This window comes from Brienomyrus brachyistius, chromosome 3, assembly GCF_023856365.1.
Source record: "Brienomyrus brachyistius isolate T26 chromosome 3, BBRACH_0.4, whole genome shotgun sequence".
In the NCBI taxonomy this organism is placed as follows: Eukaryota; Metazoa; Chordata; class Actinopteri; order Osteoglossiformes; family Mormyridae; genus Brienomyrus; species Brienomyrus brachyistius.
Window position 1 is genome coordinate 753621 of NC_064535.1, and position 243793 is coordinate 997413.

The window sequence follows — 243793 nt, forward strand, 5'->3', positions numbered from 1 at the left end:
TTGGTGATTAAGGGCTGTGCTCAGAACCCCAGCAATGAAATGACTCCGCTGACCTGGGGATTTAAGCTGGTGACCTCCTGGTCACACGCAGAGTGCCCTAACCCACTCAGCCATAAGCTGCCTCCCATACAAATTGCTGGTGCTAAGCAGCAATGTGCAGATGAATGTCAGTGTCTGTAGGACGTGACCCTGTGATGTAGTTTACACTTGCTGATTGGCTATATCAGGCACCACCCTTGGTCCACCCAAGCTGCTGATTGGCTATATCAGGCACCACCTTTGGTCCCCCAATCTGCTGATTGGTTATGTCAGGCACCGCCCTTGGTCCCCCCATGCTGCTGATTGGTTATGTTAGGCACTGCCCACCCCCCTATCAGTGTCCCCACATCCCTAAGCTTGTTGATTCCCTTTGTCCGGCCAGTTCTTTCATTTGCATCGTTCATATTTTTAATAATCAAACGCAGGTTCGCTCACTTGCTACGCTCCCCCCGCTCGATGAGGATGGGGGTGGGGGCTGACTCATTGCGAAGATCTGGGCGATTTCTCCATGTGCCACTTGTTCGGCTGACAGCGGGAAAAAGGAAAAAATCTCGAAGAACTCGATGAGTGGGATTCTCGTCACTACCTCCTTACTTCCTGCGAATTCTCTGACACATCGAATCCAATTAGCATAATTGGCATTAATATTTTTTTTCTTTGGATGGGTTCTAATTAACTCTAAATGCAGCAGGGATGGTGAGAGACATTAATGCTGCCCCCTTTCTATGGGAACCCCGAGCACTGTAGTGTAAGAGCACCCCGAAGAATAACTCACATCTGTATGCAAACAAGCCCTGGATCCAAACGGGAATCATCCAGCTAACTGTGAATTAGTAGCAGAGGAGAGGAGATGGTACATCCAGGATGGAAGGACACCACAGCTGGATGCTTAGCATCTGAGTGACTAGCATGGAAGCTAAGGCACCGCTGGCTGTTAGCTGAAGCTCTCACCCTTTTATACAGCTGGATGCTTAGCATCTGAGTGACTAGCATGGAAGCTAAGGCACCGCTGGCTGTTAGCTGAAGCTCTCACCCTTTTATACAGCTGGATGCTTAGCATCTGAGTGACTAGCATGGAAGCTAAGGCACCGCTAGCTGTTAGCTGAAGCTCTCACCCTTTTGTACAGCTGGATGCTTAGCATCTGAGTGACTAGCATGGAAGCTAAGGCACCGCTGGCTGTTAGCTGAAGCTCTCACCCTTTTATACAGCTGGATGCTTAGCATCTGAGTGACTAGCATGGAAGCTAAGGCACCGCTGGCTGTTAGCTGAAGCTCTCACCCTTTTATACAGCTGGATATTTTTCTGTTCTGGTTAATTATCCTCTACAAGGGTACAAATGCGCAGCCCGAGCTGGAATCAGTACCCTTCAGGGTGCTGACAAGTAATGGAAGAGTACTTCAAGATTGTCTCACCCCGGAAGGTCGGGATTGTGAATATCTAAGGTCCTGCCAGTGATGCCTTTGGCCCAGTTGTAGTGACATATCAACACGACTGAAGTGCTACAAAAAGTCACTCCAGCGAGAAATAGTGCTTCTGAAAGGCTCTCCAGTGCAGATTAGTGCTCCCAGAAGGCTCTCCAGTGCAGATTAGTGCTTCCAAAAGGCTGGCAGGTGCAGGTTAGTGCTTCCAAAAGGCTGTCCAGTGCAGATTAGTGCTTCTGAAAGGTTCTCCAGTACAGAATAGTGCTTTTGAAAGGCTCTTCAGTGCAGATTAGTGCTTCCAAAAGGCTGTCCAGTGCAGATTAGTGCTTCATAGAGGCTCTAGAGTGTGGAATAGTGCTTTTGGGCAGCTCTCCAGTGAGGAATAGTGCTTCCAAAAGGCTCTCCAATGCATAACAGTGTTTCATGGAGGCTTTCCAGTGCGGAGTAGTGCTTTCACCAGGCTCTCCAGTGCAGAAGAGCTGCCAGGTTTTGAGGACTAATGAACAGTTCTGATGGAGAAGAAATATTGGGTCAACCCAAAGCAAATCTCAGGATTGGTCAGAGTGTGACACCATATCAGGAGGGCCAATGGGGACTGAGGCAATAATTACAGAGTAGTATTACAAAGTAGGACCTCGTAAACGTACATTTAGGCATCACAGAAGCATGAAAGCTCGGACTTTGTTACATTTTTCACGTCAGGTTGTTTGCAGCCGAGGGCACTGGAGAGGGCAGTTACCGTCCTGGATTGTGTGTCAGAGATCTGATCCATCCCTGAGCTTGGAGCTGAAAGCCACTATGAGTAAATTCTCAATTTCAGCTATGGGGACCGGGTGGGTGAGGGGTTCTGACTGCATGAGAAGTGACGTGGCTGCAGAGGGGGAGACTGGACAGCAAGACCGGGCTATGTCCCCCCCAATGTCCCTATGGCCTGGTTTGCATGCCACACCACAGCGACTTCATCAGCATTGGCCAATGGGCTCACTTCATCACTTCATCTTCACACATGCAGCTTGTTGGGGGCCACACCCCCTGCCCAGCACCCATTACGATTAATCTCTGCTGTACCTGTAGGTGACACTTGTGCCTGGCTCTGCATGGCTAACTGCAAGTCATCAATTGTGGGCAATCAACCCCTCAGCTGTAATTATCCCGCCTTCTTCACACAAAGTTGTATTATAGTGGAGGATACCATCACATAGCGCAATCCACATACGTCGCATTCGACATACATCGCATTCCGCAAACGTCGCATTCTGCATACGTCGCATTCGACATACATCGCATTCTGCAAACGTCGCATTCTGCATATGGTGCATTCCACATATAGATCATTCCTCATAGAGTGCATTTGCATGAGCATCTCTGGTGTGACAGAAAAGGGATGCTCCCTCACCCGGTGTTAGCTCCCTGATAATGTAAAGGCTAACCACCCTGCTGAAGATGACAAACATCATGTAACCGTTCCTCACAAGCACTACTGAGCTCTCAAAATTTGCCAGCAACACCAACAAAAACACAGAGGACTGCTCTGGGATGAACCGCACACCGTCAACGGCCGTGTGAAACATATCCAGAGGGCTGATGGGGACAGTTCGTGCGGAAGCCATGTTGGTACTTAAGGGTGGAAGTTCTGCAGTGGTTTTAAGGTCGCCCTTCATCCTTGTGGACCCTCAGCACTGTACCCCTGTGTGGCTCTCGCAGATGGTGCGCCCACGTAGTCTACACCATGGAACCCAGACATAGGGGTGCAAGTTTTCCCTAGTGTGATTTAGCACTAACACACGACGTGGTTTGCAAAAATAATAGTTCAAGAATTATTAAAGGCAAAAAAGTCAACCACTGTCTTCATAGGCAGTTTATTTTTACTTGACTGTTACTGACCCAGCTAACGAGAGCCACGTCTGTGAATAATAGAAGGAAGGTAGATGCTTATTTTACGGGCCTGGAAAGGCCCAGAAAGAGGCAGTATCTCCACACGAAAGGACACCAGAGGCCCGGCTGGCGACGCCTCTAAACGGTGCCATTTATCAAGCGAGCGCCGCTCTCTTTAATCGCGAGGCCTCTTTCCCCGTGTATACAGCTATTTAAATCTGCATACATGCCTTTAAAATGCGTAACGGCATTTGCAGATCGCAGTTAATCATGGCCGCAGGCAGCCGGCTGGCCGGTCAGACACCTTTGTAAGCTGTTAATCTCTGAACCGCTCTTATGGCAGAACAGACATGATATATGTGGTCACAACTGCTTATATTATATTCATTTATTGAATGTAGTTTGGGGGCGGGGGGTGCCACAGTCAGATGACTGTGGGAATTTGTCACATCAGTTACTTACTCGCGTTGATGTGGTATTTGCTCATAACCCTGCTGTAACCATGCCGGCCCCCAATACCGAAAAATCCCATGTTTAGTTCATTCCAGCAACCAGTGATGACATCACTGTTCTGAGCCTGGGATCTGAGCAACCTTACCAATCATAGACACAAGGTCCAAACCCATTGAGCACACACACCAGACCCCCCCCCCAAGTTTTGTGTTTCAGATCATTCCATCCCTGATGCATCTTTTGATTCTGCTTCTGACCTCTAACATATTCCAGTAGTGATTATAACCTCAAAGTGACAAATGTGACCACAGGCAGTGGATGTACAGGAGCCACACTTCATAATCCAAGCTGATACACAGTCGTGTTAAATGCATCGACTGATGTTTTATCTCATTAAATCGTATAGAAGAAAAGCATAATTAGGATTTGCAACAATTATAGCATAAGTTTGGGGAAATAATTAACGCAAAATTACTTTATTTTACCTCTGCTGCCCATATTATCCTGAGATCAGAATGTTTTTTGTACCAGATCAAGCATAATCAGATGGATAAGATTCATTTTTCATAGATATATTATGAATGAGGCCCCCATACATCATGAACTATTTCTGCATGAGCCATTCCCCACATGCTGAGATGTAGGAAGCAGCTAGGGGGCGCCGCTCCTCCAGCAGGTAGGGGGCACCGCTCCTCCAGCAGGTAGGGGGCGCCGCTCCTCCAGCAGGTAGGGGGCGCCGCTCCTCCAGCAGGTAGGGGGTACTGCTCCTCCAGCTGCTAGGGGGATGCATCGCGCATCCGTGTCCCCATGTGCCAGGGCGTCCGTGCATCGCGCATCCGTGTCCCCACGTGCCAGGGCGTCCGCGCATCCGTGTCCCCACATGCCAGGGCGTCCGTGTATCGCGCATCCGTGTCCCCACGTGCCAGGGCGTCCGTGCATCGCGCATCCGTGTCCCCACGTGCCAGGGCGTCCGTGCATCGCGCATCCGTGTCCCCACGTGCCAGGGCGTCCGCGCATCCGTGTCCCCACGTGCCAGGGCGTCCGTGTATCGCGCATCCGTGTCCCCACGTGCCAGGGCGTCCGCGCATCGCGCATCCGTGTCCCCACGTGCCAGGGCGTCCGCGCATCCGTGCCCCCACGTGCCAGGGCATCCGTGCATCGCGCATCCGTGTCCCCACGTGCCAGGGCGTCCGTGTATCACGCATCCCTGTCCCCACGTGCCAGGGCATCCGTGTATCACGCATCCCTGTCCCCACGTGCCAGGGCGTCCGTGTATCACGCATCCCTGTCCCCACGTGCCAGGGCATCCGTGCATCGCGCATCCCTGTCCCCATGTTCCAGGGCGTCCGTGTATCACGCATCCCTGTTCCCATGTGCCCATGTTCTCATGTTCCTATTTGCCCTCCACCAAACATTGTGACAAGAAACTCCAAAGCAGTGATGCCTTGCGGGTAACTGGGCGAAGCAGACCAGTCACCTGAGTGTGTATCTGGGAACAAGACTGCCGGCTGGGCAGCATTTGGTAGGCAGCAGACCTTCTATACCCCAGGCAGTAAAGGCTGGAAGGGCTATTTCGCCATTTTAGCACACGCACACACACATACACACACGCACACACGCACACACACACACACACACACACACACATACACACACGCACACACACACACACGCACACACACACACACACACACACATACACACACGCACACACACACATACGCACACACACACGCACACACACACACACTTCACTTCGTTCGGTTGGACCCTGGCCACAGGCTTCTGTCTTTCCCTGTGGATCGTGGTTTCTGCAGCTGTCCCACTCATGTCGGGGGGGCAGGTTTGGAGGGGGGTTACATCGGGCACAAAGACACAGATGTTTGGAGTTTCCAGGCCCAAACGACCTTCTGCCAGTGCCGATCTTACTCAGTGAGGTGAAGAGGACAGTAAGGCGGATGGGCGACACACATGTTCACAGCCAACATGGCGCACAAACACGGTGAGCTTCCTGAGCATCTATAACACCCCCCCCCCCCCCCCACGCCCTAGCAGAAACACCTCCACAGGCCACTAAATTTGGTGTGTATGTTTTGTAACGGAAATGTCAGACCACACACCCCCACTGGTGTGGATGCCTCTCGTGAATCTGCGTTATCGGCAGCCCGATTTCGTAGGCTCCTGGTCGCATTTACTGCTGCACTTCCATAACAAATACCATTTAGGTGATGATGACATGCGTGGGCCTTTTGACGCTCATTAGTGGTTTATTTTTGGGAATCTTACCCTGGAAAGGCCTCATAAACATGGACCTCCATCCTGGGGAGAGGATCTCAGCTGGCCGGCTAACTTTTGTTTTGTTGCTTCTGTTCCCTTGATAAACAGGGGCTGGCCAAAAGGTGGCGGCAGAATGCGAGTGCAGGGTTCAAGGACAGCCCCCCTACCCCGATACAGATGCTCTCATCATCGATGTGCCTGCAGAATTTTGCTACATGGGCTGCCTAACCAGCCTGCTAGCCTGTTAGCAGAGGGGTGTCAGGAATCTACCCTTCAGAGAGGCTCTTTCACTGGCTAATCAGGCCTCTCCAGTTACCTCACAAACACACACCAGCCCTTAGGACAGAGAGACTGCCATTTCACATACAGAACCATACTTACCAGGAGCGACCGGCCCAAACTATACTCACAATCGATCGGGGACTCACTTCCTGAATGGGATTCTTACCCAAATTAATCTGATTCACAACCAATTCATTTCCATCAGCACCCTGGTGAAACACCTCTGCTAAAACACTCTCTCATGCCTCCGTGAGATTCTGGCCACAGGTGAGATATCCAGAGCATGTCGTGGGAAGTACCGCAAGATCGATCCAGGCTGGCCCCCGCTAATAGATTCCCAGTTATTTTCACGATGTTTTTAACTCAGCGGATTATAATTTCATCAGGAATGAGAGCTTAGATCCTGTCTACACCCTCCTCCCTCTGCAGGCCACAGATCTCGCTGCCCATTTTGCATTTCAATTTCTTGATAGGCGCACGACTGATGATTTACCGGAAAGCTGCACTGTGGTAACATGGACCATTTTTGCGCATCCTTTGAAACATTTCAAAATATAGCAGATATGGAAGCATATTAGGGCCATGTTTTCAGTCTATATAATCTGTATATATAATATAATCTGTTGAGAGGAACAAGTCCTCTGCTTAAATTAGGATAGAGAGCAATGCAGTGCCTTAAGGGACTGGGAGGCGGCATCCCTTACGCACGACGTGACCGTGACACTTTTACCCAAACTGACACACACCATCTTCAAAGACACGCCACAGCCGGGTCAGACGGGACGCAGAACAAGGCCTGAAATGTGGCTTTATCCAGACATCACTGACACCCCCGGGTCTTGGATTATCAAAAGTGGGTCACGTTCTTACCTTGAGTACATATATATTTTTGTGTCAGTAGGAAACATGGTCATCTGGCCTAAAGACAAGGCTGCCTTCACAGTGAAGCTGACCGTACGTAATTTCACACTGGACTTCATGAAAGTCCCCCACCCATCCCAGCATTTAAAGGCACGGCCCATCCCACTGACTATTAGCCGTGGAAGTTTATTAACCTGGCAGGACGAGCGTCACACCATGCATCAGCCGCACTTCACAGACACTCCAAAATAGTGTTTACGACAAACACAGAAGCCGGCTTCCCCGATGGCACTTTGATAAATGGCCAAAAATATCTTCTAACCTGTTTGAAAGTCACGCCAGAGGAAAATGAAAGAGAAATACCCAAAGCAGACTGACCTTTAGCCTACGCTAATGATGAATAATTATTGGGGTTCTAGGAGCTGGAATCCAGGCTGAAATATTTAGGGAATCACCCACTGTCCAAATCGGTGAGTTTCTCGCATATGGAAAGATTCACCTGCTGTTCCTTTGTCAGACTGCAGTGCTCAGAGTTAGTCATGCTTTTGATTAACCGCTGTATAACAGGGGTCGGCACAATTTTTGTGCCAAATCCCAATTTCCATAGTTCTAGATGTTTCTGTGTAGGACAGGCTCTGATCATGACACACATGGACTGGAAAAGGAACAGGGTTGGATTTAGAATATTGGTGGGGCGGGGGTCTGTGTGCATGTTCTGGGGCAAGAGAATTGGATGTAACATGACTGATGTTGTGTGAATTGATTAGATGCCCGGACCACATGACAGCACAGTTACATGGCTTTACAGTCAGTAGACCTTCACTTTGTAATGATGATTGTGGTACTGCTCATGGTTGGGGGGGGGGCTTTAGGGTAAGTAATGTGGAACTTTCCTGAGAGCTGTGGTCATTAATGTGGTGAGTCTCCTTAGCAGCCCACACATCAGCTGCTTAATGGGGGAAGGCGAGGAGGTGGGTCCGAGCCGATGTTGTCCTGGGGAGGGGGGTGCGGTTCTAGTTAGCTGGATCTGACGGAGCTTCTGTGAAATACATAAATCAGCTGGACAAACGGGTGGGGCATGGGCAGACGGGATCATTACGCCGGGTGCCAGTCGGCACAGCGAAATCCTCCGTCAGCCTGGCGAAGCAGCACAGGCCACTGAGGGATTTATAAGGGAACTTCCAGAAGGGACCTCGAGTGGAAACACTCCACAAAGAGAGAAGAGCAAGCTTCCTTTGACAGATGCAGGTGGACAATTACAGGAGGAAATGGCTAGTTTGCTAACACCATTTGGAATGTGTCACTGGGAGGGTTAGGAACTCACAGTTATTGTTGTTACATACAGTATGTCATCGCATTTAAGGGCGATTCAGACACACGTGATGGATTCAGCCCCGTGATAAAGCCGAGCAGTTTGTAGTGAGTGAGTGGGGGGGGGGCGATTTGGGGGGCCACCTGCCATCCCCCAGGAATCGCTCAGTCTCTGTCTTCTCAAACTCTCCCAGCCGCACAGAAAATCATATTACAGGAAATTCCACCCACGGAAATTGAGTTCTCACACAGGTGCCTGCCTGAGGGATGGGCTCTCGGCAGGATCAGGCTCAGGGGCTAGCTCATGGTGGGGGGGGGGGGCACACAGGGCATGGATATGCTCACATGCACATACACACATGCACACACATGCATGACCAGACACACACACGCGCGTGGACACCGAGACAGACACACACACACACGGGCGTGGACACCAAGACACACACACACACACACACACACGGGCGTGGACACCAAGACAAACACACACACACACACGGGCGTGGACACCAAGACACACACACACACACACGGGCGTGGACACCAAGACACACACACGCACACACACACACACGCGTGGACACCAAGACACACACACACACACACACACGGGCGTGGACACCAAGACACACACACACACACACACGGGCGTGGACACCAAGACACACACACGCACACACACACACACGCGTGGACACCAAGACACACACACACACACGCGCGCGCGTGGACACCGAGACACAATTAGCACTGTTGTTCAGCGTGTGACGCTGGGCACGGGGATGACTTTCCCAGCTCTGTCCACCTCCCCCAGCCCCCCCACATTCCGTATACCCCAGCGTGACGTGGCTTACCCCTCCCCCCCACACGATACACAGGACCCCCACAGCTGGGCCCCAGGAATGCTGTGCTTCTTAGTGAAAGAATTACAGCAGAGAGGAGCCCTTACTGAGGCTGCCGTCCGGACATTCATCCAAGCAGTTCCATCAGCCGCCAGACTAGAGGCACTATAGAGGCCCATTCACACACGCCCCCAAAGAACATTCCAGAATGTGCAGCCGTCCACGGGGATGTCAGGCTGACAGGTGCGTGATCCCACCTCTCCAGACTAAATCAGGTCACCTGCAGGCAGCATCCAAACCAAATTAGGGACATCCGGCACAAGCCAGCACAGCCTGTTGACTTCAGATCTCAGGAATTGAGGCCCCCATGTTGATGCCTGATGCCTGCCTGGGCATCCAATGCCCACAATGTGGATGATAGAGAGGGATTGGTCTGATGGAGGCCCATCCTACTATTCACCCAGCCGATGATCATATCTAAGAGAGGCAGACAGCCTACTGTCTTCCACCATTAATGCTTATGTGGCTGGAGCCAATCAGGTCAACAGTGTTTTAGGTCACATGACATTGGAGCCCCCCCCCCCCCTCCATATCTATCCTCCGCATCCATCTTCAGGAATCTTTTAACTGACCATGGACACATCTCTTAACGGACCCATAACAAGTGGTCGGTTAAAATAATCTGGTTTTGTCAACCTTTGCTGAGAAACCAGCAGCAGTGAGGCTATGCCAACGCAGGTCACAATGGACACGCTTCTCCCAGATGGATTAATCCCAGACAGATTACGCACTGCGCATCATAAAATATATATAGTTCACTGCCAAACCCCTTAGTTTATTAGCAAGGGCAGCACCGATAGCTGCTTGACATCACAGACAAGACGTGGTTTTCAACTCTGGGAAAATGGCGCCGCCCCTCATTCTAGCCGCTCCACCGGGGCTCAGAACTGTTGTTTTGAGCTTTTATTTAATTCATCGAACAGATGGTGCACGAACACAAGCAAAAAAGAAAATTTATTAAAAAGCAGGTCACACAAACTCAATGAAATCCAAACGCCAAACAAACTAGAGACATGCCCCCGCCTACACCCCCCCCCATCCCGTTCTGCCAAAGAGAGCAGGAACTTTAAGCCAGGTGGGGTGGGGTGGCGTGTAACACACACCACAGCCCTTCACACTCAGCATAAAGGCTCACATTAAATGCAGCCCTGGTTTCCATCGAAACTCCATTAATATGCATTATAAATAAATGCAATGTCATTCATTAGCATTGATGTGTGCCGGCCTGTGCTGGCATCCCCGAATCTTGGAGCCAAGGCCAAGCTTTTGATATGGAAATCAGGCCGCAGCTTCCCGGCACTTGCAGCTTCCTCGGCAGCAGCGACAAACCGCCATCATGGGGCCGCAAACCGGTTCCTGGGCAGTTTATCACTTCGGGAACTTTCCCACGCACCCTCAAGTGGCGGCAGCATCAACAGAATCAGAGTTCGGACCAGCTCTCCCGGATGAAGACGTCTGGCTCTGTCAGTCCCCAGACCTGCATTCCAGAATTCTTTGCCAGATGTCTCAGGAACCGGAGTCAGGTGGCAGCAGATCGAGCGAAGGGCACTGAGGGGTTACTCCCACTTCCTAACGGACCAGGCAGTGTTGCACTCTGACCCGGAAGGGGAGAAAGAGATGGCGAGATGCTCCATATTGCCCAGAGAAGCAGCAGGAAGTAAGGGTGGGGGGGTCACAAAGGTGGGGTATCATGCCACTTACATGCCCCCCCCCATTAATGGCAGCTCTGTAATTTTCCAGAGGACGTGTGGGGAGGATGATGCACAAGTTGGGCATGTCACATGCCCTCCCCCCATCCTGGGTATAACAGGCAGCTCATCTGAATCACTGATGCATCACTGCCAGGATGACTCCCAAAACTGCCTTCATAACTAATGGTGCATCAAGATGAGTAGAAGCAAGCCCATAGCCCTCAGGTCACAGATAAAGCACGTTAGCTAATTAAGGAACATGTGAACAGGACTCTTCACACTCTGCTGAGCGGCTCAAACGCCTGTCTCTATATGTTTGTTTTCAGTCCACCAATACCCAGGATGTCACCGAGAGATGGGGCATGTTTTCCAGTGCTGTCTGACAAAAGCGGGGCAGATGTGTGAAAGCAGGACACTGTGGTGGACAGGACACATATCCAGTGCTGCTGGCAAACTCTCCAGGGTGACCTCAAACACACTAATGGCACAGAAAGCAGAGGCCACAGACACGGGGGCCAGACGAAAAGGGCGGTCGGTCTCTTCCCAAGCTGACCCAGGAACCACAGAAAGAAAGTCTGTATATGATCTGAAAAGTGCATGTATGTTGCAGGCCAGGCGCTCGGGATAACAGAGAAACGGCTAGAAAGAACCGAAAATGAACCTCCCACCTGGTGAACTAAATCCCAGAACTGAAGACACTCTCATACCAGTCAGGAACCACAAACCTTTGAAATTGGTTTTCAAAGAACATGCTAGAATGGGATGATTCTCAGAGCCAGCGAGCCGGCGAGAGCTTGAGAGGAAGAGGAGAAAAGCTAGGAATCTTCTTTCCTTTATCTGAGGAAAATAAAAATACATAAATGAGGATTTACAGCCAATATGTTTGTTCCATTGCTCCCCCCCCCTCCCCCCAGCAGAAACTATCGACTCCCACACACTCAAAATGATAGCCGCTGTGTTCTTTCGGATCAGAGCCAGTTAGCGCCAGCAGATCCTAAGAATAGCTGCTTCCATTACTGCTCTCAACGTACAATTTGGAGAATTCGCTGTCTGAATGTAGAGCCATTTTCCGATCGGGAATCCAGAGATGGAAACACATCAGGCATAGCGAAGGCCAGGTGCCAATAAACTGCTTTGAAAAAGATGGGAGCTTCTGTCAGCCCTTTCTGCTCGGTTAGAGGGAGGAATGTGTTTTTTGCACAAAATAGAAAGGAGTCCTGTGACTAATTTGGTGAAACAGCTTCGGATTTTAGGGGCTGGATTCCGGTCATCGGCAGCTGGGGTGTTTCGCTGCCGTTCTGGGATGAGGCAGCCGGGAGGCTTACCCAACTCCATCTGAAGGTTTAGGAGAGGAAGCTTCAATGAAAAGGCTACATATCAGCACTTCCTTCCCAGGAACAGTATTATAATAATTCCATTTCAGCTACTTTTCCATCCCATGGCACCCACCAGCTGCAGTGCCAGCGTTCTACTCTTGGCCCAACCCTGCCAAAGTCCGCCTGCCTGAACACTTTAGCTTACGGAGGTTAGCGTCTCGCAGGTCGGGAGACCCGCTCATTCTTGCTTGGTCCTGAGCATTTGCGTCCCAAAGTTACGCCCAATCCGGGATATCCGGAGCTTCTTGGCATGGCTGAAGCAGCATAGCATGGCATAGATGTAGCGGCTGAGTATTAGCTTGCTGACTGTCACTCCAATCATGGATCTTTGGAGGAATCTGGTGAAACCGAGATGGGCTCATGTCAGTGTCCTTCATCTACTGTCATTCAACGTTATAGATCCAGGAGTTTAATAAAATATATTTCCAAGTAATATGTACCATATGTATGGTCGACCTCTTAAATATGACCAACCATTGGTTGAAAGTTAGCAGTTGTTTTAGTAACTATATTGGTATAAATTTTCCATATGGAATTAATTTTGGACGGTGACAGTGATTAAGAAGGTGGTGTAAAGAGAATGACGAGGGGATGTAAAGGAGTGATAAGGGAGCGATGAGGGAACAATAAGGGAGGGATTTGGGAATGATGAAGGAATGTAAGGAACAATAAGTGAAGGAAGAGAGAATAATGAGGGGAATGTGAAGAGAATGACGAGGGAATAATAAGGGAACGATGAGAGAACAATAAGGGAGGGATTGGGGAATGATAAGGGAATGTAGGGGAGATGATAAGAGCATGTTAGGGGAATGATGAAATAATGTTAAGGGAATGATGAGTGAACGATAAGGAAACAATGAGAGGCATTGCACTGAGCCTCATAACCAAGCTGCTTTCCCCACAAGATGGCCGTCGGCAGTTTTTATTTTTAAATGAGCCAAAGGTGGTCATCCTGCGGGCGCTCCGGCTAGCGTGTGCCATAATCATCGTGATTCCGATCGCCACACCGAGGCCCCGTGCTGCGGAAGCTCCCCAGGTAATAAGGTGCTACCAGGGCACATGCATCATGTCTCCATCTCACCGCTGTGATTTTTTACATGCATCTCGCTTGCTTTAGTAGAATAGGGTCTTTTGCATCCTGTAGGGGTCAATTCCTGTCTTCCGGTTCGGAAGACCGGCTCAGGTTGTGCAACGTGACGTTTTATTCCTGTGCGCAGCGTATGAATGGCTCCACACTTGGGACCACACCCCCCCATTTGTCAGACTGGGGAGCGGGGGGCAGGTACTCTGCGGGATTTATCCCCCAGTACACCACCGTCACCATGAGGTGCACATAAATCACCTATGCAGGCAGTAAGGTGCCCCCCCCCCAAAGTGCAATTCATCCAGATTGCAGCCGGAGCTGTTATAGATAAAAGAAGAGATGGGGGGGCAGTGGGAAGTAGGGGACAGACGGAAAATGACTGAGGCTTTCGATGTTCCGCTGGTCCACGAAAGTCTGTCTGCGAGGATGCAGAGCAAGAGATCTCATCTCTCCAAGCACCTACCCAGGACAGGGCACGGGGGCCTAGAGCAAATACCCAGCAGCCTAGGGTACAAGCATGGAGCACACCAAGCCATTGCAGGGCACATACAGTCAACAACTCTCTACAGACGACTCAGAGGTGCCCCTGGAGGTGTGAGGTGCCAGCATGACCCGTTGGGCCTTGTCATCAGTAAGGAGCCTTAATTATGTGGCAGATAATCCCTAAATGCCACAGACACTCCAGCAGCAATACAAGACAACCTCCCTTATCTCAGCATGCAGCAGAAAGTTGTTCACAGAAATTATTTTTAAATCATCTCCCCACACAGGCACTCCAAACACTGACACACTCGCCGCTCGCTGTGCGTTAGCGCTCCCGACACTGACACACTCACTGTTCACCATTACCGCTCCCGACACTGACACACTCACTGTTCACCATTACCGCTCCCAACACTGACACACTCACCGCTCACCGTTAGCACTCCCAACACTAACACACTCACTGTTCACCATTACCACTCCTGACACAAACCCACTCACTGTTCACCATTACCGCTCCCGACACTAACACACTCACTGGTCACCATTACCACTCCCGACACTAACACACTCACTGTTCACTGTTAGCACTCCCAACACTAACACACTCACTGTTCACCATTACCGCTCCCGACACTAACACACTCACTGTTCACCATTACCGCTCCCGACACTGACACACTCACCGGTCACCATTACCGCTCCCGACACTGACACACTCACTGGTCACCATTACCGCTCCCAACACTGACACACTCACTGGTCACCATTACCGCTCCCGACACTGACACACTCACCGGTCACCATTACCGCTCCCGACACTGACACACTCACTGGTCACCATTACCGCTCCCAACACTGACACACTCACCGCTCACCGTTAGCACTCCCAACACTAACACACTCACCGGTCACCATTACCGCTCCCGACACTGACACACTCACTGGTCACCATTACCGCTCCCAACACTGACACACTCACCGCTCACCGTTAGCACTCCCAACACTAACACACTCACTGTTCACCATTACCACTCCTGACACAAACCCACTCACTGTTCACCATTAACGCTCCCGACACACACACACTCACTGGTCACCATTACCGCTCCCGACACTAACACACTCACTGTTCACCGTTAGCACTCCCAACACTAACACACTCACTGTTCACCATTACCGCTCCCGACACTGACACACTCACCGGTCACCATTACCGCTCCCGACACTGACACACTCACTGGTCACCATTACCGCTCCCAACACTGACACACTCACCGGTCACCATTACCGCTCCCGACACTGACACACTCACCGGTCACCATTACCGCTCCCAACACTGACACACTCACCGCTCACCGTTAGCACTCCCAACACTAACACACTCACCGGTCACCATTACCGCTCCCGACACTGACACACTCACTGGTCACCATTACCGCTCCCAACACTGACACACTCACCGCTCACCGTTAGCACTCCCAACACTAACACACTCACTGTTCACCATTACCACTCCTGACACGAACCCACTCACTGTTCACCATTAACGCTCCCGACACAGACACACTCACTGGTCACCATTACCGCTCCCGACACTGACACACTCACTGTTCACCATTACCGCTCCCGACACTAACACACTCACTGTTCACCGTTAGCACTCCCAACACTAACACACTCACTGTTCACCATTACCGCTCCCGACACTAACACACTCACTGTTCACCATTACCGCTCCCGACACTGACACACTCACCGGTCACCATTACCGCTCCCGACACTGACACACTCACTGGTCACCATTACCGCTCCCAACACTGACACACTCACCGCTCACCGTTAGCACTCCCAACACTAACACACTCACTGTTCACCATTACCGCTCCCGACACAAACCCACTCACTTTTCACCATTACCGCTCCCGACACGGACACACTCACCGCTCACAATTACCGCTCCCGACACTAACACACTCACTGTTCACCATTACCGCTCCCGACACTAACACACTCACTGTTCACCATTACCGCTCCCGACACTGACACACTCACCGGTCACCATTACCGCTCCCGACACTGACACACTCACTGGTCACCATTACCGCTCCCAACACTGGCACACTCACCGCTCACCGTTAGCACTCCCAACACTAACACACTCACTGTTCACCATTACCGCTCCCGACACAAACCCACTCACTGGTCACCATTCTATTACCACTTCCAACACCGACACAACCTCCATTCTCCGTGCCGTTACTGCTCCCAAAACAGACACACTCGCCGCTCCCGGAACTTTAACACTGGCCGCTAATAGCGCGGCAAACAGCGAGCGTGTCAGTTAGCCGTTTGTGCTGCCATTAGCGCTACCGTTCGCTCGTACCCACTTCCATGTGCAATCCACACCCATCTCCAACTCCCAGCCTCCCTCATGTTCTCTCCTCCCACTTCTCGATATAAAAACACCTTTTGGACACACAAGGGTCCCTCTCGTCATTAGCGGCTCTATGCCCAAGTTTCACCTAGTTGCTCCCTCAGTACCTTTCCATTCCCAGTCGCCCGCCCCCCCTTCTCTTAGTTTGTGGGGCATCACGCATGACGTTCAGAAGGGAGAGAATCAGCCTTTTCCTTCAGGCAGTGGTTATCGTCACCTTGTTGACACGGTCCTAATCATCAGGACACGGTCACCCATGGCTTTGAGAACCTCATTTCCGGAATTTTCCATTCAAAGCATTTCGACAGACAACTTGACCCTTACAGTCACTTAGAGGCCTGCGTTGCTTGGTACCTCCTGTGCTTCTTACACACTTCTGCCCTCATATCTCTAAAATGCACAGTTACTTAGCAAGTGAGCATGTACGAGGAGGATTCTGAAGAATATTTTGTGGACCCTTTTCTTGCAGTTTTAAATATTCTTTATATTTGTCATTCTTAAAAAATATATACAGTAATTAAAAGACAAACCGAGGATCCAGAGTCCTGTTACATAAGAACATAATAAATTTACAAACGAGAGGAGTCCATTCGGCCCAACAGGCTCGTTAGGGGAGAACTTAACTAATAGCTCAGAGTCGTTAAAATCTTATCTAGCTCTGACTTAAAGGAACCCAGGGTTTTAGCTTGCGCTACACTAACAGGAAGACTATTCCATACTCTAACTACACGCTGTGTAACGAAGTGTTTTCTCAAATTCAGTTTAAAATGTTCTCCTGCTAATTTCCACCTCTGTGTCAGCGACCCACCATTCTCCACAGAAGAGTCTGGGGAAAACTAACAAGTCACATGGTTCTTCCACAAACCCCCCCACATACACACTTTGAGAAACCCATCTCCATCTGAGGCCTGAATATCTGCTCGATATTCAAATCCCAAGCAGGGCTACAAATGAGATTCTTATACAGGCCCTGCTGCTGACCGCCAAGTCACCACTCTGAACTCCAGGCTCAACCTAAATCTTACTCTTTGTATTATTCTGAACATTGCTCACATCTCTGTCATTTAACTCGACAATAGCTGTGGCTAACTCTTTAGCTAAAGTTTGGCATACTCATTAAATAAGAGTTTGCCAAAATACATTAGCATGTGCTCAACCCAAGTCTTTCTACACCTGCGGCTACATGGGCCATCCATGGAGGGCCTACACCAGACCTTCAACACACAATAATGGCCAGTGCAGAGTCTGGAGTTCCTCGGGCAGGATCACGCATTGATTATGAATTATGTCGGTCCCTCAAACAAGCCAGTAACCTAACAACCTGAGATTAGACAGCCAAAAAAAAGATAAATACAGATAAAATAGAATCCGGATCAACTTCATTCGCCGTCTTCTTAAACCATCGCTGCCTTCGCTCTGCCACTCAGTGGTTGGTTTGCGTAGCTGGCTGTAGAAGTCATCCAATCAAAACAAGATATGAGAGCGCCCTCCCCACCGAAGGACACAAGCAAAACAGAGAACTGACACCACAGACTTCCAGGATGGCCTTGACGTCACGACATGGATCACTGCTAGGGATGTAACGATGCACTCAAAACACGATTCCATGCGATTCATGATTTTTAGCAGAATAAGCTGCAGACAAATTTATTCAAAAATATTCCAGTATTTATTTTTCTAAACTGTGCGAAATGTGTCCTCTTCTTAACAGTGTAACTGAAACTGAATAAAATACTATTTAAAAAAATCCCAAATCAAAATAAGCAAATAAAATAATTTTCAAATAAATTAACTAAGGCTTGCATGTGTAGATTTATATATATTTTTATTTCGTTTTTATTTTCTTTTTTTGTCTTGTCTGTGCTTTTCTCCGTTTTCGTTTGTGATTACCAGAAAGCTACCATGCTGCTACACCGCCGATATAAGATCTGGCAGTGCGTCCATCCATCCATTTTCTGAACCCGCTTAATCCCAACTGGGGTCGGGGGGCGGGGACTGGAGCCTATCCCGGGAACAATGGGTGCAGACAGGAACCAACCCCAGGCAGTCGCCTACACCACAGGGCGAACACACTCACACAACTACAGGGCCAATTTAGACTCACCAGTCAACCTATCCTGCACGCTTTTGGATCGTGGGAGGAAACCGGACCCCCGACAAAAACTGGGAGAGTGTGCAAACTCCACACAGAAAAGACCTGGGACCAAACCCGCTAACCACTGCGCCCCCTGGCCGCACATCCTCAATTTCAAATTCGCTCGCCATCTCGCATTTGGTCAAAACGAAAAACTTCCGACGTCGACGTAAATACGCAGTGACTGACGTCGTGAAACCAAATGTAATATTACAGCAGTTTTCCTGTTAAAGTACCGTGAAGTTCTCCTAAAATACCGATTCATTCTCCACATCAGCTGGTTTAAATCGTCATACATTTACATCGATTTTTAACACAACTCACAACTCATCGTTACATGCCTAATCACTGCTGAACCAGAACCCCTGCAAAAACGGGCCAGATGTTGACAAAGCCAACAGCTGGATGTCTGCATTACACAGAGCATCGTCGGAGAGAAGCTCAGGGTGATGGAGGCTGATTAAATCCAGTTCTGAAAACCCCATTCAGCCATATTACGCATCTCCCCCACCCCCAGGCTCAAGCCACAACACAATTTCTCCCTGTCATGCTCTAAATAAGAGCTGTTTATTTTCACTTGATACAGAGAAATCAAATGCATTCAAACCCATCATCCATGACTCATCTATCAAACCACAGAGACATCTCTTATTTGACAGTGTTTTTTTATTTTTTTTAAAAACAAGAAGAGAAGTGGAGCAGCACTGGAAAGTACTGGAGCATTAAAAGCGTTTGGAAGCGTGTGCCTGATGTATACAGAGCAAATGGAGTTATCCAAGGAAAACGTGTCTATTTTGTGAGACATGGACACGTGTCATACATATTCTGCAAGTCAATGGGATTGGTACAAACAGGTACGGAATGGTACAGACAAGTACAGCATGGTACGGATGGGTACGGTATGATACGGACAGATACAGGATGGTACGGACGGGTACAGGATGGTACAGACAGGTACGACATGGTACAGACAGGGATGGGATGGTACGGACGGGTACGGGATGGTACGGACGGGTACGGGATGTTACGGACGGGTACAGAATGGTACGGATGGGTACAGGATGGTATAGACGGGTACGGGATGGTACGGACAGGTACGGGATGGTACAGACAGGTACAGGATGGTACGGACGGGTACGGGATGGTACAGACAGATACGGGATGGTACGGAGGGGTACGGGATGGGACAGACAGGTACAGGATGGTACGGACGGGTACGGGATGTTACGGACGGGTACGGGATGGTACGGACGGGTACGGGATGGTACAGACAGGTACAGGATGGTACGGACAGGTACGGGATGGTACAGACAGGTACAGGATGGTACGGACGGGTACGGGATGGTACAGACAGGTACGGGATGGTACGGACGGGTATGGGATGGTACAGACAGGTACGGGATGGTACGGACGGGTACAGAATGGTAGAGATGAGAACTAATATACTAATGGGACAGACATGCACTAGTATAATATCCTGTATCTGCTCCCTTAACTGGAGAGAAATACATACACATTGGATTCTGTCCATCTTTCTTATTTATTTATGCCCTCCCCGCCCCCCCCAAAAGGATCAAGTCACACTTTCTGAAACACACACTCAGAATAATCGTAGATCCAGCTCCGGAAATAAACCCGTCAAAGGAGTCTGGTGGAATTTTATTTATAGGCTTGGGAACATTTGCATGAGGCAGACCACTCCGAGATGGATGGATGAGGAATGGCAAGGAGGTCAGAGGCTGGGAAACTCCACGGCTACTGCTCAGCACCAAACACATGCAGTGACCGGCCAGTGACCATACAACAACCACCCAGTGACCTTACAGTGACCACATGGCAACCACCCGGCAACCTCACGGTGACTGCAGAGCAACCGGCCAGCGACCCTATAGCGACCACCCAACGACCGCACAGCGACCCTATGGTGGCAGCCTGGTAACCTCATAGCGACCATATGGAAACTCATGGTTCACACCGACCTCAGAACAACCACATAGCGAATTCATGGCGACTGGCTGGCAACCTCACAGTGACTGCACAGCACCTGCATAGCAACTGCACAACGTCTGCACAGCAACCACACAGCGACCGCACAGTAACCACAAAGCGACCGAGCAGCAACCACACAGCACCTGCACAGCAACCACACAGCGACTGCACAGCAACCACACAGCACCTGCACAGCAACCACACAGCGACTGCACAGCAACCACACAGGGACTGCACAGCAACCACAAAGCGACCGAGCAGCAACCCCTCAGTGTCTGCACAGCGAGCAGAGAGTGGGATTCTGGTATATATACGTTTTCCAAAGGTGTACAGAAACATTCAGGGAGTGGGACTGTCGAGTGGCTGATGAAAAACATGCATTGGTAGTAATGACTAGTGGCATGGAGAGCCCTAAAATATTCTGATCACTGCACGGTTACACTGCCCCCTGATAATAACAGCAGTTTAAAATAAGGGTAACATTAAGCTTAAACATTTCCCTAGCCAGAATCCCAAATACTGATTGTAATACTTCAGACGAGAATTTCCATTTCGTTAACCGAAACTCCACTGTGCTCGGGAGGCGCCCATCAGCCCAGTAATTTTGAATCAGGAGCCCTGAGATGTTTTAGTGCGGTCACCCTCTGATTGCGGTCATTCCGCCGCGCGAAACAGCAATACCTCCCTCAATTCACGGACTGGGAGTCTCAACTGCAAAGAGGCTGGGATTAAGAACTAAAAACACTGTCGCTGAAGTTTGCATATACCCTAAAATCAAATTTACAAAAACATCTGTAGATACAACCTACAGCTTTCATGTTCTCAGTGAATTCAGACCACAATTCCCATAATGCATTTCCCAATGTTGTAAATTAGCTTGCTTGTTCGCTTCATTAATAATCTAATAAACATTAATGCATTACATATTTCACCAAATATCAATAAGGTTAGTGCGTTTCAGGTGATTAACTGACTTCTCTCACTAATGGAGATTAGGTCCTCTTCGATTAGTGAGATTGTCTGACAGAGGGATGCCTGCTTGGTGTCAGTTTGTGTCCAGTTAGCACTTTAGGGAAAACATGGTTAAAAAATGCCTAAATGCGTTAATTGTTTTTGAATTTGAAGACATAATGTCATTTACGGCTGCAAGTTTTATTGGGGTGTTTGTTATAGGGCTGCTGTCCATTTTTATCTCCATTACTTTTACATACATCCCACATGACAGTAACATCTGTCTCCGCAGGAGTGAGCGCGGTAGCGGGGCTAAGCTACCACGATCCCACCAGCCACTCGCAACCACGGCCCTTTAAAGCCGCATTAAGCTGCAGAACTCGGCGTCTCGCGTGTCCCCGTGTCAAACGGCTCGCGCTGAAGATAATGTTGTTTGAAGAGCTCTGCTGTCCCGGTCAGGCCACTTTGCTGGGCTCCCTTATCTACATGCAGACAGTAAACAGAACCTTACAGTTCTGCCTTATGCTAAGAGTTGGTACCAAAACAAATAAGCCAGCCCGCTCTGCATAATTCCCAGGCCTAGAACAAAATCACTTCCACTGGGCCCCCATGACCCCTCCCACCAGGGGCCACTCCTGAGCGTCCCCCAAGACCTGAGCCTAGGAGAACTGTCCCTGCGAATAAGTGTGACACCCACATTTTAATGGGGTGTAAACGAGTGTTGGAAGGAGGCGAGTATTCCTCAAATTGTAATCAGTGATGTTGACAGCAGTCCCTCTCTTTCTTTCACACACACAGACACACATGCACACAGACACACACACACACACACATGCACACAGACACACACACACACACACACACACACACACCTTTCCCCATTCACTGTCCATTGACTTGTTGTAACCTCTCATCAGCCTGCTCTGCCCCCCCTGCATTTGAGGAAATCCCCTATTATGTGCCGCAAGTTGAATTACGGGTTCTTACATTTTGGAGACCTGCGTGGGATCTCATCCCGAAGTCAGTCAGAAAGAGGAGGCACAGTTCAGAACCTTCAGCGCACTGCAGCGGCATATCAGTCATATCAGGGTATGAACCCAAGCCCAGCCTCTCTACCATAAAAAGGTCCTTGAGAAGGTCTCCCTGTCTGCCTTTGTACCTTATTTACCTTTCAATCCAATCGATCTTTCCATTTCACGTCTTCCTAAACCTACAGCAGAAAGCCATTCCACGATGTTCAGGTCGGAAACAGTTAATCTCCTGTAATCTGTGGTGATAGGGTTAGGGTTAGGAGATTAACTGCGGTGATAGGGGGCGCAATTACGCATGAAACCAGACACTGGAGGTGACCTGGCGACCCGAATTTTCAGGGTCTGTGCCGGTGCTCTGTCTACGCGTTTAACCCGAGTGCTGTTGGATTACATCCAGACAGCCATTAAAATAACCATTGCGTGACTCTGTATAACAACATTCACCTCTGTGTTGACAAATTTGCTACAAGACGAGGACCCCTCAGCCTGACCTGCTGGGGTAGTTATGTCAACAGCCCGGCACATTCAGCAAGGACTGGATTGGTTGAATGTTTTGCACTAAGCATTTGTGGACCCAAGACCTGTTTACATGAATTAATTCTAGAATTGGGGCTGGAATCTGATTGTGGATCAGCAAAGGAGCTTGCTGGTTTTAAAATTACATTTCCAGCTCTGCCTTTCAGAACTTGCCATGATCCAAATTTGGGTTGCGACCCATGGGTCGAGAATTACTGTCAGGGGACACTACACTTTAGCACATTCTACATGAAATCCATGTAAAGAGAAGTATGTTTTCTGAAACATACTTGACTGATTACACCTGGGGCTTTCCATGTAAATCCCCTTAAATCACTGGACTCTCTGATGCCCCTACTGGCTGAAGCAGGTGTGCTGTGAATTAAACCTATGCTTAGTCTCTGTTTTCCAGAATCACATTTCATGGCGGTCAGGCAACATTTTTTCTCGCAGGCACGCGTGTCTGAATGTCGGGGGCCAACAACGTCCCATAGACGGCCAATCACGGGCCCGATCTCGCCTCGGCAATTTGTAATAAACTAGCCTGTGTTTTTTTTTCTTTTTTATGCACTGGCAATTTACATGCAGCTGTGAATTTAATTAAGAAATTGCCGGCGTTAAACCATCAGTTCTGCCCTGACAGCTCATTAGGACTGGCCGAACGCACCCCCCCTGAGCAGAGCACTTAACTGTGAAACAAAGACCCAGAACTTCGGGAGCCCTCTGTGCCTTTGGTGTCCCATGTGACCATGATGCTGGCCTCCGCCTGCCGCCTTTAACACCCAAAAATGTCATGGGATGCGATTACCCTTACTCTTCTGGGTGCCGGCCAGCGCCGACCATCCCTAATCTGCCACCTGGGGAAGGCGCACTTACCCTGCTGAGTGCGCAGCTCACTGCAGGCTAACGTTTCCATTTCAGTACTCTACTCCAGACCTTATTCTGGGGTAATAATTAGTGAGAAGCAAACAAAGGCCTTCAGCCGTGCTCGAAATAGCCCCCGTTAATGAGGGGACACCTTGAGAGGGAAGAGCACGAAGCCACCTTGACTGGGTGCCGCTTGGATGAATGCTAACATCTTTTAGCGTAGGTTAGCCAAGAGCAGTGAATAAATAACCCCGGCTGGCCGCATCGGTCGCTGTAAATAACGGAGCCTCCGTGTGATTGATTATTCATCGAGCATGAGAAACAATGTGCAGTAATCATACCTCACCAGTACACTTCCCTGCCAAAAACGAAGGGCCCCTAGTCGCAGAGGCTGATCTAATCAACCCGAGCGGCGGGAGGAAGACGGGGAGCAAAGCCGTCACCATGCGTGTTTGAGCCGCATCCTCACGGGATTGTTTGATGTAAGCCAGATTTTCAAACTGCTGACACGGGCCCATTTCCTCAGGGGGCACCCGCCTGGCGCTGGTGACTGCCGTGAGATTTGTATGCTGCGTTTCTGAATCGTATTGACAGCACGCTTTAAAAGTGCCGTCTTTAAAATGACACCTGGAACACGGTGTCAGTGTTTGCATCCCATCGCAAACAAGGAAAAAAGACACAAACTGAATAAGACTAAATCAACAACTTACTGTAAATAGGCATGGAAACGCAACGGGCAAGGAGGCCGTTTGTGTGGATGAGAAAACAGAGACATCGAGAGAATTTCCTTAGCTTTCGCGAGAAAGCAGAATTCATTTTCAGTTAATGGGAAATAATATATTTTATGTTGGTCATGCATTGAGTTATAAAGGCCAATTTAGACTTTTATGGATTTACATAATTATGTTACCAGCTGGTTTTGCAGGAGAGAATAGTCATCTCTCAGTAGGAATTAGAGTGTTTTACAACCTTTGTGCATAACTGGCTCAGAGTAAAATTCGAGTTTGAATGTTATAAAGTGTGAAAGCTGAACATTCACCACAAGTTTAGAAGACTCTGAATTTCTAAACAGGCATAAGACATTTTTCAGCAGCACCAGCAGCTGGACGAACAAGCTTAAGCTTTGGACAAATGGACTTTTACCAAGTATATAACGTGGAATCCTGAGCTGAGCAGACCTGGCAACCACAGGAGACCCCGCAAAGTACACCAGCTTCCTCAGAAAGTTGCCTTTCGTCATCCACATGGACACGCTTCCCCTAAGCAGAGCAGGGCCGTGTTTCTTTACACAGAATATATATTTTGATGAAATGCAGTTTTATTTTCCTATAAAAGCCTGCTGTATTGTTCCGGGTGAGGATTTAAAGATGACCTATTGCAGATGAAATATTTAATAGCGTTAGTTGCAGGTTTTGAGATGAGTACCATCGTACTTCTTCCTAAATGTGCTCTGGCGAAGCCAACACTCTTACAAAATCAGTTACTATGGAAACACTCCACCCAATAGATGTGAGCAAAGTTTATGATTCTATTCTTGTCTTAAACGAAAGTGCATAAAGGGGACTTTCAGTGGGAGCAGAACCATATGTTTAAGTAATACCAAGGTCAAACAGAACATTTTCACATCAAGTGAAGGATTATGCCGAGTTTGAGCTGTAGCCCCTTCAGGGAAAAGGCTGACTTATGGACGTCGGTGAGGAACTTTGACCAGCATGCAGGAGAAGATATTGCCAAGGTGTGTGTGGGGGGGGGGGGGCAGCATGTTGGGTCCAGGCTCAAATGCCATCTGTGCCCAAATGGAGAACATATAGTTTGTATTTGCGAGGATTTATCATACAACAGCTAACTAAGAACGTGGTGGCAACACACGATTTGGCCTGATGCAACAAGCTCACACATTTGGTAACAATAATATGTAGCCATTATACTCTGGAGGTAATCAGCGTAACACAGACGTAAATAAAATAAATGCTTGTTTCATTAAGCTCATTCCTCCTGGGTGACTAACATGGCTCACTGATGTCTTTTGCAGATTTATTCAGTGAGTTCAGCTGAAATGCTTTATGGAAAAGTTGAATGTGTAAATGACATCACAGCTTGTGGATTATTCACTCAGTCTGCTCTGTTCTCCAACGTCTCCCAGCCCTTTGCTGCTCCTAGGGTTAGACCAGCCTGTGTGCTTCTGAACATCCTTCTCCAAAGCCTCTGGTAGACATGCCATGGCAAGAGAAGTCCAGTCATTTGTCCATGATGACACTCCAGCTCCTCCTGAAGATACTGCACCTCCTCCTGAAGATACTGCACCTCCTCATGATGACACTCCAGCTCCTCCTGAAGATACTGCACCTCCTCCTGAAGATACTGCACCTTCTCATGATGACACTCCAGCTCCTCCTGAAGATACTGCACCTCCTTGTGATGACACTCCAGCTCCTCCTGAAGATACTGCACCTCCTCGTGATGACACTCCAGCTCCTCCTGAAGATACTGCACCTCCTTGGGATGACACTTCAGCTCCTCGTGATGACACTCCAGCTCCTCGTGATGACACTGCACCTCCTCGTGATGACACTGCACCTCCTCCTGAAGATACTGCACCTCCCCCTGAAGATACTGCACCTCCCCCTGAAGATACTGCACCTCCTCATCACCTTAATCATGGCTGAAACTCCTCAACAGCAGAAATGTCCATCTTCCAAGGTGACCCTCTCTACCAAAAAGGATCCCCCTTGATCCAACAGTGCTAACACTTCATAAAGGAACACAGCTACCTTCACCCTGCTGCAGACAATAAAACAAATGAGTATGTGCCTGTTCTCCAGTGCGCAGTAGTTTTTCCCCAGAGAGCACAACCGGAAAGCTTCCACACTGCATGCTCACACTGTTTTGCTTAGCAGACAACTTACTCCAAAATAAATGCAAGAAGCACATAAGTTTTAAAACATGGAAATTAGCTATTGCAGTTTTAGTCAGGACGATAAGCCCATCAGGGTTCACAGCTTTCTTTCCAGTGATTTTAGTCTTTAATGGCACTCGTAATCTCTGTGCATTGACTATTTCAGTGTCGCTGGGTTGCACTAACGTGGAGCTGCCAATAAACTGCTTAGAGTTCATACACCACATGTGTACATATGTGTACGCAAACATTCATTAAACCGTTCATTCCAACTAAAACCAATCAATGTACTTCAAAATGGAAGTGTGTTGTTATTGTTTGTTCGACAACATTTTAAATATAAATTCACAGCTACTGAGAACCAAAAGGATTTATTTTTTAAGCATGAATCATAAATGGAACCAATCAGATCCTTTTCAAAGAGATACAATGGTGGGTATTCTGCATGACATCACGCGCATTAGTGCTGCTGCTGCCAAACCAGACGGCTTTGCTGTCTTACCGGTGTAACTCCTGTGCTTGTTGTGTTACTGACCTCACTCTGCTCAGCCTCCCTAATCACCGCCATATGTTCATTTGGCTATCAGCAGCGTGGACCAGGTGATAAGCTATAGGAGAAGTGGGAGTCTTGAGGAAATCTGCTTCGATAGGCTACGAGGGTTGCATGATGCCGGTGTTCCCAGGATGCTCTAAGAAGCTGAGAAACTTCGGCAACCTCCGTGACCCCCGGGGTCTTACGGTGACAATGACTGTGCTGTCTAAGTACGTGACAGGGGTGACAGGCCTGTTAGGGGTGTCACATCAAGCAGTGAGCTCCGGCACACGGTCGGCAGACATGCTGTTTGTCCCTGTCACCACAAAAGCTCCGTACCTTTTTATAGAAACCTCTAGAAGGAAAATGGGTCCATTACAGCCTGACGCCAGAAATCAGCCTCAGACTGCGTGCCGAGATGATTCTGCCTCCTCAAAAGCATGAAGAGGTGCTTAAAGCTGAGGCAGGCCCATGTGCCACCGAGGCCTGCCACCAACCACAGCCTGCCACCGACCACAGCCTGCCACCGACCACAGCCTGCCACCGACCGTGGCTTGCCACCGAGGCCTGCCACCAACCTAGCCCTGCCACCACGGCCTGCCACCGATCTCGTCCCGCCAGCGACCGCGGCCTGCCACCGACCACAGCCTGCCACCGACCGTGGCTTGCCACCGAGGCCTGCCACCAACCCAGCCCTGCCACCACGGCCTGCCACCGATCTCGTCCAGCCACCGATCTCGTCCTGCCACCGACCGCGGCCTGCCACCGACCGCGGCCTGCCACCGACCACGGCCTGCCACCGATCTCGTCCAGCCACCGATCTCGTCTTGCCACCGACCGCGGCCTGCCAGTGACCGCGGCCTGCCAGCGACCGCGGCCTGCCAGCGCCCGCGGCCTGCCACTGATCTCGTCCATTGCCTGTTAGTCACTCACGTCTCCCAAGAGGACTCCTGCACTCCCAGACCCCCTTTCTTCCTTGTCCTTATCAGGCAGGTGAAAGCGATGGAGCCGAAAGTGGTTAAAGGCTGAACGTTAACCTCTGGATGTATTTGATGTTAAAAAAAAAATGACTGGGTTGTTGCGCGCAGAGCTCTGTAGCGCAGCACCAATGTCGCTCAAGGTTAGCGACACGGCTAATCGCTTGGCCTCCCCAGACGGCTGTGCCCCAGAGTTCATCCTCAGCTCACACTCCGCGCTTTGCTAGCTATGCATTAACCATTTTAAAATAACAGCTATGGCCGCTGTGACCTTTGACCTAATGTTCAGCCAGGCATAAAGCCTGAAAAAAAAATTTGGCTCATTTAAAGCTGAATTCCTGTCAAACCCCTTTTATTATTTGTGATTGGTGAGTGGATAACTTAAAGTGTCTGCTAAATTATACTTAATAAAAAACGTTAAAAAAAAATCGCAGAATCATTAAATCGACTGTAATTGACATTATGTGTCAGGGATACTTTAAGCATGAATAGCCTGTCCGCTACAGCATGTTTAAATGAGTCAGGATCTGTGCTGAGATGTAATGGCATATTTGCGAGCATGAGTGTGCACACACACATGCATACACTCACACGCACATGCATACACTCACACACATGCATACACTCACACACATGCATACACTCACACACACGCATACACTCACACGCACATGCATACACTCACACACACGCATACACTCACACATATGCGTGTTAAACTCTGCCAATGCCAACAGGGTGATTATATGACTGTTTAAGAAGAATAGAGTGGTTTTGAAAGCAAACAGACAATAAAACACTTTACATGCATGGAGATTATTACTGCAGCAATGCATTGTGGGTAACACTCAACACATTCAAATGCTGCTAATGATGTTGCTCTATAAAATATGTTCATATTTATCCCCGTTTTGTTCAGGACCAGCAAGGTTCGGATAATGGTCTCAGATTTTTTGATACTTCTTCCCAAAAACTTTGGGGAGGAATGTAGTAATTGTGGACTAAATTTGTCTTCGAAAGGTAAATGTCAAACAGCTTGCTTTCCAAAGCTCCTTGCCAACTATTTTTAGAAATCTTCTGCCCTTTGAGGGATTTTGATTAGGTTGTTGGCATTTTCTTGAAGCATTACGAAAGACTTCAGACAAGAATTGTTTTTTTTTTTTTTTAAGTCATCCATTCTATGCTACCAATTACAGTTACTCTACAGTATCCTTACAGCTCATATAACACAAAAGAGCAACTGCGAGACTCTGAAACATGGCAGATACCTTCAGCTTGTCTGCGTCGGACTAAAGGAGGCTTATACAGCAGGGATACGGTTCTGATCTCATGTAGCAGGCGAAGCCAATCTCAGATCTGTCAGCGTGTCTAAGTTCAGTGTGAAGCGGAGGACAGGACGAGAGTTTGTGTCTCCCACCCTGAGTCAGCAAGGCTTCGCTCCTGACTGACAAATGCAAGACATCCCAAATTAAAATGCCTCTCCGATGCCTTCAGAGATAATTACACGTCCTCATTCCCTCTCAGGGCTTACCAATGACTTGACAACTATTTGCGAAGTCTGTCATCTATCAAATAAAGCCTGGATTGAATCCAGAATTACAGCAGGGCGCAGGGCTGTATCACTTGCCATTAGTAAACAGCCAGCAACTTGAGCATCCATGTAATGTAATCAACCCGTGCAATTAACACTGAATAAGAAAGTCTGTGCTTGCAGCTGCACCGCCCAGCGACTGTCATGTGACACGCCGGCCCTTTGGGTGGACGCCTTTGGAGGTGCCCTTCCCACCGTCTCCATGGCGGCCAACTCTCCTGCGCTGACAGCAGGAAGGGCACTAAGCATGCTGCTCACCGATTCTCGCACTCGGACAGAAGCATCACTTCAGGGCTTTGCCACACTGCAATTTTAATGCAATTCTAATTATAGCCCGTTTAATTCCTTAATTAGAAGTTGCGTTGGCGGCTGCCATGAGGCTCAGGGTGATGCTGCACGTCTGCTTCAGTTACACACATCGGCTTGACTGACGACGCATTACTTTTCCTGAATTTCGCTTCGAGACGATGAGTAATCCCGCCAGCGGGCTTTGTGAGGCGTGGTCCTGCAGGGCTCCGCGGGCCCAAGCGGAGCAGGCGCTGTGTGTTTGGATCAGAGCACACTGATGCTGTGGCAGGGTCACGGCCATTGGAGGGGGCACATTTGGGGGGGGCTCTTTTCTCTTTCCTGTATGGACATCCTAATAGCTCAGAACATGTTGCCCCCAGTAGAAAAATGCATGTTCAGCAACGGCAAAGGTGCCGATGCTTCAGCCAGCAGAAACGGCGGGAGAAAGCGAAGGTGCCAGCGGCTGGCTGCCCCCCTCACCCCCCCGTATCGCCATCGACTCGCTGTCAGGCTAATCCACCTCGTGCCGCCATCTACAAATCACTCATGCGACCGCACTCTCGCCATCTGCCACGAGGAATCCCCGGCCGCGCTCATCGCTGCAACAAAATCCGCCGGACGCCTCCGGGCCTGTGGGGCCGATGTCGAGGTGGGAGCCATCCGCCGAGGCGGCCGCTGCTGTCCGCGTGAACGGTCACCCGCAGCAGCCAGCGCAGCAGCCAGCGCAGCGACGCCAGGCCGCGAAACGTGTCACTGAGCTGCCGCACGGACAGGGGGCAAGATTCCTTCATGACGATCTGACGGCAGGGGGAGCAGATTAAAGATCACTGCTTCCTTCATTAATCGGCCGTCTGTCAAGGCAGCCAGCTCAGTTTCTCTTACTTTGTTAGCATTGGCGGGGAAAATTCAGATTAATACATACAAATAATATAAGCAAACCCCACACATCAGTGTTCCGCCTTCAGCTCACCTGTGCAGGGAGTGATGCAGGAGATGGGGGGGGGGGGCGCCTGTACTCTGCTTAATTATATTGTTGGGAAGTGCAATTCGCGGTTAAGGACCTGGTAAATCCCACAGTGTTTCGGCAGTGAGGGAAGCTGACACTCATGAGGACAGGACCCATGGCTCTCCTGAAAAGGACGTCAGTCACCACATCTCAGGGACGCCATGATCACATTCATTTATGATGAGGAAGGCCGCTCTCTGCCGACTCACGCGGCTTTCAAATGCTAATGGCTGAAATCAGGCCTCTATGCATGTGGGGGAACAGAGCCCCACTCCGGAGCTCAATACATCCCAATTCTGGGAGACGACAGGGAAGAGAAGGAGAAATGCTTTGTGGATTCAAACTGCAGCCTTTTAGCTCTTTCGTTAAAATGACTCCCAGTTGTGCAGAGCAAAGAGGGTTTTTTTGCTAATCAGTTCATTTTCTATAAAATTCTAAAATTATACATGGTTAGTTTAATTTTTTGATTTTGTTTCTCAGTGGTTGACATGGGGACATATAGCCTAATGATTACATATATATATATATATTTTATATATAATTTCTAAGTGCCATATCAATTAAACAAACCGATTAATTAGTACGTGAATAAAAGTGTTTGTGGAAGGAATTTAAAATCAAATTTAACATTAATTCCAGTAAACAAAGTGTGTCTCGGTTTTCACCTTCTGCCAAACACAGACAGATAAACAGACAGTATAATGACGTTTCTGCTCCTAAACCCTCTTATGCTTCTTGACTGCTTGTCCACCACATTGCTCACTGTACCGTTTCAGTGTCAGTGAGCATCTCACTCCAAGCCGCTTCTTCGTCGGGTTGATCCCGTTCCCACGGAGATGTTCCTGTTTAATTACAGCAGAGGCGCGACCACTGTCTGCCGCCGCCTTTTTAATTTCAGCTTCGTGTCAATTAAAACAGAATGATCAGCGTCTGCCCCACTGAGTCCCAATCTGCCATGCAAATGCAGAAATATAAACGCCAATTGACACAATTTAACCCAATAAGAGAACTGAAGCCTAAATATGCAGAAGTCCGAGATCCTACTTTTATATTCAATACTAGGGCTCGGACATACGCGCACCTTATGAAAAGGTAGTTACGGTATCTAAAGTGTTATTCTTTGGGGAATTTAGCGTTTCCCGAACGCTCCGATCTGCGTGCGTTTTAAAATATATTATGGAATTTGCCCGTTTAGTTTAGGACAAGCTATGCAAAGAAATCTGAGAAGCAAACAGGCCGAGATCACTATGCTCCAACATGAAGATGTGTCCGAGAAACACACTGTCTCGGGCCTGCCACCCCAATTTACTATCGCCTTTGAACAAGGAACAGTAACATTCATCATTAACGGTGATATTACGACTGTGACAAAACTAATGACTCTTTCAGAGGGTGGAGAGGCGCTGAAATTGCCCGCAGCATAACTAATTCCGTTGGAAAGCGTGTCCTTTAAATAGACGGAGCATAATGAAATGTTGAACCCGATGCTGGAGTAATGGATCACGGCGGGGTTAGAGGCAGAAAGCGTAAATAAATAAATAAGGGCAATGGAGTGATTAAGGTGAACTAAAGGATCGTGAGAAACAGCGGCCCTTCAGTGCCGCATAAACATCTGGTTAATATAGACATATGCTGAAGGAACCGAGCTAAAATGTGGCAATAGGACAGTGAAGATGTTGTTAATAAAATATTATTTATTTATAAATAATGCGCCCGGATTAGCTCTCATAATAAATAATAATAATAATAATAACAACAATAATGAAAAACAACCGGCTAAGGTTAACTGAAGCGCTCCCTAAATGAAATGCTAGGACTCCGCAGTGCCAGCCTGAGATTGGGTCACCATGCAAGTAAAAAAGTTTTCCGGAGGAGGACGAAGCGCGGCGGGATTAACGCCCCCTCCCAGCCACCACGCGCTGCGCTTCTATTCCTGCCGCCTCTGCCGCTGTTTGTGTGATCCAGCGCTCACCAGTAGCCATATTATACAACTGCTTATCTGGGCGACCAACTTTATAATAATAATAATAATAATCATAATAATAATAATAATAATAATCATAATAATAATAATAATAACAACAACAACCAGTGTTTTAAGACACAAGAAACTGGAAACTGGAAAATTCTCTAATAACCTATAATACAGGTTAATATAATATATATTATAAGGCGCACACACACTAGAAACTGATAATGCGTAATTATTTAATTAAAACACTTTCCAATCCTTTTTGTGAGTAAACAGACGTGTCTTTATGTGAACTTGCCTTGTCGTGTAAAGTGCATGTAAGGCTCCACAAGTGCCGCCCATTATGCAACGCCGCCCCCACCGACTGCTGTTTACAGTATTAGTTATTATAAAGGAGGCCCGCAGTGCCCCACCATCAATCAACAATCCGGATCGGCGGTGGCGGCCTGAAACGCTACGGCAGAAGTGACTCCCTCCGGCGGGACCAACGGTGGCTCAAAACGAGCCCAAACGGCCGCAGACATCTGGCGCATAAAAAAAAAAGTTTAAGAGACACGTCGAATGATGTCGTTCATGTTGAGGCATCATCTGGATATACAAATAATAAAAATAAGCAGGTGACCCTACAACCTGCTATTTCTGCTTAGTTTCCAAGAAACCTCTATGAACAGAGCGGCCCCGACGCCACATTCCTGTATTGTACATTTCGGTGGTTATAACGATGCGTAGGCAAACGCCGCACAAACCGGTTGGAGCCCAAAATTTTACCGATGTGTTACAGCTACTGTTCGGCCGTTTTCGGACCGGGAAAAGAAGATTGCGAGCCTGCAACACAGGAGAAAAAAAACGAGCCCCTTCTCCCTATTTTCATCACGTCTCACGCATATATTATCGCGCAATCGAGGACAAATGCGGCGCTCTTTTCGGAAATGAAATGCGATCGGCGCCAGCAGCGCTATATTGTTCACATCCATATGCATCACATTTTCAAATGTCATCGATTAAACAAAATTACTGACAGCGCTTGAACTGTCGGTGGAAAATGCCACGTTTGGTCCCGATAAGTGAACAGAAATGACCATCCGCTTTTCCAGATTTCCTAAGTGGATTCAAGTTTGGAAAACAGGTGAAAGCACCAAGCAAGGCGTATTTATGCCCCGTCTGTGGGCAGCAAGGCAGACGCTCGGCACCCGGGTCGCGATCACCGGAATGCAAAGCAGCGCGAAACAGTGATTATCGGAAAAAGGTTTCAAACTTACCTTCGGCTGCGGCCATCAGACATGCGAGAATAAAGAGGACGCGTTTAAATTCCCCCATCGCAGGCATATAACGCCGTTATTCCACGCAGCCACGGGTGTCTTGGTGGGGAGGGTTTGGGGGGGTTGATTTTCAGCAATCAGAAAAACGCATAGAGATCCAGCTTTGGCAAAAAGATCGGATGCCTACGGTGCAGGGATGCGCCCGGATTAGCGCTCATATCACCGGGAGAGGGTCACCGCAGGGATGCCGAGACCCACAAGAGGCTTCCTCGATCCAAGGAGAGCGGCTGAATGAGTCGGAGGGAGCAGAAAGAGGGGAGAAAATAGACAGCAGCTCGCAAGCAGCGAGAGGAGCTGGACTCAACCATCACATTAAAAGCAGGGGAAATATAGAGCGATCGACGCATCAGGACCGCAACTCGGAGAGCAGCACCAACTCTGACCGGAGACAAACATAAAGCAAAATAACTACCATGTGCGAAATTAGCCGTGATTAACGGGAATATTTTTAAATCCGTAATGCAGCGGATAAAAGCAATAGCGTGTCTAATACCAATTATCATGAAAGTTGCTTATACGCACACAGATTTACAAATTCTTATACTCAGCCCGGTGGAGAAATTAAATGAACGGATTTTTATCCTAAATTTCATATTTTCCTTGCAACCAGCTCGCCCACTGATCGTTAGATGAATCTGAAGTGTTTTTTTATTTATTTATTTAGCATTTTTGCCCGATGCATTGGAGGATGTGATTTGTGAAGACGTCTCTCTTTCCATCATCTGTGAGCCTTTCTGCCAACTTCGTGACGGGTTATGTAATCAGAGCCCATTTTTAAGCTGACAGCGGTGTCACTAATCAATTTCCCCCAAAGAAAGATTAGCGGGGAGCCTCGCAAAAGGCAGTAATAGACACCGCTTCAGTCAACAAGGGCAATGTCACGGCTCGCCTCGGAAGCACCGAGACGCGTCGCTGCCCCTAGAAAATTGCTGAAACGTTAAGGTGAACTTGGGAGCACAATAAATGTTGAAAAAAACAAAACTTTTAGATTTGCAAATGCTCCTTTAAGCGTGCGTTTATGCAAAAAAAATAAACAAAAACGCAGAGACACACAGTTTTCGTTATTTACAAGCGCGACTCATTGACATCACAAAAGCCTTTTTCATTTTGAAGGGTTCTCCAGAGCAAAAAGGGGGAGCAGTCCGGTCTTATGACGAGAACCGGGTTCAGCACGTTGGACAGCGCAGTTGGACCCGCGATCCTGCGGTGCTCTGCTGCCATCCAGTGTACACAATTATAATTACACTATCCGTCGTGTTACCGACATTCAATCACAAATTTTAAAAATAAATAAATGAATGCATAAGTGTGTTAATATGAAAGGTGTTGCTGGATAATACGTGTAAACATTTGTCCATTTGCATCCGAAACCCTCACCAAGTCACATCTTCGATACTTTATCACATACATCCATGTAAAACCAGTTTGATTTCATTTACTGACAAGGAAAATACTTGGTTAGTGTTTTGTTTGATTACACTTTGCTAGTCTTGCCCGTGATTAAACTGTAAGATACATGTTCAAAATCAGGGGCGTCAGAAGCATTTTGTATATGGGGGGGGGGGGACACACTGGCATGAAACTAATATTTTATGTTAAATGTGGGGGGGGGGGGTCCAAAGGAATAATTGTGAAATGTGAGGGGGACACGTCCCCCTCAGATTTAATAGCGGCGACGCCCATGTTCAAAACGGATTTTATATGCCAGGAACTGCATATTTAGTTTCATCTCCTCTTAAATAGGCCAACATGTTGTTGCGAAGTTCTTTACAATGTCCGGCTTGCCTCTTCTACAGGTCAGCAGGGGGTGTGCAGGTTAAGCGTCTCTGGCAAAGGGTTGCTTATCAGCGGTTGTTTCGCCCTCTAAGTTACTTAACTAGAACTGTTTCAGGAAGAGACCCAATATTATAAATAGTTTATTAAGTAAAATCGTGATTTATAGTAAATCAGTCAGAAGTGGAGAACAGTTCGCTTCCTGAAAGGTAATTATGACGTAAGTTAAATCTGAGGGAAATTAGTTTAAGATAAGGCGATTAAAAAAAAAAAAACGACCGTGTTAACAAAGGCTTTGCAAGGTCTCCTTTTATTAATGACGTGACCCGGGACTTTAGATGAGTGAGCGGGGACGCATCCGGAAGCCTTTCTGTTATAAAGGTTAATTAATATGTACATTTATAAGTAATCGACAAATGGATCGCAGTGAATAATTCCGACAATTATACCAAGCGACTATACAGCAGAGTGCGGGCACTGCATGCGCAGACTGATAGGGAAGATAGGGAGGCAGTGAATTTGCTCCCACTAACCGGTGTCCAGATACATTACTTCTGTTCTTTTTCTTGGGTCTAATAATATTGTATGTTAATCTTAATGCCGCAAATGCATATTACAGGTGAAAACGCAAGATATTTAACATCGAAATCCCAAGGAAAAAGGCGGCCCGTACTATGCAAGCAGATGGATTGCTTCCATAAGTTAATTTGCACTTAAGGTTTCAGAGTACTTTGATTACTCATTAGCCTTTGAAAACCTGGAAATTGAACGTCCCTCATTGGATTGATTATGGATGCTTATTCTCCCAAAACATCCCCAGCAACCCCGAAAGAAACGAACAGACCTCCTACGATTCATTTGTTATTCTTGTGGTTTAACAGAAGGCTACCTTTGAATAAATGCATTATTACAGAGAATCCATGTATTTTTGGAATCCCTTTGTCACTTTTCGTAGATGATATTTTGTTTCTCTCCAAGCTTAAAATTGAAAATGAAACAACGCTGAAATATAAGCCTATTCTTGCGTACTCTCACAGTTCTTCGCTACCATATTATGCGTGAGCGCGCTGGCATTGACCTCGATACGTGGGGATCTTGTCAACAGCTGAGTCACGTATGCAAAGCGCATGATTATGAAACCCGTAACATGTTGGACCTCATAAAGCCGCCCTTGATCTAAAAGCCAAATAAGTGAGTATGAGAGGCTGTCAGACTGTAACCTTGGGAATATAAAAACCGTCTAGTTTGGCAAACACCGGGTCTCACGCCACGTCTTCACACAAGCGTACTTCTTAACTCCGGCTTTTTTGTTTCCTGTGAATGATGACAGATTTTGAAGCTGAAACTTTTTTTCCATGGGTGATCAAAGGGTTTTAAAGGTTAAATCTTACCTCTGTACGCTTCCCTTTGTGGAAATGGGGGGCAAATGCTGTCTATTAACTAACGATGCTAAGATCACATCAAGAAATGCTTGGATATTTTGGAGTATGCTGGCCATTGTTTATTTTTTCCAGTTTTTAAGTACATTTCTACCTTTATAAATCAATGAATTAGAAGGTACTAATCATTGTAATCTACTTGACTGCAAGCATTTATTAGACTTTATACAGGAAAACAATCCAGTGACCAATATTTGTACATTACGATGTCTATTTTTTTTTTGGTGCCTAGCACAAAATGGCCGAGATAGTGGCAGTTCAGCATTGCCAAATTTGGCAAGAAGCAAAGACAGTGATGTGAGGCGTAGCTCCGTCGTTTGACCCCCTGAGGTCAAGGTTCACGGCTGTGTAACCAGGGCAAGGCCTGTGCCGAGGCACTCAGCTAACCACAGCCCGCGGCATGGGGGTATTTTCAGTGGCAGGATATCGAGCAACATGCCACAGGGTCAGACAGTAATGTGAGGGGCAAACGGGAGCGGGCGGCCCAGAGGGGCGGAGGGGGGCGGGCGCCCAAGAGGGGCGGAGGGGGGCGGGCGGCCCAGAGGGGCGGAGGGGGGCGGGCGCCCAAGAGGGGGGGAGGGGAGCGGGCGCCCAAGAGGGGCGGAGGGGGGCGGGCGGCCCAGAGGGGCGGAGGGGATCGGGCGGCCCAGAGGGACGGAGGGGATCGGGCGCCCAAGAGGGGCGGAGGGGGGCGGGCGGCCCAGAGGGGCGGAGGGGGGCGGGCGGCCCAGAGGGGCGGAGGGGGGCGGGCGGCCCAGAGGGGCGGAGGGGATCGGGCGGCCCAGAGGGGCGGAGGGGGGCGGGCGCCCAAGAGGGGCGGAGGGGGGCGGGCGGCCCAGAGGGGCGGAGGGGAGCGGGCGGCCCAGAGGGACGGAGGGGATCGGGCGGCCCAGAGGGGCGGAGGGGGGCGGGCGGCCCAGAGGGGCGGAGGGGAGCGGGCGGCCCAGAGGGACGGAGGGGATCGGGCGGCCCAGAGGGACGGAGGGGATCGGGCGGCCCAGAGGGGCGGAGGGGAGCGGGCGCCCAAGTGGGGCGGAGGAGCGGGCGACCCAGAGGGGCGGAGGGGAGCGGGCGGCCCAGAGGGACGGAGGGGATCGGGCGGCCCAGAGGGACGGAGGGGATCGGGCGGCCCAGAGGGGCGGAGGGGGGCGGGCGGCCCAGAGGGGCGGAGGGGGGCGGGCGGCCCAGAGGGACGGAGGGGAGCGGGCGGCCCAGAGGGGCGGAGGGGATCGGGCGGCCCAGAGGGGCGGAGGGGAGCGGGCGACCCAGAGGGGCGGAGGGGGGCGGGCGACCCAGAGGGGCGGAGGGGGGCGGGCGGCCCAGAGGGGCGGAGGGGGCGGGCGGCCCAGAGGGGCGGAGGGGGGCAGGCGACCCAGAGGGGCGGAGGGGAGCGGGCGCCCAAGAGGGGCGGAGGGGGGCGGGCGGCCCAGAGGGGCGGAGGGGGGCGGGCGGCCCAGAGGGGCGGAGGGGGCGGGCGGCCCAGAGGGGCGGAGGGGGGCGGGCGACCCAGAGGGGCGGAGGGGAGCGGGCGGCCCGGAGGGGAGCGGGCGGCCCAGAGGGGCGGAGGGGGGCGGGCGGCCCAGAGGGGCGGAGGGGGGCGGGCGGCCCAGAGGGGCGGAGGGGGGCGGGCGGCCCAGAGGGACGGAGGGGGGCGGGCGGCCCAGAGGGACGGAGGGGGGCGGGCGGCCCAGAAGGACGGAGGGGAGCGGGCGCCCAAGAGGGGCGGAGGGGAGCGGGCGGCCCAGAGGGACGGAGGGGAGCGGGCGCCCAAGAGGGGCGGAGGGGAGCGGGCGACCCAGAGGGGCGGAGGGGAGCGGGCGGCCCAGAGGGGCGGAGGGGAGCGGGCGGCCCAGAGGGACGGAGGGGAGCGGGCGGCCCAGAGGGACGGAGGGGAGCGGGCGCCCAAGAGGGGCGGAGGGGAGCGGGCGCCCAAGAGGGGCGGAGGGGAGCGGGCGCCCAAGAGGGGCGGAGGGGAGCGGGATGAGGGTTAAACACCATGTCACCACGGGAATGACGTCCTGAAACTGACTGCATGCTTTAATACCCCAGAACATTACAAAGTACAATCCCAGCGTAATTCACATGGAGACCTGTACCTTTTGATGCTTAGAATGGCAGAATTGCTCTTTAACAATATCATGGTTGTCAAATAAAAGGAAAAAAAAAACTCCATGTTGGACACACAGGTGGAATTCAGGCCCAAAGCTTGCTAGACACCCACAGAAGATGGGACCAAGCCAGAAAAACCACAATAGCTAGCAAAGCTTCTCCTGCCCACAGAGGCCCCCATGAAAACTCCGCAGGAAGCGCTGATCTGCCAGTCCCAGGCTGTGATGATTCCCACAAATCAATGACTCTCTTTGCTATTTTAAATTTGCCAAAATATAATAATTTCAACCATTTCCACTCAAACCAAGAGACTCATTAAGATCAGACTTGACACCAATACATTTATATTATACTGAACCATGATTTACATGCACAGCTAACAAACAGAAGGTTCCAGGCACAGTGATCCTGAACAGACCCTGGGCTTCACACACAGAGAACCTGGGCAGAGACTCGAACTCTGAAAAAGCCGAGACAAAGAGCCCAGACCAGTAAAACTCAAAATGCTTTCAGAAACTTCCTCGCAGAGGAAGAGACCAAATCCATAGCAGCAAAGCTGACAGATTCTACCGCTCAGTCAAAATTTAGCCATGTTAGGTCTGAGACAGCAAATGGTTGCATACTGAGGCGGCCCAGTGGGCTTGTGGTCCTGGGTTATATGTGTAGTTCAAGGATGGTGTCCCTGAAAAAGCACACATGCAACATGTAATGAGATCGCAAACACTTAAAAAATTTAATTTGAAAAAAGAAATCATTCATCCAGCCTGAAAGCCAATCAGTGTCCATCCCTTCACCTTGGAGCAGACTCAGCACTGATTAGACAATTACACTATATGAAGCTTTTTAACGACTTGTTATTTTCCATTTCATTATTTCAAGAGTTTTACGTGATTGCTCTCTTGCTGGGGGGGGGGGGGGGGGGAGAGACAATAAATTTCCCCATCTTATTCACATGGATTTGGTTGTTTTCTTCCACCGTCCTGAGGGTGATTAGAGGGGGGGATATATCCGATCTAAATGTAAGAGTCATTAGCACTCGCACTTGGTAAACGGGCCACAGCCTTTTTGAACTGGGATTGCTTAAAAGATTAAACAGTAATAGCTAAATATCTCACTAATGAGTCAGTTCCCACCCCCCAATTATTATGCATTAAGTCTAAATTCAACCTATGCTATCCAGCAGATAGATGGGAATACTAATTCATCTGAATTAATGACCAAAGGCAGCCTCCGTAACGGAATGCGTGTGGAATTACCGCCTTACGCACCGTCACAGAGCCTGAACGCTGCTGTGCTTATATATCCCATCTGCAGTCACCTTCCATCCTCTTAAGTCGGCGGAAGACAAGAGAATAAAATGAAAGAGTGACAGACATTCAGGGCCGCAGAAATAAACATGAATCAAATTGACCATAAGTGTACAAACAAGACTGAAATATCACAATGGTAGGAAGCGGCAGGCGGCACTTCCTGTGAGGTTGCGGGCGTTAGCATTTATTTAAGCCAGCTGTCTGTCCTTGTTTTCCATTACGGGGAAGCAGAATGGAGCAAACAAGCCAGCAGGGCAGAGGCTGTCCTCTTTCGATGGTGATAAACGTGGAGGAGAAGACGGAGGCGTGGCCTCACCGGCGTGACCACGGGAAGACAGGAGGCGGCTCCTAGGAGAGTTTCAGAAACTGCCTCCTATTACCTCTTCAAAAAACTCTCTTCCAAAATGGAAGTGAACAAAGGAAGACCTAGCGGATACTGTCACTCTGAAGGAGAGATAAGAGGCTCCGCATTATGTACCAGAGCGAAGAGAGATGGACAGATGGATGGAATAGAGGAGCCTAAACTGTGCTGTCAAATAGTCCCACTGGAATACAACTAAGCCATCAATCACCGGTAAGCGTGCACCTTCATCTGGTGGCAAGAGGTGGATCAGGTCTTATTTGTCCAGTTGCTACAGTGGGGGGGGGGGACCTGATCCATGGAGGGCTGGGGTGTACGGTCTGCTTTTTGGGATGACCTCTCCATCAGCCAATCATAAAGTAGAGCGTCTCAACTGCAGTTCTGGGGACCCAGCTCTCCACGGGTCAGGTTCCCTCCCCCCCTGCACCACACAGCAATTATCGCTGGGGCACTGGAACCATCTTCAGCTTGAAGACCTTCACCTGTTCAGGCTATAAGGGCAGTCAAAGCTACACGTAGGGTGGCTTCACTCCACAAAAACCATAATAGTGTATTAAATTGTCACCAATGCTTGAGTTGCGGCTTTCTGCCCTGGACTACAATAGCTTCTGCCATACACTTCTGCTACATAAAAACCTCTGACTCGTTTTTAATTTGCACACATTTAACTTCCATTATGATATTTTATCAATGCAGCTCATATCTGTACAATAACGCAGTTATCTGTGAATCTAGCGATCAGCCTTCAGTCGACTGACAACTGTAAATAAAGATTACAGAAGACAGCCACTAACCTTGAATATAATAACATGCTTTTCTTAAAAAAACCTTTGGAGCTGAATGAGTTTCATGAGGAGGAATATTCAAAAGTAAAGAAAAATCCAGAAATGAAAGGCAAATATCCACGTCTTTTAAAATTCCTTTCAAAATTTCAATTATTCTACTTGACAGAAAGCATCAAGACACACTGAACAACGGACTCCGGCACATACATTATTAATTTAAAAGAAGTGCTTAAATTCCCAGCAAATCACTGTTATTTCTGTTCTTTTAGCAAATGGGCCCGTTTAAGCACACTGAGCTGGTAAAGCCCCGTTCATTAGGTACCCCCCCCCCATCATTCCTGCACTTGTGGCCTCCCTGTTGGCTGTAACACGCTTGGCCATTCTCCTCTGACCTCTCTCAATAACAAGATGACCAGATGTTTCCAGCCCATCACACCTCCCTCCAGGCACTGCAGTGTGTGAAGATCCCAGGGTAACAGAAAGTGACATTTGTGGCACCAGCACATGGAAATGAATGAGAATGGAAAGAAACAGCCAAACTTTCTCGGGCTGCTCACTCACCAGCTTCGGATGACTGGACGTGTCCATGAAGCTCTGAGAATCTTCTGGTTGATTTTCAGGGTCCCCGTTTTGAATCTAGTGAGCCCAGATGTGTGCATATTCCATTTTCTAAACAGGCATCTACATCTTTCTCAGAACTGATTTTCTAGGCCAGAACAAGACAGATCAAAGCCACTGGTCCTCATTCCCACAGAGCGACGTCTGGTGGGCTGAAGATTGTGGGTATTTTTCATCTAGTCTCCTACTTTATCAAATTATCTCCAGCGTTGTTGTTTTTTTTTAATGACAAAGCACATTTGAAGATGCCTCCTGCATTTTTCTGAAGCACTTTTCTGAAGAAAGCACATCAGTCAAACAGTGGCAGGTAAGTGGGCCACTAAATCCAGGAGGACGCCCCCCTGGGTGAGGCCCCCACCTGCCCGCTCCTGGCGTGCCATTTTCATTGCCTGACTGAAAGTTCATCAAAGATTGCGAGCTGGCCGGCATCAACGGAAACTTTCCAACAACTGAGAGACATCAGTTAATGCTTAAAAAGCGGTTAGTGTTTATTCAGCGTAACAGGTTTAAAAATGCATGTATGATTTAGCTGGTATTCAAACTCACTGCTTTCCAAAAGACGGCAGCTGGCCGCAGGCTCGTTAGCCTGACGACACTCAGCCGGTGCTGCCTGCAGGAGCCGCCAGCTTCAGCCCAGGAAACTTTCTGCAGCTTATTGGGAAGTGCGTGGAGAGGAGGGCCTGTGAGAGGAGAGCGTGTTCTGGGAGAGCGAGCACACCAAGGCCTCCCTGACACAGCGTTGGCCCTGGGTGCGAGGAATTAAAGTGATTCTGTGAAACAGAGGCCAGTACTGCAGTTCAAACATTTTAAAATTTATGTGTGCCTGTAACTTTTGGGAGATAAGAGCTTTTAAAATGAACTGAATAAATATGTGTCCTTGTGGTAAACAAACCAGAATATATATTTATGAAATGTGAATGACTACACACACTCAGACAAACACACACACACTGACACACAGACAAACACACACACACTGACACACTGACAGGGTGCAGGGTGCTCGCGGTGGTGCGGGATGCTCGCAGTGGTGCAGGGTACTCACGGTGGTGCAGGGTACTCGCGGTGGTGCAGGATGCTCGCGGTGGTGCAGGGTGCTCGCGGTGGTGCAGGGTGCTCGCAGTGATGCAGGGTGCTCGCAGTGATGAAGGGTGCTCGCAGTGGTGCAGGGTGCTCGCAGTGATGCAGGGTGCTCGCAGTGATGAAGGGTGCTCGCAGTGGTGCAGGGTACTCGCAGTGATGAAGGGTGCTCGCAGTGGTGCAGGGTACTCGCGGTGGTGCAGGATGCTCGCGGTGGTGCAGGGTGCTCGTGGTGGTGCAGGGTACTCGCAGTGATGAAGGGTGCTCGCAGTGGTGCAGGGTACTCGCGGTGGTGCAGGATGCTCGCGGTGGTGCAGGGTACTCGCGGTGATGCAGGGTGCTCGCGGTGGTGCAGGGTGCTCGCAGTGATGCAGGGTGCTCGCAGTGATGAAGGGTGCTCGCAGTGGTGCAGGGTACTCGCAGTGATGAAGGGTGCTCGCAGTGGTGCAGGGTACTCGCAGTGGTGCAGGATGCTCACGGTGGTGCAGGGTGCTCGCGGTGGTGCAGGGTACTCGCGGTGATGCAGGGTGCTCGTGGTGGTGCAGGGTGCTCGCAGTGGTGCAGGGTACTCGCAGTGATGCAGGGTGCTCACAGTGATGAAGGGTGCTCGCAGTGGTGCAGGGTGCTCCCAGTGCTCACACACGCACACAGCAAAGCATTTGCAGGGACTCGCTCTTGACGGCCATTATAATGTCATTAACAAAACTGTGCTGAAACCACCTGAAGCAAAATCAGCGCACGTCCGCTTACGAGTCGGGGCTTGTTTTCACACTTACGAGTGAAGAGGGACGAGGCGCGTTCTGTCAGCAGGACAGAGGGCCATGCGCTGTGTGCCGTGCAGCCCACCAGAACCGAATCAGCATCAGCCACCTCAAATAATGCGTGTGACACCGACAGAGAGACGGAGTGCTGTCCCAACTCGGCGTGAGGCGCCGGGAACCTTTGCTGTTTGATAAAAAAAAATCTGCAGCCGAAAGAAGAGGGCAGCGTCCATTGGCAGGCAGAGCAAAGCCTCCCCTTCGTTACGCAGCAGGAATGCTGCAGCACCGCACACAGTCCCGCTGGTGACCAAGCTGATGTAGGGGTGTGTCTGGGTTCCCGGCAGGGTGTCCATCTCACAGCTGGATGGGGGGAGTTTGATGTCATACACTCAGCGGCTAACGTGTATTAAATGCTTAACAAGCTAAAATAAAATAAAAAATGGCATTTATATTGATAGTGAAGTTTGGTTATCCTTGAGTAAAAATCCACCCATCCATCCATCCATAGACAGATAGGATGTCCGTCCATCGCCAGGCACACACTCACAAACACAGAATCACATGCTTCAGGCCATTAAGACTAACTGCATGTCTTTAGCCTATAGGACGGCATGCATACAAACACGAGACAAGCAAAGAGCAAGGGGCAGGATTTGGACAGTGGAGCGTCATGCCCACTGACCCCCGGTATTAATGTAGTAAACATCTGTTAAAGTCACGGGACCCTCGGACTCACTCACCTAAGCAGGAGGGCCACATTGGTCGGGGTCTTCCAGGATCACTATCAAGACAGCCTGAAGTGAACAAATCAAGATGTGAGGAAGTTTTTAAAAATCCATATTACAATAACTGGAATTTTCATCTATTTTCAGTATCAGGCAGCTCTATGTCTGTGAGATCTGTGTGGCTGGAAGAGAAAGTCCCAAGACATACCATGGAAAATTAATGGATTTCATCTCAGAGCTGCTGCACACAGAGAAAAAAGAGAAGGGGGCTATGAGGGGGCCTTGAGGGACACCACATCCAAAGCCACGAAGAGGAAGGAATTGTGATGTGCCGTGAGCCAAGCGACACATTTACAGCAGCATTTCAGGACGGTGTCTGTTTACAAAGTGGGTTTTAGTGTCTGAGACGCCTGGTCAGCATAGAAAGCGGAGAGATCCTGCTCACATACAGGCATGTGGATGCTTTGGCAGTAACCAATTTTGCAAGATATTGCAGCTGTTTGAGAGGGAATTCCAAGTTACCCAGACAGGGGCAGGCTTGCTGTTTCTGGGGCCTCACTCAAAAAGTCACCCCAGCCCCCAAAGATTTTTCCACAACTAAACAAATAGCTTGTGAATAGGGCAATAAGATCATAGTTAAGCTAGCTGGGTTATGAGGATATGCTGCTTCAGGATCGAAATGAGTAACATTTTTGTTTAATATTTGATGCAGTGACAGTTTGTGACCAACAGGGCGCCTCAAACCTCAGGGAGCCTCATGCAAATGTGTGGTTTTAATGGTGGTACCCAGAGGTCCCTGAGTGAGCAGACACACACGCGGACATAGGCCACTGGGGGGCGCTGTCGAGGGGTGGGTAGACACTCCAACATCAGGTATCAGACCCACTGTACTAGGATTAGTCACCCGTATATTGAGGAGAGCTGTTTATTCTGTTCAGTGTATGCTCAGATAACTAGAATGGATTTCATACGTGCAACAATAAGAGGATTTGAATCTCAATAGGCCACAGTTAATATTCTGTTTGTTATTCAGTGGATTCTGGGTCTTTTGTGACATTATGACTAAAAAGTACACAGCCAAGGATTCTCAATGTATACATCAGAGCACCTCATTTTGTCTTTATTAAAGTAGCATTGAAACAGGAAGTGATATGTATATAAATATGTAATGTATTACGTGTGAGAATAGCCAGCGCTGTGATCTGAGGCTTCACATTCCTGCCTTAGAGTGGTCATTGAAGATTATCATGTGACAACTCGTTTCCAAAGGTACTTCCCTTGTTTTTATTGCTTGCTACATTTCGTACACACCTAATTTTAGCAACTGTGGATGTCGTGAACATTATATATGTTATATGCATCTTTGGGTGTGTGTGTGGTGTGCAGGAAGAAACACCTGAGGACTACACGAAAACAACAGGAGGACAATGAACAATACAGGATTCACAGCCATTCAGAGTTCAATCTATTTCCCCCAACTGAAAACATCCTCCCACCCCAAGGTAGTGGTAGCTCAGTGGGTTGGGATGCAGTGCCTCTAGCCAGTAGGTTGTGAGATCCACAGTCAGCAGAGTGGTGTCACTGTTAGGCCTCTGAGCAAGGCTCTTAACTCCCAGTTGCTCTAGGGACTGTCTGGCTCTCCTTTCCTCAGAAAATGCCCCCATCGCTGGGGGGGACCTGTTGTAGATTCTTAACATCAGAGATTTCATTTTTTAAAATGTTACTTTGTGGGGCCGTCATGAAACATGTGCTAAATGACGGAGAGTGCAAATAATTAAAGGGATATTTGCTTGCAACCCATTGATCACTTGGATTAACAGGGAGTCCCGGAGCCTGATGCTTTTAAGCTTTTTAGCACCATTTGAGGAAAGGGGGCATAAGAGCCATAAGCGGAGCTCCAAGGTGAACATGGATTTATAGCCGGTGCCAAATTAACCTGCTCCCAGAATGCACCAGATATCCAGCCCTTTTCGCTTTTCCTTTTTGACTTTGAATATGCGGCCTGTCTTTTTAAAATGCTTATATATCTGTAAATATGAGAGGAAATTTACGACGGTACAAATGTCCGTCTCAAGGTTATCCACTGAAACACCTGGATGGAAAAATGCCTTTTGAAATAAAAGTGCTTGATTCGCTTTGAAAGACAAAAAAATCTCTCAGGGTTCCCGTAGTCTGAATATTTCAAAATGGTAAAGTTTAGTGGTGCTGCTGGTTTCCAATATGAAATACATCAGCCCAGAAAACCATCTCCTCCCCTTTTCATAATACACATTTTGTCCTTTTTATGTTATGTGCATGTGAATAATGTCAGAATATTTATTTTGTAGTGTATATTTGCATGATGGTATTGTTTTGATGTATGACAGGAAGTGTCCATCCATCCATCCATCTTGTATCCATCCATTTTCTGCCGCTTATCTGGGTTGTGGGGGCAGCAGTGTAAGCAAGGATGCCCAGGCCTCCCTGTCACCAGCCACCTCCTCCAGCTCCACCGGGGGAATACCAAGGCGTTCCCAGGCCAGCCGAGAGATATAATCTCTCCAGTGTGTCTTGGGTCTGCCCTGGGGCCTCCTCCCAGTTGGACCCGCCCACAGCACCACCCCAGGGAGTCGTCCAGGAGGCATCCTAGATAGATGAAGCACCTCACCTGGCTCCTTTCAATGCAGAGGAGCAGCGACTCTACTTCGAGCCCCTCCCGAAAGCCCGGGTTCCTCCCCCTGTCTCTAAAGCTGAGCACAGACACCCTGCAGGGGAAACTCATTTCTGCTGCTTGTATCTGCAATCTCATTCTTTGGGTCACAACCCAAATCTCGTGACCATAGATGAGGATCAGAACGAAAACTTACCAGTAAATCGATAGCTCCACCTTCCAGTTCAGCTTTCTTTACCACAACAGACCAGCACAGTGTCTGCATGACTGCTGTCGCTGTTCCACCTGTTCATCTTACATTCTCTTTTTCCCTCACTTGTGAACAAGTCCCTGAGATACGTAACCTGCTCCTCTTGAGGCAGTAACTCATTCCTCACCAGGAGGGGGCCATCCACCCTTTTCCAGTCAAGAACCATAACCTTATACTTAGAAGTGCCTCACACTCAGCTGCAAACAGCCTCAGTTCATGCTGAAGGTCATAGCCCGATCAAACCAGCAGGACCACATCATCTGCAAAAAGCAAAGATGCAATCCTGACACCTCCAAACTGGACCCCCTCCACCCCTTGGCTACGCCTAGATATTCTGTCCATAATGGCTAGGAGTCCAATACCCACCGGGAATGAGTCTGGCTTACTGCTCGTAATGCAAACCAATCTCTCGCTCTGTTTAAATTAGACAAGTTAATGATATCGACCAATCGCATCTTGTGTTTATACGTAGTCAACTAACAGCGTGCCGCATATTGTGGCAGACATGCTCTCGACAGACAGGATGAGATATACCTCATACCATGTTGTTGATCATTAAACGTTATTCACTTTATCTGCAAAAAAATGTTAGTGAATTTACAGTTAACAGAAATAAATTTAGTGGAAGCTATTTGGTTGGCTAACAGTTTTCAAAATTAACCGAAATGCTAATCCACTAATGAAAAGCTTACTAATTAACGATTAGTGGATTAGTGGAACCTGCCTGTCACTGGCAGTATGAATACCAAAGTCACATGGTCAAGGGCCAGACACGGGTCAGCAAGATGCAGAGCAGTATGTACAACAGATTCATAACCCATATGGAGAAGCAGTATTTTGAAAATTATCAGTATGAAAAGACTGTAAGGTTAGAGAAAGAGGAAGCTCAGTACCTCACAAAGGCTCTGTTTCAGTAAGATCTCCATTAGGCCTATCAAGGTCCAGGCTGTAGGTATCTGAGGTATTCCAGTGAAGCGCGGCATGGGCTGATTGGACCAGTTTGACTGGACAGGGTCGGTTTGGGAGTAGTTGGATCAGACCTAGTCTACTTAGACATGCATCATCATTTTCAGCATGGACTGTTTGGTTGTGGTACGTTCGGGTGGGGTCTGTTTGGGTGGGGGTATGTTTGGGTGGGGTCTGTTTGGGCAGAAGAATGTTTGGGTGGGGTCTGTTTGGGTGGGGCCTGTCTGGTTGGGGTCTGTTTGGGTGGGGCCTGTTTGGGCGTGATCTGTTTGGGTGGGGGTCTGTTTGGGTGGGGCCTGTCTGGTTGGGGTCTGTTTGGGTGGGGCCTGTTTGGGCGTGATCTGTTTGGGTGGGGGTCTGTTTGGGTGGGGTCTGTTTGGCTGTAGTCTGTTTAGGTGGGCCTTGTTTGGGTGGGGACTGTTTTGGCGTGATCTGTTTGGATGGGGGTCTGTTTGGGCAGAGGTCTGTTTGGGTGGGGTCTGTTTGGGTGGGGACTGTTTGGGTGGGGACTGTTTGGGTGGGGACTGTTTGGGTGGGGACTGTTTTGGCGTGATCTGTTTGGATGGGGGTCTGTTTGGGCAGAGGTCTGTTTGGGTGGGGTCTGTTTGGGTGGGGTCTGTTTGGGTGGGGTCTGTTTGGGTGGGGACTGTTTGGGTGGGGACTGTTTGGGTGGGGACTGTTTAGGTGGGGACTGTTCAAAATACCAAATATCATACTCAGCCTTAGCCTGTGTGGCCCCTGAGCTCAGACTGCAAGGCGCTAATGAAGGACCAGCCAGATCCAAATACCAGACTCAGTGGGAGAAAAAGTATGTGTGTGTGTGTGGAGGGGGGTGATGCAGGAACACAGGCAGGGTGTAATGAGTCTCAGCGTGGCACCGTCACCAGAGCCCACTGGCTGATCGATTCGCCCTGTTGATTCAAACAAAGAGGAAGGCTACCCATTTCTGTCGTACCCAGCACCAGCTTCAAACAGGATGCGCTGCTTGGACCTGCAAATGGCTAAAATGTATCTGGGGAGGCACAAAAATGCCAGCAGCACTATGTTGAAATAATCGTGATAGAGGATTTTGGGGGGGGGGGTTAAAACACTTTCAACATCACTGCTGAAACCAGGAATGAGAAATGAAGCTGCACGAGGTTAGACTGCTGACCGGCAGGTTCAGTAAGAAGATGAATGTCGACGAGGTATCCGCAGGAATTTCATAGATGGCAGAAATGACTTGAGGGAAAAAATATGCAGGATATGCGAAAGGGGGAGAGATATCAATTAAGCCGATCCAACTACTTTTTCACTGGGTGAAAAGCAACCTCAAGCCCTTTTCACATTTAAATATGTTAGATTTTTATCTATCTTTGGGTCCACATCACCACTGCTGCAAACAGCCAGTGAGTTCACTGGCTTGAGATGTATCTCATCTCTGGATCACTGACCATTGAGACAAAGGCGTGTGGCCATGGATGGTGGCCAACAGGCCCGGACTAAGAGTCTCAGACTTTGTCAACACATACACAGGTATTTTTAAAAACAGCTTTTTCCGTTGTTTTGGCCTTTCGTCTACCCACAAGTGGCATTTTAGGTCACTGAAAACGGAGCTTTTGTATAACGTCCAGGGTGGAGATTTTCAGAAACTCCATTTTCAATGTGGACGTATAGACAGGGAAAGTGGGGTTTTTGGCTTGTAACGTCAGAATGTGTGCCATTCGCTGTTTATATGAGCTGGTACTGGTAATAAGGGTTTTGATTGGCTTTTCGGTTAGACTTACATCGCCACCTGTTGGTTTGGCATGCTCATGACAGCATGTTTTGCGTATGTTTAGCGTATTCATGTGGACGGAGATTTTTTTTTTATAACGGGGTTGGAAAAACACCTGTGTATGTGTGGACAAGGCCTCAGATACCATGCAAGGATCAGAGGCGATGAAGAGGAGGGCCGGAGTTCTCATTGACGAGCAACTCTCTGTGGGCAAACCTGAAGTCTAGCAGATTAAATAATGGCGCTGAACGTGGGAGCCGCCATCTGGTGTTTCTGCTGAACATTCACAGCAGCGTCGCTCTCCAGCCAAGCTCTGTAATGTGTCTCGGATCTCTGAGTGTAGCAGATGTCAACCAGGAGCGATCAGAGACTAGAATTAAAAGTCTTCCCAGGATGAGTGCATCCACATCCCAGTAGAGGATCCTCCAGCGTGTTGATGGAGGAGAAGGACACCTCAGCTCCATCCATCTGGATATTTCCTCCATTCGCCTTGGTACGCTCCTATGGAACGCCGTCATTCTTATTCTGAAGAGTCACCCAGGGGCTCAATCGCAAAGACTTTGCAATTAGTACCCAAAGTCTTCCATAAATACAACTCGATTTAAGCCATTGCTGCTTCAAAATGCAGAACTTTTACAGGATCGCCGCGTCGTTTATGGACAGACTCTGTACCGAGCCCTTTGTTTGCCTTCCCTGGTGACCGCAACGCGCGGCGAGCCCACAGGGATGCATCATTTCCATGCTCATCAATCACGGGAGGTTTCAGGTATTACGCCTCGTCTCCTGCAGGCCGGCAGCCTCGAGACTTTGCATACAAATGGAGAATTTTATCTTTTTGAGGTGCTGTCACGTGGCACGTAGACCCGCCACCAACGTCTGTCTGCGGCACAATTATAAATCAGGCCTAAGCTCTGTCCCGGTACGCCAGTCCAGCCTCAGCACCGATAATCCTCCTCGGCGTTTCAGCCCATCGGGAGAAATACTGAGGAACATTTTGGCTGCGGTGTGACGCACTCAGGTACGTCATGGATGTGAAAAAGCAAAGGCTTTCGGCATTTATTTTTTGCATGAATGTGTATGAGTGCAAAACCTGAGATTAACATGCGTGGCAGTTTGCTGTGTGTTTATGCTCCACCAGGAGCCAGACTGGGATAATGTCTGTTCTTAAAGTGCGATGTCCATCTCATCATACCTTGAAGGTGCCCTTTCACACAAACAAGAGCTCCCAGGGGAATTAGGAGACGACTCCCCCCTCTTATGGAGTCATGCTTTGCCAACTCATATTAAAGAAACATGTTTTGCATATTAATTGTACGCTTAATTGCTTATTAGAAAGCGCAGCTTTGCCGTGTCCCCTTTACAAATCTGTCAAACACTGATGTCACCATTGGGCCCCTGAGCGAGGCCCCTACAGATCCCACGGCAGGGACTGACATCAGCATTGGGCCCCTGAGCGAGGCCCCTACAGATCCCACGGCAGGAAGTGACGTCACCATTGTGCCCCTGAGAGAGACCCCTACAGATCCCACGGCAGGAAGTGACATCAGCATTGGGCCCCTGAGCGAGGCCCCTACAGATCCCACGGCAGGAAGTGACATCAGCATTGGGCCCCTGAGCGAGGCCCCTACAGATCCCATGGCAGGAAGTGACATCAGCATTGGGCCCCTGAGCGAGGCCCCTACAGATCCCACGGCAGGAAGTGACATCACCATTGTGCCCCTGAGAGAGACCCCTACAGATCCCATGGCAGGGAGTGACATCAGCATTGGGCCCCTGAGCGAGGCCCCTACAGATCCCACGGCAGGAAGTGACATCAGCATTGGGCCCCTGAGCGAGGCCCCTACAGATCCCACGGCAGGAAGTGACATCAGCATTGGGCCCCTGAGCGAGGCCCCTACAGATCCCACGGCAGGAAGTGACATCAGCATTGGGCCCCTGCGCGAGGCCCCTACAGATCCCACGGCAGGAAGTGACATCAGCATTGGGCCCCTGAGCAAGGCCCCTATCCCCAGCTGCTAAAGGGACTGGCTGATCCTGCTTTCAGTTAAATGTGCATTTGCTCTGGGTAAAAGTTTCAGATCAATACATAAAAAATGTAAATATTCCCTGTGCTGCTTTCTTAACCACGTCTTTGTTTCCATTCAAACCCGGAGCTGAACTTTTATAGAAATGCTGCAGCACAGAAGGTCGTCCGTTTCGAGTCTTTTGGGGACGGCGGCGTACAAAGAAGATTGTTTGCCGCTGAAATGACCTGGTGGGCTGCCAGGCAGTCGTAAACAGCACCGGCCTCCGTGGGCGAGCTTTCATCCGATTTAAGGCCCCCGACAGGCCCCTGCGACCCTTTCATGTCAGACCATTTGTCTCCTGTCATCATGCTCTCCATTCTGCTTTTTCCCTTGAACCCTGGAAATATACAAAACATTATACATGGCGTGGTAAGTGACACTAAACCGGCCTAGACTGGAACTAAAAAAACAAGAATAACAAACACTCCCCTCCATCTGCACTCCCCTCCATCTGCACTCTGCTCCATCTGCACTCCCCTCCATCTGCACTCTGCTCCATCTGCACTCCCCTCCATCTGCACTCTGCTCCATCTGCACTCCCCTCCATCTGCACTCCCCTCCATCTGCACTCCCAACCATCTGCAATCTGCTTCCAGATTTCTGCAAGATTCAATTTCATAACCATTTTACTTTTCCTACACAGAACAATTTGATATTTATTATGATTTTTCACTCCTGCAAAAGTTCATTTATTTGGTTTGTGGCCATTCAAACAAAAACAAAAATGTCCTAATTAACAGTGAAGTGACTGTTTATTTTTTTCCACTTGTGAGGCTGGCGGCTCTGTGGTTTCTCAGGCAACATGTTGAACGGTTAACAAAGGCCTTATTTTAATTTAGAATTTTGAAAAATAGCTTCTTTACTTTGAAGTTGTGCATCGTGTGCTGTGTTCAGGCTGTTTTCCAACCTTTTTTAAAAGACGGATCAGTTTCCTATTTATTTAATTTTTAAAATATAACCAGAGGCACTCCACACCCTCCCCCTGAGAAGAGCTGGGGAGTGAATTAGACATGGGAAGGCACATACAGCCATGATGGTGGCACAGGAAGAGGCCCGGGGCTGACAGACACACTGATACGCGCCTTCACCTTGAATTACGCACCACCGGTGCGTCCACAGCCACCACACACAGCTGTCACTGTCTTTCGGACCAATGACAGTTCAGCAGTGTCGCTATGGTGACGCTTCATCTGTTCCTGGTCCCCTGTCTTTGCGCCATCAGCATCTTCATTATTTATCTTCAACTGAGACCCTCCTCGCCAGTGCGGAATGAGACAAAGTCCTCAAATGACCCTCCCCAGGCCCGCCAAGCCCCCTTTTTGCCAGTCAAACGGACCCATGCCCCTCACCTGCTCTGCACCATCTCTCTCACTCCGGTGTGTTTTCATGACCAACATGCACTTATGGTGTTTAGCACCATCCAGCCATGCATTGAAGCAGGAATACAGAAAGAGGCAAAGCAGCCCTGGCTGATATCAGCAGGGATTGGGATCGGAACATCGCTCGGCTTCCCAGGCTTGGAGTTCTGCCGAATTTCCACACTCAGCTTGAAGGAGTCCGGCTCTGGTTGCTGTCATAGTCACACCCGGACCTTTACCTGAAAACAGGGGTGCAGACAGCACTTCACTCACTGATAAATGCTACCAGGGATTCTGGGTAATCAGTTAGAGCCTAAAGTTTTCCGGCCAGTCATGAGCACACCGCAATCGGCACATAGACCCGGGTATAACCAAAACATGGAAACAAACGGGGGACCCGTGTTCTTCGTAAAAAGAAACTTTGCGGATTTGGACTAAGTCCTTTTCTGCATAGTAGGCACAGACTAATTTGAAGCACTTAGAAAAACTGAAAGCAAATTATTAAATATCATCCATTTTCTTATTTTCATTGATTGAACTTCCTGTAATATTTAGCTAGAAGAACTCAAAAAAAAAACATTGAAGTTAAGAGAAAGCAATGATCACGAAATACAGCCGCTTCGGACTGGGCTGCGACGTGCTGCTTGTCTGCATGCAGGTGTGTGATGTCTAGCCCATCCTGGGAACTCAAATGCATACAGTCATCTTTCTGAGCACCAAGCCTCCTGTTTGACATGTCTCACGTCATAACATTTGGAAAAGAAACTGGCTGAAGACCTAACAGTCATTTCATTAGACAAAAATCATCATTAGATACCGTTTAAAATGGGCTTTTGACTTCATTGTGTGTGTTGTAATCAATAATGATGCAGCTTCATTAGATCAAACTCTAATGACTGAATGCTCCATTTTCTCACCATCTTTATGATAGTCAGCCATCATCAGACAGTTAGAGTAGACATTTGATTTTTTACGCCCCCTGTGCTAAGTCTGCTCATTTCTCATGTTCTTCGTACCGCATTTTTGGCTTGATGATGTAATCAGTCTGGACTGGGGCTGTGATATTTCACGTTCGGTGTAACAGAACGTGTAACTTCAGTCCGGTCAGCCATGTTTTGGATCTCGCTGCTACTCCCCAGGCAGAACAGAGCAAGTTCTTAGGGTCCAAGCACAGGAAAAGAATTGCTTCTAAGACATATAGAGAAAAAATTAAGCTGGGACAGGAGAATGAGAGAACGAAGCACCAAGCTGTAAGACTGACAAATGCAGTTTGAAGAGGTGAGGGAGATGGAATTGAAAAAGGCAAAATAGGAACATGGCCAGAGAGGAGTACATGGCCGGCAGTGAGAAAACCAAAGATGGCCGATAGTGAGAAAACCAAAGATGGCCGACAGTGAGAAAACCAAAGATGGCCGGCAGTGAGAAAACCAAAGATGGCCGGCAGTGAGAAAACCAAAGATGGCCGGCAGTGAAAAAGCCAAAGATGACCAGCAGTGAGAAAACCAAAGATGGCCGATAGTGAGAAAACCAAAGATGGCCGGCAGTGAGAAAACCAAAGATGGCCGGCAATGAGAAAACCAAAGATGGCCGGCAGTGAGAAAACCAAAGATGGCCGGTAGTGAGAAAGCCAAAGATGACCAGCAGTGAGAAAACCAAAGATGGCCGATAGTGAGAAAACCAAAGATGGCCGGCAGTGAGAAAACCAAAGATGGCCGGCAATGAGAAAACCAAAGATGGCCGGCAGTGAGAAAACCAAAGATGGCCGGTAGTGAGAAAGCCAAAGATGGCCGATAGTGAGAAAACCAAAGATGGCCGATAGTGAGAAAACCAAAGATGGCCGGTAGTGAGAAAGCCAAAGATGGCCGGCAGTGAAAAAGCCAAAGGACCACTGCGACAGTGCTGTCCCCCCGCCTGATATGCCCAAACAACCGCAATTACTCTTTCATTTGGCTGAACAACCAATTGAAAGCACAGGTATTTATTTTTCCCACTGCTCTCCTCTTCCTCTTCAATGACCAGTTAAAAGTTTAAGCTGCGCTCAGGACCTTCAACATGGACCTGAGGATGGCCAGTTTGGATAAACACTGCAGCCCTCAGAGCTTTAAGTGGCAGGATCATGAGATGCTGGACTCCTGCTGGAGTCAGACCTTCTCAGTGCCTCAAGTACCAAAGGCTCGATAAAATGGCCAATATATTCAATTACTGTCTCAGTTCAGGTCCTGTCATTGTGTCCAAGTCGGTATCAGTACGGTGGTGATGACTCTCACCGCCTGTCTGCGGTCTCCGGCTCTCCAGAGACGTGATTTATATTAGCAGACAGCTGTCTCCATGCTCATGCGTGGAGCATCACTGTCCTGAACGGTGGGGGCTTGTACCATTCAGCGGGAAGCACTTTGACTTTGTCCCACAAGCAGCTTTCTTTTTAATATCATTTAGGAATCTGGTGGTTAGGCCTCAGATCAACCTGGTTACTACTGTGGGCAGGCAGCCCCCAGGTTACAGGCAGAGATTCAGTCTGGGATGGTACTCTCTGCGCTATTGGCTCGTTTGCGAATGTCTTTATATATTTAATTCACTATCGATGGATCCTTTCAAGTCACAATGAAAGGGAATTCTATACAGTACTCTAGTGATCTCAGCTAGACAAGTCCGGTATAATTAGTCTGTCTGAAACCTGGCGGTTCTCCAGAAGAGGCTTAAGACAGGCCAAGATGTGGAAAAGAAAAGGGAGATGGGAGAAGCCCTGCCCAGACAGAGTTATTGACCGTCGGTATCAAGAACATTAAATGGTCTTTATGAACAGCCACTCATCTGTCCTTCGAGTGTTCATGACACTGGAGAATGGGTTTTCATTAAAATAAGAATTCTTTTTTACAAAATATAAAGAAAACACAGTTACCCAGTAATGGATGCGGATGCTAAAAATCCTCTCACAGGCGGCTGGTACGAGCCACACGGAACAAATTATGGACCGAAGGGAGGTACCTGCATAACAGCAGGCTTATTTCTGACCGGGAAGAGCCCATACTGGAAAGTGTGGCTGCACCCGCCCTGACGGACTGCATGTCTGTGCAGGTACACCGTCCAGCAGACCCCAGACTGAGAGTGAAAATCAGGTCAAAGTTTATAAATTTGAGGGAGGGGCAGTCTAACACTGCGCTCGAAACCACTCAAATGGTACCATTGGGCCCAAAAGGCAGGCAGGCATGGGCTCGGTTCGGTTGCCGGTCAGACGGACAACTCAGGGGCGTCTGAGAGCCCAGCGAAGCATGTTATCAGCTGTGCAGGTGGCCGTGCTGCCCACGGTGATGGTGATAAAAAGTGATTCTGGGGGGGGTCTCGTCGGGCATCACCAAGAGCCGCCGTCCAGCAAAGAGCAGGCTGAAGCCGGGGCGAGCTCAGCCATGAGTGAAATTGTTAGAGATGAGGTGACTTATTTGGGCCTCCGCTTTGTGAAGAGCCGCATGTCGGAGAACAGCCGTGGCGCCCTCTTCAGGCAGCATGTAGGTGTTACACGTCTGCCAGCACCCTTGTGTTTCTTACATGAATATTTCGCCTCAGAAAAATCTCAAAATGAAATTTGCTCAATGTAATCAGCTTAATTAAATCAACATATACTAGGGATGTAATTATTTTTTAAGCCTGGAAGGCCCATACTAAATTAAAGAAATGTATATTTAATGGCCCTTGTAAGGGTGCTTCCATAATTTATCATCCGTTTTAGATAGTGCCCCATGTTGGACTAGTTTGGTCCAAAGAGGCAAACAATTTGCGTTGGATGAACATGAGTCATATTGTAAATGGCCCAAACACATTTTAAATAATGCATTGATGTTAAAGGCAGGCGGGGTGAGCGTCCAATTGCAGTTTTCCACACTGGAAAAGCGCGTAATTGTTTTCATGAAGGACTGCAGTGGTTGACTGTTTCAGTGATTTCACTGAAACCAATTAAGTCCTAATTGTTAAAATAGCAGGTATGCCAACAGAGCGATGTGTTGAAAGAAATATCAGTAATAGATTTTGTATAATGCTCACATAAAAATTGAAAGACATAAATTCTGTCATTTTAATGGGCATAATGTCTACCAACTATTCTTCTTAGAGAAAACTCCATGACAGATAAGGATGAGAAGAGCATGCAGAATGGCAGCATTACCTCATCAAAATGTAGATCAGGTTTCTCTGTTGTCCACTGAGTTAATTTATACCTGCATTTAATCTTCAAAAATGGATTTAGTCAAACTGCTATCTGCAACTAATTGTAAGTCAACAGTCATACTAATTAAACATTAATTAGAGAGGTAATCCTTTGCTGGATATATGACAATGTGGTATTGCAAGGAATATGTGTGCTTTGTTCATCCGAGATTAGATTATAGAGTCTATTCATTAAACAGTGTGGGTATATTTTCTGAGGTCTTAATCCTTCATGTCCAAAAGTCCAAAAAAATAGCATCTCGATTCACAGACTTGAAATGCCATTTAATGCAGCAACCAGCCCTACCTGACCTGTAATAAGTGCTATCTGGTGAACATTGTAGCAGTGACCTTTCGCCGCTTTAAATGTCCTGCCTGGAGTTTAACCCACGATTCTTTGGAGTGACTAAGTTCAGGAGGCCTTGGGGTTTGACCTGGCGGATAATCGTCCTGCAGAGTCCAGAGAAGCAGGGCTGAAGGTGAGCGCCTGAGCGTGAAAAAACCCCATTTCCACAGTCGGGCGTCATCTGAGAACGTCGAACGAGGGCCACACTTCTTATCTCAGAGACAAAGATAAATACTTGCTGTATTAAATTTGTACAGAGACTTCAAAAGGGAGACTCAGTGAATAAAAATATGTAGTTTTAATTAATGCTGATATTTTAGTTTTGAGTCACAGGCATAAAAAATATAACATTGCAGAAAAGAATTTCAAAGTCAATATTTAATTATTAGAGTTTGTGAATCCAGTCTAAAACTTTGAGGGCGATTTCCCCTCTTTGGCATTGCAGTCTGATTCTGAAAGCCGAGCATGTTCTGCGAAAATGCTCAGCCGTGTGCTTTGGCTAAACCCTAAGCCTAAGCCTAAGCATAACCCTAAGCATAACCCTAAGCCTAACCCTAAGCCTAACCCTAAGCCTAGCATGACAGTGTGAGAACACGACTGATGAGATTCTGATGATCCTCGTGGGTAAAATGCTTATAGTGACGGTAATGAAATACAAGGCATTATCCTCTTATCGTCTTTATTGTGTAATGCAGAGTGAAAACGAAACTGTTTGAGCAGCATCATGTGACAGAATCTGTGTCGGCCCCACGCCACCGAAAGCGCCTCCCTTCAGTACATAACTCTAAGGGGTCAAGCCTTTGTTTCAGTTATATGCCATTGTATACCCTCTTATTCATAACATTTCTACTGTCAAATACACAAATACACACTCCTCTAATTAACTAATTAATTTCCTTTATGCTCCTTTGTGTTTTGTGTCATTTTATTCTGTCAGCACTTGACAATGTAATTTTCCGGCTTTTGAATGCTGAAATGTACTCACTTAAATGCTGAAATGTACTCACATGAATGCTGAAATGTACTCACTTAAATGCTGAAATGTACTCACATGAATGCTGAAATATACTTACATGAATGCTGAAACGTGCTCACACAAATGCTGAAATGTACTCACATGAATGCTGAAATGTACTCACATGAATGCTGAAATGTGCTCACACAAATGCTGAAATGTACTCACATGCATGCTGAAATGTGCTCACACAAATGCTGAAATGTACTCACACGAATGCTGAAATGTACTCACATGAATGCTGAAATGTACTCACATGAATGCTGAAATGTGCTCACACAAATGCTGAAATGTACTCACATGAATGCTGAAATGTACTTACATGAATGCTGAAATGTGCTCACACAAATGCTGAAATGTACTCACATGAATGCTGAAATGTACTCCCATGAATGTTGAAATATGCTCACACAAATGCTGAAATGTACTCACACAAATGCTGAAATGTACTCCCATGAATGCTGAAATGTGCTCACACAAATGCTGAAATGTACTCACACGAATGCTTAAATGTACTCCCATGAATGCTGAAATGTGCTCACACAAATGCTGAAATGTACTCACATGAATGCTTAAATGTACTCACAACACAGCTCTAGCAAAACTGTGCCCATGCCGCTTTAATTGCTTTTGAGATTCAAAAACTGGTCTGTGAAGGCATGAGTAATAATTCATCCTTGCGTATACTCTGGCAAATGAATCTGGAAAATGCTGTGTATAATCAAAGTGGCCTGTGGACAGCTAGAATCCCTGGAGCAGATCTCTCCCACATGAACAGAACTTTACCTTGGGTCCATAATAACTTTTATTATCATCGTTGGCAGTATCTTTTAAGGCATCTCCCACAAATCCAAGCCCTTCTTACATATCTGTTGTGAAAACACTTAAACTACATCAAGGTTTGCAGGCATTGGTTTCCTCTGAATTCCTTCTTGTGAATATTGAACACTTTCCCCCGAAGGCCTTCCTGTGAATGCTGAACGCTTTTCTCTGAAAGCCTTCCTGTGAATGCTTTTCTCTGATTGCATTACTATGAATGCTGAACGCTTTCCTCCGAAGGCCTTCCTGTGAATGCTGAATGCTTTTCTCTGAAAGCCTTCTTGTGAATGCTTTTCTCTGATTGCATTACTATGAATGCTGAACGCTTTCCTCCGAAGGCCTTCCTGTGAATGCTTTCCTCTGAAGGCCTTCCTGTGAATGCTTTTCTCTGATTGCATTATTGTGAATGCTGAACACTTTCCTCTAAACGCCTTCCTGAGAAGGCTGAACACTTTCCTCCGAAGGCCTTCCTGTGAATGCTGAATGCTTTTCTCTGAAAGCCTTCCTGTGAATGCTTTTCTCTGATTGCATTACTATGAATGCTGAACGCTTTCCTCCGAAGGCCTTCCTGTGAATGCTGAATGCTTTCCTCTGAAGGCCTTCCTGTGAATGCTTTTCTCTGATTGCATTACTATGAATGCTGAACGCTTTCCTCCGAAGGCCTTCCTGTGAATGCTTTCCTCTGAAGGCCTTCCTGTGAATGCTTTTCTCTGATTGCATTATTGTGAATGCTGAACACTTTCCTCTAAACGCCTTCCTGAGAAGGCTGAACGCTTTCCTCCGAAGGCCTTCCTGTGAATGCTGAATGCTTTTCTCTGAAAGCCTTCCTGTGAATGCTTTTCTCTGATTGCATTACTATGAATGCTGAACGCTTTCCTCCGAAGGCCTTCCTGTGAATGCTGAATGCTTTCCTCTGAAGGCCTTCCTGTGAATGCTTTTCTCTGATTGCATTGTTGTGAATGCTGAACACTTTCCTCTAAATGCCTTCCTGAAAAGGCTGAACACTTTCCCCCGAAGGCCTTCCTGAGAATGCTGAACACTTTCCTCCGAAGGCCTTCCTGTGAATGCTGAATGCTTTTCTCTGAAAGCCTTCCTGTGAATGCTTTTCTCTGATTGCATTACTATGAATGCTGAACGCTTTCCTCCGAAGGCCTTCCTGTGAATGCTGAACGCTTTACTCTGAATACCTTCCTGTGAATGCTTTTCTCTGATTGCATTACTGTGAATGCTGAACACTTTCCTCTGAAAGCCTTCCTGTGAATGCTGAACATTTTACTCTAATTGCCGTCCTTTGAATGCTTTCCTCCGAACACTTTCCTGTGAATGCTGAATGATTCCAGAACATTCTCTCAGTGTCATACACCTTGTGCTCACCATAGATAAACACAGCAGTCTGACCCTGTTTCCTCTTAACCTGCTCGGCTCACATCCCGACCTGTAGTGAAAACCTGCAGAAAAGCCCCACGCCAGCGAGGTTTCCCCAGACTCTGGCTTCCCTAGGTGCCCTTCACAGGTTTCCTTACTGACAGGAGAAAAGTTTGTTTATTCAAACAGGTCTGCATAAATATATCTATTTCTGCACCTAGCTATTAATATGCATCAGACATTTGTAGTTTAATTTACATTTTTAATTAGATGCTCATTTTGCCAGAGTTCATTTAGACCGACATAACTAATTGGCAATTTTCTCCCAAAGGTATCTCCTGGTTATGCAGCATGAATACAGTAGTTATTTATAGTAGAGTTGTTTGAAAATACTGTTTGACAAGTCAAACTCTTTCTACTCCAAGCAGCTGGTTATCTGACCACTATTTCTGTTTTGAAACACAGTGGTTTTTGAGGTGGAGAGAAAATGTCATTAATTATGACACATGTGTAGTGCGGTATTACTGATGCAACAAATCGAAAGCGATTGATTCAAATGTAGGGAATTAGGAAGTCTGATAGAAATGTGTGTTTGCATTATTTAAGATAAGGAGCTGGCAGTTTCCTTTCATGCATCCTTCAACATTTTATCGGATGCTACAAAACAGTCGACACCCTGCGTGGCAGATGCCCCAGGCGAAATCTGCAGCTTCAGCGCACCCTGTCAGACAGCCGAAGGGGGGATGGACAGGGCTATGTTTGTTGTTTCTGGGGTCCCCACTTAAAAAGTCCCCCCCCCATCTGGATGAATAGCTAGCTAGGAGAGTTGGAAGATCATAGCTAACTAGCTAGTTAGCAGAACATGCTGCTTCAGAATCTCCCATATAATGAATGTCTGTATTCAGTATTTACTGTAGTGGCTGTTTGTGGCCAGCAGGGGGCCTCGCACCATCACATGGTTTGAGTGGTGGTAAACACCATGGGAGTCCGCTTCATGCTTTAAGGACTCCACACCCATCCTTCCCCACATGACCTGCTTCTGTGGATGGATCGGGTTCGAAGGAGAGGAGAGCTTGTGTCCGAGCCTCTTCAATGGAGACTGAGCCGGCCCTGTATAAAATGCATGCTTTGAGTGGTGGTAAACACCACCGGGGGGTCGTCTCACAGCTGGGATTATCACTGATCACCAGGCCTTTGCCCTAAAAGCCCCATGACCCTCTGCAGGGCTTAAGATGCTCATGTGGGTAGATGTTGGGGCTTTGCAGCAGAGCTACACCGCTTGGGAGTCGTGGTCTCAAGCTGCATGTTTTTAGTTGATGTCTTCTATTGTGTCTAAGGTGTTATTCTGAGTTTGGTTTTAGTGCTGTCCTACGTTTCAGCCTTTAAGGGACCATCACGCTGCTTCATGGGCTTTCCGCTTGCCCTCTTTGGTGCAATTAAGTTCCTCGTTAGCGTGACCCCTGCGTCTCTCTCAAGCGCCCCCCTACCCCCCATGGCAGACCCCCACACACCCCTTCACAACGAGAGCTCACTCCATTACTTGTTGTGTTATTAAGACTCTAAAAGTTGTGGAAGTCTCCCAACTTTACGAAAATCAGGCTCTGCCTTGAGTTTGTATAATACAGTCTTAGTACCAAATCTCTCCTTTATTGTCTGACTAAACATGGCACCTCTGCAAATAAAGTTTTAATTTAAGTCACAGCTTTGAGAAATGACTTCCACGCGGGATGTTTAATCAGCTTAGACTCTTGTTGCACAATCAGACCCAGCACTCACAGACTGAAGCGTGACAGACGCAAGGAATTATTTATTTTATGCCCCCAGGAGGAAAATATAATTATCACACGTAAATCTGTTTAGATCAATCATACTGAAAGATTTAGTATTTTGGCTGGTTGGTCGACAGGAAACCCGAGCAAATGAAAGGAAACTTGTCCTCTTACACAGGAATAAAAGTAATTTTAAAAGTATATCTACAGTACCCTTCTATACCGAGAATCTCATTTCTGTTGCCGGCTATAAAGTCAAATGATGACATTTTTCACCGTGGTACAGGGCTGTAAATCACCAGTACCACCAAGACCATGACCTTGTGTTGATTTCAGTGAACCAGAATAATCCACCTTGCTTATCTTCTTTATGAAGCTAAATGTGTTTTCAAAAGTGCTTTATTCCTCCTATCCTCATCCGTAGATTCCTCCAATCACATGCTTTGTTAGTGTCATGACCAGTCACATGACCTGGGCCAGGTTTGGTGGCCGACCAGTCCCAGCACGCCATTACACAGTGGAAGAGTTATTCATGTTGCCAATTCTAAAGGTTGCTGGTTCACAGTCAACGTGCTGTTTTGAATGGAAATATTTATTCCAACCTTAAAACAGCCTTAGAAGATTTGCGGCTTTATGTGGCGTCAAGACCGAGTGTCTCCCGGGTGTTAAAAAGAAGGAGTACACAATGCTGCCTTTAAAATAATCTAATTGAATTTAAAATATGGAGCTGCTGGCCCCGGGCCCCCAAGGAAAAGACAAGATGGATGTGACACAGCTAATTAAAGTGAGCGGCGTCGTTTCTCTCCGAGTTCAAAGTCAGTCGTGAGTCAAAGACTCACCGAACGTCCAGATTTGCGCAACGAGAAGAGGAATTAGCGTGAAGCCGAAATGAGAACGTTTATCTCGCCGCGATGCCGGCGCCAGGAAGCGGCAGGATCCTTATTTCATCCCAAAAGGGCTCTCAGCCCCCCCCCCCCCCACCTTGTTAAATATTCACAATAGGGAAATGGGGTGCATGTGTTTTCCTTAAACACCTGCTGCCCTGTCCATACCAAGTCCAGCGGGGAGGAGGTATCCCACCCGTTTCGGCATTCAGGACCCGGCCTGAACAGGTTTAATGGGATGGACAATGCAGGGTCCCCCCAAAAAGCTGAGTGGGCAGGAAAGAGGGCAGTTCAGTGTTACCAGAATGGCCCCATTAAATAAAGAACGAGATAGGAGCCACCTTACAGTGAGCCTGTTCAGCGTGAGCAGGTGACATTTAGTGTCAGGAGAACAATTTCATGCTTGTGCTTCTTTCTCAGAGTTAATAACTGTTTTTTTTCCCACTCTAATTGCGGCACAAAGGGGTGACATGAAGTGGGGGGGTGGGAGGGGACAGGGGGGTCCTTCATATGGGCAGTGAGGGTGAGGGAGCTGTTTGGATACTAAACTGAGGATGATCATCAGGAAATATGAGCAGCACCGAGCAGAAATTAAATAAGGTGTTTACATCTCTTTTAAATCTGACATTTCTCAAATTCTGATGAATAAATAAGACACTTTATTTACTTCCATAACAGAGCACTTTGCTCTCACATTTAGGTTGATTTGATATGGATGAGTTTTTTTTTAATTTATGTTCCTTTTAATGCAGTAAAAAGTAGAAACCTTTCACTGAAGGGCAGTTCAGAAGCACATCCAGAATAAATGACCAGTCATTCGGAGGTGGTGAAAAATTACTTTCTCAAGGTCATTTGAATCATATAACAGGCCTTCTGTGCCCATACAGGTATGTGAATAAGATTCAGCCCAAACAAATCATATGCAGGCACATGATCAATGGACACTTTCACCTAATATCAGCTCAGGGGGTGAAATAAACGAATCTATTTATAAAGCTCTTTCCCAGAACACCTAGTCCAGTGTTGCTGTCAGTTTAAATGAAACAGTCCTGTTTATCCACGTCAGTAACTTCCCAGTTTCTAATACAGCTCCAACCCTAAAGCTTTAATGGAAGAGGCCAAATATGTCAGTTTTTCACTGAGATATGAACTTCGTTGGAGTTTTTCCTCACACTGGACAATTTACACCAGGGCTGATAATTCCAGTTTATCACACTGGACAATGGAAAATAGGGCTGATAATTCCAGTTTATCACACTGGACAATGGAAAATAGGGCTGATAATTCCAGCTTATCACACTGGCCAATGGAAAATAGGGCTGATAATTCCAGTTTATCACACTGGACAATGGAAAATAGGGCTGATAAATCCAGTTTATCACACTGGACAATGGAAAATAGGGCTGATAATTCCAGTTTCTCACACTGGATATTGGACGCTAGGGCTGAAGATAAAAACGGGTAGGGAACTGAAGGGGGAACATTTTATGTTTATATAAAAATTATAGACATTGTACCTCTGCTAGTCCCACATCTGTCCTGGCGTAGAAACTTAACCCTAAGCAGGGATATGGAAATCACTGGAGTTCAAAGATTTTACAGCAGACACCCTGACGAAGGCCACCGACACTCTGAGGTCAGCATTTTACAGCAGACACCCTGAAGAAGGCCACTGACACTCTGAGGTCAGCATTTTACAGCAGACACCCTGACGAAGGCCACCGACACTCTGAGGTCAGCATTTTACAGCAGACACCCTGACGAAGGCCACCGACACTCTGAGGTCAGCATTTTACAGCAGACACCCTGACGAAGGCCACCGACACTCTGAGGTCAGCATTTTACAGCAGACACCCTGACGAAGGCCACCGACACTCTGAGGTCAGCATTTTACAGCAGACACCCTGACGAAGGCCACCGACACTCTGAGGTCAGCATTTTACAGCAGACACCCTGACGAAGGCCACCGACACTCTGAGGTCAGCATTTTACAGCAGACACCCTGACGAAGGCCACCGACACTCTGAGGTCAGCATTTTACAGCAGACACCCTGACGAAGGCCACCGACACTCTGAGGTCAGCATTTTACAGCAGACACCCTGACGAAGGCCACCGACACTCTGAGGTCAGCATTTTACAGCAGACACCCTGACGAAGGCCACCGACACTCTGAGGTCAGCATTTTACAGCAGACACCCTGACGAAGGCCACCGACACTCTGAGGTCAGCATTTTACAGCAGACACCCTGACGAAGGCCACTGAGGTCAGCATTCTTTCTTTCTTTCACCCAAACTCTACCCTCCCCATCCCGCCTGGATCCAGTCCTTCTGCCGCACCTGTCTCACACCCTCAGGTTCCTTAATGCCTTACACCAGCTTTAAAGCAGGCCAGTGCCCCCCACTGGTTTGCGGCTCCCCGTCTCCCTGGTCCACAGGACAGCCACAAGCCTCCTTGCCTGTTTTGTTTCCTGCAGCACCTGGTTCAGTCAAGCTTTCATCATGGATTCCCAGTCGGTCGTGAAATTCAGCCTCAGTCGGAATTAGAACCACAGCCATCCGTCGATAAGCTTTCAAGTTACTCAAACAGCTCTCGCTATGACATTAACTCACACATAAAGTTAACTAATTAAGTAGTTTACCAAAGTCTGGCAAGCTGACTGCAGACAAACAAAACAGACAAACAGACAGACTGCGAATCTTCAGGCTGAGCGAAGGATACAGTGAAAAACCTGCACACAACGTGGTTCATATTTTTGTCTTCAAACTAAATATGAACTTTGCATGACTGAGCTGTATTTTGATGGTGCGAGATGATCTAGGGTGATATGCCAGATGATCTAGGGTGATATGCCAGATGATCTAAGGTGATATGCCAGATGATCTAGGGTGATATGCCAGATGATCTAGACAGATGATATGCCAGACTTATGTAAGTCGCTCTGGCTAAGGGCGTCTGCCAAATCCTGTAAATGTAAATGTAAATGATCTAGGGTGATATGCCAGATGATCTAAGGTGATATGCCAGATGATCTAAGGTGATATGCCAGATGATCTAGGGTGATATGTCAGATGATCTAAGGTGATATGCCAGATGATCTAGGGTGATATGCCAGATGATCTAGGGTGATATGCCAGATGATCTAAGGTGATATGCCAGATGATCTAGGGTGATATGCCAGATGATCTAAGGTGATATGCCAGATGATCTAGGGTGATATGCCAGATGATCTAGGGTGATATGCCAGATGATCTAAGGTGATATGCCAGATGATCTAAGGTGATATGCCAGATGATCTAGGGTGATATCCATGTATAGCTTTTTACCCTGAAAACCTCAAATCCTGTAACTGCATATTTCATCCAAAGTGAATTCTGACAGATATCGGGTCTCTTGGGTTTCTACTTATGAGAAAAATAACTTAGTTCAGCTATAAAGAAAACAGAGCGTGAAAATTGGAGCAATTATAATATGCACACTACAAGGTGAAATGCCTATCTTCTCACGTTCAATGTCAGCGTCTTTGGCCTTTGTGGGGCAGTATCACTTGACTGAGGCTTCACTCCCAACCTGCACGTACTGGTTTCCTTCCTCAGTCGAACACCGTGTGGGTATGTGTGGACCCTCTGATGGGCTACCATCTCGTCCAGGTCCCCCGCTCATTATGAGGTACACTGCTAGCTCTCTGGGACGCTGACCTGGCTAATCAGTCTAATTAGGGCCATCAAACAAAGCCTGCTGATGTTCCTCGGAGCATTTAAATGTTCTTCTTGCACTACTGAATCAACAGATGAATGATACCTAATCTGCTTCAGGGATCCATTCAGGTGGAGTTCTGGTGATTCATGCTCTCTTTGATCATTTCCATTTTAGGCTTGGTAACTGGGAATCTCATGTTCAGAAAAAGTGGAATTAGCTTCTCAAATCCAATGAATGTTTCTCCTTCTCTAATCAAGGAGGCTGAAATGATCAAGGATCCCACAGAAGAGACCAGGAGTTAAAATGACACTCCTAAATATTTCATAGTTTGCTTTTAGCCTCTGTTCCATCTTAACTGGAAAATCTGAATGTGGTGCTATTAGATACAACAAGGAGAATCTTCTCCTCACTCAGCTGAGGGTTTTACTTCTCATTTTTGATGTATGTGTCATACTGAGGGGTTGATGCTGCTCACATTTTGATCACGGGATCCGCATTGAACTCTGTCCAGACTGGAAGGACAATCCAGTAGGTCACTGCATGGATTTTGAGTGCTGAGCCTGTCCTTTCTGCCACGTTTTCTTAATGCCAGTATTCCGACTTTGCTGAGCAGCCACCATGACCGTGAAATCAGTGTCCTCCCACTTCCCACACAGGGAACCCCAAGCACCGGAGAATCTCATTAATTAGAATGCAACAATTGCATTAAGTTGGCATGACTGTCAAACCTGCCCGGGCTGCCCTTGCAGTAAGGGTGCCGCATCCTTGTACATTTACTGTTTTAGTACAAGCAAACTTTAGAAGTTTTTTTCCTCCAAGGGAAAAAAATCTCTATATGGGGTCCAGATGTCATTTTCAGTTTTTTATAAAGAAAGTTTTTATATACATACACACATCTATTTTCTGTAACCACTTATCCTAGTCAGGGTTGCAGGGGGTGCAGAGCCTATCCCAGAGGCTATCAGTGCAAGGCAGGGAACAACCCAGAACAGGGCACCAGTCCATTGCAGGACACACTCACACACCATTCACTCACACATGCACACCTACAGGCAATTTATATACTTCAGTTAACCTCAGCATATTTCTGGACTGTGGTGGGAAACTGGAGATGCTGGAGGACACCCCACGATGAACCCTGGTCCCAGAGGTGTGAGTCAATAATGATAATCACTGTGCCACCGTGCCCCCCCCCCATGTATTATGTTAAATAACATATAACAAAGTATTGTCGAAAAGATGACTGATTAATTTTGTCTCAGCGGTGATTGATTGATGATGCCTGAAAAGGGGGCAGCCACTTGTGGTGACGCCACCTGGTGATGTCCATTACATGAGCACCCCAGGGCAGCTTCAGAGCTCACAGCTCATTAGCGAGGCCAGGTACCCCGTCTAACCGGGCCAAAGCCATGATCGATAGAGGGCTCCCAGGCTGACCCCTGCCTGAGAGATGCTAATTCGCTGCGTGTATTTAGCTGTAGCTGCAGGTCGCGGAGCACACCACCGGGATTAACGGAGCATGAAATGCCTACATAAACATTGGCCGGGCCGCCACCGCCGTGAGCGCTCACCATGCGCCATGCGCCATGCGCCATGAGCCCCCAGCCACGGCACCTTCTTATGTGCGATTTCACAAATAAGCAGGGATAACTGGGCCAAATGGACCCCAAAACACCCAAACTGGCTGAATTGATTAGAGACCTGCCTCGGAATTGCAAAGATGTGGCCCCTGGGTCTGGGGTTTCATGGCTACAGAGCAATTCAGATTAATCTGGCTTCCAAACTGCGTGTGCATTGTTATACGCATGTATGCATGCACAGACCGCAGCTGTCCTGAGCTCCTGGAGCAATCCTTATTCATAAGTACGTCATTGTTTGGGCACCCAGAATGGCTCTTCTCTTCCACCGGGGGGCAGCAGCAAGCCAAAAGGTGGGTGCCCTGAACCCAAACAGCCAGAGCTGTATTAGATAGAGGCAGTTATGTTTATTTAAGCCTCAGGAGCTTAAGTCTGGCACCACTGGCTGGAGCACTGAGCCGTGCAGCTTCTAATGAGCACGTCCAAATTCTGCTGCGACTATTGCGGAAATGCGGTAAGTGATTGTAGTAGCACCGGGGAGTTGTTTGGTTCCTAGGGGCGTGCCCTCGGCCCATCAGCACCTCCAGGAGGGTTTCGAAGGGCGACACGCCTGTGGAGGGAGCTGGCCGTCATGCACAATCCATCCCGCCCACAGCTTTTCAGTGTTTTGTGACTGTTTGTCACCTTGTCAATAAGCCTCACTCTACCTGTTTTTGGCATCTAGAAGCCAGTCGCATTTCTGCTGCAGCCTGATCCCTTCTGGGAGCATCGATGCACCAATCAGGTCGCAGGAACACTAAAGTTATTTAGTTTGGTGGCAGCCATCAGCACACATATCTGTCCCTCAAATGTCAGCAGGCCCTCAGGGGCCGACGTCTGGGCCCCTCTGGGGGGGGGGGGCAGGTAAAAGACAAGCAGTGCTGCAATGAGCCATAAAGTTAATGGGAATCTAAATGACAAAGGACTCCTACAAAGCAATGGGGCACAATGGTCGCCATTAAGACTGAAAATGCTTCGCAATTAATCTTTTTTATTCCCGTGGTCTTATTATACACGGAGTTAATGTTTTTCCCCCCCTCCTTTGTTTTACCTTTTTAATAATAATAAAGATGTTGCTTGAGTCGTGAATCCGGACTTGAGCAGTGGGTCGGCCATATTTTAATGCCTGTTGTTTTAAGGTCAGCTGATTTCCATGTAGTACAGGAACTCTGGCATTTAACTGGACATGGGGGGCAATTTCCCGAGGGCATCTGTGGGACGAGGGTGCTGCATGACTCATTGGGGCGACTGGGGGTTTCTGGGCATGGGCAGAGGAACCACTACAGTAATTACCAGTCAGGAACCATGAAGGCTGAGAAACTAGTGATCGCTGCTCTTATCACCCAGACCCAGATCCTGCTCTGTTCATTTATGAGCTCAGGGCAGGAGATCAGACCACAGATGCTCTCTTGTGCTTCGCTTCTGCACACAGGTACTGCTTGGTTCACATGGTTCTGCACAACAAAATTAAAATTTGATAAGAGCAGCTCCCGCTGGCCTGGTATCGATCCTGAGGTCGTGCCATCGGCCGTAGTCAGAGTTTGTGATCCCAGATGAACAAAAGGGTAGAGCGGAACACATATTCTCTGTGTCACTGACAAAGCAGTAAACACACCCTGAGCAGCTCTGTCCGACAATGTGTGTGTGTGTGTATTGTGTTTATATGTAATGTAAAAACGTGTTATTTTGATGTTGTGGGGACCATTTTTCAGGTCCCCACAAAGATCTGTGAATGCAATCAAAAAACTAAAAATTAAATTTTGTTTGGTTACTTATGGTTACAGTTAGGGCTGGGTAGGGGTTAAGGTCGACATGTTCGTATTAGAGTTTTCTCCATAGAAATGAATGGACGGTCCCCACAAAGATATAATTACACCCCAATGTGTGTGTGTATCTGTGTGTGTGTGTGTGTGTGTGTGTGTGTGTGTGTGTGTGTGTGTGTGTGTGTGTGTGTGTGCGTAGCGTTGGGGAGCGTGGCGCTCATTTCCATCGGCACTGTACTCATCGGAAATTCATCCATTCCCTCTAATGTAAAGGGTAATTACCTACGCCACTTTTAAAAGTGTGTTTAGTGTGAAAAATGCGCTTTCGCGATTAACTTTGGTCCCATTAAAAGAGAAAGAAACAAAGCTAAACCGAACGATCGAAAAGCTGAGGCTGATGCAACTCGATCGGCACCTTTCTGCATTTACATCTTTATGTTAGCCAGCAAAACGCGTTCAAGTTTCCAATTGCCGTTTTCTGTCCCGACACTGCAATTTAATGCGCTTACATTTCGCCTGGCGTGTACAGTTTTTTGCCCGCATGATAATGCACGGAAAACTCAAAATGCTTTCACACAAGATAATTCTGACGATGCCATATTCTCCTTCATTTTAATAAAAAATACATTTCATACGGAGAGACTGACGCTCCGTTTCTCCCGACTGTAAATCATTCTCCCATCCTCACAATTTACGTTTTGATTTCCTGGTCAAATTGCACACACGTCGAGTTTATTACCATGGGTGATTGTGTGTAATATATTTACAGCATGTCATTTATTTTGTAAGCAGGCTCTCCTCATTATTTTTAATCATTTCTAACGAGCATGTTAATTAATACATCTATTCTGATATTTTGCTGTTTTAAAAATAAATTTGCACTTCTCCTGTTTATTTCCCAAGGTAAAAGTAATATTTTTATAAATTGAGTTAGATCAACGCTGCAGGTAATGAATTTCAGATATCTGTACATGTAATATTAAAAGTCCCCAAAGGGGTAATGTTTGTAATAATAGTCATTACCCATAACCCCCTGCTTCCTTCCCCTTGAAACATCTGCCATGTGTTGTGACCAAGCTGGCAGGATTTCAGCTGCAGTAATCATCAATGGAAGCTAACTGTAACCCAAATTACTTTTAATTGTAGCGGTGTGATTTCATTATCGCTGCTTATTACGTTGAATCCCCATTTGAGTAACCTCTATTATTTTCAGGCTACCAGGAGACCTATGGCTTCAAACTCTCCATTACCTGTGCAACCTGTCAAGTGCAGATGATTCTGATCTTTGATTCAATAAGGCTGCAGACTGTCACTGCTGCCTGGCCATCTCTCGTTGGCTTTGCGCATGATGACGTTTCCTAGCCACACCAGGTGACAAAATACATCTTTAACCATTTTTTAAAAATGATCCTTCAGTGTAGGTGTTTCAGCAGAAGGTTTTGTGAGGCCTGCAGGCCGTTTGTTTGGGAGATGTGCTTGGGAAGCCCACGTCTCATTAAGGAGCCCCTCACTGTCAGCAGCACGCCAGGGCCAGAATCCCATTTCTGAGGGGATGGCTTCGACCCCCTGGGACTCCTCAAACTGAGAGGGAAGGTGCTAGAAAGAACTAGCAGACACATGACCAATCTGGGCCAAATTAAATCCTGAGGTGGCTGGAATTGCAGTGTTGACAGGGCAGCCTGTGGCTGACAGGGGGGTGATAAATCGGCTGCTGTGCATCGCGGCCTCCACGCCACCCCATTGGACGTCCCCAGCACAGGAGCTCGTCTGAGGACGAATGGTTGTTCTGTGCTGCTATATGTCTCTCACGTCATACGGCAAGATGCTAAGCATGACGTTTCCTCTAATTAAAAGGTAGCATGGCGATACGAATCGGGCCTTGAAACCAGTGACCTCAGGAGGCCAATCCTGTGTGTTCTCGAGTAAGAAGCTTCCAGAATCTCCTGCTGCCCACCAGCTTGCCAAGCGGCTTCCTGGCCAATGGACGATATCCCACAGCAGTCGGTGGCCTCCAGTACCAGGCCCGGTGGCTTTGGGATTGATGATAATGCTGTAGAGCCCCATGGCGCCGCCCACAGTTTGCCAGTACTTCAAGGTGGGGGGTGTGGGGATAACGGGGGGGGCTCCAGTCACTTCCATTTTTTCTCCCAGCACCTGTCTCGGAGACTTCCTGTAGCCGTCTGTTCACGGCGAATAAATCATTCTCATCCATGCCTGGTTCCATCCAGCACGGCCTCATTGTCCAGCCCGTGTGGGACCTTAATCTCTCTTCTCCATAACACCTCAAATAAAAATATTGTACATACCCAGGCGTGGAATTTGCATTGTTTTTGCCAGCATTGTACGGTGAATTCAAATGAATATTTATGATGGGAATGTCTCCACACCCAGTAATGAGATTCTGGGCACAGGCCAGATCCGCAGTGTTATGGGGGCTCCGCTCTACCATAGACACGTTTTTTGGGACCTGGCTGACCATCTAAACTTTAATGCATTTATTTTTATTTATTCATGAAACTGCTGTGGGACGCCGGTCACCCCACCCGCTGGCCCCCTATAGGGTACGATGGTCTCTCCCGCACCCTGGACGTCGGATCCCTGCCTTATTAACATTTACCAACTGAGAGAAAAAGGTAGGGAAAATATAAATGTTGATTATAGGCTCCTTCCTCACTGAAGTGGAATCCATTCACGCTGGCACACTGTGGGCTGTTTGAACCTGGCCAGTGACAGTATTACTACAATATTTATACCTGGGCTGTTTTAAGAACACCCTCCTGGAGTGTGGGAGGTTGTAGCTGCACCGAGCAGAAATGCTGCCCAGGAGCACATTGGTTTGCAAAATTGGAAATGCGCTACACAGACCGGAATAAAAGTATGAAAGCTGCGGAATGTCAACATGCAACACGTCTACGCTCTTATTCCCAAAACTGTCAGTCTGTGGAAAAGGGTCTGATGAAGATTTGTGAGGGAAATGAGGAAATGCCAAGGCTCAGGATCTTATAATCCCACACTTTAGATGTGTGTAAATGGGAGGGAAAGGTGCAAGCGAGCTCGGATTTATTAACCAGCCCCGTGACTTTCTGCACGACAACGAATCTGATGCAAAATGGCTGCCCCAACACCTGGCCCAGCAAAATAAAAGCCAGGATAGATGATTGTGTTTATAAACTCGGATGATAATAGAAGGGCAGCAAACACATTTATGCTCCTTTTCCTTGCATTTACAATAGTTTCTCATCCTGTGATGACATGCACAGTCATACAAGAGGGTTTTCTTTAAAATACATGAAAACGATCATCCCCCAGAAAGGTGAAAATATGTCAAAGAAACTCTTTATGGCTCCTATGATTCTGAGCTCTTTCCTTCTGTTTTAGAAGCTTTGTCATTCTCTGCAGTCTATAACCAAGATAAATGGATCTTTAATTCTGTTTTGTCTTAAGACACAAAAGCATTTCCCTGCAGGTAAATGGTTGACACTCTTGTTTCATTATCGACACAGCCCATTTACCATGAGAGCACGCTGTGTACACAGGCTGAACTCCACGGAGACGCTAGCAGGAGATTTTTACCTTGGGCTATCGGCTTCTTTATTGTTCTGGGGCCGAGGTGGATCCTTCAGATGCTCCTCTGTTTAATTTCACAAGCTGTCTGCGAGGGTGGGAGCAGGTGCCGGAAAGCCATTCGCAGTCAGAAAACTCTCGGAATTACAAACCGCTTCCGGAAGCCGGAACTAGGGGCCCTTTCGCCGAGCTCTGTGACTTTGAACACCCGTTTCCACGTTGCGGCCTGCAGGAAATCTCTATGATATGCAAGAGAGGAGATTGCATTAGGAGATCTGAGATGCGCTGGGCTCAAAGTGATTATTAGGGGCTCTCGAACCGCAGAGGGGGGAGGCGAAATTAGGTTACGTTTAATTACCATCGTCTTATTTGGCGGTAACCTTGAGGAGCTTTAAGCATGCTAGCACTGCACTTACAGCTATTAACTAATAAGTTCTTAGGAGGCCGGCCTGCCTGCCTGCTGGTGCCGGCCGATCCAGTCGGATCTCCAAAGGATGGACAGGCTTATGCCCAGGAAATTTATCAGCCGCAAACGGAGAGACAATGCTGAGGACGCGAAAGCATGGCTGTAAACATCGCATTTTCTGTTTTACAGCTTAAACATTTTTACCACATGGCATGACCAGATATACCAGGGAACAGGGACGGATTACGGACCGGGCCAGCGGGGCCACTGCCCAGGAGCCCTTGGGGTGCAGGGGGCCCGTGAGGCCCCTAGCCCAAAACAATTTGCAACGCTTATCAACAATGTATTTTCGTTTTTCTATTTTAGAGGGTCTACATTCTTTCATCCTCTGCCTATAAGGGCCCCTGACCCTAAAGGGAGGGCGTTTGGCTGCCAAGGGCCCTTGAATTGTGGTGGTTGTGGTTGTGGTGCTGGTGGTGGGGTGGGGGGGGGCTGCCCTCGCGAACATTTTGCCCAGGGGCCCACACAACCCATAATCCGTCCCTGTCAGGGAACTGTACGTATTCTGTACTTTATAAATTTCAAGCTTATTCACCCCAAAGCTGCTTGTACCCTGCATCTAGTCAGCCAGTTGTCTTCATTTATACATTTACTTGCTTATTTATGAATTCAATATATTTATTAATTTATTTATTTCTATGTCATTATATTTATTTATATTTGTACTTCTTCTCTTTCTTGTTGACAAGAAAGCCACATGACACGTGATGAAGGCGGACTGACGGAATAAATGGCACCGAATTCCTTGATTGGCTGTGAAAACATCCAGGTGATTCCTGACGTTCGGGAACGCGCCCGCCGGGGTCCTGCCTGCCCGCTGTGCGGCACGGCCTTCATATTCCTATTTAAACATCCAGGTGATTCCTGACGTTCGGGAACGCGCCCGCCGGGGTCCTGCCTGCCCGCTGTGCGGCACGGCCTTCATATTCCTATTTAAACATCCAGGTGATTCCTGACGTTCCGGAACGCGCCCGCCGGGGTCCTGCCTGCCCGCTGTGCGGCACGGCCTTCATATTCCTATTTAAACATCCAGGTGATTCCTGACGTTCCGGAACGCGCCCGCCGGGGTCCTGCCTGCCCGCTGTGCGGCACGGCCTTCATATTCCTATTTAAACATCCAGGTGATTCCTGACGTTCCGGAACGCGCCCGCCAGGGTCCTGCCTGCCCGCTGTGCGGCACGGTCTTCATATTCCTATTTAAACATCCAGGTGATTCCTGACGTTCCGGAACGCGCCCGCCGGGGTCCTGCCTGCCCGCTGTGCGGCACGGCCTTCATATTCCTATTTAAACATCCAGGTGATTCCTGACGTTCCGGAACGCGCCCGCCGGGGTCCTGCCTGCCCGCTGTGCGGCACGGCCTTCATATTCCTATTTAAACATCCAGGTGATTCCTGACGTTCCGGAACGCGCCCGCCGGGGTCCTGCCTGCCCGCTGTGCGGCACGGCCTTCATATTCCTATTTAAACATCCAGGTGATTCCTGACGTTCCGGAACGCGCCCGCCGGGGTCCTGCCTGCCCGCTGTGCGGCACGGCCTTCATATTCCTATTTAAACATCCAGGTGATTCCTGACGTTCGGGAACGCGCCCGCCGGGGTCCTGCCTGCCCGCTGTGCGGCACGGTCTTCATATTCCTATTTAAACATCCAGGTGATTCCTGACGTTCGGGAACGCGCCCGCCGGGGTCCTGCCTGCCCGCTGTGTGGCACGGCCTTCATATTCCTATTTAAACATCCAGGTGATTCCTGACGTTCCGGAACGCGCCCGCCGGGGTCCTGCCTGCCCGCTGTGCGGCACGGTCTTCATATTCCTATTTAAACATCCAGGTGATTCCTGACGTTCCGGAACGCACCCGCCGGGGTCCTGCCTGCCCGCTGTGCGGCACGGTCTTCATATTCCTATTTAAACATCCAGGTGATTCCTGACGTTCCGGAACGCGCCCGCCGGGGTCCTGCCTGCCCGCTGTGCGGCACGGTCTTCATATTCCTATTTAAACATCCAGGTGATTCCTGACGTTCCGGAACGCGCCCGCCGGGGTCCTGCCTGCCCGCTGTGCGGCACGGTCTTCATATTCCTATTTAAACATCCAGGTGATTCCTGACGTTCGGGAACGCGCCCGCCGGGGTCCTGCCTGCCCGCTGTGCGGCACGGCCTTCATATTCCTATTTAAACATCCAGGTGATTCCTGACGTTCCGGAACGCGCCCGCCGGGGTCCTGCCTGCCCGCTGTGCGGCACGGTCTTCATATTCCTATTTAAACATCCAGGTGATTCCTGACGTTCGGGAACGCGCCCGCCGGGGTCCTGCCTGCCCGCTGTGCGGCACGGTCTTCATATTCCTATTTAAACATCCAGGTGATTCCTGACGTTCGGGAACGCGCCTGCCGGGGTCCTGCCTGCCCGCTGTGCGGCACGGTCTTCATATTCCTATTTAAACATCCAGGTGATTCCTGACGTTCGGGAACGCGCCCGCCGGGGTCCTGCCTGCCCGCTGTGCGGCACGGTCTTCATATTCCTATTTAAACATCCAGGTGATTCCTGACGTTCAGGAACGCGCCTGCCGGGGTCCTGCCTGCCCGCTGTGCGGCACGGTCTTCATATTCCTATTTAAACATCCAGGTGATTCCTGACGTTCTGGATGCGCCCGCCGGGGTCCTGCCTGCCCGCTGTGCGGCACGGTCTTCATATTCCTATTTAAACATCCAGGTGATTCCTGACGTTCCGGAACGCGCCCGCCGGGCTCCTGCCTGCCCGCTGTGCGGCACGGCCTTCATATTCCTATTTAAACATCCAGGTGATTCCTGACGTTCCGGAACGCGCCCGCCGGGGTCCTGCCTGCCCGCTGTGCGGCACGGTCTTCATATTCCTATTTAAACATCCAGGTGATTCCTGACGTTCTGGATGCGCCCGCCGGGGTCCTGCCTGCCCGCTGTGCGGCACGGTCTTCATATTCCTATTTAAACATCCAGGTGATTCCTGACGTTCCGGAACGCGCCCGCCGGGCTCCTGCCTGCCCGCTGTGCGGCACGGTCTTCATATTCCTATTTAAACTTCACGAGCTAAATAGCAGTGCCGGCTGCCATGTATCCATAGCGACAGACTGGCGCAACCCCCCCCCCCACGGACCCGTCAGCTAGCAAAGCCTAGTATGTCCTGGTGAGGCTAATTGCCTTGGTGGGATTAAACAGGTCAGTATGTGCAGGTGAGGTATGCACAGAGCTGGGGGCATGGAGGGGGGAGCAGGGGGCATGGAGGATGGGGGGAGGAGGGATGCTACATGAAGGATGGAGGGGGGCATTCAGGACAAAGACTGCTTTTTATTTGCTAGTTTTCCATTTAATTAAAGGGTCGTTGCCCTTCGATGGGGTTTGGCTGTTAGAGATATCCTTTCGGCAGACACGCACCCCGCAAATGGCAGCCCCTAATGTGACCTCACACAGGCCACTCACCCCAGGGCTTCCCTCAAGTGAACCTTCTGTGCCTTCATCAAAATGATATGAGGCACTTACTCTCTGGGAAATGCCCACGCACAAGGAGATCCCAGAGCTTTTCCTGACTAAGGTCTGGCATTGCCTGAAGAGGGCTTCCCCCCACCACAGCATCCTCAGGCATCGGGGGGGGGGGGCAATCTCACAGTGTCTATTCTCCCCCCTCTGCCAAGCACTCACCGGAACAGAGAAACACGTGAGATGTTCGATGTGAGAACAGCGCTATTTGAACTTCCATACATCTCGATCTCGCTCTAATTTTGAGATATATTGGACATTATTACTTTTTCCATGTTTTCCCTTCACTATGAAAAAGAAGTTGAGAAAAGAGCAGCAATCTATTTTGAAAGTCTGATGGGGCTGAATATGTGAGCCTAACGAATCGCAGGAGGAGCAGGGACCTTAAAGACCGTTAAAGGCTTTAACGGGCACATTTCTCAGACGTACAAATGCAGGAGCGTAAAACAAGAGCTAATAAAAAGCTACACTGAACTCAAGGAACAACTAGCCCAACGAGCATAGGAAGTGGAGGGAGGAAACACAGGCAAGGAACACAGTCAAGGAACACAGGCAAGGAACACAGGCAAGGAACATGCTGGAACATAAGCAAGCAGCGCATACATCAAATCAGAAACAAACTCACTCAATGACTAACATAAGGCATCTAAATACACAATGAGAATCAACAAGAAACAGGTGTGGGCAGTTAAGAAGCACTGGGGAACTAAGAACACTGTGGAACAGGTGTGGGCAGTTAAGCACTGGGGAACTAAGAGCACTGAGGAACAGGTGTGGGCAGTTAAGCACTGGGGAACTAAGAACACTTAGGAACAGGTGTGGGCAGTTAAGAAGCACTGGGGAACTAAGAACACCGAGGAACAGGTGTGGACAGTTAAGAAGCACTAGGGACTAAGACCACTGTGGAACAGGTGTGCGCAGTTAAGAAGCACTAGGGAACTAAGAACACTGTGGAACGGGTGTGGACAGTTAAGAAGCACTAGGGAACTAAGAACACCGAGGAACAGGTGTGGGCAGTTAAGAAGCACTAGGGAACTAAGAACACCGTGGAACAGGTGTGGACAGTTAAGAAGCACTAGGGAACTAAGAACACCGAGGAACAGGTGTGGGCAGTTAAGAAGCACTAGAGACTAAGAACACAGAGGAACAGGTGTGGACAGTTAAGAAGCACTAGGGAACTAAGAACACCGTGGAACAGGTGTGGGCAGTTAACAAGCACTAGGGAACTAAGAACACCGTGGAACAGGTGTGGACAGTTAAGAAGCACTAGGGAACTAAGAACACCGTGGAACAGGTGTGGGCAGTTAAGAAGCACTAGGGAACTAAGAACACCGTGGAACAGGTGTGGATAGTTAAGAAGCACTAGGGAACTAAGAACACCGTGGAACAGGTGTGGACAGTTAGCAAGCACTAGGGAACTAAGAACACCGAGGAACAGGTGTGGGCAGTTAAGAAGCACTAGGGACTAAGAACACCGAGGAACAGGTGTGGGCAGTTAAGCACTGGGGAACTAAGAACATCATGGAACAGGTGTGGGCAGTTAAGAAGCACTAGGGAACTAAGAACACCGAGGAACAGGTGTGGGCAGTTAAGAAGCACTAGGGACTAAGAACACTGAGGAACAGGTGTGGGCAGTTAAGAAGCACTAGGGAACTAAGAACACCGAGGAACAGGTGTGGGCAGTTAAGAAGCACTAGGGACTAAGAACACAGAGGAACAGGTGTGGGCAGTTAAGAAGCACTAGGGAACTAAGAACACCGTGGAACAGGTGTGGGCAGTTAAGAAGCACTAGGGAACTAAGAACACCGAGGAACAGGTGTGGGCAGTTAAGAAGCACTAGGGAACTAAGAACACCGTGGAACAGGTGTGGGCAGTTAAGAAGCACTAGGGAACTAAGAACACCGTGGAACAGGTGTGGACAGTTAAGAAGCACTAAGGAACTAAGAACACCGTGGAACAGGTGTGGGCAGTTAAGAAGCAATAGGGAACTAAGAACACCGAGGAACAGGTGTGGGCAGTTAAGAAGCACTAGGGAACTAAGAACACCGTGGAACAGGTGTGGACAGTTAAGAAGCACTAGGGAACTAAGAACACCGTGGAACAGGTGTGGGCAGTTAAGAAGCACTAGGGAACTAAGAACACCGAGGAACAGGTGTGGGCAGTTAAGAAGCACTAGGGAACTAAGAACACCGTGGAACAGGTGTGGACAGTTAAGAAGCACTAGGGAACTAAGAACACCGTGGAACAGGTGTGGGCAGTTAAGAAGCAATAGGGAACTAAGAACACCGAGGAACAGGTGTGGGCAGTTAAGAAGCACTAGGGACTAAGAACACCGAGGAACAGGTGTGGGCAGTTAAGAAGCACTAGGGAACTAAGAACACAGAGGAACAGGTGTGGGCAGTTAAGAAGCACTAGGGACTAAGAACACCGAGGAACAGGTGTGGGCAGTTAAGAAGCACTAGGGAACTAAGAACACCGAGGAACAGGTGTGGGCAGTTAAGAAGCACTAGGGACTAAGAACACAGAGGAACAGGTGTGGGCAGTTAAGAAGCACTAGGGACTAAGAACACTGAGAAACAGGTGTGGGCAGTTAAGAAGCACTAGGGACTAAGAACACAGAGGAAGAGGTGTGGGCAGTTAAGAAGCACTAGGGACTAAGAACACCGTGGAACAGGTGTGGGCAGTTAAGAAGCACTAGGGAACTAAGAACACCGTGGAACAGGTGTGGACAGTTAAGAAGCACTAGGGAACTAAGAACACCGAGGAACAGGTGTGGGCAGTTAAGAAGCACTAGGGACTAAGAACACCGAGGAACAGGTGTGGGCAGTTAAGCACTGGGGAACTAAGAACATCATGGAACAGGTGTGGGCAGTTAAGAAGCACTAGGGAACTAAGAACACCGTGGAACAGGTGTTACTGCTCTCCTGGGCAGTTATTCCCGCACAATCCGTACTCTCTCCAGCTGCAGATCACAGCATGATAAATCAGGTTCAGGAAACAGGGCCGTGTGTGACATCCAAAGCTGCGAGTCAACATTCACAAAAAAATGTAATGATAAATAAATAAATTACCATTGAGATTCTGAGGAATGGGTTTCCATATTTCATCACTATCATCAAAGTCTGGAACTTTCTCTGATCCTTTCACTGGCATTCAGCAGGGACAGATAACGAAATTGCTTTTTTTTTGTGTGGGGGGGGGAATTGAAAGTGAAGTAGGTCCTGTGTCTTTTGTTGAGACTCATGTTTATCTTGAGGATGGGAAATTTAAGTTTATATCTCGCTGGCATTGCATCACTCCGCCTAACGCTCATTTTATTAATCTACGACCATCTAATGAACACCCAAATAAAGCGACTTAATTAAATTTCGGCTCCGCTAACAATGTGCAAGTTAATGATCTATGAAAAGAATAGTTTCACCCATATCTGTGAAAAGTAATAACAACCCAGTCATTTTCACTTATTTTGGGGAAGTCGTCCTGTCACCAGCAAATAGGAAATCTGCCAGCATGCACCGGCATCAATTTTTTTCACATAATGATTGATACGATTACAGACAATGGAGGGAATCAGGCTGGAGTCTCCTAATCCTTCCCATTCACCGGAGCAAACCACTATAATTACTCTTAGTAGGACATAATCAACCATGTCAAGCAAGCGGGGGGGGCAGGCGCTGAGTAGCACACAGCTCCATCCTACTGTCATAGGAGGTTAAGAACAGGGGATTCTGCGAGGAGAGGAGGCCAGGGAAGAAAGGATGAGGTGGCGGATAGATAGACAAACGTAGGAATCAGGGTTAATGGTGTCTTTCAGCTGTGATGTTTATTTACCTTTCAGGCACCGAAAGCGGCGAGCGTGCGGGGCCCCACCACTTCAGACCGCGGGGCCGGCATCTACCGCTCACCCTGCACCCGGAGGGCGCGCGGGGCCCCGGCGCTTCAGACCGCGGGGCCGGCATCTACCGCTCACCCTGCACCCGGAGGGCGCGCGGGGCCCCGCCGCTTCAGACCGCGGGGCCGGCATCTACCGCTCACCCTGCACCCGGAGGGCGCGCGGGGCCCCGCCGCTTCAGACCGCGGGGCCGGCATCTACCGCTCACCCTGCACCCGGAGGGCGCGCGGGGCCCCGCCGCTTCAGACCGCGGGGCCGGCATCTACCGCTCACCCTGCACCCGGAGGGCGCGCGGGGCCCCGCCGCTTCAGACCGCGGGGCCCCGCCGCTTCAGACCGCGGGGCCGGCATCTACCGCTCACCCTGCACCCGGAGGGCGCGCGGGGCCCCGCCGCTTCAGACCGCGGGGCCCCGCCGCTTCAGACCGCGGGGCCGGCATCTACCGCTCACCCTGCACCCGGCGGGCACGCGGGGCCCCGCCGCTTCAGACCGCGGGGCCGGCATCTACCGCTCACCCTGCACCCGGAGGGCGCGCGGGGCCCCGCCGCTTCAGACCGCGGGGCCCCGCCGCTTCAGACCGCGGGGCCGGCATCTACCGCTCACCCTGCACCCGGCGGGCGCGCGGGGCCCCGCCGCTTCAGACCGCGGGGCCGGCATCTGCCTTCAGTCCAAAGCTCCCCACAGCAAACTCACATGATTGAGAACCCGGAGTGTCAATGTGCATTTCTTTGCCAGGCCATCTGAGAATTAAGGAGCGCCCCTGTCTGACAGCGAGCTGATCCAGCTCTTATTCGGGAATCTTTGCAATTATGTGTCTCGATCAGCCACTTCTTGGAAGTGCCGTGGGAGGAGCCGAGGGATTTCCAGCGGGCCGCTGTTTCAGAACCCTTGTTAAATGGATCCATTAAAAGAGCCAAGACTCTGTGTGTTATCCATTCCAGCCCCCCCCCACCCCCAGCTCCCCTCCACCCAGGTCAAGATGTTAGATCTTACAGCAGCTTTGATTAAACTCAGGACCTTGTCTGAGAATCCACACTTTAATTCTAGCTAAATCAAATCTCTCTGCCCCCCTGCCCCCACAGGTGTGACATTCCTGATAGGAGCGTACCAACCTTGAAGTGAAAACAGGGGACATATGATTTATTTCCCATCGTGGTGCAGAGCTTCTTGCCTCAGTTTGCTCCTTCACTGATACTAGTGATTGTTTTCTTCCATTTGTAAATATCTTTATATCTAAAGTATAGCCTATCTTTAGGCTATCAGGAATATCAGGCCCCAGTCCCCCCCCACATGGCATGCTTACCATTGATACTGCACTAGCTGATTTGCAGGTTACTGACATTACATCCTGCGTTGTTCTGTCTGCTGAAGCGGGGGGGAGTTACACGCACAGACATTGGATACCTGCTGCCAAAGCAGGACACACTTAAAAACCATGTTACTTCAAATTAAATTATTCGAAAATGCCGTTAACAACACGTTGCATGGATCTGCAGCTCTCGGACTGGCACTGCGCATCCATAATGGATTTTAACAAAAACTCCCTTCAGATTTTCAGTGGGGGAACTTTGCTGTTGAACAAGGAACATTTTGAAGAAGTCCAAAATCTCTGAAGTTCCTCTGAAGAATGGCTCTAGGCTCTCGGAAGAAGCATGTATTTCAGAAGGAATGATGAGGCATCATTGTGAGGGACACCGAGACCATGACATCGCATTTTACCATTATTTATGATGCTAAAGTAGCAGTCTAAGTTACCTTCAGCAGAACCACCCCGATTGCAGGTCTGTATTCCTACAGGTCCCATGGCTCCTTTGACTGAGCTGTTTGCAGCCGTCGGATGAAGTTACTTGAGAAGTTTCGAAAGTATTAATCGGTGCATTATCAAAGTAGCACTGACGTGACGCGACACACGACACTGATACGTTTCATGCGGTGCGTAGCAGATTCAGGGCAAGGGGACTCATTACTGATACACCTGCGGTGAACATTAGGTTGGGTGAAACCAGGTCAAATATCATAAAATTGCCCGAAACCAGCAGAAATCACAGTTGACAAATAGAGCAGAACGATACAAAACCTAGAGCTTTAAATAAATGATGCATGAAGCCGTTACTGGGCATTCTCACGTATATGGAAAGACCTCTGTCAGCTGACCCGCTGCGCGCGCCGGACGGACGGGGGCCCGAGTCAAGGAATGGCACCGACTGCAAATACCAAGGGCTTGGAAATTTCCAGCACGACAAGAGGTCAGCCACACGAAAGCGTGAATCCGGAAGGGAATGGAAATGAAATCGCGTGGCAGTTTCACAAAACCACCAGACGCATTATATGGAAACCCTCCATTACGACAGGGAACAGGGCAGGCTGTCAGCCACCCGGTCACCCTACCTGTCCCGTGAAGTTCGGTGTCCTTTCAGGGGACTGTTTGCCCATGTCTGACACCACTTAAGGGTCATGTGGGATATAAATGATGTCATTTTCAAGGAAGACATTAGGGTCAAACAGAGTTCATACGCTGTGTACTGTATTCTGTACTTCTGAGGTTGAAGAACTGCCCCATTTTATTTTTCTAACAAAAAAGGAAGGTCTAGATCCTTCCTGCACCTCAGGGTTCCCCCTCTACCCCGAGTGCAAAGCGAAATGTCTCACAGGATGGATGCTAGACACAAGAAAGTGTTAGCTACAAACTCAAAGAATTTTTGTAAGATGATGATGATGATGATAACCTTTTATTTCGAACATTTACAACAAACCAATACATACACACACATGTGTGTATGCCACAGACAAAATAAACAAATCTTAATAACATAAAATGGAAAAAAAAATCGTCAAGTGCGAAATGGAGTGGGAGGAAGTACGTACATGCTTATTAATCCCCAGCCCATGTGGTAAGGACCACTAACCTCAGACAAGCTTGTCCAGGATCTAATGAACGAAATGAATACTGGGAAGTATGCATACTCTCCCTCACATCTGTCTAAAAATCGATTTGCCCACTGCCATTAACATCCCATCAAGCACAATGACACAAATCTGGGTATTTTCTGTTCTGAAAAATAGTTTGGATCCTGGTATATATTTCTTTTGGAAAATCCATACATTTTTCACACAGGACACGTGTGCAGAGCCAACAGAAATGTGCAGGGTGTTGCACCTCCCATCTGAGTCGGTCCACGTTGTGTTGAGATGCTCAGAGCCTGCAGCAGAGACGGCACCATTCCTGGGGCCGGCAGACCCCCTCCTCCAGCTTCTCTGAGCTCCCAAAGCTCCCATCTGACCCCCACCTCCTTACTCACTCATAGTATGAAGTTCCATGATCTTTTCGCAGATTTAATTAATTTAGGGTGTCAGTCTGTAATGTTTGAAATGATCCTCCAGACTCATATTGAAAATATGAAAGTGCATTGATTATCTCACTTTTCAAAGGATTTAGAGGAAACATTTCATGTATTACATCAAAATAATTATCTCCAACAGTGGTCTGTGGTCATTTTACCGGCTTTGCGTGGATATATGGAAATATATAATAAGATTATTCTTTTATTAGGTATTGAGTGACATTCTGAGATCCGTCTCATCAATTAGACTTTCATGTAGTGATTTAAAGGGACAAGCTCTCTTCTGAATACCATCTTAATGGGACTGTGCATTTAGGCTGGGACAAAGGCTGCTGGCTGAGCGGGCCATCTCATCCTGCGGGGTTAAGTCCGTATGCTCACAGGGGTCTTAGGGGGCCATGATTGGGTCCTGGGGTGACCCTTCCCCATGTTGTGAGGTCTCACCTGCCGACCCTGCTAGATTAGTACGTGAAATTGCCGCCAAATGTGCTGAGATTTAATGAGCAGAGGAGGTTAATGAAATCTCTTCCTGCCTGTGACTCGCTCGTGGCTGAGCCTCAGGGAGCCAGACTGCGTGCCCCTTCCCAGAAGCCCCTGCTAACAAGCGGGACCTGTGAGGCGAGCGGACTCATCCACATCCCCGGATGTGCAAGACCAAAGCAAGCCCTTCACAGCCAGGGGCTGCAGCCCCATTTCACTCTATGGCCGTCTGGAGTTTTGCAGAACTTTGTGCAATTTTGAAACACCTGTCAAGGTGCTGCACTGGAACACAGTCACTGTGCACTAGGACCAGTGCGATACTTTGTGCTCCGACTGTGGCAGTTGTGCATCAGGAGAAGCGGCAAAAATTATTACAAAGGAGATGAAGGCTGACAAAGCCATTTATGGGCTTTGAGGAGAAAAGCACAGCAAGGCGCCCTTGTCAGTGCCTGTTTATGGTGCTGAAGCAAAAACACTGAGAAAGATTCCAACCGTCTATGATCCCCCTGTTACTTAGACACCCTGAGGGGTCAGAGAACAGGGTGTGCGAGCTGTCGGGGTGACGGCCATTGCTGAAGCACCGGACAGCAACATCATACTGTAAGTCTGCCGGATGCAGGGTTTAAACCCACACTCTGCTGTAAGTCTGCCGGATGCAGGGTTTAAACCCACACTCTGCTGTAAGTCTGCCGGATGTAGGGTTTAAACCCACACTCTGCTGTAAGTCTGCCGGATGCAGGGTTTAAACCCACACTCTGCTGTAAGTCTGCCGGATGCAGGGTTTAAACCCACACTCTGCTGTAAGTCTGCCAGATGCAGGGTTTAAACCCACACTCTGCTGTAAGTCTGCCGGATGCAGGGTTTAAACCCACACTCTGCTGGACACCAGTACTGATCCCACACCCACCGAGCACCACACCACACACCGTTTGTGACATGATGGTGGAGCCAAACCACAGCCTCCCCCCTCTGTCCAGCTGAAACTCCATCCCGCTGCCCCCCACCCCCGAGTCACGACTTTTGTTAAACCTGAGCCGCTTTCTTCTTTGTCCTGCTGCCAGGGAAGGCTGTGGATCAGCAGGGTGACCGTCCTTAACGAAGCTGGAGTGTGGAGGTGCCGAGAGGCGGCCAGTGGAAGCGCCTGGTGCCCTTCTGCGTATTGCAATGGTGTCGGGTGTAAAACCAAAGCCCCCCCGAGCTTCCGTCGCTCAGGAAGATCTCATTTCATGCTGCCAAAGAAGCTCTGCTCCGTCTCCTCATGGTGACACACACTCGGTACCGGGCCCCATCCATGCTAACGCCCGCCTCCCTTCCTACGCAGCCAGTAAATAACTGTCACTCAATAAACAAGCCATTCCTGATCCTTTCTGGCTACTCAGGTTTGATCACTGGCCTCAAGATGCCGCTGGACATTGGTTATCCTGCTGTAAATTTAATTACAAAGTAAATGTAATTATAATCTGCTACAGTTACTGAGAAAAATATGTAATTAAATTACAGATACTAATCAAAATGTTACTGATTACTAAGAGGTTACTAAATATATTCTTTTTGGTTAAAAACGTATATGTAGAATATAATATTCTTATATTATATATTATTATATATAATATATATAGGTATATAGTTATAGTTATATATAGTTGCTTTGCATCTTTTCACCGTGCAGAAATGCCTCCGGGTCACTGAAGCTACTGGAAGACATTCCAGGTTTATTGCCCAGTTTAAGACATTTGTTAGAAAAGTAAACAAAAAGTAATCAAACGTAATAATTTACATTATATTGATGAAGTAATCAAAAGAGTTACAATGCTTACCACATTTTCAACAGGGCAACTACAAATCCTTAACCTGATATCTGAATTAAATGCAAGGCAGTATTACTGACTGGTTTTTGAGAAGCAGATGCAAGCCATTCAGATGAACTCCATTGTGGTCTGGGAATCATGTCCTCGGCCCAAGAGGATGAGTGTTTTAGGCCAGGTGCTTTATTAGCAAAAAGCAAAATATTTCAGTAGGTCACAACTGTAACTGCAGCGTATAAATACAACTGAGGTCCCATTTTCAAATGCTAAGCAAAAGGCTGCTACCTGTCCTGGATTCAGGACATTATGGAGATCAGCTGGTTTGGTCTGAATGCCCAGAGAGTTTCAGTGGCTCAAACTCGGTCAGACAGACTGAAATGCCCGAGGATACGTTGTCAACACAAACTGAGAGTTTTTGGTTGCCTTCTCTCTCTTTTTTCGGAATTTACACGAGACAGCTGGACGGATATTTCAGTATTACATGGCCTGCTTGTATGAACTGAAGACTGCTGCGTGTTTGGCCAGGTTCCCAAGACGAAATCACATCAAAAAACCATCTGCTTCAATGTGATGGGCGGTGAACAGTCCTGAGTGAGTTACGTTATCTGAACTTTTTGAGAAAAAAATCTCTCTGAATGAAAAACTGAACTGTATCATGTATCATGACATATACAGTATATGATAATCCAGAAATAGCTGACTCTGGGACAGTTAACCTTGCCCCGGACTGCACCATTTAACAGGTGACACCTTCCCAGCAGAATGAACTATACAGTGCAAATCGCATTGCCTTGAAGGCTGAAATACAAAGAGAGAGGTTAAGCTGGAGAACGGAGACAAGGCCGAGGGGGCTGTTTGTCGCTGAAGGAGCCACTGCGCTGAGCAGACGTGAGCGACTCGGGCGAGACATGAGACGAACGGCTCTAAGCAACTTGCTTAAGAAACAAGTAGTAATATCAAGGCTGTGCCATTATGTAATAATCCCCATTCTAAAGATCTTACATGCAATTGTTACGATTCTATCCTTCTTTTTGAGATTGTGGACATCTGCAGCCACTCTGCTACGGACACCTGCTTAGCGGCACCCCCAAGAGGGCACACAGCGTTTCACAGCGTGATGCCGACACTGTCGTGAAGCCGCAGTGTGGAGCTGCGATATCTGTCCAGCTGCGATCCATTTCCAGCTCAACACCTTCACAGTAGCTTTGAAAACTCATGATTTCCCAAGACGGCAGACAAAAAACAAAAGCAAAGTCACGATTTTGATGCATGGTTCTGTGAGGTCATCTTCGTTGTATTGCAGATGTTCTGATGGCCCTCCTTGGCCTGTGAGTGTCTGTGTGCTGCTCGTGAAGGTGATGCCGAAGATGTTGATTCATAAATGGCCACATGATGTTTATGGAGCCACATGACGGGAACGTCGAACGATGCATCCGGGCCCCAACCTTACCGGGTCTTTCCAGACTGAGCGGTGGTCCCAGCTGCTTTAAGCAGATGGCCAGGGTCTTTTGGATCGCTCCACTCCGGCTTCAATTAGGCCGCCATTGTTTGTCTCTCGTCTGAGTCATCTGCCAATCACAGACAAGTGAAGAAAAAGCAAAAGCCACCCTGCCTGCCTGCCTCCGCCCAACCTCTGCTTCACCGTCATCAGACACCGTCAAACTAAGCACCTCCGTGAAAAACCATCTCCGAGCAGCTGGACAAGGAGCAGCTGTGTCTTGGCAGGGAACATCACCTTTCACCAGAATTAATCGGATTACCAGCAGACGCTGATGTCCGGATACTGCAAAGGAAACATCTGCTGAGGCGTACTCAGAGGGGCGTGTGATGGTGATGCTGTGTGTGAACGCCGAGAGCCCAATCGGGGCGGGATGGAGCAGCAGAGGACACCGCGCCCATATCTTTATGTTGCACTGGAGAGGATGTACCCAGAGTTACATTAATGCCACGGGACAAGAAAGTTCACCTGGACCCTATTATATGATTTACAATAGTGTAATTCCATAGTTTAGCTTGAATGTGTGTGTGTGTGTGAGTGAGAGAGAGAGAGAGAGAGAGAGAACACGTTGAACAATGATACACAATACTTTTGCATTAAGCTCTAGGTATGTGCGGCAGGAACTTGGGGACACAGAGACCTCTAGTGGCGGAAGGGCTACATGATTTTTATTTACATTTTCTTGAACTCAAATTTGTTGCAGTTCATTTCAACTTAAAAATTTTTATTAGTCTTTATTACTTTTGACCCTCTGAACAAAACACAGACATGTATTATTTTCTAAATGAGATAAATGGTGAGTAGCGATGAAGGGGGGGGGGCAGAGTAAAATTTAGGGAAATACCATCACGGCCTTATGTTGTCCTGTCCATGGCAACACGCTCTTACAATTTACACAGAAGATCACAGTTGATGTCTGAAAGGCAAATTGCGATTCCAACCCGTAAAGTGGGCCAGCGCTGAATTCAGATCTGTTTCGTCAAATTTCATGACGTATATATCCAAGGCGAGCCAGCTGGAGAATGCGGAGCACCTAAACGGCTGAATGAATCGGCATGAATTGTAGGGCTCCCTCCGTCGTGCAGCCCTGTGTTTTCAAGATCTGATGACAGCCGAAATTCAGTTAATAGAGTCATCATCCGTTTGCCATTAGTGACTCACGCTTCGTCTCACATTCATCATTTAGCTACTTGTAACAGTTGCCTGTTTCAAAGAAGCACGTGAATCACCGGTCCGAACATGATACATTTAATTACCGCGATAGCACACCGATTATCCAACCGATATCTTTAAGCTTTTTTTAATTATTATTATTCTTATCTGCGTTTTTTGCGGGATCAGAACAAAAGCTAGATGGCCAGAAACAATGGCATAAACATCATGATAAGCGCTTTTCTATAAAATCAGTTATTAAATCCCAAGAGGCATTTTCCCACTGGAGTAAAGTCCAATTCCCACATCGGGATGGGCTTACCGGAAAGGCTATGCAACTCAGCAACAGTTTGCAATTCAGTAATTAGCCAAATGATTGCTGAGGATTATTCATATGACTTTGTTGATGTTCTGGACTCCCTGTATTGTTAAATACAAAAACTCTATTTACCTACAAGTATACTAACTGATTAGCTTTGATCTATTGTAATATGGGTTGGGCTTTCATCTTCATTCATCAAAAAAAAAAGGTTTGTAGTTCCTTCACAACCATGTCTGTTAATAAATGTCAACAGACAAGTTATGGTTGGATTTGACGTGCAGGCATTTCAGCAGGAAGCGGGTGGAGTGGATGGTCAGTTCAGACATTGTGGAGTACAAGAGAATTCCTGGAAGCAGCCTTGACTATATTTTGCTGTAGGAGTTCTTGGTGAAAAGCCTTTATGCTGCCTGTATTACCTGCTTATATCTACAGACTATTAACAGGTTAAATGGAAGTGTTTTCTGTGCAAGGAACTGCTGATTTCAACTGTAAGGCTGCAAAGAAGCAAGATCAAAGAGCTCAGAGAGGCTTGACGTGCAGGGTTAATCTCCCAGGACATCCGTGTCATAGACAGACACTGCTGCCTTGAAGCGTGGTTCGTGTAAATCGCTGACCTGCCAAAGGTCAGGCAGAGCTGCTGCTGGCGTAGGACACCTCTGTGACGTCAGAGCCAGACAGCAGTGGTCTGTTGCTCAGTAGGTCGTTCTTATTAGTGGATGGTTGCCAATGTTCATCAGACTTGAGATATTTCTGTTAGGCCCTTGATCAGGGTGTTTGTTTTTTAAAAAAGAAAGCAAGATGGGACGTGTTACACTAGCGTTTTCCGTTATGCTTCGACAAATAAAGCTTCGAGTCATTTTTCAGCAGTGTGAGTTTTTCAAGGAGAAACTGCCTGACCAATGGAGTGCCACTTTTCAGGACAATTACTGAAAAACAAGCTGTTTCATTTTAAAAGGATCCATATTAATGAGACTGAGATTAATCCACAGTAAGCTAGCAAACAGGATTAACACCACAATGACAAAAGGAAATAAGATTATATTCATTATGTCCTCGCTATCTTTGGGAAACTGAATCCATTCGCTTCTTTGCCAACATTGCAGAGGACATGAGAAAATATACACAAGGTGAGTTCTGTCGTGATTCTGAGTAATGAGTTGGTAATATTTTATCTATAAAAGACATTGTCCTGAAATCACAGGTAATAACCAGGATGCATCTTTCTGAAGCTGATTAGAAATGACGTTTAAGAGCTCTGGCTAGGTTCATTAAAGTCAGAAGTTAATCACTGAAGACTCCATCTGCAACAATAATAACATACAGTACATCTCTGTGCTCAAGAAGCACATGATGACTGACCACAAGCAAACAGATCATGTATCGTCTAGGCGATTCTCAGTCCTTGGAGATGTAAACGTCAGTTCTTTCTGCTTTCAAAATGTCTCTGTTTCTGCTTGGGGTATTTTCAAGAGTTGCTGTGTGGTTCTAGAGTCTAAAACCAAGTAATTAATGTAAAATTAATGTAATGCTCATACAGAATTGCAGACCCATCCTGGCTGCTTTCATTGCGTTGGACTTTTCCACTTCTTAATACCAGGAGCAGAGAAACTGGGGCTCCGCTGAAATGTAGAACCGTCGTCAAAAGCAGCTTGTGGGACATGGTGAGGCGGAATGAGCTGCAGTAGGAGACCGTCAGTTCCTAGGGCAAATGAAACACATACTCATAGACTGGTGGAAGTGTGTGATGAGTGTCCAAAATAAGCTGTGAGTGGCCTTTGCAGTGCTTACTGCAGTGTTGCGATTCGCTGCTGCATGGTGTCATGCTACACTCATGGTGTAATGCTGCAATTTTGGTGAATCCTACTGTATGATATTACGCAGCTGAAAAGCCTCTCCCACAAAGAATCCAGCCAGCAGTTTCACTTCAGCTGTCTGTCTCTTCCTGTTCCTCCACGTCACCCCATCCAGCATAACGGAGAACCTTCACCCTGCAGCACTGGATGTCCGACGCCTCTTAAATAGTGATCCACTTCACACAGTCATTCCATTCAATGCCACAAAATGGCCCTTCACCACGACACCCTAACACACACAAAGGAGCCACTCAGACACAATGTACTGTAGCTTCTCTCCCTGCACATAAGAGGCATCAAATGTGCCATTAAAACAATGGCAATGGATCAGTGGTGCAAGGTATGAGAGACTGAGGTTCTACAACCAACGAAGCAATGCCATAGTGCCACAATAATCCAGGATGACCCAGACACAGCATGGGGGGGGGGGGTGTAGTTGAACACCAAAAGACAAACACACAGAAACAAAAGGACACGAGGGGTCAAAATAAGAGGCTGGGAGGAATAATAAGGAGAATCTATGGCTAATCTCAGATAGGGGCAAGATTCAGGCCAACGAGGCACAAGACACACTAACTGATTATGGTGGGGAAGAGAGCAACACCAAGCACTACACGAGCTAACATTGACAGTGACTGCACATCACACAGGGGCGATTCTAATATACAGGGGCAACAAGGGCCAGACAAGGGACAGGTGTGAACGCTTAGAACCCAAAGTGGAGGAACCGAGATGGCAAGCAGAGGTCTGGAGATGGGAACATGAGAAGATGGACAGGAACAGACCATGACACTTGGTGACTGCAAGGACACCACTAAGAGAGCTTCTTAGACGGTTTAACCAGTCACTCCACCTGGGGCCTGAAGATGTCATAGAAGTATAGATTTTCTACATAGCCTTTGTTTTAATGTCCTTCACCAGATAGGATGGAAATCTACTGTACGATCCAGACATCATTTAAAGTTGGCCTCTTCATAAACTTTACTGCAGTTTGAAAAATTGGATTGTAGAAAAAGCTTTGGGCCTGTTTCCGAGTTATTTGTCCGTTTCATTTCTAACAACATAAAGGCAAAGGTTTCTATCTCATTCCTAATTTGATGATCTAATGCTCATGAGAATGGCTTCATCTTCTAGCGTCGTACATCCCGGAAAATTGCTTTTGAAACACAGCTGAGCTTTAAAATGGACTGACACACCTGAGACCTGCTGAGCGTGAACAATCTTTTCTGTGGGATTCCGAATGTTATAGCACAAATGCATCTTTCTTCCATAACAAGGCTGTAAATTTCCTACACGACTGATTTTACATGTTTATATCTGAAGCTGCTGCAGTATTTGTCCTTATTTGCTGAATGCTTTTTGTTTCCTATGCCTTCATAGATGCCCGTTCTCTGCGTCTCACAGCCATGCTGAGATTTGGACACTGTAACCACAGGACAGCCAGGACATCATACACATTCCTGCCTTTTCGGACACTGTAACCACAGGACAGCCAGGACATCATACACATTCCTGCCTTTTCGGACACTGTAACCACAGAACAGCCAGGACATCATACATATTCCTGCTTTTTCGGACACTGTAACCACAGAACAGCCAGGACATCATACATATTCCTGCTTTTTCGGACACTGTAACCACAGGACAGCCAGGACATCATACACATTCCTGCCTTTTCGGACACTGTAACCACAGGACAGCCAGGACATCATACATATTCCTGCTTTTTCGGACACTGTAACCACAGGACAGCCAGGACATCATACACATTCCTGCCTTTACAGCTTCTCTGAGTTCCAGGCTAATGGGGTAACCATGCTGCCTGTGGACACTAAGCTGCCCATCATCATGTGTCAAAAATAATAATATTCACAAAAAGCCTTTCTCAGTGACAGAACTGATGTTTCTTTCCAGAAACAGGGTCGATTTCAGCATGCTGTGTTTTTAACAAGCTTGAAGCGAGCGATACGAACACCCATCTTGGCCCAGAGCATGTCGAAGCTAAAAACCGGGGTCTGAGTAACTAATCTCCGATTAGACATTGCTGTGGTACTGACAGGCAGACCGCTTGTAAAGCTGCCGTATTGAGGGCAGTCGTGCCCCTCCCCTCTGTGCAGGCCTCAGGCTGGCCACGCCTACACTCTGTTGGGCTAATGAGCATGTCCAGTCACCACAGCCCTACATGGACCCTAGGAATGCTCTGACATCTGAGTCTGCGACAGGAATGGCCCCAGGTCCTCAGCACACCTCAGCCTTCCCTGCGTTCCCTCAAGGCCTGATGAGCAGCAGACCCAATTAATACTGTGAGTAACACTGTCTTCCCTTTAGGGAAATGCTTCAGGATGAGCGCATTTAGCAGCTGGTACCGTACCTCCAAAAGCTGCCAGCACATCTGTCAGTCCATGACACATGACACAGGCCCTACTTTAGCAGAACATTCATATTTATTATTTAACAAACAATATTTACATGTATTTTTTATGAAGAAAAATATGTTTTTCCAGATTCCTCTTCTCATCAAAACATCTGTTTCCACTGTGAATGAGCATCTGATGAGTGCTCTGAGGCCCCTTGGTTCACCTTTCTAAGCTCTGTGGCTCCATGACTCCATAGCTCCGTGACTCCAGGACTCCATAGCTCCATGACTCTGTGACTCCAGGACTCCATGACTCTGTGACTCCAGGACTCCATAGCTCCGTGACTCCATGGCTCCATAGCTCCATGACTCTGTGACTCCATGGCTCCAGGACTCCATAGCTCCGTGACTCTGTGGCTTTGTAGCTCCCTGGCTCCGTGGCCCAGCTCCCAACTCCTGGCTGAGGAGCCCCCAACAATTTTCTATCCGGAATGCAACCCGATGTCATTGGGAAACGATACCTAACCTCCAAAACAGCATCTTGAGCCAGAGAAGTAATTTAATTTTCTTAAATGTCTGAGTCCTGTCACATGATCTGCAGCACATTTGGATAATATGGGAGTAACTCGATTACATGTCACAAACGCAGAAAAAGGAAAAACATTCTGGAATCTGCTCAGGTATATAACGGGCACTTCTGATTGTAAATTAACGTGCCAAAGGCAAAGATTTCAATCCAATTTCTGACCCTTCTGGAAATAAATTAAACCTCAGAGTGCAATATATTTTAGCTGGCAGTCCCTGATTTAAAGATATGTAGCTCAGTGTTAAAGTTTAAAATTGAATATTTGCCAAATGATTACCTGTCTTGCTGAAATGGTCTTCATATTTCTCGCTTGTCATTGCTAGTTGTCACTTATTAACAAATATAACTGCTCGCAGAGTGTTTTTTTTTGTGAACCCAGTTATTGGCAAGACATATTAACAATGACCTGCTAATTTCGGTATTTTTATGAACTTTTGCTGCCGTACGCAGAGTATGAACCAAATAGTTTGTGTAGTTACAATCTGGCACAGACTGAAACTAATTCTCTCGCGGTTGTGTCATTAAATGCTCATTTCCTTTGTTGTTTTCCTGTCCTTGCATTTCTTATGCTTGATATGTTTTCTGTCGTCACACGCATATCAGAGCAGCGTCTCCACTGAGACCCTAAACGGTGTAGCTGACGCCTTCATGGGGTCCACGGGGATGACAGACGAACCCAGGAAGCAGAAGCAGTGTGACAGACACACTGCACAGCCGTAAGCCATTAATCAGAATCAATCACTTGGGTACGTCCTGTGTCAGAAGACTGCTGTTCCTGCCAGAGCCTACAGGCACGTAAAAATAAATGGATAAATAAATAATGAGGTTGTTTATTATGCGGCTGCTTGTCACGTGGGATCCGCAGTCTGCCAGGCCTCCTCCTCCTCCTCATTCAGCCCATCAGCTCCGCTTTCTGCTCTGCTCACGTCCTCAGCCCTCACCCACATGTTCTGATCAACGTGCATATTTTTGAGGCTTGTACACATTTTCGCCAGTGAGATGCTATTTATCTCTCCTGTAGTGCACAGAAGTATATATGAAAGCAAACTGCTGTGGAGATGAATTTCAGGTGGAAGGTCACAAGATCCTTTTGATACTCACTTCTGGAGACCTCCTTTGACTCAGTTGGTCACAAGGGATGACATTTTCACTTCCTCCTAACCAGAGTTGCCGACTTTGCTAAGCTGGCTGCACAGCCACTCACAGACATTTACATGTATGTAAGTTTCATTACCTACCTCCTACCTCCAGAAAGCACAACAGCAGCGAGTCTCCAGGGGTATGACCCAGTTCTGGAGTCAGATTCCAGCCCCTAACCTTAACTCATCACGACAAACAGCTTTATGTGAAAGAACTTATTTGATACCTTTATCACAATTGTCATTTCTGATTTTATTTGTTTTTAGGGCAGCAGTAAAAGCAATTGGTTGTGTGACACCGGTATCACCGTTCCTGTATCATAGGACCATGCATAGTGTATTTTTCACTTTATTACTGAATAGTATTAGTGGAGTTATGATAACGTTAGAAGGAAGAAGGAGGAAACAGCGTTGCGCGCCCATTACCCAGAATGCCCCTGCCCTTGAATGCAGCCGCGGCTTTGGTGGAGTCATGGACGGCTGTGTTGCGGTAATGTGTCTTATAAGTCATGTCGCGCACATAACGTGGCTTTTTTAGCGGTATCGTCGGCGTTTTTCACCTTTAAGAAGCGGCATACGTTGGCGTGCGGGGTATTCCGTTAGTCAGTGACACGCAAGGGCGCATTTAACGGGCTTAACCAGCAGATAGAATACGTGTTACTAAGCGGCTAACTTTTATAGCTTTTCTGTTTGTTCATCGGCGTGACAGTTTTATTTTTGTTTAAAACAATGGTGTGGGTTAGTTAACAGGTACCGTGGTCAGTTACTTAGTTACTGCCGTATTTTAATATAGCTAGTGAAAAGGTAGTTGGTGCTGGTTGGGATTAGTGTGTGTTACGTATTCACTTGTATATGTATGTTTTTCAGATCAGTGTACGGGAAAGTTTAGTTAACGCTGCGGATCCGTCTTGTAGCCGCACTCATACTTCAGCAGTGTGTGTGTTGGGGTTCTGGAGTTCTGACGTGTGAGCGATTGGTGCCGGAACTAGACGGCACTTATTGATCTGGACCCTCCTCGGTGATCACATGTATTAGATCCTGTATCTTATTGGTATTTTTTTGGGTGACGGGGTTTAAAGGGGGAAGAGCTGTTTGCCTGTATTTGGGCCAAGGTGCACCCCATCCTGGGTTGTTTCCTGCCTCGTGCCCATTGCTTCCGGGATAGGCTCCGGACCCCCTCGCGACCCAGTAGGATAAGCGGTTTGGAAAATGGATGGATGGGCCAAGGTGTGAGATAAAGCTGACAACACGATTGATACCCTGTAGTTGCTGTGGTTCTGGCGCCAGGAGCAGAAACGCTGCAGTAGGTTTCTCAGACTTTATGGAGAGATGACATCACTTCCTAGTGGATTTCTTGAGGGCCAGTCTGCAGACCTGTCCTGTTTTTTGCCTTAATTGAGCTAATTTGGGTAGATTCTTTAAGGAACCGTCAGGTTGCCGTTATAAAAAGCCACTGCCAAGGGCTCATGTTTAACTTGCCATCTGATGTAGTCCCTTGGCCCTTCTGGGTTTAAAGTGAAAGCAAGCATCTGTTTTCTTGTGGTTTTATGAAATGGAAATTAAATTTAAAAACCCAGATTGACTTGCATTATTGCTTGCTTTCAGGACCTACTGTTTGATTCGGGGAGCCTGTTCTGCCTTCAAATGGCTTCGTTTAATATATTATTCTATAATATAATAATGTATAACTGTAATGTAGTTTTTAATCTAGTGGATTTATCCACGGGGGATGTGCTGGTGCCATCCGCTCATGTCAGCGTTCGTTGTGGGCGATGCCTGCAGCTATCGCCCCAGCACATTCCTACTTCATCAAACGTTAATCCATCAAACGTGCTGGTGACCCCAGTTTTGGAGTGACTATGGGCGGAGTTCTCCCATGTAAGGGAGGGACTTCCCAGAAGAGGCCTGACGATCTTTGAAGTCTTTTAGAGACAGATTTTGTAATTCATGAATATGAAGTGCATTCTGCTTCTCAGTGACATGACTAAGAAAGTCTTCTCCTCAGGCTCAGGAGCTGCTAAGGAGAGCTTGACATCTGCAGCGCAATGATGTCAAATCCCACATCTGCTGTCCTCAAAGGTATGGTTGTCCCCGGTGTTCTAGGAAACCCTTGTCATGTTAGCAGGGAAATGTCATTTACTCCACTTCAGGAGATGCTGGAGTGTGACGGTGGGCTCGAAAGCATGTGCCGCAGCTCATCTGCAGCATTTCTTTTCCAGATGTCATCGCGTTTGTTGACGTCTGGTCCTCCAGCAAAACAGAGAATTACTCTAAACCTTTCATTAAGCAGTTACTGGAGATGGGGGCAGAGGTAAGAGCTGCAGCTTATGGAGTTCTGTCGTAATGGGGGTAGGATCCAGGGCAGGGGTACCGATGAAACCTGGAGATTGCCTCTAGAGTTCCCAGACTGCAACATGGGAAATGTATGGCAGTCCCAGGGAGGAGGTCCCGGAGCTCACTGGCTGCGTCTGCCGGTTGCACACTGCAGATGCTGGTGTGACGGCATGTCTCCCGTGAAGTCAGAGTATTTCAGCGTGATCTCTGCAGTGATCCCATGCCGTTGCTGGAGCTTTTTAAAAATGAAAGACGCAGAGGTGCTTATCCGACTCCTCTCTCTGCAACAACCCCAGGTGTCCAAGACTCTTAACAAGCAGGTGACCCACGTGGTCTTCAAACATGGCCGACAGTCCACGTGGGATAAAGCCAAGCAGTTGGGTGTCAAGCTGGTTTCAGTGCTCTGGGTGGATAGGTAAGCCTCTGTCTGTCTGTCAGTAATTATTATAATAATTATAATTATAACAGGGTATTTAATCTGACTTATTGCAAAGATGGCATTGCAAATGTTTTGAAACCACACTGCATGGCTAGTTGCTTGATTTTATACAACTGTGGCAATGGGTCTGAATGAAACTCCTGAATTTAATTATCAAGAGATGTTTCTCGACACTCAATACTTTTGCCCATGCAAAGTAAATGGGAATTTCTGGCTTTTTATGGTCCACGACATGCTCATAACAGCAGCCAGTAGATGGCGCTAATGGCTCAGCTGACAAGTTAAAGTTTTTTGAAAATCCTGTCTGTCTTGTGCTTTGCTTCCTTCTTTCCAGGTGTAAAGACAGCGGTAAACATGTCGATGAAGGTTCATGTCCGGCGATTCATGAGGAGAGCGTAGCAAATAAAGTTCCTGGTAAACGAACGGTAAGATTCAATTGAAAAACCCAAAGCCAGATGCAGAGTGAGAAATTCAGGCTGCCTGTTTGACTTAGAAACCCATGTCTCCTGTTTTAAATGACTCTACTTTAAGGAGAATGCTTACAAAGGGTCACATGCAGAGACCAGCTTAAACGTACAGGTCCATTGGCGCACTGGACCCTGTACGGCAGTGAGGGCCAGCTAACACTGTCTCTCCTTTCATCCCTTAAGCATCGGTGCATGCAGCCCAGGGACGTCCCCAAGATGACCCCAGAAAACAACTGGCGCATGAAGAGGAAGCTGGATCGCATGATGAAGGAGCTAGTACCCTCCTCACCTGTCCGTAAGTCACTCGGCGTCCGGGGAACCCCCGTCAGGCTCCCCTCTGCTTACATCACATCTGCCCCTGCCAGTTTCGGATGTGTCGCCCTTCCTTATTGACGAAGAGAGCGCCATTGTGTACAGCCCCTCGTCCAGGAGGGCGGATGCCATGGCACAGCGTTTGAGGCAGATGAAGCACAGCCGGGAAAACCTCTCTCCGACAGGTGTGTGGTGAACCTGGTCGCTGCCTTCGGGTCAGATATCTGTAGCTGGCTTTGGTTCAGAACAATTGACCCAAATTTGTTAAAGAATCCACCTGATTAAAGCAGGGTAATTTTCACCAGCGCAACCTCATTTCACTTAACTTGATGGGGGAGATGCAATTTTACATAGGAATGATGGAATGAAGGAGGGGGGTGTTACTCAGATTGGCCATTTCCCAACTGTTGTTATGTTGTTGTACCACTAGGGGGTGTTCATTCCCAACTAAATAGGCTTTTCAGGAATCCTTAATACAAAGTGACATTGTATTTGAAAGAGACCTTGCACAGAGGGAGAGGGAAACTGTATCCTTCATGTCTGACATATAGCCAGTTAAACACACATTGAGCCCTCTGCATTTGCCTCTGGGTACCTCCCTGTGAAGAGCGTATTTCTTTGCTAGTACAAGTGACATGCGGGGACCCGTACTGTCCGAGCATGAACTCCGGATGCTGCGTGTATGTGAATGTTGGCTTATGTGTCGTGGCGGTCTCTCAGCCTCCCAGATGACCACATCGCAGTCGTCACCGCAGTTTTCCTTTGACGAGGCCCGTCTGGTTCAGCTGCCCTGCACCTCTTTCCTACAGGAAGGTAATGCAGTAAATTCTCTGCTGCTCAGATCTGCATGCTTATTTCTGATCTGTTGTGTTTTGCAGACTGACGTGTGTCTTCTGTGTTGCAGATGAGGAGTCTGAGTGCGACGTGTCTTTTTCTGGCCTCCGTACAACCTTCACACTCGATGGCGAAGAGGAGCAGAAGCAGGGCTCCACCCCGGTGCCTTGTGAGGAAAAAGCAAATCTTAAAAATAAGAGGCCTTCAAATTCCAGTGTTAAATCAGCCCACGCGCAAAGGAACATGCCAGGCCTCGATGCTTTATTCGCGGAGGAGCAGGGAGTCCGAGCGGCAGCTAAAAAACCCAGGAGTTCAGCCATGACAGGAAAAAGGAGAGGGAGACGGACTAAGGATGTGATTCTTGGGGAAGAATCACACAATCAAGACGTCCAGACAACCCTGAAAAGCAGAGATGAACGTAGGTCTCCCAGGCTTGCACCCTTGGGGGGTCGCATGCGAAAGGGAGGCAGCCAGACAATCCAGGACCCCCGAGATCCTGCCCTACATGTCTGTGGGGCTTCTTTGGTGGCGGAGGCAGACTCGGACACGAAGTGGAGACCCACCCTGCCTCTGAAGTCTGCTCTCTGGCCAGCGAGGTCCTTGGGTGCCGATGCTGCAGGGAGCCCTGGTACACCAGCACGTTCCTCCACGGCAGACGAGGAAGGGGTGTTCGAGGATTACTTCTCTCTGGCTAACCAGCCAGACCAGAGTGGCTATGGGTGTACCCTCCCCATCTGCCTGTCCCCTGAATCCGAGTTTGTGGCACTGCCTCAGCTGGAGCTGGAACCTACCTCACGTAAAAGGAGGAGGACCAAGGGCAGTGACAGGGGCAGGAAAAGGCGGCAAGCCCCCGACAGTGCCGCCAGTGTCATTTTGGATGGGAAGCTAGAGACACCGCAGTCCTCCCTCAGTGGAAGCAGTGGCCATACCGCTAGTCAGTCAAGTGGATTGACATTACTGGGCCCAATCGCAGTGTGTGAAGGGGCCAGTGAGAGGGAGGAGCCTTGTCTTCTGGTCTCCAAAGAGGACGGCGACTTGAATGTGGAAAGTATGTGACGTCAAGGACTGTCTGCTTTTATATCGACCTACAACTGCTGCTGCTCTTTACATGAATAAAGTACTTAGATTTAAGTTGTCTTCCAATAAACTCTCTGGACTAGCGTGGGGTGTTTCTTTAATGGTCTGCCTTGCTTTAATGATCCTGTGTATTTGTGACCCTTTGAGCTCAATAACTATCCATATGCTTCAGTTAGCAGAAGCACGTAGTTACAGCAGAAGCATGTTTCACCCACAGAAAGCTGTACTTAGTCACCTGGTTGTGCTCTGGTGTATGTTTTGTTAACGGCACATGCTTGCGTGCACATGCACAGAATTATGGGTACTGGGTACTCAACAGCTGTCTGCTCCCTTCTGTGCACCTGTTTGTTGTCGTTAGTTACTGCCCCCCCCCCTTCCTTGCGCTAACAATTGCCCCCCTTCTTGTGTTTTTCAATGCTTTTGATTTTAGGCTGCCGGGCTGCGTGTGTGACTGATGTAAGCTGCAACTCCTCCAAAATGTTTAGCAAGCGGGAAACGCAGGACAGAAATGGGGGATTGAAGGCCCATGAAGAGAGGAAGGTAAAGGTTTGCTTTTCGTAGTAGATTGTAGGCCGAAGATACATGTCGTGCTCGGTGGATGGCAAAGAGCCAGCAGGTGTTGGCGCTGTACTACAGTGAGTGTTCTGGGCTGAGTGGGCTCAGCCTGAATTAACTCCAAAACGCTGCACATTTCACACTGAAAGTGTAACCTGTGGCATTAAATACATTTGGAGTGAGTCGTTTGATGGAATCAGTTAAGGTCTTAGTTAATTTATTGATGCTATTAGAGACTTAAGTGAGTTTTCTGGTTCTTGGTTTTTTTCTCCTGCAAGTTACCCCTGCTTCCCGGTTCAGTGCCTGTTTTCATGCTGCATAGGGTCGTTGCGCGTGGCCAGCAGCGGCAGGAGGAGAATTGTTAGTGTCTCAGTGATGGGTGAGGGGTGCCTTTGATGGTGCTGCTGTGTGTGTGGATGTGTGGGTGGTGCTGTTGACTTCCTGTCTCCATCTGCTTTCTCATTGTTCCACATTCCTGTTCCCTGTGAGCACCTGCTTTGCTTAGAGACAGTCTTTCGTCTCTGCATCATGTGTGAGTCACGTCCACTTGAGTGCGTACCCAGTAGAAGCATGGCCACCATCGACAGGGATACCTCTCCGTGGGCTTAATGGGGTGTTTGTGGACCACTGCTCAATAAGGTGCTGTAGTAATGGACATACTTGACAAATATGAGTCTTGAAAACAGTCACATGAGAACCAATTCCTCTGTGCCCTGGTGTGGGAGTCACCTGTATTTGCTCACAAATGACCATGCTTAGATGATAAAGCTGAGATTCATAGCCCCACTGAGATAATATTACTGAGGTTTCCAATGACTTGCTTTACAAAGTAATTTTATTGCACTGTTGTTCGTCGTATGCATGTGAAGGAGGTGTTAGCTTCGAGATGTTAGTCTCTCTTACATGAGCAATTGGTATCATTCCCCCTGGAAGCTGTACTAATTGCTTTGTGCTATAGTAAGACCGCTACTTCAGGTAACTTGTGTATTACTGTGCCTTTACACATTTTCACTTGTGGCCATAAAGCTCCACTGTATATTGCGTGCGTGTTGAGCCGGCCTCTTGTCAAGGCGTGTCTTGCAATAGGTTATCTGGCTGTTTCTGCTGTAGCTCCTCAAGGTCAGGATCATGAGCTACACCGTCGTGCCAGGTCAGGTTGCCCGCTGACTTCATCGGTTGTTGTCCGAATCGGGGGCGCGTCTCAGCGCGCATGCCTTGTTGCGTCTCAGCGTGCACGTCAGGAAGTTGCACGCAGTTCCCGTCTGCTGAACCCGAAAGGCATGTTTGCTTATTGTCTCGCATACATGTAAGGCCCCCACCAGTGAGGAGCCGGAGTTCAGCTGCGATGGCCGCCCGATAGGGGCCTCATTGTTCAGAGCTGGGCGCTCACTGCCGGCCGTGCGTAAAGGACTTCACAGGTTAGCCTGGTTAGACCCGGCCCGGGGCGAAAGCAGCCCGTAGCTGGGAGCTGACCCGTGTCATACCCGGAGTGAGCATGAATAGATCCGCTTGAGCAAGCAGCAGCCGGCGCTCCGAGAAGGCCGTGTCACACTCCCAGGAATTTCCTTCGTTTGTGCCGGGTGCCATTGAAAGCCAGCTCACGCCACATTTCACGCCAGCTCTTTGTCTTCACACCCCCTTTTTTATCCTCCGTTTTGTACAGCCCACTCTGGGTGCCATGAAGACCTGTTTCATTCTAGCAGAAAGCTGGGGGCCTTGGGCTTCCTCTGACCCACAAGGGCAGGGGCTGCTCTGGCAGCACTTTCGGGTTCGCCCCTCCAGATGGGTGTCCCCACGATAGCTGGCCCAGCAGTAATCTTGCTGTCCCGCCCCACCGGCGTAGAGGCTGAGGTGGTAAACGCCCCCAATGGCAAACTGCTGCTCTTTGGAGGGATTTTTCTGTCATGATGAGTGATGCCTGAAAGCGTGACTGAGGGGAGCCTGAAATGGAGCCGCAGGCTGGTTTTCAGTAGCCTTGGGCCTTTTTGGGTGAAGAGCAGGGAGACAAAGGGGTCTCAGTGATGTCCTGCCAAAGGCTCCTTTCATGCACTGGACTCCTTTAACGTCGTGTCTCAAAGCTGTCAGAAGGCCTCGCCGAAAAAATTTAATCACAGACTTTAATTAAATTAGTGACTGATTATTTTAGGCAAGATTAACTCTTGTGCAAAGAGGTAATTCTGTATTAAACCTTTATACTTTTACAAATTAAAGCCTTTACTTTTCAATGTGGATTTTTATTATTGCTGTGCAAGCCTGTTGGTGGTAGACGAGACGTTTTATATTCCGACAGTGCCCATCCTGGGCCTGCTTCCATTCCCTCATTCATACACCGACAGCTTGGTTCTGCTGCAGTCCATCTCCCTTTAAGAAGGTCTCCTTCATGCCATGTGGATTTGGGCTTGTTCTAGAAAGCAGGGAAGCTCTTCCAGTTGGCGACTGTCCTAAGCATCTCGGGGATGTGTGGTGTTTTCGGCAGCACCGCGTCTGTTACGGGGTAGTTTTCACGCCACCCTACACTGTGGTAGTGTTAACCTCATTAACACAGGTGCTGTTATGCGCCTGTGAAGGGAAATGGTGGACGATGTGCGGAAAAAACAGAACCTGCCTGCACTGGAGGGCCATTGCCTACCTCTGAACGGGCTCCGCTGTCAGACCTTCACCCTTGCACTTCCTACTTCCTGCATGGGGCCAGAGCTTGTGTTCCTCACACAGGAAGGGCCCGGTCGTCTGCGGGGTGCTGAGGGCCCCCCTTGATGCCCGCTGTTCCTGGGGCCATGAAGCAGGCGTCATTGGGGGCTGTGTTTCCACACCTGCCCCCCGAATGCCTCACTGCCACCCAGTTCGTTGTTCTTTTGTTGTTTTTATGCACCTAGCAGCCTTGAATTTTATTTCTGTCGGCAGCAGAAAAGAACATGCCTGTCCGTGCAGGGGATGCGTTTGCTGTTAGCAAGGCCGCCTCTGTGTTTCCGCTCCGCGAACTGCCACTTCTCGTTGACGGTCTCATGCGTTTTCCCATGATTATTGATCGCTGCTGTTAACCCTCTCTGTTCTTGCAGGTGAGGAGGACGTTAGTGATGACCAGCATGTCGAGTGAGTAAGTACCTCCTTTAGCACTTCTGGGGAATTGTGGGCTAAGTACACTCTCGACAAAGTGGGTCCCTCTTGGGTAACTGCCCTGTGTCTGCGATCAGGAAGCAGAGCACCGTCCTGCAGGTGGTGGAAACCCTGGGCGGCTTCTCGCTGGCGGACAGCGTATGCGAGAGCACCACGCACGTGGTGACGGGCAGCCCCCGGCGCACCCTCAACGTGCTGTTGGGCATCGCCCGTGGCTGCTGGATCCTGTCCTTCGAATGGGTGGGTGTCTCCAGCAGGTGAGGTGTGGCCAGTTAGGGGGCTGGCCTTATCACACCTCTATCCTGCCTATCAGTGATGCTAGTAACTATAAATAAGCTCAGTCCAATGAACCACACTTGGCATTTAGCATAGGCATACCTGGCCAGTAATAACCTCCTCTTCCTCATCCACTCTTTTACAATACTTGCGGCATTTGCACCATATGTCTACATTGCCATGTTTACAGATTATCATAATTGTACTGTATGTGTTGTCTTAATTTGTCCTGGTGCTTTGTGTTTAATTTGTGTTTTATGGAAATTGTACAGACATGCAGAGATTTTCATTGCATGCTGTTACCCCGTGGCTGTGTTTCTGCCTACCGGTGGACAGCTGGCTGGTTAAACGCTCCTTGCACATCCGCAGATCCTGTGGTGTCTGGAGCATGGCCGCTGGATCCCCGAGGAGCCCTATGAGCTGTCCGACCACTTCCCAGCAGCCCCTGTGAGTGCCCCTCCCCGTCATGGCACTGCTGCAGCATGCTACTTCTCCCCAAGGCAGATGCTGTTTGCACGCAGTGCAGTGTGTGTTTGAAGAAGGGAGTTTTGCCATGAGCCTGATTGGAGCGGGTTAGGCTCCCTCAGTGGCTCAGGACAGGCAGGCCGCTGTCCTGTTTGCCATGAGCCTGATTGGAGCGGGTTAGGCTCCCTCAGTGGCTCAGGACAGGCAGGCCGCTGTCCTGTTTGCCATGAGCCTGATTGGAGCGGGTTAAGCTCCCTCGGTGGCTCAGGACCGGCAGGCCGCTGTCCTGTTTGCCATGAGCCTGAGTGGTGCGGGTTAGGCTCCCTCGGTGGCTCAGGACAGGCAGGCCGCTGTCCTGTTTGCCATGAGCCTGATTGGAGCGGGTTAGGCTCCCTCAGTGGCTCAGGACAGGCAGGCCGCTGTCCTGTTTGCCATGAGCCTGATTGGAGCGGGTTAGGCTCCCTCAGTGGCTCAGGACAGGCAGGCCGCTGTCCTGTTTGCCATGAGCCTGATTGGAGCGGGTTAAGCTCCCTCGGTGGCTCAGGACAGGCAGGCCGCTGTCCTGTTTGCCATGAGCCTGAGTGGTGCGGGTTAGGCTCCCTCGGTGGCTCAGGACAGGCAGGCCGCTGTCCGGTTTGCCATGAGCCTGATTGGAGCGGGTTAGGCTCCCTCGGTGGCTCAGGAAAGGCAGGCCGCTGTCCTGTTTGCCAGGAGCCTGATTGGAGCGGGTTAGGCTCCCTTGGTGGCTCAGTAAAGGCAGGCCGCTGTCCTGTTTGCCATGAGCCTGATTGGAGCGGGTTAGGCTCCCTCGGTGTCTCAGGACAGGCAGGCCGCTGTCCTGTTTGCCATGAGCCTGATTGGAGCGGGTTAAGCTTCCTCGGTGGCTCAGGACAGGCAGGCCGCTGTCCGGTTTGCCATGAGCCTGAGTGGTGCGGGTTAGGCTCCCTCGGTGGCTCAGGACAGGCAGGCCGCTGTCCGGTTTGCCATGAGCCTGATTGGAGCGGGTTAAGCTCCCTCGGTGGCTCAGGACAGGCAGGCCGCTGTCCTGTTTGCCATGAGCCTGAGTGGTGCGGGTTAGGCTCCCTCGGTGGCTCAGGACAGGCAGGCCGCTGTCCGGTTTGCCATGAGCCTGATTGGAGCGGGTTAGGCTCCCTCGGTGGCTCAGGAAAGGCAGGCCGCTGTCCTGTTTGCCATGAGCCTGATTGGAGCGGGTTAGGCTCCCTCAGTGGCTCAGAACAGGCAGGCCGCTTCAGCCTCTTCCTGTTTGATGGCTCCCCGCGTCCTTGTAGGACGCTAAGTGTGGTGGAATGGGTTACAGAGGAAACCCATTAAGTTTATTAGCTGCAGTCATGGTGGACGCACAGCCTTCTGTCCCCTATGGAAGTTGCCTCTTCCTGTCCTCCTTGATTCATGAATGAACATCTTCCTGCATCTGGCTCTGTGTAAATGGGAGGGGGTGTTAAAAATACCTCAATATTCCACCTCCCCGAGCAGCAGGCGGGGGCTGGGCATAGAGGCACGCAGCAAGGCCCTCCCCCGCCTAGCTGGGCTCAGGAGGACGCATCACCGTGTCATGTGACAGCGGCACTGACCTGTTTGTGGATGGCTCCCTGTCGGCATGTGATGGCCCTTGATTGTAACCCCACATCCCCCCATGGCTTCCTGCCAGGGAGACACTGACAGGGCGGCTGATGGTCATGCAGCCAGGTTCCTGTTTGTCTCAAACGCAGGTCATGCTACAGGTCCCGGGGGATCCTCCTCCCTCTGAGTTGGGGGGGGGGCATGGTGTCACGCTGCTGGTGTATTTAAGGTTTCATCCTCATGTCAACAGACTGAATGCTCCCAAAGCATGGCAGTGCTGCGTAGGGGGGACTGGGGGCTGTAAGCTGCAGCTGCACGTTGGATTCAAAGGTTACTCCTCTCGCTCTTTGGAGAAACGGTCGTCCTGGGGGCTCGTCCTCTGCACTGGCGCCTGGCTGAGCTCAGCGCTTTCCCTTGGGATTGGGCCGCACGTGTGTGTGTGAGGGGTGTGGGGCCTGCAGCTACAGCTAACTTTATGGGCACTTTGGGGTGGGGGGACACATTTTATTATAAATGCTTTTCATCGATGGAAATATGATGAATTAATGTCAGAATTGCCTCTGCATCCTTACTGTTGCCATGTGTTTACCACTACGTATAATTGCACTTATTTTTCTAAATGAAACAGTGACCACAGTGTTTCCTGTTCGGTCCATTTATTTATTGGAATTTTTGTGAGACAGATGTCATGCAAAGCACACGTCACGCTTACATGTACACACGTGTGTCTCGTAGGAAATCTGCAGGAGAAATAGTACTGAAGTCTGCCATCATGGATGTTGCCTTGATGTTAACGTGTAGCACAGGGCACTGCCATGAATTATGGTCATTTAATGGTTAAATGCAGTTATAACCATGAACCGTCATTACCCTGACAACTGGGATGACGTGTGGAATTTTAGGACGGTAACAGACGAGCAGCTGAGCGTCAGTCTCCAGCAGCTTCAGATTTTTTGTGGCAGCGAGTGAGAACCATGTGTGCAGGGAGCCAATGTGCCGGCCTCCGCACCAGTGACACCAAAGGCTTCCGGCCTCTCTGACAAGCCAGAGGTGTGGCTTTGTATTGGCCAAACATGTCGGAGTGCAGGATCATGTGACACAGTGAATGTGAGTTTGTATTGGCCAAACATGTCGGAGTGCAGGATCATGTGACACGGTGAATGTGAGTTTGTATTGGCCAAACATGTCGGAGTGCAGGATCATGTGACACGGTGAATGTGAGTTTGTATTGGCCAAACATGTCGGAGTGCAGGATCATGTGACACGGTGAATGTGAGTTTGTATTGGCCAAACATGTCGGAGTGCAGGATCATGTGACACGGTGAATGTGAGTTTGTATTGGCCAGACATGTCTGAGTGCAGGATCATGTGACACAGTGAATGTGAGTTTGTATTGGCCAAACATGTCGGAGTGCAGGATCATGTGACACAGTGAATGTGAGTTTGTATTGGCCAAACATGTCGGAGTGCAGGATCATGTGACACGGTGAATGTGAGTTTGTATTGGCCAAACATGTCGGAGTGCAGGATCATGTGACACGGTGAATGTGAGTTTGTATTGGCCAGACATGTCTGAATGCAGGATCTTGTGACACAGTGAATGTGAGTTTGTATTGGCCAGGCATGTCTGAGTGCAGGATCATGTGACACAGTGATGGGTTTATCAGAAAACGCCAGCTGTGTGTCGCCCAACTCATACAAGAACAGCTCATTTTGAATGTTTGGTTTTCGTATGGTTCCCATGTGCCCAGAAAGTTTAAACAGTAATGAATGATAGTCTCGCATGTGTTTTTTAACACCAACTGTTCATCACCTCAAAACAGCCTCTCAGGGCTGCTGACAGTTTCAATGTCCCGCTAGTTCCAGTCTTTTTATAAATAAGGTCTCTGAGTCCCTTATGGGGGTGTCCCGAAGTATGAGCCACATGAGGCGAGCCTGTTAGCCCCCCCTTTGTGTGGGTGTTTGTTTGAGTTAGCTGCGTGCATCGTTTGAGTCCTCCCACATCGGGAACCAGGCCCAGTGGCCCCGCTCCGGCACACCCCCAAATCCCAGAGTAACCCCCCCCCCCCCCGCCCCCCATCCAGCTGTACTTGTTTCCCGGCTGGGATTTTTCTCAGTCACACGCAGCAGACTGTTCCCTCCGTGTCCGGATCGCCCGCTGGACTCCACAAGGACGGCCCAGTGATGGCTCAGAGCAACCAAACAAAGCAGAAGTTCCCCTTCAAATGAAAAAGTGCTACGAGAAACAGGTTGCATGGCGGCGGGTGGCCTCAGAAGTCAACAGGACGGATCATCATAGATGTGGCTTTCAGCGAGTAGCCTGAGCCTTTCCAGTAGTACCACTTGATCCCGTTGAAGCGGTTTGTGTTCTGACCCTGTTGGTAATATATACCATTCAGGTTGGATGGGCCACAGGCATCGAACCACCAGCCTACAACAGAAACGCAGTTTAGTGCTGATTTAAGACAAGATCATATTGTCATTCCCAAGTTCCTAGAGTTTAGCCTGTGTGTTTTTCGTGAACCCTTGGGATAACAGGGTTCCCTGTTAAGAGGGACTTCTCCTGTTCCTTTAAGGAGCTTATTGGCAGAGAAGCCGCCTGTCCTACCCGCCGTTCTGGCACAGATGTTCATTCCCAGTGATTCCCAGAGGCGAGCCGGGATGCCTGAGTGACGGGCCACGGGGTCAGTGCCGCCAGCAAGAGAAAGGGTCACCGCAATGAACCGGCAGCCTGCCAATCCCACACGCCCCGCCTGCATGTTGCCCAGGACATCCGCTCAGCTTCGGAGAACCCCCCTGGTTCCCAGGCTGTTAATGTCAGCCCCTCCCCTGGCCCACAATTCCCAAATGAGCCTCTGATTAACTCCGGCCTAATCCTGCTTCAGAGCCCTGACCTGGCAACGAGCAGGGTGGATTTTTTTGGTATGAGCAGAGCTCCCTTTTCGAGAGCAATCTCAAGTTCAGCTGCATGCTGCCGTCAGGTGCAGAGACACAAATGTGACTCTGAAGATGGAACGACTCTCGCCGGGGGTTCTTACCTCCCGTTGTCAGCTGGGAACATTTGCAGACGCATTTGTCATTGTCTGCATCCTTCGTGCTGAAATCGCTTCCCGGCTGACCAAAGCTACTGGTTTTACCCGCTGTTCCAGCGTAACCTTTAAGGTGTATCCTGTGCAGGAGATAGAGTACGGAAAGCTCATCAGCGCGAGTACCTGGAAAGGGCTCAGTCCAACAGCAACCGCAATAAAAGGTAATAAACACGTTTCACAGGTTTATCACAAACAGGATTTAAGCAGGAAGTCAAGGCAGCATTTTATGTGCAGTGGTGCAAAAAGTTCTCTCATCACGAGGAACCCTAACCTTTCTACGCCCCGATTGCTGTGCACTCTGGGCTCATGGAGCCATTTTGTCTGGCTTGCCAGTCCTTTGTGGAGCAAGGCAGACTGAGGAAGGATTAGCCCCCTGTCCCTCCCACTGAGATTTTAAGGAGGTTGGGGAATCATAACCCCATCCCCTCCCGACGCATGGAAGCCTCAGGCAGCCCCATCACAACCTCTGTTTAGCTTAGTCTGGATCATATGTAATGTTTTCGGCATAGGAAAGAAAACTCTTGTGTGGTGATAGATAGATAGATAGATAGATAGATAGATAGATAGATGGAGAGTTTAGCTGTGTTGGGAGCTGGAGTTGGCATCTCACCTGTATTTCTGGGCCTCGCTGTTTAGAGCAAACTGGTCATACTGGGAGAATGCCGAGTTCCCCTCCCAGTCCATTAGCTGGATTCTCAGGACATAAGGGTTAGGGTTGGTCAGTTGAAATATGAAGTCGTTCCCCAGCCAGTACTCTCCTGCAGGATCCCCGAAGCCCTGCAAGATTCAGAAGGAGCCATTCGGTCACCCCCACTTTATTCATGAAAATCGTATTAGACAGGTGTGCCGGCTGGGGGATCATGCCCCCACTCTGCTGTGAAGAAACCACAGTAACCACCTTACCGTCTTGTACTCGTTCCATGTGCGATGGAAATCGACTCGGCCGTCGAAGCGTTTCTGCAGCACGGTCCATCCACCGCCTTCAGTTTCCATGTCGCAGTAAGCCTGGAAAGGAGTGTGGGGGGTGGGGTTGGGGGAGTACCGTGAGGCTCCGCCCCTTGCCATTTCAGCATTTCATCCTTTTTATTCTCAGCTGTATTTAGCTGCTTTATGCTAATGAGTTCAGGTTTGAGGTTTAGAGGCTCAGTAACAAGAAAGCATGAACCTTGGGGGGCTGAAAAGAAGGTGCAGGAGTAGCCTTGGTTTGCCCCCTGTTGGGGTATCCTAAGTGACACGTCTCTAAGCCACAGCACGTAATGAACAGAGGGAGTGAATGCACGTCTTGTTTGGTTACACTAACAGTCATAGAGAACGTCTGCTTTCCTCTCAAATTAAGTCCTCCTTCGTCAACTGCATGTTTTGAATGATTTTTTTTTTTTTTTACATTGATTTGCCCAAGACCCAGGCTCTGAGCAGTATGAACTCTCATTACTGATTCCTCAGGAGAAATGTGCTTCTTTAGACTGAGATGTTTCTCAGAGGGGGTTTGGGATGTACCTTGATCCTCTGCGTGCTGTTGCCAGCCGCCAGCATGTAGACTCCGCTCTTCGTCTTGCCCGCCTTGTAGAGGGCGGCACAGTCTTTGTACAGAGCTGAGGCTTCCTGCGTCATGGCTGACGCCTCTGCAGGGAGCAAAGCTTGCCGTTACTCTGAGCATCTCATTGGCCGTTTAATCACCCGGCCGCTCATTAACCCCCAGCATTGTGTCTGAAATGGGAGGCGTGCCGTCATACAAAACCTCTTATTGGTCTCTACAGTATTCCCACATACCCCGCCCCCGACTCTGGACAAACAACTACGTGCAGTAGGGTAGTCAGTCACGTCCCCCTCCACCACTCACTGGGCGGTATGGCGATGACGGCCACGAGGCCGTTGACGGTACGCAGCAACTCCTCCTGCTGGCGCTGCAGGGCTGAGTTGTTGGAGGTGGCACTTCGCAGTTCCTGCACGAGCTCCTCCATGACACCCGCCTGCTGCTGCACCAGCTGCTGTAGCTGCTCCTCCTGCTCGCGCAATGCCTTCAGCTCCTCCTGCCGCTGGCCTACCATCTCCTCCACACGCCTCTCCAGAAAGCTGGTGCACAGGTTCAGAAGCGTCACGCGGCGCCCGGCTGCTTCTCTGGAGCCGCAGGCATGAACCCTGGACTCTTAGGTCTATGGGGGCCTTAAACGTTCTCGTTTTTGATACTAAGACTCAAAAACAAGCAATTTTACACAAACAAATACATGAACAGTGACTGTGATGCTCCAGTTCCTTTTGTTTCTACAGAAGAAACTCGGGAATGAGAGAGAAGCAAGAATGGTGGCTGTTTGAAGTTTAAAAGCCTCTTTACTTACTTGTTCTTGTCGTTGAGTTTGTTTATTTCATTCGTTTGGAGGAGGATCTGTTTCTCCAGTTTGTTTGTTGACAGGGAGTTTTCGAGGAGCTGCAGTTCAAGCCTCGCTGTTTGATTTATAACCTAAAAACAGCCAGAGTTTCCCTTTGATTTCAGAAACAGGTCTGCTCAAGATTTCAGTCACTCGAAACGTTTACGTAACGAAGGGAGACTCGCTTTCTGTCATTATGCAGTTTTTGTAACGCCCGTGTGAGAAAATCTGATTGCGGGCTATTTCAGTTTTGTCAGACATAACTGCTATTTAACATCAAAATCCGCCCTGAGGGTAGCGCTGTGTTTGTGGGTTCAGAAGATTGGTTATTTTACTTATTTATCGTTCTTGCTTAGGAAGATAATGGAGGCCTTTATTTTATCTGCAAAGGCAACAATTTCATGGTTAACTGAAATTCTTCAGGTTCAGCTGCAGTTGTTATTGGGAACACCAGTGTGTTTGGCAGAGGGATTTGCTCTCGTTCCTTTTCGCTGCCCGACAAGGGCAGAGCTTTTGATGTTCTGTGGACTGAGATGGGGGGGGGGCGGTGTAGTGACACACCAGAGTACTTTTGTCAAAGTTTTGGCTCCGGTTGTCAAAGGGGGTAAAAAGCTTTAAGGTCTGGCTTTAACCAAACAATCTCGTCTCAGACGGACGGCTGTGTGGTGCGAGTTCATGCGGTCCACAGAGCTGCTGAAAAGGCCTTTTCACGATAAAGCGGGACCACTGATTTTCAGCATTCGAACGTGCCCTGTGTGTGGATAATGAACAGAGAGGTGTGTTAAGAAAAGAGTGGAAGTGTGTTAGGGGAGGAGGCGTGGAAGTGTGCTAGGGGAGGAGGCGTGGAAGTGTGTTAGGGGAGGAGGCGTGGAAGTGTGTTAGGGGAGGAGGCGTGGAAGTGTGTTAGGGGAGGAGGCGTGGAAGTGTGTTAGGGGAGGAGGCGTGGAAGTGTGTTAGGGGAGGAGGCGTGGAAGTGTGCTAGGGGAGGAGGCGTGGAAGTGTGCTAGGGGAGGAGGCGTGGAAGTGTGTTAGGGGAGGAGGCGTGGAAGTGTGTTAGGGGAGGAGGCGTGGAAGTGTGTTAGGGGAGGAGGCGTGGAAGTGTGCTAGGGGAGGAGGCGTGGAAGTGTGTTAGGGGAGGAGGCGTGGAAGTGTGCTAGGGGAGGAGGCGTGGAAGTGTGCTAGGGGAGGAGGCGTGGAAGTGTGTTAGGGGAGGAGGCGTGGAAGTGTGCTAGGGGAGGAGGCGTGGAAGTGTGTTAGGGGAGGAGGCGTGGAAGTGTGCTAGGGGAGGAGGCGTGGAAGTGTGCTAGGGGAGGAGGCGTGGAAGTGTGTTAGGGGAGGAGGCGTGGAAGTGTGCTAGGGGAGGAGGCGTGGAAGTGTGCTAGGGGAGGAAGCGTGGAAGTGTGCTAGGGGAGGAGGCGTGGAAGTGTGCTAGGGGAGGAGGCGTGGAAGTGTGCTAGGGGAGGAGGCGTGGAAGTGTGCTAGGGGAGGAGGCGTGGAAGTGTGCTAGGGGAGGAGGCGTGGAAGTGTGCTAGGGGAGGAGGCGTGGAAGTGTGCTAGGGGAGGAGGCGTGGAAGTGTGCTAGGGAGTGAGCGGCGAGCCTTCATGGGCAAACATGACTTTTTGGTTTGTTCCTTTTTTCTGCGTCATGAGCAATTCAGTGTCCATGAACTAGTAATGCATCACCCCAAAGTCGTCTTAAGTGCCTTGGGGAAACTGTGTTGTGAGAAGTGCAGTAGAAAAATTAATTGAATATACAGCTTTAATCTACCTTGAGGAGCTATGCTGGTAAAGAATAACGCCTGAATGAGAATGTAAACATTCTTTACCTAGTGTGGAAACTAGAGATCCTTTCTGAGACAGGCAACACCCAATGTAACCTTGTATAGTTAATCCTATTTCTGTTAAGTCTAAGTAATACAAGAATGATTTTGAACCGTTTTGGCCCCTTTGGTGACATGAATAAGGAAAGTGTCCCCCTTTACCTTAGCCTCCACGCTGGTTAGCTTTCTGGTCTGACTCAAGAGGTTGGTCCCAAACTCGATCATGGCTGCCGTGTGGTTGTGCACAGCTGTCTGCTGGATCTGCACCATCTCCTGCTTCATGCTGTCCTGGATGTATGTCTCCAGCTGGGATGGAAACGGCAAAGAGCTCAGTGACCGAGAGGCAGCTAGGTGAAGACGGGGAATGTGGAGAGATGGGAGTGGAGATCTTTGCTTGGGGGCCTCTGCTGGCGCTGTGTGTAGTGTAGTGGTCCTGCTGCCTCTATGTTCTGTTTTGTTGTCCCTGAAGTAAGTCTGTGTCCTGTTTGGGGACTGCTGTTGTGTTTGGACGCCCAGAGACAGCAGGTGGACAGACAGCCCCCATGGTGGGACTGCTGAAAGTCTGCCTGCCTAAAAATACAACTTTGGCTCCATCGGAAGGAGGCCAAGTTGATATACGCTTTAGGGAGCTAGAGCAACACATGGCCTTGGATGGCCGACGTGATCCCCCTGAATCGCTGGCTAAACACAACAGTGAAGTTCTCCCCTCGCCTATATCATCCTGATATGTCTTACTTATCCCACTGGATTGTTATGTGTTAGTCATTATTCCAGTGCTTACTTTTGTTTAGCAAAAGGAAACGGTCCTTTCTGAACATATAATAATAGGACAGCACTCTCCGAATGGACTCAAAATACACCAGCAGACTGTACGCCCAGTTTGTTTTCTCAAGACATAAATGACATGCATGTTTTCACAATCTGTTCTTAGGCTTGGAGAAGCCACGGTCTTCAGGTCTCTCTCAGTTGTGGGATGGGTTTTAACCGGCTGTGGAGATTAAACTCGTGTCCTTGGGGTTTTCAGAACCGGTACATTCAGAAGATGAGATGTATTAATGTTCTGGACCATTTTCAACCTTCCGGAACGTGGCAGGGCTGCTGTGTCAAAAGAAAGACTGTTGTGAGGATCTGGAGAAGAGCTACACCACTGCCTCACTGTCTCAGTCTCTGCTTGATGTTAGTTTGAATTATGGATATAAGACAGCACAGCCTACAATTTGTTGTGTTTGGAATGACCCTGTAAGCAGCATTGAGGGATTACGGTTGGTTGAATGTCTGTGTGTCTCCAGTTCTGATGCAGTGTTCACATTTTTGGCTAACAGTAATGCTGGCATAATGGATATTGGGCCAACCAATCAGCTGCACCTCAGCAGTTCTCAGCATCAGCAATAACAGCAATTTATGCTGGCAATTGGCTTTTGTTTTATTTTCTTATTTTACTTGCTGAACAGGCTGGAACGCGAACTTTTACAAATTGGTTCAAATTTTTATTTAGGCTGTTTAATATTTATCTGGCTCCAGACTTTCACAGCTGAACGTTGGAATTACACATGGCTCGATTTAAGCTGTTGTTCTTGGCTTGGAGTTTATCCCAAGTGCAACAACTTTTAAACGCTGTGTTTTTTCGAGAATGCGTGCTGAAATGGTGCCAGCTGATTCAGGGAAGTTACGTTTGCTATCTCTCATTCATCCTGCATCTGCTAAGATTTAAATGGGCCCAGTAATTTTAAGTTTGCCTCCCTGTTGTGTTAGACAGCGGCACCCAAAGCACCTCTCTGCCCAGCCGCCTCTTGGACAAGGAAGTGACGTAATCTGCACCAGGCTGGTATTTTTAGAAGTCAGATTGGGAGCGGAACAGCTCTTTCCTTGGCCATAATGAATGCCTTTTCCTTCTCTTCGCTCCGCGGACCTGGCACGCGAGTCAGGCGTTGACGTCTCCAATGCCGCGACTCCTGAATTCCCATGTGGCCAGGGAGCGGGGGAAGTGTACTCCGACAGCAAAAGGCATGTTTGGGAACTGTTCAGACGATCGAAGCAGGAAATCCCAACTTGGCTCCTGCTGCTTGCCGGGGTGGGGGTGTGGTAGAGACCTGTGGCTTTTTCCCTCGCTCTCCCCATATTTCAGTTTATGGCACCCAAGGATGGAGCTGCCCCCCCCCCCTTTCCTAAGAGAGGGGGTTGAGAGGAGGATTTTGTGTCGGCGCTCATTCAAGTCATATAGTTAATCGCTCTTTCGTGCTGTGTTTGAAAAATTACATTGGTGTTTTGTGATTTTATGTCCTACAAAATGAAAGTTATTCTTGAATGGGGATTGGCTAACTGACAACGGCGTCTCCCAGACCCAATGGCACGTGGGGCCAGGTGTGAGGGGGCCCTCTTTGTGGAATGCAGGGTCAGGGTGGCAGGTGGGCGGCCAGGCGAACAAAGTGAGCGGCTACCATCCGGAGCCTGACACGGAACTTTCCGGCACTGGGTCTCCCAGGGCTGGCCGAGCCACACGGGTCACAAACAGGATGAGCCGATGAGTGACAGGTTGTGTCCCCAGCACTGGTGTCTGTGTGTTTCCAGCAAGAGAGGAAAAAACACGACATTAAGCTGCACTGGGTGTAAAGGAGACGTCGCGTTTCCGGAACCCCCTTCCTCCCCCCTACCTCATCCACGGTGACTCTGTCTCACAGCACGAATAGGAGTGACAGCCGGGGGTCTGGGTGCTTCATTGTTCCCTTCAAATGGCCCCATCCAGCCTGTTTTGTCCACCCTGTGCCGTTTCCCCCACCCCGGCCATGAGCGTGACATACAAACTCGCTGACCTGCAGCTATCTGAAAACCCTTAAACAGCAGCAGCTTCTCGCTCTCCTTGGTTCATTTACGTGCCCTTTATGGCCCCCGTGGGCTCGGTTTGAGGAGTGGCTGTGTTGTTTTCACGCCTCGCATCCTGCACCATGTTTGGCTGTATGGGCTGTGGTCTCCTGAGAGATGGTGCCCACCTCTGGCATGACCCAGACAACTTCTGTCCCACCTGTGCCTTAGACCCCAAGAAGCCGGCCACATATCTGCCTGCTGCTTCTGATTCCTGTGGCCTGTTTGCTGCGTCTTAGAACTCGTTAGCAACTGTGCCTCAGTTGACCTTAAATGTTCCCTCGCAATTCATGAATATTAAGGATGACCCCGGTCTTCACTATAATATGTTTGATTTCATACTTTCCCAACACGTTTTAAGTCCTTACTATTACTTAAATGTATTTATCTATAAATCCATGAGAAGATCATTCTGTAAGTGTTATGACCTTGTAATGATCTGATAAAGTAATAAGTGCTTATACCATCATGATGGAGCCCTGGATATTTGTCAGACCCCGTGGTTTTGTCCCTCATACAGAGACTAACTGCCCATCTCTCTGCCTCAGCCCCTGGACCTGGTGTAATCGCTCGGCTGTTTTTGTCCTCTAAGGTTCCCCGTTAAAGCTCCCCCCGTTTTAACCACTCAAATCTCCCATGGTCTGAATAGGCTGCCAGCAATTCATAGACAACAACATGAAAGTGACCTGTTGACCAGCCGCTGCCTTCCCGGCTTAATTGGCTTAATCTACTGTATAAACTGGAACGGCGAGGGCTGGACCCTTCCTGGTTTTGTTAAGAAGCTCGACGCCCCCCCCCCCCCCCCCCCCCAACCATCTTCCCCCGGGCGCTAGCAGCATGGGCTTGTTAGTCCCATCCTAAAAGCCGTGAAAAGGGTCCTCCTCATAATGGGATATCGCAGACAGCTGCCCCAGCTACGGCCTGCCCGTTCCGACACTGCATGTTCTCACTGCACCTGCATGAAGGGAGTGATGGGTCCGGTTCTCAGTGCCAGCATGTGGACACCTCGACGGCACTGGATACCTCCCCGTGATGCATAGAGGCCGTCTGTCAAGCTTCATGCACTTTTCATTCCTTACAATCTCTCTGCTATTAACACACTGAGGTGACGTGAGCAAGGCTGGAGGCTGGATTGGTATCTGAAGCTGAAGATTTTTCTTTCTCTTCACGTCACTCACAGCAACATGGATGGGTTGGACAGAGGGGTGCGAGTGAACATCAGGCAGCCTGCGTTCCTCTCAATTCTGACTGTGAGCGTGAGCGGCGGACAGAGGGGAAGGTGAAATGGGCACGGGGTCTAACTGCAATTACTGTCAACACACAACTTCTGCCTGAAAGTATCAACACCGGCATGACTAACAGTGCTTCTTTCTCTGCTGGAAATCTCAAGTGTCATTTGAGTGTCATTCTTGCCAACTCAATTGCCGAACTCCGTCATGAGATCGCACCGAATGGTAATTCATGTCCATGTTCCCTAGCCAATTCCTGCTAGAGTGCATCCTGTTTACTTGGAGCATCTATCTCATTTAGCATCATGCAAGTTCTGTGCAAGTCCTGCATGACTGGACAGGAACAACAGCGTGTCCCGGATCCTGAAGATCATTCTGGTCATATAGTGTCAAGTGGAGAATTTACGATTTCTTTAGCATGATTTTCTCACAGAAAGTGAGCAGGAAGCTGCCTTTTGTCCCTAAAAGCTTTACCTGTAGACTGGGATTGTCTGCTCTGCCTTCTCTCAAACACGACCATTGGTTAAATAAGTAAAAAAAAAATAGTGAACAGTTCCACAGGCACGGTCTGAGATAAATCAGCCCTTTGCTGCATAAGGTGTGAGCATGCTCACGACCTGTAACCTGACACGCCACCTGTGAGCCGCGGCGGCTCTGAAGGCATGGAGAGGCATGGCGGCTTCCTACCTTGTGCAGCCACTGCGTGTTGTTCTCCATGATGGTCTCCAGCTGCTCCAGACGCTGCATAGAGTCTTCACCCTGCGCGGGCTGGTCCTCCTGGGGCAGCTCGCTGGCTGGAGGGCAGGTGTCCGTCTCGGGCAGCAGGAAGGTGTAGCTGCAGGGGCCACTCTGGATGCGGTACTGCTTCTTCTCTAGGGTCCTCCTGAAGCCGGCCCCAAGCGCGAGGCTGCAGCTCACCAGCAGTGCATAGGCAGGCAGCATTCTCCTATTCAGCTTGTGTGACTTTCCTTTCTGCTCAATAAACAAAAGCGCTCTGTCACACTCCGTCTGGCCTCTGCACCGCTTACCCTGTGCTGCGTGTGCTTTTGTGGAGCTCTGTTTGTGCCCACCCCCACGTGGTGGGAGGAGCAGGCAGTTCTCACCCCCCCCCCACCCCATTAGTTTGGGGCGGAGGTTAGTTTCGGGGGAGGGGGGTTAGTGGTATGTGAAGTGTATCCCCCCCCGCAGGTCTGCAGCCAGGCAGGGCTCGAGGTTCCTGCGCGTCACAGGTCGGTGTCCGACGGGGAGGGGCCTCCCAGATCCGGGGGCACTAATTAAAGGCTCTGTGTACTCCTGTCTGCCAGTGACGTTCCCGCACTGTGAGCGTTCCTCTGCCAATTCAAAGGGGGAAAGCGGAAGCTGTCATGTATATTGTCTGGGAGCACAGTCTTCGCTTCTTCCAGGATGCAGCTGGGCGACTCCCCTAAACTGGACCTCCCCCCACCCAGGAACGTCCCGGACTGTACCCCCATCACCCCGACTCTTCAAAACCGTCCTCTGCATACTTTCAGAAGTTCAAGCTCCTATTTCCTGCCTGTTTCAGGCGCTGGTTGTTTCCAAGGCCTCTTAAGGAAAAGGAAGGGGGGGCCCTGTTTGCAGTTGGCTGGAGTCCTGGGGGGGATTAACAGAGCCTGTCCTCTCACTTCATGTCATGCCGGTAAGCTTGCAGGAAGCCATTAGCACGTGGCTGTTGCAGTGACGCGTCCAGCTCCTTCAGACAGCCTTCCCAGGCAGTGCTTTTAAGCTCACGCCTGTCTGCCCTGCGTTTTAACATCTGACCGGTGATTCCATCGGTGAGGACCAGAGCCTAAAACACACTGAGAGATGCCGGGCTGCGGAAAAGCGGACAGTCTGGGGCTTGTCGGGAGTGGGGCAGTGCGCTGTCTTTCCTACATCTTTCCTACATCTGTCTGTGAGCAGCGTCTCGAACATGGAGCGGAAAATGAAGGCGCTTTTTCCCATTTTGTCAGCTGCTGAAGCTGGGAAAATTCTGAGGCAGCTTCCCAAGAGATGACCTGTCCAGACAATGACCTGGGGAAGTCAAAAAATGGATTCCAGCTTCATATTTACAGCCTTCAGTATTTCACATTTTAGGCTTGAGAGACACCCCCATCCTGCGTGGTCAGTGGGCCACCAATCCTCATGTTTCTGGAAAGGGAGCTTCCACATAAACAGTGATAAATTGCTAGTCGACTGTCTCCACTCCCCATGGAAGGAGCAGACGCATTTGTGTACCGAAGCTCCTGCTAGTCTCAATCGCCAATACCCCAAATCGTTTAAGGACCGGTCGCTGTTTGCTCTTACACAACAGGTACCCCCGCCCCCCCCCCCCGCCAAACAGACCCCAGGCCTGACAACAATGCCCAGGGCTCTGGGGAAAACGAATTGCTCATGAAGAACTCCGAGCAGCTAATAAGAATGTGCTGCTGCATGTATCTCATTTCCTGCCAAGCCAACCTGAGATCCACCTCGCGTAGGCCTCGGGTGCATCCAAAATTAGCGTATCATGAACGGGTCATTCCTGGGTTCCTCAGGCTGCAGCATTTAAAGTGACCTGCAGCTGGCCCACTAATGCTGGAGGGGCCCTTCTGCTGAACTTTGCAGCGTGATCTAGCGGAGAATGACCAGGTGCAAACATACGGATTGTGGGCCCAGTAGCTGAGTGATTAGCTTCATTCTCCTGAGGGTGAGGAGATAGGCCCGCATGTGAAGGTGTCCTGTCATCCCCGAAGCCCCCCCCCCACAGATTCATGCTTGATGCAAAAGGACAGCTGAAGTTGAGGGTGACATTTTCTAAATTTTATAACGCACATTTGCTGCTACTCTGCAGGGATGGTTTAACAGATAAATCACTCTGTCTGATTGAGGTGAGCTCCGGTGGACGCACTGCTATAAGCAGGCCTTTGTGCCGTCGATTTCCTGCCATGTTCCGGGGAAGGCGACGTCGTCACTGCGCAGACTTCACAGGGCGAGGAGAGCCAGGTGTGTTTCACAGGAAACAAATCCAGTAGGATGTTTGGTGCCGGCCCCCAGGGATTTCTCACCTCCGTAGTTGTGCTTCCAGCTCCGTTTCCAGGTCTCACAACCCCGGAGCTTGTGTAGTGTTTGTCATCTTTGCTGTTAAGCCACTGAACCCCTCCCGTTACATCTGCTGCTGTTTTAACATTGAAGCTCACTGGGATCTGTGTGTGGTTACACTAACAGCAGCTCCGGTTACTGCGGTGAAATTACTGTCATCCTGTGGTTCCCTCAAGCCTTTCACAGCACATATCAAGCCCTGGGATTTGGCCTCACAATGAAAATATCTTGTGTCTTCATTAACAAACACAGCTTAATGTCTCGTACCCTTAAAGACACTTAGCTTCATGCAAACCTCCAAAATACCGACCTCTGATTCTATTTTGCTGCTTAATTTTGAAGGCAGCGCTTGTCTTTAGTTACAAAAAATAATGTACTGTGCAAGAGGACTAACATCCATCAGATACTGAAAGCTCCAGCCAAGTCCTCAGTGCTTTTTGTAGTATCAGACTCTTATTTGATTTTTGTCCTGTGAATTAAACCAGGCTCAAGGTTCTGCTTTAACTGAAATAATAAAAGAAAATGAAATTACTGAACTATGTTTACAATTTTACTACTAAATTCATTACTGTTTGAGCAAAGTAGTAGGTATCACTGCTTTTGATCATGCTTGTTTGGTCCTGTTTTGGATTAATAGTTAGTCTTCTCTAGACGATTGTGGGTGCCCTCCCTTCACATGCACACGCCTGCAGGAAACGGGGTGCTGTGTCTGTCCATGGGAGGAAGGCCCACGTGCACGGCTGCAGATGAGCCCAGAGGAAGGGGCTGTGTCATGTCCCGACACGACGGAGCGCTCAGGTGCACGCGCTGACTCACCTCCCGTCTGACGTTTGGGGATCACATTCCGCATGTTTAACGTCGGCGGAAGCCATGGAAAGGAAATGAGAGAATGTACCATTTCCAGTGGAATTCCCAGCATGCAGAGTGCTGCTATGTGCTGGGTTACATTGTCTGTCTGCCGCTGCTGAGCCACTTGGAGAGTTAGGGGCGCTTACAGTATGTCCCCATAGAGTAGATAGGATATGCTGGAGGCATGTATTAAAGGCAGTGCCACGTGGTCTGCAAACAGAGTTTCAGCTTACATGTCACAGGTTCTTGTGATTTGGGGGTTGTATGGGTATGTGGTAATATGCTTTTCAGGTCATAAAATACATAAATGGGTGTGTGTACTTAGACGGCCTCTCTGTTTTTATGGCACTAATTTGATGCAGTGATTTGAATTCTCATCACAGGACGTGAATAGCAACACTAGGGTCGATCGTGTTTGTAGCCATGTGATCGGGCCGTCGGTGCTCAGCAGCTCTCTGGTGGACTGGCGTCGAGCGCGTTTGTAGCCATGTGTTTGTATTTGGTCCAATGGTGAAAGCAGTGTTCAGTGTGTGCCAAGACCATCACCCTGGAAGTGTATCTGAGCATGCGTATACGTGTAAGCGCTCATGTGGCTCATCTCAAAGTGATCACCAGCTTTAAATTAGCCCCTAATGAAGAGAGCGGGAATAAGGAGCGCGGAGGCCTCTGCAGCAGTACAGGTCAGAGTTACTGCGTGATGAGAACGATAAGGGCCGCTACGGCCTCCTACAGTGACGTTCCTGTCAGCAGAAAATGACTCTCCTGTGCACTGAGCTGAGCCCTTTCGAACTCGCAGCTGCACTGAGCCGTGATTACAGAGCGTTAAAAGGGCCCTCTTGCTGCAGCCCCCCCCCCCCCCCCAAAAGCAGACTGTCCCCGCTAGCCTCGCTGCTGACCCAAGACGCAGCCTGGAGGCGAAACGCAGAGCCGGTGCTGATGAGTCGTTGGGGTGGGGGGCTCCTGACTCCCAGCATTACAAGAAGCTATGGCGGCAGTAAGAAAGCACGGCGTCCCATCATTCACTGCAGTGCCAGCCCTAGGGAGAGGGAGAGGGAGCTGGCACGGGTGGAAGGCGGAACTTTCCTGTACCTGCCTGCATTAATGGGCTGTGGGCAGCAGGCTTTTGCAGGCAGCGATCATGCTTTGAATGGACAGATTTGCAGAGTGAATTCCTGACACCCAATGTTATGACAGTCTCTAATCGACACGCTTTATGCTGCTGCTCTCTCACAGACCATCCCGTTATGTTAGCTGCAAATGACTTGTGATTAATTTCTGCTACAAATCACATTGGATATGTACACTCTGCCTTTATCTTGAGATGAGACACCTGAATTCGTGAAGGATTAGACTTTCTGGTGCCATCAAGTCAAAATGGATTAAGTTAAATTGCAGTTCAGGCTTTGAAATCCAAAAATGCTTATAAGTGTAGCTTCAGGTCAAAGGTCCTTATGTCAGAAGATAATCATTCAGGCCTTTAAGTATCATGAGCAGTAAAAACAAAAAGCTCTCTAATGACCAAGGGCAGCCTGTCACAGTGAAGGAGCCCCCTCCTCTTCCTCCTACTCCCTGCCAAACTCGAATCTTTTCCCTAAGCCCGGCTTGACGTGAAACAAACCACAGCTCATGCAGGCTGACCTTCCCATGGCCCTGGTCTCGGCACAGGCCTCGCCGGCTGCATAATTGGGTTCGCCGTAATGCCAGGCCCATGGCTGCACATACCCCGACTCTCTCTTCAGTCTGGTTTGTCAGTGATTTTACTGGTTCCTTGACGATGACCTTTTGTCTTTCCTCTGTTTTTATACTATTTGGCTCACATTACAAATCAATGCTTTGTCACCAAGTTACAGTTTAATAGGTGCCCATGATACAAGGCAATGCCCTTCTCGGCTCCCTCCCCAGATCTGCCGTCTCCAGCAGCACCTGTCGGCCGGTGAGCATCAGCAGGACCTCTTCTCAGACCAGCCAGCCATGTTCGTATCGCCGCACTCCCAGCCACCCAGCCTGAGCCTTGCCGAGCTGATCCGGCTCTGCGGAGGCACCGTGTGCCGGAGCGTGAGGCAGGCCGGCCTCCTCATCGGCGACTACCATGGCAAGAAGCCGGCGGGGGCACGCAGACTGTCTGAGCAGTGGGTGCTGGGTGAGTGCGGCCCACAGCGGGGCACAGAGCATGGAAGGAGCTGTCAGGACTCACTCTGAGGAAATGTTGCATCCTGGGAAATGGATTGAAATATATGAATGGGATAAAATGGGTCATTACTGAAACCAGCACAGACACATGGCCCAGGGCAACATTAATCCAGCCTTGTCTGCTGTGTTTTCAGTTCCTGATGACTGTAGTCTTCTGTTACCTTGAAACATGGGCTCACTGATAATGTGTGATTGTTTCTCTCTCGTCTGCCAGACTGTCTAACTCACCTCAAGCAACTGCCCTACGACAGTTACGACCTAGACTGAAACGCCAGACCTAGACGCCAGCGGAGGTGTGCAGTCGCTGTACAGCCATCGCTTAATGGGAGGCGCCTGAGGGACCTTCAGAATGAATGCTTCCCCATCCCGTTATGTGTTTCATCTCTGCATTCGAGCCTTGAACTCCCGTTACATGTTTTATAAATTTGTACTTTTACTAAACGTAAAGCAGTAAGTCATGTCGAAAGGGTTTTACTGTGAAAGACATGGTGCATCAATAATAAAAAATTCTTGTTTAATATTATTATGACAATCATTTACATTGTTAAAGTGATTAAAGACATTAATGAATCCCCTCTGATATGATAGCAATCACATCCCACTGTCAGTTAACAGCATATGATAGCTGGTCGTCTCGGTCCATTTCTCAGAGATTTCTCTGTGCTTTGAGAATTAGCCGGATGCAGTTAAAAACCATGAAGGCCTCACTGTGTCTGAGGGTTGAGGTGTCTCACTGCCTCGCCGAGATGCAGGGGCATTTCTCCTGGTGACCGTCAGACAGCTGCTGTTCTTCTTATGGCTGATGTACAAAGACGGTCTCCCTCAAGATCCACCCAGTCTGTCCAAGTCCACTCTGGGGTTGAGATGACCGCAGACTGTTGGAGTGACGAAGGGCAGCAGACAGTGTGATCCAGCCTGGCGAGCCGTTGCCGTCTCTGAGCGAAACCACACGCTCATGCCGCCTGCCTGTTCCGTGGATGAGTTTACAGCACATTACAGGGTTTTCTGAAACACGATAATTTATACAGCCTCTTATGTACTATGAAATACATGCTGTAAAACTGAATATTTGCACAAATCAAATTCTTGCTGTTTTTTTTTACTCAGCATTATATCTTCCAGACACTTGACAATAAACATTCTTTTGTACATATTTATAATGAATACTGGAAAATTGCTTTCCTAATGCAGATTATCTGTCTGGCTCAAGATGAACATCATATATTTCACACTGTGTCACATTTCCTGCACTTAGAATCAAGATAACTGAGGTGTACCAAAAAAAATGTCCTTCATCCAAAACTTGATAAGCAGGCTTAATCCTGAAAACTGACTTGTCTATATAAAGTAGCCGACCGCCTGCTTGTAAGGGCCGCATTACTACTAATCACGCTAGGGTAGCCCGGATTCCTCGGGGACGCCTGGGGGCTCAGTGTGTGAGGTTTGCGGCATGACAGTCTCACGCCGTCCCAGCTCAGCGCCACGGTCGTCTGCTAAGAAAAGCACCGGACTGGAAAGGACATCGGGCGCTAGCACATCCTACCTCGGCACCTCCCCCAGCCTATCAGAGCGCTCGGCTGTCGCGCTCTCCTAGCAACGGCTGCCACGGAAACTGATAGCTCGGCCAATCGGCGCCGAGGAGGGTAGGAAGTGCGGAAGGCGTCCTTTCCAACATGGAGGCCGCGGGGAGGCGTGCGTGACTTTGGAGCGGTCGGCGTTGGTCGGGGGGAGTTGTACTTTAACCTCGTAACCCAACTCACCAAAGGGAACCGTGCAGGTCGCCGGCCCGCTTTGGGCCCTGGAAGGAATGTGAAGGCGCCTGAGGCCGTGCGACTTAGCAGTGCCGCCCTTTGCTCCGCCTGCCTGTCGAGGTTAGCAGCGCGGCTAGCTGGTTAGCCAACCCTGGACTTGGAGGCTGCGACTCCCCGGAGGTCCCTGCGCACAGTTCGGTCCCTGCGCTCCGCATTCACCCGCTGCCCGAACCCCCCAGTCTGAAAATGCTGCTGTCGCTGGTGGTCCACACGTACTCGCTGAGATACTGGCTCCCCGCGGCCGTCATGCTGGGTACTGCTCCGGCGTACCTGCTGACCTGGAGCGCCTGCCGCTTGCTGTCCGCGCTGCTGCCAGCCAGGGTCTACCACCACCTGGACGACGGCATCTACTCCGTGTACCAGAGCATGGTGTTGTTCTTCTTCGAGAATTATACGGGGGTGGAGGTAAGTGCGCTCGGGCAGGAGAGGAATGCAGTGCTGTGACACAGGTTAAACGCAGATAAATGCATTTCAGATAAGGGTTACACATTACAATACAATGAATACAAGCTACACCCTGCAATTTTTTTATTAAGGAACTTTTTTATTGTGTTCTTTTGAGTATGCCTGTCACATAAAGACTACTTTTTAATTTCAGTAATTTTCTTCATGCGGATTATTGTCGATTGATTATGCTTTGTGCAAGAATCCAGCGTTAGCTGTGACTTGAAGTCCTTGCTGTATGAATGGTATTGGCACAGGGCCAGTTTGCCGTCAGTTAAAGTTTGACAAACGCATGGCAGCCCATCTGGCCCCTCTGTGGCTAACATGCTTCGCTTTCACCTCTCTGAGCACAAAAACACTTCTGTCCCAAAAGGGGAAGTGAGAAACGTTTAAGTAAACATGCATGCTTCTTGACTGGCTTTGCCTGCCCTTTCACTGCCATAACAACACCCGCCATTGTTTTAATGATGGACTGCCCTGAACTCCCCTTCTTTTTGGGAGTGTATGGCTTGGGTGTGGTTCTTGTAATAGTTGCTCTGAAAACATCCCCCCATAAAATCCTGCAAGGCGAGTTCCAGCCGTGGCAGAAAGGAGTACTGAGGAGGTACGCCAGGAACCGGCCTGTATTTCTGGGGCAGGGTGGCATTGGCCTCTGAAATAGCCAAAAGAAGCTGAGGTAGGCTGTGTGTCACTCTGCACTCGGGTGACAGCGTGTGCTCACGGTGACAGCGATCAGCTGCTGCTCTGAGCTGCTTCTGCCACCAAGCTGTCTAGCGGAGTGATGCTTGGCCTGGTGTCTCACACTGGGTCATCGTGTGCAATCAAGCTCGGCTCACCTCCCCTACGCCGGAACATTAGGAAGCGGCAAACCCCCCTGTCCCAGCGTCTGTGTGTCTGAGCGATCGATGAATCCTTAACACCTTTTTGATTAAGCAAATACAGTAAATGAAATTGAAGTGAATTTGTCCTTTATTGGGGAAGTGTTGGAAGATTTTTGACACCCGAATTCTGTTATGAGTATCGGGTGCACCATCAGAAAGAAAGGCATGCCCTTATCCAAATAAAAAGCAATATGGAGGACATAGGGACTTGTTTGGCCTCATTCCTTTTTGCAGGGTGTGTAAAAGTTTGCCTGGGCTTCTGAACCAATCTTTAATAACTTCTGTATTCATGCAGGAGAAAACATTGTAAGTGAAGGTAGGAATGGTCAAACTCCAGCAGGCCACATGTCGTGTCCGAGGTGACTTGGCAGCCACGCAGGACTTGCATCAGAGTCACTCTCCGTGTTGCAATCTGGGTGAAAGTAAGGGTGTGCTGACTCTCTGCCTATTGTCAGCCTGCTCTTTGGGCAGGGCCCAAACATGTCAGCCCCTCTGATGGTTTCCTGAAAGAGATTCTGTGTTTTGAGTGATGGATTTTGTATTTTGCGCTCTCCGCGTTTGCACTCGGTGGGCCTGTCGTTTCTGACCGAACTCTCCACCTTGGTGTTCTGTTTGAACTTCTAAGCATCAGAACAGCCCAGAGACCTAATAGCAATTTTTCAGTGGGCGATTACAGCAGGACATAATGATTTATGCACAGGCGAACACGAGCACGGTTTTGGCAGGTCTCAAAGTGACATCTCAGGGCACGTTGCATAATCCTGAAACTCTGGGGCCGGGTTCCGTGTAGGTCCCCCAAAGCTGCAGTGTTCATGCGTGATCCGTGTTCCGTTTCAGCTCTGATTATCGTGCAGCATTTTAGAGGTTCATATCATGTGGCGTTCTCATGGTGCTCATCTGAGGAGTTTGCAGCATGCACTGTGTTCTGGCATCGCCTTCTGTGAGTAACTCACAAGCAATGCCGAACCCGCTACACGGGGAGCTCCCTTGGGTTTGGGCCTTGCATCCGGTTCAAGAGAGACAGCTGTAAGTCTCGGGACTCTCAGACCAGAGACGTATATTTCATTTATCTAACCAAAGACCCGTATTGTGGTGGAGTTGGAGCCGGTCCAGCTGGACCAGACACCAGAGGTTTGCTTTCTCTCTCCTAGACCGCAGGGCAGCTTATAGCACTGCTCTGTCCTGACCTCTGTCTGCAACTGACAGTCTGTCGTCTTCTTTTGTGCAGATCATCATTTATGGAGATATACCAAAGACCAAAGAGAATGTGATCTACCTTTCCAACCATCAGTGTACAGGTAGGCACCTTCATGTTTGTCTCATAAATACTTGGGTCGCGTCAACATAAATTCACCTTGATCCGAATGCAATTTACTCTCGAATTTCCCAACCTCGTGGTCCATTTCTCTGCGTTCCTGTGGGACTGTAACACCCGTTTACCACGTGGCGGTTAAGTTTGATCCTCTGAAGGATGCAAGCATGCTGTAATGTCTAAGCTGAGATGCTGCCCTCTAATGCCCTCCCACCGCTGTGTCACCTGCCCAAAGTGGACTGGATCATCGCTGATATGCTGGCCATCCGGCAGGACGCCCTGGGCCACGTGCGCTACGTGCTCAAGGACGGCCTCAAGTGGCTGCCGCTCTATGGCTGTTACTTCTCCAAGGTGCGAGAGACGCCGAGGTGCAGTATAATATCCTGAGCAGATGTAGCTGCTTTTACCCCCAGCCCCCACCCCTGCACACCGTTGCCAGGGTTTCACAAGCACTTTGGGGTTTTTCTGTTTTAGCATGGAGGTGTTTACGTGAAGCGGAGTTCCAGGTTCAATGAGAAGGCGATGAAGAAGAAACTGTCCTCACAAATGAAGCTGGGAACACCTGTAAGTCTGAGGGCATGGCTCATCTCTGCCCGTCTCTGCCCGTCTCTGCCCGTCTGGCTGTGCCCGTCTCTGCCCGTCTCTGCCCGTCTCTGCCCGTCTCTGCCAGTCTCTGCCAGTCTCTGCCAGTCTCTGCCAGTCTCTGTCAGTCTCTGCCCGTCTCTGCCCATCTCTGCCAGTCTGTCCTTCTGGCTGTGCCCATCTCTGCCAGTCTCTGTCCATCTCTGCCAGTCTGTCCCTCTGGCTCTGCCCATCTCTACCGGGCTCTCCCCATCTCTGCCAGTCTGTCCCTCTGGCTCTGCCCATCTCTGCCGGGCTCTGCCCATCTCTGCCAGTCTGTCCTTCTGGCTCTGCCCATCTCTGCCAGTCTCTGTCCATCTCTGCCAGTCTCTGTCCATCTCTGCCAGTCTGTCCCTCTGGCTCTGCCCATCTCTGCCAGGCTCTGCCCATCTCTGCCAGTCTGTCCTCCTGGCTGTGCCCGTCTCTGCCAGTCTGTCCCTCTGGCTCTGCCCATCTCTGCCAGTCTCTGCCCATCTCTGCCAGTCTGTCCTTCTGGCTCTGCCCATCTCTGCCAGTCTGTCCTTCTGGCTCTGCCCATCTCTGCCAGTCTCTGTCCATCTCTGCCAGTCTCTGTCCATCTCTGCCAGTCTCTGTCCATCTCTGCCAGTCTGTCCCTCTGGCTCTGCCCATCTCTGCCAGGCTCTGCCCATCTCTGCCAGTCTGTCCTTCTGGCTCTGCCCATCTCTGCCAGTCTCTGCCCATCTCTGCCAGTCTGTCCTCCTGGCTGTGCCCGTCTCTGCCAGTCTGTCCCTCTGGCTCTGCCCATCTCTGCCAGTCTCTGTCCGTCTCTGCCAGTCTGTCCCTCTGGCTGTGCCCATCTCTTGTCATTTCTGGTTTCCCCCCCCATATATCCTCGATGGCATTTTTAGTACCTCCAGAGTTGAGTGTGGTGATAAATCATTTTCACACACCAATCAGAGCCCCTGCGTAAATAAAGCAGCGTTGTTTAGGGCCCTGACAGACAGTGTGCCCAGATCCTGCTCACGCGACGGTCTGCATAAGGGCCCTGACTCTGGCAGGTGGCATTTTTTCATGGCCCTCTGGTTGTTCCATGACACCTGCCTCATGAATGCCAGCACGGGCCTGCGGCTGTCCGTGTGACCCTTCTGGCCTGGACAGGAAGCACGATAGGGGGAAAAAGTAAAGGAAAACATGCCATGTTGATATCCGGTAGTTTGCCATAAACATCCAAGAAAACAAGGGTGGGGGTTGTTTTTTTCCTGGTGGGAGGGGGGGGAGCATCCAAACAGCCATTAACACGAGGCTGCGACGTGGGAAACAGGGAGGCTTAGCTTCATGTGGCAGTATTGATTAAGCTGCCCTGTTTGGTTTTAAACGGGTGAGACCTTGTCCAGCAGTGGGCAGTGAGCAGGTGCTTTGCAGAGGACACCACCCTGGGACATGATGTGCCATAAGATGCTGGAGTAGCTTTGGTTTGGGATGAGTGTGAAGTGCCCTGATCTGGGGATCAGGTAGCAGGATCTGTCTGCAGACTTAGGGTAGGATTAGCCTGAAAACGCTGCCATCTGTCTGCTCTGCCTTGTCTTTCGGGTTTATGGTCTTTCTTTCTCTCCCAGATGTACCTTGTGATTTTCCCAGAGGGAACTCGATACAATCCAGAGCTCAGGGAGGTGATCAACGACAGCCAACAGTTTGCTGCAAAAGAAGGTATGTAGGCATGTGGATGGACGGCTGGACAGATTGGGGTTGTGTAAAGCATAAGGCCTTCCTGCAGACTCCCCGCCACCACCAGAAGCAGCACATTATTACTTGATCACCTCTTGTCCATCTGTCACTAAATGTGATGGTTTTCTCTAGAGATCATTGGGATCATTCTCAGTTGTGAGTTTTAATCTGCAGGGGGCACTGTAATGAAACCACTTGGGGGGCATTCAAGCGATATCACATGGAAAATAACAGAAAAAAGGCAGATCTTCTGGAAGGTCACCCGGCATCTTCTAGGCAGACCCCGCTGAGGAAACAACATCCTCAGCTATTCATGCCGATCGCTGTAAATGTGCTGAGCAGCCCCAGGGGTCAGAGGTCAGCTAAACTCTCCCTCTCGGTGTCCTCACAGGCCTTGCTGTCCTGAAGCACATTTTGACCCCAAGGATGAAAGCCTCGCACATAGCCATCGACACCATGAAGGAGTACCTGGATGCCGTGTACGACGTCACTGTGGCGTACGAGGGCACCGTGGACTCAGAGGGTCAGCGGCGGGCTGGTCCGTCTATGCCCGGTCAGTACTGGAAGCCGCAGTGTCCTGGCGCAGCGCTCTTCCGCCAGTCTCCAGCAGTGTATGTGCTGGGGATGAGGTCTGCGCTCACTTTCTGCAGTATGATGTCGGGATGGAGGACACAGACGTCTGTGTCATTATGAAGTGTATCTGCAGCATTTTACCTGTCACGTACAGTTACACTGGTATAGCTTGCAGTGAAAAGAAACTGTGACTTGTCGAGCAAAAAGACAGTGTATGATTATATCATAGCCTTGGGTTTGCTGCCTTATTGATACGAAAACCAGCTCTGTCAGAACATGTCTTTGTTCTAGGGCTACATTGAACAGGAACATATTAAGTAGAGATCCCCAGTGTTGACCATTAGATTACTGCAAGTTTAACTCTTCGGTAAGATTCATTAATGATGAGCACGCTTAATCGGCGGTGTGATTCGCTGCATTTCTCCATGTGATTAAAACCGAAAACAAGCTGTGATAGAAACTTCCTGTGGCTTCCCGTAAACAGCGGTGTGACGCGCTGCCTTTTCGTGTCTGAGGGACGTTCACGCGTCGAACTCGCGCTAAACAAACACAAAGAACAAAACATCCTGGACGCCACAGGAATAAGCAGCCGGAAAAAGCAGCGGAGAGGCCACATGGTCACGCTCATGCTGGTGGTGTCTCACCGCAGCAGCGAGGATATCGGCTCGCGCACCCAGCAAACTCAGGCCAGTGGGGTAAATAAGGGCGGTGCCCCACCAGAACCGGGGTGGGGGGGGGTTTCCTGGGAACCACAAAAATAGTATCAGTGTGAGGAGGACAGTCCTCGATGTCTTGGCCCTAACTTGGATGAAAATTGGATTTTGGGGGGGGCATTTAGTAAATAGGAACGTCAAGTTTTATTGTACATTTTAAGCAACCTAATTCGTGACTAACTGTATATTGACAAAATTTGTTGAAAATCTGCATTTTTGAATGAAACAATGGTTCTGGTGACAGCTTGCAATAAAATTTTAAAAATAAATATTCATATTATTGGCATTTTCTAATGTCTGATAACTGTCCAGTCAATCACACCTTTCCTTTTGTCCAGTGACAGTATTCACTGTGCACTCTGATTGGCTGACAGTGGGCCTGGCTCCCTAGCGCTCCATTGATCAGTTGGCCGTGGTTATAACATCCAGCTGTTTGGCTTGTTAGGATTGTACCTGGCTTATTAATGTCCATGTACCTCCCCAAATGCATGCCGGATAGGTCCTAAAAGGTCTGCAGCATCCCCCCCCCCCCCCCCCGAGTGGAATTTGGAGGAATGCCGGGCCCTTTAGGAAGGAACATACAGACGGAACTCATGCCTGGGCAAAGATTAAGGTGGCGAGTGCGCCCCCACCTGCAGCCCAGGGCCGCCGCTGTTGAGGAATGTGCCTTTTACATGACGGGCTCTGTCCGGTCTGCCTCCCATCCCACAGAATTCCTCTGTAAGGAATGCCCCAGGGTGCATGTCCACTTCCAACGCGTGGACCTGAAGGACATTCCACTGGAGCCCGCAGTCTTCCGCCGCTGGCTGCACGGGAGGTTTGAGATCAAGGATAAGTGAGTATCCCGCCGAATCCTCTTTTTTTAATTTCAAGTAATTTAATACAAAGTCTGGGGCCTTTCAGAGGGTACATGGACAGCGTGTTAGAGGGATTCTGTAGCAGGGGGTGTCTGAGGTGATTCCTGATGATTGTGACCCACCCCCCCCCCACCCCCGTATATCAGGATATGACTGCAGTGCTGTGTCCATAGTTTGTAGCTCTGGCTGTGCTCAGGCCGTACGCTCAGAGCCCCCCCGCATCCCAAGGATGTGTAATCACAGTGCTGTGTCCGCAGTGTTCAGCTCTCCCTGTGCTCAGACCATATGCTCAGGGTCTCTCCCCCCCAGGATGTGTAATCACAGTGCTGTGTCCGCAGTGTTCAGCTCTCGCTGTGCTCAGACCATATACTCAGGGTCTCTTCCCCCCAGGATGTGTAATCACAGTGCTGTGTCCGCAGTGTTCAGCTCTCGCTGTGCTCGGACCATATGCTCAGGGTCTCTCCCCCCCAGGATGTGTAATCACAGTGCTGTGTCCGCAGTGTTCAGCTCTCGCTGTGCTCGGACCATATGCTCAGGGTCTCTCCCCACCAGGATGTGTAATCACAGTGCTGTGTCCGCAGTGTTCAGCTCTCGCTGTGCTCGGACCATATGCTCAGGGTCTCTCCCCACCAGGATGTGTAATCACAGTGCTGTGTCCGCAGTGTTCAGCTCTCGCTGTGCTCAGACCTCTCCTCCCTCCCCCGCAGGTTGCTGGCTACGTTTTACGCTCCGGGAGAGCTGTCCACGGAGCGCCTCTTTCCCGGCCAGGGGCGGAGGTCAGCCCTGAGCGTGATGCAGACTCTGCCCTCGCTGCTGCTATTAGCCGGCCTCACGCTGCCTATGCTGCTGACTGAGGTTGGCAGGAAGCTGTATGTGAAGACCTGGCTGTACGGCACGTTCATGGGCTGGCTCTGGGTGAACCTGAGTCCCTAGCCGGACCGGACCGCACCACACTGCACCGCACCAGACCTTCCCTCCCGCCTTCCTTATCCTGTCGCTTTTTCAGACGGCGAATTCCTGTTTTTTTAGCCCTGAACTTTCATAGGGTGGGAATTTAAACAAGGGGAAAGAAAACAAAAAAAAAGTCTTTAAATCTCTGACTCTGAAGATCCTTCATGAACAGCAGGCTTCTCACATCCCTTTAAGCTACACAGTATCAGCAGTTCTCCAAGTTGCTCCATTTTGGGACTGTATTGATGTTAGGCTTTATTAATAATGTCATGCCCCCCCACTCCCACCCACTTGCAGTAACTCAGGTGAAGCTCCAAAGAGGGCTTGTCAGGTAGACGCCGCGTGTAACGCAGAGTGGAAGTTCTCCTGTATGAGAGAGAATGGCAACTCTCACGCCGTTAATCTGCAAGCCCAGAAGGCCTCGTCACTTCATTAAAGGGTAAGAATCGTAGGTAGAAGCCGAGTATCATGGCTTATGCATGTTAGACGTTCCGCTTCTCTTTTAACCATGATGTCATTGTCGTTGTTCACCTAATTGACTCGGACAGGCTGGAATCGCTTCCGGGAACGCTGACAAGGGTTATACATCGTTTGCTGTTGTACACTTATCAGCATCTGAAGAATTAGTCTTGATTCCATTAATCAAACATGTCTCTGTATGCGAGTGAATGTCTCTTGGGTTTTGTGCAATTGGTTGCAGATGTTTAGAATAGGGTTTCACCTATATAAGCCCCCGCCCCCCCATTTTCCCACAACGATGTGAGATCTAAGACCCGCCCACGGTCGGGGTGTCACTGCGTTTTGCCAAACTTCACATGTGGGTCCACGAGTTCAAACCGAATGATGGATAATTATCCCTCAGGAGACATCGCTCCCGGCGTGCTGTTTGAAACACTCTAGCCAACGGTCCTTCGCTCTGCCTCAAATGGAGAACATTTACCGTATTTACCTTTGCGCACAAGTTAGGAAAATGCCCTGATGATTCTACATTTTTAATTTTTCTGGGAAATCTTTTTGAGGTGTGTTTTCATAGTGTGCATACTGGACTCATGGAGGGTTGTGTGTGCGTGTGCACACGTGCGTGTGTGTAAAAACAAAGTTCACTTGTTCTTTTTAATGCTTTATTACAGCATCGCGTGTTATTTTTCTTTGTTATAATCACATCCGGGTTTTCAGTTTCTTTATGTGCTTATTTTTGGCCTGCATGGTGGGGAGTTTCCTTCTTCCACGTTGGTAGTCTTGGGGTTTTATTCTGGTCTGCTGGCATATCCTCTCCACAGTATCAGTTTGAGTAAAAGTGTTATCTACAAAGGAGCTGGCTGATTCAGTATGAACAGTATTAAATCATAGGACGCGGTGAAGAAATGAGACTGTGAACTATGATTCATTACTGACAGATGCCATCTTAAAGTGCCATTTTGTTCTCTGATGTTTGTGCCTTGTACCTGATTTAAAGAATTATCCTCAATCCCTCACTCAGAGGACAATCGCAGCAGAACGTACAGGGCATTTCCAGTCCAGTCTAGGGCCTCTGATTGTGCTGCGTCTCCACCGTGTGGACATCAGTGGAACTGTCCCCCAGTAAAATAATCTTTTACTAGTTTTACCTCTGTGTTCCTGTCAAATGAGGGTCTTTGTATTGTGTCGATTGTATTAAGATGGAATTAAATAACCCACTGCCCCCAAAACCATTCTATAATTACTGGTTATAGTCTTAAATATTGAGGTATTTGAGATTTATATGGCAAAATTTGGGGGAAAAAAGCTGAATATGGAGCAGAATATAGAGGACTGCAGTAAACTGTGATTTTACCGTGCATGGTAAAAAAAATCCTGATCAGTGTTGCTAGACCAAAACATATAATACTTAATATAAAATATGCTACTTAGTGTTTTAAACCCTGTGTGATTCATGCACGTGTAATAAAGATGGGGGGGTTAATGTCCCAAGGCACTTTTTGATGAGCACGGCCCTGTGTTCCTAGGGGAAAGCCAGTATCACAAAGGTAGCACCTGGGAAAGGGATGGAGGCATTTTGCCGAATTGCGTCAGCTGCCTGTCTGTGTTAAGGAGGACGCAAGCTTGAGTGAGACGGCAGCACATAGTTACTTAATTACTTTTCTGGGTCGTAGACCCCATTTGTTGCAAAATTAAATAGTTAATTCCTCCTGCAAATTCTGCTTGTTTTTGCTTCTTTTGAACAATCAATCGGTTCCTAAGTATATAAACTCCCCCTTTGGAGTGTGTTATTTAATCTGACTTGTTGCTGTTAAATTTCCTTCATGTCATCTTATGGGATTCAGTGTCATTTGCTTGAAAAAAGAGGTTTGTCGGTGGACAGCTACCAGTGCCCAGCCGAAACGTAGCCATAAGTATCTGCAAGAACCGAATTCTACCTCTGCGAAAATGTTCTGGCGTGCTTGTGAAAAGTTTACCAACAGACAACTTCTGCTGCACCTCATGCTTGTGGATTGAAATGTTTTTTTTCTGTGTTTGTTTTGCTTCTCTCTTCTTTTTCTTGCGTTGGTCTGTCATCGGATGTTGGGTAAATCTTTACCAAACCAGGTTTTTCTTTCACACTTGCCTTCACGTGCACTGACTCGCCAGCGAGTTATCACCTCTTCATCAGTCCAGATTATAATAAAATTAAATATACTTTAAGAGTGACATTTCTTTGCTTTATGCCCTCATTTGCATTTGTGAGATTCGCCCTTCATCCTTTTCTCCCCTTATTCATTTTTTCCTCTTTGACTGAGAAGCACTGTTTTCAAGTAAACCTATTTTTATCTTCTATTTGAATTTTTAATAAGTGCTGTGTGTTAATAAATCGATATTTTTTGCTCTAAATAATAGAAATAGTGGTCATTCTGTATCATTTTCGGTAAGAATGTGCTTCCTTTCTGTTTAATCTGTAGTATGTTTTTCACGGTCCTTACATTGACATACAACATGCACGCAGAGCCCAACAATTCAAATCTTTACGGTTCATTTCCGATACATTAAGATCCATATGCTCTTCTCATTTTAAAAGGCTATACTTCGTTTTAAAACAAATGCTTAAAACTACTGCTGTTTTAAACATTGTATGCAATTTCACTATCTGCGAGTGGAAACTAATAGTTTTTATGGCTACTTGTAAGTATTTAAGCATCAGGTGTGTCTGTCGCGTGACATTCCGCACTTTAATGTACCACTATACACTTGTGAATTGTATGAAGAGTGGACAATAGTAGGTGTTCTTCGCGGTCAGCCTTTTTAAAAGCTTTCCCATGAAGTATGTAACGCTGATTTGTCGATAACGTCCTCATCTTTAAGTGGTTCTGTGCCTCTCTTTTAGGCGCCCAGCCCAGCCTTCATTTTCATCTCTCCGTCACACCCCACGTAAAAATACAACAAATTCATGGTTGCCAATCTGAAATACCTATAATACAGGTTTTATGTTCTTGTCCGCGGCTTTTGTTTGACTTTACAGGCGCGGCACGCTTGAGCTCCAACCCCGACAGGTAATAATCCGTAACACCTGGGCGGCTCCGCGCGTCCCCCCCCCCGCGCCCCCTCTCACACAAAGGCCTGTTCTGTTCACCCGGCCCGAGGCTTACATGACCCTTAACACAACTTCCTGACTATCGATAGCATTCTGAAAAACAAGTATTTCTTTGTTTTTCCCCTCCTCTTGAGGCGGATAATATTTACGCAAGATGTGAGGCGTGTTTTGTTAAAGTCCACAGCTGAGATTATTCGGGAAACTGGCGCAAAACTTTATTCCTGTCCTAAGACTTGTCAGCGCAGTTCTGCTGAATGGCCATATAAAGTCCCCTATGACCAGCACCCCAAAGTCACTGCGTATCTGTTCCGTTTTTGTCTATTTCATAAAAAAAAGCCACTGACACATCCAAGAGATTTATATGGATATTACGTTATTTTCACAGCCGTTTTTTTTTTATCTCCAGCACGTTGACATATTTTAAGCATTACAGTATAGTACTTTAGCAAAAATAATCTTTTATAGCTTAGTCTCAATTTACCTTCTCGTTCACCGCACTTTACAATAAATTTGATCCATTGTATGGTTTTTAACCACCTGTAGGATTGCCATTCTGTGATTAATAGGGGATGGAAAAAAAAAAAAAAATATATATATATATATATATATATATATATATATATATATATATATATATATATATATATATATATACATACATACTTGCTGATGCCTTCATTAATTTGTCCTCATAATAAAACACGGTGGAGACAATGAATGGATTTATTACAAGCTTGTTTATTCTTAGAAATCTTCCCAGCTAGTCGAGTGTTAATATTTTTTGTCTTGTTTCTATGTCCATGTCAAGATTTACTGTCTTGTGTCTTAATACGTTTCATTTCACGTCATCAATATCTATATTCTATATACTTTTTGCACTGACTAATTTCATCTCATGTATGCCCCATTATTCACAGCGGAGATCTGGGAAGCGCACTTGCAGCTGCGAATCCCCGATCAGCCAGGCACCACTGAGGTACCCAGAGCAAGGTACCGCCCCAAGCACTGCTCCCCGGGCGCTGCCCCCTGCTATGTCACGATGTCACGTATGGGTTAAATGCAGAGAACACATTTCATTGTCGTGTGCTGTGGTGTGTCAACAATGACGATTAAATTCAAAATTTATGCAACGTCCCGTTGGACCGGTCGCCGACACACTGCTGCACTTCTACGGCGCTGCCTGCTGGGGTCGCTGTAGGCCGACATCAGCCCCGGAGGACGGCGTTCCCTTTAAGATGAATTTCCGGTTCTGTGTTTTATGTAACATGTTTTGATTGGACTTCCTTAATTAATACTTTCGTACTGTTAAAATGACAGGCAATTAACAAGTTTTCCTGAAACCAAAACCAGCTGTCATAACGGCATTTGAATCCTTGTCGTTTATTCGTTTTTTTTAACGTGAGTAACAAAATTAGATTTCCCGGGGTGTACATTTTCTTTGGGTCGTTTTAATATATATTCGAATAGAAACCGGTCAGGAAGCTTAAATTGATTCCAAATAGTTTCGTTCAGTTTGCGTCTTGTGTTACTCAATATGGCGACGTAGCTGCGTATCTACGCGGCTTGGAGTGACTCGCGTATCCTGCCGTGAAATAACCCTTTTCAGCCTGATCTGAGGTTCCCGAAGGCGGCCGACAGGCGCTGTGTGACTCTCGGTTTGTATGCCTGCTTCCCTACTTACCCGCATTGCCGTATAAACGCCGCAGTGCGCCTCGGCTTCCCCCGAATCCGGTACGTGCGGAGCCGCCGCTGCCATCGCAGGCTCTCCGGCGCTCGCGCCTTTTCTGCGTTTACGCCGAATTCATTGTTTATATCGCTTATGGACAAGCAGTTGATCTATTAAAGTTGCAAAGAAGGAAAGAAGACTGTGACACTGTGAAATTAATGTAATGCTCATAAGTAACGACAGATATTTAAAGGGAGGTTTAATACAACCAACAAAGGCAGCACTGAGCTGCAACTCTAACGAGGCTATTCTGGTAACTGCTCTCTTCTCACTGGTAGGACCATGGCTGTTGACTGGCTTGGATTTGCTTATGCCATGGCTGTCCTTCTGGGAGGGATTGTGGGGTACAAGAGGAAAGGTATGGCTACTGGCCGCAGCATGCTGGAGCAGCCTGAGATGCACTTAATGCTGCAGAATGTCTGCTGTCCGCACCTCAGCACTCTATAAATGATCCCACCTCATGCAGGCAGCGTGATGTCGCTGATCGCTGGCCTTCTGTTCGGAAGCCTGTCTGCCTACGGATCCCTCGGAATAACGACCAATCCCAGCATGGCCCTGTGTGAGTAGTGCAGTGTAACTTCACCTGCTTCACCTCTTTGCTTTCTCCATTTAATCTGTGGTGCTTCTGTCCCCCCTGTGTGTGACATGGCAGTGTCATCAGGGTCTCTGGCTGCCATCATGGGATTGCGATACTGGAAGTCTGGCAAACTTATACCAGCTGTTATGGCTGGTTTGAGGTGAGCAGGAAACAAACATTTTTAGTAATAAACTGGTCATTTTGTAATAGTCATGTAATCACATGTGACCAACGGTCTCCTAAAATCGCTTTCAGTGTGAGGTGGTATTTAACAGTCCTGCTCTTTTGGTGTGTGAAATGGTCCCCACAATGTTAGTCTGGTGTAGCAGTGACTTTATATGTTGTTAGATGCTTCTTGTGGCAAATTGTTTGTCTGGTAGGTAACCAGCGTCTCTGATCTGATCTGATTTCAGCACCCTGATGTTCCTGCGACTTCTCCTCCTGCTTGTACTGTAGCATGCCCCCCCCCAGGGTGAGCCATGCCCATTTTTCCCTGTGCTGAGAGATCCATCACCCCTCAGTATACCATCATTCCCTCTCCATTCTGGATTTGTGTAATTGCACTAGCTAATCCCACTAAGATGCCACATCACAGTTAACATATCCGCTAACTGGCAATGGGAAGTGTAAGGACAGTCGGAATGCGTCCCACAGTTTATCCTGACATTCCAAATAAACTTCAGAGCATTTCAGTTTTATCATCTCCTGAGAAGTTCTGTTATTTTCCCCACTAACCGCTGGACTTAAAGTAGGATGGATGGCAGATATACAGCTTCACCTGTTTTCGACATTTTTAGAAAATGCAAGTAAAATTGTGGACTTTTCCCTGCACAGTAATACTAATGACATGGTTTTTACCAGAGCAGTGCAGGGATCCCTGACCTTCTACCTGGTTTAAAGCCGCCTCTTCCATTCATAGCAGCTCTGTAAATGTACTCTTCACACCAGTGTGTGACACCTTAACAAAGCAGGGGATTGAGTAGTTTGGTTAAGGTTGCACAGGCTTGGTCTTCTCACCTTTGTAGCCATAGTTGTGTTGTGTGAGAAGCTTCCTTGATTTTGTCACTTAAACCTTTTCCTCAGTTGTTCTTTTTAATAATTTGCTTCACGCTGATTAGTTGCTCTACCTATAATTTGATTATAGTCCCTTTATTTATCTAAGTTCAAGTATTATGTGTGAATAGTAAAGATAGCATGTTTCTTTTGTATGTTTCCAAGATAATTCTTCAGCATTAAGCTTTCCCCACCAGGGTTCACCTTTGTTCCTATCCTGTGATGGCACAAGCGCACGTTGTCTGAAGCCGTTACATCTGCACAGAGTGTGGGTGATGATTGGGTCACATGACACCATGTGTGCTCAGTTGATATGCTGTGCTGAAGTCCACCCCACTGCTGCTTGAAGTGTTGGTGTTGTTTATAACAGCATGCCCATGCAAGAATAGTAATATTTCAGCACATTTGTAATGGTGACTCTGATCTCCCATCTATTACCGTAATCCAAACCCTTCACATTTGCAAAGACTATTTTGTTTAGAGTTTGAACACTGATTCAACTGTATTTGGCACGTTTTACACATTTACGCAATGGGCTTTGGGACAAGAAACACAAGCCTTTTTGCAGGTGGCTTTAATGGTCTCAAAGACTTAGAACAACAATACAGAAAGATGGAGGAAGCATTGGGATCATTTTCTGAAGGCGAACTTCTTATCCATAGACGGTCATGTCGAGTCTTTCGGTAGCTGTCCTGCAGAGCACTCCTGAGGTTCTCTAAAACCCTAGCACCTCCTTCACGGTTCTCACGTAGACCTCGTCGGGCTGGGCCTTCCGCTTGCTTCCCGGCTGCAGGAACTTGCTGATGGCCGGAACACTCGTCATCCTTGCCTGAAAAGCCTGCAGAATCAACCAGTCTTAAAACATGAATGTTATTTTTCAGTCCAAAGTACAGGGCACTAGGTGAACTGATTTCTTTATTGCCCCAGTGTAGAACTGCCAGTATGTGCATCCTGTGATGGACTAGCACCCTGTCCAGGGTGTACCCCTTCCATTTGCTGCAGGTATAGCCTCCCACGCCATTCTGTATTGGCTAAACAGTTTCTGAAGGTTACACTTGTAAGATGCATCACTATCTCATTATTGCATAGAAGGGGTCACTAATTAACCCCCATTCTAAAGCAATACATATCCCAACTAAGCATCTGAACCTTATCCAAGTTGGGTCCACAATCTGTACTAACAGGACAACTGACTCATCTCCCCTGTAGAAGATCTGCACATTTCATGAAACCGATAAAGCCGTATACATTTTTTTAAGACCACGAAACAGTAAAGCATACTTCAGACAAGTTAAACAACATGTCGGCTCCGTTTGGCCGCACACGAGCATGCAGTCATCGATAGCGAGCTTCATAAACCCTCACAGTCTGCTGCCATCTGGGAGGGGCAAGGACAGCTACTTAGAGACTTTTGTTTTGTTTTTTGTAAGGTGGCTTTTATTCTGAAGAAGGAAGGTAGGCTGATAACTTGACACAGTGAGTCTCCTCTTTAGGGCTTAAAAAATTAGTGAGTTAACATGTAGCTCAGGATTGCTGGGCTCTGACCATAGAAAATGACCAATACTGAAATACATTAGGTTTATCCTCCAGCGCCTGATTCTTGTTTGACTGTTTGACTTGTAATTGACTAGAATCGCTTCCCCTGACACTAAGCTATAAATTAAATGGTAAACATCATGTGGATTTATGACAACTGATCATGGTGACTTGTTCAGTTTAAGTCAATCCTTCTGAAGAGAGGTTTCATTTTTTTATACAATATAAAGGACCCCCCCCCCCCCCCCCCCCCCCCCGAAGTGCTGGGGGAGTTAGCAGACACGTTGGTCCAAAGTGATGTGAAAGTGAAAAGGCTTTGGGTGAGAGAGGGCTGGTTAGCCTCCTGGAGGCCGCTGGAGCCCCGCCCTCCCTGAATTACCTGTAGATTTGGGAAGGTGGAGAGCACCGAGGGACACTTCTCCTCCACCATGAAGGTGGCTTCCAGCAGGTGAATATCTGCGCAGCTTAACTGCTCGCCCACCAGGTACTGAGAATTTGACAGTGCCTGTTGATGAGAGAATGATGGTTTTAAATCTAATCGAACCTCAATTCACAGTCCCTAGACTGTGTGTGCAGCCCTGAAGGCGCACCTTTTCGTAGACGGGGAAGTATCGCTCTAAAGCCTTGCTGTGCATCTCATCCAGTTTGGCTTTCTGATTGTCCGGGGTGAGGAATGGCATCATCTTCATCATGTCCATCAGATCTCTGGTTCCCTCAGCAAACATATCAATCCTTCAAATGGAAAAACAGGATGTGCATCCCTGCACTGCATCAGGAGGAAATTGTTTTCTAGCTAAAGTCAAAGCTATTTGCCATATCTTGTTAAATATATCATGAGACTAACTCGGGATAAGGTATTACTCCCTGGTTAATCTGAGCCGAAGTCAAGAAAACACCTACATCACTATTCCTGTCACAGATAATCCTGTGTTTAAATTGTATTTCCATTAATCTTTCATATTGCTACTATAGGACATATTTTTATCGTAAACTTCATATGCCAAAAATATTTTGACATGTTAATTCGTTATGTCGACAAATTAATTAATGTACAAAACATGTGAAAACGGTACTTGACTCTTTCTTTAAGGTCCTTCCCATATAAATTGTACTTCGCAGATATATAGTTGAGAATAGCCTTGGTCTGCACGAGCTTCAGCCCGTCCATTTCAACCAGAGGCACCTGCTGAAACATAAGCGATCCATCTGCAAAAGAGGTCGAGAATTTATTTCTGAATAAATAAGTGCATAGAAAGTGGAGTCGCCATGCACACCGCGCAAATTCACCATGGCGCTCCGACCAAAGTGTAACGGTCGAGAGTAACGTGACAATGAAGTTAAAGTATAGCCAGGTGTGTGATTAAACTTTGTCAGTGAGGGAGGGGGGGTCATACCCTTCAGCAGGTTCAGAAACTGCTCTCTGGTCTTCAGTATCACTTCGTCAAACTGAACAAGCAGAAACATTTTATGCAAAAATGTAAACAAAAAAACCTTGTTTAAGATTCTGTTTTCCTTGCAAAAATAATGGCACCCCATACTGCATAGTATAATACATAATACATACACTACATAGCTGGAAGTAAATAAATAATAATCCGAGTGACTCGAAACGCAATTAATTTATAAAATTGTACCTAATTTTACCGTCGGTCTTTACCTCGACCCCAGCCACCGCCAGCAGCCACCTAATAGATTCCATCTGTCCTCTTCCATCAAAATAATATAGGGTTACTTTTTCTGCCATCTCCGCAAGTTTTTATCTGTAAAGGGGGATAAATGAAAGGACTGTGCGGTGAAAAAACTTAACATTAAATAAGATAGGGAAATAAATCTAGTCATATACTTGCTTCTTACAGTTGCAAACAGGTAATCCTTACAACTGATGCTGCAGTTCACAAGGGCTTCGCCAGAGCGCACTCTTTATATCATTTAACTGCTCCTGCGAAGAGCCAATCAAAAGGCCGAAAAAAATAACCAATTGGCATGCTCATCGTGAACATATTTGCATAGTCGGCCCACATTTACAACAAAGCATTATGGGTTTTCAAAAAAGTAATATTCCGTATAAATGTACAATTATAGCAATACATAAAACAGGACATACTAATTCTGAGTGATTTTATATGTATGTTATCTCTCATGAGTAAAAAAAAAAAAAAAAAAAAAAAAAAACATGTCAGTCATTCACCATAACTGAAAAAGGTATATATTCGCGACCGAATAAAAACCATCAGTATAGAGTTTTGTTTCGGATGTGAGGGCGATCTGGCTGCGACATCTGTCACCCCATCGATCGCTAGGGTTGATTCGGCTGATCTGGCTGGCTAGGCGGGTGTCCCCTTCTTCCCTCACCGCTCCATGTGCGTCCCTCCCGAAGCCCCGCGCTCGGTGGAAGAGGACGAGTTGCCCCCCGGCGGAGGAGAATCGTTCACCGGTTCCGAGGTTTACGAGTAGCTGCGCTCCCCTGCTAGAACCTCCAAACAAGCTCAAGGCCCATTTGTAGGAGAGACGTAGGGAAGTCAAGCTCCGAGACTTCAGACACATCCAAGTGCGGCGCTGCACGTGGCAGTCTGCCTTCATTTTTCCATTTACTCAACTTAATTCTGCTACTCAACCAACGCAGCTGCCAACCTTCACTGCATGAACCAGTTTCGTTTAAAAACGAAAAAAACTGCACACGTGCAAAATTAACATTTGTAGCTTTTGGCTTTACACTGCTGTGAATTTACCTATTGACTTCCAAACAGCTGATCCTGGTCAGATTCAGGAGGGTGTTGTTCATTTCGTAATAATTAATTACAGGCATAATATTTTAACAGCATTGAATAATGAATCACACTACTTGCTACATAAAAAAAATGGAAGCAGGGTGGCCCTTACTATCAAATTTTTAATACATTTTATTATATAGCATGTAGTTATGAAAATAAGAAACTGACACTTTAAAACATAATTAAAAAACAGCCAACACATTTACTGAAATGGGACAGAATTATAAAATATAGAGAATATATATCCGCAAGTAATATTTATATATGGTTACGACACACTAAGAATGTGTAGTCAAACAATACATCAATAACTTGGATACATTGCTATATGGAGCATGTCATCGGTTAACAAAAAGTTAAAAATTGGACAACTGAACCGGCAAAAATATTATTTAAATAAAAAAAGGTAAACAATGACAACTGTAACAGAAAACAAGACATTCAGATAAAAAAAAATGAAGCACGAACACCATCATCACACAAAAACCATCAAGTCAGTCCTGTGAAATCTTCAGTGACTTTTTAAATGCAAATACTCACTGCATATAAAGAACATGGGTCCAGAATGCATATATGGCTCCTTAACAGGTGCCAAAAAAAACTCAGACTCAGTCTTAAAAAAACTGTGTGAACACTGGGTTACAGAAAAAAAAGATTCTAGATGAGTCACAAACACTACATTTGACATCGACCCTGCAATAAAGTGTGCATTCCATATGACAAAAACACACATGAAAAACAACAACAATTCTGGCTAAGTGCATATTTAGCCATATAAAAGAGTTTTACTTGTACAATATATACAGAGACAAATACAAAACAGATATTATTGCTGCATATCATGTATGTACATGTTCTATATCAAAATACTAGCGTAAAACATGATTGGCTGCGTTAAGCCAATGTGGCCAATGGGAGGCTGGCCACCAGGCCACCATAAGTCACTAACGGTGCCCATATTTGGCTGACCAATCTGTACGACCATGTACAGGTGCGGCAGGGGGGCGGAGCCTGAGACCAGGGGTGCTCTTGGTTGGCGAGGAAATATAAGATGTGGCGGCAACTTCGTTCCGATTTGATCTCCATGTTGCATAATCTCAGAGGAGATAGAAAAAAAAAAAAACGAATGAATACTACTGAACAAGTCATCTTCAAAACCACAAAACATATACAACCAGAAGTGATCATTAAGCCATGGCCATAAGGAAACTGATAGAAGAAAATCATAGCTCTCATGTTTAAAGTTTAAAGCTGGCACAGTACAAAAAGCTAAGGCTTATCTCACACTTTACCTACTTAAAGTTAAGATATCTTTTATCGTTTATGACTTGCATAAAGTACACTTTGAGATTTGACCTTAATGGGCGATCTCACGGGCACTGCCAGGCTCCTGGCACCAGACACACTTACTGGACACTGGCGAGTCCTTTACAGGGCCCATGTGAAGCCTCTGTCCAGCGAAGCCCGTTTCCTTTTTGTAAGATGAGGACACATATCCACCTGGAAGGGTGTTGGCACCTGCGTTCGTTCAGAAATACCAGCGGATGATTATTTAATGCCTAGGTACGTTACAACAGAAGCTGACTGTCTCCCCTGTAATGAATAAGCAAGGCTTAGCGGGGCTGCCCCGGTGGGGGGGTACAGGCTCACCCTGGACAGCCCTGAGAAGAGTCCCTCCTCCCACGGGGATGCTGTTCCGTCCCCACAAGATGTTTCCGCTGTGATCCTTTTCCGACTTTATTGCCACCATCTTTTTTGAAGTGATCCCTATATGACAAGGCAAAGGGTGAGAATTTACTCAGAGCAGATATTTAAGGGGAATTCACTATTTGCAAGTTTAATCAATGAATTTATAATACGAGTAAGAAAAATGTTAAGAACAGAAGTAGGTCAACAGTGGTTTCATTGAATAAATATTTAAAACAACAGTGAGTGCAGACACTTGCCGGGTAAATAACGAGATTGCTTCAGGTAATGCTGCTTAGCAGAGGCCGCCCGGGCCACACTAAGGTCCTGGTGTGACGGCGGGAGATTGGCGTTCCCGAGGCCAACCACGTCGGCTCCATTAGTGCCACTGAAGTCCTGGGCGCTTCCAAACCTGCAGGACGGTGCCAGTTAGGCCAGAGGCAAACGACAGCAGCCGGTCCTGGCCAGTACTACGAGAGGCCCGTACCTCCCCAGGGCCTCGTCTCCCAGCCTCCGCTTGTCATTGGCCAACTTCGTCCTGCAGAAGGCGCCTGCCGACAGCCCTTCCGTTTCCTCATAATCGTCCCAGTGGTCAGCTTTCAGAGGCCCTTCCCCATGGCCCCAACGCCGCCGGCCGGCTCTGGGCTTCGTCAGGTAGCCGGCCAGGTTAGCGTTCTCAGTCTCCTCGGCCAACCGCTGTGGACAGGGATGTCCCTTTACACTCTAGCACACCAGCCCCCCGCCCTATCCAGCTAGCTGCAACCCCCTCTCGCATGATCAGAAAGCGAGACAACCTACCTGCCCGCTGTGTTTCAAACACTGCCCGTGCCCACATGCTGACATACTTGGTTAGGAAACACAAAGTCCTCGTGGAAGGAAACAGGATATCTCTAGCAGAAGCAGGGTACGGCTTGTGACTCAGGGCCAGCACAGGGCTGTGAGCACCATTAGCCAAGTTACCATCGTTAGCACAGTGAGCACTGTTAGCATCGTTAGTGCCAGTACCTGCTCAGCCTTCTGCATTCCCATGCCGTGGAGCAGTGGCAGGTGCAGTTGCGGCAGCCCCAAAGCCTCGGCCAACTTGCTGGCCGGCTCTCGTGGCTCCTGCTCGGGTTCTACCCTCTGCTGGTAGAGGGGTGAGGGGCCAGGCTGGATCTGCTGTAGGGGACGAGAGGGCAAGCTGTGCTGGGGCGGAGGCTGCGGTGGGGGCAAGGGCTTCAGCTGCAGGGGGGCCGGCTGGGGTCTGCCCTGCTCCTGGATCTGCTGCGGGGTCCCCAGAACCTGGCCCACGAAGAAGTACGAGTACCGGAGAGCCTGGAGTTTGAGAGGAAACAAGTTTAGGCACCGGTGTGCTGACATCATATGTCTGTCAGGAGGGGAGGCTGAGTGACGGTGGACGCTGCCCCATCCCTCTGCAGAGCGGTCACCTGACTAGCAGTTGGTCTCTTCTTGGGGTCCCACTGGAGTAGGTCCCGCATCAGGTGGATGCCTTCAGTGCTGGCATTGGGGATCAAGGTCCTCAGGTTACTGGGCACACACTGTGGCCAGCGAAAGCTCATGGCTGCAGCCAGCTGATAGCCCTCCAGCCAATCGTTCTGCGAGAGGAGGATCAGGTAATGCTCCTACGTCACATTTATCATCCAGAGTGCCACGCAGCTTAAGCCAACCACGCTCCAGGGCACATTAACCAACAACCAACAACCGTCTGCATCCTTAGCCGTCAAGCTAACGGCTAACTACCTTCTTTGGCGTCCCCAGAACTTGGCAGATTTTGAAGATGGTGTCCACTTCGCTGGAACCAGGAAATAAGGGCCTCAGTGTGTAGAGTTCAGCCATGATGCAGCCCACAGCCCACTGGTCGATCGGAGAGCTGTAGCTGGTGGACCTGAGGAGAACCTCAGGGGCGCGATACCTGGGAAGGGCCATGAGAAGCTCAGCGCTGCAGCTACAGACTGAACACACAGTGGCCTGTGCAAGAAGGCCAGTAACAGACCTTTCACAGGAGCCTCCTCCTCACTCACGAATGGTGAACATTCCAGGTAAACTAGAGGGTTTAAGACATCAATACAGTGCATGATCTCTGCCAGGCTCACTTGACTTAGCATGTGACCCTGAGAGAGGGTTGCACCCCCACACATGGCTCACTCACCATCTTGTCGAAACATAGTCCGTGTAGGGGGGCCGGGACCGTATCTCCCGCGCCAGGCCGAAGTCTGCTATCTTCACCAGCTCAGGACCCATGCATAAGAGGTTCTCCGGCTTCATGTCCCGGTGAAAAAACCCTGAAGAGCACAGGAAGGTTCAGCTGGGGAGGGATCTCGGTGCTTCACACGCGCTGAGCGGCGACGCCCCACACACACCGTGTTTATGAATGAAGGCCAGCCCTTGCAGGATCTGATACATGATGTTCCTCACAGCAGACTCAGGAAACAGCCGACTCCTGCGGTGTGAGATGCGGGATGATGTCATGCCATGAGCAGCCATGACGGCCTTCAAAGCCAAGGCACAGCTGGAAACGCTAAAGTGTTGCAGAACAGCACACCTCCTACTAGTTATCATAAAATGCAACCTTAAAAGGTAACTGTACAGTATTCGGACTTTGGGTATTATTTAGTAAAATGGAGGCGTTTATAGGGTTGCGTTTTGTAAAACATTCCTCCATTCAACTTTTGGGATCCACCAGGATCTGTTTCAGTCTGATGATACGAGTACGTCAAGCCGAACAGGACGGCCAGCCACACGGAACCCAATAACCGCGCTAAAGAGACACTCACCGGTCTTTCATCAGCTGGTAGAGGTTCTCTTTCATATACTCAAACACGAAATACAAATGGTCGTTTTCCCGAATGACTTCCTTCAGCTTCACCACATTGGCGTGGTTCAGTTTTTTCAGCGACTGCAGTTCCGGGGGAAAAGTGGGAGAAGGTCACAGCCATGAAAGAACTGGCCACACGGAATTGAACAAAATGCCGGGAAAGCACAACGCGCCTGTAAAGGAGGAGCATTGCATGCTGGGATATGAGGCCCGGTCAGAGGCCACACAGCACTTGGGGTGCGGGCCCCTCCCACCACTTAATCAACTTGGGAAGGCTTAAAATCACACCACAAACCACAGCAGGCTGGCGGGGGGGAGGCTTCGGCAGGTATCTGATTGATGATCGCCATGCACTGGCAAAGTGCCGGGTTCGAGCAGACCATACCAGTGGCCCATAAGGGCATCACTCAAGGACATGCTAAACAAGGGGCAGCCCTAACTCTGCTCTGCCGGATCTCGGAGTATGCAGCCTTGCAGACACCCTGAGTTTTGGACAGAAAAGCCAGGAGATGGAGAGGAAATTCACACATCCCAGGGACACACGGCCACCTACTGTATCGTCTGTGCTGGTATCTGAGCAGTGCTGCGATATAACTAGGTGGGGGGGGGGGGGGGGGGGGGGGGGGCTCCGAGTCGTAGGCAAAAACAGCATAAGACATTGGTTAGGCAGCGAAGGCTTGAGCGATTTACCACTGTGCAGAATCCTGCCATTTTCCAGAATGTTCCAGCTAGTGCTTCACAAGTTAAAACCTTGGCAGGACCCTGACCCGGCCCAATCTGATCCCACCTCACCCCCAGCTACGATCAATGGCCATTATTCATCCCCATGGTCTAACGTCACCCCAAAGTCAAGAATGCAGAGAATTCCCAGAACCCGACAAGCAGGATGATGGTGCGTAACCAGTGGCCTGTCATACAATGGCGGCGTGTGACCGACACTCCTGGGGACGCGTCGCAGTGGCCCGTCATACAATGGCGGAGCGTGACCGACACTCCTGGGGACGCGTCGCAGTGGCCCGTCATACAATGGCGGAGCGTGACCGACACTCCTGGGGACGCGTCGCAGTGGCCCGTCATACAATGGCGGCGCGTGACCGACACTCCTGGGGACGCGTCGCAGTGGCCCGTCATACAATGGCGGCGCGTGACCGACACTCCTGGGGACGCGTCGCAGTGGCCCGTCATACAATGGCGGAGCGTGACCGACACTCCTGGGGACGCGTCGCAGTGGCCCGTCATACAATGGCGGAGCGTGACCGACACTCCTGGGGACGCGTCGCAGTGGCCCGTCATACAATGGCGGCGCGTGACCGACACTCCTGGGGACGCGTCGCAGTGGCCCGTCATACAATGGCGGCGCGTGACCGACACTCCTGGGGACGCGTCGCAGTGGCCCGTCATACAATGGCGGCGCGTGACCGACACTCCTGGGGACGCGTCGCAGTGGCCCGTCATACAATGGCGGAGCGTGACCGACACTCCTGGGGACGCGTCGCAGTGGCCCGTCATACAATGGCGAAGCGTGACCGACACTCCTGGGGACGCGTCGCAGTGGCCCGTCATACAATGGCGGCGCGTGACCGACACTCCTGGGGACGCGTCGCAGTGGCCCGTCATACAATGGCGGCGCGTGACCGACACTCCTGCCGACGCGTCGCAGTGGCCCGTCATACAATGGTGGCGCGTGACCGACACTCCTGGGGACGCGTCGCAGTGGCCCGTCATACAATGGCGGAGCGTGACCGACACTCCTGGGGACGCGTCGCAGTGGCCCGTCATACAATGGCGGCGCGTGACCGACACTCCTGGGGACGCGTCGCAGTGGCCCGTCATACAATGGCGGCGTGGCCCATTACACAATGGGACTCGTTGCTCCAGCCTGCTCTACCATGGCACTGTGTGACTGATGCCCCCAGAGACGCGTCGCTCCGGCTCATCCTACAATAGTAGTGTGTGACTGAGGCCCCTGAACACGCTACGCTCCGGCCTGCTCAGCAATGGTAGCATGTGACCGACGCTCCCAGAGATGCGTTGCTTGGGCCCGGTTTACAATGGTGGCGCGTCACTGACGATTCGGGAGATGTGGCGCTCCCGCCTGCTCTAAGGCGGCACCACAATGAGGTACCTTGACCTCCCGGAGATTCATACACTCCTCCCATGAGTAGAACTTCCTCTTCATTCTGAAAAATAAGCAAAACCAACATCAGTCTGACCTGCTGGAAGGAGAGGTTGAAACAAAACTCATAAGTTCAAGGCTTTGAGTTCAGATCCAGGGTATTAACAGTACTGACCCTCAAGAAAACAAACAAAAAATGCTTTTATATTCCAGGCACAGAAGGTGCACAGTGAGGTTCACATTTACAGTTCCCTGATCACAACCTGCATTTGAGCTCCCTGCTATTTTTACAAGGCGTATTTGCATTAAAGCATCGCACAGCTAAATTATTCAGCAGCAGCGACTCCTGAGAAACCTGATGACTCACATTAAATCCAGCACTGCACCAAAGTGGGGGGGGTAGAAAATGTATAAGAACAAATTATATATGCACGGCTTTTGGATTAAGGGACTATATGCATGTATAAGTACTCTCCATGCAGCACCCCCACACCCCTTTGAGTCTGGAGGAGGACGATACAGGATCCTTCAGCAGGAGAAATGGAGCTCGTCCATTTTTTGCGATGAACACTGACATTTTTGCTCCCCGTGCCAGAACAGCTTAAATGCCAAACGCCTCATCCCTTTAATCCCGCTACCCTCCTCCCAAACTGAACACTCTTCACATGTGGTTATGACAGCACAGCGGAAAGCCGAGCAGATCCTCGTCCCAGCAGGATCTCACACGGGAGAAATGCTTTATGAACCTAAAGCGACAGCAGTCGTGTTACATGCAGCTGACGGCGCAGGATAATTTCACACCGACCCCCACCCCCAACCACTGCATTACGGATTATAGTGTGGAAGGAAAATTGGACATTGGTAGGCTGGGGGGGTAGGCATATTGGGTCTGGTATGTCTTAGGCCTTAGGCAAAAAGAGATTTTGAATGCTTTGAATACTGTGTGACCTCGTCTCACGATAGCTGCCTGCGGTTAGTTCTGCAGACACTGAAGAGAGATCGGACCTTGGAGAGACAGACAGCGGAGCAAAGGGGGTGGGGGACCGCCAGCAGGAAGAGACTCGAAGCTGCCCCAACTGGTGCACAAAGAGTTATATTTATAGAGTAGTTGCAGTAGGCCACACGCAATATGTCATGCGGTAGTACGAATGTATAAGTAATTGCTATGATAATCATATTAATCATATGTTAACCATGTATTTGCAGTTATTCAATGACAATACATCATTAATCAAAGGACAACCAAATATTTACAGTGATTCAATGTCATATAATCAATATCTATATACATATTTCAAGTAGAGTCTAGCAGTCGAGACAGATTCCAGTAAATTGAGCAAAATGGGTGGATTTTACCTTGCTACCAAGGTGAACCAATAGAGGAGGAGGACTGTGTTTGTTTTAGTTGTTAGTTCGGTTTGTTGGTGTTTCGTGACCAATCAGGACTTGGAAGTCCTTATAGGGAATTGAGAGTTATGGTTTATCAGCTGGGTGCTGCGTGTGCTCGGGGTGACCTGGTACCGAGTGCCAGGGTGTGACGGGAGCGCTTTGCTGGAGCGCCCGAAGAAGAGAGATAGCTTTACTCATCAAACTGAGAGGTCCGCAGTTTTATTCTACGTGGCTCAACTAGAGTTATCAGAAAGATTGATTTATAATTTAACTACCACAACAGATTCCAATGAATCATGAACGCATGAAGCACGTTCCATATCATCAAAAGGAGGAGGGGGGTGAATAATTAAGAGAACTCACACAAGGTAAGCAGTGCCGTCTGTGAATGCTGGTTCATGTATTTTATAAAAGCAGCCGCTAGTGTACGACAGCCCAGGTGTAGGTTAACTAATTAGGATAGATTCAGTGAAGAAAGAAAAAAACGTTCAGTGGATCCAAATTCTGTGGTATGGAATGTACCAAAAATCCTAGTTCAAAAGTAAATTACCATAAAAAATAAGTGTGGGTCACAGCAAAGCGCCACCTTCCCCCAGCTCTGAGCCCGACATGGAAGTCAGGACGTTCCCATGTGCACCTGGCACACTCACTTTTTAATGGCCACAAGCTCGCCAGTCTCTAGGCTGCGGCCCAGGAGCACGGAGCCGTAGGTGCCATCCCCAAGCTGCCGGAGCGTGGCGTATCTATTCATGGTGTGGCCCTGTCACCGTCACCCGCGGGAAGGGGGCACCAGCGGCTGCATGGGAGCCCGGCGGCACACTGTCGACTGCAACCAGATTTTTCTGTGGCAACAACAGGGTATGACATGCATAGGGGTCCCGGAAGGAGTCATACTTTCACTGGCCACCCCCCACCTGCAGGGACAGAGGGCATCACAGTAATTAGCACCATAACAAAGAAGCAACGGAAGATCAGATGAGCATCTACACATTTACAGGGAGGCGGGATCACAATTCAAAACCGCACAGAGCCTGACATTTGAAAGTGTCAGTCCAAACGATTGAGACAGATGGCTTGAGAAACTTCATGAAGGAACACCCAGCTCTACCTCAGCTCCGACTGCGCGAGACGTGTCAGGACACCTACTTCTGGTCACAAAACATGGTCAAACGCCTTCATGACCATAACAACTCTCGCATTAATCCAACATTTTTTGTGAAGCCTGATTATTTTGCTCTGGGACAAAAGATGGTAGGACTTAATGCGACAAACTATTTAGGTTGGGGGAGATATTAAAATGAGGCTCATGCACAGAAATGAGGAATGCAGAGAATGTGACCCCAGAACCCAAAGGCTCAGTGCCACAGCACCCATACCCAAAGGGAAGAGCAACAAGACAGGGCTCCTTTATGAATTCTGAACACAGATAAATGACAAAGACAATGTAGGCGACTGAATTTCATACATCAAATGAATGCACAATGGGTAGCATTGAGGCTGTTTGTAAGGCAACATTAGCACAGAGAAGAGTAACAAAATTACATTTATAGAGAAAACCTACTAAGATTAAGAATGGAAAAAGTCATGATCCGTCCAGCACTCTTCACTACAATCTCTGCGGTAAGATCGGTGCCGGCTGTCACGATAACAAACAATTGATTCCAGGACCCATCAAAATATTGATAAGGAATACCAATTATTTTTTAGCTTATTAATACATGTCTGCTTTGACTTTATTCCTTTTCTAATCTTCTCGAGTCACATCCAAAGCTGCAACATCTGGGACGAAGAAGGGCGGTTAAGCATCCACTAACCGTCTATTGCATGGACTGGTTAGCAGGGTACAATCACATCGCGGGGGTGACAACTGATTTAACCATTAAAACGCAAAAAGCACAAGACGATCCTTACAGCACTTATGCATATTGTTAAGTAATGTCAACATCATCAAAAAAGTTTATAACCACCCAAGGCAGATGTGACAATTAAATCCTGCAAGATATCTATCAAATCGGATAACTGCCGTGATATTTTACAGAAAAGTATTGCAATAAACAGCAGACGTACCTGTCGCACTGTAACCCTGTACATAAACATTTGTGCTCAGATAGATGAACAAAACAGGCACTCGGCAGGCCCTCCACCCAAAACAAAATCTCGTGCACACTCCGGCCAATCCAACATGGCGCCCACACCGAGAGCCTGTGATTCAGACCGCAAATGACAACAAAGCGCCGGCCCTCATCTCGCGTTTTCATTGGACGGCGACGACGCGGCTCTGTGTTTTCATTGGTCTCCGAAACCATTTGGAGTTCGCTACCTGCAAGTCAAGCGACAGCCTTCGTTAAAGATCAGCCAGTCGGGTGCCGAGATTTTTCGGCGACTTCCACGCCAAAGTTGTGCATTACGAACTGTACTGTAGTTTAAGTGGTATGTTGTTCTACAAAATTTTATTAATGGTACTATATTAATGATAACCAGTTCTGAAAATGAAAACAATGAATTGGGCTTTGAATGTAGTAATCATAGTGAAATCTAGTCCATAAGTTTCAGACTACATCAAAACGTTTGAATGGAATGTAAACTACAGGTTCTACACCTCGCTAAGGTTTTCTTATTCTGATGCACTGGGATAAAATGTAGTCCTTATTATCCTTGTTCCTGATGGGAACTGATAAAGCTGATAAAACATAACTGCACTCAATGACGCAAAACAATGGTTTTTAAATATTTAATTTTAATGTCTCTCAATTGAAGTATGAATATAATTATCTCATTAAAACTGATTTTGCACAATTTTGCATTCGTAGCCAGTATGTGAGTACGTCGCAACACCAGGGGGCAGCGCATCCTAGTTTTATGATACTGTAACTATAACATAAGCTTTTAGAATCACCACTGAATAAATGTGTGGTATTAATTAAAGGATGTAATTGAATAATAACATATGATCAAGCACATTTTCTTTCAATGAAAATAACCGCATTTCTCTCCCTTTTGGATCCATCGCATTTCGGCTACGTCTATCACTTCCACTCCATGAGAGACCACGGGAGGAGAGCCAATGACGAGCGAGCACGCGGAGCTGCTTCCGGCCGGACTGGTAGCACTTCCGGTCTGATTTACGAGCTCCTGCCCCAGCTGGCACCGCTGCGGCCCTGTTGACAGACCGTCCGACATGGCTGCCGTGTGGAGAGCCCGCAATTTCGCCCGCTGTGTCGTCCGCTTCTCTGACCGAGAACTCAACTAAACCGTCCCATTTGTGAAGGAATTAAAAAGCCGTCCCATAGACGCCATAATGGTAGCTATCCAGTCAGTACGATATTTCGCCGTTTCAACTAGTTGCATACTCTGATATGTCTGATTGCCTAACCTGCTGGTTAGCTAGTTCTGTTAGTAAACAACTCTAAACTCTACTGCTTTGAAATGTATGAAGTCGTTTAACAGAATTATGTACCCGTATAGGAGGATTACCAGCTATAACCCATCTAGACTACCTATTTAAATCCCTCGTGTATGCTTCTGGGTATATATATATGTATATTTGTAGATGCGTGGTGCATTTAGCCACCTGCTTAAACCATAACCTGCAGCATACGTCAAGTGGCTGAATAACGTCACCTCTTACATTGATATGTTCGCGTTTTTCAAATTCATTATTGCCAGCATAAATATGAAGGATGGGTAGTTTCGCTAATTCACCGTGGCGTCGTTATGGCTGGTTAGCTGGTTAAGTCCCGTGTCTGTCCGTGGCGCGTCACCGATGGGCGTGTCCGCGTTGTCACGGCTGCCATGTGGAACACTGTCCCCTTGATAAATCATTCATTAATACGCCATGCTTCTTAAGGCAACTAAGCCAACCTGTAACACAAATCTTCTGTGGATTGGAGACTTAATCAACACTTCAAGGTCAAATAATTTCCCCATTTGTTCAATGAAGTATATCTTCTCTCTCTCCCATTATGCTCGGTCAAGGCATCATGATGGACACGTATAATTAATAGATGTACCGTTTGTGAGCTTAGAGCCCAACAGCAATCTTACGATGGCATCTGCTTGTGTTACCTTTATGATGTCAATTGTACATCTTCTCAGGCAGAAGGTGAAATCAATTCAGCTGATTTGTTAGAGGAAGAAGAGGAAGATGAAGATAGCGAAAATGCAGGAGACTCCGACCTCCAAGTACGTTCTGCTGTCATGTGTCGTCGTTTTGAATCGATTAAGGTGTAAAGTGCGAGTATCCATCCTGTTGGAATTGCCTACTGTTCAGTAATTGTGCTGAGATGCAGCTGTAATCAGCTCATTGTTGGGTTCTCACCCAAACAGCTGGAGCTCAGTGTGTTCAGGGAAAGGTGGATGTCTGAACTGAAGCCCACCACAGGATTGAAGGCGGTTCTTAGAGGGTCCTTCCAGTGTGGAGACCCGAAAAAGAAGCAGGAGCTCGCCCGGGAGGAGACGGTGAGGAGGCACCAGGAACAGTTGGCTAATCCTGCCAAAAGTCTGCCTGTTTTCTGCATAATGTGCTGTTTTATGACTTTTTGATGGTTTCAGGCCCGAGAACTGTTCCTAAAGGCTGTGGAGGAAGAACAAAATGGAGCCGTTTATGAAGGTGAGCTTCCTGGACAAATCGAGTTTGTTTTAAAGGTATGAAAAATATGAATGACATCAGTAGAAGAGCTTCAAGCTGCCTCAGGGTCCTGGAAGTAAAGATGCCGGTATGATGAGTAAAGCCTGTCTCCGCGGATGGCGTGGCCTGTGTAATGCGCACGCAGACGGTGGCTTTGTGAGGAGCAGCATAACGCTGCTCGTCTTAAGATCATTTCCCCATTTTTTCCCCCTCCCACACTTTTTACAGCTATCAAGTACTATCGCAGAGCCATGCAGCTCGTGCCTGACATTGAGTTCAAAATCAACTACTGTCGCACCCCTGATCCTGATGGAGTTGGTGGCAGCTAGTAAGCTTTCTCCTCGACCAATCATAGCGTTTTCTGCTTGCAGGTTGCTCTGGACCGGTATTCCAGGGAATAGCCATGATGGTTTATGCATTTCCCTGTACCCCGCAGCGCCGTGGAGACTGAACAGGGGTTCGAGATGGCCGACCTGCTGGCCTACTTCCAGCATCAGCTCGCCCTGCAGGATGCAACTTGCAAGATCTGTGAGCCCGAGGTTGAGGGGACGCAGACGCACATTTCCGGTAACGACGTCGTCAGCGGTGAAACTCACGCCTCCCAGGTGTGAGTCAGTTCAGGTGCTTGCTAGAATGTACCATTAGCATTTCTGCCATGTTCTTGCTAAGAAACTCGGCTTAAGTGTAAGATACGTGTCTGTCTGGAGTCACATCGCTCTCTGTTTCTGAGATCCCAGCAGCTTGGGTGATGCTTTTGACAGACCTTCCCACACCTGCCGCCCCCAAGTGCGGTGATGTTGCCGCACTTCTTCACACGCTCATGTCTCTTAACATCCCGGTTATGGATTAACTTCCTTTATCAAAGACTGAAGCCGCATATGTTCTTAAGGGCTTTGAACTCACCACTTCTTCTTTGCTTGGGTACAGGGAAGTACAGCTTATTTTGAGCTCTCATCCATGTTACACCCTTTTGTAAGCATGTCTTTCTGCTATCCCCCCCTCAGCTCTGCCCCTGGAGGTCATGATGTACATTTTCCGCTGGGTCGTGTCCAGTGACTTGGACTTGCGCGCACTGGAGCAGCTCTCCCTCGTGTGCCGGGGCTTCTACGTTTGTGCCAGGTGGGGGTCTCACACCAGTGCCCATCGACAGATCGCAAAATGCCCCCCCCAGCCCCAGACCTCACCCCCACCCTGCTGGCGAAGGCAGTCCCTGATGCTCCCTGATGGGAGGGTGAACCTTCCAGAGCTCTTTGCTGTGTTTCAGGGATCATTCATCCCATGCCTTCTGTGATGGGGTTGACTTGGCGTTTGGGGCGCCCTGGCTGGTTACTGCAGTGTTGGATGCGGCGGGGGCTTTATGCATGTGCCTGCCCCCCTGAAACGTGACAGCTTTAGGGGTCGAGGGGAGCTTTCACTCCTGTGCTGGGGGGTCGTGTTAATCAGTGAGTTTCAGATGACAGGGATGGGATTTGGAGTAACCGCACCCTTTGGCTCTGAAACCACGAACAGGACTGGGACGGGGGTGTGTGGGGGGGGGGGGTGTTTCAGTCACTGAAAGGCAAATGTAAAATGAAGATGAAGGTGGGACAAGGGCCCTCGCCAGTTCGATTTGGGGGACGGGCTGGCCCTCGCCGGTAGGATTTGGGGGACGGGCTGGCCCTCGCCGGTTCGATTTCATGCTTGCTGCACTTTGTGTCCTGACCTCCCTTCTGGTCAATTCCAGGGATCCAGAGATTTGGCGTTCTGCTTGCCTGCGTGTTTGGGGGCGGGGCTGCACCAAAATGGTGCCCTTCACCTCATGGAGGCAGATGTTCCTGGAACGGCCTCGAGTGCGCTTCGACGGTATGCACGAACTCCCCATTGGCCACCCATACCTGAATTAAGAAAAGATCGAGCCACATACGGCAACAATTGTGATGCAGCAAATTCAGGATCTATTCCATTCTGTTTCATTTCTGTTTTCTTCTTATGAACTGAAGAGCTGCTGTTTTAATCAACTGTCTTAGTAGCTTTTGCTCTTCCTGGCAGGCGTGTATATCAGCAAGACATCCTACATCCGCCAGGGCGAGGAGTCATTGGATGGGTTCTACCGGGCCTGGCATCAGGTGGAGTACTACAGGTAGGCCCGGTCCCTGGTCCGGCTCACCGGTCTCCCTCAGTGACGCTCCGCCTCCCCGTCACCTCGGCCCCTTGCCCTGTTCCGCAGGTACCTGCGCTTCTTCCCTGACGGCCAGGTCATTATGCTGACCACGCCTGAGGACCCCCTGACCACAGTCCCTCGTCTGCGGACCAGGAGCTGCAGGTACAGGATGCCCCTGATGTAGCGTGAGCTTTAGCGGAGCTAAATTGTGTCGGCTGCTTTCGGAGGCATCATTTTTATTGACCCACCCCCCCCCCCCACTAGGGTGGATTCTGTCCTCTTAGGCCACTACCGTCTCTCCCAGGACACAGACAATCAAACCAAAGTTTTTGTCGTCGTTTCCAAGAAGAAGGAGGAGGTAGGCTTTCTTCTTCTCCCCTGTCACTGCACTGCAGCTCCTGACGCAGTGAGCGTCATATAACTACACTGAGCTCAGTCACCAGGGCTTTTATGCAGCTGATTTTGACCTTGTTGGTACACCTGGGACTGTGAGTCTAATTAACACACTTTGTAGAGCTAGTTGGGCTGGGAGGCCCATGGCCTATTCGTTCTGTAATGCCAGGCCAGAAAGGATACGTGTGCTGAGTGCTGGTGTCCTGCAGAGGGCGACAGAGTATCAGAAAAACCGCTTCTGCCGGCGGAACCCAGCGCCGGACATGGAAAGGAGCTTCCATGTTGGCCTGCAGCTGGCCTCCGGGGGGCGTCAGCGCTTCAGCAAGCTGGTGTGGATCCACCACTCGTGCCACATCACTTACAGGTAACCGTTGTATATGACCTGCTAAGTTCATTTTTGAGTTTCTAAGTATTTTCTCCATTACTTGTATTTCTCAGACAAGCAGACATGGCAAAAAGTGAAGAATTCAAAAGAAAATATCATTGAAAGTCATGTATTAGCTGTCAGTGGGCGAACAATAATGTATTAAACATATTTTGGTTGTACATCCACATTGTTCGAAATGTAAAGCTGACATTTGTACTGTTCCCTTGATTTTTTTTTTCCCCATAGCAGTCAGAGACTCCAAAGTTCATGTGAAATATTATCCCTGTTGTCCAGAAATTATCATTCTAATTATCACTGATCCTTTTAGGGCGACTGGGGAGACGGTGGTTACAGCTTTCGAAATAGACAAGATGTACACGCCCTTGTTCTTCGCCAGAGTGAAAAGCTATACCGCCTTCTCAGAGAAGCCCCTGTAGCTGGCCTGAAAAATGCCTGTTTTGGCAATGCGCACACACACACGCACGCACGCACGCACACACACACACACACACACACACGATCTAAGGTTCACATACACTGCAGATGATTCACCCAATTTTTTATTTAAATGCTGGATTATGATTTTGATGAATGTATATCGGTAATAGTTTATTCTGCTTCAGTTTTAAACTTCTGACTTTTAGTAGGCCTTTGGAAATGCCTGTATAAAATGTTCTTGGATACTGCAGTTTCACTGGAAACAATATGGATAGTCAAGCATTATTTATTGTACCAGAAACAACATTAAATGGCCCTTTTACCACACACATATTTGGATTTGCTGGAAGTATTTCCCAAATCTTAAAGAATGTGTGTATAATTCTTTGCTGAATTCTAGTAGATGTGTCCTAATGAAAACTGGAATGATTAAATAGCAGTATGATGACACCGCTTCCTGTCTTGGTTATTGCATGATTTGTGTGTCTTTATACTTCTGATTCCTGTTTGGACTGAGTCACTGCCTAGCATGACTGGATAGCATGTTAGCATAGTGCTGGCAGGTATATATATAAAACTGCATGGTGAAATGCGGGGAATTCGTTTCAGGAAAAGGGGAGTCGTGCACCATGGCTCTTGTAAATTGTCCAAGTCATTTGTTTTCTACATGAGGTATCTAGTTTACATCAGCTCTGTATGTGGGGGGGGGGGGAATGATTTTATATATATAAATAAAGCTGAGCATCGGGGGGGTAGGATGCAGACACAAGTGGCGTCTGTCCTCAGAAAGCACTCGCTCTTCGTAGTTCATCCCAGATGGAAACACAGCTTTCAGTACTAGTGTCTTATTTTTGGAGTGTTACAAATGCAACAACAGCAAGGTGAATTCGGTTTGTTCAGTGTTCTGCAGATGCTGCCTGTTGACGTGCCCTTAAAGACCACCGGCTCCGTGCACCTCCTCACTGTGGACCTGTTTAAACAGGAACACAGACTGCCTGGAAGGGGTGCGGCTCCTCATCGTGCCGCTGCAGCTTCACACGCAGTGACAGTGCAGGAAAGAGCTGTTGCAACCAATGATACGCATGTCGGTTACAAAATTTGTGGAGGAATTGCCATAAAGTGTGATTGCAGAGTAACGGTACAGCCTGTCTGATTATGGCACTTCTGCTGACGGGGCCTGGACAGGCAGTAGGCGTAGGTCAGTGCCTGGTGCTGGACACCGGCTCTAACGGGTGCCAATGGGTGATGTTAGGCTGTGGGACTGAGGATCAGGCTGGGCACGTGGCAGGGAATGCCAGTAAGACAGAATGCAAGCTGGTTTAAAGATGCTGCTAAGTCTGTACCAAACTGTCTCTAAAGCTCCTCTTGCAAGGCTGATTGTGCACTGACATGTGACCAAAATTTGACACTCTATATAGAAACGCCATAATTGCCGTATTCATTATGAGGTCTAATGAATCTGGATTCACGGCTGGCTGGTTTTGTCGAGTTAGCCCACGAAAACACGCACAGGCTCACTGCGTGTGTGTGTTTGGGGTTGGGGGTTAGGTCTAATTAAACTGGGTGCCGACGAGCTGCATCTCTCAAGTTATTAAGGAAACTGGAAAGTGGCCTTGCAAGCGTTTTGTTTTTTGATTAGTTAATTACGACTAATAAGAAAAGGAAGGCCCTAATCTTGCCGAGGGTTGGGGTTCACAGAGAGAAACACTAGAGGTGTAAGAAAGACAGCTACACAACCCTTGTTTCTACGCTTCATTTCTGTAGATCTATGGTTAATGGTTTTAAACAATTTCACATTTCTGTGAATGTAACAGCTGCACACATTCACTTGCTTAAAGGGATGTTATAGGTGCGCATACAGATACGTATCAATGCCCCCCCCTCCTACAGAAATGTTTGCTGACCTGCTTTATCCAAATATCAGAGCAGGTTTTCACATTTAACTGATCTACAATTTAAAGTATATTAAAACTAAACTATTAAAGACAGAGGAACCCTTTTATGCCATCATCTAATATACCACTGGCCGACTTATTAGCTACCTTTGCAGTACTGGGTTGAAATTCCTTTTGCCTTAATTCTTTGTGCTATAGATTTATCATGGTGTTTGAAACATTCCTCAAAGACTTTGGCTCATGTTGACATGATACCATCACACAGTTGCTGCAGATGTCTCAGCTGCACCTTCATGATGTGAATCTCCCGTTACGCCACATCCCATAGGAGCTCTGCTGGATCGAGATCAGGTGACTGGGGAGGCCTTTTAAGTACAGTGAAGTCACTGTCAAGAAACCAGTCTGAGGTGACATGAGCTTTGGCACTGTTGGAAGTAGCCATTAGAAGCTGGGTACACTGTGGTCATAAAGGGAGGGACACGGTCAGCGACAATGCTCAGATAGGCTGTGGCATTTACACGATGCTCAATTGGCACTAAGGGGCCCGTAGTGTGCCAAGAAAATATCCCCCTCACCATGACACCAGCAGCAGCAGCCTAAATTGTTGATACAAGGCAGGATGGATCCATGCTTTAATGCATTTTATGCCGAATTCTGACCATATCACCTGAATGTGGCAGCAGAAATTGAGACCCATCTGACCAGGCAACGTTTTTCCAGTCTTCTGTTGTCCAGTTCTGGTGACCCGGTGCCCCCTGCAGCCTCGGTTTCCTGTTCTTAGCTGGCAGGAGCGGCACAAGGTTTTCTGCTGCTGTAATGCATCTGAAACTTGTTGGTTTTACTTGTTGTGCATTCAGAGATGTTCCTCTGGTTATTTGAGTTACTATTGTCTTTCTATCTGCTTGAACCAGTCTGGCCATTCTTCTCTGACCTCTGCCATCAACAAGGCATTTCTGCCCAGAGAATCGCTGCTTACTGGGTGTTTCTTTCTTTCAGCCCACTCTGTAAACCCTTGAGATGGTTGTGTGTGAAAATCCCAGTAGATCAGCAGTTTCTGAAATACTCAGACCAGCCCAGCTGGCACTAAGAACTTTGCCACATTCAAAGTCACTTAAATTACTTTTTGTTCCCCATGCTGGTATTTGATATGAAGATTAACTCCTGACTTGTATCTGTATGATGTTATACATTGTGCTGCTGATATATGATTGGCTGATTAGATATTTGCTTCAGTGATCAGCTGAACAGGTATACCCAATAACAGGGAAGGAGAGTGAATGTAAAGCAGCAGTGATGTAGGCCTGTTTTAATGATGAAAAAACAGCAGTGAGGTAGGCCTGTTTTGGAGATGAAAAACAGCAGTGCGATAGACCTGTTTTAATGAAAAAAACAGCAGTGATGTAGGCCTGTTTTGAAGACGAAAAAAACAGCAGTGAGGTAGGCCTGTTTTGAAGATGAAAAAAACAGCAGTGCGATAGACCTGTTTTAATGATGAAAAAACAGCAGTGATGTAGGCCTGTTTTGAAGACAAAAAAAACAGCAGTGAGGTAGGCCTGTTTTAATGATGAAAAAAACAGCAGTGAGGTAGGCCTGTTTTAATGATGAAAATATTGAGTAAGACATGGCTTTATGAAAACACCAGATTTTGGTGTCATATTACCAACAGAAAATACCCTGGGGTAACTTATGATACGACAATTAATGTGGAGAGCTTGTTATAAACATTGTATAATTGCAGACGCACACAAAGGCAACAGAGGTTAGGGAGGTACAGTCATCAAGTGTTTATTGAAAAATCCCAGTGTGGGTTCCGTGGTCACCCTTCACGCTTAATGTCATAGGGAATATCTACGGTCCACAGTCACGGTGTGCAGCTGGCATATAACCACCAAACGAAGGGAAAATGAAACGCTAAAAGTGACACATGGCGTCTCTAAGCAACAAGTAACAGCAGTCAGGTGATACAGCTATTAGTGATGTGCATGAATAAAATGACGTCGCGTGTGCATTCATAGTGAGTGTAGTTAGTACAGAAAATCAGCCACCTCGCCTTGAGCTTCTATCCTATTCTATTCCTTTTCCTTTAATGAAGTTACATTGACAAGTATACAAATTAGCACTTAAGTTCATTTGTATTTCTATGTTAAGCATTTGTAGAGCAATCTAAATATGCAACTTATTTTTGCAGGACTTTCTATGGTCAGTCTGTGGTCCTCATTAATAAATCTTACATCCTCTATTGTTTTGCAAAATATACATATTTTAATTTGGAATATTCTGGTCATCGCACATGTTTTTACAAATACGATTTACTCCCTTTGTTGAATTTGATTTTTCTATCCAGCCTAACCTTCCATTACGGGGATATTATAAATAAATATCAAGGTCAGACCAGGTAATATTGCATTTTTCTAAAATTTGTTTAAAGTTGCATGTATCACATTAACATCAGTTTGCTCAAGTTTATCACTGGTTAAAGTCACTATTTTGGCAAATTGTGTTTAGCAAAAAAACAAATTATTTTAATAAAACTAATTTTATACTACAAATAAAATTTAAAATCCTGACACCTAAGAAAGCATGTCACCTTCCTGAATGTCACTTCAACATTTTCATTCCATCTTTTGGAACATTCATAAAGAATCAATTCTTGTTAAGTCAATAAGTAATAAATTAAGTCAATGAATCAAAATCTGCCTTTTTTTGGTAGCCTGTACAATAACAGGAGGTAAGGTGTTACTGACGTCGGGTGGTGACTGGTTTGCTGGGAAAAGGTGATCCTGTCAGGATGCTTTAGACAATACAATTGCTTCTCAGACCCACGAGCAGTAGCACAGGCGACAGTGAGATGCGTGGTCCTTAGCGTAAGAAACCAGGTTTGGTGGAATCATTACTGTGCATCATTTAAGAAAACGCTACTTCCATTTATTGAAAAGTTACGTTTTCAGCAGATGTGTTCAGTCTGAGATAAGTAAAGCTCATCCAGTGGATAGGACATGGTGTGCTGGTGCATGTTAAATACGATTCTGTTTGTGTGGTTTTGCACTCGTACATACGAGCGTGACCGGCTAAATAATGCATAGTGAGACCACGATGAAAGCACGCACTCCGCCCTACCACAGATATTCCAAATTAAAGTCTGACGGACTGTCATTTTCTTTGTTCTTAAGTTTGTTCTCTCTTAAACGCAATGAGCATAAATTCAATATGAATAATAAAAATGGTTGTTACGTGCACAACTTCTATAGGATGCTCACGCTAACGTTAGAATGGCTGTCGCTCTTTGTCTAGTGTGATGCGATATGCTCTTCTAGCTGGTTTCTAGCTGAACGCGCCGGTATGTGCTGATGAGTGAGCCTGGGCCCTCAGTCCGCTCGCGGTTTCCTGTGCCTCATGCTGTCCGGCGACATCACCCCGTTCGAGTGCTCGTTCACGGGGGACGCCGTGCCGTTCTCATGCTCTTTTCTTTGAGAAGGATCCCGCTTCTTGTAGGTCTGGGAAAAAAACAGAGATGTTGTATTTTGTATCATTTTTTTAATGTCATTTTTCTTTTTTTTTCCCTGTGTACCGTCTAAGTGTTTGGTCAACAAAACTACATTACCCATGGGGCAATGGTTGTTACACAAGCCATGTTCATATAAATCTTGTTCATTTCAATTTTCCTCCTTCTGCAGTAATGGCTGATCAGACACATGCAAAGTATTAAAACAGCAACACAGAATAAGAGTGCGCACATGTAAAACATACGAATTGCTTAAGAGTTTACCTTTACATAAAAGTTCGTGAAAAGGATAATGAGAGTGACCATGTAGGATATCTGGAAGTAGAGCCACCCCATGGGGAAACCGCAGGGCCAAACCACGGCACAAGTCGTCTGAATGACAGTCAGAACAAACTGGATCTGTAATGGAAACAGGAAGGCATCCAATCTCACACCTTATCACTTCATACTTTAGGTTTAATGCTCCTAAAAATATTATCAGCCTGGATCCCTCCCTCTACACTGACAAGGTAGCAGCATAATGATGTATGTGGAGAGTGCTTTGGTAAATAAGTGAGCATCACCTGTCCTAAACAGGTGAATCTGACGGAGCAGGTGGCCGCACTGAGCCCCTGAAAATGGCTGCATCTGCGTATTGTGAGGAGCGCGTGCAGCACTGAGCGACCTTGAGCAAAGGCGGCTCGTTTATCATCCGCTTTGACATTAAGCACCGGAGCTCGGAGGCATCGCGCTGAAGTGCTGCTTCATTTCAAGCAGCCTTTGTGTAACTAACAGGGCAGAAAATCATCCATGTGCTTCAATTGGGTTTAGAACCAGCCAGCTGCTCTGAAACTGTCCTCCTGAAACACCTCTGGCTGTGATTTCCCTCCTTAAATGTCACACACAGACACATGAATAGACTCACGGCCTTTAAGTACACCAGGCCACGCCCCCCCCCCTCCTGCACTCACGAGCTGCCCCTGCGTGATGTACTTCTTCCACCACAGGTAGGGCCGCATGGCGGGAATGGCAGACAGGCCGTAGTAGGAGTACATCAGCACGTGGATGAAGCTGTTCAGACAGGCGCCGAAGTACGCTGCACAGCCAAACACATCACTGTCATCTTTAGCCCCGATGCCAGTTAATCCCGACATGGTGATTCGGCACCAGTACACGTGTTTCTAGCTTAAAGTGATGCCCTAAACCCCTTAAGTGTACAGCTAACGACACAGCAGCATCTAACGATATACGGAAACTATTACAATGGATATAGGGGGAAGATCACATTGAATAGGACACTATTAACTTCATACAGGACACAGGGTCGGTCATCAAATTAGGTTACAGGGAGCTACTTAGGGTGCCATCTTCTGAGGGGGAGTCGACTTGGTAATTTCACTTTGTGTCAGACAGGGGGCGGCAGCGGTAAAGCTCAGCTAGGGTATCACACCACATTGGCTTTGACTGGCATTGTGGGCAACGGGGCATAAGCAGTGGAATCAGTGTTTCTGGAATGGGGACTTTCAGCCATACTGTCCATCCCTGGCTACTGCGCAGGACGATGAGGTCAGACAGCGTTTTACTCACAGTGTCCACAAGGCACCCAGTTCATGACAAACCACCAGATGTTGAGCATCGTCGCATGGTGGAAGACGTGCAGGAATGTGATCTGGTGGTTGTTCTTCCTCAGGATGAAGAAGAATGTGTCCATGAATTCAATCAGCTTGGAGAAATAGTACCACCATAGAACATTGATGATCTGCAGCGACAAACGGGGAAGATCATGGGGCTCAGAGACTTTGCAGGAGAATGCAGTGCGTTTCTGCAGTGCCCCGCAGTCCCTGAAAAACAGCAGCATGTCGCAATGTGTACACCTGCACGCTGCGCCCCTGCGATTTTAATACACATTCACCGCCACTCCCAGGAAATGCATGCAGCGAAGAAACGCCCCCTTTGGTCTGACTACGCAGTGACCTTGATGGCAGTGTCAAGACACACTGCCAGCGAGATCCGAGCATCTCTGCTCGATCATGACAAAAAAGAGCGGTGAAATCGTCCATAAGGACCCAGTGACGGCCTCCCTGCCTCCGCACGCCCCTGAGACCCACCCCTGCGCGTCGGACACCCTGTCATACCTTGTCGTCGGCACTCCCACCACTGCGAGTGTCCTGGCAGAAGAAGCTGTACCCACCCTGCCGGACACCTGTGACAAGCTGCACGAAGAAGCCACTGGTTAGGCAGTGTACATGTGTCCAGTGGGTACATCCCTGCACACAGCCGTACACCCTTCATCACACATACACACGCGCGTTATTTACGTGTCTGGGGGGGTCACAAGCGGCTCTGCAAAGACACCGACTCGATGGGGGAATTACCTTAAATGAGTCTATTGACACTCTTGTGGTTTCACAGGGTGACAGGAACAGGGTGACATTTTTACAGCCCCTGATATGACACTGACTCCATTAAGGACATTAAATACATTTAAAAGCACGAGCACTGAAACTACGGACATTGAAGCCGCACCATTAGATGTGATCAATTACGCTACTGCCGAGAACACCAGTGATTCTGTGAGTGGCTCGGAGACTATCACAAATGGGAAGACCTGTGTGTGAGGGTGTTCATGGTTCTTTTGGATTTAAGCGTCAGGGAGAGGGGGCACGGGGAAGAGCTGAGTGCCATCAGACTCGCCGCTCCGCATGCAGGCTCAGGGCGCGTTCCCCTGCTAGCTCACCAGCGATCTGCGCGGCCCTTCAACAAACACGCCACTTATCGCACAACAATCCAGGCTTGTGGTCGCTCTTTGTTCATTGTCTCACAGCTGTGTGTTTCATGGACCAAGTGCTGCATCTCAGTGGAGGCCTTGTTCATATTTCCTTCAGATGTCCACGGAAGGGGGTCTGGCCCTTCTCAGTCTGTAAACCGGCCAGCCGTAAGTCACCCTGCGTGACACGCCACGGCCAATCTGCGGGCGATTCTGTGAACCCCTCCAAGGTCACATCACCTAAATGCTTCAGTTTTTTTATTCAGAACTTTAATTCCTTGGAGTTCCCAGAAATCCACCAGCGGGAGGTACAAACGGCAGCAGCAGACAAAGGGCTCTGCGTGACCTAAAGATTTCCTGGACTGCTGACCTCCTCGCTCCACATTCTTCCTGGATTATTACTCAACTAAGGAAGGGAGGGACAACTTCTGCAGCTGTTTCTGAGTCAGTGCGAAAGCAATTCCTCCCAGGAGGAAACACCAGTGACAGAGATCCTCTTCCGGAGACCATGAGCATCACAGTAACTAATATTCCAGACTATCTACTTCTGAGAACATGAATAGAGCTGAACGTTTTTGGAAGCTTTAATGCCGGATTTATTGCGATTAAACTTTGATCACACACCGGCTGTAGCCCTGTAGGTACCTGAACCGACAGCCGTGTCCGTCTCCGCTAGGCGTTCTCCCTCTTGCAAAGCCTTTCATCATGCCTGCTCCTACAATCAGGGGACCACATGACCTCTCCAGCTTTGCCCTGAGTCGTGACGGATGATTCTGGTCCAGCCCAATGTCCTTGAAAGGGTTCCACTCACTAAGGTACGCCAGCTAAAATGCACTACCACTGCTGAGAAGCTCTGCTTAAATACCAGAGATAAAGACGCACAATATCACCCACTCGAATGATGAATGACGCATTCAATCCCTGGCCCTGCCCTGCCATAGCCCAGGCCTCTGCCTTCTCAGCAGCTATGAATTATGGGATATGCTACATGAATATTCACATTTCAGTGGCCATTCTGGAACATTAGGTTAAGGAATATCTAGACAGTTAATAGTCTGATGCAAGAAGACGAGAGTGTGGCATGACGTCACTGCTCCACGCATAACGGCACATTCCCTGCAGTGCCCATGGGAACGAAGGAGCCACTGCGTCCTGCTGTCTGTACTGCACTTCACCTTGCCTCATGGGCTGATAAAATATACTCTGATATGTTGATTCAATATTAGTCTCCACGTACTCTTACCCTTGTTACAATACAATACTGGCCCTAAATTACCAGAGACTCTTCAGTGCTCGTTATGTATGTAATTATGCATTAATTATTACTACGTAAATGTCAAATAGGCAGTGCCTGGTCTCAGCACTTTAATTAGCCCTTTGTGTGAAGATGGTCTTCCAGGAAAGCTGTGTCCTTCACCTGCTCTGGAATCCGACCTGCAGACAGCACCTTCGATCGATATCGGGCGACAGGATCAAGCGGACTTCCGCGGAGGCTATTCAGAAAGCCACGACGCAATGCGGAATGAAGACAAGGTGTGTGTGTATGCTTGTCCTACCTGGACAGGGAAAGACATAACCTTTAAGAGGTGTGCCACAGCAGTCTGTTAATGTGCGTGCTGCTGCTGTGTGTGCGAGCCAGCAGGGATGGGGGGGGGGGGGGGGGGGGCGGCGCCTAAGGGCAGAAGCTGTCAGCACAGGCGCCACGAGACGTCAGCTGACGTAGCACTGATTTCGCTGATGGGCTTTCCAGACCGTGAACTGCTGGGGTGGGCGGGGAGCACACAGGATGTATATCCACCGGAAGCCGTGGGACATGTGCTTTTGGAGGGGTTGTTTCTGAGATATTCCAGCAGCCTAATGAATGAACTTCTACATCTGATTACCTGTACAAATTCCTAGATCTGTACAGAGAAGGGGTCTGAGGAAGTGCTCAGCACTGGAACAGTAATCATATAAACTGGAACATTCCAGAGTTTGCAGTGACAGGGAACTAGTGAAGGTGATTTAATCAGCCTTCATACTCACGAGGCTGTCGGACTTTTATACAAATATTCATTTGCATTAATGTTACGTCTACGTTAGATAAATCTTAAGGTCACAGAGTTCTGGGGCAACCAAAGTGAATGACTTGTTCAGTGGACTGTAACACTAACTGCAGGACAGTTTTGGATCAGTTGGGCACCACTGTAAAACAAACAGAGAAACATAACCTGGATCCATCTTGGCAAACAGCAGCTACCGACAAGAGCTTCTTCTGAATACAGAGACACAGAGAGAGAGAGAGAGAGAGAGACACAGAGAGACACAGAGAGACACAAACACAGAGAGACACAGAGAGACACAAACACAGAGAGACACAGAGAGACACAAACACAGAGACACAGAGAGACACAGAGAGAGAGAGAGAGAGAGAGAGAGAGAGAGACACACAGAGAGACACAAACACAGAGAGAGACATACAGAGAGACACAGACACAGAGACACAGAGAGACAGAGAGAGAGAGACACACAGAGAGACACAGAGACAGAGACAGAGAGAGAGAGACACAGAGAGACACAAACACAGAGACATACAGAGAGACACAGACACAGAGAGACACAGAGAGAGAGAGACAGAGAGAGAGAGAGACACAGAGAGACTCAAACACAGAGACATACAGAGAGACACAAACACAGAGAGACACAGAGAGAGACACAGAGAGAGAGAGACACAGAGAGACAGAGAGAGAGAGAGAGACAGAGACAGAGAGACACAGAGAGACACGGAGAGAGAGAGACACAGAGAGACAGAGACACACAGAGAGACAGAGAGAGAGAGACACACAGAGAGACACAGAGACAGAGAGAGACGCAGACACAGAGAGACACACTCATACGTCCTCATATCAACTGTGGGAACGTCTCTCCTGTTTAGCATGTCTGTGTTAATCGCCAGCATTAGCAGCAGACAACCCTTATGCTTCTGCACCAGCAGCTCACTGGTGATAAAGATGGCGACCTTTGCCTGTGTCCCGTATCGACGGGAATCATACCCAGATGACAGGCCTCTGAGCCTTGGGCCTTACCCACAGTCATGCACACGCCCTCAATCTCTGCGTCCGACCGAGTGCCGGCTCCTGACTGTGACCTTGGACCAGCCTATCCATCTGTCAGCTCGTAATATAATCTCCAGACAAACCCTCACCCACAGCCGGACTGCCCTCGGCGTGACCACCCAGACGGGCCCCTCCCACCTCGTAGAACATGTAGAAGGACAGCAGGGTGAGGCCCAGGTTGTAGGCCACCATCACCCCACGGTAGGACAGTGGCTGCCGGTTCTTCATGTATCTCGGGCCGGTCCATACGATGAGAAGGTACAGAAGTGTCAGCGAGAAGGTGGGGAGGTAGTGGTCCAGAAGTAACCATCCTCGAACCCGTGTATCTGTAAAGAGGTGTGAGGAGAATTAGCTGACCACAGTGGGCATGAACACAATACAGCAACAGGACACACATTCACCGGGGGACACGATGGAGGACATGGCACACCATGTTCCGAGGCAAACACCCAGAGGAACTCAGCATGAAATCCACACACACCATGAGATCCACCAAAAGGCTACAGACGGCTGGGTTGTACACACCAACTGCGCAGTGTGCTGCCTTAGAACGCTCAGCGCAGTGCTTACACTGCTTACAGTGTCAGAGAACATAGAGTGTGCTGCCTTAGAGGGCTCAGTGCGGCGCTTACACTGCATACAGTGTCAGAGAGCACAGAATGTGCTGCCTTAGAGCGCTCAGCATGGGGCTTACACTGCTTACAGTGTCAGAGAACATACAGTGTGCTGCCTTAGAGTGTTCAGCATGGCGCTTACACTGCTTACAGTGTCAGAGAACATACAGTGTGCTGCCTTAGAGCACTCGGCGTGGTGCTTACACTGCTTACAGTGTCGGAGAACATACAGTGTGCTGCCTTAGAGCGCTCAGCGTGGGGCTTACACTGCTTACAGTGTCAGAGAACATACAGTGTGCTGCCTTAGAGCGCTCAGCGTGGGGCTTACACTGCTTACAGTGTCAGAGAACATACAGTGTGCTGCCTTAGAGCGCTCAGCATGGCGCTTACACTGCTTACAGTGTCGGACAACATACAGTGTGCTGCCTTAGAGCACTCAGCGTGGGGCTTACACTGCTTACAGTGTCAGAGAACATACAGTGTGCTGCCTTAGAGCGCTCAGCATGGCGCTTACACTGCTTACAGTGTCGGACAACATACAGTGTGCTGCCTTAGAGCACTCAGCGTGGGGCTTACACTGCTTACAGTGTCAGAGAACATACAGTGTGCTGCCTTAGAGCGTTCAGCATGGCGCTTACACTGCTTACAGTGTCAGAGAACATACAGTGTGCTGCCTTAGAGCGCTCAGCGCGGCGCTTACACTGCTTACAGTGTCAGAGAACATACAATGTGCTGCCATAGAGTGCTCAGCATGGCGCTTACACTGCTTACAGTGTCAGAGAACAAACAGTGTGCAGCCTTTAGAACGCTCAGCGTGGAGCTTACACTGCTTACAGTGTCAGAGAACATACAGTGTGCTGCCTTAGAGCGCTCAGCATGGCGCTTACACTGCTTACAGTGTCAGAGAACAAACAGTGTGCAGCCTTTAGAACGCTCAGCGTGGGGCTTACACTGCTTACAGTGTCAGAGAACATACAGTGTGCTGCCTTAGAGCGCTCAGCGTGACGCTTACACTGCTTACAGTGTCGGAGAACATACAGTGTGCTGCCATAGAGTGCTCAGCATGGCGCTTACACTGCTTACAGTGTCAGAGAACAAACAGTGTGCAGCCTTTAGAACGCTCAGCGTGGGGCTTACACTGCTTACAGTGTCAGAGAACATACAGTGTGCTGCCTTAGAGTGCTCAGCATGGCGCTTACACTGCTTACAGTGTCAGAGAACAAACAGTGTGCAGCCTTAGAACGCTCAGCGTGGGACTTACACTGCTTACAGTGTCAGAGAACATAGACGCAGAGAGCTGGTCATCAACGGAACTGCCAGTCCTGCCTGATGACAGTGGTTAGTAGTTAAATAGCACTAAGATCTAACAGTAGGACCATCAAAGAGCTGTGGAGTCTCTCTGCTCCTCTAAACATCTTCCCCTGCTGCAGTTTGACAGTCTCCTTCAGATTCACAAAGAACTGAAATCAGATTCAGTGTTTCCAAGACAACTAAATTGCTGAACAAAACAGATTTTATAACAGTGTAAAAGGCACCACACCTAGCAAAAGCCTTCAAATGAATCTTTACGGGACAATTATGTCACTGTTGGCTTCAGCTGGAGTTTCATTCTTTGCGCTCAATTTAAATCACATGATGTTCTGCATGTGCCATAGTTCAGGCTGACCTTCTCCTGGTGACTTACCTCTGGGACCCATCCATGAATCAATGTACAAGTTTAGCTTGTGGTTAAACACCTCCATTTCCAAGCTGGTGGAAAAAAAGAACTTCCATTAGAGGTTTCTAAGAACAAGACCTCTTTCAAAAAACTCACCCCAATCAATAATAAACCCCAAACTAGAGGGGGCTACAGCCTCAGCGCAAAGCTGATATCAGCTTTCAAGGAGGTAGAAACAGGAACAAGAAATGAACTAGATAAAAATAAGCGAATCCCTGGCAGACATTTTAAGATTTGTTAAAATATTGGAGAACTCTTTGTTGTGCAGTGATTGTTTACAAATTCCAGTAAGAGAGAATCTAGCAGAAGCACTACAGTTCTGGACCAGATTAGATGGGCCTGGACTCTGAAGAAGTCACTATTAGCTAAGTAAAGCATATCGTTATAAAATGAGGCAGAAGATATAACCAGATAAGCTGAGCCCCTGCCCACTGATCCAGACTCTCAGTGCACCCAGTGTCCTAAAAACTCGCACTAAAAGATGTCACGATTTCGTAATTCACAGCCAGGGCAGACAGTTCCCATTAAACCGCATGCCGGTTACTAATTTACACCAGAAAGCAGTCCAGCAGCGTTAGCATACACCCACTGAAAGGAAAAGGTGAAAAAAAGGAAAGATATAAGATATTGCCCTCAAATGATAATAAACAGCATTTTTAACAGGGGGCGGGGTGTGCTGATCGTTCTCTCCAGGCACCAGCCTGCCCCATGCTGCCGTCCGCGTGACAGATGGCCTTGCTGGGTCCCCTGGACGTGGGAGCAGGGGGACCGCTGCGACACCGGAGTCACACACGACACATGCCAGACGGCCGCCCGGCCACCTTAACAAACAGCTTAAAATATTACCTATATTACCGTAGCATTTCTTCTGCTGATGTATTTAATTACTGTCTCGTGATGTACTGACTAATACTGATAACACATTGCGATCTGCACAAAAGCACAAAAATAACCAAGAAAGCGACCCCAGCGACATTTCACTGCAGATGCAACATCTGATAATGAACAGTGCTGTACAAATGTAATGTACTATTAATTACAGGAGCGAGTGGCTGTAGTACGCGGCGTCTGGGAGCATTAAGACGGCGCTGCTGTACGACTAAAGTGATATACAGCCTTGTCCTTCACTTTCGCTTTTAACACATCCAGTCCCAAGTAAACTAATACAACTTCACGGCGTTTACAAAATGGCACACGCGTTTTAATGCTGTACAAAATCAGTACTTTCTTTGTGAGGCTGCCCAACTTTTATACAAATACCGAGTCGCACTAATATGTCATCAGATAAGTCTGGGGGTTTAAAGTAAATGACATATCAAGGCTGACTTCAGCTACTGACCCGTTATTTACTGCGCTGACAGTGTATTCACACACCATCTTTCTAAATGACAGCAAATATTAAAGAAGACTCTTTTTGTCGTCTAAGTAATGCAGTAGGCAGGGCAGCAGACCGGCATGGCATCTGACTATGCGACTGTAACACAGTCTTGGCTTATCGATGCCACCATTTGGCATCTATGATTAAAGGTTGAAAAGCATAAAGAGCAACTCCACTAAACCAGAAGAACAAATGCCTGGCCTTTACACGGTTCATAATAAGCAGAGTTCGTACAAAACTCCATCCCTTTTGCACAACTGACCTTGTTTTCTGTGCAAGTTTCCCCTTTACCGTTGCGATATCTCTCTGTTTCTAGTGCCGGACTTCTGCTTGGACATCCGTTCACTTCAGAGGAAAAGTACAGCGATCAGGGAACAATAAGGCCAATAATGTGCCTGTCAGCAGCACTGCCTTAAACGCAGAAGCTTTAGTGGGAACGATGAGACACACACCACAAAGCAGCCCCACTGAAGAGACCCATCCGTACGCAGCACTGATGCGGCCAGCAAAGCGGGAGCCGCCGCTAACTGGCTAGCAGGTCCCCTCCTATGGGGACTCAACATTTCAGTAGCATTTAACATAAAATTCACATATACCTTAAAAACTCTGGGAAATCTTAGAGAAAACGAGTGCGGAGGGCGGAGAGCCGCCTCGGCGTCCGTTTCCCGAGCTTTTCCTTGGGAAGGCGAGCTGTCGCCCCTTCACTCCGGCTTTACCCTGTGATGATGCCGCTCCAGCGGGGAAATGAGCCGCGGAAAGCGGCCGCCGCTATTAAACATGTCAGCCCTGGCACTGCGCCCTGGAGCAGCGCACCCACCCACCCACAGATACCTCATTTAATCCTGTATTTCTCAGCTTTTCTGCAAAGAGACGCGATGCCAAAAGCCCCAGAGCTGCGAGGCTGAGCCCGAGAGCCGTTTTTATGGGCGCATTTCGCGACGCCTCAGTAACTTACATCTTCTTGCATGTTTGTGTATGTCTAAGTTCAGGTACTCATAATATACACTCATAAATACATATAGATATATAGAGACATACATGTATACATGATAAATACGTAGACATGTTCCTGGCTCTCCTTTTGAAACTTCTGCTATTGTATCTATGTGCTTCTAATATCTATTTAACTTAACATCAGTTTGCTCCCTCGCCAGCTACTATTTAGTTTAAAAACAGTTAGACATAGCGGATTACCCGCATGTTCCCTATAGCCTGCGCCTTTGTAAGATGACAGTAAAAGTTTTATCCCAGGCTTAGATCTCACGTCCCAGCCCCCATAGTCCTACAGCTACATTTTCCGTTCATCATTTTACATTTAAAGCCAAGGTTGCACATTTAGCGGTTTTCTATTTCGACTGCAATCGTTACAAAGTACCTTTGCGATGCCGCTGAACTTCACCCTCGCCGGCTTGGATCTGATGTCAGGCGTTACACTGTAGGCTGACCCCCCTGCCGCCTGATCGCACTGTGTCACCCCATTGATGGGGCGTGTGCACAGACCAATCACGGCGCCGCGCCTCGTTGCCGGTGCTGGGCGTGGACGCGCAGCCCTGGGGCGTCCAGCCCGAGTCGGTGCTGTTCTCTGTCACCTTCGCTGCAATTAAACGCCGGTTAATGTGCGACGCGACAAATATCAGCTCTGGATTTTGGGCTTTCTGATGTACGAACCCTAGTGTTTACTGTACATGAATAGGCCGATGTATGGGAAACACTGTAATATTAAAAATGCATACAAAGTAGCGAATTAAGTGTGGATCTACTATCAACCGCTTTAGAGAATGTGAGATGCTTTATTTGGTGATGTTCTGTTTGGGGGCATGGGATCGGAGAAATGGAAATTCTCCTTTAGACGACATCAAACCACCTTTAAGCAGCTTCACTGCCAGTTTTTGCTGTGTTTTCCTTCTGGCTTGGCGGTAGTGGAGCATCAGAGCTGCTGAGTCACACCGGACCTTTTTACCTTAGCCCTGCACTTGCTGCTGTATGGAGCTGGCTGTGCTTGCAAAGCAATTGATTGCAAATTTGCTACGAAATGCACCGTGAAAAGTGGCACTTAACGAGTCCTGTTAAGCGGCGATGTTGTAAATTTACCCTAATGTTCAGCCAAACCGTTAGCTGTCTGCTTGAATGTACTAATGAACAAGTTAAAATGACAGTAGCTTAGAGAACCAAGAATAGCACTAATGTCTGTGTGTTTGACGTCTCCAGGTCCCGCAGGACTATAAGCATTACCGGGGAAGTTTGGGTCACACAGCCTTCCGGAGCCTCTCTGCCGTCTGCTGGGCTGCCGGCTTCGCTCAGCTGCATCGCAGGCGTGAGATTTTCCATCCGAAACAAGTCTGCGCACGCACTTGCATGTATGAAACAGTTTATTTTCCTTGTAAATAGTATGTAGGATTTGCAAACTACCCCAACGCTTTTGGTGTAGCTAATATTAGGTTTCTGAGGTGAACGTGACATGACAGCACGAGAAAACCCGGCTCTGTCACCGTAACGTGCCTGTTATTCATGGCTGAGAAACACAGACACATTGTGCTTTCAGGGGAAAAGCTGTTTGCCTTGAAAGTAGTTTCCGAATCAAGCAGGTGCCGCCTGCCTTAAAAGCAGGTGTGTCTATAAGTTACGTTAAACCGTCTCCTCATTCGCCCATGTGGGGTAGAGTCAAGACCCAAAAGCAGGGGTGTGAAGTTAAACTTTTTTCAGAATGTCTTCATTCCTTATTAAGTTTAAAACTGGTGTGCTTTTACTTGCACTGGAAAGGTATGCAGTGCTGCAAGATTCCTGTTACTTGGCTGTATTTCCAGCGAGTTCGCTGCTTCCTAACTGCGGGCTCCAGTTAGATGGCTCTGCTCCAGCCTGCATCCTGCACCCTAAATGTTAAGTGAAAGCCGTCCTTTAAAGCTGGCCACGGTTTGTACGACCAACTCGACCACTGTGTGAGCTTAAAAAGTAAAAGCACCATAATCCTCCTGTTGAATCTAACGTGAGTTACGTTCTGACTGACCACCAGCATTAGCCAACAAAGAGAGAGAGAGGTAAGGAGCAGATAACCAACAGAAATGGGATCCCAGAGAAAACCCTCCCTTACCCTGTGGAGGAAAAATTGGACATTGGTAGGCTGGGGGGGGGTGTCTGTTATGTCTTAGGCCTTAGGAAAGAAGAGATTGTTTTGAGTACCTTGTGTCCAACCAAATATTTCCGTGATTCAATGTCAAATAATCAATATCTAAATTCATATCTCAAGTAGGAGCCCAGCAGTCAAAACATGCTCAGGTAAATTTAGTAAGATGGGTGTATTTTACCTTGCTGACAAAGTGAACCAATAGACGGGGAGGACGGTGTTCGTTATATGCTTGAGTTTAGTTTGTTGGTGTTTTGTGGCCAATCAGGACTAAGAAGTAATTATAGGGAATTTGGAGTTATGGTTTATCGACTGGGTGCTCCAGTGTTCTGTCCAGTTGAGCATCTTTTTTATCGAGTTATTCTACCATAGTGCGAATCGATAGCCGTAACCCCCAGAAAACCCTCACCCTAACCCTAACCCCCAGAAAACCCTCACCCTAACCCTAACCCCAAAACTGTGGAGCTGCACATGCGCAGAAAGGCTCTATAGGTAGCTCAACTCGTCAGAACACCAGGTTTACGATTCAAGATGTATGCAAAGCAGGCAGAGAAGCACATGCTGCAGCCTGGCCAGGGCTGGGGAGGTCTGCATGTTACATGGACGTGATGTGACGTCCACGGCTGTAGATTGATTATTGATTAGAATGGTGAGACAGAAAGGGTTTTTGAAAAAGACTCATATTGCTGAGGAATGACCCTATTCTAGGCATTTTCCCTTCAGGGTTAAGAGGGAAGGAAGGTTTTTCAGTCAAAACCTTTAAGGTGATGGTACAGTGTTAACATGACAACGATATTTAGGGGCGTAATGGGACCATAATTAACAGATCATTTGAAGGTACCAGTGTTAGTTGTTCTTTAGTTTTTCCAACATCCCTTGTGTATAATTTTGGCAAAGTAGTTTTCTTCATTATGTTTAGTTTACATTTTACTTGCATTTCTTAGAATATTAGAGGGTCTTCGGGACAATAAAAGGAAATCAATGTTTTGTAAAAATGAAGGCAAATTTCACATTCAAGACACTACTGGGTAGATGAAAAGTTTTGGACGATTCCACGAGGCCTACTGGTGGAGCAATTCTGCTTTTCACCTTTCCTGGGAAAATTATAGATGCAAGACATGACATGCGGGACTACTGAGTAAATTACTGAGCACGAGCTGAGTTGTGCAATATCAATATTGACATCGTATATTACACACGCAGTTTTCACGCTGCATGGACAAAGACAGTCAGCTGGGCTGAGATTAGATGTGGCCAGTATCTAAGTTCTTACACAGTATGTTCTTCAAAACATCGTTATTTTGCAATGCAGTATTTTGAGATTGTCACTATGACTTGTCAAACAGGAAGACATTTGCCCAGTGGAGAACAAAGAAAATTAAGCGGTTTTAATGATTGTGCCTTTTGAAGTTTATCTAATTTTTGTAAAACAAAAATCTAAAGTTCACTGCTGATATTTTTGCTTGAGCTTTGAATGCCGTCTCTGATCCAATCATAGTCATTTTTATCTGTTTTTTTTGCATTTACAGATGGTGTGGAGCGTTTGACAAATTTAACAAAAAGTGAGGATGAATAAAGCAAACAAGACCCAGTTATAGACACAAAACGACGTAAAAGCAAGGGATGAGCTGGCATAAATATTCACAACCTTAACTTACTTGGACATCATTGGTAGATAGTGATTCAAAATTATAGCCAAAAGAACCCAACCGTTTGCTTCATAAATATTACAATATTGCAGAAAATTCACACCACAGTATTTTAACTTCTCAATATCATGCAGCCATAGTGCATAAACACAAAGAACATTCAGAAAATGTAAAAACGGAATGGCAGTCATGTTAAAGGTAGAATATAATCTGTGAACACTGGTCTTTATTATGAGCATCAGACGGATCCAGCACTACATACCACAAAAATACCTGCGTTCATAACAATCTGTGGCTTTGTTATAAATCTGCTTAAGTGAATGTTTAAAAATAGATGACATATCAGACTCTATGAACTGAATGTAAATGTACTCTCCAGCTCCCTCTAGTGGAAGAAAAAGGTAAGTCACATTCTTAACTTGGAATAGGCTTTGACCCCACGGTGACCCGGCTCTCCAAACCAGTTACACGAATTAGATGGATGGACAGATGGATGCTCGTCAAATTCACAGACATCAAATTATGGCAGGTCAGCTTTCCATTCCATGTTTATCAGAAACAAAAATATAAAAGGAAACCTGCTTGAGTAAAGGACAAGATTCATATCAGAATATAAAAGCTGAACTTTGCTAGTTAGAAATCCTGCTAATCGTTATTTAGGAGATGTGTATTAAGGGGAAAATTTCTAAAATGCACAGTAAGCACCTTGGAGATTATGTATATTTAAAAAACAAAAACCTTTACTCCCTTCAAAATGGCGAATGATTAGTTTTCAAAAACGTACCATTACGATGCTAATTAAAAAGGTTTTGATGTTAGCAGGAAGGCAAAACATGACAGCAAACACTTCCTAAGGATACTGGAGTATCATTCAAAAGAAAACATAAAACAGAAATTCAGAGTTAGATACGGCTTATAATGGGCATGACATCTTCCACTCTACAAGTACAGTATTTACAGTAAACTCCTGTTAGACCATACGAGGAGCCCGTCGCGAGCGTGGAGTCTTCACAGAGAAAGATATGTACAGCTAAGGTCCAGCATACTTGCCCTTCCATTAGGGTGGGGTTCTTCCCCCACCAAGTTAATCAGATTGGACCGCTGTCTGCTAACTGTTCAGCTGAAGGTTTGGTCATTTTGTGCAGAGAGAGAGATATGAACAGTGAAAAACATCTGGGAATTTCGTTAAAGCCTCAGAATGGCCTTTATTTTCCACGGTTCACTGGCTCCCCTAGGAGGTCAGGGCAGTGCTCATGTCCACTGGCAATGTGGTCACACTTCTGGAGGAGGTCATAGTTGATTTTGTCAGTGATCACGCTGTCCTGCTTGTACTGCGGGTGCTGAGAGACGAAATCCCGCATCCATTTTGCCATAGTCATCAGCTGACCTGCGTGGAATACAGGACACTTAGCTATAGCTGGGGGGGGGGGGGCTTCCTGTGACAAGGGCATCCCAGATTGCACCACTGCCAAGCTCCAGTATGAAATCCACCCCCATTTTAATTTATGCCATTGGTGCTCCTGAACACACAAGTTGTAAAGCAGAAAGTCCGAGTGTCACTTCAAAGAATCCCACCAACCTGAGGCTCGTTTCTTGATCAGCTTCAGATAATTCAGAATGGTGCAGCGTGTGTCTACATCCACCTCCATGTTCTCCAGGTAGCAGTTGAGGATGGGAATTAGTCCTTGGAAGACACCCTCCTAAAAACAGAGGAATTGGAACACTTTGGCTAGTCAGCAGCCAGAATGGGGCTGGGATGGGGGGGGGGGGGGGGGGGGGGGGTGACAGGATACTGACCTTCCCATTGATGATCTCATCGATTGTCATGAGGGTGTATTCCTCATGGTCATCGGTGTTCTCCAGGCCATTCGGGGTGGCTGGTGCTCCATCGACTACAGCATTGCAGCCTGGGGGGGGGGGGGGGGGGGGAGCTTATGTAAAAGCATAGTTTACACTCATCTTTTAAAGTGACATGCACTTAAACAGTCAATATGCAGCTCGATTATGTAAACGGACCAAATATGTTTGAGTTACTAAGTGCTTCAGCCACGCAGGTTTTATGTTACACTACCTCCTGTCCAGGATGCTGGACCATCACCAGGTTCTCATTGATGCAAGAGCAACCTTGAACTACAGATTCTATTCTAAACGATAATTCACTCCCATCGGACTCGCCTTTAAAAATATCCTTCCGGAAGTAAAACTTCCCATCCAGCACAGCATTCCGTTTCTGGGCGACCTTCATGTTCTCGTCCACCTGAGGTGGGACCAAGCAGAGCGACCATGTGACAGGAAACACAAGCTAAGCGCCCGACCGTCACAGCGGGGTTTCCCTGAGCTCATGTTAGCACATGTCATTCCTACCTTCGACAAGGGGATCAGGAAGTTCATTTTGTAAGACAGGATGACCCTGGTCAGTAGCACAATGAAAACAACATAGGCGGCATTCTCGAAGTCAGTCAGCTGGACCTGGGCAGGAGAAAAACATGAGAAGTCAAAAAAATTAAGAAAAGAACCTCCACCCAACCCGGCCAGCAGCTTCACTGGGTCGTCACGGTGACTGCTGCACACCAGCAGTGCGGACACCCTGGGCTGATCTTACCTCCATGGGGCGGAATTCCACTCTCCATCCAATATCGGAGTTTGGGGGGGGTGGTTTGAACCTCATAGTCTGCCAGTTGGTCGACTGGATATTCTATAAAAATAAGAGAGAGTGTCTGTCAAAAAGATGTCACAGTGTTTAATTGTGCGATAGGCCTGGAATAACCCCGAAGCCAATTATTAACCTCAGACAGGTGAACGTCAGATCAGCTGGCTTAAACATGCTTAATGTCTAACTTCTGTAGTTTGCAAACAGTTCTTTTTCCACAGGATCTGAAGGCCTGACTAAGGCAGCAAACAGGCACAGACCTCAAAGTGATCCGACTCATTGTCGTCATCCAGGTTAATCTTCTCCTTGAATATGGAGAGTGGGTCTCGGATGAAGAGGTGTGCAATGTGCTGAGCAAGAAGTTTGTCGATACCTGACAGGGGGGGGGGTTCCATTTACCAAGATTTAAAATCCACAAGTGTTCAACTTGGAAGCAGAACACAGGATAAACACAAAAGCTCAGGAAAGGCACAAGAAATCTTTTAGCTCATTACCTGCATCCAGAAGCAGTTTGTAGATCTCCTCGTCTATCGTTAACTCTATGTCATTGTATTTCTCGCCACAGCTGGAAAGGTAGCTGTCAATCGAATCGTATCGTGACTTAAAGATCCGGAATTTGCTGTTTTTCAGTGGCTGCAAGGAAGACAATAAATACTAAACCAGAAACTTCCCCATCTTCCATATCATCCTCAGGATCTCAGGACAGGAATGTTCATGCCCCTGTCAGACACACAGACTTCACACACTGAGACATGACTGAGACATGACTGAGACATGACTGAGACATGACTGAGACATGACTGAGACATGACTGAGACATGACTGAGACATGACTGAGACATGACTGAGACATGACTGAGACATGACTGAGACATGACTGAGACATGACAGACAGCGGCTGTGTTGGACCACCAGAGCTTACCTCCAGGCCCCTTTCCTCACGCGTTCGGTCATCCACAGAAGCGGAGATCACACCCCAGCGGCAGTCGATGTCCGACACGAAGCCTCTGTAGAACGGAGAGGCGGCACTCAAGGCCATCTGAAAAGAGGGGAACCTTCAGCTTGTAGTGGATGGAGGCCTCCATGAAGACATACAGGTGCCAGAATGCTCCCCAACCACACAAACCATCAGAAGTTAGAGAACTGTCCTCACCACTATGGGGCACATGGTGGCGAGCTGGTCGTACAGGTATCTCGCCTCACTTATGCTACAGGCCTGGAATGTCACCTGCAAGCAAACTTAAGTGTTAGGCGTACCCTCTGCCCACCCCCCCACCCCCATGCTGATCATCTGGTCCCTTGTTACAAATGTAACGTCTCATCAGAGCCGTGTAGCGTCGCCCGCGGTGGACGTACCTGCAGACAGCAGTTACCCATCCCGAAGCCCATGGCGTCCATGTAGATGTGGTCAGGAAGAGCTGCCTGTACTGCCTCGCCGTCATCCTCAGGAAAGGCCTCCACGAACGGAGACGGCGTGTTCTTGTCCTTAAAAACTAAAAAGACAGCAACATTCAGAATCCAGTCACACTTCCCAGAGTCACCGTGGGAACATGTAGACATTAAAAAGGTGCATGTACTGGGCCGCAACAATCTCATCCCATATAAACAATAATCTGAGGGGAAAACTCAAGCCGAGTTCAAAGAAAGGCGGATTTAAAAGGCGCGATGACTTTGGCAAGCATTCAGTCGCTGGCTTATTGCTGCAGAGTCTGCAGCTTTGCCAGCTCTTACCTTTGGACTGTTACATTGTTTTAGAATCTACAGTGTTCCCGTTTACTGTAGATAAGACTCAGAGCGAGTGATACGCAACTGGAGTCCTTCCCCTGTGCATTTTTCCAACATAACATTTAAAAATAAATAAGGATGCAGGCAGGACTAGAGCCCAGCGCCGAGGCGCGGCCGGACGCTCACTGCACCCCGAGGCGCGGCCGGACGCTCACTGCACCCCGAGGCGCGGCCGGACGCTCACTGGGCACGTTGATGGTCACTTTCTCCCCCCGTCTGTGGCGGATGTTTCTGGTCAGGGTGCTGGGAAGTAAACAGAACATCATTTGATTTTCAAAGCGTCTCCATGCAAACACACAAAAATGCAAATTGTGCTGGTGGCTTTTGAAGAATAAAACAGGTTTAAATGTCACAAATGCTGTCTGGAGCAGCACAGGAGAAGGCCGTGAGACACCTCTTAAGGAAACACAGTAAAAAGTAAAGTTAACAGTCCAGAGTAACGGCCTGCAGCACTGTCCCCCAGCCCAACAGCCAGCCTTTTGCAGGTTGGTTTCCTACCCACGGCTTTTGTTTACACGTCTACGCATGAGTAAAACCGGTTTTGCTCGCTCATGAGCGACAGTGAAGTTTCCGATGATTCCGGCAGCCTCCGCGATGCTGCTCATAGTCTCCTCTGACCTCAGGACTGACTGACTCATCTTTCCATAGCTGCCGCTGTGTGTTACGTAGCCATGTGGGCAAGTGAGGCCAACTGGAAAACACAGCATAGCACTTGACCTTTCTTTTGGGAACAGTTTTTACCCTCCTATGACTGGACAACCAACAGGGAGACTGTACTGGTTTGTGATTAATGTCACAGAGTCAGAGAGATCCCCGCAGCCTGGAGAATGCCGGAACACCCCCTCCTCAGCCAAGATGGTGCTCGCGCCAACTCCAAGCTGGGTTTTTAAGCTAACGAATCTCCCCCTACCTGAATCTCGGGTGTCTGTTAATTGCTTCATCAGGGAAAAACAGAGATTTGGAGACTCCCTCTTCCACCGGTGTGGGTCTATATTCTGGCGAGGTGAAACCAGGACAGCCCAGTCTGAAAGGTCCAACACAGACATACATTCAGGCGGAGACCTTGCAGCTCCCCCACAGGGCCTCGATCTCAGAGCATCTTCAGAAACCCCTTTCCTTTATCACCAGCCCGAATAGAGACTGCACAAAGCTGTTCAACATAAAGTTAGAAGTGTCAGGGTTACGGGGTCAAATTCAGCCCCAGGGGCCCCAGTGTTTGTCTCTATTGTCCTCTGGTGCATGACAGTAAAGCAGAAACACAGAATCTTGTTTTCCTAGGCAACGTGACAGGGAGGGGGAGCGTGAAAGGGTGCTTGTTTGTGTAGAAGCCACTCTCCACTGGCAGTAACTCCACCCTAAAGTGACCTTAAGGCTACTTAAAACCAGAAATCAACTGAGACAGCCACCATGGACGAACCTCAGTTTTCAGAACTAGTTTATCGAGCTAATGAGACACTCGACAGTATCCAGTTGAAGTTTGAGGCCTTTCCTGTCCTCTTGAGGCCTCTGGGAGCCCTCTGATCTTACATCTTCTCCTCCATCAGCATGAGCCGAAGCAAACAACTGCCATGGAAGCAAAGGAAGGGAGCGAGCTTTCACCTGGGGAAGGAGGTGATGGTGCACAGCGTCTCGCTCTCCCGCAGCACAGAGGATGCCTCCTGCCGCCTCTTGCTCATGTTCTTCTCCACGGTGTTAAACTCAGACATGGTCCCACCATACGGCTGCCCTGGCGTTCCTTCAATCATGTAGCTTCCATATTCTGGCCTCCAGAGCGTGGGATGGCTGTGTCACATGGGAGAGAAAACAGTACAGGGGCAGTTAAGTGCCAGTGACCAGGGCAACGATCGTTTGGTAAACAAATGAAAGTCGGAGGTGAAAGCCGTGATACTGCAGACAGGTGGTCAGACACCCTCACTGCACTCGCACAAGAAAACCAGCCCTTATACCCGTGTTGGAATCGCGGGCCTGGAAAAGAAATGGGTCAGTGCCCAACCTGAAAACACAAACCTATTCACCTACCACCTGTCTGCCAAAGACTGTGAAAACCCAGTTACAGAAAGAAGTGGACTTTCTATGAACTCCAGGAAATACAGCAGAAAACCATGAACCACATGTGCAGCTCGTCAGCCTGGCCAGAGCGGAGACACAGCACAACCCATTTGCTAACAGAGAGTCACTCAAGGTCAGAGGAAGATACACGCCAAGGATGCAGCCAGACTGGGCTGAAGCCAACAGGGAGCCATTACAAGTCAGGCATTTTCAAGCAAGAACAACTGTAGCCTGAAAGCTACCACCCAGGCCAGTCCACACTTCCGGAGGAACTCAAACAAGAAGCTAAGGCATGAGGAACTCCATCAGACCCCCCCCCCCCCCGTGACCTGCCTCCAAGGGCCGCACTTACTTTGGGTTGCTCTTCTCTCCCTTGCCCTGGAGTGTTTCCAGAACTTCTCCTCCATTCAGCACGAGTCGGACTTTTTCCTGTTCTTCATCCATTGTCACGAGCATGTATTCCACCTCGAAGGAAAATGTTTAAAATATGGTTCTAAAAATAATTTAAACATATTAAAAGACAAAGTGACACCACCCATAAGAAATACTGAAATGGTGGCATCTATTTCATTCATAATGAAAACAGCATTAAGACGACCCGAACCCGCTCCCCGCGAGACATGCTGATAATCGGTGTCACCACATGCAAACTGCAAAACATTTTAGGGCTTTCAGTCTGTGTCCCTGAAAAGTATTTAACTTAGCTGATAAAAGTGCGTGGTGATGAGTCCAAATGCCGTCTGGTATCTCTTTACACAAAAGCTGCGATATCATCCAAAACCATTTCCAGCACCTGAGGCGGTTTAAATTCTTTAGATAAACAAATCCGGTTTCTTACATCAGATGCGTTGACAGTTATGAGACAGAAGTTAGACAAGAAGTTTTACAGTAAAGCAAATGAAGATTTTCACTGCTCGTTATGCGAGATCTAAGCAGAACAGCTGGAACTGAAGAAAATAGTCAGAAATAACAAATTTTGGGAACATAAACAGTATTAACATTCTGGCACACCTACACCACACAGGCCAGAATACCCGCAAAGAGGTCGCGCAGAACTTAACGTGAAGTGTGTAAACTTAACCCTCCAATGCACTGTCTGAGTCACGGATTAAGCTAAAGCAACGGCATTCCTGACATCCATTAGGACGGCGGGGAGCCGGTAAGTGCCCATAGGAGGAAGAAAAATTAGGTTTGAGAGGTTTCGCTTTACTTTTGCGTTACTATTAAGCACTGTACCGTGTCCGTTTAAAGTACGGCATAGAATTAATGGACTAACAACACTAATACTTCATATGCATTTATTTTAAACTGCAGTGTCCATTCATCACTACAGACTGTAAGCGAGACAGCAACTGAACGGGAAGTGCGCACATAGACATTGATATAATACATAAAACCCGTCCGTCAAGAAACCTGGCAAAGCAAGTAATGTTGCTTGATTTTGTTGAAACACACTAATGCTAGAACTGGGATACGAAGCATACCAGTGCAGTTATCAATGGAAACGCAAAGGTTCTGCCAGCTCATTTTGTCTTCTCCTGTCATACGCATCTTTGCTCCATCAGCTTGCCTCAGGGGCTCCGGGTCACTTTAACAAAAAGGGGGCATTTTAGCGGTATCCAAAGCGCCGCGGAAATGACACGCCGTCCATGTGCCTGAATGCGCATCTCCTCTCGGGCCAGAAGGGCATCGCAGCGCTCCAGAAACAGTAAATTAGCGCTGTAACAAGCTGGAGCAAAGAGAGCGCAAAAAGGCACGTGTCACGCCGGGGGGGGGGGGGGTCCTCACCTCGTCTCCCCATTTGAGAACGTCCTTCTGCCGATCCTTCACCTTGTTATAGATGTTTAGAAACTGGATGATGCCGTGCTGCCGAATGTGGTCGGCGTAGCGCCGGGTCTCCTCCCAGCCCAGCGGGGAACCCTGTGACAGCAGACCCATGGCGCGGATGCACTGCGGCCGGCGACTGCGCTTCTCCCTTCACCGTCCAGGGGCTTCAGACAGCGCCGCCTACTGTGATCCGACACTTGCGTTTAATAAAAAGCAGGCAGTAGTCCAGCGCTCCCCGGCCGGATAGATGTAACCGCGATCCCACCGGCTTTATCAGAAAAGCCGAGGCCTATCGGCATCAGTGATAAAAGCACAGAGCCCAGCACTTCGCCCTCCCCGTCGACACAACCCCGAGCTACGGCGGAGCAGTGGAATAGGAGTCGATAAGGGACGCTCTGAAACGACTCAGTAGCCCGCGTAACCCCAGCTTAACCCGCACAAACGCGCCTCCTCCGGAAACCGCCGCACTGAATCACGCGGCCTCCCGGATTCGCACTAAGAGGCCGGCGCGATCACGTGACGCCGTCGGGGTGACGTCATAAAATGACTCAGCAAAATCCGTTCTCTTAAGGGGGCGGGGGCGGGGGCGGGGGCAGTCTTTGTATATCCGTGCGTGGCAAGCCGAGTGTTACTGCTCTGATGTGTATTTTAAGTATTCCCTTTCTAACCGCAAGCAGTGTACAGACCTTTATTGTAAAGACCTAGATGTTACACAGTTAAAAGGCACTCGTTTATCGCACGTTCGAAGTTAATGAATATAAGTTATTTATTGAACAAATGGTTAATTCGGTGGGTGAATAGATACAATCTAACCTGTCACATAAATAGGTCTAATAAAATAACCTGTTTTCCTTTTAACGTCCATCCATCCATTTCCAAACCGCTTATCCTACTGGGTCGCGGGGAGCAGTGTAATCATTTTTTTATAATAATTTTTTGCAATAATGTTTTTTTTCTTCAGAAATGAGAAAACGATGAGCTGCACACCCGCATTGTCAGGCTCCCCAGCCGCGCCGGTCTCACTTTTCTTCTTTCTGAGAAGGTGCGCAGTCCAGGATCAGAAATGAATTCCACTTGTGTGCGTCGTTTCTGCCGTAGAAATGTTTGTACTGACATATATTGTCTGATTAAAAAAAAAAAAACATAAAATCACTTTCAGCTTATTAGAGTTTGAATGTTTAAGATAACGCTATTTTCACTAAGGCTGTACAGCGAACACCTCGCTTCTAATACCATGATTAATTTTACATATTGGAATATTACTTTCTTTTCCTCATTCTCCGAGTTTGCTAGAGTCACAATGACTAAGCACATATCTGGATTTAAGATAATGTTTGAACAATGAATTACGCTGCCTGTTGATACGGGCGTTCCCTCATAGTTATTACACCAAGCCTCTCCTTATTCCTTATGATTCGTTCTGATACATAAGCCTATTGATAAGCATTTCATGTTATTCATTTATGCTGCATACAAACTAATTTTTGCGGGATGAATTCATTCACCATTTTACAGATGAATTTGTGGCGTCCCCTTCACTGTTTTACAGATTATCTGTCTCATGATGCTTTATGTTTTTATTTGTAAATTTTAAGTAGGCTACTTTAGCGGTAATCTGTATCGATCTTGGTCTTACGTACATCTGATTTATAAAACTCTTGTTACCTGAGAATTCCGACTCAGTATAATAGATCTATAGAAATGATAATTTAATAATTTAGACTGTCAACAAAGGGAGCGATATAAATTGGACATCTTAACGGAATTTATTAATTTACCATGAATGTTGTTATGCGCGTGCCGGAGATATGGGTCCGGATGAATATCTGACAGGAGCCTGCCCTAATCACGTGCTCTTTCTGTGTCCTGGTGTTCTTGACTGGGATCTGGACTAGGTGATTGCTAATCATCTTAAAGGTACACATAACCAAAATCCATCCATCCATTTTCCAAACCGCTTATCCTACTGGGTCGCGGGGGGTCTGGGGCCTATCCAGGAAGCAATGGGCACGAGGCAGGGAACAATCCAGGATGGGGGGCCAGCCCATCACAGGGCACACTCACACACCAGTCACTCACACACGCACACCTACGGGCAATTTAGCAACTCCAATTAGCCTCAGCATGTTTTTGGACTGTGGGGGGAAACCGGAGTACCTGGAGGAAACCCCACGATGACATGGGGAGAACATGCAAACTCCACACACATGTGACCCAGGCGGAGACTCGAACCCGGGTCCCAGAGGTGTGAGGCAACAGTGCTAACCACTGCACCACCATGACGCCCCCCCATAACCAAAATGTCCCCAGTAATGAACCATTTCCTGCTTGCTCCGGATGCACTGCTCTCTCTGAAGCAGCCATGCTGTACTGGATATCCAGTTTGAGGCGGCCCATCTGGGTAGGTATGTGGAACATCTTATCTCTCTGGCAAGATGGCCACCTGTCATACTGTGGGGGGGCTTCCTAACTCCACGTTTTGGTGGCAGCACTGTCTGAGGTTTGCAGACCGGGGTGTGGTGAGACCTCTGTAGGTGGGTATACTTACTTTTGGTTGAGTGGGTCTGATGGCTGCCATACTCAGGGAGTAGCTGTTGCTGTAGTGAATTGGCTCCTCCCAATTGTTTCTGATGTCACTCCTGTCAGCGAGTGTATCGTGAGACTCAGGCTAATGCTCTCCTTGGGTGTCTTGTCTGTTGTCTCAGTGTATTATCCGACTACACTGAGTGATGTCTCACTGAGGAACATATTTTACTCGCAGCTTCGCTCGGTGGTTGATAGGTGTCCATGAGGTAACACTTCTCTGGTCATGGGTGACTTCAATGCGCCCACTGGCACTGACAGGGCTGCCTGTGAGGATTGTGTCGGTCCCTATGGGTCTGGAGACCGGGGTGAGAGTGGCTTCATGTTCCTTGACTTTGCGAAAGGTCAGGGACTGCGGGTCGCTGGATCCTGGTTCCAGCTCCTTGAGACGCATCATTGGGACTTGGTACTTCAATGCTGGTTGTGCTGCGAAGTAGATCAATTACATCCATGCGAGCAGATGCTGGAGGCTCCTGCTGAACTGCAGGGTCTACAGAAGTGCCCAGTTTGTGAATTCTGACCACAGACTTGTTGTTGCTACTCTAAAGAATCAGCTTAGATCCAGTATCGGCCACTACCTGCTAAGGGAATGAGGCTGGTCAGAGCAGCACTTTTCACTGTGTAGTCTAATCCAGTCTTAATAATCTTCATTTTTTCACCCTGTACTCCTTTACTTTCACATGTTCATTCTTTAGCATTTATTCTTTTTTTTTTCCATAGGTCTCCCCCTCGATGTTCATGGCAGCACCCCCCCCCCCCTCCCCCCCTGCACACTCCCTTCCTCCAGTGTTCCTTTCCTGCACCTCAGTGATTAGAGGCCTATGGAAAAGAGTTGGATTGGCTGGAGTCCAGCCCAGGACACACCAATGAGGAACTTCTACAATAATGAAATATTGTAAGAGCGAAAACAGCAAAGCGAAGGTCATTCCAGGTCGTTGTTTTAACTGGCATTTTTAATGAAAGGCATGACCCTTAGAAAGTAGGATATGACAAAAAAAGTTTATTCTGATTTTATTTACGGTGCAATGTGGAATTTCGGTAATGACAATAAAAACAAGGAAGAATCACATACAGCAGCTCAGCTCTGTCTTACACGTCCTGCTGGAACGTTCACATTTTTCAGTTCGAGCCATGAAATCACTGAAACATGAACTGTCTGAGGGTGTTAGGCGTCACGTTAAAGTAACACGCACGCATCCCTGAGGCAGCCCAGGCTCTCGGCTTGGTTCACTAGTTACTCACTTCAGTAACAACCCCCCCAGTCCACACAAGTGCAGCACATTCAGCCCCCACCCCCTGTCACACTCGTATGATTCCACATTACGCTGTCCTCTGCTGCAAAGTGCTACATTCACATTTTCCTGTCATTTTCATCAAACTTTTAATCTGAAGCTTTGTAGAATTCAGTTGTTCTCTGTTGCACAGCTTCTCAAAAACATTAGCCTGCTCTTTTTGCTTCTTAGGTTTGTGTAAAAAGTGAAAGTGAAGCTGCATGGGAGTAAGAGGCCTGTTCTTTTATCCCAGGCTTGCATTCTTCAGCTGATTTAAGTGACCTTCCCTGTGCCTCATTCCAGCTGGTTACAGTATCTCACAGTTGTGTGGCAGATTTAAAAGAAAAATAGACTATAATTATGCTGCTATACATAAATGCATCTCATAGAGTTTTTAGCTCTATTATCTGAACATAACAGCTCTTGCATCCTTCTCTCATGATTCACAGGATTCCCAGTTTTGCAGAGAGGTCACATGTACATTATTCATGAGTCTGGAGAAACCTGAAAATGCAAAGAGCTGCTGGAGTGTCATTCACGACAACATGGTGAAAACCACTAGCCTACAAAGATGGAGGAATCCCTGTGGACTGTAAAGGGTTGGTGTAGCTACAGCATAAATGTTAATGATGAACTTTAACTGCACACATTGCAACTCCTTCATGTTTTGTCATGAGATCAGGCAGATAAAGACAGAATGTCAATGCAGAATTGGCCCCAGAGGGGAATAAAAACACTCATTTAAGTGTTTTAAACCCATAAGTAAGAAAACACATTTTACTCGTGCCTTGTTCTTTGTGTCAACAAGTCCTGACACATTCAGTTACAAAAACTACTTTTAAACAATTGTGTTACTCATGAAATGCATATAATCTTGAAAATCTCAATCAAAATCAGCCTTGAAGAGCAAACGTTGGTTGGTGAACATTATGTACCTCTAGAAATATTTAATTTAAACTTTTTACACTAATTATAATATTAAATATAACCGAAACATGTCTTCAGTAAGTGGAGTTGGAAAAAAAGATCTTAAATACATATTCAATTAAATAACTGGCTGGGTGGGTTCTGTTCCACAGTCTGCTCCTGATCTACTCGGTCCTACCTGCTGGGCCTTCATATGCTGACGGGCGCTGAGGACACGGAGCTGGCCCGGCTCTCGCGGCTCTTGCGGGTGGGTGTGGTGATGACGCAGCAGGAGATGCCCACAGTGGCCTCGGGCAGCTCGTCGTCCTCAGTCCACTCGTTCAGATCGGGGTTGTACACCTGCACACACTTTTTGTACTTCTTCTCCACCTCATTCCAGCCACCCAAGAGGTAGATCCGATCGGCGAGCGTTGCAACCCCAGCCGTGCTGACGCCGGTGTGCAGGGGTGCCACGTAGCTCCACTGGCCGCTATGAGGGTTGTAGCACTCTACCGCCAGCACATCCACCCTCTCACCGCGCCCCCCCAGCTGGCTGCCCCCGATGACATAGGCACGGTCAGCTATGGTGGCTGCACAGTGCCAGCCCCGGGGTGTGCTCAGGCTGCTCTTGTCCTGCCATGAATCCGTGGAGGGGTCGTAGGAGCACACCGCGCGGGAGTAGGCGTTGCTGATGTAGCCCCCCGTCACCAGGATCTTGCCGTCAATCACGGTGCTGGCATGGCAGCACCTGGCCACCTCCATGGGGGCCTTCATTTGCCACTGGTTGGAGGACGGCACGTAGCACTCGATGGAGGTCTGCGCGCCTTCGCCGTTGCGCCCGCCAACAGCAAAAAGGAGCCCGTTGAAGGTGTTCAAGCTGAAGTGGGTGCGCTTCTGAATCATGCTGCTGAGGTGGATCCACGTGTTAAACCGGGGATCATACCTGCGGGACAGGAGAGGAACTTTATGCAGACACACTCTGAAAGGTACTAGGTACAGATTAGTTCCTACTAACTCAACTAAAGGTCATGATGTGTGCAATGCCCAGCCCGCCTGATACATCCCAGGCTCACCTGCAGAAGTTGCTGACGGCATGCTTGGCTTGGTTTCTGGCGTCGTTCTGGTCCTCCCCTCCTGCCACGTACAGGAAGCCATCCAGCACAGCCACGCACTGGTTGAAGCTCTTGGCGGGCATCTCTGTCAGCCTGTTCCAGATATTGTCAGCATCCCTGTAGAGGACATCTTTGCTGAGGGACTTCTCGGTCAGAGCCGGTCTCCCGCCCACCGTGAGTAGGACCCGCTGTCCCCCTCGGACCTTGGTTCTTCTCGACTGCAGGATGTTCTGCTGGTAGGGGAGCAGGTGGTAATTCATGGCATCGACGAGCAGCCGGTGGCACTCTGTGTCCTGCATCATCCTAGGCACGCTCTGAACGTGGTTGACGAGATCCGGGGCTGAGATGATGCCAAAGCGGATGTTGGCCAGGAGGTCAGCAGCATACTTCAACCTCTTCTCGTCAAAGTCCAGCCACTTCATTGCGATCTGGAAGGCAGTGATCTCGGAGGGCAGCTGCAAAGAGTCATCCATGAGGAAGTCGCTAATCTGCTCATATGTAAGCTTCAGGAACTGCTCCATCTCAGAGAACTCAATGAAGTTGCTCCGCATGAACTTCTGTACGGCCTCTTTGGTGTTCTTCAGATTGTATGTATCAGCGATGTTGGCCACATACATGCAGTTCTCCACGCTCAGCTCCTGCATTAGGAAATCGCTGCACATCTTGACCAGACTATGGATCTGCAAGAAGCTGGCCACCGAGATGGTGCTGCCAATTGTGTACAGGGATAGGGTGAGCTTTCCAGAGTATGCATAAGTGATGGCGGTAGCCAGACCAACAGGGGACAAATCATTGAGCTCCACTTTCTGGGCTGTGGGGTCTCTCTTCAGAGCACTGCGTATGTACTCACTGCAGGAAGCCATTACGACTCTGTGAACACTGAAGGATTTGGACTTGGTGACAACAGTCAGGTCACAGAGAAAGCTATCTTGCCTCATGGTGCTCAGGCCTTCCAGGAGACTCGGGCCATACTCTGGGTCTGTGACTTCAGTGGAGATACAGCTGAAGCCGTTACCACCTTCTAGAAGAGCGTTGAGGCCGTTCATTTTATTGACGGCTCCATCATCTACCAGCATGGACATCTCATTGATGTCTGCTTTGGTCTTCTTTGTGGCCTTGTTCTTTTTGGGGGCCATGACTGCAGTGAGGGGTCACAGCCAAGATCTGCAAGAGGGTTTGCTGGTGTTAATTCTTCTGGACAGTCCAATGCAAGAGCAAAATGGAGAATGCAGTTAAAGATACCGAAGAAGCTGCAAGTCACCAAGAAATTAGTTGAAAATGTGTCCAATACTAATTTAAGACAAAATGTCATATCGTTTAATACACAATTTAGAATAGTACCCGCCCAACATATATAGTGCATGATATTTGGATAATATGATTATTTCAACTGCTGTGAACATATCACATATTTAAGGAATAAAATGATTGTTTTAACGCCCAGTGTGACCGAGCCGCTCTCGACGTTCCTCTCTCTACTCGCATCTGTCACAATTTATCAGCGCAACGTCCCAGAATAGAAACACACGATAAGTCGCCATGTCGCTCTTTTAAAGACTCAGCCTGCTAAATAAATAAATAAAATGAAAAACATTGTGATCTACATGTGTCTTTAACATGAGCGCAATTACACGATATATTGACCAATTTCACAGTTTGATTCCATAGGTCTTAATGAGCAGGCAGAAGGCGAGTTTACTTCCATGTGTGTTTCAGGAAAGCATGAGTCTAGCTGACCTCAGCTGAGATATTATATGTAAAACAAGTACAATAGCTATGTCGCGCACGCAACGCTAAAGGATTCATTCCACGTGATCCAAATATGATATTTCAATGAATAAAAACTAATCTGGAAATTTCCTGTTTTTTTTCCGTTATTTCTAATACCGGTGCATTGCTTTCTCGACCGAAAATACAATAGCAATGTATGGGTCAAACTTCATGAGACTTCAAAATGGTGCACAACTTACCGAAAGTGGACACGAAAACCAGGAGATGAGATGACTTGCAACTCAAAGCCACGGTGGGTGGGAGAGAGAAAGACGGAACGGCCGGACCCCGCAGACCTGACCGGTCTTAACTCCTCCTCTGGGTGTGTGAACCCAGATCAGATTGCGCAGTGAGTACTGGGTCACATTCGTTATCTGCCTCGGGGGCTTATTAGTATAATACTATAACCACTAATGCCCCCTATCTTAATAATAATAACAACAATAATAATAATAATAATAATAATAATTATTATTATTATTGTTGTTGTTGTTGTTAGCAATATATTATTATATCTAAAGCGGTGGTACAACATCATCATTTAATGTGGTTAAAATCATTGTGGTTACTAGTTTTCTTGCATTTTGTCCCATTTGAACAGCCGAATGCTTTAATGTAGAGTCCCCGTCCAATGCGCATCAACTCGTGTTTTTTTTCTTTGAGCAAATTATGAAATTAAATAGTTTATACGGTTAAAACGTCTCCAGTTGTCGCTAAGCCATGAAGGGAATCCGCCGGGAATTTCAGTTTCACTCTAACGGGAAGGTGGCGCTCCACGGCTCTTATAAAACGCCGACCAAAGAGCCCCGGCCCCGCATCGCAGGTGAGGCGTCCGCGGCGGCTGCAGCTATGGCTGCGACTGACACCTTGAAGAAAGTTTTGCGGTTAAAGCTTAAGTTAAAAGAGTCTTCTGAGATGAAGACGGTATGATATTTCCCAGCGTAGGGGCCGCCAATGCAGCCGCTTTACGAAACTACACAGAGAGGCTTTGCGTCATTTCTGCTCAGTTTTCGGGTTTAATTAAGAGGGGAGGGGGGATTACAATGTGTTCATTTATTTGGCTAATGTAAATTCATCTGCTAGTCTTCTTCATACCGACCTGGTAATAAAGGTTAGTCTTTGATCTAGTGTGCAAAGCGTAGCGATCCGGGCAGGTGGATGGGTTGTTAATGAGATTAGGGGAGTTTATTTGCCGGGTTCATTGAGCGACTCAAATTTTGTCGATGACGCCAAAACCATCTAGTAAACCACCCGAAACCTTGATGAAAGCCACCCTGCGTACTGGAGGCCTTCACTAGTATGTGAATGTGCGTTTCGTGCAAACGCTAGTTAAACGCGGCACATGCTTTGTACGTAAGATCGCTAGTTGAAGAAGCGCACGGTGCTGTTAGCTCTCCAGGTAACGTAGCCTGTGCTTCAGAGAACCGCAGAGCTGCTGAGCTCCAGCAGAAGCGTAGGGACCTGAGTTGCAGTCCGTCGGGGGAGGGCTTCTTTGTAAGGTGAACCCCCCCATGCTGGTGAAATCTGATGTCAGTGTGGTTGTGTGCTGGGATGGTCGAGGCTGGCCCTGCTGTTATAACGGTTAGCCAGTGAGGTCAGCTAATTCTTTTTACGGCAGCAGTAGCTGCTGCCATTAGGGCTGCCCATTTATAGAGAGTAGTAAGGGGGGTATTCCCATAGATAGCGCCACAATCTCCCTGCAAGCTCAGCCATTCCCCCTTCCTCAGGACCAGCCATATTTGGCGCTCCTGTGAATGTTTCTGAAAGGTCTCATTATTATCACTCCTGCCTGTTTTCAGTTTTGCAACGTTAAGCACTGTTCCCAAGCTGTGAAACCCCCCCAGTAGGATTACTGCTCTGTGTATTGTAAGAGGCCAAATGTCAGCGGTAGTTATTGTTTCTCTGACGGCTCCCCAAGGCTGCAGCCTTAACCATGGGCTGGGTGTCACACCGCAGTGAAAGCAGGGTGGTTCTTCATGAGCTCGTGTATTTCCTTAGGTCATGAAGGCTCTGAAGAAGCTTCAGGAATTGGACGTCACCCTGGACATCCTTGCAGTAAGTTGGCCCCCCGCCTTGTCTATATAATTGCTATGCATTTCTCAGAGAACCGTCATTCATTGTTAACCCTGTTGCAAGGAAACTGGGATAGGAAAAACTGTCAATTCTCTCCGGAAGCATGGCGATGCTGGAGAAGTGGCTAAGACATTAGTTAACGAGTGGAAGAAGTTGGTTCCAAAGGAATCCACCAGGTACAGTGTCTTGGGTGATATGGTAATGTTTTTAATGCTAGAGTTTGACGAATAAAATGTCTAACACTGTTTTTACTCAGCAACAACCAGGATAATCACGGCTGTGGGAAAGAGAAGATTAAGAATGAGAAGATTAGCAAAGAGGCTGTAGAAGGTGAGGGTTTACCTCAGAAAATGTGCCACTTTGATAAAGGCCAGCAGAGAAATTCAGTCTCTAACTGCAGGAAGTCAAATCAAAGCTTCAAAAAAGAGCAGCGGGTCTCCAGACAGGAACCAAAGGATGATTCTAATGCTAACAAATCAGGTTCCTCAAACAAGCTTGAGTCCAGCACCAAAGATCTGTCTGTCAAAGAAAACCGATCCACTGAACGGTTTAGTGACAAACCTCACGCCCATAAGTACAGGTCTGAACAAGACGAGAAGAGAACCTCTTCTCAGGGGGGAAGAACTAAAGAACTCAAGATCCCTCCCAGGGGCAAACAACTAGACAAAGTCAAACCAAAATCTTTGGATTATAGTAAAAGCAAGAATTGGGGATGTGGCAAGAACAATGAAGATGCTGCAGGGCCAATTGACAACAAAATAAAGGCCACAAAGGGACAAGAGAAGGTTCCAGACAATGACAGGCGGAGTGATGAGGGGTTAGAGACGCCCACCCCGTCTTTCGAATCGTGCCTCAACTACAGTTTGAAGATGCCAAAGAGAAAGAAGAAGCCTTGCAATGACAAGACTGTCAAGAAACTCAAAGCAAGTCAGAGCAAAAGCGCAACTTCAGTCAAGGAGTCCGACTGTGAGACGGAGCCGCCTGAAAAGGTAACGTGGTAATGAAGGCACCTCTGTATATTTTTGTCTTCATGAGATTGAGGACCTTCTCTCTCTTAGGCATCAACTGGGTCAGTAATGGACTTGCTTAATGTGCCCCTGCCGACTTCTCTTCCGGAGTGTGAGGATTTGTCCAATTTCTCGTACTTTGAGAAGAAATGTAAATATAACCAACACATTTTAAAGTATTTCTACTTTTTTTCCCCCCAAAACCTTGGATCAGAAACTGTCCTGTCTGATTGGGATTGTTGTGTGTATATATATTTTTAATGCTTTTCTTAAGGACTCACTGGTGTTAATCTGAGCTCTTTTAGTGGAGGTTGAGGTTTCGGGGGTCTGCGAAGACGCTCCAGTGTTCACCGGTCAGAGGCTCAACAGAAAGATGCAGGTCTACTCAGGATCCAAGATCGCTTATCTCCCAACCATGATGACCCTGTACCAGCAGTGCATCCGTGTGCTGCAAAACAACATTGACCGTAAGCAATGGGGTAGACTGTACCCCTCTGGGCCCACTGCATTGTGGGATTGTAAGGTGGTGTAATCTCTTCCAGTGCTCCATGAGATCGGAGGGGTACCGTTTGATATTCTAGAGCCAGTACTGGAGCGCTGTACCCCGGAACAGCTGCTCCGGATTGAAGGATGCAACCCGGTAAGGATTACCAGCATGGGGGGTGCCTGCGGATAGTGCCATGCTCCCGAAGCCTTTTGGAGGGGGTCTCCGGGGGGCCATTTGCTTCTGGTCTGACACACCTTTGGCTATTTCGATGAATTTGAACTTTTCTTTGTCTACATTCTGTATAAAAACACAGTCCATGCCAAATCCTTTGGGTCATGTTTGGGTCCTGAGCTGTGGCAGTGCCTCATCAGTGACGCGTCCTGAGCTGTGGCAGTGCCTCATCAGTGACGCGTCCTGAGCTGTGGCAGTGCCTCATCAGTGACGCGTCCTGAGCTGTGGCAGTGCCTCATCAGTGACGCGTCCTGAGCTGTGGCAGTGCCTCATCAGTGACGCGTCCTGTGCAGTGGCAGTGCCTCATCAGTGACGCGTCCTGAGCTGTGGCAGTGCCTCATCAGTGACGCGTCCTGAGCTGTGGCAGTGCCTCATCAGTGACGCGTCCTGAGCTGTGGCAGTGCCTCATCAGTGACGCGTCCTGAGCTGTGGCAGTGCCTCATCAGTGACGCGTCCTGAGCTGTGGCAGTGCCTCATCAGTGACGCGTCCGCTTAGGTTTACATCGGTGTCACCGATCACCTGTGGGAGCGACACTGCCAAAGGGAGTTCAGGAATGAGAAGCTGGAGGAGTACGAGTCCTGGAGGGAGATGTACCTACGGCTGTCCGAGGAACGCGAGAGGAAGCTGAAGAGGCTGACGAAGAGCATAGTTTCTGCTCACTCTGGGAAACCTAAAGGTGTGTCACCTTCACTCCCTCCCTCGAGGTCTAACAGCACCAGTGTTACTAATAAGCTGATAAATATTCCAGATTTGTAAGGGGATTTTGCAGCAGACTGACAGCCTGGTATTCTGTCTTTCATGCAGTGTAGCTTTTGTCTGTTACTCCAATGAGATGTGCAGCAGTTGTCCTGGATCCATTAATGGTGTGAATTTTGGTGTGACGGGTGCGTGTCTAACACACGTGCTGTCTCACACAGATCTGGCCATCTGTCGCCAGACCCTATAAATAGATTTAAACAACTCTGGCTGAACGCTGACCCTGCTGGTCAGAGATACAACTGGTCTAACAAGATCAAGGACCTTGCTGTACTGTCCCATTTCCGAATTCCCTTCTTGCTATTTCCTCCTATCTATGGTATTGTGGTCCAAGATCGTTTTTTTTATATGTGGGTGTTGCTTTGTGTGGAAATGCATTCTGGGGTAATTCATGCAGAATACTGATGTCTGCTGCATGCATTTTAGCTTGAACCTGACTCTCCCACACTAAATCATTCCAAACTATGAAATCCTGCCCTTTGGTGGCTCATATTTAGTTTTTGCACAGTATAAACATGCATGATGTCGTGCATAAGCGATGATGCCACCTGTTTATCCCAGGACAGAGCAGGCTTGATCTGCTTGTGGGTCTGGATCTATCAGCTTGCAGCTTGCACTGCCAGTGTTGGGTCTCTTCCTTCCGCCAGGCCGGCAGGTCAAGCTGGCATATATTCACTCTGTTGCCAAGCCACCGAGGAATGTGAGGGTCCAGCAGGAGATCCATGGAACAGCAGGACCTCTCCCACTGCCCCATGCCCTGGACAAGCTCAGGTCAGTCTGAACGCCAGCTAGGCTGGACACCAACGCCTGGCAGCAAGCACCCTTTTGTATTGTTTTGCATGACTGGTAAATTCCTTTGTCATTGAACGTTTTTAATTGTCTGTGGTTTTGAATCGGATGATAAGGAACCAGGATGTAGGTAGGATAGGAGACTTTGGTTTGAGATCTTCGCTGTGCATGTTTGGATTTTGTGACACCCCCCCCCCAGCTAGCAAGTTAGGCGATTTGTTTGTAAAAGTTGTTCTCACTGTAAAAAATAAATAAAATGGAGGCCAGAGCTGGTGAGAGCTCTGAGAGATGGCTTTGATGGCATCTGAACAACTGAAAGGGGGTTTTTGTGGCCTGTGCTTTGTAACTCCTGCCCCCCATTAGTCGTACACCCTCCCCAATACTAGCATGTGGTTGCTCCTTGTAAAGGCTGTAATCTTGCGCCATCTGAGTTATGGCTCTGTGTAGGAATAGCTGGTTTTACTGAGAGTTATGGATCTTCATCAAATGTCCACTGAGTAATCTTCTGCTGTCCCTTTTGTGACATGTGATTACTGGCAATGATTAGAGGATCCTGCTGTATAGTACAGCTACCCCCCCCAGGCACTGATACTCTGCTCCGTAACACCGGTACTCTGCCCATTCTGATTGGCTCACTAGGCTGATTACAGGCACTGATACTCTGCTCCGTAACACCACACTCAGCAGCATCAAGCCAAGCTTTGGTGAATCCAGCAGGTCCTCCGGCACCGGCCCTGGTCCTGGGTCCAGCCAAAGTCAGGACCCCAGGAAAATCAAACGTGAGTCTTCACTGGTACCCAACTTCTCCCCCTCACTTCATTCCTGCGTTCAGTGCAAACTGCTGTAAGCAGAATGCTGTAGGTTTTTCTGTCCTCCAGGATAAACCTGCTATATTAATTATCCAGTGGTATTTAATGTCTAGCTATATGTGGCCTTTCGAGTAACAGGTTAGAGGAGTGGGGAGCTCATTCAGTGTACGTGCTGCGTGCTGCCCCCTGCTGGCCTGGCTACATTTGCATTTTGCCAGCATGCTCTACTCCCCAGTGCGATTTCCAGGCCTCAGAGTCCCGCTTTCTGGCTCCCTGCCACTTCCCAGGTTTTTGGGCTTCTGGGGTGATTCTAGGGTTTTTAAGGGGGAGAACGAGGAGCCATGATTCTCTCCATGATTCATAGAGGGCCAGGTGTATCATTGGCTGATGTTTTGAATTGAGTAACTGGGGAGGGGGCACCCTGAGGGCCGGTGAGCTTTCAGTCAGGGCCAGTGTTGATGTCAGATCTGCCTAACATCTGACGTCTGGTTATTTCAATTCTAATGTTCCTCTTCGTGGAGATTGGGTTCAGTCGGATACTTGGAATCTCCTCCAAATGAGCCACGGTGGTTATCGGGTTGGTTAAATAAAACTGGAAGTGGTGAGATTACAGGCTGCCACTGACACCTGTGGTCATGGGGGTGGTGTAGGGTTTCCGTCCCTGGTGCCAGCCTCAGTGCTCTTTACTGGGCTGAGCTGAACGGTGCCAAGAGAGATGTGACTCTGCTGCAGCGGCCAGTCTGCCCAGCCTGAGTGACAGCACCCAGTATAGGATCCTGAAACCTGCCGTGCGTGTGGGTGGGTGGGTGGTGGCTCTTTAAACTGCAGGCTTCAGCAGTTCCATGTTGGTGTTGGGAGAACAAAATCTGTGTCTTATCTCCTTTAATTACAAAGGAAGATGGTTATGTTACCATGACTGGGTCTCTAGCAAATGATCACATTACCTATGAGAGTGTGAATTATGTGGCTTCAAATCACGATGTAATTCCGCTTCAGATCTGACTGTAGACCGAGTGGCATGACTGGGGGGGGGGGTGTTTTCTTTGATTTGCTGTGCTTTTTCCTTGCTGTGACATGTGTTGCTTATAGGCGGTAATAAAAGGCAGTAATTATTCATGCTTTAATCCCCCTCTTAGGGGTTGCACCTATGATGGCCAAGTCCCTGAAAGCCTTCAAGAAGCAGCTCTGTCGAAGATGATCGCCCCTTGGAGATGGCATGCTTAAACATCTTAAGTACCCTGAAGCCTCCAACACTCACACAGTATGGTCATCCATACACTTTTTTCCTTTGTTTGGTGGTTTCAGTCATAAAATAAATCAAGTTTAAAAGTACTAAAGTACAATTTGGCCTGTTCTCAGTATCTTTTATTCATGGGCTCTTTAAACTGCAAGTACATGTTTCTACTTATGGAACGTTTGAGTGTCTACGGTATGTAGTGCGTATCAATGGGATTTTAAACACGACCGCCCCCTAGTGGCTACAGAGTATAAATGACTGGTTAATGTGCGTGGTTAGGGAGGGTGCGCTGAAGTGTTGAACTAGTTACTGGGAGTGTTCTACGTGTAGAATTATGTAGAATGCAGTGCAAATAGACATTTATTTCAACATTTTTGAAATTTTAATTTGGTAGAATGAACTTCTCAAGTTTCTGGTGCTTAACCTTCGCATTCCCTCCTAACCGAAAACGCAAAGTCCTGAAACGCGCCGCAGTGTGTTTGAGGGTCTTACTTGTCGTAGTGCAGAAATGTTACGTATGGAATGTTAAGAATTCAACCTGATTCATTTCTAATCTAACAGTTTAGTTAAAATAACAATGTAACACAGTATGTAGAAATGTGACCATGTTTGAAAATAAAGATGTGGATGGGAACTCTGCGTGTGCTTCCCCCGTACTATGTTCCTCTGTTTTGTGGATTTCATGACATTTAAGGCAGGTTTTCCTCAAAGTTTGGTCCAGTTTGCACAATGATGCTGTGGTTTTTCTAACTGCATGGTCATTTGGGAGAAGATTTTGGAAATTATGCAATGCATGGAATTTGGAAATGATATGAAGTACGATATCGGAAGCAGGGCGAAGGTGCCGCTGGATGTGAGGAAAAGCTTTTGCGCGTTTTCTGCTTTCTAACTGATGAAAGCCATCGGGCTGGTGAGTACACTTACTGTGGATGCACCTAAGATGATGCTGCCTTGTGTAATTAGTTTTAAAAGGGGTCGATATTTTCATAAACAGTTTATGCGGGGAGGTGTGCCCCCCACTCTTTCCTGGCCTGAATTTTAATGACACTATTAAAAAGAATGTCTTATTTGAATGGTGTTTGCATGGCTAACAACCGTTTGTGTAAAACGAAAAGGAATTAATGCTTGCTGATAATGAGTCGGGCTTAATCGAATCCAGGCATCCCGGATTACAGGGTTTAAAGGCTGCCAAGTGCAATCTAACAGGTTACGGTCCTTCCATTAGTGGGAAAGGACATTTTCTCTGGTGCCTTCAGGGCATTGCTTGCCTATTCACGTGTCGAGTGGGTGGTTACTCCTTTGCCGATATCCCTGTTCTAAGTCACATGTTGGCCTCTCCTGTGCGTGAGGACAATTGACAACGAGTCTGTGACTGTCACTACATAGCATGTGGATGGGATAAAAAAAACTAAAATAGCCAAAAGTGTTTTATTGTTGTTTTATAGGTAAGGTTAGGGCTGGGTAAAGGGCAGGGTTGTGTCCATGGAAATGGAGAGTTCCCGCAATCCTGGGAATACATGGTGTGTGTGTGTGTGTGTGTGTGTGTGAGCGAGCTTGAGATCTGCAGCCCTGGTCAGAGTCCCCTGGCCTTACCAACATACTATGTTTGATTAGCTAAAAGCTACCATTTTCAATGGATAAGCAGGAAGGATGGTTTAAACCTGGCAGCAGTTGGATGATACAAATCTCACCGCTGATTCGGGTCTCGAAGCCTCATTTCCCCCATGAGAGCAAACCACTACTCATACAAATCGTAGATATAGGCTACAGACACTGCGCAAATGTCTTAATGTCACATAATTACTGCATTGTTTGAAGAAACATTGAATCTGTGATCACCTATTGTGATATTCCTGAGTAATTCTTTAAAAATAGGTGTCCTTTTTGTGTTTTTAAATTTTTGGGAAAATGTATAAAAGGTGTGTATTCCTGTGCATAAATATGCTTAACTTGAGGGAAAAAGAAGCGATTTTCCCGGGATTTTTTTCCTCCAAAGAGGGGAAAAAACTAATTATTAGCTGAGGTGCCAAATGTAGGTTCATAGCTTGTGATACTAATTTGTTTTAAGCAGACTATTCTTGTTGAGACGGACCTAATGTTGGTTTAGGAATGGTGACGTCAAAAATGTGCTGGTGTGACATTCATTTCGTCCCCTCTATATAAATTATTCCGGGCGGTACTTCACGGCCCGGGGATGGCGCCCGAGCCCCGTCCATAACCATCCCGGGACAGGCGGGAGAAGAGGAGGAGTAAGAGGAAGGGAGGAGCAGTGACGTCAGGCTGGAATGAGGGAGTGAATGTTCCGGGTCAGAAACTGGAGTGAGAGGAAATTAACTCTCGGCCGAGGAAAACACGACACGAGAAAACGATTAAAAAAAAGAAAATGTGATCGTCAAAAAGAGCGAAAAGATTCTCAAGTAAATCGGTGGGATTATTTTTGTGTGTCGAAGCAACAGGGATAAAAGTGCGGACGAAAACGGACGGAGAAAATAGAAAGAGCGCTGGAAGAGGACCAGAGATTTTATCCCATGTTACTCCGAGGACTTTATTTATGCCTGGGGAGTTACTTTCGATGTCTGCCTGCTGCTGATACTCGCAGGAACAGCCGGACTTAAGGCGAGGAAGTGGATCCTTGCGGAAGGACTTTTCATTTGATTTATCGCATTTTTCCGCTTAAGTAAAGAGCTGCCCGAAGCCCGTGATGTTTCATTGTATCCCCCTGTGGCGGTGCAACCGTCACGTTGAGTCGGTCGATAAGCGGCACTGTTCTCTGCTCTACGTCCCGGATGAGATCTACCGCTACAGCCGCAGCTTGGAGGAGCTGCTCTTGGACGCGAACCAGCTGCGCGACCTGCCCAAGGTAAGCGGCGCCCGGGCGGCGGACCGGGGGCCCATAATAACTTTATTATAAGGTCAGTGGACAGCGGACGCTGATCCGTCAACGGCAATGAATGAGACGGACAGGGGGGTTAAGTGTAAGCGGACTGCACGGGGAAACCGTATCATCGGGGAGATACCTGTATTTCCAGTTTTTCTTGCAGGTTCTGTCACAGGAAGTTATCTTTCAGAGTTTGAGTTTGTTTTAGAACAAACGGAGCACGGCGCCTATTTTAGCTAAACGTCCTGAGATGTCTCGGAATGTCCAGGCGTTTGCAGTAGCTGGATCTCGGTGTTTTTAATGCGGTTTGTGTTTTTTGAAAGACCTACGACTTCAATAAGTTTGGGCCACGCGTGTGAGGACTCTTCCTAACTAATTTGTTTATCCCCTTGAAATAGCATGTCATGGTAGACACGAAGGGTAATTAAACGTAATTTCAATGAACACAGACAGCACGATATGTTGTCACCTACAATTATATTACGTATTATAATCGCGGAGTTCGGTGATGCTCCTGCACACGCGAAAACTGCATCCTTACAAATCACACTAGGTGTTTAACGTTGGTGGTTTTTCACGATGATCTCAGGGTATTAAAGTAACTTTGAAGTAACTTCATGATAAAGTTAATTTGTTTATACAAATGTAGCAAAAGATATTGACACGTATTGAAGTTCGCTGTAAAATTTTATCAGGTATGGTTCCGGCTTTTGGTTAAAATACGTTGAACATCAAGATGATTCGGTGTATTTAAATAAATTTTATTTTGTAAGTAAATGCAAATGTATGATGTGTATTATGGCTGTAGATGTTTTAATTAATTTTCCTCTGTGTCTGTGGTCGAAGTCTGACGTGAATATGCGAGTGGCCGCTAGCATCTTAAGGATGAACTTTTAAATATTTAAAATAGCGCGTATGACGTGTATCGGACTGTAAAGATTCTCTGCAAATAACTTTAAATTAATAAATGCCACAGCCACTACAGCGCGAGGTCGGCGTCATGGTGGTGGTGGGGGGGATTCGCCCCCCCCCCCTCCCAAACGCCATCTAGGACACCGTCTTTTATTTCAGTTTCAGTCTTCGAAAAAGTCCTACAACAAATAGGCTAAGTTACCAATCCCCCCCCCCGCAAGGGACGGGACGGGGCGGCGGATCGTCAGCTTATCCAGCGCGTCGCCTACCCGTCATCAACTTTTACTCGCGTCGTGAACTGAATATTGAATTTTTACGGTATATCGACATATTTTCAAAATGATATAGGTTGATACAATCCCCTTTAAATATATGTACTATAAACGTGCGTTAAAATAAGAGCTCTGTTAAAGGTTTTTAATAGAAACGGGGTGGCAGGTGGGGGGCAAAAGCCCTACTTGGGTCATTTAGTTTCTAAACATTGACAAACGGCTCACAGGTTAAAATGCAGTAATTTCCAAAGTTTGTTTTGTTGGAGAGTATATAATTTAAAAGCAATGTCCATTTGCCAGTTAGATTTTCTTTTTTTCATAAACATTAACTTTGTTTTATCAAACTGGTAAAAAAAATGCTGTCTGTAGAAAATGTATACTGAATAGTTATGGTTGTATATTTGCAAATAGGGAAGGATTCCGTTTGGCATTCCGCTTTGACCGCACTGTTAATAAGTGTTCCTGACGTCACACGTGGCTTTGACTGAAAATGAAACGCTTGTCCCACTTCATACAAAATGCTGACGGGTATCGCTAATCTGGCTAAAAATACCGCGATCTGGTTTTTTGGTCCATATTACTTAGCTCTCCGTGCCCCCCCCCCATGAAAATCTTGGGCCCTTCCTTCAGATTTGTTCAGTTTTTGTATTCCGGATGTGAAAACACGACCTCCCCGGTTTTGGGTCGCGTGCCGGTAGCGCAGACCCCACGATGCATCCCACATCTATGCAGGAGTAACACTGTGATTCTTTCAGGGTTTGTGCACCATGAAGGCATCACGTTGCGTATGAAATTACCTACTCTAAATTTATCATCTTTCAGGACCACATGGGTTTTTCTTTTTTAATTTACACTTTTAAATGACAGTAGAAAAGGGAAATTAATAATGTTTATCATACTTTAAACCTCCGAAAAAGTCTCTCATGGAACTTCTCCGTTTGACTGCTTATGTCAGATGCAGAGGTTACACTTATTTAATTTATTTACCAAAAATATGCTGGAAATTTGGGCATGAGAACAGAGCATATGGATTCGTTACAGTTTGGTGTCTTTTTAGAAATTTTTTACTTCCAGAATTTCTTCAGTTGGGCTGAGAACCTGATACCCCCCCATCTCCTGGGGGGTTCAAAGGTCACTGGAAAACCATCAGAAGTGTCTGTTTTGGGCCCAGGAAAGCAGAACTGCAGATTCCCATTTGAGTGGCTTTTTTGGAAGAGCGAGAAACATGTGTAACAAAGCAAACCTTCACTGCCTCGTTTACATGGTGATTGTTTCACCCTGATGTTCCGCAGCAGCGTGTGTGTGTGTCAGGGACACCATAGGAGTGATGTCACCAGGTTAATCTGATTTCCAGATGTATCTGAAGCCTTTTTTTCTTGGAATGTCCCGCTTGTCTGAAACGTGTGACACCCCCCCCTCCCCCCAAATGTCCATGAACACGGTGGGTCACTATGACACCATCCATTCCAGTCGCGCCCAGCTTTCTCTCCATCCAGCTGGTACCTATTTTTGTGAGAACGTGTCGTAGTTGAGAATAATTGATGTAAATCTGGAGGGAAATTAAAGTACTGATTTCCTTAATCCCTAAGGATCTACTTCCTCGTAGGAGTTAAGGATCCTATGGTGGCCTGATCAGTAATTAGGCCAGCAGAAGTCCGCAAGCCATCTGTCAGGTCCCTCGAATGAGGCCGTCTGCCAGCATCTGCCATCCAGCGTGTAAAGAAATGGGGCTATTTGTCATTCACGTTTATTCTGTTTAGAAGTTGCTCTAACTTGGATAAGTAGTATTGAGCTGGTGGCCATTTTTAATCAAACGGTATCAGGTTGAAGCCTGATTTTATTTCGTTGGGCAGCATGGCCATGATGAGCATTGCTAGAGAGCTCTTAGCGTGGGCTGATTCATTTGTCATACATGCTGAAATACCAGTCTGTGTGTGACTACCTATCTTGCATTAGAGTGAGTGATGTGCCTCCTCTTGTATGCATCACGCTGCATTTACAAAGCTCCACACTGAGGTTAACAGAGTGCTCTGGTTCCGTGCATCTCAGTGTCAAGAAGGTTGTTGGTTCAAATATCCATGGTCGGTAAAGTAATTCCATCATTGTTTCATTCTAGAGCAGGGTGGCCAATCGTATCCAAAAAGGGCCATTGGTTTTTGCTGCAACTCTGATACCTGCATACAGACTGGCCATTTGAGGGTAAGGTTGCCCCCCCCCCCCCCCCCGCCCCCCCCCCAGAGCAATGTCATCGGCCTCAGGGATGCTGGTGGACTCTGCTGTCTGAGCACAAACCCTTCCTCACCTGTACATTGCTTTGGATCAAAGCATCAGATAAATATGTAAATGTTTTTCTGTTTCTACTGTGGAACACAAGGACCATTCGTGTCGGACCTAATCCCTGCCCACGTTCTTCCTCGGAGTTTTTGGAAGGACGGTGAATTCTACATGAGCCACACAGTTTTAGGTGTGAGGCACCTGGGGAACAAAACACGTCTGGGAAAAGGTGTGATTCTCACGTGAAATGCTGACATGGCAACCAGTGACTCTCGATTGCGTTAAGTCTGCCTCCAGGCGAGGATAGATCCCTCTTCAGCTGTTTATCCTTGTTTGTTGTCCATTCAAGCTGCTTCTGCGTACGTGCTGAGATCCTGCTGGATTTGCGGTGTATTGCAGTGATGCAGAGAGATGACATCATCACGTTTGCCTTGGCGTTCCTTGGTTTTCTCTCACATTGCCTTCATGATTTTCCCCATCAAGGAACTTGCAGCATAACGTCACTGAAAGCTAGACCAGGGAGTATGAAGTGGTGGATCCTGTTGGATGTATGAAACAGCTTTATTGTGGATTGTTCCCTGCTTACAAAGGTGTGCGCAAACATAAGAACATAAGTTTACAAACGAGAGGAGGCTATTCGGCCCATCAAACTTGTTTGGGGAGAACTTAAATAATAGCTCAGAGTTGTTAAAATCTTATCTAGCTCTGATTTAAAGGACCCCAGGATTTTAGCTTGTGTGTGTGTGTGTGTGCTTGTTCGTGTATCTCAGTGGCAAAGTACTCCTTACTCCTTTAGTGGCAAATAGGGCCTCCATCACGTCGGGCTGCATGGTGGCTGAAATGCGAATGTGGTCTTTATTCACTTATGCTGTGCAAGGATGCCGGTGAATCTCGGCCTGAAGGCTGGTTGTATGCAGCTGCAGGAGGCCAGTGGGCTCTATCCTTCCATTGGCCTGCCGCCTGCAGACCCGCACTAAGCTTTCTTGCGGAGGTAGGCCTAAAGGTGATTTGTCCATGCAGTTCTTTGAGCCAGTGGCTTGTGTTCTTGGGAAAAATGCCTTCGAATTCTCAGGCAGGAGAGGTTCTCATTAGCCTGTCTGCCCACTCTGATATAATTTATTAATAATTTACGTTTTAAAAGTTCTGCTTTGTGCTTGTCTGCGTTTACTGCACCTCGCAGATTTTGTATGATCTCTGTGTTGCCGGATTACCTCTTAGTTTAGCTAATTGTTTATCGTGCCAGCTTTGCATTCACTCCTCAGTTAGGTAAATAAACGTAAATCATTACCGCCGAATCGTTCATCTGTAATGAAAAGTATTTGTTTATTTTAGAGCAGTCGCGATTACTCCATTAAACACGATTACTGGCCTGTTTGAAAGCTCTGCAGTGTAGATTAATCTTGAAGGCTTTCCGGTTTTATGGACGCGCCCGGTAATGTGAGGTTAGCCATAGATATGCCGTTTAGCCCTGTCGCTTAGCCACATCGTCTTACATAATGCGGTACATAATGCCCATATATTATTTTTTGTACATGCGTTGTGTTTTGAGTAGGGTTGAATGATATTAGAAAAAGTTCACATTACGATATTTGTCTGTTAAATTGGTGGTTCAGTTGTGCCAACAGACACTAAACAGTGCTGGGAAGTCGCCCGATTTTCTCAATGTTGTCTTTGTGTAATACAAAATATTTCTATCCAGTGGAAGACGGATGTGTTTTTGCGACCAGATCTTTGCTTTTCTCCTCCTCCTCATTTTAATTTCTCAGTAACGCAGCAGAGAGTCTGTGAGTCGCACAGTAAGAATGAGAGTGATTATGGTCTATCACACAGAGCTCATGCAAAAGCAGTGGCGGCAAACTTTAGAGTGATTTTGTACATTTTTTTAAAATATATACTAGATGATTGAAAATGACCCCTCATTAAAATCCCGAAGCTTGCTGAGCTGAGTTTACTATCATTCAATCAAAATGTTTTAGCGTAACGTTCGATGCTTTGACTGTCGCGGTGACTGCGAGGTGCCGATCGCTTGTGCATGAAACGCCTTATAGATATTAACGTCGCACAACGTACAAGCCTGTCAGGGCGGAATCGGTGCGGCGTCAGTAGTGCTGTTGCTGCACACCGCCGCTTTGTGTGTGTAGCTTGCACGGTCACCCTTGCGTGTTTACGGATTTTCAGAAAGAATCCCCTTTCCTTCCATTATCTAGACACTCCTGTTCACTTAAGTTGCATGTTTTAAAGTCACAGTGTCTGGTTTAGTGTTTTCTTATATTGGGGCACAGTGGTTAGCACTAGTGATGGGAAGTTCAGTGCAATTTACATAACCGATTCTATCGAACTGTTGATTTTTAAAAGAATCGAACATTCGATTCAAAGAATCGATTGAGGGGGCAGCAGCATTCGTTAATTTACTTTTATTGAAACTGCATGTTCGTTAAAATATTAATATTAAAACATTGATCTTAAAACGTTTCTGGTCTAATTAAAATGAAAAAAAAAAAAATTTAAATATAAACGAAAGGTCAACTTATAAAGCCTGAAAATCTCGAGTACCTTAAGAAATTTGCAATCATATCGTCTAAAAATACGTGTCCTTTAATTAAAGGATAAAAACCAACACACCAGTCCACAACATACAACAACAAACGCTGTTTGCAAAGGCTGTTAGGGCCGGACATTTGCTAACCGGATCCCTTAACTCTCCAAGAGACTTTCGGCACAATCAGAACCTGTCACTTTGCGTTTTGGGTCTCATGAGATTTGCCGAGGAACTGTCTGAACCGAACTCAGCAAAATGCCAAACTACTCGGATGTCAGGGAAACGCTTCAGTCGAACGCGCCAAATTCGCTAACTTGCCGATTTGCTGAGAGTTGGGAGAAGTGAGCTACAGCCAGCATGCGGTCGCGTTTGACAGCCCAAATACGCAGGATGCGCAGGGGGGCACGGGCCGGTGGGCGCCTCATCCTGGGCTCTTCCCTGCCATGTGCCTGTAGCTTCTGCAATCGGCTCCAGACGGAACCAAATCCCCCCCGGGTCACCCTGAGCAGGATAAGCGCTTACAGAAATTAGATGGATGGCTACGTTATAGTATATTATATTGTCTAATATATAAACCATTTATCAATGAATGATGTTAATCGTTAGATTGCTCGATTAGGGCCGTGTCTAATGATTATATCACTCAATGATGAGAACAGCTGCTCTGCATAGACAAAGAAAACAAGTGAACATAAAACACACTGGAGTGGCAGCGAGGCTGCAGGCGGTTTCCATGGTGATGTGGCCCCTTATGTAGCTTGCATTTCCGACGATTCACTAGCTTCATCTGAGCATTTTGGACAATATCACTAAGGAATGTTGACCTCAAACCTCATATTGAGGGTTAGGGCGGGGGGGTCAGTGGTTCCTTCTCATTGTCTCATTTCATTAATTTGGATCTCGGGTGATAATTACGTGAACCTCCAATCAGATCGCTGCCTAGGTGACCATCTCCTGCTCTGCTCTGTCTACCAGACCTCTGGTGTCAGGATCCATGTTTACCTTCGGTTATCATGTAATGGTAACGGCTCCCCACACTCCAACACAACAGAAATGGTTTGATGAGTCTCTTTTGGGCCATTCTCCACCAGTCTGTAGGACACTGTTTGCAGCTGGCTCATGTTGCGCAGGGTGAGGACAGGCATCCCAGCTCGCTGTTTTACTCGCGTGTTGCTGTGCTGCACCTACAGTTTGTCTGTGATGAGGGTTGGGTTTGTAAATATGGACTTTCCTTTGCTTCTCCATCCCTAGAAGCTCCACTTTTTGTTGAAGTCTGATCTCAAACTTCATTTCCTGGTTTGTCTTTTTGGCCCTGTGAAATCCAAGATCTAATTCCAGGTGGGGGGCACCTCTTAGGTGACATTTATCCCGACTGGGCATGTGCTCAGATGGCATTGTGGGAATGCCCATGGTTTTACTTATCCGTGTTTTTAAAAGTTGCTAATGCTGGTGGCTGCTCTCCAGAGTGCAGGGCCTGCAACTCCTCCTCCATCCCAGCTGAGGGGCAGCTGATACGATCTTCACAGACTAAGCGGAAAAAGACAATTTTCGTAAAAGCACTTGCCCGGCAGAGCTGTACACCACCCCCTTGATATACTTCACAGTCCTGTAGGGAATCAGACTTCTTTGAAGACGTGCTTCCAGATAGGGATGAACATTAGTGTCAGGTCTCTGAGTGGGTTCGTGACGTAACCTAATACTAACCCTCAACCATGTGCCGAATGAAGTCTTATGCTAGTTCTGTGTAAGAATGAGGAAAATGGCTGTAACTGAGAAGATACAGTTCTACGTGAAGACAGTCCTCTCAGAGCATCAAGCGCTGCTCGTCTCAAACCACCAACACTTAAGAGTTTCACTTTCAAGACTTTTTGAAATGTTGGCTCCTCAGTGATGGAACGAACTTCCTCTTGCCATAAGAACGGCCGAGTTCCTTCCTGTCTTCAAACGTCATCTCTTCAAGGAGAACCTAGGAGATTAATCCCACCCTTACTGTCCACTCTCTCCATTTAAAAAAATAAATAAAAAAATCCCACTAACAATGTTTGCCTGCGCACTGGTTTTCCCTAACAAGGTTTTTACGATGTACTGTAGCGGTGACTTGGTTTTAATGGCAGTTGTTGGTTTTAGGTCTTGCTTGTAGATGGAAGAACAGTCATGGACTACAAAGCACCGTCTGGAAAAGAGCATCTGCTAAATGATGTAAATTAACCAGGCTGCAACTCCAATGATTTTTGGTTGCCATGTTCTTTCATCACGCTTAGTTTGTTGAATATCTTCTTGTCTGATGGTTTAATGAGTATGGATTTAATACCGGTGACTGAAGTGCATTAATGTTCGTACACATTTCTGTATGGAAGTGTATTGCTTTCTCTTCCCTGAATCCCCTACGCACCGGAGTTTGCTAACATTATCACACTGGCATGGCCGGGCGTGCTGGCACAAGCCTGCCCCAGAATGCAATGGGACATGCCCTCTGGTAGTTTATACATGCCAGCCAGTTCTGTGACTAATGTCTGTTAATTACAAACTGATTGAATGTCAGTGCCACCATGCAGAGCCGCTGGTGCACAGTGAGGTTAAAATGTAACGTGACTGACACGTGACTCCGTCACTCTGCCACACAGACCAGCAGCCATCACTGCAAGTTGACTGGCTGCTGATCCTTACCATGGTTCAGATCATGTAGCCATGGGATCCGTGCCTGAGATGTGATGCCTATTTAATTTGACTTCCTGGCATAACACAGAGGCCACTTCCTACCTCCTGTCTTACTCCTGCGTTAAATGCTGATGTCCCGCCAAGGACCCCCACGCCTACATAATTGCTCCTGAATGCTGAGGAGAGATCCTGAAGTAGCAGAAATCCAAATGACATCTGAAGGTCTTGTCCTCAATTTCAGATGATGCTTTTTGTGTACATCAGTCAGCCAGGCAATGTAAAAAGATCAAGTACTTTCTTTGTTGCTCCTGATCTTCTGTAAAGATTATTCTTGTAAGGCAAAGTTGCCCAACCCAAGACTTTGACACTTTCACCGTAATGCTTTTTGCTGGCGAGGTTCATGCGAAGGTTTGTTTATAGTTTGTGGAGCTATAAATTTTACAGCTGGGTGTGATTTAGGCTGGGGCCTTGGGATGAACATGGGACATTAATCTCTGTCTGATGTGGGCGTATTCAGTAGAATGGGATGGAGGTGACGGTCGTGTTAAACACACCATTCGCACAATGGAGCTGGTCTGTAATGATGTGCTGTGATCCTGTCCGGTCGCATCTCGCTGGAGTGCTACGTTAATATGCGATCTATCCTCCGCTGACAGCCAGTTTAGCTTGCTGTGGTTTGTTTTGCAGAAATGTCTGGCAAGAAGTGAATTTTCAAAACCTGAAATATTTGGAATGACTCCTGAAGTTGTCCGTTTGCTTCCCCAAAGGCTGGAGCAGAGCATATGGTTCAGGCGGGGAATCCCATCCTTACGGCAATTTCAATGTGGCAGATCCTCAAGGCAGTTTTGATATCCTGATCACATGCCATTTCTGCTGCCTGCCAGTGCGTGGCCTTGCCTCACAGTACGGGAGTCTGTGTGCCTGTGGATTTAATGAATCGGTGATCATTTCTGGGTCGTTTCTCACTGTGGCCTTGCCTCACAGTACGGGAGTCTGTGTGCCTGTGGATTTAATGAATCGGTGATCATTTCTGGGTCATTTCTCACTGTGGCCTTGCCTCACAGTACGGGAGTCTGTGTGCCTGTGGATTTAATGAATCGGTGATCATTTCTGGGTCGTTTCTCACTGTGGCCTTGCCTCACAGTACAGGAGTCTGTGTGCCTGTGGATTTAATGAATCGGTGATCATTTCTGTGTCGTCTCTGACCTGCCATGTCACACGCACATTGTTGTATTGCTGGTGATGCTTAGCAGTGTTCCAGCTCGGTGAGCTGTCAGGATGACTGACTCCGCTTCTCCACAGCAGGCATGTCTGTCTGATTTTAATGAAATGGAGGGAGAATTGTAATGGAAAGATAATCTGTGTATCTTCAGATGGATGAGATATTAGGCAAAGGTCTGGGCTCCTGTGAAGATTTATTTTATAATTATGTTGGGGGAGGCGGTGGTTGGGGGGCGACTTTCACCCGGACACCCCTGATTGTGGGACGGTGAGGAGTAGGGCTGGGCGATATCACATTAATATTATATTGCCCGTGCGCGATAATCAATAATCACCAGGACTTCATATGTCATGCAAAACATTTAGCCACACATCAGGTTTCCGGTAATGTGGGCATTTATTTACGGTCAGAGTTTAAGCAGATTAGCAGTAGGAGTGGGCGGGGCTCCGGTATCAGTCACCAGTGTGATTGTGCTCTGCGATACGGATTTGCACTGTACCATTAACACCAAGGTCAGCGGCCCAGTTACACAACAGCCTATTAATAAAAATATTTCAAATTATTTAAAAATTTTGTCTTCCAAAATCTGGTTATAATGCACGACCAAAAATATGTGTCTGGAAGCTGAATTTTCAGTGTCTACTATGAAGTCTGATGAAGTGTGAATCTTACAAAGTCTGATGCTGGAATTCCTGCATCTTTCAGCAATTTTTCCAGCTCGTGAAACTTAGAAAACTGGGTCTGAGTGACAATGAGATCCAGAGACTACCTGCTGAAATCGCGAACTTCATGCAGCTGGTGGACCTCGACATTTCCCGAAATGGTACGTAAGACACAAGGATGCGTCCTTTACAGTGGCATGGTATGGACTGGCACCGCTGTCATGGTGACGGACGAGCTCATCCCCTCGCTCTGCTCAGTGAAGCTTTCATCTCTGACGGATTCATGCTTGTCATAGAGTGTTTGTTGCATCTAAATATTCTGATGGAACCGCTGCATACGACCTTTTTTTTTTTTTTTTTGTCTTCAAGAGTCCCAATGTAAAGTTACATGGGGCAAGTCCATTGTGAAAGGCGCTATATAAAGATGAATGTAATTGAATCTCTTTAAAGTCTAGTTACTTCCTGCAGTGTGAAGACACAGTTATTTCTACATTGTGTGTTTCCCTTCTTTCCTATGGCAGAGATCATGGAAATTCCTGAGAGCATCTCGTACTGCACAGCTCTCCAGGTGGCAGACTTCAGTGGGAACCCCCTGACCAGGTGAGCCCCGCCTTTTCTCCTGAGGACGAGTGGCTGAGCCGCAGAAACCTGCAGTCTGAAGGAACAGCTCGTGCTCTTGTGGATCGTCTCTGACTGGCCTTGTACTCGCGCCCGGACGGCCCTGAGCGTCTCAGAGTACCCGCTGCGGCACCCCTGTGGCCCCGAGTGGCTGCTGCAGGGTAAATCTCTGCTTATGCTCTTATTTCCATGGCTGTATTTGATCCATATTTTCTTTTTTTTTTTCTTTTACAGATTGCCTGAGAGTTTTCCAGAGTTACGAAACCTAACTTGCCTGTCCTTGAATGACATTTCCTTGCAAGAACTTCCTGGTAACATTGGAAAGTAAGTGTCCTGTTGTTTAGTTTGTTGCTTTTTTTCTTAAGCTGACAGATGTATGATGGTGGAGGTACATTAAGCATTATGCGCAATGGCTGCTTTTGTGAATAAGCATTTATGGAAACCCAGCAGAGGTCCATTGAGGTTCTGATACGTTTCCGCTATCGACTCTCCCGCCTTGCTTGGTGGGTGGTGAACTTGTGGCTGATCTGGATGTTTCCCCACTGCTGATCACAGCTGTACTGTGCTGCTCTCTCCAGTACTCGGTATCTGACACTTCAAATCTCAGATATGCATGGTAGATTTGCCAGGGCTTCCATCCCTGCTTAAAAACCTGGTTTAGATAAAAATTAATGTGGTTCCCTAATGGTGGTCTGGTGTATGCCTAGTGTATGGCGAGAAACCCGCATCGTTTATGTCTGGTAAGGGCCGAAAGGATTAATCACCACCTCGTGATAAAATTCAGATGGAGAAACTTTCGGAAGGTATGTAAAAGGTTTTGTGTACTCAGAAATAAGTCGGGCTGTGGTCCGCTGGACGTTCTCCGTGGGCCTCACCAGTACTGGTGACCCCTGAGCTTTCATGCCGTGCCTCTTCCTGACTGGTGCTACCACGTGTTTGGACATGCAAAGAAGAATGTGAAGTCTTCATTCACGAAGACGTCTTGCCACGGAGTCCTTCTCTTAAATGTTCTTTTGCATTGTTGTTGCCTATGGGGTGAATGTGCTTCTGAAACCTTAGTCCTCATCCTAGGGTTGGGCTAGTGGTGCGAGAGAGAGACGGCATCGCTCACATCCTGGCGTGTGGTCATGCGACCACCTGGTCTCGATTTCATGGCCAAAATTCATTACATTATACTACATTCTGCTTGATCTGCTTATTCGAGTCTTTCGTTGACAGGCAGGGCACGCTCATTCATTAACCTGGTGTGCTGCCCCGGTTTCCATGGATTCTGAACCTTGATCCTGCAGCTAATTTTGCTGCATGCTACTGTTGGAAAATAAGAGTGGAGGAATCGGAAGCCAGGCGGCGGCAGCAGCAGCCCGCTCCCCCTCCTCGAAGACGGGCTCATAACTCTGCATAAACACCATTAATTCCTGCGTCTGGTTGCACAGCACCCTCCTGCTGGTAGTCAGCTCATTAGCACCCCCCACTGGTGTCATAGTCAAATGGGGGCAGTGGCCGGATTTCGCTGCTCCTCCTCTGCCATGAGGGTCTGCAATGAGAATGTGCAGCGAATGCAAACAAAGCTATACAGCAGAGCTCCCCAGTACATCATGGGAGTCGGAGTTTCCTCTGGAGTACCACAGGTGGCCAGTACCAGCACGCGTGCCTTGGGCCCCCATACGGCCAGCCCAGGGGATGTTATTTATAAATCCACTACTCTCCAGCTAATCCTTTTGTCCTGTTTCTCTGTAGCTTACTTTTAATTTTGTCTGTCCTGTTTTACCAGTCCAGTGCAGAACTAGAACTACCCCCCAATGCTACCTGTAGTAGCATGCTAACAGTTACTAGCATTGAAAAGCTTCTTCAGTAGTCCACCTTCTGTACAGTGGGAAGCAGCCGCAGTGACATGTCTTCAGAAAATGTTATCTTCCGAAACATCAGGAAAGGCGTGAGAAATCCATCGCAGCGTCCATGCTACTTCTTACTTTACGCCCTTCTCTCGGGCGCTGCAGTGTCCATGGTAGCGGCTCTTGGCTCGGGCGCTGCAGTGTCCATGGTAGCGGCTCTTCTCTCGGGTGCTGCAGCGTCCATGGTAGCGGCCCTTGGCTCGGGCGCTGCAGAGTCCATGGTAGCGGCTCTTGGCTTGGGCGCTGCAGTGTCCATGGTAGCGGCTCTTGGCTTGGGCGCTGCAGTGTCCATGGTAGCGGCTCTTGGCTCGTGCGCTGCAGTGTCCATGCTAACGGCTCTTGGCTCGGGTGCTGCGGCGTCCATGGCAGCGGCTCTTCTCTCGGGTGCTGCAGTGTCCATGGCAGCGGCTCTTCTCTCGGGCGCTGCAGCGTCCATGGTAGCGGCTCTTCTCTCGGGCACTGCGGCGTCCATGCTAGCGGCTCTTCGCTGATGATTTGCACGATAACTTTTCTTCAGTCCATCACCGTGGTCTCCACAGTAACCTTTCTCTGCTCCGGTGATGCAGTGTTCGGAGCCTCTCCAGTGTGTACACGTCTCCTCTGCTCTCCAGCTGCTCCCCTCCTCTCCATTAGTCTGACGCTCTCCCCATCCCGCTGTTCCAATGGTTCCCGGTGTGAAGCCTCGCTTGAGTTTTGTTAATGTCTCCATTTAGCAGTTAATGTGCTTTGGAGTGCTCTCCTCACTGCTCTGTTTAGTTTAACTACATCTAAATGGAAAGCTTGTATAATTGTGGATGTTTGTTTTAGGAGAATGTAATGCTATGTAACGTGAAGAGCTGCTCCTGTGATGGTGTTATTGTACCGCCCTCTGATGTCACTGCGATGACCTGCAAGCTGCCCTCTGGCTTTGTGGGAGGATCTGGCGTAATCAGGGCTTTCAGTTTGGATTCTGCCTGTGCCTTTTAATAATGACCCTTCAGCAGGAGCTGGATGTGCAAAATCTCTGAGCTTCTGGGTCTTGATATGTAGCCAATTTTTGCTCCTCCTCCTCTCACTGAAATCCAGAGGCCCCAATGAAACGTGGCTCCATGTTCTTGGGAGTGACTAAGCTTTGTGTGGTGCTTGGTGCTTCATTTTTCTGGACTGATATCTGTCAGATTTTGTGAGACGCCCTTGACTTGACCGATGTCTCAATTCTCTTCTCATTACAGCCTTTCTAACCTAATATCCCTGGAACTTCGTGAGAACATGCTGACAATTTTACCAGAGTAAGTCCACCTGTACCTAATATTCCTTGGGATTCTCTACTGGCCTGCTACCTGTAGAGGGAGTGATGGTTGAGGTAAACATGCAGCCATGTCCATTAAGGGCTTGTTTATATAAACTGGGCATGCTTGACGCTGGAGTGTGGGGCCACAGTTCTGCTCTTCCTGAGTCTGGGGCTGGTGTGAAGCTCGGCAGGTTGGGACATGGCACCTGTGATCGGATGGTTGTCGGTTCTAATCCCAGGGTTGGCAGAGTTGGGTCTTCCATGGATTGGATGAACAAACACGTGAAAGAAGTGTGTGTGTGTGTGTGTGTGTGTGTGTGTGTGTGTGAAAAACAAAACTACAGGGCAGCGACCCACCATGTTGTACTATGTAGGGGGCAGCGTGTGGCTCTGTGGGCTAAGCCTGTGTGCCTGTAATCAGAAGGTCACAGGTTCAAACCCAGCCTCAGCATATCTGTGGGTCCTTCAGCAAGGCCCTTAACCCCCAGGTCCCTGGGCGCCACTACAGGTGGCAGCCCTTCGCAGACAGCTTCCTCTATGAAAAAAGAGCAAGTTGTGGGAGGCGTAAAGACAATTTCCCTACGGGGATCAATAAAGTATTATTATTATTATTATTATTATTATTATTATTATTATTATTATTATTATTATTATTACCTCTGCTGATAACGGCCTTGTGTATTTAGTCTAATGAGGCCACAGCTGGTAAACACAATGGGGGAGCTAATTACGGCCTGCCCGCTCGCCAACCCACTTCTGGTGCCCCACGTTAGCACGTGGCCCTGCCCTCCGTCCTGAGTCAGCGGTGTCCCACTGCCCTGCCTCGCCGGCCTCCCGCGAGCTGCCTGCCGCTGATTATTCTTACTCGGCGCCTTTCCTGCCATGCTGGCAGTGGCCTGCAGCTTAATGATGACCGGCCTCATAATGGAACGCAGCCGTTAATGTTAAACAGAGTCGAGCGAACAATAGAGGAGAAGAAACAACTAATGTGCTGGTTATAGTAGGGAATAAGTACAACAGCAGTGGGGGGGGGGGAGGGTTGATTGTAGTATCAGATGCTTGATGGTTCAGCTTCCCTTACCTCTCCTGCCTTCCTGCAGCTCTTTATCTCAACTCCACCGACTGGAAGAGCTTGACCTTGGGAACAATGAGCTGTATAACCTAGTAAGTTAATCATATTATTTCATATCCAAGGTTTGTAAAATAGCACAGTCATCCAGGGAAAATGACTTTTCAGGACTTTAAGGCTCATACCTGCCCTGTACGAGGTCTGACTGTTCTGCCAGCAGAAATGTTCTCCTCTTTGTCATGGAGGGTCAAAGCTGCTTGTCAGCTTTGTGGTCACCGGAGGTCAATATGCTTTTAGTTACCAGAAATGGTGTTGGATTGCTTGTTTGTGTTGTTACACGTGACATTAGCCATTTTTGTTTGCTTAATTATCCTTGTAAATACAGCACTGGTTGTTATCAGCGTGATGTCATGCTACTTTGTAGTAGATGAACACGGGGATTCTGGCTGGAAATGTAAACCAGAACAGGAACTGTTCACAGGGCGCCATGTCAGCTGTGTGATTGTTTCGGCGTATCTCTACACGATTGTGCCATCCTCTAACTGCTGACATTTCTCCACTCCACAGCCTGAGACAATAGGCTGTCTTGTCAACCTCAAGGATTTATGGTTGGATGGAAACCAGCTAGCTGAGATTCCCATGGTACGTTACCATCGCCTTCTCAACCCTGGCTCTCGGATTGGAACGAAAACTGGAAATATCATTCGTGTAGCGTGAGGAGTGAGTTCCGTATATGACGGTCTGTGACGGGGACTGGAGGAACTCTGTAAACATCTAGGTCTCTCAGGCTGAGTGGCTCTTTATATAATTTGATAATGACCTTTTCAGCTCCAATCCAGTCCCCCTAGTGATTGACAAGCTGATAAAACTTTAATCTCAAAACAGTTGCTTTATTCACAGAAAAATGCCCTGTCAAAGAGCTGGACTCGTGTCAGTTATAAGAACATAAGAACATAAGAACTATACAAACGAGAGGAGGCCATTCGGCCCATCAAGCTCGCTTGGGGAGAACTAAACTAATAGCTCAGAGTCGTTAAAATCTTATCTAGCTCTGATTTAAAGGAACCCAAGGATTCAGCTTGCACTACATTATCAGGAAGGCTATTCCATACTCTGACTACACGCTGCGTAAAGAAGTAAAATGGGTCCAGTTTTGGAAGGAGGGGGGTAATTTTGAACAACGTCAACCCTGGAACGGAACAACCTTAACCAAAATGATCGTTTGAACTTTCTTGCTGGTTTGATTTCCTGGTGTCTGTCTGTAAAACGTGGCACTGGTGACCCCCACGTTCAGCCCCCGTGCCGGCATCTGGACAGCTCAGGTCAGCATTTATGTTGCTGGCAAACGGAGCCATTTTATCTTCTTCCCGTCCAGGAAGTGGGAAGCCTGAGGAACCTGCTCTGTCTGGACGTGTCGGAGAACAAGCTGGAGCGCCTCCCAGAGGAGATCGGCGGCCTGGTCTCGCTCACAGACCTGCTGGTGTCGCAGAATCTCATAGACATTCTGCCAGAGAGCATAGGTTAGCAGCTGCACCATGGGCCTGCTGTCGCTCCACGTTGGGGGGGGGGGGGGGGTTACGGTCGGGTTCATGTGAAGTCTGTCACGATAACTTCAGCTCTGCGTATGTGAAGAACTTCCCTGTTTAATAATTACCCTGGTAGATACTGGCCTGTGTAGTTCACATTTTACTCGTTTACTTCTGTAAGACCATGTTTTGGCCGGTTTCATGAATAGGCGCTTTCACACTGAAGTTCCTGAACCTGCTCCCAGTGTACAAGTTCCCGGGTCTCACCACAGCCTTTATTTGTTTCTTTCTTGCATCACCCATGACGTGTTCATGGTTCGTGTGATAGGCAGGCTGAAGTGGCTGTCCATTCTGAAAGTGGATCAGAACCGGTTGCTTCAGCTGCCTGAGAGCATCGGGAACTGTGAGAGCCTGACGGAGCTGGTGCTGACCGAGAACCAGCTCACTGTGAGTATTGGCCTCTGGCCCCCATCACTGTCCCTCTGTCTGTCTGAATGTCTGTCTTTCTCCATCTCTCCCCCTCTCTCTGTTACTGTCTGTCTCCTTCTGTCTTTCTGTCATTGACTGTCTGCCTGCTTGCCTATCTTTCACTGTTTCCCCCATCTCTCTGTTACTGTCTGTCTGTCCCTCTAGCTGTCTGTCTTTCTGTCTCTGCCTGTCTGTCTCTCTGCCTGCCTGTCTCTCTGCCTGCCTGTCTCTCTGCCTGCCTGTCTCTCTGCCTGCCTGTCTCTCTCTGTCTGCCTCTTCCCCCTTCTCTCTGTCCCTCTAGCTGTCCGTCTGTCTCTCTCTGCCTGTCTGTCTCTCTCTGCCTGCCTGTCTCAATCTCTGCCTGCCTCTTCCCCCTTCTCTCTGTCCCTCTAGCTGCCTGTCTGTCTCTCTCTGCCTGTCTGTCTCTCTCTGCCTGTTTCTCTGCCTCTTCCCCCTTCTCTCTGTCCCTCTAGCTGCCTGTCTGTCTCTCTCTGCCTGTCTGTCTCTCTCTGCCTGTTTCTCTGCCTCTTCCCCCTTCTCTCTCTCTCTGCCTGTCTGTCTGTCTCTCTGTCTGTCTGTCTCTCTCTGCCTGTCTCTCTTGCTCTTCCCCCTTCTCTCCGTTACTGTCTGTCAGTCTTTCTGTCTCTCTGTACGTCTGTTACTGACTATCACAAATTCTGTTTTTTCAATAAATATTTTTATTCGTCTAAATAATCTTTTTCCTCCCCCAGAGTTTACCAAGAAGCATAGGAAAATTAAAGAAACTCTCAAACTTCAACTGTGACAGGAATCGGCTGCTGTCTTTACCAAGAGAGGTATGTTTTTTTCAGACAACTTTAGCTCATCAGGGTTTCTGGCTGGGATGGTTCTGCTTTGTTTCAATGCTGCGCATGTCAACATAAGCAGGGTGACTGCAGTTTGTATAAGAATATGAGCGTGTGCCTGTATCGTTAGGACTGTGCGCCGTGCAGTGTTCCTGTGCGCCGTGCAGTGTTCCTGTACACTGTTGCTTTAATTGGTCTGTGTAAGAACAGTTAATAGGCAGCACTTTCTTGCACACAGCTGTCGGAGTATAAGGAGGTGGAAAAAGTAGAGACGATGTTCCTTGATGGGTTAATAAAATTCAATGCAGATGCTTTGGTGAAGTGTGTGCGATGAAGAGATTTGGCCAGCCACAGGTCTTCACTGCCAGTGTGACACTGCGCAGTGAGCACCCATAGGGCTGCCAGATCAGCTCCACCACCAGAGCAAGTTACCTCATAAAATATGTCTTACTATGGTGATTAAGATTGTCTTTACATGGCCTAGATTCATTCAGTTGGTGCTGTGAATGGGTCGATTGTGGAGGGTTGGATACCCTGCCCATTTGACGGGTCTTTGTGGACACTGGTATTTGTCACCTGATCTTTCAAAAAAAAAAGAAAAGTCTGGTCAGTAGCTCGAACCCCTTTGGTCGGCCTCGTCTACTGGCTCAGAAGAAGTTTGGGGACTTTGGTGTGAGAAATCATGCAGGAGAGGGCTTTAGTGAAAATACGTTGCCTTCCTATTGTGACTGTCCCACCGGCGGTACCAGCAGTGTCACTGTAGGCAGATGATCTGGACCGGCAGGGATTAGCGGGCCGTTGCCGTAGCATTCCTGCTAACGTGCAGGATTACTTGAGCTTTCGCTTTCCCTACATTACCGAAGAAAGCCTCCAAATACTAGCTTCCCTGAAATGGCCACAGTCCTGTCCACACAGACGGTGAAAAAGGCAGCAAGAAAAGAGAAAGTGACCAAGGGAAGGCCAACTAAAATTCAGCTTTTTGTTGAACTAAAATCAGCTACTCATACGTGTGTTTCTCTCCAGTCAGTCAATGTACCATTCTGCCTGGGGGGCTGGATGGATGATGGCCACTGTACTGCCTGGGATTTTGTTGCCTTTTCTGCATACCAGGGCAACTAATTTAACCCAAGTTTGGAGTCTAGTATTGGAGCCTATCACTTGTCATGTAACTGCTCACATAATTAGCCTGGGATTTCCTGTTGCCGTCATTGTTAGGAAAACATTATTTCCCAGACGTGACCTGGAACGTAGGGAAATCGGGTGTGGCGGAGTTAGGGACCGTTTGGATGCAAAATGAAGTGTCTGTAAAAGAAAGGCCTGCGGAGGGGAAATGAGGCATGAATCAGGTGACGGAGAGAGGAAATGAAATCGCGAGGTGATGAGGAACTGTGAAGATACTGTTTGAGAATGTAGCTGGCTTGTGCCCTCGGCTGTAACGCTGCGGAATAACGCTCGTGTTTAAATGCTGGGGGGGTGTGTGTGTCCTGCCACCTGACTGTATCGTCGTAATCACTGGCCATGCAGCAGGGGGCGCTGTCCTCGCAGGACGGCTCGGCGGCCGTCATGGCCGTTAATGAGATGCCCAGGGTGAACTGTAAACAGCAGCAGCCCCCCCACCCCCGCCCTGGTTCCTGGTTAGTTGAGTATTATGTTGACTAAAGGCAGCACTCAATCACAGAAGGCCTGCAGGTCGGCCCAGTGAGGCGTGACCTTGGTAAACAGGCGTCTGCCACAGGGACGCCACGTGATTTCACTGCTGGAGAACTTCATGGACTTCTGAAGCAGGAATATGGCTGCTTAGTGAAGCGTGTGACAGACCTAAACATCCATTCTGGGATTGAGCCTTTGAGTGTGTGATCCTGCTCTCTTGGTCAGCTGCGGATTTCTCAGCTTTATGATGTGTGCCTGCAGCAGGCCGTCTCTGATCTTTGAAACGATGTACACTGTGCTGCTGGTGTGATCAGGGCTGATTCTCACGTTTCCGCCTGGTCAGCGTGGCGATTGGCCTTGTTCCCGCCTAACAAAGGTCATGACCTCCGTGAGCATGCCCTGGCCTACGTAGCTTCTACCCAGCCCTTCCTTGGCAACAGGGGCACACTGCTGGATCCCCTCAGATCTGAGGGGTCCCTGGGGGCCGGTGCTCTTTGGGAGCTTTTAAAATTACCTCTCGCTGCTGCTTTGTCTTGCTGCCTGGATCGGTGCTGACGCTCTTCCGCAGCGTAAGTGCAATCTCTCTGTGCCGATCTCTGCATGAGAGTTCCATCTCACTGCATATTTTCCCCCCTTCTAATTGGCCCCCCGGGAGATGCGCTCTGCACCCTGGCTAGTAAGTAGTCTGCCTCGGGATCATGTGCCCCCACCCCTGAGGGGTGTACAGGGCCCTTTCCCATTATCCCTGTCGGGGGAAGGGGTTGTCAAGATCTTCATTGAACATAGCAACCCGTCGTCAAGGCTTGCATGGCTTGTGTGAAATGGGCGGGGTTAAGCATAGCATGATATTTTTGGTTGGAGGACAGCCTGGTTCCGGCATGTCGCACTTGCTCTGTGCTTGTGAAGGCCTGCATGCGTGCTGGCGCTGCGCGGGGAATACCGCCCCTCCTGCCGTGATGCTGTTTGCTGCATATTGTGGAGTCTGCCCCCCCCCCCTCACTGAAAGATGGTACATTATGGTAGATTATGGTAACGCCTGATATGCCTGTTTTTTGGTGAGCTGGCTGGTTTTTCTAATCGACTGGTGTTACTGGGAGGCTTGCAGACCTGTCAGGCTGAAGAATGAGGTCCAGTTTGTTTCAGATTATAATATAATAGAAGCACATTTAAAATGCAAAGTTATTTGGTTTTTTGGGTTCCGTTGGCAGGTATTCAGCTGACTTTCTGTCTCACGATGAGCAGAATGAAATGGTCTCATTTTCCGTACCACCACTGAACATCCCTAATGCTGAGCCCACAGCGCCTCCCCCTGGCTCATAGACGCACATTCACCTCCTCCTGCTTCTCCTGTAATCTGTCCTGCCCCCACCCACAGATCGGCGGCTGCTGCAGTCTCACCGTCCTGTGTGTGCGGGAGAACCAGCTCTCACGGATTCCGGCTGAGATCTCCCAAGCCGTGGAGCTGCACGTGTTCGATGTCTCTGGGAACCGGTAAGAGGGAGTGCCGGAATGCCGGCCACACGTTCCAGATCTGTGGGTGGGAGAGACTGTCGGGAACACTGGAGATGGAGTGGACTCGAATGACCCCTCCCATTCAATGGCCTGTCAGATAACGCATAACTGAGGGCGTCACACCTGGATCAGGTCGGCCTGGCCTGGCTGACGCCTGACCTTGACATTAAGTTCTTGATGGCTGTACAGTGAAGGGGCTGCATCTGCCTCTGCTGTCTCTGTGGGTGTCTGCCCCATGTGACCCTGCCCCATGTGACCCTGCCCCATGTGACCCTGCCCCATGTGACCCTGTCCCCTGTCCTTAGGCTGGTCTTCCTGCCCATGTCCCTAACGTCCCTGAGGCTGAAAGCCCTCTGGCTGTCTGAGAACCAGTCTCAGCCGCTTCTCACCTTCCAGACGGACGTGGACCCAGAGTCGGGCGAGAGGGTGCTCACCTGCGTGCTGCTCCCCCAGCAGACCAGTGAGCCCGAGGGCAAAGGTACTACTCGTCGGGGGGGGGGGCACATCCTGTCACATGACACCTACGCGCTTTATGGCATCAGGTGATGCCAACAGAGGTCTGCCTCTTCCTCTGTTCTGTTTATGAGCCGTACCGTGCCACGTGCAGGTCTTTAAGGGAGGAAATGCTCTCACCTTGTCTCTGAACAGCCTGTCACTTCCCTCTGGGTTTCATCAGTGCTTTCAAACTGCTGCAACAGGTTTATGTCAGAAGTCACATTCCATCTGTTTGTGACTGTGTCAGAAAGAAAATAAGAAGAGTTTCAAGCATTTGGGGCTGATCCTCCTGCACCTTCCTATAGGCTGGGCACAGCTTCTTCAGCAGGCATCTCAGCAGCTCTGCAGGAGTGCAGCTGCTTCTCAGAGAGACATGCACAGGCAGAATATAAAATTCCGGGTTCCTGCTGGTAAATTAAGTACATCTTGTGAAGCACCTCCTTAGTTTTGGGATTTATTGCAGTGAATGCCACGGAGTATAGTGGCTCATTAATTCCTATCCGCTTGTGAGCTTGTTTGCAGTTTATATGCCATGTGGTTCATATAAATCATCTGCTCTACTGACCATGCAGTGAAATTAATGTCTCACGTTATTTGACCCTTCCAGACTACTGTACCGTCAGCCCCGAGTGACCCTGTCAGTGCAGTGTTGAGCGCCTACTGTACCGTCAGCCCCGAGTGACCCTGTCAGTGCAGTGTTGAGCGCCTACTGTACCGTCAGCCCCGAGTGACCCTGTCAGTGCAGTGCTGAGCGCCAGTTATCTGTCATTTTATGAGCCTCCATGGGGGGGAGCGGTACCTCTGGCTGTGGCCCCTTCCCAGTCCCCAAACCCTGCCGCTAACTCTGCTGCTTGGCTTACGCCGCCCCATGTTTGGTTCCTGACTCATTTAGCTCATGGCTTTTTGTGACACGTCGGCCTTCAGTGGGCTGTCTGTGCAGAACCTGCTCTGATGCTGCTAGCCACGTTCGCTGGTGAGGTTTGGGCGATGGAGGGTTGGGGTAGGTCTGGTTACCCAGGACTGGGGAGTGCTTGACGCTGTCCTTCGAATCTTCTCTGAGGGGTACAGGAGACACTTGTTCATTCTGCAGTGAGTTTTCTCTGGACAAGGGCAGTGTGCTTTGTCACTCCATGCACCTTCATTAGGACCATGTCCTCATCCCAAGGGTCCGACAAACTGGCCCGCTGCGGTGCCCTGGAGAGCCTGGTGAGCGACATCGCGGATGACACGTGGGACGAGCAAGCCATGCATCGGATCAGCGCCATCCGGTTCATGGAGGATGACGACGAGGATGACGATGAGAAGCAGGTGAGCAGCGGGGGTTTCTCTGTCACCCCCCCAGCCGGTGCCCCTGTGAACGTCCCACACCTTTCCAAGTGCGAATGTCGCGCTCGCAATTAGTGTCAGTTTCTGACTCCTGGCACCGCCTGTGTCGTAGGGGACCTTCCTGCGGCAGGCCACACCCCACCCCGGCGAGCTGAAGACCATGAAGAAGACAGTGGAGAATCTGCGCAACGACATGATGGCGGCCAAAGCGCTGGATACCAACAAGAATGAGGTCAATAATGCTGTGAACAGAGTGACCACATCTGTGTGAGACTTACCTCAGAGACTCTTCCAACATCACCCGCGTGTGTCTTACCCTCACCTTACCCCCGCCCCACCCAGCCCGGCCCCTCCATCTCCTGACCCTCTGAGATGCCAGACGTCAGGTGCCCATGTGCCTTCCACACGGCCCGTTTCCATGGCAATAGCCAGCACAGGTTTCTGGCTGTAGACAAAAACTCCAGAGCTTTTTAAATACGCATTTTTTAAACATGGACATACAGGTAGTTGCACTATAAAGTCAGCAAAATATCACAGCTGTTAAAATCTATATGAACTTTTATTTTTTTAAGCACTGGGTGAATTTCTTTTTACGTATTCGGGTTACCTTCATACCCAGGAACATTGACCTACTGATTAACGTTTATTGTATAGTTTTCTGTGAATATTGACTTTTACATGCTTGGCAGCTCGAATGGTGTAAATAAAAAACAAAACCAAATGTATAGCGGCTTTCTTAACTGACAGTGGATTTTTAAAACTCTCTTAAAGATTGGTACGTATTTTATTTAAATAATTAGAAAAAACATTTTCTTGTCTTCATAATACACTATAACTGTTTATAGGTGAACAGGCTGCATAAAATTTTCTAAGGTATATTTTTTTATTTTTGTAAGCTGCCCGTCAATGGGATGTGAACTATTTTAAGGGCTATAATGACCAACCAAACCACTCAGACTGTCTCAGCTGTCTACTTAGATGCTTTTATGTAAATTTCTTTTTTTTAAAACACTTGAAAAACAACTTTTAAGATTTGTTTTAGGTGAGGGGGGTGGGACATGCAATATGAGCACAGGATTGGACTGGTTTTGAACAAGAATGTGCTTTTTTAAATATTAACTCTGACTCTGTGGCATTAAATGTTGTTTTTATTCTGTAATGCCATTGTTTAGGGTGATGGTACACTTCAGAGTGTCTGGCGGTGTGAATCTGCGGTGTGAATTGTCAGTTTGCTCATTTGCTCGGTCAGGAGAGAGAGCATCAGTTTTGGTTTCGGCTGTTAAGACTGACGTCTTCATTGTTTCTGTCTGAGATCTAAGCTGCACACAAGCCTGTGGACTTATTCACAGCCTGCTGTGTTTGACTGCAGATTGAGGTTTTTAACCACTGATTTCTTAAAAATTAATAAAAGTGAATTTTGAAAGAAGCGATTTTGTTTTTCCTTGTAATGTTCGTTCCTTTGTCCATCTTCATTATTCCCACTATTTGTTAGCTGAAGAGAGGCCTTCTGCAGTTTTGTGTCCCCCTCCTGCACTGGCTGTGCCACTGGCCACATGCAGTTTGACCCCTCCCATATCAACTATGGCCACACCCATCTTCGTTGTGGCCCCATTCCACATGGGCTATCAGCCTTCTTGTCAGATTTGCCGCCTCCCATATATGGTATGTCTCCGCCTGTGTCATTGTGGCCTTTCCCCTGTCATCTTTCCAACATGTCTGGACGGAATCTGATCAGTTTATCAGAAAACATACTCATTTGTTTCAATTTTTTTTTCATACATCCGTAAAATTCTCATCCATCTTTAGGTTTCCAACTGGAAATGTTTTGGTATGTTATATATGCAGACAACAATCACTTCTTTCAGATAGACCATATTTCTTCCGTAATAAACTACGCTGAGCACAATCCACTCATCAGTCCACTTGTGTGATTCTACCAATTAAAGCTACTTCCTGTTTAAAGCACTGACAGACATGTTGAGCTGGCGTGAAGGTAAGTCAGGAATGAAGTCGATTGAACACCTTCCTTTTCACACACACTCTGAATCTAGTAACGAATAATCTGGTTATTCCCTGACTCTAAGGACGGCTGCGCTGTGAAAGCAGGGATCCCGAAGTTGTTTCCGGGCTTAGGGTAACCGGGATCTGCGCGCATGCGCCCTGTTTGCGCATTCTTGGTGTTATTCCGTGATTTGTGTGCAGTCTTTCGGAACTGAAAGATATGAATACCGCCTTCTGGAGTTAGAAGTGGAAACTTTTAGATTTTTGTTTACAACAACAATAATACCAACAATAATGTTATCTTTGTATTTATCGTTCAATCAGTACATTTTGAGGAACGTATACACAAGTTATACACCACAGAATGGTTTATAAATGGTATGTTAATTGTTCTGTTTATTAAATCATAATTTTACAATGGCACTCTAGTAACTGCGGTTAACTTTTGGTAAACAAATGGTATTGGTGAAATTTTCAGAAACGGCTTGTGAGTTTCCGATGAGCCCCCACAGTCATAGAGAGATCTTTTAAAAAAAGTACATTTTTCCTCATTGCAGGTTATGTACAGGTACATGATGCACGCTATTTTTCATTGTAAAATTTGCAATAATAATCTTTTTAAATAGTTTCTTCATCCTTTTAATGGTTATAAAAGCACGAGTTTAATTGCTCTGTCATGGTTGATATATGATATATTTTCATTGCTATATCGTCTCCTGAGAATTGAACTAAAGCATCAGAATCCCTTTCATTCGAGTACTTTACTGTGTAATAATGTACAGTCTATTATTACTTTAATGTTGGTAATGTCTTGCTGTGTGTAATTTATACATGAAAATGACCGTGTCTATGTACATGAAAATCGAGTTTTACGGGGTTCGCTATTATAGCGGCGATTTCTGCTGGGAAATGGAAGAGACCCGAGATTCATTTAACCGTTTAACCTGTTAAATCGAAAATATCGGCAGGGTAGACCAGCTGCGGATTATGGGATTCGAGCCAAAGACCATGAGAGACGCAGACCGACGCGCCTCTCGCTTAAAAAGCGTCTCTGCACACATTCGTCCTCCGGCAAAGCGCCGTGTGTCGCGCCGTTGTCTCCTTAGTCACTCTTACTGCTTTTTCCCGTGGGTCACTTTTGTCCTGAAAAATATTTCATGTCCTCTTTTGGAAGATTTGGCTCATTGAAGATCCTCCTATTGTGTTCACTGTGTCTTTTGAAGTACCTCACTAGAACGTACTGGGAGAAAAACCAGGCTTAGGTGTGGCTTGTACCATTAAAATCTCGGAAAAGCTTCCCGTTACTGCCTTTCCTGGGCTCTAGTTGCTTTTGTCTGCGTGTTCAGTTGGCATTGAGTCCTGTACTCTGGAAATAACGAGTGGAAATTTGGCTCTCGTTGGGTTACAGTGCATGACATGTATTGCATTACATATTTATGGCTTTTAAGAAATGCTGTCCAGTTAGAGGAACGCAAAGAATTGACCTGGTTCATAGTTCCGTGCTTAAAGGCACTGTGTTTAGGCTGAAATGAGCTGCCCTGCTGTGATGCATGTCCTGGAGGTTTGTGTTGCAGAATAGCTACCTAGCAACCTTGTAGCCAGCGAGCTGTGCAAACTGGCTGATTCTCCTGAACACTTTTCTGAGCACTTTTCATGGCGAATTGCAAGCAGAAGTAAAGTTCCCTCATTGGATTGATATGTTTTTTCAGATGCTCACCCCCCCACCCCCCCTGTAGGTTATCCAGTCATAATCATATGTATAAATTTATAACAAATTTGTAATATAACTTAGATGCCAGAAAGCCAAAGTTATTCAGACCAAACATGGCATGGAATTCATTATGATCATTGGTGGTCATTTGCATAACAGTGGTAGCTGATTGCAGGGTAGGAATCTTTGAAGGAGATGTAGACTTTGGTGAAAGTCTAGGCTGCCAAATGTCCCCCATAACCTGGGCTGAAAAACTCCTGTGAGGCGAGATGTTCCTGAAAATCAGGGTCCCTGGTGCTCGCAGTCTCACAGAAGCACTAGTGTTTTTCATTGCTGCTTGTTATTAATGTGGAAATCTCAGGAGGTATCTGCTGTTATACCCTTATGCCAGGTGCTTATCCTGGTTTGGGAGTGCTCCAGCTCCTTCTGAACCTTCATACCTTAAACCCACCCCTCTCTTCTCTGCCCCCCCCCAACCCCCCCTCACAGTGGCAGCAAAACGCCTCCTTGAGCCTTGTCCCAAACATCTGGCCCATGTGTGTCTTGCACTGGGCATCCTCAAAGGAGAGGTGCCCCCCCACCAGACGCTGCTTGGGACACACTGCTAGCCCTGAGCAGGAGGCAGAGGAGATGGAGTCCCAGGATGAGGGGGTAAGGTTTCCGGCTGCAGAGGGTTACGGATTAATGGGTTATTAAAGAGAACTCAAATCACACCATACCGAGTGAGAGTGCAGTCCAGCTTCTCCTCACCAGCATCTTCTGCAGCATGGTTTGGGTGAGTCAGGCACACAAATTGTTGACTTTCCTCTCCAGCCACTCGCTCCCTGTTTCTCGGACCCCGAGGCCTCGGAGAAGAGGTGCCGGCTGAGCCGGACGGATGTCTCAGAAGGCAGGAGGGCGCAGCGGCTAAGGATGGCCCACCTCCCAGAATGCACCGTGGCGAGGCTTAAACCAAGCTGCCCGATCCCGCTGAAGGTGACAGCAATCGTGTGCAGTGGTCTCCCTCTGATGGGGCATGACGGAGGAGCAGAGCAATTTGGTGTTAAATAATAAGATGTTTCACTCTCATCTGGCCTCCCCTGCAGATTAAGCTGTGCAATCAGAGGGGCGGCAATGGGATTAATATTGTGGAGGGGAGAGGCTCACTGCCGTACTGGGAGGGGTTTGAGGTAAGGAGGGTTGGTCGGTCGGTCGGTCGGTCAGTCAGTCGGTCGATCGGTCTGTCTGTCTGTCCTTCATTCCTTCCTAATCTATCACCTATGTATCTATCAGTAAATCTTGTAATCGCCATGTATAGTTAACATATATAGTCTCGGGACCTCTGATAAGACCCTGTTTGCTATCGTTACATATTACTCTCCTACTATATTATTTATTAAGAGTCGACTCCAAGAAGTGTGAGTCATGATGACATTCTGGCAAATTGCGCTATTGATACTTGGAACAAGAAAAACAGGAAGTGCGGGTGTCTCCTGCCTGGCAGAGTGGTGTCCCATCTTCCTTAGGGTGTCCTTGTCTCCCGGTGTCTGGGGGAGGGCCTGAGGAAAAGGCAGGTGTCCACGGTGGGGACAGGGTACTAGAGATAAAGCCAGTTTAAGTGAAACCAAAACCTTAAAGGTGGTTTGAAACTGCCTGCTGTTCAAGGTAGGTCAATCCGGCTGATTTAGACAACATATGATTGCAATGGGCCTCACCACCACTAGAGGGCAGTATCACACAGTCTAATTGGTCACGGCAGCGTCAGGTTCCCGAACTTTGCAGACCCTGAGCCGTTTCATATATTAGTTTTATTTCACCTCCAGCACACTCAAGTCAACTAATTATGGAACTGAAGATTTATTTTTTTCCTTTAATGAGATTACCTGGTGGGGAACAGAACCAAACCATTGCATGCTTGAGGGTATCCAGGAGATGTTTGGCTATTAATGATCTACAGGGCAGGGCTGCAGGGCACAGATAGCGTGGGACTCCACTGGGCCAGGCTATCCCACAGCTCAGCCTGCCGTCAGGGATCCAGACTGTTGTCTGCATCGGGAATCGGATGGTGTGTGGATCTGTTCTGTGCTCTAACAAGCCTGGAATGCAGAATATGTCACTTTGAATATAACTGGTGCCTGTCCAGGTGAAAAAATGTGCAGTCGTGTCCTAATGAGTATGGAAGATTATAAGCACAAAAATTCAAATGGCAATTCATTTTGCAATTGTCAATTCAATATTCAACCAGAGCATGCATTTGTCATTTCAATATTTAATCTGTGCATGTAATTTGAAAATATATTTTGCAATCGGCAATTCAATGTGCAAAGTGCTTATGAAATCCTTAATTAATTTCATAATGTTTTGAATAAAAAATAGAATGACAATTCACTGAATTGCATTTCGTTTTGCCATGGGCTTTTTGCCTCTTTATTCAAATGGAAATTCATTTGGCAATTGTCAATTCAATATTCAATCAGAGCATGCATTTGTCATTTCAATATTTAATCTGTGCATGTAATTTGAAAATACATTCTGCAATCGGCATTTCAATGTGCAAAGTGCTTATGAAATCCTTAATTCATTTAAAAATATTTTGAATAACAAATAGAATAACAAATCACTGAATTGCATTTCGTATTACCATGGGCTTTTTGCCTCTTTATTCAAATGGCAATGGCGTCCCCGGGAATTGCATTGCATGTTCGGGAGAAAACTCAATTTGCAATTCCCAACTGTCAGACCGCTCATCAAGATGGACCTTCATTAACGACGTCACTTCCTTGTTTAGGGCCTCGCTAGCATTCAACGGATTTGTTCGTTTAGTTAGAATGAGTAATGGCGACAGAAGAGCTTGCAGTAAATATTTCTGCCTTTGCAGATGACATGGAAATTAATCGGGTATCAGCAGTAGATGCGTTTGATAGGTTGTTTGTGTTGTCACAGAGGGTAACCACCTGCGTGACTTGATGTAACGCCTGAGCTACATTAGTTTGCACCCTTCTCGTATCAAGTCCAGTTAAGATTGTAAGTTCCTCTACCCTCTGTAACAACACAAACAACCTATCAAACGCATCTACTGCTGATACCCGATTAATTTCCATGTCATCTGCTAAGGCAGAAATATTTACTACAAGCTCTTCTGCCGCCATTACTCATTCTAACTAAACGAACAAATCCGTTGAATGCTAGCGAGGCCCTAAACAAGGAAGTGACGTCGTTAATGAAGGTCCATCTTGATGAGCGGTCTGACAGTTGGGAATTGCAAATTGAGTTTTCTCCCGAACATGCAATGCAATTCCCGGGGACGCCATTGCCATTTGAATAAAGAGGCAAAAAGCCCATGGCAAAACGAAATGCAATTCAGTGAATTGTCATTCTATTTTTTATTCAAAACATTATGAAATTAATTAAGGATTTCATAAGCACTTTGCACATTGAATTGCCGATTGCAAAATATATTTTCAAATTACATGCACAGATTAAATATTGAAATGACAAATGCATGCTCTGGTTGAATATTGAATTGACAATTGCAAAATGAATTGCCATTTGAATTTTTGTGCTTATAATCTTCCATAAATGAGATCACCTACCCTAGATCCTTTCTCCTGACTGACAGTGGTTATAAACTTTGAAGGTGTGTAACAGTCTGCAGTAACCTGGCTGGTCTCTAGAGGGCGTGAAGTAAAAGCCAGTAGAGCTATGTCCTCCCCTCTTGGTAGAATTGCGGTTATAATTCTTCAGGATAAATAACTTTATACTATCAGGATAGAAGTGTGGAGTTCAGCTCAGTCGCAGAGACTATGATTTCTTTCTCAGAACAGGAAGACTGGATCACAGGCTTGGTAATTGCGAGACGCGCCACGCACTGACAGCCACTGGAAAGGCGTCAGCGCTTGTCAGTGCTAAGGTTAATGGGCTTTTCCCTTTCAGAAACATCCTGAAAAAGAGGCAATTACAAAAGAGACAGACACTTCGTTTAAAAACAATGGACTCCAGGCGGCAAGGACCATAACGGTGAGGAAGACAGACTGCTAAACAGTGCAGTTAATTATTTATGTAGATGTAGAACAGAATGGAGATCTGATTCACTCATACTTCGCCTTTTATTTCGAATTCTGTTGTTTTTTTAAGTACTGCTCAAAACCACTTATCTGTGCATTGTTATATTCCCAAGGGATTTAAGAACCTGGAGTCTCATTTATCACAAACATATTTTTACGTAAACCGTGCGTACGCACATATTTACGCATAGAATGGTCAAATTCTTGACCATTGGTCAATGGTCTATTTCCTCCTACATATATTACCGAAACACTCCCGACCATGGCTGCCCGAAAACCCCCTAGCGGCAGAGAAGCGTAACTGACGTGAAGCTACCGGCTGCCGCTTATTAACCTTCATAGATTGACAAATAGAATGATCTAGTTATGCTCACACAAAGTATGTTCCAAAGTCATGCAAGGAAATAATGCATTACTGTCTGGAAATATATGCGTTACAAGACAACTTTCGTGTCTGGTACAATTTTCAGCAATATTCCTTTGTTGCCGTACAACGCACATTACTTGCTGCAGCCAGTTAAACGTGACCACAATAGTATCGTCCCTATTTCTGATTGGCCGGCCTCATTCATGGCTGCTGGAGCTGCACTGTCAGTGCCACCATCTGCAATGATTCCTGTTAGGGACGTTTGATCTACGATGGCAGCCTTGTCACCATGCAAAGGTGACGTCCGTGGTGCTTGGGCTGCCCCCGGTCGTTTTCAGATCAAACCACTTCTTCCTCACTTCTGCCACCGTTGACATCACAGGCTGACGCAGCGTGTGTCACCTGCCCCCATGCTGGGAACCTCGCTGTCTTTGACCCCCCCCTATTTTTTTTCTATTCCATCCAGCAAAACTTCCACCTCATTCTCACTGAAGTTCCGCTTTTCCCTCCTCTGCATGTTGATGTTTTTTTTTGCTCTATTTCTTAATAGCAAAGTCGAGTTTCAAATAACAATGCAAGCATGTAGTGCAAAGTACATCACAAACAGGAATAAGGATGTAAATGTACATCTAATCAAGACATTGCTGCAACATATTCTCTTACTGAGCGGTTCCATGAGTGTTACTGGTGAAATTTTGTGCCTCTACAAGTTTCATTGAGGGCGTTTCTTTATTTAAATGTCTTGTCATGCATGCAAAATCGTGTTCACTTTGCACAGATGTTCGTCCGTGTGACTGATAAATGCCAATTTGCCTGTGTGTGCCTGCCGTTCGTACGCGGACATTTAAGAACTGTTCTACTCACACTTTGATATTAAAACCTCTGTTTTGCATGACCTGCCTGCATGTACTTTGTGTGAACATGAGTAGTTCATTATGTTTGTCTATTAAGTTTGATATAGAAGTGAATCTCTGCTTATCCTTTATGCAAATCAGCTTCAGTTACACTGCTAGGTGTGTGATCAGGAGGGTTCATAAATAAATGCACATTTCTACGCACAGGAAGAAATCGATAAATATCGTTATTTGTATAAAAATGTGCATATGCGCAGTTTGCACACAAAACTGTTCATATACATGGTTGATACTGAGATCCCTGGTTCTCAACACGAAAACTATCGGCCATGATTTTGAGGGATATGTTTGCTGAAACGTGTAATTAACAGCAAATGTATGGAGGTGATCGTCCACAGGAATTCCTACTTGTTTCTTATTCCTTGCCAGCCCGATGTGCAGATACCTCGCATCATTCTCACGCACCCATCCACCTCGGATGAGGACGTGGAACCGCCGATCCAGGACCAGGGCGACGACCGCCTGGGTGACTTTGAGGAGGGAGACGGTCACAGCTTCTCAGACGTTTCGAGCAGGACTTCGTACTTGGCCTAAATCGGCGTTGATCGTATGGAGGCGGGTGACTGACACATGCATAGCCTCGAACTCTCTCCAGGGAAGTTAAACCACCTTTCAGTTATTCTAAAGTCATCTTAAAAGAGTTTCGGCTTCTGGAAGCCTCTATGAACAACACTCACTGTTTCAAAGCCTTGAGCGGCTCAGAGCAGAGCTAAGTTCACTGTTGATTTCAGCAGGCATGGCTCTCCACAGCCAGAGGCATGAAGAGAGAACCATCAGCACCCATCTGTGATTAGGTGCGCGTCTTCACTGCAGCTGCTCCCCTGGCATATTGCCATCACAGCGTTTTATTTTGCTTGATGTGGGAGGCATTGAACTTATCTTTCACATGGGCTGGGGGGCTGGGGGCTGGGGGCTGTGCTCTTTAGCATAAGGGCGATAAGAGAAACTGCATAACACGCCGTGCCACTGCCCCCCGGCCTGCCTGGAGATTGTTTTGGGGGAGGATTGCTAACAACCATGTCACCGTTGACGGGATGCCGTTACCGCTGGAGAGTCCCTTGAGAAGACATGTGGGCGGCGGCAGTGTGACATCACCGTGCCGTTAATGTCGGCTGGAGTCACAGTCACTGGCGAGTTCCTGTCAGAAGGCTCAGGTCTGGGCTGCTGGGGGGCGAAATGACTTCTTACTTGGGGGGGGGGGGGGGACTCCGTGTTTGCGAGAGGTTCCCGATACTGACATTTGATCCCTGTCACCCTTCCTCCTTTTGCCGAGCTGCCAGTCCCTACCACCTGCTGCTGTCTTGATGAGCGACAGTTTAGCAGAAAGCTGCCAAACCCGTTCGGCGCCGTGGGAAATACAAACCTCCGCCTGTCAGCTTCGCACGTAGGTGAGGCTTCAGGAACCGGCACTGGATGGAATTACTCTCTGCTGTCAATCACTGCCTGGATGAGCCCAGTGCAAACCAATAAAGTAGCAGACAGACGCGGTTAAATCTGGTGATTGGTTGATGGTGCACAATAATCCTGCCCTCAGTCTGATCCAGATCCTCAGCTCTCCATCAATCCTGCCCTCCCACAGCACTGTAACATAACATCATTCACACCTTAACTCCAGGGATCTGCTGAATGGCTCCTGGTTCTTCGTCTGATGAGAACATTTCAGCTTTT

The 243793-nt window shown here is 48.0% G+C and overlaps 15 protein-coding genes and 1 long non-coding RNA gene across 42 annotated transcripts in view; 9 read left to right on the plus strand and 7 right to left on the minus strand.

The window, feature by feature from the left end:
- Nucleotides 1-34854, minus strand: part of LOC125739298 (CUB and sushi domain-containing protein 1-like) — a 348758-nt gene extending 313904 nt beyond the window's left edge. For 3 of the 4 annotated variants that reach the window (XM_049009249.1, XM_049009247.1, XM_049009245.1), the window contains exon 1: nt 34506-34854. In XM_049009249.1, coding sequence (XP_048865206.1) covers nt 34506-34572 — 67 coding nt within the window. In that variant the 5' untranslated portion in view covers nt 34573-34854. The remainder of the gene's footprint in view (nt 1-34505) is intronic. The other variant, XM_049009246.1, reaches the window with a different exon arrangement.
- A 2681-nt stretch (nt 34855-37535) lies between these two features.
- Nucleotides 37536-39768, plus strand: LOC125738569 (uncharacterized). Its single transcript, XM_049007704.1, has 2 exons — nt 37536-37553; nt 38194-39768. Exons 1-2 carry the CDS (start codon nt 37536-37538, stop codon nt 39766-39768), a joined length of 1593 nt encoding a protein of 530 aa, XP_048863661.1.
- Nucleotides 39769-98372: 58604 nt separating this feature from the next.
- Nucleotides 98373-127458, plus strand: mcph1 (microcephalin 1). Of its 6 annotated transcripts, none has more exons than XM_049009723.1 (15): nt 98374-98491; nt 100007-100080; nt 100221-100312; nt 100632-100750; nt 101109-101199; nt 101425-101536; nt 101607-101738; nt 102274-102366; nt 102458-103435; nt 103895-104004; nt 107076-107113; nt 107211-107373; nt 107779-107856; nt 126648-126885; nt 127150-127458. In XM_049009723.1, the coding sequence occupies exons 2-15, from the start codon at nt 100047-100049 to the stop codon at nt 127200-127202; spliced, it is 2331 nt and encodes a 776-aa protein (XP_048865680.1). In that variant the 5' UTR covers nt 98374-98491; nt 100007-100046; the 3' UTR covers nt 127203-127458. The 6 variants fall into 6 exon arrangements, 4 of the variants coding, with proteins under 4 accessions (XP_048865683.1, XP_048865680.1, XP_048865681.1 ...); XM_049009724.1 differs by lacking the exon at nt 98374-98491 and adding an exon at nt 98516-99304; XM_049009725.1 differs by lacking the exon at nt 98374-98491 and adding an exon at nt 98516-99228.
- Nucleotides 111536-121846, minus strand: angpt2a (angiopoietin 2a). 2 transcript variants are annotated; one of them, XM_049009736.1, is made up of 9 exons: nt 121506-121846; nt 116893-117036; nt 114881-115002; nt 114385-114617; nt 114042-114166; nt 113448-113549; nt 113155-113321; nt 112494-112624; nt 111536-111886 (listed from the first exon to the last, which is right to left on the minus strand). In XM_049009736.1, the coding sequence occupies exons 1-9, from the start codon at nt 121758-121760 to the stop codon at nt 111726-111728; spliced, it is 1440 nt and encodes a 479-aa protein (XP_048865693.1). In that variant the 5' UTR covers nt 121761-121846; the 3' UTR covers nt 111536-111725. The 2 variants fall into 2 exon arrangements, with proteins under 2 accessions (XP_048865693.1, XP_048865692.1); XM_049009735.1 differs by having other exon boundaries at nt 111745-112624.
- A 1110-nt stretch (nt 127459-128568) lies between the features above and the next one.
- On the plus strand, nt 128569-139640 carry agpat5 (1-acylglycerol-3-phosphate O-acyltransferase 5 (lysophosphatidic acid acyltransferase, epsilon)). Its single transcript, XM_049009737.1, has 8 exons — nt 128569-129151; nt 131300-131369; nt 131619-131734; nt 131858-131947; nt 133582-133672; nt 134082-134243; nt 135688-135811; nt 136541-139640. Exons 1-8 carry the CDS (start codon nt 128933-128935, stop codon nt 136764-136766), a joined length of 1098 nt encoding a protein of 365 aa, XP_048865694.1. The 5' UTR covers nt 128569-128932; the 3' UTR covers nt 136767-139640.
- Nucleotides 139641-141530: 1890 nt separating this feature from the next.
- tmem14a (transmembrane protein 14A) lies at nt 141531-143327 on the plus strand. Of its 3 annotated transcripts, none has more exons than XM_049009742.1 (5): nt 141531-142059; nt 142333-142412; nt 142521-142613; nt 142707-142791; nt 143045-143327. In XM_049009742.1, the coding sequence occupies exons 2-5, from the start codon at nt 142337-142339 to the stop codon at nt 143085-143087; spliced, it is 297 nt and encodes a 98-aa protein (XP_048865699.1). In that variant the 5' UTR covers nt 141531-142059; nt 142333-142336; the 3' UTR covers nt 143088-143327. The 3 variants fall into 3 exon arrangements, with proteins under 3 accessions (XP_048865699.1, XP_048865698.1, XP_048865697.1); XM_049009741.1 differs by having other exon boundaries at nt 141534-141983; XM_049009740.1 differs by having other exon boundaries at nt 141536-141726.
- Nucleotides 143328-144243: 916 nt separating this feature from the next.
- gsta.1 (glutathione S-transferase, alpha tandem duplicate 1) lies at nt 144244-147193 on the minus strand. The gene is made up of 7 exons (XM_049009738.1): nt 147075-147193; nt 146878-146980; nt 146615-146666; nt 146294-146426; nt 145811-145952; nt 145600-145725; nt 144244-144522 (listed from the first exon to the last, which is right to left on the minus strand). Exons 2-7 carry the CDS (start codon nt 146962-146964, stop codon nt 144400-144402), a joined length of 663 nt encoding a protein of 220 aa, XP_048865695.1. The 5' UTR covers nt 146965-146980; nt 147075-147193; the 3' UTR covers nt 144244-144399.
- Nucleotides 147194-148094: 901 nt separating this feature from the next.
- Nucleotides 148095-158200, minus strand: LOC125739525 (serine/threonine-protein kinase ICK-like). Of its 2 annotated transcripts, none has more exons than XM_049009728.1 (14): nt 158065-158200; nt 156648-156839; nt 154618-154672; nt 152452-152573; nt 152038-152117; nt 151827-151959; nt 151418-151589; nt 151105-151272; nt 150683-150991; nt 150165-150373; nt 149938-150089; nt 149642-149758; nt 149402-149509; nt 148095-149087 (listed from the first exon to the last, which is right to left on the minus strand). In XM_049009728.1, the coding sequence occupies exons 2-14, from the start codon at nt 156746-156748 to the stop codon at nt 148936-148938; spliced, it is 1878 nt and encodes a 625-aa protein (XP_048865685.1). In that variant the 5' UTR covers nt 156749-156839; nt 158065-158200; the 3' UTR covers nt 148095-148935. The 2 variants fall into 2 exon arrangements, with proteins under 2 accessions (XP_048865685.1, XP_048865684.1); XM_049009727.1 differs by having other exon boundaries at nt 156648-156911.
- Nucleotides 158201-159085: 885 nt separating this feature from the next.
- fbxo9 (F-box protein 9) lies at nt 159086-164410 on the plus strand. Of its 5 annotated transcripts, none has more exons than XM_049009729.1 (13): nt 159086-159298; nt 160093-160221; nt 160324-160455; nt 160549-160606; nt 160853-160952; nt 161061-161191; nt 161629-161743; nt 162348-162466; nt 162653-162743; nt 162831-162926; nt 163029-163122; nt 163327-163521; nt 163853-164410. In XM_049009729.1, the coding sequence occupies exons 1-13, from the start codon at nt 159296-159298 to the stop codon at nt 164069-164071; spliced, it is 1482 nt and encodes a 493-aa protein (XP_048865686.1). In that variant the 5' UTR covers nt 159086-159295; the 3' UTR covers nt 164072-164410. The 5 variants fall into 5 exon arrangements, with proteins under 5 accessions (XP_048865686.1, XP_048865688.1, XP_048865689.1 ...); XM_049009731.1 differs by having other exon boundaries at nt 159090-159298; nt 160093-160179; XM_049009732.1 differs by having other exon boundaries at nt 159090-159298; nt 163367-163521; nt 163853-164052.
- A 3216-nt stretch (nt 164411-167626) lies between these two features.
- On the minus strand, nt 167627-180434 carry elovl5 (ELOVL fatty acid elongase 5). Of its 4 annotated transcripts, none has more exons than XM_049007304.1 (9): nt 180285-180421; nt 179172-179254; nt 177499-177563; nt 175339-175526; nt 171474-171551; nt 170926-171097; nt 170310-170434; nt 169624-169758; nt 167627-169351 (listed from the first exon to the last, which is right to left on the minus strand). In XM_049007304.1, the coding sequence occupies exons 3-9, from the start codon at nt 177554-177556 to the stop codon at nt 169223-169225; spliced, it is 885 nt and encodes a 294-aa protein (XP_048863261.1). In that variant the 5' UTR covers nt 177557-177563; nt 179172-179254; nt 180285-180421; the 3' UTR covers nt 167627-169222. The 4 variants fall into 4 exon arrangements, with proteins under 4 accessions (XP_048863261.1, XP_048863263.1, XP_048863262.1 ...); XM_049007306.1 differs by lacking the exon at nt 180285-180421 and adding an exon at nt 179506-179703; XM_049007305.1 differs by lacking the exon at nt 179172-179254 and having other exon boundaries at nt 180285-180434.
- Nucleotides 180435-180469: 35 nt separating this feature from the next.
- On the plus strand, nt 180470-181772 carry LOC125738410 (uncharacterized). The gene is made up of 3 exons (XR_007396829.1): nt 180470-180689; nt 181118-181266; nt 181714-181772. It is a non-coding gene; the product is annotated as an uncharacterized LOC125738410 (long non-coding RNA).
- A 2099-nt stretch (nt 181773-183871) lies between these two features.
- Nucleotides 183872-192494, minus strand: gclc (glutamate-cysteine ligase, catalytic subunit). Its single transcript, XM_049007303.1, has 16 exons — nt 191952-192494; nt 190516-190628; nt 189714-189896; nt 189025-189138; nt 188299-188357; nt 187686-187822; nt 187483-187557; nt 187252-187368; nt 186824-186962; nt 186590-186702; nt 186282-186374; nt 186044-186148; nt 185855-185936; nt 185477-185586; nt 185259-185379; nt 183872-185066 (listed from the first exon to the last, which is right to left on the minus strand). The coding sequence occupies exons 1-16, from the start codon at nt 192099-192101 to the stop codon at nt 184885-184887; spliced, it is 1893 nt and encodes a 630-aa protein (XP_048863260.1). The 5' UTR covers nt 192102-192494; the 3' UTR covers nt 183872-184884.
- A 3059-nt stretch (nt 192495-195553) lies between these two features.
- klhl31 (kelch-like family member 31) lies at nt 195554-199958 on the minus strand. 3 transcript variants are annotated; one of them, XM_049008585.1, is made up of 4 exons: nt 199833-199958; nt 197824-199026; nt 196950-197693; nt 195554-196348 (listed from the first exon to the last, which is right to left on the minus strand). In XM_049008585.1, the coding sequence occupies exons 2-3, from the start codon at nt 198996-198998 to the stop codon at nt 196961-196963; spliced, it is 1908 nt and encodes a 635-aa protein (XP_048864542.1). In that variant the 5' UTR covers nt 198999-199026; nt 199833-199958; the 3' UTR covers nt 195554-196348; nt 196950-196960. The 3 variants fall into 3 exon arrangements, with proteins under 3 accessions (XP_048864542.1, XP_048864541.1, XP_048864543.1); XM_049008584.1 differs by having other exon boundaries at nt 195554-197693; XM_049008586.1 differs by having other exon boundaries at nt 195554-197693; nt 197824-199056; nt 199833-199943.
- On the plus strand, nt 199898-207661 carry eloal (elongin A, like). Of its 6 annotated transcripts, none has more exons than XM_049008593.1 (11): nt 199898-199981; nt 201631-201687; nt 201769-201881; nt 201962-202694; nt 202764-202863; nt 203009-203179; nt 203255-203352; nt 203927-204107; nt 204835-204958; nt 205616-205755; nt 206922-207661. In XM_049008593.1, the coding sequence occupies exons 2-11, from the start codon at nt 201634-201636 to the stop codon at nt 206981-206983; spliced, it is 1776 nt and encodes a 591-aa protein (XP_048864550.1). In that variant the 5' UTR covers nt 199898-199981; nt 201631-201633; the 3' UTR covers nt 206984-207661. The 6 variants fall into 6 exon arrangements, with proteins under 6 accessions (XP_048864550.1, XP_048864544.1, XP_048864548.1 ...); XM_049008587.1 differs by lacking the exon at nt 199898-199981 and adding an exon at nt 200461-200556; XM_049008591.1 differs by lacking the exon at nt 199898-199981 and adding an exon at nt 200461-200556 and having other exon boundaries at nt 205661-205755.
- Nucleotides 207662-209296: 1635 nt separating this feature from the next.
- On the plus strand, nt 209297-234515 carry lrrc1 (leucine rich repeat containing 1). Its single transcript, XM_049008594.1, has 14 exons — nt 209297-209882; nt 220483-220600; nt 220961-221039; nt 221292-221381; nt 224161-224217; nt 225320-225383; nt 225856-225930; nt 226664-226808; nt 227143-227261; nt 228014-228097; nt 231132-231247; nt 231574-231746; nt 232929-233071; nt 233202-234515. Exons 1-14 carry the CDS (start codon nt 209724-209726, stop codon nt 233358-233360), a joined length of 1581 nt encoding a protein of 526 aa, XP_048864551.1. The 5' UTR covers nt 209297-209723; the 3' UTR covers nt 233361-234515.
- Nucleotides 234516-234564: 49 nt separating this feature from the next.
- LOC125739001 (uncharacterized) lies at nt 234565-243323 on the plus strand. The gene is made up of 6 exons (XM_049008603.1): nt 234565-234751; nt 237291-237452; nt 237615-237776; nt 237887-237970; nt 240714-240797; nt 242495-243323. The coding sequence occupies exons 1-6, from the start codon at nt 234671-234673 to the stop codon at nt 242657-242659; spliced, it is 738 nt and encodes a 245-aa protein (XP_048864560.1). The 5' UTR covers nt 234565-234670; the 3' UTR covers nt 242660-243323.
- Nucleotides 243324-243793: the final 470 nt, after the last annotated feature.

What these genes read in the sequence shown, in the direction of transcription:
- mcph1 (XM_049009723.1), top strand. Translation starts at nt 100,047, where the DNA reads ATGATGTCAAATCCCACATCTGCTGTCCTCAAAG. An exon ending in AGGCCCATGAAGAGAGGAAG is followed by an intron (nt 104,005 to 107,075) that starts GTAAAGGTTTGC and finishes CTGTTCTTGCAG; the next exon opens with GTGAGGAGGACGTTAGTGAT. An exon ending in ACCACTTCCCAGCAGCCCCT is followed by an intron (nt 107,857 to 126,647) that starts GTGAGTGCCCCT and finishes CTCCCTCCCCAG; the next exon opens with ATCTGCCGTCTCCAGCAGCA.
- angpt2a (XM_049009735.1), bottom strand. Translation starts at nt 121,760, where the DNA reads ATGCTGCCTGCCTATGCACTGCTGGTGAGCTGCAGCCTCGCGCTTGGG. An exon ending in TAACCAGCGTGGAGGCTAAG is followed by an intron (nt 115,003 to 116,892) that starts GTAAAGGGGGAC and finishes GGCTGTTTTTAG; the next exon opens with GTTATAAATCAAACAGCGAG. An exon ending in CGTCATCGCCATACCGCCCA is followed by an intron (nt 114,167 to 114,384) that starts GTGAGTGGTGGA and finishes TGCTCCCTGCAG; the next exon opens with AGGCGTCAGCCATGACGCAG.
- agpat5 (XM_049009737.1), top strand. Translation starts at nt 128,933, where the DNA reads ATGCTGCTGTCGCTGGTGGTCCACACGTACTCGCTGAGATACTGGCTC. An exon ending in TTCCAACCATCAGTGTACAG is followed by an intron (nt 131,370 to 131,618) that starts GTAGGCACCTTC and finishes ACCTGCCCAAAG; the next exon opens with TGGACTGGATCATCGCTGAT. An exon ending in ATGGCTGTTACTTCTCCAAG is followed by an intron (nt 131,735 to 131,857) that starts GTGCGAGAGACG and finishes TTTCTGTTTTAG; the next exon opens with CATGGAGGTGTTTACGTGAA.
- tmem14a (XM_049009742.1), top strand. Translation starts at nt 142,337, where the DNA reads ATGGCTGTTGACTGGCTTGGATTTGCTTATGCCATGGCTGTCCTTCTG. An exon ending in TGTGGGGTACAAGAGGAAAG is followed by an intron (nt 142,413 to 142,520) that starts GTATGGCTACTG and finishes CACCTCATGCAG; the next exon opens with GCAGCGTGATGTCGCTGATC. An exon ending in GCTGTTATGGCTGGTTTGAG is followed by an intron (nt 142,792 to 143,044) that starts GTGAGCAGGAAA and finishes ATCTGATTTCAG; the next exon opens with CACCCTGATGTTCCTGCGAC.
- gsta.1 (XM_049009738.1), bottom strand. Translation starts at nt 146,964, where the DNA reads ATGGCAGAAAAAGTAACCCTATATTATTTTGATGGAAGAGGACAGATG. An exon ending in TGGCGGTGGCTGGGGTCGAG is followed by an intron (nt 146,667 to 146,877) that starts GTAAAGACCGAC and finishes CTGCTTGTTCAG; the next exon opens with TTTGACGAAGTGATACTGAA. An exon ending in GTTTCTGAACCTGCTGAAGG is followed by an intron (nt 146,427 to 146,614) that starts GTATGACCCCCC and finishes CCTCTTTTGCAG; the next exon opens with ATGGATCGCTTATGTTTCAG.
- LOC125739525 (XM_049009728.1), bottom strand. Translation starts at nt 156,748, where the DNA reads ATGAATAGATACGCCACGCTCCGGCAGCTTGGGGATGGCACCTACGGC. An exon ending in GAGCTTGTGGCCATTAAAAA is followed by an intron (nt 154,673 to 156,647) that starts GTGAGTGTGCCA and finishes CTTATTTTTCAG; the next exon opens with AATGAAGAGGAAGTTCTACT. An exon ending in GCAATCTCGTTATTTACCCG is followed by an intron (nt 149,759 to 149,937) that starts GCAAGTGTCTGC and finishes CTTGTCATATAG; the next exon opens with GGATCACTTCAAAAAAGATG.
- fbxo9 (XM_049009729.1), top strand. An exon ending in AGCTCGCCCGGGAGGAGACG is followed by an intron (nt 160,456 to 160,548) that starts GTGAGGAGGCAC and finishes TGATGGTTTCAG; the next exon opens with GCCCGAGAACTGTTCCTAAA. An exon ending in GCCTCGAGTGCGCTTCGACG is followed by an intron (nt 162,467 to 162,652) that starts GTATGCACGAAC and finishes TCTTCCTGGCAG; the next exon opens with GCGTGTATATCAGCAAGACA.
- elovl5 (XM_049007305.1), bottom strand. Translation starts at nt 177,556, where the DNA reads ATGGAGGTGTTTAACCACAAGCTAAACTTGTACATTGATTCATGGATG. An exon ending in CCTTCTACATGTTCTACGAG is followed by an intron (nt 171,552 to 175,338) that starts GTGGGAGGGGCC and finishes TTCTTCGTGCAG; the next exon opens with CTTGTCACAGGTGTCCGGCA. An exon ending in CTGGGTGCCTTGTGGACACT is followed by an intron (nt 170,435 to 170,925) that starts GTGAGTAAAACG and finishes TTGGCTGTGCAG; the next exon opens with CGTACTTCGGCGCCTGTCTG.
- gclc (XM_049007303.1), bottom strand. Translation starts at nt 192,101, where the DNA reads ATGGGTCTGCTGTCACAGGGTTCCCCGCTGGGCTGGGAGGAGACCCGG. An exon ending in ATGAGTCGGATCACTTTGAG is followed by an intron (nt 186,375 to 186,589) that starts GTCTGTGCCTGT and finishes TTATTTTTATAG; the next exon opens with AATATCCAGTCGACCAACTG. An exon ending in CCGGAAGGATATTTTTAAAG is followed by an intron (nt 185,587 to 185,854) that starts GCGAGTCCGATG and finishes CCCCCCCCCCAG; the next exon opens with GCTGCAATGCTGTAGTCGAT.
- klhl31 (XM_049008585.1), bottom strand. Translation starts at nt 198,998, where the DNA reads ATGGCCCCCAAAAAGAACAAGGCCACAAAGAAGACCAAAGCAGACATC. An exon ending in GCCGTCAGCAACTTCTGCAG is followed by an intron (nt 197,694 to 197,823) that starts GTGAGCCTGGGA and finishes CCTGTCCCGCAG; the next exon opens with GTATGATCCCCGGTTTAACA.
- eloal (XM_049008587.1), top strand. Translation starts at nt 200,482, where the DNA reads ATGGCTGCGACTGACACCTTGAAGAAAGTTTTGCGGTTAAAGCTTAAG. An exon ending in GGATTGAAGGATGCAACCCG is followed by an intron (nt 203,353 to 203,926) that starts GTAAGGATTACC and finishes GCGTCCGCTTAG; the next exon opens with GTTTACATCGGTGTCACCGA. An exon ending in GGACCCCAGGAAAATCAAAC is followed by an intron (nt 205,756 to 206,921) that starts GTGAGTCTTCAC and finishes TCCCCCTCTTAG; the next exon opens with GGGTTGCACCTATGATGGCC.
- lrrc1 (XM_049008594.1), top strand. Translation starts at nt 209,724, where the DNA reads ATGTTTCATTGTATCCCCCTGTGGCGGTGCAACCGTCACGTTGAGTCG. An exon ending in CATTCTGCCAGAGAGCATAG is followed by an intron (nt 226,809 to 227,142) that starts GTTAGCAGCTGC and finishes TTCGTGTGATAG; the next exon opens with GCAGGCTGAAGTGGCTGTCC. An exon ending in TGCTGTCTTTACCAAGAGAG is followed by an intron (nt 228,098 to 231,131) that starts GTATGTTTTTTT and finishes CCCCACCCACAG; the next exon opens with ATCGGCGGCTGCTGCAGTCT.
- LOC125739001 (XM_049008603.1), top strand. Translation starts at nt 234,671, where the DNA reads ATGGCCACACCCATCTTCGTTGTGGCCCCATTCCACATGGGCTATCAG. An exon ending in TGGAGTCCCAGGATGAGGGG is followed by an intron (nt 237,453 to 237,614) that starts GTAAGGTTTCCG and finishes TTTCCTCTCCAG; the next exon opens with CCACTCGCTCCCTGTTTCTC. An exon ending in GCTGCCCGATCCCGCTGAAG is followed by an intron (nt 237,777 to 237,886) that starts GTGACAGCAATC and finishes CCTCCCCTGCAG; the next exon opens with ATTAAGCTGTGCAATCAGAG.